The sequence below is a fragment of the Neofelis nebulosa genome, chromosome 4 (assembly GCF_028018385.1).
Source record: "Neofelis nebulosa isolate mNeoNeb1 chromosome 4, mNeoNeb1.pri, whole genome shotgun sequence".
In the NCBI taxonomy this organism is placed as follows: Eukaryota; Metazoa; Chordata; class Mammalia; order Carnivora; family Felidae; genus Neofelis; species Neofelis nebulosa.
The window spans coordinates 123,478,113-123,766,470 of record NC_080785.1 but is presented as its reverse complement, the minus strand read 5'-3'; the positions used below and the strand labels follow the sequence as shown (position 1 = coordinate 123,766,470).

General features: G+C 39.0%; 4 protein-coding genes across 5 annotated transcripts; 2 read left to right on the top strand and 2 right to left on the bottom strand.

Moving 5' to 3' along the window:
- Positions 1–49,912: 49,912 nt before the first annotated feature.
- On the bottom strand, positions 49,913–51,491 carry LOC131509873 (actin, muscle-like). Its single transcript, XM_058726165.1, is given in 2 exon segments — positions 49,913–50,815; positions 50,818–51,491. Coding segments are annotated over 2 exon segments (978 nt in total). The 5' UTR covers positions 50,990–51,491; the 3' UTR covers positions 49,913–50,009.
- A 3,358-nt stretch (positions 51,492–54,849) lies between these two features.
- Positions 54,850–55,292, top strand: LOC131508455 (small ribosomal subunit protein eS26). The gene has a single exon (XM_058723498.1). The coding sequence runs from the start codon at positions 54,871–54,873 to the stop codon at positions 55,216–55,218; it is 348 nt and encodes a 115-aa protein (XP_058579481.1). The 5' UTR covers positions 54,850–54,870; the 3' UTR covers positions 55,219–55,292.
- An 81,360-nt stretch (positions 55,293–136,652) lies between these two features.
- LOC131509872 (histone-lysine N-methyltransferase SETMAR) lies at positions 136,653–150,403 on the top strand. The gene is made up of 2 exons (XM_058726163.1): positions 136,653–136,858; positions 146,244–150,403. Exons 1-2 carry the CDS (start codon positions 136,742–136,744, stop codon positions 147,027–147,029), a joined length of 903 nt encoding a protein of 300 aa, XP_058582146.1. The 5' UTR covers positions 136,653–136,741; the 3' UTR covers positions 147,030–150,403.
- An 18,393-nt stretch (positions 150,404–168,796) lies between these two features.
- On the bottom strand, positions 168,797–272,482 carry SUMF1 (sulfatase modifying factor 1). Of its 2 annotated transcripts, XM_058726161.1 has the most exons (9): positions 272,186–272,482; positions 251,937–252,110; positions 247,966–248,040; positions 223,639–223,721; positions 221,625–221,747; positions 220,762–220,876; positions 215,336–215,449; positions 180,558–180,617; positions 168,797–169,915 (listed from the first exon to the last, which is right to left on the bottom strand). In XM_058726161.1, exons 1-9 carry the CDS (start codon positions 272,459–272,461, stop codon positions 169,805–169,807), a joined length of 1,131 nt encoding a protein of 376 aa, XP_058582144.1. In that variant the 5' UTR covers positions 272,462–272,482; the 3' UTR covers positions 168,797–169,804. The 2 variants fall into 2 exon arrangements, with proteins under 2 accessions (XP_058582144.1, XP_058582145.1); XM_058726162.1 differs by lacking the exon at positions 215,336–215,449.
- Positions 272,483–288,358: the final 15,876 nt, after the last annotated feature.

Here is a 288,358-nt window from a genome sequence, read left to right as displayed (position 1 = left end):
TCTAGTAAAAGTTTAGATTTGTTCCAAAATCAAACATTATTTAAAATCACCCTGCACGCAAAAGATATAAACTAATATGTTAATAACACCTTCCAGCAGGAACCTGAAGTGTTGTGACTGACTATACAGTTGGATAATAGGCCAGAGATCTGAGCTGCCAAAAGAATTTTAAGTTATGATGCAACACAGACTATGTATCTTTAATGTCAGGAAGCACCTGAGTAAACCTTTGTTAATTCTAAGCTTGGCACTGTATTGAAACATTGATTTTCCTGTTCAGACGCTGGAAATCTTGTTCAATTTTTTTTTTTCATTTGGAAAAGTATTTGAAGACTGTTAGCTTCATAAGGCCAGGGACTATATCTTGTTGACTGATATTTATTTTTCAGTGCCTGGTACATTATAGATATTCAGTAAGTGGTTAATGAATGAACAGAATTGTGGACTTGAAATTGAAGAGGACAGAATTTTGTTGGAAGAGTTCTCAATAAATTAAAATCAAAGTTGCTTCCATTGCAGCAAGTGGCAGTAATCACACATTTATACTCACCAACCACTGGTAATATAGCACATGTGTACAAAAGTGACTATATGTCAATAAAAATTGAAACAATAATTAATAAATCTCTTCTATTTCTGAATTCAGTGTCTGCTGGTAGTTTGTCTTAAACTTCCTCTGGACTTCACATTGCCAAAATAATTTTTTTAATTTAACAGTGCTGTCTGAACATGCACCTGGACCTTAACATGTACCTCCTTGTGATATCCCAATGTAGCTATCTTAAATTGACATTGATCTTGACACTCATGATAAAAAAAAAAAAATTTTTTAATGTACATGTTTTCTCTCTCCAGAAAACATAAGGCAGAATTCTGGACAGTAGGTCTTCAAAAAAACATTCACTTAATGAAAATACAATAGGCATGGTCTGGGACTATGTGCATAATAGGTAAAAGAGCAGGCTGGAAGATAAACTTCTCAGGATCAGATCCTGACTCATTTCTTCACACCATTTCAATATAGGTAATTTTTTTAAACTCACTGAGTTTCATTTTCCTCATGTATAAAAGGTTAATAAGAACAATTACTCAAAAAGTGTTTGTGAGGATTAAATGGGATCATCCATGTAAAGCACTTGGAATAAAGCCCACAGTATGACCCTGTTAGGCCAGGGACTGCCATAAGTGCTTTCCTTATATTAATTTGAATTAACACCACAATTAATAGATGTTACATTTAATAAGTGTTAGCTATTATTAGCTATTTTTATTATGTTGAATGTATAAAATTACCAGTATTTCATCATTTTGACCTGCAAAAGCAACAATTTAGTGGGTTTGATCTGATATTTATGACTTAAGACACATAAGCAATTTGGGCAAATCAGTCTGTTAAATCAGAAAATGGGAGAAGTGGGTAAATCATTTGTTTGTATGGTCAAATCTAAAATATTAATCCATTAGTAATATTCTCTGCATGTAATAAGCTGGGGGTTATATTACATTTGCATCCCTGGTCTCAGGACAGAGATAGGAAAGCCCATTTGGAAGGACTGAAATTGGGAGAAGGAGAAACTCCAATACTCCACACCAGCACATTTCTACACTTTTCTGATTATCACCCACATCTAACTACCCACTGGTCCAGGTCTAGCCTAACTTTGTCTACCTGGGCAGAGTTGGTGGATGTCTATAGGAAGTGATTTCAGGAAAACTGCGAAAAGATAAGTATCTTAAAATAAAATGCCCCAAATCCAAACTGGCACTTATCATTATCTTGGGTTTAGAAACGATATTCCCCAAGAATTCCTGACAAATTTGCAAACAAGTTCCTGCTTAGCTCATTTAGTAGACACTAAGTAGAGTCTCAGCTTAACTAACAGACTGTTGATGGAATAGGGGAGAGGATACATATGTTGTGATGAGGCAAGTGATGGAAAAGGTTAAAATATACACAGTAGAACAAGAGAGCAGGAGGCTTGGATTAAAGACTCAAGAATTAAAGTGGGGACAAAAACTAAAAATAAATGATCCAAACGTACCTGGTTTAACACTGTCTCCCCATGCTCTTCCTAATCCTCTATACTCTGGATCAGTGATAACACCTTCCACACTTCCCTCCCTCCCACTGTGCTCCTGTTCTTTGGCTGGTCTAAAATCACACTTTCCTCAAACCAAGATTACCTCGAACTGCCTTTTTCTGCCTAATATAAAGTGACTACTTTCATCTGAGCATCTGCAAAATCAATTTTCCTTACCTTTCACTTCAGAATGCATCTTTAAATATAGCTCCAATAGCTGTTGTGCTTAACAACATCAGTAAATTGCACTCCCATTAAACTTTTTCAAATAACCATTGATATCTGTAAAGATTCTTAGTCCCACATTTAACAGAGTCCCTGAGCTGAATGTTCACTTTAAAAAAAAAAATAATAAGAAACAAGTATTCTCTGAGCTTTAAACAGTTTTTAAATGAACTAACTCCTTATCAGGAGTTTGGGGTTTGTTTGTTTGTTTGTTTGTTTGTTTTAATGAAATGAACACAAGCATTAACACGGGAACAGTTGGTCGCTAATCATTAGCTGGAGAAAACTATATTACATGGCTAATGGAAACACTAGGGAGGCATGGGGGAAATAAGAACTATGTGTCAGCAATAGCAATGTATCTGTAGGCAGCTCCAAGTTACCAACTAGGCTTGCGTTACTATAAACAAGACAGAAGCAAAAGAGTTACTATAGCATCATTTCAGCCACTTGAGAATGTACCATATGAGGCATCTCAGGCCTACGAAGGCCACTAAGGAGTAGCTTTGGCATTACTGAGGAACGCACTGGTAACTTAAACCCTATTGGCCTGTTTATCAGAAAAGTGACCAATGATAGCAATAGCAATCCCATACATTTGTACAATACTGTATCCACTGACCTCCTTTAACATTGACAACAAACCTAAGAAATAGACATTATAAATGAGGTTCAGTGAGTTTGGTAAGGAACCTGCCTAAGGTCACACAGATAATAAATGATAGAGGCCAAATTTTATTCAACATTACTCAATGAATTTTTACTGACTTCCCTCCCTGTGTAACTCTCTGTGCCAAGCACTGGGGACATGAGAAAATAAAGTCCTAATACCTGTCTTCAGGGAATGCAAAGCCTGTTACAGACAATGGGTGAGTATTCATCCACTCGGCAACTATTGAGGGTCTTCTATGTACCCAGTATCACTGGGGTGCTGAGAAATGAAAATGCACAAAATAGACAAGGTTCTGGCTACCCTGGAGTATACAATCTAGTAAGTCCAGACAAGTAATTTAAAATAAACAAGACAAAGGCTACATATTCTATGACTCCAACTATATGATATTCTGGAAAAGATAAAATTATAGAGACAGTTAAAAAAAACAGTGGTTGCCAAGAGTTTGGGGGAAAATGAGGAAGCAGGGGATGTAAAGAGGATTTTAGGGCAGAGAAACTATTCTGTATGATACTATACTGGTGGATATATGACACTACGTATATTTATCAACAACCATATTGCTGTACAATACAAACAGTGAAGGCTAATGCAAACTAAAGACTTTAGTTAACCTATCAATATTGGCTGAACGGTAACAAATGTAGTACATTAATGCAAAATTACCAGTTGGGGAAACTGGGTGGTGGGAGAAGGGAGGGGATATATGAGCCTCTCAGTACTATCTCCTCAATTTTAACAATTTTTTTAAGTTTATTTATTTATTCTGAGAGAGAGAGAGCACGCACTTGAGGGGCAGAGAGAGAGGGAGAGAGAGAATACCAAGCAGGCTCCACACCATCAGCACAGAACCTGATCGGGGGCTCAAATTCTTAAACCGTGAGATCATGACCTGAGCCGAAACCAAAACAACCAAATTCAATAAAACAAAGTGATACCACAGAGCCAGGAGGGTGCTATAATGGAACAAAGAAGGCCTCTCTGAGGAGATGACAGAGGCTTGAAAAGAAACAAGCCTAAAGATCATGGCAGTGATCTTGTTAGGAGAACCCAGGGAACTTGCCTCTCATCCTGAAGCTGCACTTGGATAGAAAGCCACCTCTTTTCATTTATATTTTACATTTATTCAGAGTGACTTTGGGGAAGCTACTGGAGAATACAGGGGAGGAAGAGAAGCTAAATCTTCCTCATTCCCTCCACACTCACAGAGCAAGCCACACCCTGGAGCAGCCTTGAAAAAGAAATAAACCAGGTGTGCTTGAGAAACAAACAGAAATCTTCAGAAGTGAGGGAGTCTGGTATAAAATTAAGGAGGAACAGGCTATATCATGTAGGTCCCTGACTGGCACAATTGGAAGTCTGGATTTTATTTCACTGAAATGAAAAGTTACTGGAGGATTTCCAGCTAAAAGTGACATGATTTGTTTTACATTTTGAAAGAACTGTGGCCACTGTATGGAGAATGGATTGAAAGAAAGCAGGAGTAAAAGAAGACAGACCAGTTTGGAGGTGAGGGAGAAAAGCTTTGGGATATATTTAGGTTATAAAACTAAACAACATGCTCCTAATTAGATGAAATGAGAACAAGAGGGCAGGATGACTTCTACATTTTTTGATGGAGGAGCTGAGTCACTGATTCTGCTATATCTGGACTGGGAAGACAAAGAGAGGTACAGGTTTAGTGGCAACAAGGGTGAAATCAAGAATTCTGTTAAGGTTGGAAATGTGGGAAAAGAATTAAAAATATAGTTGTGATAACTGTCACTGAGATAAGGGCATATTCTAAATAATGTGAAAACACAGAAAAAGGAAAGACTAAATCTGTAAAAGGAGAGAAGGGAAGGAAAAGTTTCACAGAGAATGTGAAGTTTAGCTTGTATATTTAAAAACAATGAAGAGGGATGCCTGGGTGCTGAGCCAGTTGGGCCTCTGACACTTGATTTTGGCTCATGATCATGATCTAATCATCATGATTTCATGGTTTGTGAGATTGAGCCCCACTTTGGGCTTCTGTGCTGACCATGCAGAGCCTGCTAGAGATTCTCTCTCCCCCTTTCTCTGCTCCTCCTCCACTGTGCTCTCTCTCTCTCTCTCTCTCTCTCAAAATAAATAAAAATACATAAAAAATAAAAACAACAAAGAAATGGCCAGTAGGTGAGAATGACATTTGAGGCAGAAGGAACAGCACACATGCAAAGGCAGGAGATCAAAACGGTTTGCAGTAAGCCTCACCCATTGCTCAAAAGCTGTCTCTTGAGGTCACCCTGAGGTTTGTAAGGCACAATAAAGTAATGAGAAAAGTACGAGGTGGTAAATACATGACTATGTTTGAGGAGGAGCTTGAGATTGAAAAGAGGAGAGTAGTATGTATAAGATTAAAAATCCTGAGTTCCAGAGGTGCCTAGGTAGCTCATTCAGTTTAGCGTCCAACTTCAGCTCAGGTCATGATCTCACGGTTAGTGGGTTTGAGTCCCCCCATCAGGCTCTGTCCTAACAGCTTGGAGCCTGAAGTCTGCTTCAGATTCTGTGTCTCCCTCTCTCTCTGCCCCTTCCCAACTTGTGTGCATGCTCTCTCTCTCTCAAAAATAAACATTTTAAAAAAGGAAAAAAATAAAAGTAAATAAAAATAAATAAAAACCCTGAGTCCCAGTCCCAACTCTGCCACTAAGCAGCTAGGCAAGCTGTTTCACTTCTCTGGGCTTATGTCTTCATCAGTAAAAGAAGACTGTAAAACTAAGTTATTTCCAAGGCAATCTTTATGTCTGAAAACCTATAAAACTATGGTTAGTGGTCCTCTTATACCTATATTAAAACTACATAAAATGTTTATGTTTTTATTTATACAAACATACACACAAACATAAATAAATCCTCCATTCATTTAAAAAAGTATTTAAGATAGCCTAAAGAAATATATACTGCTGTATAATAAAGAATTTGTCTCATCTTGGACCCTGGTTCCCAGGAAATAATCTCAAAATCCTTGTAATTTCCTGAGTTATGGGAGTGACTTTGTTATTCATGAGTCCCTTGTGTCATACCTGATTTATACTGATAACTCAGGATGGGGGTTAGTCACTGGAAAGTCCAAACATGGGATTAGAGAACTGGGCCTTTGAGCCAGCCCAACCTCCAGGGAAGAGAGGGGAACTAAAGATTAAGTTCAAACACATGGCCAATGATTCAATGATTCATGACCTATGTCATGAAACTCCAATAAAAACTCTGAACACCAGCTCTCAGATAAGCTTCCTAGTTTGGTGAACACATCAATATGTGATGTGTTTAACCAGGTTATGCCTCCTGCTTCTATCCCAGACCTCATCTTAATTGTCTTATTATTTGGTCCTCATTGCTAGCCTTTTCAATAAAACTATAATCATAAGTATAGTGCTTTCCTGAATTATGTAAGTCATTCTAGCAAATTATCAGACCCGAGACAGTCACAGGAATCCCCAAATTTACAGCCAGTTGGTCCGAAGTCTGAGAGTCTGGGTGGTCTGGGGACCCCCTGAAACTGTGGGTGGCATCAGAAGTGAGGGTAGTTACTTTGGGAATTGTGCCTTTAACTTGTGGAGTCTGTGGTTGGCATCAAATTGCATCATCGCATTGTAATAACAGAAATGAAATAAATATAGAGTTATAGCCAAGACAAATAAGGATACAAAAATAAAGGGATGAAGGTAATAAGATTACTACTCATATCCTGAGAATGAATTCCAAGGCCTCTTCATAAGGATTTCACACTCAGAATGGTGTGATAGTTAAGAACATAGATTTGAGCCAGTTAGAGGACTCAAATCCTACCTGCACCATTTATCATCTGGGTGACAACAGGCAAGTCTGTGAGCCTTTATTTCTTTATTTTAAAATGGAGATGAGAATAAAGCCTACTTCATGGAATTGTTGTAATTAAGGATGTCAATTCATAAAAGGTCTTTAAGGCAGTACCTGACACATAAGAACACTCAATACACATTATTAGTATAGGTCACTGTCAACACATCAAAGTACAATTCAATAAAAATGTTTATTTTTTAATAAGATGCAGTCTAGATATGAACCTTTCTAGCAGTCTATCACAGCACTGTCCAATTAAACTTCAGCAATGATCATAATGCTCTGTAGCTAATGCTGTGCAATACAAAAGTCACTAACCACATGTGGCTATTTAGTGCTTAAAGTATGGGCATTTTGACTGAAGAACTGAATTCTATTTTATTTTTTATTTGTTTAAATTTATTTTTCTTAATTTTTTTAACATTTATTTATTTTTTTTAAAAAAAAGTTTATTTATTTTTGAGACAGAGACAGAGCATGAATGGGGGGGGGGAGGTGCAGAGAGAGAGGGAGACACAGAATTGGAAGCAGGCTCCAGGTTCTGAGCCATCAGCCCAGAGCCCGACGCGGGGCTCGAACTCAGGGACCTGGATCATGACCTGAGCCAAAGTCGGACGCTTAACTGACTAAGCCACCCAGGCGCCCCATAACATTTATTTATTTTTGAGAGACAAAGAGAGGCAGAGCATGAGCAGGGAAGGGGGAGAGAGAGAGGGAGACACAGAATCCAAAGCAGGCTCCAGGCTCTGGGCTCTGGACTGTCAGCACAGAGCCCCATGTGGGGCTCAAACTCACAAACCATGAGACCATGACCTGAGCTGAAGTCGGATGCTCAACCCACCAAGCCACCTAGGCAGCCCGAATTTGTTTAAATTTAAATGGCCACATGAAACTAGTGGTGACTATAGATTGTACAGCAGAGAAGTCAAGGGTACATTGGACTGGCCACATGCCCTTCAGGTGCTCTTTCATGAATAATACTCCTCACAGCCAAACTTCTGGCAAGGACTGGGAAGCCAAGAGTTCAGATCCACTTATTCTAAGTTACTAGGTAAAGGAAGAATCATGTGTTCAATGTGTATCAAAAAAATAAAAAAAAGAGTAGGTTTAATATTTTGCTATTAAAGTCAAGAAGGCAGCCCATCAAGCATGAGCCGGAGAAGAGTCCACTGCCAAATGGAGATGGGCCAAGGTAATATCTGCAGATAAGAATTAGATTATCCTCGTATAACAATTCAGAGTTCACTACAATTTATAATAAGAAGAGTCCCCAAAGTTTTACCTACTTTATCAGGTTGTGTTAAAAATTAAAATAGGAAAGGCACAACAAATGTTTAATCAGTTTTAGCTTTTGAATCATCATCAGAATTATTCTATGCTATAAAATATGCCTATAATAACTGCAACATGAAAATTTATATGAGGTATTAGTAATTTCAAGAGTGCCCATATAATATTGAATTGCAAACAGTGTTATTTACTGATGAACCCTTCAAGATAAGCTGGTAGTAAGCAAATGAATTAGTCTTCTATACAGTTTTTAGATTTTGACCAATTAAATGCTGGAGGACATCTACCAAAATAGATGGCTTTGGTTTTGAAGTAAAGTAATTTAGAGTAAAGTAATTAGATCTGAGGACCACTGTCTGTAGATGCTACTATAAATTGAAGGAAATAAAACTGTATCATCAGCATTCAGGCAAAGGCTTATCTGTCTTTTCTCTATGGCAGGGAAGCATGGATTTGGCTCATCCAGGAATAATATCAAGTCATTAAGATACACATGAAGGAGGAGAATCTGAAACATATTGCAATTGTCACCCCTGAAATTATCTAATCTGTCAAGAAACTGTCTCTAATGACCTGGAATCTGGAGAGTGGTGTTACAAGTCTCATTTAAGTATCAGTAGTCAGAAGTCTATATTTAGGGCAAAGCCAATTCCTACACATATGCCAAGGGCTGATGGAAGATCAATAATTTCAACATTTTCAAAGTTCCCAAGAAACATATTCACAAACTGATGAGGCTCTTATGATGTTGGTCAATAAGGCAAGAGCTTTGCCTAAAACCCAGATACTCCTCCTGACAAAGATACTGTCCTGAGAAATCAAGAGCTGCAATTTATCAAAAAGGAAATAGGCCTACATCTAAATGGAATAATTTTGAGGGAAAAGAATGCATTTTTTTTACTGACATCACCCTACATATAATTCCAAGCATTTGTTTACTCCTAGGTAACAGAAATAACAAATAGACAAGGATCTAAGCCCATCATAGAGAGCAGTGTTGAATATTCCAAAGGCAAATAGCCTTTACCCAGTGCTTTATTTAATGATAAGCTCTTACAGACAGCCTGACTTAGGTCTTCAATTTCAAGGCAGCTGATATGGAGAGTTTGGCTCAATATCACTCTTCTATGAGCACCAAAAAATAAACTAAGAATCCTATGGTTTTCATCTCTGGTGACATAGCTACAAAAAAGAAATACTGGCAGCTTCAAAGTATGCTTACTGCCAATTCTGAATTGCAGTAAGATTAAAGGGAAATAGTACAGTAGCAGAGGATGGCTGAGATTGGTCCCTTTGGGTTCTTCAAACTATATGTCATAATTTAAATAAATATCAGTTATATAACAGTAAAAAAACACTATAAGATCAAATGGTATATCAATTAGGAATATTTTAGACTACAAGAAGAAAACACGACTGTGGTGGCTTTAATATTAGGAACTGATTTTTCCTCACATAAGGGGAAGTCAAGAGGAAGCACTTGTTGGTTCTGGTGTAGTTAGCTCCAGAGCCTCTGATTTCCCTTGATAATTCCCTTACAGACCCAGGTTGGCTGCTGCAGTTCAGGTTACATTCCAACATAGGGAAAATAAAAAGAAGAGGTAGTACCTATTGAAGAGTCCAACTCTAGACTAAAATCCTATGTGTGATCATTCAAGTCTGACTATAGGCAATTATGTGGCTTGGCTTGGCAGGCCTCACAGCTAGAAGCTGTCCTCCCCATACCAGCCTTGGTGCAGAGCCAATGCATTGTAATTTTCTGAAGAGAGTTATAGCCAAGGACTGAGCCCAATCTCCATCCCACCCCACCTGGGCTACCATGCTTCTACTTATCTGCACACATCTATCTGGCCCAGGCATCTTTATTCAGAGGCCTTTAATAAGGCTCTTCTGAGGCACCTGCACCAAGACTTCATTACCAGGACCCTCACTTAAGCATTTTCTCCACTCTAATTCAGTACTTTTCTACTCGTTATCCTTTCCCCTCTCCCTCTACCAGACCCCCCAAATCCATTAAAAGTCAGGAACCTTCTATTTCAGGCTCCACAGCAATGAAACGTTTCTCCCATTTGTGCTGCATCCACCTGACGCTTGCCTAGCACTGTTCCATGAGGAAAAATGGAACACTAGGGAACTGGTGACACTTTTTACCTCTTGCTTGCAGTGTCACAATAAATATAGACTCGATTGCTACTTTCAGTTTGGCTTACTGTCCTCACTGACCTATCTCAACACCTGGCAGTTTAACATCTACATCAGGAAAACAAACTTTCCCAGAGACCATACAGCAGACTTCAACCTCTTATTGGCCTGCACTGAGATACACATGGCTGTTCTTAGGTGAATAGTATGTACAAAGAGAAAGGGGTTGGTCCACCAACCATCAGTGCCTGTTACAATTTGGAAATTAATTCTATGAGGAAAATACAGGCCTAGTAGCTGAGAAAAGAGACATGTGCTCTTAGAAGGAGGTTGTTTCATAAAAGATTAAACTTTATGCTCTAAAAGATAAGATTTGTAGATGAGAGGGCATGACAGATGGAATAAATCTAAAAAGGAAAGGTTTTAAAGGAGGAAAATCTGGGACTTAAAAAAAAGTGCTCCTGGGACAGAGAAAGGAACATCCTATTCTTCTGAAGAAGAAGAAATGGAGAAAGAATGTTTTGATTCAGTAAGTAGAACACAGTAACTTTCCAAAATGATGGGGGAGGGGGGCATTCCACTTTTATGGGAGAATCTTTAACAGGTCTAGTGATGGCAAGCAAACAAAGAATTGCCTACTAAAAATATGCTATTGTCTATCCAAACATGTCAGTAAACATTAATGCCAAAGAGGTCACCTTAATACACGCAGATTACATTCTTCAGAAAAATCAAGCAAAAGGAAGAAAGCACCATTCTGCAACCATCTCTGCTTTTAAGTCCCACTGAGATACACAGGGTATCCATTCATGGATATGAGGCATATGGCCCTGAAAATATAAGCCTCTGATCTTACAATGGGCAGAGTAATCTTTAAATTAAAACATGACATCAAAAAGGCTCTGAATAACAACCAATTTAAGTTGATGGTTTCTTTCTTTTTGTTTGTTTCAGGCTTTTTGTGTGCAAAGAGAGATGGGGGCACTGGTCAAATGGAAAACACATTCAATAATTGCACAGATAAGATCAAAGCAATGTTTTCTCTATATTCCCTAAGAGGCATGTTTCTCCTGTTCCTTATTAATTGGCAGTGGCGGTCTAAACAAACATTGGAAATAAACCCAGCGATTCGGGTTCTTTCATGTCTCTTGCTATACCTCCCATGGAGTAACAGGAAGTTGGACACTGAAAAGCTCCAGGGCCAAGATCTGTCCTGTTATGTCCAAGTGAGCTACACCAGAAAGAAATCTGTAGTGAAAGCTTCCCTTCAAAATAGTTCCCAATAGGCCCATTTTGAAAGTGGATATTTTTCTTCCTGATCCCAACTGGTAATTAGATATTCCTGCTTATTAATCTACCTAAGTGACTGTTCCTGAATATTAAAGTGTGGGATCGTATCACCATGCAACTATGCTGGAGATGGAAGGAAAGAAAAAACTGTCAACCCACAACTGTAACCTTCTAAAAGTAAGGAGGACAATAACCCAACAAAAAGGAGACATTTTAATTAATACACCTCCCTGTGGCTTTGCCTTTCTTCTTGAGTGCTCAGCTGGAGTAATCAGAGGAAAACCTGAAGGAAGCCTCCCCAGAAGCCTCATTGAGCACCCTCCAGCTGAGTCTCACTGTGTTGACAACTGTCTCCATTGAGTAAGAGACTTGGCATGATCCATAATATACATCTGCTCAGAGGAATAATTCCTCCTGAGAACCATCAGGAAGTAGCCTATTCAAAAAGCAAAAAATTAAAAAGTTAAAACCCTACTCATTTTAAAAGTAAGAAACAACCGGGGCGCCTGGGTGGCTCAGTCGGTTGGGCGGCCGACTTCGGCTCAGGTCATGATCTCGCGGTCCGTGAGTTCGAGCCCCACGTCGGGCTCTGTGCTGACAGCTCAGAGCCTGGAGCCTGTTTCAGATTCTGTGTCTCCCTCTCTCTGACCCTCCCCCATTCATGCTCTGTCTCTCTCTGTCTCAAAAATAAATAAACGTTAAAAAAAAAAATTTAAAAAAAAAAAAAAGTAAGAAACAACCAAGATCCCTCAGTAGCTCAGTCAAAATGTCCGACTTTGACTCAGGTCATGATCTCGCAGTTCGTGAGCTCCGGCCTGGTGGGGGGCTCTGTGCTAACAGCTCAGAACCTGGAGCCTGCTTCAAAACCATGTCTCTCTCACTCTCTGTTCCTCCCCTGCTCGTGCTCTGTCTGTCTGTCTGTCTCTCTCTCTCTCAAAAATAAATATTTAAAAAATGTTTTTTTCAGTAAGAAATAAGCAACAATCATTTAGGAAAGATTCCTTCTAAGCTACTGGCATATGGTATAACTTCCTCTTTAGAGATTTCCACTTCTTTAGCAGCTTTTTAAAGTATAATTTATAATACCATAAAATTTACCCATTTGGAGTGTACAGGTCAGATGAGTAAGTTTATACAGTTCTGTAACCATTATCAGATTCAAGCTTTAGAACACTTTTATCACCCACCATGGGCCCTAAATCCCTGCTCATACTCCTAGTATGGCAACCTGCTTTCTGTTTCTATAGTTTTGCCTATTCTATAAACTTCATATAAATGCAATCATACAATATATATTCTTTTTTCTATGGTTTATTTCACTTACCATGTTTTTTAAGTTAATTCATGTTTTGGCATGTGTAAGTAGTTCACTCCTTTTTACTGCTGAGTACTATTTCATTATACAGGTATACCACATTTTATTTATCTGTTCTTCAGATGATGGACATTTGAATTGTTTCCAAATATTTAGAGTTGTGATGTAACATGAGCATTCAGATACAACAAATCTTTATCTGACATAAGATTTCACTTCTCTTGGGCAGATACTGTTTCTAGAAAATAAATTGCTAGGCTACATGGTAAATATAGGTTCACCTTTTTAGGAAACTGCCAGGCAATTTTTCAAAGTAGTTGTATCATTTTCCATTTCTATCAGCAAGGTATGAGAGTTCTAGTTTCTTTGTAACCTCAGTAACAATATTCTTTCTTTTCTGATAACAGAACCATGTGTAATGGTTTCTTATTGGGGCTTTAATTTGAATTTCCCTAATGAGTTAAAATGCTGAATATCTTTTCATGATTGTTTGTTTACTATTCATAGACCTTTTTTGGTGATCTATTCAAAACGTTACACTTTTTTTTTAAATTGGGTTGTGCATCTTCAGATTATTTATTGTAAGAAATTTTTTCTTACTCTGGAAGTACTTTATCAGATATATAATCTGCAAATGTTTTTGCCTATTCCTTTTTTTTTTTTTTTGAGAGAGAGAGAGAGCATGCAAGCATGGGAGGGACAGAGAGAGACAGAGAGAGAGAGAATCCCAAGCAAGCTCTGCACTGCCAGTGTGGAGCCTGATGCAGGGCTCAAACTCATGAACCACAAGATCATGACCTGAACAGAAACCAAGAGCCAGACACTTAACCAACTAAGCTACCCAGGCACCCCTCTCCCCTTCTTTTTGCTTGTCTTTTTCTCATTTTATTAATCCCATCTTTAGTATAGTTTTAATTTATCTTTTATTGTTCATGTTTTTTGTGTTCTAAGAAATCCAAGGTCACAAATATTTTCTTCCCTGCTTAATTCTAGAAGTATGAGATTTTCATATTGTATTTAGATTTACGATCCATTTTGAGTAAAACTTTGTATATGATGTGAAGTAATGATTGAGGTTTGATTGTTTATTAATTTGCATATAGATACCCAATTGTTCCAGTACCACTTGTTGAAAAAGTGGTACTTATTCCACTAAATTAACTTTCAAGTTTATCAAAAATTAAGTGACTATAAATGTAAATTTATTGGTGGACCCTTTGTTCTATTCACTGATCTATAGTTCATGATGCCAGTATCACACTGTCTGGATTTTGTTGCTGTATAGTAAGCTTTGAAAATTAGTATAAGTCTTCCAACATTGTCCTTCTTTTCAAAACTGTTTGGTTTATTCTAGGTACCAGGAATTTCCATTTAAATTTTACAATCTATGTGCCAATTTCAAAAAAAGACTGCCAGGAATTTGATAGGGATTCTGTTGAATCTATAGATCAATTTGAGAAGAACTGCTGTTTTAACTAAACGAAATCTTCTAATCTATGAATATAGTATACCTCTCCACTTACTTAGGTCTTCATCAATATCTCTCAGTAATGTTTTGTATTCTTCAGCATACAGTTTTTTACTCTTTTTTTTGTTAAATTTATGCCTAAGTATTTTATTCTTTTTGGTTCTATAATTAAAATTTTATGTTATTTATTTTTGGGTTGTTAATTGCTAATAGATAAAAATAATTGATTTTTGTAAAATGATCTTGTACCTTGTGACCTTGACAAATTTGACTGTTAATTCTAACAGCTTTTTAACAGATTCCTTAAGATTTCCTACATATAAATCATACTATCTGTGAATAAAGTTAATCTTACTTCTTACCCTACAACGTATGTCTTTAATTTCTTATCCTTGCCTTACTGTACTGAGTATAATCTCCAGTGCAACACTGAATAAAAGTGGCTAGAACAAACATTCTTGTCTCCTTTCAAATGTTAAGGACAGAAAGGATTCAAGCTTTTAATATTAAGTGTGATATTAACTATAGCCCTTTTATCAGGATGATGAAAGTCTCATCTGTTCTTAATTTGCTGAGAACTTTTATCATAAATGTGTGGTGTATAATTTCAATGTTTTTACATCCAGTGAGATCATCATATGGCTTTTGTCCATTATTCTATTGTATCACACAAACTACTTTTGATAATAAACCTTGGAGTATGAGGAGCTTAGAAGTCACTACTCTATCCTAATAACAAATAAAATGCTGAAGAAGAAGAAGAAGAAGAAGAAGAAGAAGAAGAAGAAGAAGAAGAAGCAGGAGGAGGAGGAGCAGGAGGAGGAGGAGGAAGAAGGAGAAGAAGAAGAGGAGGAAAAAGAAGAAGAAAAAACTTGAAAAATCAACAACTCTTCTTAGATCCATCAGAGATGTGAAGCCACAGGACAAACTTCTACCCCAAAAGGTGGAGACAGAGAGGTGGAAAGAGAGAATCATGGCTTACTGGAGTAGAAATACAAGAGTAGAAAAGTCTGCAGGGACTAGTGCTGGCATAAGAAAACCTAGACAAAAAACTGACAACTGTTGGAGCTCAATATGGATAAATCTGAGAGATTAAAACCTCTAGAGGGACCCAGTCTTCAAGGGCCCCACACTTTTGTGAATTTTACCTCCAGAAGTTCTACCATTTTCTCACTGTGAATAGTGGAGAAAAATCACCTAATGCTTCTGGCAGGAGGAGAGGAAATGGAACCATTTCAAAAAACAACAGGTCATTCTGTTCTTCTTAACAAAACTTGCCCTCAGCAGAAACAATTTTACCAGAACCTAACCTGCTGAGGTTTAACCAAAGTCTAACCTACCTGGGGAAGGAAAGTACCAAACTCCATCTCCCTGTAGCCATCATGTTCCAGTTAAGTAAGGGAAAAACTAGGAGGCACCAGAGAAGTTCACACTCACAACAGAGACCTAATCCTAGGATGGTACCTGATCCCTACATTACTAAAGCCCTTCTTACCATAGTTCCTTTTACCCAGTACTTCCTGTCCACTATCACAAAAAATTAAAAAGCATACTAAAAGGCAAAAAGCATAGTTTGAGGATATTCACAAAGCACCAGAACTGCAGTCAGATATAGCAAGAATGTTGGGATTATCAGACCAGGATTTTTTTTTAACTGTGATCAACATACTAATAGTTTTAATGGAAAAAGTAGGCAATATGCAAGAATAGATGGAAAGTGTAAGCAGAGAGATGGAAATTCCAAGAAAGAATAAAAAAGAAATGCTAGACATCAAAAACACCATAACAGAAATGAATACTGGACACAGCTGAAGAATCTCCCAGCTTGAGAAAATGACAAAAGAAATTTCCAAAACTGAAAAGTAAAGAGAAAAAAAAGACTGGAAAAAAAAAACAGTATCCAAGAACTGTGGAACTACAAGAGGTATTAACATTCATATAATGGAAATAGTTGAAGGAGAATAAAAAGATAAATCAACCTCACATTCCCAGAATAAACATGATTTGGTCATGGTGATAATCCTTTTTATATGTTACTAAACTCAGGTTGCTAACATTTTGTCAAGGACCATTTGCTTCTATGTTCATAAGAGATACTGGTCCATAGTTTTCATTTCCTGTTATTTCTTTAACTGCTTTTGGTATTAGAGTAACAGTGGCTTCATTAAATGAGTTTTGTTGGATCTATTTCCTGAAAGAGTTTGTATACAATTAGTATTATATGTTTTTTAAATATTTTATAGAATCTTCCAGTTAAACCACCTAGACCTGAGCTCTTCTTTGTGGAATATTATTCTTTCAATTATTCAACTTAATAAACCTTTATTGGATACCTATGATATATGCAGTTCTGTAGCTGTCTTTGAAGAAATACAATTTCCTATTTTATGGAGTTTACAATCTAATATAAAGAAAAAAATATTCCACATCACAAGTCAATCACGCCTTAATATAAAGCACTGTTTAATGGAGACACCATGGTGAATAAAGCACTTTACTGAGGCTTACATTCAAATTCAGCCTCTGTCATTACCTAGTAGTTTGGCCATAATCACTCAGACATTCTAAGCCACAGTTTCTTCTCTATAAACAGATTGAGTTTATACTAGAATATGTGTAAGATCCTTCTAGTATTTAAATAATTTGGTCCATGGTGAAAGCACAAAAATGAATTTTACCACAAATGGTAATGTGAGAAAAACTTTTATTATAACTCATACCAGAGAGAAAATAGTATTCCTAGTTTATGAGGAGATCCCAAAAATCAAGAAGAATCTCACAAAACAACATAAAAAATGGCCACAAATGGTCCTCAAACACATGCAAAGTTTTTCAACATAGCAAATCAACTGTATACTAAGAACAACCAACTAGAAAATGTAGTCCAAAATGTATTGTAGAAAAATATAAACATTTAAATAATAAAAGACATCAAATATCTTTGAATTCATCCAATAAATTTGTGAGCTAACCACTGAAAACTCCAATATATTGCTAGGAGAAATTTTTTTAATTTTTTTCTAATGTTTGTCTATTTTGGAGAGAGAGAGAAAGAGAGAGAGACAGAGAACAAGCAGCGGAGGAGCAGAGAGAGAGGGAAACAGAGGATCCAAAGCAGGATCCAGGCTCTGAGCTGTCAGCCCAAGAGCCTGAAATGGGGCGCAAACTCACAAACCACGAGATCATGACCTGAGCTGAAGTTAGCCACTGAACCGATTGAGCCACCTGGGCACCCCACTGAGCCACCCAGGCTCCTCATTGCAGAGAGAAATTAAAGAAGGCTTATATAATATTTATATATTGAAAAATGAAAAGTGTTAAAAGGCCAGTTTCCCCCCAAATTTATCCATAAATTCAATGTAATCCAAATTTTGAGCTGAGATTTTCCACACTTACACATTTATATGGAAATGCAAAGGACATAGAAAAGCAAATACAGTATGAAGGAAGAATAAAACTGGTGGATTTACATAACCATGCATCAATACTTAGAAAAAAAACTACAATAATTAAGCCAATGTGCTCTGTGTAGTGATGGAACAGAATAAAGAACCCAGAAATAAATTCAGACACACATGGTCACCAGTTTACAGAAAACACACCACTGCAGTTCAGAGGAGTAAGGATAATTCCTCTTTTCCTCTGTAAATGGTGCTGGATCACTGGATATGTAACAGAAAAAAGATGAATCTTGACCCTTAACTTACATAATGCACAAAATTAATCTGAAAAGGGTAATAGACTTAAATGTGAAAGATAAAGAAATAGAACTTCTAAAAGAAAACATAAGAGAGAATCCTCATGACCTTGAGATAAGCAAAGACTTCTTAAACAAGATACAGAAAACATCAGCTATTAAAAAAAGATTGATAAATTCATCTTAATTTAAATTAAGACCCTTAATACTCCAAAAGATAGCATTAAGACAGTGAAAAGGCAGAGTATAAACCAACTAAAATGAACAATAGGTTTGAAAAACAACCATAAAAAGGAAGCACGGAAGATGGCAGTGTAGGAGGATGCTGGGCTCACCTTGTCCTGCTGATCGCTTATATTCCACCCACATCTACCTAAATAACCCAGAAAACCACCAGAAGACTAGCAGAATGGACTCTGCAGAGCCAAGCGTAGACAAGAGGCCCACAGAAGAGTGTAGGAAGGGCGGAGAGGCGGTGCACACTAAACTGACTGGCGGGAGGGAGCCGGGGCAGTGGAAGAGCAGCCCATCTGGCAAGGCAGAGCCCCTGAAGTCTGGCTTGCAAAAGCACAGGGGCCAGACTCCGTGAGTTCTGAAATCCAGCAGGACTTAACATCTGGAATGTTAAAACTCAACAGCTCTGCTCTTGGAGAGCAGGGAGGGCGAGAGGACACTGGGAGGGAAAGTTCTTGAGCCCTGGAAGACAGAGTTCAGCTCAGTGGAGGAACAAAGGCACTGGCAAGCGCCATTCTCCTCTCCCATCCCCCAGCCAAAATTCCAAAGGGAACCAGTTCCCGTCACCGAACTTGCTTGCACCACGCAAACGCCCAATGCTGTGCTTCTGTGGATCCATCCCTCCAACAGGGCTGATTCCCTCCCAGTGTGGCAGGACCCCTCCCGCAGGGGATCACCAATGGCAAAGCAAGGTAAGTCTACCCCTCCCACCCCTGTGCACCTTGCAGATCCACCCTGGCTAATATGCCCTTGGCCAGATCCCATTGAAGCAGCACCACAGCCTGGCAGTGTGCAAGTAGCCCAGACTGGGGCCACACCACTCCACAGTGAGTCCTGCCCCTGGGAGAGGGGAAGATAAGGTACACATCAGTCTGACTGTGGCCCCAGCGGTGGGCTGGGGGCAGACATCAGGTCTGACTGCAGTCTCACCCACCAATACAAGTTACTGTGGACAGCAAAGTGCCCTGCAGTTTGGAGCTACTGCAGGGACTACCCAAAATGACAAAACAGAAGCATTCTCCTCAAAAGAAATTCCAGGAAGCAGCGACAGCTACAAATTGATCAAAACCGATTTAAGCAATATAACAGAACAAGAATTTAGAATAATAGTCAGAAAATTAATCACTGGTTTTAAAAAAAGCATAGAGGACAGCAGAGAATCCATTGCTACAGAGATCAAGGGAGTAAGAAATAGTCATGAGGAGCTAAAAAATGCTATAAATGAGGTGCAAAATAAAATGGAGGCAGACATAGCACGGATTTAAGTGGCAAAGGAGAAAATAGGTGACTTAGAAGATAAAATTATGGAAAAACAGGAAGCTGAGAAAAAGAGAGATAAAAAAATCCTGGAGTATGAAGGGAGAATTAGAGAACAAAGTGATGCAGTCAAACAGAACAATATCCATATCACAGGAATTCCAGAAGAAGAAGAGAGAGAAAGAGGCTTAAGGTGTACTTGAACAAATCATAGTTGAGAACTTCCCTGATCTGGGGGAGGAAAAAGGCACTGAAATCCAAGAGGCACAGAGAACTCCCTTCTGAAGTAACTTGAATCGATCTTTTGCACAACGTATAATAGTGAAACTGGAAAAATACAAGGATACAGGGAAAATTCTGAAAGCAGCTCGGCAAAAATACACTCTAACATATAAAGGGAGACCCATAAAACTAACTGCAGACCTATCTACTGAAACTTGGCAGGCCACAAAGGAATGGCAGGAAATCTTCAATGTGATGATCAGAAAAAAATATGCAGCCAAGAATCCTTTATCCAGCAAATCTGTCAATCAAAATAGAAGGAGAGATAAAGGTCTTCCCAAACAAACAAAAACTGAAGGAATTCATTACCACTAAACCAGCCCTACAAGAGATCCTACAGGGGATTCTGTGAGTGAAATGTTGCAAGGACCACAAAGTACCAGAGACATCACTACAAGCATGAAACCTACAGACATCACAGTGACTCTAAACCCATATCTTTCAATAATAACAGTGAATGTAAATGGGCTAAATGCTCCAACCAAAAGACATAGGGTATCAGAATGGATAAAAAAACAAGACCCGTCTATTTGCTGTCTACAAGATACTCATTTTAGACCTGAAGACACCTTCAGATTGAAAGTGAGGGGATGGAGAACTATCATGCTACTGGAAGTCAAAAGAAAGCTTGAGTAGTCATGCTTATATCAGACAAACTAGACTTTAAATTAAAGGCTGTAACAAGAGATGAAGAAGGGCATTATATAATAATTACAGGGTCTATCCATCAGGAAGAGCTAACAATTATAAATGTCTGTGTGCCAAATATGGGAGCCCCCAAATATATAAAACAATCACAAACATAAGCAATCTTATTGATAAGAATGTGGTAATTGCAGGGGACTTTAATACCCCACTTACAACAATGAATAGATCATCTAGACACAGGATCAACAAAGAAACAAGGGCCCTGAATGATACATTGGATCAGATGGACTTGACAGATATATTTAGAACTCTGCATCCCAAAGCAACAGAATATACTTTCTTCTCAAGTACACATGGAACATTCTCCAAGATAGATCACATACTGGGTCACAAAACAGCCCTTCATAAGTATACAAGAATTGAGATCATACCATGCATACTTTCAGACCACAATGCTATGAAACTTGAAATCAACCACAGGAAAAATTCTGGAAAACCTCCAAAAGCATGGAGGTTAAAGAACACCCTACTAAAGAATGAATGGGCCAACCAGGCATTAGAGAAGAAATTAAAAAATATATACGAAAACAAATGAAAATGAAAATACAAAAATATAAATGCTTTGGGATTCAGCAAAGGCAGTCCTGAGAGGAAAACACATTGCAATCGAGGCCTATCTCAAGAAACAAGAAAAATCCCAAATACAAAATCTAATAGCACACTAAAGGAAATAGAAGCAGAACAGCAAAGACACCCCAAACTCAGCAGAAGAAGAGAAATAATAAAGATCAGAGCAGAAATAAACAATATAGAATCTAAAAAACCTGGAGAGCAGATCAATGAAACCAAGAGTTGATTTTTAGAAAAAATAGACAAAATTGACAAACCTCTAGCCAGGCTTCTCAAAAAGAAAAAGGAGATGACCCAGATAGATAAAATCAGGAATGAAAATGTAATTATTACAACCAATCCCTCAGAAATACAAGCAATTATCAGGCAATACTATGAAAAATTGTATGCGAACAAACTGGACAACCTGAAAGAAATGGACAAATTCCTAGGCACCCACCCACTTCCAAAACTCAAAGAGGAAGAAATAGAAAACTTGAATAGACCCATAACCAGAGAAGAAATTGAATCAGTTATCAAAAATCTCCCAAAAAATAAGAGTCCAGGACCAGATGGCTTCCCAGGGAAATTCTACGAGACATTTAAAGCAGAGATAATACCTATCCTTCTCAAGCTGTTCCAAAAAATAGAAACGGAAGGAAAACTTCCAGACTCATTCTATGAAGCCAGCATTGCTTTGATTCCTAAACCAGACAGAGACCCAGCAAAAAAGGGGAACTACAGGCCAATATCCCTGACGAATATGGATGCAAAAATTCTCAACAAGATAATAGCAAATCGAATTCAACAGCATATAAAAAGAATTATTTACCATAATCAAGTGGGATTCATTCCTGGGCTGGTTCAACATTCACAAATCAATTAATGTATACATCACACTAATAAAAGAAAGATAAGAATGATATGATCCTGTCAATCGATGCAGAAAAAGCATTTGACAAAATTCAGCATCCTTTCTTAATAAAAACCCTTGAGAAAGTCGGGATAGAAGGAACATACTTAGACATCATAAAAGCCATTTATGAAAAGCCCACAGCTAACATCATCCTCAATGGGGAAAAACTGAGAGTTTTTTCCCTGAGATCAGGAACACAACAGGGATGTCCACTCTCACCGCTGTTGTTTAACATAGTGTTGGAAGTGCTACTATCAGCAATCAGACAACAGAAGGATATCAAAGACATCAAAATTGGCAAAGATGAAGCCAAGTTTTCACTTTTTGCAGATGACATGATATTATACATGGAAAACCCGATAGACTCCACCAAAAGTCTGCTAGAACTGATACATGAATTCAGCAAAATCACAGGATACAAAATCAATGTACAGAAATCAGTTGCATTCTTATACATTAATAATGAAGCAATAGAAAGACAAATAAAGAAACTGACCCCATTCACAACTGCACCAAGAATCAAAAAATACCTAGAATAAACCTAACCAAGGAGGTAAAAGACCTGTATGCTGAAAACTATAGAAAGCTTATGAAGGATACAAAGAAATGGAAAAACATTCCATGCTCATGGATTGGAAGAATAAATATTGTTAAAATGTCAATACTACTCAAGGCAATCTACACATTCAATGCAATCCCAACCAAAATTGCACCAGCATTCTTCTCAAAGCTAGAACAAACAATCCTAAAATTTGGATGCAAACACAAAAGATCCCGAATAGCCAAAGTAGTACTGAAGAAGACTAAAGTGGGAGGCATCACAATCCCAGACTTTAGCCTCTACTACAAAGCTGTAATCATCAAGACAGCATGGTATTGGCACAAAAACAGACACATAGACCAATGGAATAGAAGAGAGACTCCAGAATTGGACCCACAAAAGTATGGCCAACTAATCTTTGACAAAGCAAGAAAGAAGATCCAATGGCAAAAAGTCAGTCTCTTTAACAAATGGTGCTGGAAGAACTGGACAGCAACATGCAGAGGGATGAAAGTAGACCACTTGCTCATACCATTCACAAAAATAAACTCAAAACGGAAAAAGGACCTGAATGTGAGACAGGAAACCATCAAAATCCTAGAGGAGAAAGCAGGAAAAAAACCTCTCTGATCTCAGCCGCAGCAATTTCTTATTTGACATATCCCCAAAGGCAAGGGAATTAAAAGCAAAAATGAACTACTGGGACCTCATGAAGATAAAAAGCTTCTACACAGCAAAGGAAACAATCAGCAAAACTAAAAGGCAACCAATGGAATGGTAAAAGATATTTACAAATGACATATCAGACAAAAGGCTAGTATCTAAAATATATAAAGAACTCACCAAACTCCACACCCGAAAAGCAAATAATCCATTGAAGAAATGGGCAGAAGACATGAATAGATGCTTCTCTAAAGAAGACATCCGGATGGCCAACAGGCACATGAAAAGAGCTCAACGTCGCTCCTCATCAGGGAAATACAAATCAAAACCACACTCAGATACCACGTCACGCCAGTCAGATTGGCTAAAATGAACAAATCAGGAGACTATAGATGCTGGCGAGGATGTGGAGAAACGGGAACCCTCTTGCACCATTGGTGAGAATGCAAACTGGTGTAGCCACTCTGGAAAACAGTGTGGAGTTTCCTCAAAAAATTAAAAAATAAATCTATCCTATGACCCAGCAATAGCACTGCTAGGAATTTACCCAAGGGATATAGGAGTGCTGATGCATAGGGGCACTTGTACCCCAATGTTTATAGCAGCACTTTCAATAATAGCCAAATTATGGAAAAAGCCTAAATGTCCATCAACTGATGAATGGATAAAGAAATTGTGATTTATATACACAATGGAATACTACATGGCAATGAGAATGAAATATGGCCTTTTGTAGCAACGTGGTTGGAACTGGAGAGTATTATGCTAAGTGAAATAAGTCATACAGAGAAAGACAGATACCATATGTTTTCACTCTTATGTGGATTCTGAGAAACTTAACAGAAGACCATGGGGGAGGGGAAGGAAAAAAAGAAAGGTTAGAGATGGAGGGAGCCAAAACATAAGAGACTCTTAAAAATTGAGAACAAACTGAGGGTTGATGGGGGTGGGAGGGAGGGGAGGGTGGGTGAGGGGTATTGAGGAGGGCACCTGTTGGGATGAGCACTGGGTGTTGTATGGAAACCAATTTGACACTAAATTTCATATTAAAAAAAATAGATCTACCCTATGGCCCAGCAATAGCACTGCTAGGAATTTACCCAAGGGGGATACAGGAGTGCTGATGCATAGGGGCACTTGTACCCCAATGTTTATAGCAGCACTCTCAACAATAGCCAAATTATGGAAAGAGCCTAAATGTCCATCAACTGATGAATGGATAAAGAATTTGTGGTTTATATATACCATGGAATACTACTTGGCAATGAGAAAGAATGAAATCCGGCCATTTGTAGCAACATGGTTGGAAGTAGAGAGTGTTATGCTAAGTGAAATAAGTCAGGCAGAGAAAGACAGACACCCTATGTTTCCACTCATATGTGGACCCTGAGAAACTTAACAGAAGACCTGGGGGGAGGGGAAGGGGGAAAAAAGTTACAGAGAGGGAGGGAGGCAAAACATAAGAGACTCTTAAATATTGAGAACAAACTGAGGGTTGATGGGGGGTGGGGGAGAGAGGAAAGTGGGTGATGAGCATTGAGGAGAGCAGCTGTTGGGATGAGCACTGGGTGTTGTATGCAAACCAATTTGACAATAAATTTTGAACCCAAAAATTAAAAAAAATAATAATAAGGATGCATAAGTTACAGCTTTGTGTAACAACATGATGAATCTCACAAACATGGTGTGGATCAGAAGAAAGCAGATTCAAACAATTTCCTACCACATGGTTATGTTTACGTAAATACAAAACATCAGGCAAGCTAAACTATAGCAGGTAAGGATGCAAGTGTAGGTGTTAAAACTACAAAGCAAAGTAAGAAAGTGTTAAGTAAAATAAGAATTGTTAACTTTGGAGTGCACAGAGAGAGAGAGAGAGAGAGAGAGAGAGAGAGAACAGGGAAGAGCAGGGGCGAGTCCTAAGGTGGTGACATTGTTCTATTACTCTGTTTTTGACCTGGGTGGTAATCAATTGGTTGTTGGGGTTCTATAAATGTGTGCTATATTTTCCAATTAAAAGAATTGTTTGTGTGTGAGAGAGAGAAAGAGAGGAAAAGAGAATCAAAAAAAATTGTGGTTTTAGTTTATACTCCCTGATGATGAATGATGTTGAGCACCTATTCATATGTTTATTGATCTTTTGGATATTCTTTTTTATGGTTGTCTTTCATTTTTTTTAATATGAAATATATTGCAATACAATAAATTACAATTTATCAGCAATACAGGGAAAAATAAACAAAAAGAAGCCAAAGATGCAAAATGACAATAACAACAAAAACAAAAGCAAAACCCAGATTTTGGCTCATCAAGAAGTCACAATAAAGTCAGCTAAGGTCACTAAGCTGTGAGTGTTCGGAACAGAGCAAACCCCAGCCTGTGCAAGTGTTCTGTGAGTGGGGTCAAGGCCAGAACATCAAATCAGACTTTACATGAGGGCATCAATTTATAAACAACCAGAAGCCTATTTTTCTTGTAATTCCTGTAGGCAATGAACATAGTATCCAAACTGAAAACTAGACCAAGTAACTATGAAGTCTTCAGAGACAACATTTTGTACATATTTCATGATTTCTTTTTAGGGAAATGCACAAGGTCTAATTACACAAGCTGTTTATTCTCCTCATTAGCCTTTTGGGTTTCAGCATATGTGGATTTTCTTAAGCTTCTCTCACTATTAAATCAGCCAAATTCATACTCACAAAGGAAGTTAGATTCCAGCATGCAGCTCTACAGCAGGTACCCAAGCTACCCAAACCCATGGGGTAATCAAAAACATTCTGTCTGCTGCTATATGACTTTTTTATTTCCTCCTACAAATAGCTGTAGCAGGATTAATGTCAACACACACGCCCCCACAGGTTTAGCCTGTTTAACTGCAATTAATCTCCTGAGTGAGATCTTTTGTGTCACTTGGTAAAGGTGAAGAGAACAGAGGGCAAAGAGAATACATTATTAATACAAATAAATACATAATGCCTTATATTATTCAAATTATTTACCTTATATTATTCCAAATTTCAAAGCACTTCCACATATTTGATCTTTTATAACTCAATGAAGAAGCAAGGTATTTTGCATTCCCATTTTACTGATGAGGAAAACTAAGGTACATGGAAGTCAAGTGGCTAGCCAAAAAGTTATATGGTTTGTAGGTGGCTGAAACCCATACTCATATCTTCCATTCCAGAGTTCTTTCCACTATGCCAAATGTCTAAGAGGCTCAAGACAAAAAAGTGGTGAAATGGCTTTACAAATTTCTTTCCATCCATGAGATGCAAATTCTCACACAGTCATGGTTTGCAGTAGACACAATTCCTTGATGCTTTGGAGACCAATCTTCACCTAAATTTCTCTTTTACCTCTCTGGCTTGCCACAGATCTGCATTTTCAACATTAAAGGTCATTCCTCTGGCTATAAAGCTGGACTTCACTATGTAAGCCAATTTTTCTCAGTATTTTTCATGAGGAAATACTTTCATTTCCCAGAAATAAACTGGGAATATGTTAAGAATATAAATTCCTGGGCATCATCCTAGATCCATGGAATCAGATTCTCTTGGGGCAGGTGTGTTTAGGAATGAGCATTTTTAACAAGCTCCCCACCATGCACTTGTTACTAGTTTTCAAGTTGAGAAGCAGTGCTCTCAGCAATGAAAAGCCTGAGATGTTTTGAGCCAAAGACTAGAACTATCAATGGTTTATTTTTAAAAGATAACTGTGGAAGCAATGTTTGACATGTATTGGAGTGAAAAGAGACTGGAGAACTGGTCTGACATTACAGCAGTAGCCCAGGTACAGGATGGGTGGGAAGGGTCAATATGGGAATAGAAAGAAAAACTGTAGGGGTATTGCATAAGTCGCTATAATTTCCTCCCTTTGTCTTCTCCAAAATGTCTGCAACTACTGTACATTATTTGTTTCATTTTACCTAAGCTCCATTACCCATTACTAAGAGGCACAGTTGATTCTGTGAGCATATTTCATGGGTGCCACAGTTCAGCTCCTCTTCCTGTGTGTGCTATACTTCACATAAGGGGATTTAGCTATGGTTCATGCAAGATGGCTTAATTAGTGTCCTGTGACTAAAATTTGAGCTCCTTTGCTAAATTCATTTAGATTAGAAGAAAAGGTAGTGAGTTACCAATACTGGAGACCAAAGCATTTCAAATTCATTTTTAAAACTATAACTCTCCAGGCTTCTCATGTGTGTTGGAGAATTTCATGAGAGCATCACTTTCCAAATCATTGTGTGTGACTCACATTTTGTTCCCTCAAAGTTAAAACCACAGAATGTACCATCCAGAAAGCTCTCATTTTCATTTGTTTCCCTTTGCCTTTTGTTCTCACTTCCCCTCTTCTCTATCTTGCCTCCTTTCTCTTGCTCTTTCTATTTATAAAACACATTTAAATAGTGTCAAGTGTTGTTCTTGGATGATTTAAGTTTTTATCTTCCTCAGAAACTCAGAAATCACATCAGCCTAGATCAGAATGCTTGAGTTCTTTTCTTTTTAATTATTTTAAATGTTTATTTATTTTTGAGAGAGAGACAGACAAAGCGTGAGCAAGGGGGGACAGGCAGAGAGAAGAGAGGGAGACACAGAATCCAAAGCAGGCTCCAGGTTTCGAGCTGTCAATACAGAGCCTGACGTGGGGCTCAAACTCACAGAACAGTGAGATCATGACCTGAACCAAAGTTGACGCTCAACCGAGTGAGCCACCCAGGCTCCCCCAGAATGCCCGAGTACTAGTTCATTTTACCACTGACTTGCTATAGGAGCTTGAATAATTCAACTCTCCCTCCTGGAGCTCAGTTTCCTTATCTGTAAAATGAGAAGACTGTACTAGCAGTTATTCAAAGTCCCTCCAGTTCAAATATTTTACAATTCCGAGTCGACTTTTCTGGATCCCTTCCAGCAACATGAAAGTTTAAAATCTCTAGATCCAAATTACTCTTTGGTTCATTTGAGTTCAGAGCATTTAAAATGTCTGTAAGAGTGTGCAGTAGAGTCCTGTGCTACAGCAGTGGAACTATAATAAAGTTGGTTTAGCTACTTAACTGTCTGCCCACACATACTTCTCATTGCAACTTCTTTAATCAGGTCTAGTAAAACTAGGTAAGGGAAAGGAATCTTAATGAAATAAGCAATCATCTTAGCATCTGGCCACATCAGAGAAGCGCTGTATGCCTTCTATTCACCACAAGGCTTCCCTATGGGTAATTTCCCATCGTCTTCCCCCTCCAACCATCACACAAGAAACATGTGCTGATGCCAAGGACACATATGGCATAACATTAGCAGTACTAAGATAAACATGTTCCCTGTTTTCCTAGAGCTAGCTCACAAGATCAGTACAGTGAAAGGAGGAAGTGGTTTAAGTTGTCCTGAATCTTAAGAGTCAAAATGTCCTTTCTCATTAAGTTAAAAGCAGCATAAAGTTTGGGTTTGGCTTAGTTGTTTTTGGCTTGTTTGATTGTTTTTCTTTCCCCTTTGGCTTTAAAAAAAAATGCACTGCTAACTATACATAAGGAAAAAGCCATAACCTGGTGTCCATACTTCTGAAAGCCTGATCCCATTTCCCAGTGATTAGACAGCACTCTCATTATCTCCTAATTTAAGATCCACCACAAAATGGACATGCCATTCATTTATCTGGCATTTGAAAAATATTTATTAAATGCCTATTATGTGCCAGGCACTATACAAGGAGCTAGGAATACTCTGGTGAATGGGAGAGACACAGTCTGCTTTCATGATGGTTAAATTCATTTGGGGGTGGATGAAAAATATTAATCAAACATCTAAAGGAATAAAATGTAATATGTATTATACAGATATATTTTACATACACACACACACACACATACAAGTTTAGTTTTAGTATATGTGCTGCTGAAGTGAGCACTCACACACACATTTAGAAAAAAGTCACGAAGTATATGCATTCAAATGTTAATGGTAGTAACTGCCAAGAGGGAAGGTTATGTAACTTTTTTTTTTGTTTTCTTCCTTATAATGTCTTAAATATCCTCTGTGGGTTTTTTTGCAAGCATTAGATTTTTAACAGAAAAAGCCAATAAAAATATTTCATGCTTTTGAAGATTTATTGACAGAGAGAAATGTCATATATTGCTAAAAATTAAAGTTGTAGAGCAGCATGTATAAGATTTCATTTTGATTATATAATGCAGTAATAACAAACTAGAAAGATATATAGCAAAATACTAATAGCAATAACCTCTGGTGCTATAAGAGATCATCTGATTTCTTATTCTTTTAAAAAATTACCCAAGATCTCTACATTGAGCATGTATTAACCTTTTATTTATTTTATCTTACCTCCTCTGGGGAGCATTCTTTGACCATCAGCACCCTTAGCCCACATGCTCTCCCTCTGCTGAACGCCTATAAAACTTGGTAACTCTATGGCCATTTTAACACCATGACACAACGTTCATAATTATTTTCCTTGTGAGAAAGGTATCAGGTGTTTTATTTCTTTCACCTACACTAGTATTTGATCATGGTCAGTAAACGGCGGGAGCTTAACTGATTACTCTCAAATCCTACTAGGACACATTGCCAGCAGTGTATAGAATCAGGTTGTGAGATACACAGACAGTAGCACTCCCCAACAGCCCCACACCTTATTCCAAGCTCTTTCCCAGAATGCCTATCATCTTCATCCTCGCACACAGAGGGTACCTCCAAGGGGTAAGAACTCATTTCCGAACTGTGAGATTTTCTGCCTCAACCCATCAAGGTTCACTGCAAAAAGGAGTACCAGCAGACAGAACAGAAGAAAAGGGCTCATTATTATAGAACATAATTTATTACCCACAGGATCCCTGAGTCACTGCTGCTGGGCAAGGGAATAGAGATTCAGAGAATCTTGAACCTTGAAAGGAGGCAAGTGTGAAACTCAAGCTTACCAATGAAGAAAGAGGGTACAGAGATAATAAGTGACATGCCCTGGGTCCCACAACAAATTGGTGGCAGAGTCGCTTCTCCCACTCCAGCAGGCTGAGAGATAAACTAAAATACAAAAATCTGCACAGAATGAAAGAACAACAATTGAAATGGGAAACTGTCACATTTGCCTCTGATTCTGTATTGTTAGACTCTTTTATAAGGAAACCACAATATTTCTTAATAAAGATATACCTTTTTAAAATAAAAATACCAAACAGAATGATTTTTACTAATAATATCAGCTCTCTGGATGGATTTCATGGGACTGTTTGTTGGGCTTTTTATCAAATTCATGCAGCACCCTCCAGCAGCAGAGCATTGTGGTTAAGGAAAAGGACTTCGGGGTCAAACAGGTTCAAGTTTGTATATAAACTTTGCTTCTTAGTAGCTGTGCAATTCAGGCAAGTTAATTAACTGCTTTGTGCCTCTGTTTCCTTAGCAGGAAAACGGAGATAATAATATTACATAGCTCACAGGGTAAGAATGAAAAAACATGATGCATGAAAGTGCTCAAAACAGTGCCTGGAGCAGAGCAGCTGCTCACTTTGCCTACTCGTTTTTCATCATCACATTCCTTGAGGCCACTGTTCCTACTATCACCACTCCCAGGCTGGTTTTGTGACAGAAGACAGAAGCCACTTCTCACTCAGCTGCTTTATTCAGGTTGCTATTATTCCCTAGAATGGCCTCCCCTCTCCTTTCTATCCACCAAAAGTCTGCATTTTCTTCCAGACGCAATATTCATCCCTCCAAAATTATCCCTAAATCACTGTCACAAAAAAATTTTAAAAAAAATTATTGGGATGGTGGCCATATATTTAAATACAATGAGCAAACACGATAAGAGAATATGGGGAAGAGGAAAGACCCTGAGCTTCTGAGTCACAAGGCTCTAAAAACTGCTAATCTGCCAACCACCAGCTGTGTGACCTGGAACAAATCACCTTAAATTCTCTGAGCCTTCATTTCTTCAATCTGTTCGATAAATTTCATAATCCCTCCAGCCATTTCTTCTGTCAGGAACTGCCTGATATAGAAAAGCATTAAGGATAAGAGCAAGCAGAAAAGATCAGGAAGAAAAACAGAACAATCAAGGGTACTCAAAAAAAAAAAAACTGGCAAGGAGGGTGTGAAGGCTGATGAAGATGGAAAGAGCTCAGCTGAGGGGAACCGTGCGGGGTCTATATGTCCGTCCTTAGGAGAAAAAGCAGTTATGATTCCTTTGGGCAGAGTCAGAGGAGCCTCATACTTCCAGACTGGTGAATAAAAGAGCTTCTATCAGAAAGAAAGCAGGTGACCTTGGTATTGGTTAAGAAAACACCTGGAAAGGGAAGGAAAAGGCAAGTACTGAGCTTTACAAGTATCAGTTGAGAGCCTGGTTGCGATGCTTAGACCCAAGCTGTGTAACTAGGGACTATTTTTAAAAAATTTTTTTAATGTTTACTTATTTTTGAGAGAGAGAGAAAGAGAGTGGGAGGGGCAGAGAGAGAGGGAGACACAGAATCCAAAGCAGGCTCCAGACTCTGACCTGTCAGCACAGAGCCCAACGTTGGGGGGGTGGGGGTGGGGGAGGCTCTAACTCGAGAACCTCTAACTCGAGAACCTCCCAAGCGCCCCAACTAGGGACTATTTTATTATTGAATTCAGCATATAATGCTTGAGGCATATTATGATACCGCACAAATTTTTTAGGTCCCCAAAACATTTCCCCCTCTTATTTTTATAAAAAACCATGCCATGTACACCCCGACCACTACTCTGAGTTCACTGAGATAGACACATGATTAGATCTGGTCAATAAGAATACCTCACTTCTAAAGATGCTACTTAGGATGTTTCAACCAGCACAGCAAGGGCTCCAAGAGTGAGGATAGGGTCCTGCCATAAATAACCATTATGACTATACCAGTACACACTGGCTAAACGTAAGCCCTGCCCACTTCCCTGGGCACATGATGAATCTATCCATGGATCCATGACAAAGTAGGGCCAACTGGATCCTTTTCTGAGAATGACAAATGGGCCGTGGGAAAAAGAAGCAAAGCTCTTTACAATGGAATCGCTAAGACATAAAGCTAGATATAAGACAAAAAAATGAAAACAATCAGGGACAGGCAGAAATGAGAAATGAGCAGAAAGAAAATCCTGGTGAAACTGTGTCCTGATTCTCAAGTCCCTGGGTCCTGCAGTTCTTTCTTTAATTCTGTGGTCGGCACCATCACCCTTTCCAGTTATCTGAGCCAATCAACTCTATTTTTTCTTAAGTTTGTTCAAATTGGACTTGTCACATACAATCAAGGGTTCTAACTAAAATCCTTCTGCTCACTGTGGCAAACCTCAGCTTGAACAAGAAGTGACCATGTACCAAACTAATTACTCTAGAAAGACAAGGAATCATTAGAGCAAGAAAGGAAGTTAAGTCCCTGAATCTGGGTATTCGATCTTGTGTGAAAAAATCTCCTCTCCACCTATAGCACATTTAACCACTGGTGATAGTGTGATAGTTAATCTTAGATTAAGTGTCTGCTGATAATTGTGCAAAAGAGGCAACCCTGTACCATGTTAACCCTCACCCCAGGTCTCCAGTTTTCAGTCAGCTTCAAGTTATTATGCACTTTCTCCTGTGTGCAAATACAACTGGCTCTAGATTGTTTCAAACAAGTAAGTCCCATGGTGACAAGCTATTACTTTCTTAGCATTTCCCAGAAATGGAGGCTCAAGGATTTATATACAGTAAACACCCAATGAATGTTTACATCTAAAAGAGTGGCCACATACCACATTACAAAGTTCTTCAGTCTCCCACGTGCCTCAGTCTACATTTATAGGCCCTGTTGATATGCATGCAAGCAAACAGCACTAAATAGTCCAAATCCTTGGAGACCAGAGCTCAAATGACCAAAACTGATGGGCTTGTTAGATTGGAATGGGTGATCTTGAATGTGAGCAGTGAGTAGGGAAAGGTCAGCTGAGGTTAGAAAAGCCTCAGTAGGTTCTAAGAAAAACCCCTGAAGTGAAACTACTCAAAAATGCAGAGCTCAGGAAAAGTCTATACAGCAAACACCTTCAATTAATCCCACCTGTAAGAGTTCATTATTATGGTCATATGACCTTGGTTAGAGATCACTAGGCTTACAAGTGCTCGTGGCTTATTGTAATGCTATGCATCAAGGGCAGCCAATAAGTCAGGAACGTACATGATAGATGACTCATCAGAAAGTGGTAAAGTGGGAACAGACACAGAATAGGAGGTTAGACATTACACCCACTATGTCCCAGGTCATACAAATGTCTGATCAACCTTTACCAATGTTCCCTTGACTAGGGAAATTTTTGACCCACTCCAAATAGACAAGGTCCATTAATTCTCCATATATAAGCAATAGTGGTAAGTATTCAATAAATGTTAGCTACGTGCTAGGCACTGTGCCAGTAAGCACTTTGTAAACATCAAATAAGTTAACACTTGGTAAAAAGTTGGCATCATGTTTGACACTTATCAAGAGTTGAATATATGTCAGTTACTATAATCATCATCGTTTTTAATCTTCACAGTTCTTCATTGAGTTAGGTAGTTGTTACGGTTATTTTATAGATCAGGAATTGGAGACTTAGAGACATTGAGTGAGCTGTACAAAGTTACTCTATTAACAGAAGAACCAGGATTCTAAACCAGAAAATCTGACTCAAGAGCTCTTAAACTTTATACTCTACTGCCATCCTTCAGCTCAAAAAGGAGTTTTCAAAATCCAGATAGCAGCCATTGCCCATAATGTTTATATGACACAGCTGTAGAAGTATGATCTTGCTTCCTTCTATCCCCTATTCCAGTGGTTCCAACATTTCTATGAATCAAAATCACCCAGGGAGCTTGTTAAACACAGGTTTCTGGGTCCCATCCACAGAGTTCCTAAATCAGGTGATGTGTGGGGCAGGGCCTGAGAATTTGCATTTCTGGCAAGTTCCCTGGTGATGCTGCTGCTGGCCTAGGCACTATACTTTAGCAGCCAGTGCCCTATTCTTGCCTTCAACTCTTGTCTCTACCAACCACTGAAATGGCTAGATTCCTCAGGAAATACTCCACAGCTTCTTTAGGTGTAAAGATATGATCACAACAATCTATCTCCCTTCTTCTCCCATACTCTGATTTCCTTGACTATTTAATTCATTCATTCCACATGTAATTACCAAGCTCCTATGTGCAAGCACAAGCACTAGAATGTACCACAAGAACAATATAGAACTGATTGCCAACCTAGAGAGGACACAGCAGATATTAACCAAATAAACACACAAAATACACTAAATTTCCAGTTGGACAAGTGCTATGAAGAAAAACAACCAAATTCTATAAGAGAAAAACCATGAGGGAGACTACAGTGGAGCTTTGTTGGCTTTCACCCATCCAGTATGCATTCTTCCCTGTGTCTCCCTTCCACACTCCTCACCCCACTCCACCCCAGGTACACACATATAAGTTCTCCACACTACATTGGTAGAATATCTCAAACACAGGACTCAATGCGCTCCTCTAATCTAGGCCTAGCCAGGCCCAGGAAAGTAGGATGTAATAAAGTGGTCTTTAGACATGCCTCCTCCTCCCCCCCCCCCCACCACCTGGTAAAGTAAGTCTCCAGACAGAGAGAATGAGTTCAACGTGAACCAAGCTGAGAGATGAGAAAGACAGAGGAGACGCAGAACCTAGGAAGTATTGTTTTTGACTGCCTGGATCCACTCATGCCTGAAGCCAACTCCATCCCTGGGCTCCTTGGTTCAGAGACCCCTGAATTCCTTTTTCTGCCTAATTTTTATCATCTTATTAAACATAACAATTACAAACATAGAAACCTTAATCGTATTTGAGAGCAATATTTCTTTGAAGAAGTAACATTTGAGTTGAGACCTAAAGTATAAGCAAGAGATGGGGCACCTGGTGACTCAGTCAGTTAAGCGTCCCACTTAGACTCAGGTCATAATCTCACAGTCAGTGAGCTGAAGCCCCACATTGGGCTCTGCGCCGACAGCTCAGAGCCTGGAGCCCACTTCAGATTCTGTGTGTCCCTCTCTCTCTGCTCCTCCCCTGCTCACACTCTGTGTGTGTGTGTCTCTCTCTCAAAAATAAATAAACATTTAAAAAATTAAAAAACAAAAACAAAAAAACAAAAAGAAGAAGCAAGAGAAGTAGCCAAGGAAAGAGTTAAAGGCTAAGATTTTAGGTAAAGAGAACAAATATGCAACGACCCTATGATGGGAAAGAGCTTTCTGAAGGAACTAAAAGCGGGAGTGGCATGGGGGATGGGTGTGGTGGGCAAGGAGATAGGAGAGTTATGTGGGGTCAGATCCTACAGGCTGTGCAGAGGACTTTGTAACTCATTTTTACAATATTATCCATGACTATAAACTTATGTTTAATAGCATGATTTAAACTAAAATTAGTTAAACCAATATAAATTTTCCTAGACACCTGCTCTAACTCAAAACACAACTATAACCATACAAAGCCACTCTACCATGCCTCCTTGATTCTTTCAATATTCATATTTCCTCCTGCATTCAGCTGACTGAGTCCAAATATCCCTCATCCTATACTAGAACAAAGCACACATCCTTTGGTAGCAGATGGCAGGGGACAGAATACTCAGGATAACACTGCTGTTCCAATAACTAAGTTCATGGAAAGTGGCCCCCATGGGGCCAGTTAGAACCAATACCCAACTTTAATTAATGGCAGTAGCCACATTCTGTGACATGCCCTCACCTTTATGCAACTCTGCTTCACTGCTTGTCTAGATCAAATATAAGCGGAATTTAAGGATGGTGGAAAATATGGTTACAGAGAAATTCAAACACCTGATCCCTCTAAGTAAAGAACATTCTTTCCTCCAGCTTTCTAAGGTCCAAAATAAAAAAAAAAAAAAAAAACACCCTGTAAATTCTTAGACCTCTGACATATCAATTCTTTTATTTTTTTCAGTCCTTTTAAATGGACCTCTTTAAGCAGGAGCAGCAGCACTAGATAACTTTCATAGCCATTATGAGATGTCAGGCACAGAGAGAAGCCTCTGCATGCTTTGTCTCAGAAACCCATGAGGTAAATGTTATAATTTTTCCCAAATTACAAATAGAGAAAATGAGGCCCCCAAAAACTAAATTATTATAACTAAGGATACCCAATAAGTACAGATAGGAAATAAGAATCAAACCCGATGCAAAGACGATGCCCATAACCACTGTGTTACATAAACTTCACCATCAAGAAAGAGTGCTGACTGGTTTTTACAAATCAATCAGTCAAGGTCAAGAAACTAGTTCTAGGAACATAAACTCTAAATGAATAAAACCTGTAAAGGATATACAGACAGATAAGTAAAACGCCAGATAAATAAACACACACTGTATGGCCAATTTCTCTCTGGCCGGTCTAAACCTAGGGCTCAGGATAAGGCCTATTCCTTCCTGCATTCTTCCCTCATCTCATGCATATATTGCCCATCCCACCAATAATCTGGCATCTGGCTGCATACATTTTACTCCTGTGAGATCCTCTGATGAATCTTTGATGACAATCCACCTTTTAGTTAAATGTTTACAGCCCAAAAGTCAAGATGAGAAACTACTGTAGCATGTCTTACTCAAGTCATTTCTCCTAAGAGTTTCAGCCCCACTCCTTTCTAACTGAGTAATATGAGGCACATTATTTAACCTCTCCGAGCCTTAGTTTTTCATCTGTGAAATTACCTTCCTTATGGAGTTGCTGTGAAGATTACATGAAATAATTCATAGTTAGCATTTGGCATTTGGCATTATGCCTAGCACATAGTAAACATTTAATAAATTCCAGCTATTATTGGCCATATTATTATGTATGATATGCTCTAAGGAAATGTAATTTATGAAAATCAGAATTTGCAAATACATAAATTAAAGATTATTAACAATATTAAAAGAACTTTCATTTTACAAATATTTCTCATGGGAATTTTTTTTCTTTTTAGATCAAAACTTCTCTAGGAGACAAATGAGACTTGGTCTGTGCTGTTTCTACTCACAACACTTCTGATACCAGATGGGTGGGTTTTTTTCCTCACACCAAACAAATTCTCCAACTCTCTAAATATCAGCTGAGTGGCCTATAATTCAATGCAATTCCAACACTAGGCAGAGTTGGCATCAGACTCCACAGGTTTAAGAGCTGAATCCCGTAAGACTACCCTCACTTCTGATGCCAGTTCCAAGTATTTGGTGCCCACAGTACCCACACTTCTATCTGATGTGGCTACAAAGTTGAAAGTTCCCACAATTCCCCCTTTCAGTTTTGGTAATTTGCTAGAACAGCTCAAAGAACTCAGGGAAAGACTCTACTTACATTTACTGGTTTATTATAAAGAATATAGCCAGGAAGAGCCAGATGAAAGAGATGTGTAGGCCAAGGTAGGGAGGGGGTTCAGATATTCCATGCCTTTCTGGGTACACTACCCTCCAGCTCCTCAGTGTGTTCACCACCCTCCAGAAGCTCTCCAAACCCTATCACTTAGGACTTTCTGAAGGCTCACTAGGTAGGCATGAGTGATTAAATCATTTACTGTTGATTAACACCAATGAATGCTGGAGGTCACAGGTTGGACTGAAAGTTCCAATCCTCTAATCATGCCTTAGTCTATCTAGTGACCAGTATTCATCCTGAAGCTATCTGGGGGGTCCTCAGCTACCAGTCATCTCATTAGGTTACAAAAGATACTCTGATTATTCCAAGGATTACAGGGCTTTAGGAGCTATATGCCAGGAACCCAGGACAAAGGCCAAATACATACTTCTTATTGTATCCACATTTGGGTACCCAAAAGTTAATTTACCACAACATTTGAATTACAGAATTTAATAACCTTATGCCCACAAAGATTTATAGCAAGGAAAAGAATATCATAAAAAAGATATTCTCATTTCTAGAGAATTCAAGCCAGCTAGCAGATATTCCCAAATAATTTATTGTGCAAGAGAACAAAAGAAAGTCCTTCTGCCCTGGAACCAACTAGAAAGCTGGCCTGCTAATAGCTGGGCGCCACCCAGTTTTGAGAGGTGAGAATGAGTTTATTATAAGAAATTGAGGAAGAGAAGTATCATGTAGCCAACCATTCAATCTTAGCTAAATCACAAAACCTTTATGAACTTGAGTTTCCTCACTAATGAAATGAGATAGTTATAAAATAGATGATTTTTCAGGCCCCTTTTTGCTTCCAAATGCAATCATCCATTGCCTGGGGCAGGGAACAGTACAAAGAACTTGTCTCAAATAACACAACTCTTCCTTCAAGTGGAAAGCATGCTGTTTTATTTCAACCTCTCACTCTATCCTTTGCTGTAACCCAAACTAGGCAGCAATTTTATCTGCAAGAAAGGAAATGAACTGATGATTTTAAGGATCAGGTCACAGAAGTGCCATCCTGACAGCCCCAGTGATATGCCCTTTACAGCTTATACATGCAAAGAGACATCTTCTTTTTCTTCCTTCCAGTTTTATTGATAAGTTCTGGGAAAGAGAGATTTTAAGCAGTCAGGGGCAGGTGTAACAACCTTCCCTTAAAAAACCACTACACCTTGATAACATAGCTCTTTATGTTACAAAATCATGGTATTTATCAGAGGAGTAGGTCAACAGTGCATGCTATTATCCTGGCAAGGGAGAATCCTCACAATGGGAGGGAAATATATATGCTGTATGGGAATCTTGGATATAAAAATCACCCTACCTTTATAGCATGGTCATCAATACTATATTGACTCTCAGGGTGATCTCATTACAGAGGAATTCATTTTATTTTTAAGCCTAGGGAAAAATATGTATTTCTTAATCTGTCAAGTGGTAAAGAGTACAGGTGAAAATTAAATTGGAATGATCAGAAGATGTAACTACAACTAGTGAGTATCCAATGAAACTACTCCCAGACACTCATTCATAAATGTAAAATGAGTTCATTTTAGGCCACTAGACTTGGACATCAGAGTTCTTAATCATAAGTAACACAATCAAGGTTGATTAACAATCAAAAGCCAATATATTGGGTAGAATGTCACAGAACCAACAGGAGCCTGGAAGAGCAGGCTTAGTTAGCATCATGCAGCAACCAAGCAAGTCCCAGAAAGCCAAGAAGCAAGAAACACAGCAAGCACACTATTGCAGTTGGAGCAGGAAACTACTGCAGCTGCTTCCCAGGATGAATTATTTCCAACTGTAGTTTGTGTCCTTAAATCACTCACTCAAGAGAAAATAAAGAATCTGATTGCCAGGGCTAGGTCACATGTCAACCCCCCCAGAGCACAGAGCAGAGGCTCTGTCTTCTTCAGATTCCATGGAGGGAGACAGGCACCTGGAAATTTACTGTCCCAGCAACACTAAATGAAATGATGGAGGGCAGTTCTCCCAAAGGAAATCAGGGTACTCTACAGGAGGAAGAATTTATGCTTTCTTGCAGCCAAAAGAAAAAAGAAAGCTATAAACAAAATCTGTACGTGTATTTGTTCATTAATCATTCAATAAAACTTTCAAGGTCATATGATATTATAAAGATAATCCCAGGGCACACAAGATCTCACCAGCCAAAAAGTACAATCTCTGATACACTTTCACTACCAGAGATATCCCAAACTGTTGTGCCTTAAGGAAGAAAGAGATTCTAATATGGTTGCTATGCCTGTAGTCAAAACAAGAATGTTCAAGCACTTGAGGGCTGGACCAATCCCCACAAGGTCAGTGAGTTATTTTACTTCCTCTCCTCCTTCATCTATAGAAGGATAAAAAAATTAGGAGATTGCACAGGTCTAAGAGTCCCTAACTCTCAAATTTAGTAATTCCATGTGTGCAAATGCAGTTGAAAAAGCCTATGGACTTAAGTAAGGCAAATATCTGTACCCTCTGCTAAGCTAGGTTTTCAACAGTGAATCTAAAACAAATGATGTGGACTTATGAAGACTCATCCTCAGATCCAGGTACAAATGGGGTGTTTGGCAGCAGTATACCCTTTGTAGATCAATGGGTAAACACCTCACCTTCTGCGGGAGCTTGGCCAGTGTTTATACTGAGATCTGCAGATGGCATCATGAGAGATGTCATTATGGCCTATCATGTCAATGTGAGTTGATGTGCTTCAAAAACCATCTACATCAAATCTTCCTACTCTGCTGAACAATGAGTTATAAGTTATAGCAATAAAAGTCCTTGTAGGGAGTTTTTACCTACAGAGGGCAATTTTCTTATTTTTTATAACCCATTTTAATTTTTTAATTTAATTATCACAAGCTGTTATTCCTATTCCATGAGGAAGTAGTCAACCTAGATAATTTCAGTCAGTGATTACTAAACTACAAAAAGTGCCACTTTAATATGGTCATTGTTTTTTAATATCCACAAAAGGCTACTCTGCTCTGCTAACAGAACACACTACCAATTTGAACAGTTGAAAATAAAGTATGCAATTCAGTAAGGCCTTAAACTATCACAGTGCAGTTTCAAAATGACTGAGTCATGAAAAATTGTTTGGGCACAGAAGAGCCGACATGAAATTCTGTTAAAGAAGTTTCTTGAGGTAGTCCCTGAATCTGGGTGAGTTAGGTGGGAATATCAGTTATGAAACTGAACTCAGTACTAAATGAGCTCCAGAAAGAAGGGTAGATGGGAAAAGCAGGGTATTGCTGTTCCCTTCCCCAAATGAAAGTGCCAGTGTTTCCAATGATACACCAATAAATATTTCAAGTATGCCAAGAAGTGCCCCAACAATTACCAGATTCTCCCAGGGAATAACCAGATCACCCCTGCCTAATTAGTTATTAGCTCCTTGTTGTCCATCAGTGTCCCATATGTACTGGACTGATTACATCCTAACCTAAAAGAATTACTCCCATTTGTCTAAGGTATCTAAACTGAGAACTCAGATAATTTTCTACAAGAAACATAATGCTATTTTATGGGTGCTCATGTATACATGGTGCCTGAAAGTATGTGGCATCTGGTCCTGACTGTTTCTAGAACAAGTCACTCACCCTCTGTAAACCTGTGTTTTCTTACTTTTAAAATTAGTGATTAGGTGAGGCACTTGGGTGGCTCAGTCAGTTAAGCGTCTGACTTCGGTTCAGGTCATGATCTCACAGCTTGTGAGTTCAAGCCCTGCATTGGACTCTGTGCTGACAGCTCGGAGCCTGGAGCATGCTTCGGATTCTGTGTCTCCCTCTCTCTCTCTCTGCCCCTCCCCTGCTCAGACTCTGTCTCTCTCTCTCAAAAACATTTAAAAATTTTTTTTAATTAGGGATTAGGGAGAGGTAGTTCAAGATCACATCATAGGAGGATCCTAGACTTACCTGTTCCCATGGACATAACAAATCTTCAGCTACATATGAAACAATTCCCTCTGTAAAAAACACCTAAAAACTAGCTTAACAGATCCTCCACTGCAAACAATAAAAAGGCCGCATTAAGACAAGAAGGAGAAGCAGAGACACAGTCTCATCAAAAATCCTACCTCTAGCACAGCAACCCACAGCAGCAGGAATTAGGAGGGATCACAGAAATATAGAGTTTCTCTCTGAGGAGTGAGAGGGTTTCTGGCCCACATCAGGCACCCACCCATTGGCACCTGTTATGGAGAGATGAGCACCCAAAACATCTGGCTTGGAAAACCAACAGGCTTAATCTAGGAGAAACATATGATTGTGGAGAAAGGATATTCCACTCTGACAGGGCTCAAATGCAAGCTTGTTCACTCTGGGACCCAACATAAAAGCAGTAGATTGAAAAGCATTTATATCATATGTGAAGGAGATTCATTTTCTAACTTTAAGGTGTCTGCCAAAGAGGCATAAACCTTTGGGACCTTCTCTGAGGACAGGGGAGCAGATGAGTACTATTCTCAGCATTCTGCCTCTGCCTTGCTAGTGCTGACAAGGTGGGCACCATCTTTGTGCTCTCCCTCTACATTTCTGGCACTGGCAGAGGCAGGTGTCATTTTCACTCTAGCCCACTAATACTGGCAAGCAAGTGCCCTGGCCCTCTGTACTGTTCATACAGCTGCTTCCAAACCCAGGAACCCGCACAAGGGACACTTATTGAGTGCCTGGCCCTAATGGCCTGGGGGAACTGCATTTCTGGGCTCCGTGGGTTGGAAACAATCAGAGAGACAGTTCAAGAGACAACCAAGAGCTAGAGCAAACTTAAAAGATAAAGTTCATCCCACATACAAGTCCCTTCCTTCAAGACTGTAAGAGATAGCTGTTTAACCTAATATATAGAAACAAACACAGAGAGTCAAGAAAAATGAGAAAACAGAGGAATATGTTCCAAATGAAAAGAAAAAAGATAAGCCACCAGAAAAAAACTTAATGGAACAGAAACAAGTAATTTATGTAATAAAGAGTTCAAATTAATGGTCATAAAAATGTCAGCAAAATGAGAAGAAGAATGGAAGAACACAGTAAGAATATTAACAAAGAGAAAATATCAGAAAGTACCAAACAGAAGCCAGAGAGCTGAAGAATACAATAAATGAACTGAAAAACTGGGACAACTACAAGTGAAATAACATTCATGTTATAGGGGTCGCAGAAGGAAAAAACACAAAGGAGCAGAAAACATTTGAAGAAATGGCTAGTTTTCCTAACCTTGGGAAGGGATCAACCTCAAAATTCAGGAATCCCAGATAATTCTAAACAAGATGTACTTAAAGAGACCCACACCAAGATATATTATAATTAAAATGTCAAAAGTTAAACAGAGATTCTTAAAAGCAGCGAGAGGAAATAACTTGTTACATACAAAGAAACCTCCATAAGGCTATAAGCAAATTTTTTTCCACAAAATATTTGCAGGCCATGGGTGCCTGGGTAGCTTAGTTAAGTGTGTGACTCTTGATTTCATCTCAGGCCTCATGATCTCATGATTGATAGGATCAAGCCCCACATGGGGCTCTGCACTGATAGCATGGAGCCTGCTTGGGATTCTCTCTCTCCCTCTATTTCTGCCCCTGCCCCACTCACATGCACACTCTCTCTCTCTCAAAACAAACAAACAAAACAAACAAACAAAAAACTTTATAAGCCAGAAAAGAGTGGCATGATATATTCAAAGTGCTGAAAAGGAAAAATTTCCAATTAAGAATATTGTACCTAAAAAAATTATCATTCAGAATTAAAGGAGAAATAATTTCCCAAAAGAGCAAAAGGTAAAGGAGTTTGTCACCATTAAACCAGTCTTACAAGAAATGTTAAAGAGACTTCTTTAAGCTGAAAAGAGCACTAATTAGTAAAAAGAAAAAATATGAGAGTAAAAATTTCACTGATAAAGTTAAGTATATAGTAAAAGTGTAGTAAAGTACTACAAGTGTAGTAAAGTGTAGTAAAAGTTAAGTATATAGTAAAAGTATAGTAAAAGTATATAGTAAAAGTTACAAAGCTAGTATAAACTTTAAAGATAAAAGGAGTAAAAATAAATATAACTATAATAATTACTTATGGAATACACGAAATTCAAAGATGTAAAATGTAACATCAAAAACATAAAACAGGGGCGCCTCAGTGGGTGGCTCAGTTGGTTACACATCTAACTCTTGATTTCAGCTCGGGTCATTTGTGAGATTGAACCTCGAGTCAGATGTCAATACAGCACAGAGCCTGCTGTTTGACAATGTACAAATTCAGTGCAATCTCTATCAGTGGAATCTCTCCTCTCTCTCTCTGTCCCTCCCACTCTCTCTCTCTCTCTGTCTCTCTCTCTCTCTCTCTCTCACAATAAATAAATAAACTTTAAAACACACACACATACACACACACACACACACACACACACACACACACACACACGGGCACCTGGGTGGTTCAGTTGGTTAAGCGTCCAACTTTGGCTCAGGTCACAATCTCAAGGTTCATGAGCTCAAGTCCAGCATCAGGCTCTGTGCTGACAGCTCAGAACCTGGATCCTGCTTTGGATTCTGTGTCTCCTTCTTTCTCAGCCCCTTGCCTGCTCACAATCTGTCTCTATCTCTCAAAAAATAAAATAAAATGCTAAAAAAATTTTTTTAATTATTAGCAAACTGAATTCAAAAATATATAATAAGTATCATACATCATGATTAAGTAGGATTTATTCCAGGGGTGTAAGATGGTTCAGCATCCACAAACCTGTTAATGTGATACACCACATTAACAAAATAAAGGGTAAAAATCATATGATCACCTCAATAGATGCAGAAAACCAATTGACAAAGTTCAACATCCATTTATGATAAAAACTCTCAAAAAGGTGGGTAATAGAATGTACCTCAACATAATAAAGGCCATATATTAGCTACAGGTAACATCATACTCAATGGTAAAAAGCTGAAAGCTTTTCCTTTAAAAGCAGAAACAAGACAAGGATGGCCACTCTCACCACTATGATTCAACACAGTATTTAAATCCTAGCCAAATCAAGAAAAAAGAAATAAAAGACATCCAAATTGGAAAGGAAGAAGTGAAACCATCACTATTTGTGTACAACATGATTTTGCATATAGGAATCCCTGAAGACTCCAAAAATAAAACAAAACAAAACAAAAACAAAAATAACACCTGTTAGAACTAATAAAAAAATTTTGGTAAAGTTGCAAAGTATAAAGTCAGTATACAAAAATCTGTTGTGTTTTTATACACAGACTCTCATAAAGAGAAATTAAGAAAACAATCCTGTTTATAATTACATCCAAAAGAATAAAATGCCTAGAAATAAAATTTAACCAAGGAGGTGAAAGAGCTCTACATGGTAACGTGTAAGAAACTGATGAAAGAAACTGAAGGAAAAACAAGTAAATGAAAAGTTATTCCATGCTCATGAACTGGAAGAATCAGTATTTTTTAAATGTCCATATTATCCAAAGCAATATACAAATTCAATGCAATCTCTATCAAAATTCCAGTGGCATTTTTCACACAAATAGAACATATGATTCTAAAATTCATATGGAGCCACAAAAGACTGAATAGCCAAAGCAATCTTGAGAAAGAAGAACAAAGCTGGAGGCATCATGCTCCCAGATTCAAACTGTATTACAAAACTTTAGTAATTAAACCAGGGTGATATTGACATAGAAACAAACACAGAGATCAATGGAATAGAATAAGGACCCCAGAAATAAACCCATGAATATAGGGTCAACTAATTTATGACAAGGAGATAAGAGAATACAATGAAGAAAAGATGGTCTCTTCAATAAAAGGTGCTGGGAAAGCAGGACAGCCACATATAAAATGATGAAAATGGAACTTCCACCATACACAAACATTAACTCAAAATAAATTAAAGATCCGAATATAAGACTTGAAACCATAAAACTCCTAGAAGAAAACAGGTGGTTTTCCTTGACATTGCTCTTGGTGATATTTTTTTGGATCTGACTCCAAAGGAAATGGCAACAAAAGCAACAGTAAACAAATGGGACTACATCAAGCTAAAAAGTTTCTGCATGGTGAGGGAAACCATCAACAAAATAAAAAGGCAACCCAGTAAATGGGAGAAGATATTTGCAAATCACATATCCAATAATGGGCTAATATCTACATATATATAAAGAACTTACACAACTTAATATCAAAAGAACAAATAATCTGATTTTAAAGTGGACAGAAGATCTGAAGAGACATTTCCCAAAGAAGACACACAGGGGGCCAACAGACATATGAAAAGATGCTCAACATCACTAATCATCCGGAAATGCAAAATCATGATCAAAATCACAATAAGGTATCTCACAACTGCCAGAATAACTATTATTTAAAAGACAAGAAATAACAAGTGTTAGAGAGGATGTGGAGAAAAGGGAACTCTCATGCACTTTTGGTGGAAATGTAAATTGGTGCAGCCACTATGGAATGTAGCTTTCTCAAAAAATAAAAATTGTACTACCATATGACTCAGCAATTATACTTCTGGACATATATCCTAAGAAAATGAAAATACTAATTTAAAAAGATAGACGTATCCCTATGTTTATTGCAGCATTACTTACAACAGCCAAGATATGGGAATAACGTAGGTCACCACTGATGGATGAATGGATAAAAAAAAGCCATGGAATACACATATATATAGCAGAATACTACTGAGTCATGAAAAAGAATGAAGTTTTGCCATTGTGAAAATATGGAGAGACTTTGAGGATATTATATTAATTAAATAAGTCAGAGGTAAACATACACTGTATGGTTTCAGTTATATGTGGAATCTAAAAAAAACCAAACAAACAAAACAAAAGTTACAGACACAGAGAACAGATAAGTGGTTGCCAAAGGGAGCAAGAGCTATAGGGATGGACGAAATGCATGAAGGAGACCAAGAGGTACAAAATTCAAGTTATAAAATAAGTAAGTCATGGAGATGTAATGCACACTATGATGGTTACAGTTAATAATATTGTATTGCACATTTGAAAATTACTAATAAAGTAGATCTTAAAAGTTCTCATCACCAGAAAAAACAATTTTTTTGTAACTTCTATGAGGACAGATGGTAATGAGACTTGTTCAGATGATTACTTCACAATGTATACAAATACTGAATCGTTATTTTCTATATCTGAAACTAATACAATGTTATCTGTTAATTTTATTTCAATTTTTAAAGGGGAGAAAAAAATACTTCAATCCTATTTCCACTATTCATTTTTCTCAAGAGAAAATATTTTGATCCTTTTTCTGCTACTCATTTTTCTCAGTATTTTATGGAACTTTCTACTTCTTCCTGAAAATGGCCAAATTGCTAGAATGGCTCCTGGAATATAGTAGGCACCAATAAATAGTTATTGAATGAATGAAAAAAATCATGGGTCAGACTAAAAATGAATAATTTTTATGATTAAATATTTCTATTTTATGAATTAACATTCAGAGAAAAGAACCAATTTATCAAAGATCAAAGGGAGTATGAATTATTTCATGTCTTTCTCACTTTAAGTAGAAGCAATAATTGGAAACTTTACCTTCTGGTATTAAATGTTTTCTTTCATGTTCTTGCTTTTATTTTTTTTCCTTTCACAGGAAAACACCTGTGAAAGGTTTTTTTAACACCAAAGTCCTATGTAGATGCTAGATAGAATCTTTCCATTTCTCAGTTCGCCTACATACTCACTCAATAAACATGCATATAAATACTTACGTATTTTAATACATGCACAGAACTCAGCCTGCTGGGATCAAACATGTAAACAAGAATTATTATACATCATGACAATATACCTTGATGGAAAAAGCAAAAATATTTCCCAGGGAGGACCTCTGAATGATACCTATTCCAGAGTTCAGTGATAAAGGAAAGACTAAAGGAGAAAAAGATATGTAAACTGAGTCAAGACACAAAAGATAAGAATGAGTTACCAATTAAAGAGGGGTAGGACAGACAGTCCAGGCAAAAGAAATAACCTGTGTGACATTCCAGAAGCACAAGAGAGTAAGATGGCCAAGGAAAAGAAAGAAATTCTTCTAGCAAGAGGAGGCTATGAGGTCTGTAGGCACATGTCCTCAAGAGCATGTTTGTGTATGTGTGTATGTATGTGTATGTATGGAGACATAGATGGTAGATAGATACAGATGATGTAGATATTAGGTATCTCCATATTATGATAATAAATTTTACAAGTCAACTTGACTAGACTAAGGGATGTGCAGATGGGTGGTAAAAACATTACTTCTGGGTGTGTCTCTGAGGGTGTTTATGAAAGAAATTAGGATTTGAATCATTAGACTGAGTAAAGCAGATAGCTCTTACCAATGCAAGTAGGTATAATCCAAACTGTTGAGGGCCTGAATAGAATGAAAACATGGAGAAAGGACAAATTCATTCTTCATGCTTGAACTGATACACTGATCTTCTGCACCGGTGCATCAGTGCTCTGATTCTTGGGCTTGTGGATTCAGATAGAGGCTTAGACTATCCATCCTGTGGTTCTCATGCCTTAACACATAGCCTGAATTACACCATTTCCTGGTTCTCCAGCTTAGAGACAGCAGATCATGGGACTTCTGGGCGTCTAAAACCACATTAGCCAATACCTATAATAAATCTCCTCCTATATATTTCTCTACCTATATCTCATCAGTTCTGCTTCTTTGGAGAACCACAACTAATACATACATTTTTATGTTAGAGATTTAAGCAGGAGAGTAACACTGATTGAATTTGTATTTTAAAAAGATCACTCTGGTTGAACACAATGAGCAAATCAGACAGAAAGCAGCTACAGTAATCCACTTGAGAAACACAGTAGCCTGGACCAGGACAACAGTGGTAAAGATAGACATGAATGGAACAGTAAAAAACAAACAAACAAACAAACAAACAAAGAAAAAAACAATAAAAAAAAAACCATGTAGCAGGGAAAATCAACAGGACTTGAGGACCAACCAGATGTGGGGAGGATAAAGGAGACAGAGAAATAAAGGATGACACACATTTTTTTTTCCCTGAGCAATTGTTTGATAGTGGTCATATTCATTGTACTATGGAAGATTAAGAAATTCTGGAAAGAAAGGACAAGAGCAGTCATGAATTTCCTAAGTCTGAGGAACCTGTTCAAGGAGAGTAATAACAGACTACACAAGAGATGCAGATTTGGGAGGCATCAGCATTCTGCAGGTAAGATCAGTGAGGGAGAATGTGCTAAGAAAGAAGAGAATACAACTCAGAAAAAAAAGCTCTCAGGGATAATCAATCAGTAAATGACTAAATTAACTATTATACAACTCTGTAGAAATAATGCAAGTCCTGAAACTATAATTAGGAAAAATGCTTTATAATATTCTGTTGAATACCTCATGTCCTCACCTTTCTTACGAAAGTAGAAGGTTGGGACAAGAAGCAAGGGAGGCTATCCCGCTGATTTTTTTTTCCAGTTTACTGCAGCACTTTATTTTCCTCAAACAATGACATGTTGCTGAGAGCCTAATGTTCTCACATGACAGGAGAAAACCAAAAAATGTCGTCATCTCTTAAACAATTGAGAATTGTGTACAAAATCTCAGTATATTAAAAGGATGAATAAATTTACAGGTGTAAATGTAAACTGTTTTCCAACACAAGGCAGTTAGTAACAACCCACAGTGTTCTGGTAGGAAAACACTGGATAAGAAAGGAAAGTGGGTCCTAAACCTCAGACCTTCCTAATCCTGTCAGACCAGAAAGACAAAGAAATTTCAACTGGTTCAAAAATCTTGCCAGCCTCTAGGTAATCCTGAAATAGGCAGCTCTCACACGTTAATACCCAACTCAGATCAAGAACGTTATGGGGGCACCTGGATGGCTCAGTCGGTTGAGTGTCTGACTTCAGCTCAGGTCATGATCTCACAGCTTGTGAGGTCAAGCCCCACATCAGGCTCTGTGCTGACAGCTCAGAGCCTGGAACCTGCTTCAGATTCTGTGTCTCCCTCTCTCTCTGCCCCTCCCCTGCTCACATTCTGTCTCTCTCTCTCTCTCAAAAAATAAACAGTAAAAAAAAATGTTTTTTAAAAAGAACCTTATGGAGGATGCTCATCAAACCAATGGATTTCTCTTCCATAAACATGTTCTCCCCTCAGCCATGAAATGACTAAGCCACATTCTATAAAAGAGGTTTAAATCAAGGTTATCTACAAGGTATTAAACATATACCAAGAGAAAATTTAATTTGAATACAAAGTCAAAATCAGCAACAATCTTCCATCCAGGGCTGACATCAGATACAAGCTTCAAGGACAAATTTATTTTCAAAGGCGTATTCCAGTTTATGAGGCTAGCATGAAGTGTACACATTTGCCAGGGTAAATTTATACTTAGGAATTAACTCATGCAGCAAATGCTACATAACTGCTTGCAAGGCATTTAGAAGCATCTGCAGTGGGAAGTGGAGGGGCCCAACTCTTCATACTTCTGTTTGCTGATTCACATCTGCTTAAAGGTGAACAGCGAGGCCAGGATGGAGCCCCTGATCCACACAAAGTATTTGCATTCAGGAGAAGCAATGACCTTGATCTTCATAATGCTGGGTTCCAGGGTCGTGCTCCCTTTCTGCATTCTGTCCAAGATGCCTGGGTACATGGTGGTCCCACCATTCGGCACTGTGTTAGAGTACAGGTCCATCCAGATGTCAGAGTCACACTTCATGATGAAGTTGAAGGTGATCTCATGGATACCAAAGGACTCTATACCCAGAAAGGATAGCTGGGAAAATCCCACAGGGCAGTGGTACCGCTTCTTGCCCATGGTGATCAGATGACTATCAGCCAGCTCATAGCTCTTTTCCAAGGAGGAGGAGGACACCACAGTGGCCATTTGCTGCTCAAAGTAGAGGTTGACCTAGCAGAGCTTCTCAGTTATGTCACGCATGATTTCCCACTCAACTGTGGTGGTGAAACTGTAACCACTCTCTGCGAATATCTTCAAGAGGTAGTCCATCAGGCCCTGGCCAGCCAGGTCCAGGCACAGGATGGCACGGGGCAGGGAGTACCCCACAAAGATGGGCACAGTGTGGGTTACCCTGTCCCCAGAGTCCATGACAATACCAGTGGTGGAAGTGTTGTAGTGCTCCTTGGGGGCCATGTGAAGTTCATTGTAGAAGGTGTGGTACCAGATCTTCTCCATATCCTCCTTGTTGGTGATGATGCCAGGCTCAATAGGGTACTTAAGGATAGGATGCCTGGCTTGCTCTGGGCCCTGCTGCCCACATAGGAGTCCTTTTGGCTAATGCCCACCATGACAACACCTTGGAGGCAGGGGGTTTCTGACAATGGATGGGAATATGGCAGGGGGACAAGGGACATCATTCCCAGCAAAGCCCACCTTGCATATACCAGAGTTATCATCAATGATGAGTGCAGGGATCTCCTCTTCCAGGGTGATAGGTGGAGGTGGCAGCAGTGGGCATGAAAATGAGTGGTGGGAGGACAAGAAGCATGGGTGGACTGCAGTGAGCGAGACCCTCAATTTTCTTAATGTGTAAGCATCTCAGCTCTTTTCCAGTTGATATTGCTAGAGACTAATGTGCCATCTCCCTCCCTTCTTTTAACTAAATGCTGCCCTGAATTACTGCATCCTTCCCCTAGTATCACCATGCCAATTTTTTTTAACATAAATTCACTGGAACTTCTTAAATGTACCAGTCTTCAGGAAAAATGTATGATAAAGAAATATATTAAATGACACAAAGAGCATATGATCATCCAAATTCAAAAGTGGGTCAAATGGTTGTTGCTATAATTAAAAAGTGACATTTTAAAACAAAGGGAGCATGAACCATATGGATTACAAGACTCTTAAGAGCCACCCCAAACAAATGCAATATATGGATTTTACCTGAGACCTGATTTAAACAAGCCAACTGTAAAGGTGTTTTAGACTTACAGAAAAGTTGCCATAGTGCAAAGAATCGCTTCCCCTAGATTTCCCAAATGTTAACAATTCATTATATTTACTTTAGCATTTTCTCTATATATATCCACATTCACTGTTTGAAAGTAAGTTGCAAATAAATGCTCCTTTACCCCTAAGTTTCATTGTGTATTATCTAAAGACAAGGACATTCTCTTACAGAATCACCAATTATCAAAATCTGGAAATTAACACTAATTAACATTTACCATAGGCTTTATTAAAATTGTCCCATTTGTCCCACTATATCTTTTATTAAAAAAGAAAATACATTTTTTTCTTAATCCAGAATCCAATCCAGAACTACATGTTGTAGTATCTCTGTAGTTTTCTTTAATCTAGAATAATATTTCAGTCTTTGTTATTCATGACTTTGACTTTTGAAGAATAAAGGCCAGTTATTTTGTAGACTATCCCTCAACTTTCGCTTGATTACTTTTTCTTTATTATAGTCACGTTACCACCATGCCTATTAATCTTTGAGGTGGCTTTCATGACAGTGGTGAAGTACTGAGAAGGAAAGCCAAACACATCGCTAACCCAAGGTGTATACTACATTAAGATTAAGATACCAAAATATAGTTTGAAATGTACAAAGGAAACTACTGGTAAAACTATATAGCAAACAAAATTAGTGGGGGTGGAGGATAATAAATATGAGCTGAATTCCTCATCTTTCTTAGCACAGCAACAAGAGAAACCTCCCAAAGCTGAAAAATCAAGGGTTAGATATAAGCATCTTACAACAACCAGAATAACTAACAAGAGAAATGAGAAATGAGAAATGGCCAAAGATGATTCTTTTCTAATAAATGGACCTGTAGAAATAGAAGCCTGGGGTGGAGGAGCTTTTTTTGTTAGATAGACTCTGTCTTCTAGAGTAGTTTTAGGTTCACAGTAAAACTGAGTAGAAAGTTACAAAGACTTCCATATATGCCCAGCCTCCACTTCATGAACACACATTGTCCCTGTACCACAGTGATACATTTATAACAACAGATGAACCAACACTGATATACCATTATCACCTAAAGTCCAGAGTTTAAATAGGGCTCACTCTTGGTGTTTTAAATTCTATGGGTTTGGACAGATGTATAATGGTATGTATCCACCATTATAATATCATACGGAATAGTTTCTTCACTGCCCTGAAAATTCTCTATGCTCTGCCTATTCATCCCTCCCCCCATTCCCATCTTCTTGCAACCACTGATCTTTTTACTATCTCCATAGTTTCACCTTTTCTGGAATGTCATGTAGTTGGAATAATCCAGTATGTAATCTTTCAGATTGGCTTCTTTCACTCAGTTAAGCATTCAAAGTTCCTATGTTTCTTTTCATAGCTTGACAGCTCATTTACTTTTAGTAATGAATAAGATTCCATTGTCTGGATATACCACAACTTAATTATCAATTCACCTACTGAAGGTGAATTCACATACTTTTGGTTCCAAGTTTTGGCTATTATAAATAAAACTACTATAAATATCCGTGTGCAGAGTTTTGTGTGCATAAGTTTTCAACTCTTCTGGAGAAGTACCAAGGAGCACAACTGCTGGATCATATAGTAAGAGTATGTCTAGTTTTGTAAGAATATGACAAACTGTCTTCCAAAGTGGCTCTACCATTTTGTATTCCCACCGGCAAAGAAAGAGAGTCCCTGTTGTTCCACATCCTCACCAGGATTTGGTATTGTCAGTGTTTTGGATTTTTGCCATGCTAATGGTGGTATCTCACTGTTTTAATTTACAATTCCCTAATGACATATTATGTCACATATCTTTTCATATGCTTATCTGCCAACTATAGATCTTCTTTGGTAAGGTGTCTGTTCAGATATTTTGCCCATTTTTCAAACAGATTCTTCATTCTCTTATTGCTGAGTTTCAAAATTCTCTGAATATTTTGAATTTAACAGTCCTTTATCATAAATGTCCTTTGCAAATATCTCCTCCCAGTCTGTGGCTTGTCTTCTCATTCTCTTGACAGTGACTTTGTAAAGCAAAAATGTTTTAATTTTAACACAGTCAAAATTATCACTTATTTCTTTAATAGACTGTACCTTTCATGTTGCATTTATAAAGTCATTGCCAAACCTGAGATCATCTAGATTTTCTCTTATGTCATCTCCCAGAAGTTTCATAGTTTTGCATTTATATGTAGGTCTATGGCCCATTTTGAGTTCATTTTTATGAAGGTTAAAAAAAGGGCTTTTAATTTTTATTTTGAACTCTTTGGTACTATTTTATTATTGTTCCCAATTTTATGTTTTAATTTTAGAAAAAGTGATGATTTTTTTCATTATTGCCCATGAACCTGATGATTCAACTTCTAAGCAATTTCCTAAGAAGATATTCGGAGGTTTGGGGAAAGAAGTTCATCCAACACCATTTATGATAATGAGATATTAGAAACAACCTAAGTATTATAAAATTGCAAGGATGGTTATATAATTATATTCAAATAATAGAATGCTATAAATCTATTTAAAATAAATTTTTACTTTCCTGAAAGGGATTATACTAAATGTTATCATTAGAATAAGAAATATGGATTATTTATGTTTATTCTTTATACTGTTTTATATGATGTGTGTTAGTTTTGTAATCAGAAAAGAATAAGATGTTCATAAAGCCCTCTCAAAATGAGATTTACAGTGACAAATTTTTCAGCACCCTGGACCAAAATAAAGATACGATGTTCTTTCCCACTGTTATCATGTGATAGATTTAAGTATCCAAAACACACATAAAAGTCCAATGCAGAAGTCAGTGGAAAGTAATTAATAGAATGTGGTTTATTAGGGAGATAATTCCAATGATTAGAAGGGGACTTGGGAGATAGGAAGGATAAAATGACAGAATTATAGTCAGGAACCAGAAAGGGATCTTCAGGTATCTCTGTGAAACATGGTATCTCAACAGAGAACAAAAGATCTTCAACTTCCGAAACCTGTGATATAAACTACATCCAGCCTATCCTGATATCTGTCATTTACCTTTATTGTGGGCAAGGGGCTACCAAATGGAATTCACTGATTCCTTGTTTCCAAACAATATGTCCACTTAGAGAAGAAAAAAGCTTGGCACTGGTAGACTAGGTTATGGATTGAAGTCTAAGGCCCAAGTTTAAGTCCCAGCTTAACTGCTTATTTAGGGCATGATGTGGGTAGGTCGTATAACCAATATGGGACAGTTATCTCATTTGTTAACTATATCAGCTCTGCCTCTATAGTAGAGCTATCGTGATGACCAAATGGGATCATATGAATGAGAGCTAAGAAATGTTAAACAGCTCTCAGGGTCTCGTTTCCAAGATGACCAAGAAAAGAAGGAACAATGGTCGTGCCAAAAAAGGCCGCGGCCACGTACAGCCTATTCGCTGCACCAACTGTGCCCGTTGCGTCCCCAAGGATAAGGCCATTAAGAAGTTCGTTATCCGGAACATAGTAGAGGCCGCCGCGGTCAGGGATATATCTGAAGCGAGTGTCTTCGACGCCTATGTGCTTCCCAAGCTGTATGTGAAACTGCATTACTGTGTGAGTTGTGCCATTCACAGCAAGGTAGTCAGGAATCGCTCTCGTGAAGCACGGAAGGACCGAACACCACCACCCAGATTTAGACCTGCCGGTGCTGCCCCACGACCTCCACCAAAGCCTATGTAAAGAGCTAAGTCCTTAAGGATTGAAGAAAAACTGTTCTCTGGAAAAATAAAATAAAACAGATTGTACTTTATAAATAGCAAAAAAAAAAAAAAAAGAAAGAAAGAAATGTTAAACAATTAATAATAAAATAATTCTCACCCTATCAATAATTGTTTGCCCTCCAATACTAATTCAGAAGATAAGAAATTAAATCCATGGTTGAAAGAGAAATTGACATATTGATCTGGCTGCTGTTCCATGTGTAGTGTAACTAAATCTGGATCCAAAAGGCAGGTCGACAGAGAACATTCTTTGGCTAAAGTTTATGTGTAGCTGTGCTTCCAAGATGGGCTACCAAACAAGTTCTCAAATGTACCACTAGCCATTCATATTGTTTTGCTTGATCTGGATCATTCATTTATTCATTGAAGGCAGATTATGTGCCAGGCACTGGAAACAAACAATAAGGAACACAAATCAGACAAAGCCCTGCCCACTTGGAGCTCATACCAGGATGGAGAAACAAATATTAATCACAGAATCACATATGAATGTATCATGAAAATTGTGATGACAATAAAAAGAAAGAATATTTAGTTGGAGGGGCTAAACAGAGACATCATTCCTGAGTTGAGATTTGAGATGACCCAGTGGGGACACAAGAGCCAAAGGATCAAGTAGAGGAATCAGAGTTACTAAAGTTCCTGTGGCCCAAAACAGTGATATTCAAGAAACCAAAAAGGGGACAGTATGTACAGAGCAAAGAGAGTGAAAATCAATGAAGTGTAAGATCAGAGTAAACAGGTAGGCTGTGTTAAGGATTTCTGCCATTATTCTGAGAGCAATGGGAGCCACTGAAAGCTACTAAGTAGAGAAGTGACAAAATCCATTTTGTGTTTTGAAAGACTGCTCTGACCATAATGTCCCAGGATGCCAGGTCACTGTGTATGAGATTCACATACAAGTTTGTTTTACACACAGAGTTAGGCACAGGGTCCTACAGTTGAAAATTTTCTATTTAAGTTCTAATTTCAAAGACCTCTGTATTTCCTTGACCCTATTTCTACAAGACAATATTGATGAGCACACACAAGAGATTCTTGATGATTCCTAACTTGATCAATACTGCCTCGGAGGAATTAATAAAATGTAATGAGTTTTTAGCCCCACGTTTCTCATCCTTTTCCAACATGGTATACCAGCAGGTTTTGGTTAACGAAAAGAAAGAAACAGATTAAAAGAAGAAGCAAAGGGGCCCAAGTCTGAAAAAACTGGAAAATTCTAGCAAGCAATGTGAATTTAAACGTCAACATCTAGAATGGAGTTCTTATCCATAGTGTTAAGATATACTAATATGTTAATCAACAGTGAGATAGCAAAAGTAACTGGATTCTAATAACAGCACAAGTAGTAATACACTGAAGTTAAGAGATGATCAACATGTTTGTGGACATCCTTATAATAACTTCAGTCTCACTCGTGTCCGTTCGGAAACGTTTTCTTGAACTAAAGAGAAAGGAGCTACTATAGGCTGGGACATTACACACACCCTTCATCTGTTCTGAAAACTCACTGTCCTCTCGTTACTAATATATAATTGGAAATTGAAACTATTTAAAAAATTATTGTACCACATGCTGTCAATAACTTATTTTTTTCTTATTTTCTCACATAGGCATAAATATTTAGTAATAAATCAAGTACAGATTAAGAAAGCATAAGTGGTACATGCACATTTACCTAGGGCAAATGTGAAGAGGCTGCCAAGAACAAATAATGGCACAAAAATTACAATTTCTAGGTCAAAAACCATGTGACAGTACAAGTGAACTTTGTAGTAATGCCAGTCACACAGATAACATAGTTAAAATCTTGAAATTATAAATCTTATAATCATCACAATAAAATAAAACATCTTATGTTTATTCTTTGATGATATATGCTTATTTCATTACCTTGTAGAGCATAACTCCTCTTCTAAAGTGAAGATAAAAATCAGATTAGTCATGTTAACTGATTTTCTTACGTAAATTATAATTTTGAGATTATAAAATCAGTAAACTGTATTACTGACATGCCAGAAAAATATCTTACTGAACGCCATGTGAAATGAATACAAATCGGTGGTACTATTTGCTTATATACTATGGATTTTATCGAACTCTGGGGTGTACTTGTAGAACAGTAATATACACGGGAATAACACTCATCTTGTGCATTCTATCAGTAAAAGTCTGATGTCCAGGGGCCTTGGCAAGACAAAGTAAAGTGGGTAGCCCAGATTAGAGAGACAGGAGATCAGCACAGGTGGGAAGGAGAAAGTTGGCATCAAAGAGCCACAGGGTCTGGCTTTTACCACAGTGTGGACAGCATTAGCATAAAGTGAGGGTACAGGGAACAAGAAGCAAGAACTTCAGTTAGAACAGAGGGAACACAGAAGTAGTGACACAGACACTGAGACTGACAAGAAACAGAATTCAGGCTCAAAGAAGCTAGTAATACAAGTCAGAGACCAAACCTTGAGAGCACAGAGTGCTGGACTTCAGCAGGAGCTGGAAGACATAGATCAAAAAAATTGACAGGAGGAACAGAGGGGTGATGACACTGACTGCAACCTTGATTGGCTAAGGGCAGGAGGACAAAGGTGTATACTGGTAGCCATGGAGGGGCATATACTTCTCGTGACTGGAAGGTTTAAACTTCTAACGTTTTATTTATTTTTGAGACAGAGAGAGACAGAGCATAAACAGGGGAGGGGCAGAGAGAGAAGGAGACACAGAATCGGAAGCAGGCTCCAGGCTCTGAGCCATCAGCCCAGAGCCCGACGTTGGGCTCGAACTCACGGACCGCGAGATCGTGACCTGAGCCGAAGTCGGACGTTTAACCGACCGAGCCACCCAGGCGCCCCTGGAAGGTTTAAACTTCTAAGAAAATCTGACCTAGAAACTCAAGAAAGCCCAGGGGAAACCTGCAATGAACAGAATATCAATTGGGAAAGATTCATTGTGTGACATGCTTCAGATAGAGGGATGAGGAACCACCACTGGGTTCAAATCTTGGCTTTCTTAACTGCAGCTCAAATTTAGGTCAGTTCTTCAATTTCTGTGTGCTTCAGTTTCCTTTCCTAAACAAGATAAGTAGGGCTAATAATTCCCATTTTTCAAGGCTGTTAAGGAGATTAGAGAACACAAGTGAAAGATAATGGATCTTGGCAAAATAAATACTCATTTCTGTACCTTCTCCCCTACATCTACCAATACCTATTACCTTTCATCAACTGGGCAGTAGTGCTGACTTCTGTTCCACATGGAACTTTACAAAGCTACAGTGGCCTTTTCTACATGCATTTGTTACTTCCTCCCTTGATTTTTTTGTGATGTTTCTTTCTATACATGTTGTCATGATTAAACAATATTCTTAGTCTTAGAAATAAGTGACTTTGCTTGAAATAATCTGTTCACTAGCTGAACAGTGTGTTATCCATGGAATAATGGAAAAAATTCACTGGTTTGCAATTCTTTTTGCCAAGGTAGCTTCAATGCTCAAAGTAGCTAATTGGCTCTAGGAGTCTTTTCTACCAAAATCACACCTCTCATTCAAATGACAGGCAAAAGAAGTAGCTGGATCATAATAATGTAAAATCCCTGCTGCTTCTAAACAAACTTAATTAAACTGCTCCATTTTTGTATAAAGAGCTTCAAATGCAGATAAGCATAACTCACTGAAAATGCCAATTTAATGACAGCATTGTCTAAACTGGTCCTGTTGGGAGCAGAACATTTCAGAGAAACATATAGAAAATGAAGGGATTAAAAAGAAGAAGAAGAAAGAAAAGTTAACTGTAAAGATGTTTAGATAGCAACCCTCTCTTATGTTTTAATAGTAAATACATCCCTTTCCCCATATATATCATGCTGAAACATCAAATCCAAAATCAGCTCTGCAAACTCCATGACCTCAATCAATTTTTGCCATAAACCTGATAAGTTAGCTAGCAATCATGGCAAATAAAAAACTACAAAGCATTACAATAACATAAATCCTGTATTTGCATTGTAATTCTTGATTGATTCAGTCATTCATTCAATTTAACAAATAGTTATTGCATGTCTACCACACATTTGTGGCATGTAACAAATTATGATTTTGCCCCTCAAATTAAAAGATAAAACAGGGGCACATGGGTGGCTCGGTCAGTTGAGCGTCCAACTTCAGCTTAGGTCACGATCTCATGGTTTGTGGGCTCCAGCCCCACATTGGGCTCTGTGCTGACAGCTCACAGTCTGGAGCCTGCTTCAGATTCTGTGTCTCCCTCTCTCTCTGCCTTTCCTTCACTTGCACTCTGTCTCTCAAAAACAAATAAACATTTAAAAAGATTTTTTAAAAAAGATAAAACATTGGGGCGCCTGGGTGGCGCAGTCGGTTGAGCGTCCGACTTCAGCCAGGTCACGATCTCGCGATCCGTGAGTTCGAGCCCCGCGTCAGGCTCTGGGCTGATGGCTCGGAGCCTGGAGCCTGTTTCCGATTCTGTGTCTCCCTCTCTCTCTGCCCCTCCCCCGTTCATGCTCTGTCTCTCTCTGTCCCAAAAATAAATAAAAAATGTTGGAAAAAAAAAAAAAAAAAGATAAAACATTAAAAAATGTTACTGCAAATGAAGAAAGAAAGATGGAAAACACAGCATTCTGAAAAGTCAAAAATTTTTAAATTCCTTTAACTACTCCAAGTGACAGTGTTTCTCTCTCATTCACAGTCTATTTCAAATCCCTAACTCCCATAAAAGTTAAATAATTCTGATAACTAATTTACTAAAGTCATGATCCTGTTCTTAGCAGAATTGTTTCTCTCGTTCTGAGGTAATTATTAGAACCTCTTCTATTCTGCCTCAGAGTGGAAACCAGTTCCTGATTTGCATTATTTTCATTGAATACATCTACCTTACTATGATAGAGAATCCTGTTAAAAATCCTTCTGCCAGACCCCACCACCTTTTGTTGTTTTGTCCACTGATGTAATTACATTTTCACATCTTTGGCCACAATTTGTATAATACCTGGTCTTGGTAAACGACCTTCTAACACAGGTATTCATTAGAAATTCCCACAGTCACTTGTCACTCCTTTTTAGTTGCCACTGTCATCTGAGCTTTTTGTTTTTCTGTTTCCCAATGTCTTTTATTTAAGCACTTTTTAAAGCTTTTTTTTTTTTCATTTTAGAGACAGATCACACAGGTGCAAGCAGGGATGGGAACAGGGAGAGGAAGAGAATTTCAAGCAAGCTCCATGCTCAGTGCAAAGCCCAATGCAGCTCTCGATCCCACAACCCTGGGATCACGACATGAGCTGAACTCACGAGTCGGATGCTCAACAGACTGAGCCAGGAGGCGCTCCTGTTTCCCAATGCTTTCTTTTTTTAATTTTATTTTATTTTTCATTTACATCCAAATTGGTTAGCATATAGTGCAACAACGATTCAGGAGTAGATTCCTTACTGCCCCTTACCCATTTAGCCCATCCCCCTCCCACACCCCCTCCAGTAACCCTCTGTTTGTTCTCCATATTTATGAGTCTCTTATTCTTTGTCCCCCTCCCTGTTTTTATATTATTGTTGTTTCCTGCCCTTATGTTCAACTGTTTTGTCTCTTAAAGTTCTCATATGAGTGAAGTCAAGTGATTTTTGTCTTTCTCTGACTAATTTCCCTCAGCATGATACCCTCTAGTTCCACGTAGTTGCAAATGGCAAGATTTCATTCTTTTTGATTGCCGAGTAATACTCCATTGTATATATATGCTACATTTTCTTTATCCATTCATCCATCAATGGACATTTGGGCTCTTTCCATACTTTGGCTATTGTGGATAGTCCTGCTATAAACATGGGGGGGGGGGTGCATGTGCCCCTTTGAAACAGCACACCTGTATCCCTTGGATAAATACTAGTAGTGCAATTGCTGGGTCACAGAGTAGTTCTATTTTTAGTTTTTTGAGGAACCTCCATACTGTTTTCCAGAGTGGCTGCACCAGCTTGCATTCCCACCAACAATGCAAAAGAGATCCTCTTTCTTCCCATCCTCACCAACATCTGTTGTTGCCTGAGTTGTTAATGTTAGCCATTCTGACAGGTGTAAAGTGGTATCTCATTGTGGTTTTGATTTGTATTTCCCTGATGATAGCGATGTTGAGCATTTTTTCATGTGTCAGTTGGCCATCTGGATGTGTTTGTTCTTTGAAGAAGTGTCTATTCATGTCTTTTGCCCATTTCATCACTGGATTGTTTTTTGGGTGTTGAGTTGGATAAGTTCTTTATAGATTTGGTATACTAACCCTTTACCTGATATGTCATTTGCAAATATCTTCTCCCATTCTGTTGGTTGCCTTTTAGTTTTGGTGATTGTTTCCTTCACTGTGCAGAAGCTTTTTATTTTGATGAGGTCCCAATAGTTCATTTTTGCTTTTGTTTCCCTTGCTTCTGGAGATGTGTTGAGTAAGAGACCCAATGCCTTTTAATTGAAGATATTTCACAAGTCTCTAAGAGATGTGGTTATGTTGCCAGCTTTAGACAGCAGCCCCCAAATCTTGACATTTTCATAACTCTTTATGACATGAGAATAAGGACAAACACAACAGTAATCAAAGGAAGTACAGCACTAATTCTATAGATCACAGACCCACTGTTTTTTTTTAATTACATATTTTTTAACACACATTTCATCTTTGGTTAAGTTCAACCAATTTTTTCAGGGCTAATGAGTCCCTAGAAGCTAATGAGCTTTAAATACATATCACATACATTGATTTCAGGCCATGTCTATGAATTGACTCTGTGTTTTAAGCATGAACTTCCATCCTGCTACTGAAATGGATCCTATGTAAATAGTAAAACAATAAAAAGTACATGGCACAAAGACAAATATTCTGCACTGCCCCATTGCCTAGATGTTGAAAACAATGAGTCATCAGCAGAAGTGGCACCAGAATCAAGGCCAACTAATTAATTCACTGTGCAACATTCATTGCATGAAAGATACAGCACTTAGGAACATGTGTTCTACAATTTCCACATTTGGCCCAGTCTCCTCTGAGCTAATATGTCCTTGATGTTCCCCACAATGAGAAAATCCATTAATTCAACTCTTCAACTCTATGTTAGACTAAAATCAGCAGACCCCAAAACACCAATAAAGATTTCTAGGTAAAGCTATATTAAATTCAATATTAGGTTGTAAAATTAGAATTCAGGATTTGGGAAAGTGGAGATGTTCACTACTTACTACATTAATCATCCAGGAAATCTGATTATAATCTACATTAAACAGGCAGAGGAGGATGAGATGGGTGAGAAACCTAGATGGAGCTCTGAAATGCTAACTGTGGGAGAGGACTGGCTTAGATTTGTTGTAGGCAAAGCAAGACATGAATTGGAGAGAGCAGCCAACAATCAGACTAAAATTAAAAGTGCACGATTCAACATAGAGGGAGTACATCAAGAACAGAAAAGCAGTGGCCCACTAGACCTAGAAAAGCATCAAGCTGAATTTAGTGACCCAAACAAGTCACCACAAGACTTATTGATTCAGAAACCAAGACTCTGATGAAGTGCAAAGAGTACGTGGAATCAGAATGCCTCAGTTCCAGTCTAGAATTGAAATTCTTGACACACGTGTGCTTGGGATAGCCTCTTGATCCCTCTGAGTCTTAATCCCCTCATACAAAAAGGGAATTTTAAAAAGCTACCTTGACAAGTTGTGGAAGGTATTCAGTATTTCATCAGAAAATGGTCTGTAAGATGCAAATTGACACACATATGTGAACTGTGGTGGTGGCATTATTATGGCTCTTGATTTTAGCAATATTGACTTGATGGGCTAACATTTCGAATATTGTCTGCTACATTTTCATCCTGTCTAAATTTTGTTGACCTTGTGATCCTCTAGCCACTGAGGCTAAACATCCACAGCTGGAGGGCAGAAAATAAAGAAGTCATTGCCCAACCTTGACTTTTTTAAGTAATAAAAAATGTAACAGTCATGAATGCAATAGGTATCAGCTGTAAGAGCCATATAATAAGGAAGGGGGAAAAAAGGTTTTCGAAGTCACAGAAGCTTCTCTTTATATTAAAAACCAGACATTGACTAAATCAAGGCATCTGGTTTTTTCCTGTAAGCAATAGAGTAAGAAACATATAGGACACAATGCAAGAGGAACCTTCCACTACAAAAGAAAGCCTTCAAAACCATTCAAAAGCTTAATTAAGGAGGTGAGAGAAACAAAAGAGCATTAGGTTTAAGTGAAGGCTTCTTTCACATCCTCCCACACATCCCCATAGACCTGGGGTTTCATTCCCGGAATGGGAGAATGGGTAGTTGAAATATCCTTCCTGGGAAGCCTGAGTGGCTCAGTCAGTTAAGCTTCTGACTCTTGATTTCAGTTCAGCTTGTGATCTCACAGTTGAAACTGAGCCCCAAATCCAGCTCTGCACTGGGTGTGGAGCCTGCTTGAGATTCTCGCTCGCTCTCTCTCTCTCTCTCTCTCTGTCAATCTCTCCCAAAAATCAACCAACCAACAACAACAAAAAAACATTTTTGGGGCGCCTAGTGGCTCAGTTAAGCGTCTGACTTCGGCTCAGGTCATTATCTTATTGTTCATGAGTTTGACCCCCACATCAGGCTCTGTGCTGGCAGCTCACAGCCTGGAGCCTGCTTCAGATTCTGTGTCTCCCTCTCTCTCTGCACCTCTCCTGCTTGCACTCTGTCTCTCTCTCTCTCCAAAAATAAATAAACATTAAAAAAAATGTTTAAAAACACACATTTTTTCCCTCACCTACACTTTGAGTATGTAAGCGTAGCAGGGACTTTCTTCCTGCTTCCACCTGGACTCCTGGGACAAGGCAAACTTTCAGAATATATTCCACCAAAAGCAAGGGTGTAGTAGAGAAAAATGGCTATAGACAGAGGGAGAGAAGGTACATGCAGAGAAAAGGTCTGTGAGAGCAACACAGTCCCAGAGCCTACATGTGGTATGGAGGAAAACCAGAAGCACCCAACTGCCCCTCTGGGGCCTGCAGACTTGCTGAGAGGATCAAGGGATTCAAAGAGGCTTGACATAGAGTTGAGACACAGATAGCATTTACATGAGCTTTTGTCTCCTTCTCCTAGTTTCTTCTCTTCTCCTTGGGCTACATAAGTGTCATCTGTGGACAAACAAATCCCCTAAAAAGTCAACAAAAAAGTAGCAAATAATAATTCTGCAGCCATTTTTGGATTCCCCTTCTAATGTGCAGGCACATGCACATGCATGCATGCACGCGCACACACACACACACACTCCCACACATGCACACACACACTGTGAGCTGTTGAAAAACATTTGTACAACCTGCCCACATTATCTTTATCATAAAATAAAAGTAAATAAATAAAGTAATCCCTAAATATATTCACACTTAGGAAACTACTGAACTTTCAAATATTGAAAAATAAAACCCTGAGTGGCAAGAGTAGGGAATGAACACAGCCAAGCTCATTACCAGCCTGCCTTTTTGCCTTTTTTTTTTACAGATACAATGAACTCAGAGGTCTCAGGAAGAGAATGAAAACTAGGAAAATTGAAAGTTACAACCTCAAGCAGTTTCCATCAAACCACTTTCTTCCCAATTTGTTATATACACCCAGCCTACCCCTTCAATGGAGGAGAAAATCTGTTTTTTCATCAGATACAGTGGAAACCATAGCAAAGCAAGGAAGTCTACTTCCAAGAGGAAAAACTGCAAATTGCCTGATTTGGTGAATAGTCAGGCACTCAGCAGACAATCTCAAATTGCACTCCTGTATCTTTATATTTAAACACAAAAATGCACCCTAAAACAGAAGTGTTCATAGTACAATCTTATCTAAAATGCCAACTTTTCCACTGACTCATTGCACTTCTGAAATCATAATTTGGGAACATTTGATTTAGATCATGTGACTTTCAAAGTAATTCATCACCAATTAGACTTTATTTGTACTTTTTCAGAAAGGTTTTCAATTTTTTAAAAATCCAGCTAAGGGGCGCCTGGGTGGCTCTGTCGGTTGAGCGGCCGACTTCGGCTCAGGTCATGATCTCGCGGTCCGTGAGTTCGAGCCCCGCGTCGGGCTCTGTGCTGACAGCTCAGAGCCTGGAGCCTGTTTCGGATTCTGTCTCCCTCTCTCTGACCCTCCCCCATTCATGCTTTGTCTCTCTCTGTCTCAAAAATAAATAAACGTTAAAAAAAATTTTTTTTTTAAAAAATCCAGCTAACTTTTATATGTCCCATGAGTTGTAGTGTGAAAAAAGAAAAAAAAAGGCACCGTTAAAAAGTTTTTAAGACATAAGTTCAATTTATGTAACTAATTTATGGTTTGCTTTCCATCTCTTACATTCTCTTCAAAATGGGATCACAGGTTGAGGACGAGTCTTGCCTATCTCTAGCAAAATTTCTTTATATTATTCCCATATTTTCTTAATTTAAATTAATATCACCATGTTTGACCTATATAGTACTAAGGCAAAAAGCTTTCCGGAAATCTGCAGTTATTTAAAATGGTATGACCATTTAACGTCACATGAAAATATCAGATATGAGTTATTTACATGTTCCTGCCTTTTCAACAAAGTAATATTTGGATTAGATGTGGGATATGTGACTTTTTTGGACTATGGACTGGGTTTTCTTTTATTTTTTTTCAATCAACAAATCTCAGCACCCTACCTTTTGTTTATAAATGACTCTGAATAATCTAGGAAGGGAATTTCAAGTCTCAAAATATCAAGCAATGAATAATTTTCCATTCAACTCTCTTGCCTAGAGCTTCATAGTGGTAGCACTAAACCTAGTGGCATAAGGATGTTCTTTAAATAAATAATTTCCAGTACATTTTTTCAGATTATACAAGTATCACTTGCACTTAGGACAGCTGGAAAACGTTTTCAAAAAGAAGGCTATCAAAACAACCTATGATATACTACCTAGAAACAAAGAATTATCACCTATTTCCTTATTTCTTTTTTTACAAAAAGAAGGAAGTCAAAAATACTGAAAACCTTGAGAGGCCTGAGTGGCTCAGTTAGTTAAGTGTCTGACTCTTGATTTAAGCACAGGTCATGATCTTGTGGATCATGAGAATGAGCCCTGAGTGTGGCTGTGCACTGACATAGCAGAACCTGCTTATGATTCTCTCTCTCCCTCTCTCTCTGCCCCTCCCCTACTCATGTACACATTCTCTCTCTCCACCCCTCAAAATAAACAAACATTAAAATAAATATTGAAAACCTCAATTAACTGTCTTGCTCAAAAGAATGGGTATAGTTGTAATGAGTTGGAAAATTTTCTCAAATGCCATATGTATTGTTTTTGAAATCAGGAAAAAAAGATAAAATACAGTAATCTGTTTTCTAGCTCAATAATTAATAAACAAAGCATAATTAATGACTCAGGTACTCCTAGTACTCCTAGTCATCAGGGTAAAGTCAATTTTATAGTAAGGATGAAGTTACAGAAGGGATAAGAATATCCCCTTCTTAGGGATACAGAAGCTTGAAAATTCAAATGTTTATACAGGGACCAAGCAGATAATATAAATAAGCAACTACAAAAATCCTGCCAAGGGGGCGCCTGGGTGGCTCAGTCAGTTAGGCATCTGAGTTTGGCTCAGATCATGATCTCAGATTTGTGAGTTTGAGTTCCACAGCAGGTTTTGCGCTGACAGCTCAGAGCCTGGAGCTTGGTTCAGATTCTGTGTCTCCCTCTCTCTCTATCCCTACCCAGCTCATGCTCTGTCTTTCCCTCCTTCAAAAATAAATAAACATTTTTTAAAAATCCCATCAGGACGGCAATTGGTAGACACTCCCTAGTGTTATTAAATTCTCCTTTTTGTTGTTTTTGTTGTTTCTTCAAGAGAAACCAGATATTTGTGTGCTTATGTGACATCTCCCAATTTAAAATTTTTCAGTTAAGCAAACATTTTTAAAATAAGTCGGCCAATCTGAATGACTATAAGCCTAACTTGGCCTATCAATTACCAGCGTGCAGCCCTGCTTATCAAAGACTGAGTTGAATCTGAGTTAATTCTAGACCATATTCTTGATTTACGAAACACTACTGGAAAAAAAGTAAGCTTCCATACAGTATTGAAAGGGACTTTCAGAAGGCAGATGAATAACACACCACCCGTCAAAGATGTCCATACCCTAATCCCCACAACCTGTGAATATGTTACCTTGCACAACGAAAGGGACTCTGCAGCTATGATTAAGGTTAAGGACCCTGAGAGGGGGGATTATCCTGGATCATCAACCTGGTGGGCTCAACCTAATCAGACCAGTTCTTTAAAATACGTGAGTAAGGCAGAAGAGTAGATCAGAGAGATATGATATGAGGACTTGATCTGCTATTGCTGACTCTGAAGATGGAAGAAAGGAGTCATAAGCCAAGGAACACAGTGGCCTCTAGAAAGGCAAGGTAACAGATTCTTCCCTGGAGCCTACAGGAGAAAAAACAAGAAGAAAAAACTAGTAACATCCCTGCTGACAGCTTGATTTTAGCCCAATGAGATTCATATTGGGCTCCTGGCCTACAAAACTGTGAGGTAATACATTCATATTGTTTAAGCCACTAAGTTTTTGATCATTTATTATGGCAGCAAAAGGAAACTAATACAGTGATCCTAGTTTGACATTTTACAGATTGGAACACTAGGGTCCACAGACAAAGCCAGGAGAAAAATACGTTTCAACATTCCCGGGCCAGTGATATTCCCACTTTACCAGCCCATGTTGATTGCTTTTGTGTTTGCCTTTATGTGATTTTCTCATAAGGGAAGAGCTATTAACTTGCAAAAAAATGGAGGAATGGATGGGGAGAGAGGAGGGAGGGAGGAAGTGAGGGAGGGAGAGAGGGAGAGAGAGACAGACAGAAGGAGCTGGGGAGAGGGAAAGAGAAACACTCTAACTAGGACTTACTAGAGTAGTAACATTTGGTTTGGGATTCACAGCTAGATAAGAGGACAAATAAGTAGAGGGAAGAAAGAGATGTATTAAGATTAAAAATGCAAAGCTGCTACAATTATAATCAGTCTACCTTTTTATTATTACTTAAAATGCCTGCCTCTAATCCTTAGCTGTCTAACCAGTTTGGAATTTGCAGAAATTTAAACAGGCTGGGCATGGATTGCACGTCCTGCTGTCTGTGAAGGATTTGTAAGGATCTGTTAGCCCAGGATTATGCACATTTTCTGTTGGCTTAGGTGTCAACCATCTGCAATATAACTAAAGCTGTGATATGCCTGCCGAGATCATGATTGCAATCACAGCTCAACAGCAAGAGCAATGCCAGAGTCAGCAGCGTGAAGGACATCAGAGCGCAAGCTTGCTTGGAAAATCTGTCCACTTTCACTCTGTTCCCCCTTCCAGTGTGTAGTAGAAGAACCACCTTGGTGCCACATATACACTTCTCCCAAAGGCCCCACAATTAGTGTCTGTGCTGCTGGCACCTGAGCACTAATACGGAGAGACAGGTGGAAAGGACAGGAGATGCTTCTGCTCTTTGGTCCTAAAAGTACACAATAAGTCCACAAATAAGGCTGTCCTTGATGTTCATTTTAGGCAGATTCGATCAAGAAAAATATTCGGGATAAGAACAAAAGGGAGAAAACCAAGCATATGACATGATCTGCACTTCTTTTTCTCAAAATGGCCAAAATTGACCACATCTCCAATCCTCTCTCTGTACACTCAGAGCTGTTGTAACCAAAAGCATGTCTGTGCCTTGTCTCACCCCAGGGATACAGTTGAAAGGTGGGGTGGCTGCCCACCTTTTCTAAAAGCTGACCTCAAGGGTACCTAGAAATGCCCCTTCCTTGGCCAGGTAGGCTGAAGCACACTGCTCAGCAGAACCCCCAGAGCATGAAGGAGAGAGCTGAGCCCAATCCAAACCCATTCTTCAAAGCTCATTAAAAATGCCATCTCTAACATTATGACTTCCCCAACCTTTTCAGTTCCCATGAACAGGCTTCTTCCTTTGAGTTTGAACCCTAACACCTAGAGTATTTCTTTAATTGCATTCATCAGTAACAGAAACACAGTTCAAAATAGCCAAAGGAAATTATCTATCTATCCTTACCTATCTATCTATCCTTATTATCTATCTATTCTTATTATCTATTCTTATCTATCTACTCTTACCTATCCATTCTTATCTATCTATTTTTATCTATCTATTCTTATCTATCTATTGTTTATCTATCTATCTAACTATCTATCTGGGCAGACATAACTAAAAGAAAATCCAGAGTATAATGCCAATTTCTAGCATGGCTGGTACTTAGTCAAGATCATCGGTAATCTCTCTCTGGCTCTTGGTTCTGCTTTTTCTGCCAGATGGCTTCATTCTTACCTAAGTGATAGCAAAATGGCTACCAGCAGCATTAGGCTTATATTCTATTTTCTCAGCAACCTCAGTAGAAATGCTTCTTTTCTAAAAGTTCTAGCAAAAGTCACAGAATTGAATCTGTGGTTCTGAATGGCTGACCCGGCATGAACACCTGCCCATCTCTAAGCCAAACATCATAGGCAGGATAATGCAACTGTTGAGTTGGCTAGTCAGGATCCTTCGAGATGTAGCGTAAGTCAGTTCTATACTAACTCCATGGCCCAAGAGTAGTTTGTTTCTCCGGGGAAAATCAGAGTACTACATAAGGAAAAAAAACAAAACAAAAACAAAAACAAAAAACAATGAATGCCAGGCTGGCAAAACCACACAAATCCAACTTTGCCCTAATTCCTGGCGAGAGTGATAGCAGTAGTTCTATGAGAGGAAAGGACTCATGGGTATGTTTTCTCTCTGTTTCTAAACTTTCCATAATGTTATTATATTGTCTTTATCATTTAATTGAAGGTGGAAGGCATGGAATAAAAGGAAAGAAAGGCATTGTTAAGTTTTACATAAACGTAGATATGATAATATAAAGGTCAAGGCTTTCCTTCAGAATAGAAGAATCTCCCATTTGTAATAGATATTATCCTTTTCAAAGTGTCTCCTTGTATATTATCTCATTTGATCAGGTTTAAATGATTAAATAAGACAAATGGCATCATGAACTTATTTTCCAAATGATTTATGTTTCACCAAAATGTGTTTCTCTGAAAACAAGAGCATGACTCTGAGACCCTTGGATAGCTCAGTCAGTTAAGCCTCTAACTCTGAGCCTATAACTTTGGCTCAGGTCATGATCCCAGGGTCATGGGATCGAGCTCTACACTGGGCTCCAGCTGAGCATGGAGCCTGCTTACAATTTTTTATATCTCTCCCTCTGCCCCTCTCCTGCTCACACATTCTCTCTCTCTCTCTCTTTAATAATAATAATTTAAAAAAAAAAACATGACTCCAAAATAACTCAAGGAAAAGGTCTGTGATGTTTTTTAAAGAAAAAAATAATTCAACTGGTTCCAAACTCTGTGGGAAGAGATCTAGATTCCCCAGCCTAAGACCCTCCTGGCTCCTGCTCCAACATATCTCTTTAGTTTTGTCTCCTAGTACACACAGCCATGTACCCGACACTCATTAATAATGGTCTGTTTCTACTCCAGCAACCCATCAAGCATTCTTAAGGCTCCTGTCTTTTTCCACTCAGTTCACTGACTAGGAAATGCCCCTAGCCTCCTCTTGGCCTATAAAGTCTTTTCATCTTTAAAGCCCTACATAAATACCACATTTTCTAGGGAGCACTCCCTGATCCCCTTTTAAGTACTCGGAGCTCTCAAAGGACACTATGAATACTCCTCTGTGATCTTCATTTCAGTCTGCTTTATATTACAGTAAGCACTATAAGTAGGCAAGGCTGTGTCATTTTCTACAGTGTCACTTTACCATACTGAAGATTGCAAATGAACTGCTTGTTTTATTTTATTTTATTTTATTTATTAAATCACTGCATGATAGGAGACCAAAAGAAAAGAATAGAGAGTTGTTCCTCCAAAATCTCCAGAGAGGAAAAATATATAGCAAATCTTTAGTATTATGTATATAACATTTTCTAGGTAAGTCTAACATTTTATTCCCTTCTCCTAGTGGCAAAATACAAGAAGAAAAGAGTTATGAACTCCACTAAATAGGGGGGAAAATGTCTAAAAATGAAAGGGAGCTCTCCTCACTACGATCAGACTTCAGCAATCATCTGAAAGAGAGGCGAGTTAAAAATAAAACTCTCACCCAAAAGGCAGCCAGGATACAACCCAGTTGCTTACGCTGAGCCAGCATCTTTCCAGAGCCACTTCCCAGGTGGTTAAATACAGCCATGCAGTCCTCTGGGCCAGAGCCTGAGCTAATTAGGGAGTCTCTGGAAAGGAATACAAGGACTTTTAATAAAAGAGCCACCACAAGCCACTGCATTGGTATTATACCTCTTCAAAATGCCAGTCCCTTTCTTACCATCAAGCATCACCACACTAACAAACACAGGAAAGGGGAGTTTGGGATGACAATAATTCTCTGAGTCATAAATGTTTCTGTGATCTACAGCATCAGAAACCTTTTTTATGGAAAAACAGCAGGGAAAGGCACACACTTTACTTTTCTATAGATATGACTTCTAAACGTCTAACTTGGCTGTCTTTGACTCTTTAAAGTGCTTTTTTTTTTTTTAGAGAAATAACATCCCATTTAGGTTTTCCATAAAGCTTATTAGTTTAAATGATAAAACAGATAGTATTATAAAGTACATCATTGGAAAGTAGGCTCATTGTAAATGTCAGGGAAAGACAGCCCTGACTCTCTCAGAGTATAAAAGTGATGCTTAACCAAATCAGATGTCATTACAGGAGCAATTTCTAACAAATCTGAATCCAGCTCTCATCAGTTAACATATAGGACAAAACTGTGCCCTCTGTACATGGTAAGAACAGGGAGAGCCATGGTTGTGTTAATATGTTTGTTATTTTTGTTTGTTTTTTTTTTTTTAATTTTTTTTCAACGTTTTTTATTTATTTTTGGGACAGAGAGAGACAGAGCATGAACGGGGGAGGGGCAGAGAGAGAGGGAGACACAGAATCAGAAACAGGCTCCAGGCTCCGAGCCATCGGCCCAGAGCCCGACGCGGGGCTCGAACTCACGGACCGCGAGATCGTGACCTGGCTGAAGTCGGACGCTTAACCGACTGCGCCACCCAGGCGCCCCAATATGTTTGTTATTTTTGAATTATTGCTTGTGTTTTCAGAGAATCTCAAGGTTGATTACCATAAAGATCATCTTGTCAAACCTTGAATCCAAACACCATAAAACTCGTGGAACACATTACTCTTCCTTTAAAATTCCTTTAGTCATTTATAAGTGACTTCAAGTGTGGTTTGTCCACTTTTCTTTTGGCAATAATGATTATGATTCCTCATAATAAATAATACTCTATAGCTTACAATACACTTTTTCACAAATAATACTATCTAAATTCTCACAGCAGTATCTCTGTTAATTGCCCCCAAGCTTACCTAACTAGCCCCTGCAAATAATAAGACAGATATTATGTATCTTCCCAATTTATTTTTAAATACTAAAATATGATTTTTTAAAGAAGCAAAGAACTATAGAATCACATTTCAGAAATGTGAGTGCTTAATTAGTTCATTTTTAGCAATACACATTTACCAAAGTATATAAACCAATGCATTGGAACTATGGCATTCCAAATTTCCAAACCTTAAATGCAGAAATATAACTTTAATTTAGTTTACTCATAAATTATAATTAAAGGATTTTTAGTAAATATATGCAAATATAAGGCAATTTCAGCAAAAGTGCCATATTTCAAATTATTTGGTATATGCACAAGATAGGGCAGCACTAACAGGAAAGAGAGCCTTAATAAAGTCCATAAAGGAAAGGAAGAATGAATGGGTAAAGTAGTCATCCTGATAATCAAAAATTCAAGTTTCCCAAAGCCCAGCAGTCATGGCCAAACACAAAACAGGTAAATTCCTTATGTGGAATAATGTTGGAAGTCATGAAGAAGCTAACAAACACTCCATGAGACTGTTCCATTTGACTAATTAATTTGACTAATTAATTCCACCAGAGATGCATCCCTTCTGTTTGAGGATTTGGCCCTGTTAGATTTCCATTCTTTGCATGATGTAGTAGGAAATGTAGGGTGTATAATACAAGCTGCTCTTGGTTATCTATACTCCGTGTAACTGGCAGTCTCAAAGAGGGAAATTTTGAAGGTGAAGAGTTGATAATTATATAATGAGTGAGTGTTATGTGCTAAGCATTTTAGAGCTACCATCTCATTTAATCCTCACATCAATGCTATGAGTTAGGTATTCTTAACCACATTTTATATATAAGGAAACCAAGGCTCAGATAAGTTAGATGATTTACCCAAGGCTCAGGGGGAACAAATGAGAACCTATGGTCAGAGCTGGACCATTAGGAAAGATAAAGAGATGCAAAACTGATACTAAGTCAATGGCTTTGGGTTCCTTAAAAAGAAACCTCAGTACCAAAAGCACTGTTGAAGCATGACTGACTCTTCGGGTGATTAAGTGGCCTCCGGTCTGAATCTAGAAGAAAACAAACAGGAAGACCAACAGAGAAAATATCTTTCTCTTCTCTTTTCTTTCCTCTCCCATCCCTCACCTTACTCCCTTCCTCCTCACCCACACACTCTCTCACACACACACACCACTTAAATTCAAAGCACACTGATAAAGAGATAGAAAACTTAAATCACCTAATAAGCAATGCATGTATAATTACACCTCCTAATTCTTTAGGATTCTGCCACAACAAGGGTACATATTTACAGAGACAAAAGGAATCGAGTGTAAGGGGAATTTTAATTTGTGGCAAGAAGGTCATCAAAAAAATAAATGGCACTGAACTTTGCCTCAGATTTGAACAAAGGACAACCAGCATGTGGGATACTCCCTAAATATAACTGGAATTAAAACTTAATCGGGTCTGGTAGCAGAGCACTTCCTGGTTTTGCCAAGTAAAGATGTTAGATAATTTAATATTGATATTAACAAAGATAAAGGGAATAGTTATTTGATTTTCATCATGTTAAGAACTTCCCTAGAGGGTTTTATATTCTTAAACTGTAGGATTTCACCCAGAAGAGTTTTGGACACCACAGAATAAAACAAGGTCATGAAAGATGGAAATTGGTCAACTAGATCTGACTTAGAAATAGAAAATGATTTTAAATATGAACAGTCACTCGCATCAAAAACAATAGTATTAAGAATGACTGGAAATGCAGAGGAAAACAAATCCTGGAATATGCCAACTCAGTAACTGAAAAGACCATTGTTAGCCTGATTTGCCAATGCTAATACCTATTATCAATCACATTCATGAGTTATCTGTAGTGTTTTTTTAAATGAATTAAAATCTTTAGCTCCATGAAACAATGGAAATAACCAAATTCCTGTAATACAAAAAGGAGAGCAAGGTTTAACTTAAAAAAAAAAAAAAAAAAATTTGACCAAATTTTAGGCCTTGTTCTTCCTGGTGTTCATGAACCAAGCATTCCAAGTCTTCTGAGTCATGTATTCTTACCTATAAAATAAGGAGGTTGAACTAGATAAACTTGGGAGTCTAACATTCTCTGATATTGTCTTTTTTTTTTTATTGCTTATTTATTTTTAAGAGAGAGAGACAGAAACAGAGTGTGAGCAAGAGAGGAGCAAAGAGAGAGGGAGACAGAATTTGAAGCAGGCTCCAGGCTCTGAGCTGTCAGCACGCAGCCTGGCACAGGGCTTGAACTCATGAACCATGAGATCATGACCTGAGCCGAAGTTGGAAGCCCAGCCGACTGAGCCACCCAGGTACCCCTTAAGTCTTCTTGATTAACTTTTAAAAATCCACTTTATTCAAATGTTTCTATACTATCAATGGAAATACTAATTAATTAAAAATTAAAAGCATAGCCTATGCTGACAAGTGTCCTTAAAAAAGGAATTCCTTGGAATTCTGCTGTTTTTTAGAGTAAACTAAATGAAGTTCATTCCTACATATTCTGCAGATCTCTGGATGATATAGGAACATCCAACAAAAATAATTATTTTGGAGAACAAAGTGCTGGAAATTTCAGAAATAATTAAATTCTCCTTTTTCTTACCACATGTTTGCTAGTTTAACTAGCATCTCACTGCCCTCTCTTGGTAGATTAAAATAACAGAAGCTGATTTCTTTGCAGGGATTGGAATCTGGCATCAAGCTTCAAGAAAATAGTCTGATTATTGCCAGTAGGGGGATCTACTTAATAAGACAAGTGTCAATGTAATCTGTAATATTTAAAAAGTAAGAATTTGTTAGTTTCAAGGCTAGCCTCTTCCAAGAACCAAATTAGAGAAAGAGTAACATGCAGAAAGTTTAGTAGGGACTCAATACTTATGGAGAAAAGAAGGAGGAAGGCAGAAGCTGGGCTGTAATGCAGTTCCAACAAGGGCTGAAAATGACCCCAAAGTTCTGAAGCTAGAGGGCCTTTGGAGCTGACCTGAGTTGGGGCAAGAAGACCCAAGGCTCATGTACTTCATAAGCCACATTTCAACCACTTATGGGATACTGACTTACCTTGGAAGCAGCTCTGACCATGGTCAAGGTGACTCTTTAGCCAGGGACAATTTCTGGGGAGGGCTGACACCTGAGGACTGTCAATTAGCACTTCTGGAAGCTGGAGCAATAGAAGACCCTTCAGTCCTGAAGGAGAATCAGAGGCATCACATCATAGTGTCTGCTATATACTGTCATTAATAACTTTCTGTTTCTTAATAAACACCATACAACTAATCTTACAATAATTACAAAAATAAAAGGTAATGAATACAGGAAATGGTAATAGCCACTTTGGAAAGTAAACTGGTACTTCCTTTTAAAAGTAAATATAGGGGCGGGACACCTGGGTGGTTCAGTTGGTTGAACATCCCACTCTTGATTTCGGCTCAGGTCATGATCTCACAGTTCATGAGATTGAGCCCTTTGTTAGGCTCTGCACTGAGAGCACAGAACCTGCTTGGGATTCTCTCTCCCTCTCTCTCTGCCCCTCCCCAATGCATGTGTGTGCTCTCTCGATAAATAAACAAACACTTAAAAATGTTTTAAAAAATAAATATAAATTTACCATGTGACCCAGTAATTCCACTCCTAGGTCAAAGAGAAATGAAAATATATGTCCACACAAAGATTTATACAGAAAAAGCTCATAACAGCATTATTCCTAATAGAAAAAAATTAAAACAACAATTCAATGCTAAATGGATAAACATAATGTGTTATATGCAAAAAATGGAATAATACTCAGCAATAAAAAGGAACAAAGTACTGATACATATATGCTACAACATGGATGAACCTCAAAAACATTATGCTAAGTGAAAGTAGACAAAAGCAAAATACTACATATTTCTGATTCCCTTTAAATGAAATGTCTAGAAAAGGCAAATCTATATGAGAAAATAGAACAAGGACTACCTGAAGTTGGAGATGGAAACGTGAAATGACTGAAAATGGGCATGAACAGTATTTTGGAAGCAATGGAAATGTTCTAAGGTTGGACTGTGGTGGTGACAATACTATGTGAATTCACGACAAATCTTTGAAATGTAAAATTAAAGAGTAGATTATACTCAAGGAAGTGGAAAGAAGAAAGGCAGACAGGCAGGCAGGAAGGGAGGCATCATTCATCATACATAGGTGGTGTGACCTGATAAATGGGGTTTTTTCTCCAAACTTAAGACCATAGGGTTAAAATAACAGCCTAGTTTACATCTCAGAATATGTCATATCAGCAAGACCTTGAACATTAATGTTAGTGAATATTTGAATTCATTTTGGGTAAGGATCAGCATAGACTAGGGCTCATAAATAGTGTGACAGATACTTCCCTAAGGCAGCTATAGAAGACTAGCCTATAGATCATATTTTTTAAAAAAGCAAAAAAACAAAAAGAAAAAGAAAAAAACACAGAGGCGCCTGGGTGACTCAGTTGGTTGGGCGTCCGACTTCGGCTCAAGTCATGATCTCATGGTTGGTGGGTTCAAGCCCCGTGTTGGGCTCTGTGCTGACAGCTTGGAGCCTGGATGGAGGAGTCTGCTTCAGATTCTGTGTCTCCCTTTCTCCCTCTGCCCCTCCCGCTCATGCTCTGTCTCTTTCTGTCTGTCTCTCAAAAATAAATAAACTTAAAAAAAAAAAAGTAACAAACAACTCTGATACATACCAATGTACCTCTAAAATTTCCAACTTCACCCAGACTGACAAAGAAGATGGCTCTTCCTCACTTCTACATATAAGTGTGTGTATGTATATATGCGTGTGTGTGTGGGGGGGGGGGGGGGTGTATATATATATAATTCATAATAATTATAATTAAGTATAATCATTATAACATTAAAATTATTACTTAACAGTATTATTATTTAATAATTATTAACCTTCAATATTATTGCTTAATAATATATATTTACACATAAGTATGTACACTTAATATATATAAGTACACTTAATATATATAATATATATTTATATATAAGTATACATATATACTTAATAGTACTATGTTAGACTTATTTCTTCCTTCATGATCAACCTTGATGTTCACTGTAATTTTATTTCATTAAGATACAGAATTCATATGGGGTTAGTCAGGAGTGAGAATTTTAAGAAATAAGAAAAAAGAATCTAGCCTCAACTGAGAACATACTATATTCAACACTCTCCTAGGCATTCTTCATATATCATTTATTTTAACTATATTGTGATGGGAATAATTATTTTTATTTACTGAATGAGAAAGCTGAGGCTCAGAGGATTAAGCAACACACCCAAGGTAACCCAACATGGCAAATAAAACAACTATGGATAACACTATATAAACCTGACAACACACAAATATCACACTCTTTTGTAGTTGTCTTTTTGGAGTTATACAGTGAAACCCTGCCCCTATGAATAGGGATGGCAGTTCCCTTGGCGGGGGCGGGGAAGGGGGGGAACAAAAACTGAATACCCTACTGTAAAATATCCTGGGAAGCTGCAAAGAAGTCTTTCCTGTGCTTGGAATCAATCTCTGAAAAATTAAATTTAAAAAAAAAAAGCTTCTGGGTGGTCAATTGGCCTAGGACACCAAAGTTCAGAAGATCTTGGGAGATGAGCTGTCCCTGGTCACACAGAGACAGGACAGCAGTTACACAGGAAGCTGGCCTGGAGTCTCAGGTGGATTCTCTAGAAGCAAATGCCAAGATGGTGTTTGGGGTGTGAGGCGTTTCTTAGGGAACTCTGCCAGTGAAAGGAAGGATGAAGAGGCAGGACTGAAAAGAGGAACAAGTTCAAATGTGATGCAGGCCCAATAAACCCCTGATCAACCTGGTGGGAATCTCTGCAGGAAGCATTACGCTTGTCCTGTGCTGCATCTGTGTCTACCGAACCTGGGAAGAGACCTTAGAGTGGGTTTGGCTTTATGAGTCTTTGAAAATTATTCTCTGCACTGCATATTCATTTCATTAGAGTCTAGTCTGTGATGTAAGCATTTGGAAAAAGAGCCTGTGACCATGCTAGCATAATAGACGCAGCAGAAGTATCACCATGAGAATGACTTCAGCTGCAAATACAGATTGTTTCAATGTGTTGAAACAATGTATTGTTTCCTATACAAGGCGGTTCAGAAGTAGAATGATTCCAGAATTTGTACCATCAGGGTTCCAACTCCACATCCCTGTGATTATCATGCTTTTCCTCTCATCTGTGTTGGCTTTATCCTTAGGCTGGTGGTAAAATAAAAGATAGTTCCAAATAAAACATACAACAGTATAATGTCAAGAAGCAGAAGAAGGATGGTCTTTTCTGGTATATCCTCCACAAAAACAACAACAAAAACTCTTCCCAGTACCTGCCACTTCTACCCCAGCAGTCCTTCCCTCACACCTTACTGGCCAGAACAAACCATATTGCATCCCTAAACCAACCACTGACAAGTGATTCATTTAAAACCATTATGACCGGGGCACCTGGGTGGCTCAGTCGGGGAAGCATCCAACTTCAGCTCAGGTCATGATCTCATGGTTTGTGAGTTCGAGTCTCACATTGGGCTCTGTGCTGACAGCTCAGAGCCTGGAGCCTGCTTCGGATTCTGTGTCTCATCTCTCTCTGCCCCTCTCCTACTCATGCTCTGTCTCTCTCTCTGTCTCTCAAAAATAAATAAATTTTAAAAAGTAAACAAGTAAAAACATCATGACCAGGGCGCCTGGGTGGCTCTGTCAGTTGAATGTCTGACTCTTGATTTAGGCTCAGGTCATGGTCCCAGGATCGTGGGAGCAAACCCCACATCAGGCTCCACATTCAGCATGGAGACTGCTTGGGATTCTCTCTCCTCTCTGCCACTCCCCAACTCACATGCACTCATGCTCTCAAAATAAATAAATAAACTTAAAAAATAAAATAAAATCGGGGCGCCTGGGTGGCGCAGTCGGTTAAGCGTCCGACTTCAGCCAGGTCACGATCTTGCAGTCTGTGAGTTCGAGCCCCGCGTCGGGCTCTGGGCTGATGGCTCAGAGCCTGTTTCTGATTCTGTGTCTCCCTCTCTCTCTGACCCTCCCCCGCTCATGCTCTGTCTCTCTCTGTCCCAAAAATAAATAAAAAACGTTGAAAAAAAAATTTAAAAAAAAAATAAAAATAAAAATAAAATAAAATCTTCATGACTGGCTTAGTCTAATCAGGATCTACCTACTATACTACACATGAGGCCAGCTTCCCCTAAAGCACATAGCTCTGAGAGGAGGGGTGGATATTTGGACAAAATCAGAATTCTCTTAGGAAGAAGAGAAAAGCGAACTGTTGGCTGGGCATGCAACCAACACTATTCCCTGTATAAGAGCTCTATTGCTGAAATCAGCAAATGTCACCCAGCCAACTATGCCACAAGGGTCAGAAGTAGCAGAAGCAGCATCTTCAGAACAAGAAAGGAAAAAATCATATTGGCTAGTTTCAGCTCATCTCATAGTGTCCTAACAGAATGTGTACCCTGAAAACATCTCCCAGGAGGCTAATTTCCCAAATCACTTTCACCTTACTGTGGTTCTGGTTATCTAATACATGACAAGCAAAGTATGTGAACTCTGATCTGTCTGAGTTCATGGGTTCAAGCACGGGTGCTAATTTTTCTCAGATCCCAAGTCTCTTGGGGGAATTTAGAGACCAGACCAAACACCATTCTCTGACAAGAGATCTGAAAGGGTCTTATACAAGAGACAACAATGATGCTTAAGCTTAACTGCTGAAGGAATGGGCAGAAAATGCTATTTACTGCATTTCCTAAAACTGAAGCCATATGACAGCACCCTGTGAATGTGTAAGTTAATTTAAATGAACAAATGGCCTGAAAAGATATTTTGTGACTCACCAAACAATAAATGTTAACTGATCTCCCTTAATACTACTATTACATAAAAAAATACACAACTATGTCTTTTACAATGAGAAATGAGAACTTTAGACCATAATTAAAAATCAGTAGAAACTTTCACCAATACTTTATTATAGAAATAGTCCTATTTGTTTTCATTATAAGAGGAAAATAAAAGAAGAAATTCTGTCTGTGAAAATAGTTTATAACTCCAGTTCTTCCACTCACTGTTTGGAGGTCTCAAACTCTTGAGAGTATCCTCATTTTTTCATTTGTAAAAAGCAGGTGATTTCTAGGTTCTTTCTAAGCCTCTCAATCTAGGACTGTAAGATATTGATTCCAAGAACCAATAATACTATGCTATACCATACATCTCATGTGGTTCTTGGAAACAAGGTATTTCTTTTTGTTTTCTTAGTTACCAAATATGGTTTCATAGGCCATTGGGTGGTAATGTATGTCTCTCATTAGTAGTTTTATTTTCTAGGATTAATTGCAATGCTGTACATTTTATTGTTAGCCATTGAATTAAACTGAATCATTGTGTAAACCTTAACAAAATAATTATATAAATATTGATACAACAATAATCCTCCAGTGCTTTAAATAGGTTCATACTTTCAGCTTTCAAGACTTTCTAATAGAAAATAGGGAAGATGAAAGACAAAGAAAGATGAAATAAAATATCACACAAATAATTTCAGAACTGTTAAACACCTTGGAGGTAATCTAATCCAGTGGCTGGAACACTTAGATATGTGTAATCTAGTGACATGCAGAACTGGATTAAGATAAAACTCTCCCCCACCAGCCATTCCCAGCCCCCCATCTCCAAAAGAGACTCACTAGTTTTAAATTAAAGCAAGGCTGGCCATCTGTATTTTTATCAAATTCCTTGAGTGACACTGAAGCACAGGCAGGTTTGGAAACCAATGATAGAAACCAACTGAATTATATAATAAATGAGAAAACTAAAGTTCAAGTAGTTAAAGAACAAAAGCAAAACCAAATTACTCAGTTTTCCTTTACCAAAAGTCGAGGGTTCTTTCTATTACCTCATCAATATACATCTTAATTATGTAAAAACAGTATACTCAACATTAAATTAAGAACTAGTTGTAATTATTCAGATCCAGGAAGAAAGACTACCCAAGGAAGAGCAAGAAAATGAGGATTAATTAGGGGAAAACAACTGCATAGAATGAGGTAAAGCACATAGAGTAATCCAGACCTAATAAGAAAGAGGGAACTGGAGAGCACCTGGGTGGCTCAGTTGGTTAAGAAAGAAGGAACTGGAGGGGAAAAAGTAGGGTACAGGAAAGGCAGGGATGCTATCCAGGTTAGTAAAGAAAAATAGCAGGGCAGAATCCTGAATTGAACTAAAAGTGAAGAGCACTTAAATTCTTTACCTCCAGAAAAGATGGACAGAGCTAACATAAATAAGAATGACTTCATATGTACTATTTTTGTGTTATACTTTCTGATTCAGCATAATAATCTGAGAAAGTATAGTTATATTGGAAAAAAAGACCTAAAAGCTGTGGTAGAGGATCTCCATTAAAAAATAGGCCAATACCTAGATCACTGGTGACAAAGGTAGAGCTTCCCCTGAGGGTCTATCATTTCCAGGCAATTAACTTTAAGCAAGGCCCATCCAAAGATTTAAGATACTGATGGGATGACTTAATCATCACTATCATCATCATCATCATCATCATCATCATCATCACTGTCATCAAGTATGTACTACATACCCACTATGCCAGGTGCTAGAGATTAAGGGACAAGAAAACTTTCTTCATGTTTGGCCAGGAAGGTTGAAAAGCACAGAATCAGGCCTAAGACATCTGGAAGCAGTAGTACGCTGGTAATATTGAAGAACCATGGGAAAGCCCTGATTAGTCCATTTGCATGCTGTAAATACTCCCATGACGGTCAGTTTCATGCTACCAGGATGATATCAACCAGCTAAAAAAAATACCTATAAATTTAACAATAGATTCTTATGAGCTGAAATGAGCTAGCCTCAGTCCACCACTGTTTAAAGACCATAAAACCAATGCTTCTATTCTCCTCATATCACATTCAGATAAAAAAACAAAGAGATAAAGTGACTTGTCAAAGGCCACATAACTAGGTTATGACAAAACTAAGAATAGAACCCACTTCCTTGCTTTTTCCATTATAACTCACCTCGTAAGTTCAAATATGGTATTTTATGGCATTTGAATTTAGTGATTGAAAAATCAGGTCCTGAAGTCCACATGCCTAGGCTCAAAGCCCAGCTCCAACTGTGAATGAAGACTATAACCTTAGAAATTTAATAAATTTGTCTGAGCCTTATTTTTTTATCTGTAAATTGAGGATGATTACACTACCTACATCTAACTAGATTGTAGTGAATATTAAATATGATAAAATGTGTAAATTGCTTGCCAAAAAGCCTGGCATACAATACAAATTCAGTATACATTGGCTATTATTATTATGGCATATTAATATCTGCCAGGCCAGCACTGATTCACAGACTGTTATGGTCCTTGACAGGATAACTATAGAATCTGACAGTAAGTGTTTAGCAATGTGTGGGGCATGTGGGTGGCTCAGTTCGTTGAGTGTCCGACTTCCACTCCGGTCATGATCTCGCAGTTCGTGAGTTCAAGCCCCGTGTGGGGCTCTGTGTTGACAACTCAGAGCCTGGAGCCTGCTTCGAATTCTGTGTCTCCCTCTCTCTCTGTCCCTCCCTTGCTCACAGTCTGTCTGTCTCTCTCTCTCTCTCTCTCTCTAAAATAAATAAAAATGTTTTAAAAAAATTTTTAAAAAGAAACTTCTTTAGCAATTTGACATTGACACAATATCCAAGCATAGGACCGTGAACTCATTTTGATAAACAGGGTATAAACAAGTATGGATGCTGTTGAACTCAAGCAGTGATCAGTATAGGGCCCAAAATGCATGCTAGTGAAGCACAAAAGATTGCTTAAACACATGATATTTTATGTTAGTTTATCATCTGTAACCCACAAGTCAATGAAAATCTGATAAAATATAGGTATTTGTTTATCTTAAAAATTTATTATTTTTACAATCATCGCGATTTTAGGTCAAGCTTATTTTCTAAATTTATACTTTAGTAAGCTAAATTAGGAAAATAATATTATTTTATTTTTAACTCTAATTTACATATATTGAGATAAGCCTCACTGAACTTCTGTCAAGAGTAGACACTCATTTTTCTGAATATAGCAGTGCTAGTAAATCAAATGATAATGATGGAAGCTATTCCTAATAAATGAGAACCAAAAAAGTTTGTACTAATTCCTTTAGGAATACAGTTGGCACCTTGTATATTGACATTGGTTGTATAGCCATAATTCAGAGTGAAGTACTAACACAACAGTGTGATTATTTTTGAGATTTACTGACTAACCAAACTTAAATGGATCTTACATATAAATCATAACTAAATAAGCTCAAAACCAAAGAATTGTTTTAAAGAAAGGGCAATGAGTTAAAAAGCTAACAGAAGCATGTGCTCAATATCCCACATATAAATATCAGTAATTCTCAGCTCTTTTTTAGGTAGCAATTCAAGTTGCTAACACTAAAAGATTACAGACAAAAATGTTTGCTTGGAAATACAGATGAATCTAAGGCAAAGAATGTAGCTCAAATACCACTTTTCAAGGTATCTGAATAGCCCAACATAGCTAGGCACTGGCTAACAATATAGAAGACCAACTCACACAGCACATAAAGCCAGTTGAGTAGTTTTCATTGTTAATATATATATTAACAATATATATTAATAATATATATATAATATAACTATTTTTTAACTATGTTTTAATTTTTTCCCAGCTTCACTGTTGATAAACACAACTAGTTCTGAACCGTATAATATCCTAAGTTGTCAACATTGTCAACATATGGAATTTGGAATTTTAATTTTGTATAAGTGTGTTCAGATGGCATAGCTCCAATGACAGGAAATGTTTTTGAATAACTAATCAGATTAAGGACTTTGAGTGAAAACATAAATCATCACACTACCTCCTTCAATGACAAAGTCCTGTTATTCAAAAAAAGTCAATAGAATTAAACAGTGTGCTTATAACGTAGCAAAATGGTGTCATAATAAGAACTAATTCACTTAATTCTTATACAGTTCTGTTTTTTAAGTATTGATATAAAAATTGATAATAAAGGGGAGCCTGGGTGGCTCGGTTGGTTGAGTGACCGACTTTGGCTCAGGTCATGATCTCAGGGTTCGTGGGTGTGAGCCCCTGGTTGGGCTCTGTGCTGACAGCTCGGAGCCTGGAGCCTGCTTCAGATTCTGTGTCTCCTTCTCTCTCTGCCCCTCCCCTATTTGTGCTCTGCCTCTCAAAAATAAATAAACATTAAGAAAAACTTTTTTTAGGATAATAAAAATACTTATACGTGTAAGTACAGCACTTATCAACTGGAAAAAGTCTGTAAAGAATGTTTGAACTCAAAAATGAACTTGCTGTGCTGCTATGATATAAAGAAGTAGATGGATCCCAATCTTTTAAGGATATAAATTGAATGAACAGACTTGCCTGTTTGTCTAATATTTTTGGCATTTTAAATTCTCTTAATATCTCTATTGAAAGGAGTGCAACATCTTAAAGGCAGATAAGAACAAAAGACAAAATAGTTTTAAAATCTTGGAAGTACATACTATGACATTCTATAATTTATCAATATTATCAAAGAAATAAGTAGTCTTGATGTACCAGACACCTTCCCAATTTGATAAAAATTTCTAAATTTTAGTTTCCATTAAAAGGAGATCTACTCATAAGAAATTCATTTATTTAGGATCTATTAATTTAATTGATTTATCAATAATTTTAAATGATAAAATTGTTAGAATTTGTGAAACTGATGAAAAACTGAAGATTAACTTTAAAAATGTGGGATCACTTGCTTAATTTGGGGTCAAATTTTAAAAATTAGTACCCTGAGCTTGATGAGCTTGTTTTAAAATTTCTTCTTACATTGTCATCAAATATTTCTTGAGACGGGTGTCTATACTAGAATGTTGTTAAAACAGACCATAGACACAGTTCAGATATACATTACCTCCTACAATTAGCATTATCATCAATCTAACCAAGATGAAATAAATTTAATAAGCAAAAAGCAAGTCACATTGAATTTCAATATGAGTTTGTCACACTGAAAATGTTAAATTTTGATATAAATGGTATTCTTTTTTTAAAGTTTATTTATTTTGAGAGACGGAGAGAAAAAGAGAGATAGCACGTGCACAGAAGGCAGGGGTAGAGACAGGGAGAGAGAGAATCCCAAAACAGGCTCCGTGCTGGCAGTGCGGAGCCTGACATGGGGCTCAATCTCATGAATTGTGAGATTCATGAGAATCTCACAATTGAGATTGTGAACTGAACCACCCAGGTGCCCCATACGTGCTATTCTTTTAAAGTGGGCATAGATATTTAATACAAGGAGACACTGTTTCACTTACAACATGCTGTGTAGTTATAATGGGAGAAAAATTAAAACTCATAATAGAAATTCTGTGTCAGCTGTTCTTAAACTTTTTGGTTTCTTTACATCTGAAAAATTATTGGACAACACTTTAAGAACCACTCCTCTATATCATATAGACTTTTTATTTTGTATGCTTTTTAAATTTTTATTTTTCTGATTATTTGTTTTTACTGCACTTTACAAATCTATCAGTCTGAAAAGGACTGGAATTTTTTAAAAATCTAAATCTATCACCACAGATAGTTTGAGAACTGCTCTAATTCAACCCTGTATGACTCAGTTAGACATTTCTATTTTAATACTGAATAATTCATCAGCCATTTCACTTGACAGATGAAGTTTATTAGTATTATATTGAAATACTACATGAAAGCCATGATGACTGAATAGCTCATTAAAAACCAGGTATGTGAAGAAAATCATCTAAATGCTCTTAACCTTTTATTCTATTTCAGAATGCCAATGTTAAAAAGTCTAATCCCTTTAAGAGGTCAAATATGTGTTTTTAACAGTTAAACGAATGACAACAACCTTCATGTCCATCAACAATTAAGTAGATTATGACACATCCATATGACAAAATACTACAGAGTCATTAAGAATAAAGTAGCTCAATGTGTGCTAATACACCACTATCTCCAAAATATATTAAAAAGTACAGAAGCAAGTTACAGAAGAGTATGTGCTATAATCCCATTTATATAAGTAAAAACTGGGGGATGTGTAAATACAGCTCTATGCTTATAGCAGAGATCTTTCTGGAAGAATTCACAAGAACCTGGGAAAACTGGTTGACTTCTGAAAGACTGGGGAATTAGGCTTTAGAATGGGAATTCTAAATTCCAATTCTATTATATGTTCATTTGTTCTATATATTTAGCATGTACATTTGATTTTTTAACAGCTAATTAAATTTATAAAGTAAATTGTCTAAACTAAAAAAACAGAAGTCAAATTATAAATTTAGAGAAAATGCTGCTAAATTAAGAGTTCATTAATGGAAGTACAAACATCTACTCAGGATCTTCTGTATGTCAGACACTATTCTCACGGTTGGATAACTGTACTACATAAGGAGATATAACAACTAAAGGTAAAATATGATCCTTAATTCAATCCTGGATTCTAAAAATCATCCTTAAGAACACTGTTAGGACAACGGAAGAAATTTTCATATGAACTGTATATTTGATAAAAGCACTGCAACAATGTTAAATTTCTTAAGTGTGGTAACTGTACAGTGATTATATGGAAGTGTGTCCTTAGAAGATGAAATATTTAGCTCAAGTATTCATGGGTAATATGGTGATATTTAAATTGTCTCAAATGACTCATTTAAAACCCGAAAAACAATATGTATATATTATACACATATGTATAAATGTGTATTAATACATGAGACAAGAAGAGAAGTAAAACTAATGTGGCAAAAAATGCTAACAATTATTTAATCTGAGTAAAGATATATGATTTTTAATTATAGTATCCTTGGAACTGTACAGTAAGCTTGAAATTTTTCAAAATAAGACTTGGTAAAACAAAAGAGCTTTCCTTCTGTCTTTCACAATTCAGTATAAAAACCATTAGATAGAACTGACTGAGCAATCAGATGTCGACCTCATGGGGTGAAAAGGTGTTGGAGGAGAGAGAGGTAGCAATGCCCTAGCATAAGTTATGGAGCCCAAAAGAGGTCAGGAGGAAATTCCCCTGAGCGGGAGAAGTCAGCAGCAGTACTGGGAGATTGGCTACAAACAGGAGAGAATGATCAAATAAGTAAACATATGGAAGATCATGTGAGTCAGTTTTCTCACTATTGGAGAATGGAATTATAAATATGGAAAGACAGAAAAACAGTGAAACTTCTCATCTGGATTGGAATCATCAGTATAAACTCATGGCTTTCAAGACTGATTGATGGGTATACACATAAATATATTCATGTATATATTACCTATCTCTGTCCACAGAGAAGCCCTGAGAGAAGTGATACCCCCAAAGCAATGATCACACCTATAGCCCATATCATGGCTTTTAAATATCTTTCTCCACTGAACGGAACTAAGATTCCTTGGAGAAATGGCTAATTACAGGACTGTAGTATGAAAAACATAACATAAACCTGTGACATCTTTTTTTTATGCCAGAAAACTAAATAAAGACTCACAGGATGATGGCAATGTGTCAAAAGAACCCAGAGCAAGCTTGAAGGGGGTTCCCACTGGCCAATTCTGAGATAATATGAGCATCTATATAAATAATGATGGTAATCATTTAAAAATTAGGCATCTATGAGATTATAACTTACATAAATAAATAATGAATAAATCAGTAGAAAATGAGAAAGCTCTTTCCAACTGATGAATGTAGAATGAAGTCATTAGAAAATCACTATTTTGGGGGGAGTTCCGGAAGATGGCAGCGTAGGAGGACGCTGGGCTCACCGCGCGTCCTGCTGATCACTTAGATTCCACCTACACCTGCCTAAAGAACCCAGAAAACCGCCAGAGGATTAGCAGAACGGAGTCTCCGGAGCCAAGCGCAGACGAGAGGCCCACGGAAGAGGGTAGGAAGGGCGGCGAGACGGTGCGCGCTCCACGGACTGGTGGGAGGGAGCCGGGGCGGAGGGGCGGCTCGCCGGCCAAGCAGAGCCCCCGAGTCGGGCTGGCAAAAGCGGAGGGGCCGGACGGACTGTGTTCCGACAGCAAGCGCGACTTAGCGTCTGGGAGGTCAGAAGTTAACAGCTCTGCTCAGAAAGCGGGAAGGCTGGAGGACAAAGGGAGGGAGAGCTGCTGAGCCCCCGGACGGCAGAGCTCAGCTTGGCGGGGAACAAAGGCGCTCGCCAGCGCCATCTCCCCCGCCCATCCCCCAGCCAAAATCCCAAAGAGAACCAGTTCCTGCCAGGGAACTTGCTCGCTCCGCGCAAACACCCAACTCTGTGCTTCTGCGGAGCCAAACCTCCGGCAGCGGATCTGACTCCCTCCCGCTGCCACAGGGCCCCTCCTGAAGTGGATCACCTAAGGAGAAGCGAGCTAAGCCTGCCCCTCCCGCCCCCGTGCACCTTGCCTACCCACCCCAGCTAATACGCCAGCTCCCCAGCACCACAAGCCTGGCAGTGTGTAAGTAGACCAGACGGGCCACACCACCCCACAGTGAATCCCGCCCCTAGGAGAGGGGAAGAGAAGGCACACACCAGTCTGACTGTGGCCCCAGCGGTGGGCTGGGGGCAGACATCAGGTCGGACTGCGGCCCCGCCCACCAACTCCAGTTATACACCACAGCACGGGGGAAGTGCCCTGCGGGTCCTCACCACTCCAGGGACTGTCCAAAATGACCAAACGGAAGAATTCCCCTCAGAAGAATCTCCAGGAAATAACAACAGCTAATGAACTGATCAAAAAGGATTTAAATAATATAACAGAAAGTGAATTTAGAATAATAGTCATAAAATTAATCGCTGGGCTTGAAAACAGTATACAGGACAGCAGAGAATCTCTTGCCACAGAGATCAAGGGACTAAGGAACAGTCACGAGGAGCTGAAAAACGCTTTAAATGAAATGCAAAACAAAATGGAAACCACGACGGCTCGGATTGAAGAGGCAGAGGAGAGAATAGGTGAACTAGAAGATAAAGTTATGGAGAAAGAGGAAGCTGAAAGAAAGAGAGATAAAAAAATCCAGGAGTATGAGGGGAAAATTAGAGAACTAAGTGATACACTAAAAAGAAATAATATACGCATAATTGGTATTCCAGAGGAGGAAGAGAGAGGGAAAGGTGCTGAAGGGGTACTTGAAGAAATTATAGCTGAGAACTTCCCTGAACTGGGGAAGGAAAAAGGCATTGAAATCCAAGAGGCACAGAGAACTCCCTTCAGACGTAACTTGAATCGATCTTCTGCACGACATATCATAGTGAAACTGGCAAAATACAAGGATAAAGAGAAAATTCTGAAAGCAGCAAGGGATAAACATGCCCTCACATATAAAGGGAGACCTATAAGACTCGTGACTGATCTCTCCTTTGAAACTTGGCAGGCCAGAAAGGCTTGGCACGATATCTTCAGTGTGCTAAACAGAAAAAATATGCAGCCGACAATCCTTTATCCAGCAAGTCTGTCATTTAGAATAGAAGGAGAGATAAAGGTCTTCCCAAACAAACAAAAACTGAAGGAATTTGTCACCACGAAACCAGCCCTACAAGAGATCCTAAGGGGGATCCTGTGAGACAAAGTACCAGAGACATCACTACAAGCATAAAACATACAGACATCACAATGACTCTAAACCCGTATCTTTCTATAATAACACTGAATGTAAATGGATTAAATGCGCCAACCAAAAGACATAGGGTATCAGAATGGATAAAAAAACAAGACCCATCTATTTGCTGTCTACAAGAGACTCATTTTAGGTCTGAGGACACCTTTAGATTGAGAGTGAGGGGATGGAGAACTATTTATCATGCTATTGGAAGCCAAAAGAAAGCTGGAGTAGCCATACTTATATCAGACAAACTAGACTTTAAATTAAAGGCTGTAACAAGAGATGAAGAAGGGCATTATATAATAATTACAGGGTCTATCCATCAGGAAGAGCTAACAATTATAAATGTCTATGCGCCAAATACCGGAGCCCCCAGATATATAAAACAGTTACTCATAAACATAAGCAACCTTATTGATAAGAATGTGGTCATTGCAGGGGACTTTAACACACCACTTACAGAAATGGATAGATCATCTAGACACACAGTCAATAAAGAAACAAGGGCCCTGAATGATACATTGGATCAGATGGACTTGACAGATATATTTAGAACTCTGCATCCCAAAGCAACAGAATATACTTTCTTCTCGAGTGCACATGGAACATTCTCCAAGATAGATCATATACTGGGTCACAAAACAGCCCTTCATAAGTTTACAAGAATTGAAATTATACCATGCATACTTTCAGACCACAATGCTATGAAGCTTGAAATCAACCACAGGAAAAAGTCTGGAAAACCTCCAAAAGCATGGAGGTTAAAGAACACCCTACTCACGAATGAGTGGGTCAACCAGGCAATTAGAGAAGAAATTAAAAAATATATGGAAACAAACGAAAATGAAAATACAACAATCCAAACCCTTTGGGACGCAGCGAAGGCAGTCCTGAGAGGAAAATACATTGCAATCCAGGCCTATCTCAAGAAACAAGAAAAATCCCAAATACAAAATCTAACAGCACACCTAAAGGAAATAGAGGCAGAACAGCAAAGGCAGCCTAAACCCAGCAGAAGAAGAGAAATCATAAAGATCAGAGCAGAAATAAACAATATAGAATCTAAAAAAACTGTAGAGCAGATCAACGAAACCAAGAGTTGGTTTTTTGAAAAAATAAACAAAATTGACAAACCTCTAGCCAGGCTTCTCAAAAAGAAAAGGGAGATGACCCAAATAGATAAAATCATGAATGAAAATGGAATTATTACAACCAATCCCTCAGAGATACAAACAATTATCAGGGAATACTATGAAAAATTATATGCCAACAAATTGGACAACCTTGAAGAAATGGACAAATTCCTAAACACCCACACTCTTCCAAAACTCAATCAGGAGGAAATAGAAAGCTTGAACAGACCCATAACCAGCGAAGAAATTGAATCGGTTATCAAAAATCTCCCAACAAATAAGAGTCCAGGACCAGATGGCTTCCCAGGGGAGTTCTACCAGACGTTTAAAGCAGAGATAATACCTATCCTTCTCAAGCTATTCCAAGAAATAGAGAGGGAAGGAAAACTTCCAGACTCATTCTATGAAGCCAGTATTACTTTGATTCCTAAACCAGACAGAGACCCAGTAAAAAAAGAGAACTACAGGCCAATATCCCTGATGAATATGGATGCAAAAATTCTCAATAAGATACTAGCAAATCGAATTCAACAGCATATAAAAAGAATTATTCACCATGATCAAGTGGGATTCATTCCTGGGATGCAGGGCTGGTTCAACATTCGCAAATCGATCAACGTGATACATCACATTAACAAAAAAAAAGAGAAGAACCATATGATCCTGTCAATCGATGCAGAAAAGGCCTTTGACAAAATCCAGCACCCTTTCTTAATAAAAACCCTTGAGAAAGTCGGGATAGAAGGAACATACTTAAAGATCATCAAAGCCATTTATGAAAAGCCCACAGCTAACATCATCCTCAATGGGGAAAAACTGAGAGCTTTTTCCCTGAGATCAGGAACACGACAGGGATGCCCACTCTCACCGCTGCTGTTTAATATAGTGCTGGAAGTTCTAGCATCAGCAATCAGACAACAAAAGGAAATCAAAGGCATCCAAATTGGCAAAGATGAAGTCAAGCTTTCGCTTTTTGCAGATGACATGATATTATACATGGAAAATCCGATAGACTCCACCAAAAGTCTGCTAGAACTGATACATGAATTCAGCAAAGTTGCCGGATACAAAATCAATGTACAGAAATCAGTTGCATTCTTATACACTAACAATGAAGCAACAGAAAGACAAATAAAGAAACTGATCCCATTCACAATTGCACCAAGAAGCACAAAATACCTAGGAATAAATCTAACCAAAGATGTAAAAGATCTGTATGCTGAAAACTATAGAAAGCTTATGAAGGAAATTGAAGAAGATATAAAGAAATGGAAAGACATTCCCTGCTCATGGATTGGAAGAATAAATATTGTCAAAATGTCAATACTACCCAAAGCTATCTACACATTCAATGCAATCCCAATCAAAATTGCACCAGCATTCTTCTCGAAACTAGAACAAGCAATCCTAAAATTCATATGGAACCACAAAAGGCCCCGAATAGCCAAAGTAATTTTGAAGAAGAAGACCAAAGCAGGAGGCATCACAATCCCAGACTTTAGCCTCTACTACAAAGCTGTCATCATCAAGACAGCATGGTATTGGCATAAAAACAGACACATAGACCAATGGAATCGAATAGAAACCCCAGAACTAGACCCACAAACGTATGGCCAACTCATTTTTGACAAAGCAGGAAAGAACATCCAATGGAAAAAAGACAGTCTCTTTAACAAATGGTGCTGGGAGAACTGGACAGCAACATGCAGAAGGTTGAAACTAGACCACTTTCTCACACCATTCACAAAAATAAACTCAAAATGGATAAAGGACCTGAATGTGAGACAGGAAACCATCAAAACCTTAGAGGAGAAAGCAGGAAAAGACCTCTCTGACCTCAGCCGTAGCAATCTCTTACTCGGCACATCCCCAAAGGCAAGGGAATTAAAAGCAAAAGTGAATTACTGGGACCTTATGAAGATAAAAAGCTTCTGCACAGCAAAGGAAACAACCAACAAAACTAAAAGGCAACCAACGGAATGGGAAAAGATATTTGCAAATGACACATCGGACAAAGGGCTAGTATCCAAAATCTATAAAGAGCTCATCAAACTCCACACCCGAAAAACAAATAACCCAGTGAAGAAATGGGCAGAAAACATGAATAGACACTTCTCTAAAGAAGACATCCGGATGGCCAACAGGCACATGAAAAGATGTTCAACGTCGCTCCTCATCAGGGAAATACAAATCAAAACCACACTCAGATACCACCTCACGCCAGTCAGAGTGGCCAAAATGAAGAAATCAGGAGACTATAGATGCTGGAGAGGATGTGGAGAGACGGGAACCCTCTTGCACTGTTGGTGGGAATGCAAATTGGTGCAGCCGCTCTGGAAAGCAGTGTGGAGGTTCCTCAGAAAATTAAAAATAGACCTACCCTATGACCCAGCAATAGCACTGCTAGGAATTTATCCAAGGGATACAGGAGTACTGATGCATAGGGGCACTTGTACCCCAATGTTTATAGCAGCACTCTCCACAATAGCCAAATTATGGAAAGAGCCTAAATGTCCATCAACTGATGAATGGATAAAGAAATTGTGGTTTATATACACAATGGAATACTACGTGGCAATGAGAAAGAATGAAATATGGCCTTTTGTAGCAACGTGGATGGAACTGGAGAGTGTGATGCTAAGTGAAATAAGCCATACAGAGAAAGACAGATACCATATGGTTTCACTCTTATGTGGATCCTGAGAAACGTAACAGAAACCCATGGGGGAGGGGAAGGGAAAAAAAAAAAAAAAGAGGTTAGAGTGGGAGAGAGCCAAAGCATAAGAGACTGTTAAAAACTGAGAACAAACTGAGGGTTGATGGGGGGTGGGAGGGAGGGCAGGGTGGGTGATGGGTATTGAGGAGGGCACCTTTTGGGATGAGCACTGGGTGTTGTATGGAAACCAATTTGACAGTAAATTTCATATATTAAAAAATAAAAATAAATAAATAAATAAATAAATAAATAAATAAAAAAGAAAATCACTATTTTTAACCATCATAGTTATAATTAATTCAGCCAAAAAAATATTTATGGATGCTAAAGCCAATGGATAAAAGTTTGAAGAATAATAAGAAATTTACAGGGAAAAGACAGGTTCTTCAGTTAACAGTACTGGAAAAACTGGACAGCTACATGCAAAAGACAGAAATTAGGACCACTATCTTACACAATACACAAAAATCAACTCAAAATGGAGGCATTTGACTCTTGGTTTTGCCTCAGATCATGATCTCCTGGTTTCCTGAGTTCAAGCCCCGAGTAGGGCTGTGGGGCTCTGCTCTGGCAGTGTAGAGCCTGCTTGGGATTATCTGTCTCCCTGTCTCTCTGCCCCTACCCCATTCATACTGTCTCTGTCTCTCTCAGGATAAATAAATAAACTTCAAAAAAAATTTTTTTTAACAAAAAAATCAACTAAAAATGGATTTAAGCCCCAAATGTGAGACCTAGAACCATAAAACTCCTTAAAGAAAATATAGACAGGAGTGCCTGGGTGGCTCAGTCAGTTAAGTATCCTACTTTGGTTCAGGTCATGACCTTGCCATTAGTGGGTTAGAGCCTGCGTAGGGCTCTGTGCCGACAGCTCAGAGCCTGGAGCCTGCTTCAGATTCTATGTCTCCCTCTCTCTCTTTGCCTCTCCCTCACTCATGCTCTATTTCTCTCTTTAAAAAAATAAACATTAAAAAAATTTTAAAGAAAATATAGATAGTAATCTCTGGACAGTGGCATTAACAACATTCTCCTATATATGTCTCCTCAGGCAAGGGAAGCAACAGCCAAAATAAACCCAACCCCACCCCACCCCAAAAAAAAAACTACTGGGACTACACCAAAATGAAAAGCTCTTGCACACTGAAGGAAACCATCAACAAAAGGAAAAGGCATCCTACTGAATGGGAGAAGATATTTGCAAATGATGTGTTCAATAAAATGTTAATATCCAAAATATATAAAAGATTACACAGGAGGGGCCAAGATGGCGGAACAGCATGGAAGCTTTTTGTGTGTCTCACATCCATGAAATACAGCCAGACCAACACTAAACCATCCTACATACCTAGAAAACTGATTGGAAGATTAACACAAAAATCTGCACAACCTGAACCACAGAATTCAGCAGGTACGCAACATGAAGAGCTGAACTTAGGGAGCAAGAAGCCGCAAAAGGTAGGGAATCCCTTTTGCGAGCAGAGAGAGGATGAAGACTGGGGAGGGGGGAGCATACAGGAAAAGCACCCCTCTCCAAAAGCAGCTGGAAAGAAGGTGGAAAATTGGAAACAGCCGCAGGGACTAAACTAAAAAGGGAGAAAGGAGGAAGGAGAGGGTTTAAATTCCATTAAGACTGTAAACAAGGGGAGCGCAAAGGCTGCAACTCCACAGCTCCATACCCGGCAGTGCTCTGGTGGGAAAGGTGAATCCCCAGGAAAAGAGTGAGGTCCGGGAGGTTCTTGGGCCACACAGGAAAAAGCAGTTCCACTGCTGGAACACATTTGGTAGAGACTGTTGAAGCCACCTGGTCACAGCAGACCCCAGAAGGCAACCACATTCACTGGTGCTGGGCAAGGTCGTTGAGGGTGAAGCCTGGTGCCAGATGTGTGTTGCAATTTTCCACAATCCCTGAAACGCTGATGCGACACTGTCTCATGATCTTTTTGGGGGGTGGGCTGGCACCTGGCCACAGTCTCGGGGCACAGGCAACAGCAGGGTCCAGTGAGCATTGCTGGATGCAGCCGACATTTGACCATTGCTTGTTCGGCCATTGCTCAGCGAGACCCTCCACAGAGAGGTGGAACAGGTCAAAGCCCCAGTTCTTTGGAAGTAAGGGGCCGGGGAAAACAGCCGCATCTGAGACAAAACTTGGGAGAGAGGTACTGCCTGGGGCCTGGTCACAGAGAGTGGAAAAGCGGGGAGGGAATGAGAGCTGAAGACACAGGACCGGTGCGCGATTGCTGATCTGGGAGAACAGACTGGGTAGCTGGGTGGCGCCATTTTCACCGCTCCCGCGCATACGCACCTACCAGTACCACAACAATCCACCCCAGTAGGCTAGCAACGCCATCTAGTGGAGAGCAGAGCTGTTACACCGAGCCTCGCCCAACTGGGCCAACTTCGCTCCTCAAGAACACAAACCTCACCACCAGCTTAATTTATGGACTATAAAGAGCTACATGAACTGACCTCTAGGGGAAAACGAAGCAATTTCAGGCCTACTTCAATCTTTTAGCAGTTTCATCTATTTAATTTTTTTCTTTTTTTCTTTTTCTCTTTTTCCTTTTTCTCTTTTACAATTCTTTCCTTTTTCTTGAATACAGAAAGATAAAAAAACTCATTTTTATTTTCAACTTTTATTAAAGATATGTCTTTAATTTTTATTACTATATTTTTTTACTTTTGTGTAAATTTGTTCAAATTCTACCTTACTTCCATCATTTTATTTTAGTCTACTTCAGTGTACTCACCTTTTCAAATATTCAAACAATTTTCTTTTTTTTTCTTTCTTTTTTTCTTTTTCATTTCTTTTCTTGTTCTTCAATGCAGAAAGAGGAAAAACTTCATTTTTACTTTCAAGTTCTTTTAAAAATATTTTTATTTAATTTTTATTACTATATTTTTTGCTTTTATGTAAATTTTTCAAATTCTATCTTACTCCCATCATTTTATTTCGGTCTACCACAGTGTATTCACTTTTTCAAATTTTTTTTCTTTTTTCTTTTTTATATTTTTTCTCTTTTTTGTTTCTTTTCTTTTTTCTTAAATACAGAAAACAAAAAAATTCATATTTATTCTTAATGTTTATTAAAAACATTTTTCTTTAATTTTTTATACTATATTCCTTACTTTTGTGTATATTTTTTCCAACTCTATTTTACCCCCATCATCACATTTTAGTCTACTTCAGTGTATTCATTTTTTCAAATTCTCAAAAGATTTCCTTTTTTTTTCTTTTCTCCCCCCCTTTTTTTCCCTCTAATCTGTCAAACCACTTTCTTTCTTTTTTTTTTCCTTTTTTTTCAATATATGTAGTTTATTGTCAAATTGGTTTCCATACAACACCCAGTGCTCATCCCAAAAGGTGCCCTCCTCAATACCCATCACCCACCCTCCCGTCCCTCCCACCCCCCATCAACCCTCAGTTTGTTCTCAGTTTTTAAGAGTCTCTTATGCTTTGGCTCTCTTCCACTCTAACCCCTTTTTTTTTTCCTTCCCCTCCCCCATGGGTTTCTGTTAAGTTTCTCAGGATCCACATAAGAGTGAAACCATATGGTATCTGTCTTTCTCTGTATGGCTTATTTCACTTAGCATCACACTCTCCAGTTCCATCCATGTTGCTACAAAGGGCCATATTTCATTCTTTCTCATTGGCACGTAGTACTCCATTGTGTATATAAACCACAATTTCTTTATCCATTCATCAGTAGATGGACATTTAGGCTCTTTCCATAATTTGGCTATTGTTGAGAGTGCTGCTATAAACATTGGGGTACAAGTGTCCCTATGCATCAGTACTCCTGTATCCCTTAGGTAAATTCCTAGCAGTGCTATTGCTGGGTCATTGGGTAGGTCTATTTTTAATTTTTTGAGGAACCTCCACACTGTTTTCCAGAGTGGCTGCACCAATTTGCATTCCCACCAACAGTGCAAGAGGTGTCAAACCACTTTCAACACCCAGACCAAACACACCTAGGATCTAGCATCATCTATTCGATTTTTGTGAGTATGTGTGTTTTTAATTTTTAATATTTTTTTAATTTTAAGTTTTTTTAACTTCACTTTTTCTACCTCATTAATTCCTTTTCTCTCTTCAAAATGACAAAACAAAGGAATTCACCCCAAAAGAAAGAGCACAAAGAAACGACAGCCAACACAGATACAAGCAAGATGTCTGAACCAGAATTTAGAATTACGATAATAAGAATACTAGCTACAGTTGAAAATAGATTAGAATCCCTTTCTGCAGAGATACAAGAAGTAAAAAATAGCCAGAATGAAATTAAAAATGCTATAACTGAGCTGCAATCACGGATAGATGCAGCAGCGGCAAGGATGGACGAGGCAGAACAGAGAATCAGCGATATAGAGGACAAACTTGTAGAGAAAAACGAAGCAGAAAAAAAGAGGGAGATTAAGGCAAAAGAGCACGATTTAAGAATTAGAGAAATCAGTGACTCATTAAAAAGGAACATCAGAATCATAGGGGTCTCAGAGGAGGAAGAGAGAGAAATAGGGGTAGAAGGTTTATGTGAGCAAATCATAGCAGAAAACTTTCCTAACCTGGGGAAAGACACAGACATCAAAATCCAGGAAGCACAGAGGACTCCCATTAGATTCAACAAAAACCGACCATTAACAAGGCATATCATAGCCAAATTCACAAAATACTCAGGCAAGGAGAGAATCATGAAAGCAGCAAGGGGAAAAAAGTCCCTAACCTACAAGGGAAGACAGATCAGGTTTGCAGCAGACCTATCCACAGAAACTTGGCAGGCCAGAAAGGAGTGGCGGGATATATTCAGTGTGCTGAATCAGAAAAATATGCAGCCAAGAATTCTTTACCCAGCAAGGCTGTTGTTCAAAATAGAAGGAGAGATTAAAAGTTTCCCAGACAAACAAAAATTAAAGGAGTATGTGACCACTAAACCAGCCCTGCAAGAAATTTTAAAGGGGATTCTCTTAGGGGAGAAAAGATGAAAATAAATAAATACATACATACACACACACACACACACACACACACACACACACTCACACACCAAAAGCAACAAAAGATTAGAAAGGACCAGAGAACACCACCAGAAACTCCAACTCTACAAGCATGATAATGGCCATACATTCATATCTTTCAGTACTCACTCTAAACGTCAATGGACTCAATACTCCAATCAAAAGACATAGGGTAAAAGAATGGATAAGAAAACAAGATCCATCTATATACTGTTTACAAGAGACACACTTTAGACCTAAGTACACCTACAGATTGAAAATAATGGGATGGAGAATCATCTATCATGCTAATGGTCAACAAAAGAAAGCCAGAGTAGCCATACCTATATCAGACAATCTAGACTTTAAAAAAGACTGTATCAAGAGATGCAGAAGGGCATTATATCATAATCCAGGTGTCTATAGACCAAGAAGACCTAATAATTGTAAACATTTATGCGCCAAATGTGAAAGCACCCAAATATATAAATCAATTAATAACAAACATAAAGAAACTCATCGATAGTAACACCATAGAGTAGGAGACTTCAACACCCCCCTCACAGCAATGGACAGATCATCTAATCAAAAAATCAACAAGGAAACAATGGCTTTGAATGACACATTGGACCAGATGGACTTAACAGATATATTCAGAACATTTCATCCTAAAGCAGCCGAATATACATTCTTCTCCAGTGCACATGGAATGTTCTCCAGAATAGACCATATACTGGGACACAAATCAGCCCTCAACAAGTACAAAAAGATCGAGATCATACCATGCATATTTTCAGACCACAATGCTATGAAACTTGAAATCAACCACAAGAAAAAATTTGGAAAGGTAACAAATACTTGGAGACTGAACAAAATTCTACTAAAGAAGGAATGGGCTAACCAAGCAGTTAAAGAGGAAATTAAAAAGTATATGGAAGTCAATGAAAATGATAGCACCACAACCCAAAACCTCTGGGACGCAGCAAAGGCGGTCACAAGAGGAAAGTATATACCAATCGAAGCCTTCCTAAAGAAGGAAGAAAGATCTCAGATACACAACCTAACCTTACGCGTTAAGGAGATGGAAAAAGAACAGCAAATAAAACCAAAAACCAGCAGAAGACAGGAAATCATAAAGATTAGAGCAGAAATTAATGCTATCAAAACCAGAAAAAAAAAAAAACACAGTAGAACAGATCAATGAAACCAGAAGCTGGTTCTTTGAAAGAATTAACAAAATTGATAAACCACTAGCCAGTTTGATCAAGAAGAAAAAGGAAAGGATCCAAATAAGTAAAATCAAGAATGAAGGAGGAGAGATCACAACCAACACAACAGAAATAAAAACAATAATAAGAGAATATTATGAGAAATTATATGCCAATAAAATGGGCAATCTGGAAGAAATAGACAAATTCCTAGAAACATACACACTACCAAAACTAGAACAGGAAGAAATAGAAAATTTGAACAGACTCATAACCAGTAAGGAAATCGAATTAGTAATCAAAAATCTGCCAAAAAAACAAGAGTCCCGGACCAGATCGCTTTCCAGGGGAATTCTACCAAACATTTAAGGAAGAGTTAACACCTATTCTCTTGAAGCTGTTCCAAAAAATAGAAATAGAAGGAAAATTTCCAAACTCTTTCTATGAAGCCAGCATTATCTTGATTCCAAAACCAGACAGAGACCCCACTAAAAAGGAGAACTACAGACCAATTTCCCTGATTAACAGGGATGCAAAAATCCTCAACAAGATATTAGCCAACCAGATCCAACAATACATTAAAAAAAATTATTCACCATGACCAAGTGGGATTTATACCTGGGATGCAGTGCTGGTTCAATATCCACAAAACAATTAATATGATTCATCACATCAATAGAAGAAAAGACAAGAACCATATGATCCTCTCAACAGATGCAGAGAAAACACTTGACAAAATACAGCATCCTTTCTTGATAAAAACCCTCAAGAAAGTAGGGATAGAAGAATCATACCTCGAGATCATACAAGCCATATATGAATGACCCAATGCTAATATCATCTTCAATGGGGAAAAACTGAGAGCTTTCCCCCTAAGGTCAAGAACAAGACAGGGATGTCCACTCTCACCACTGTTATTCAACACAGTATTGGAAGTCTTAGCCTCTGCAATCAGACAACACAGTGAAATAAAATGCATCCAAATCGGCCGGCCAGGAGGAGCTCAAACTTTCACTCTTCAAAGTTGACATGATACTCTATATGGAAAACCCAAAAGATTCCACCAAAAAACTGCTAGAACTGATTCATGAATTCAGCAAAGTTGAGGGATATAAAATCAATGCACAGAAATCGGTTGCATTCCTATACACCAACAATGAAGCAACAAAAAGAGAATTCAAGGAATAAATCCCATTTACAGTTGCACAAAAAAACATAAAATACCTAGGAATAAATCTAACCAAAGAGGTGAAAAATCTATACACTGAAAACTATAGAAAGCTTATGAAAGAAATTGAAGAAGACACAAAGAAATGGAAAAAGATTCCATGCTCCTGGAAGAACAAATATTGTTAAAATGTCGATACTACCCAAAGTAATCTACATATTCAATGCAATCCCTATCAAAATAACACCAGCATTCTTCACAGAGCTAGAACAAATAATCCTAAAATTTTTATGGAACGAGAAAGACCCCGAATAGCCAAAGTAATCTTGAAAAAGAAAACCAAAGCAGGAGGCATCACAATCCCAGACTTCAAGCTATACTACAAAGCTGTAATCATCAAGACAGTATGATACTGGCACAAGAACAGACATTCAGATCAATAGACACTCAGAAATGGACCCGCAATGGGCCAACTAATCTTTGACAAAGCAGGAAAGAATATCCGATGGAATAAAGACAGTCTCTTCAGCAAGTGGTGCTGGGAAAACTGGACAGCAACATGCAGAAAAATGGACCTGGACCACTTTCTTACACCATACACAAAAATAAACTCAAAATGGATGAAAGACATCAATGTAAGATGGGAAGCCATCAAAATCCTCAAGGAGAAAGCAGGCAAAAACCTCTTTGATCTTGCCCACAGCAACTTCTTCCTCAACAGGTCTCCAGAGGCAAGGGAAACAAAAGCAAACATGAACTACTGGGACCTCATCAAAATAAAAAGTTTCTGCACAGCGAAGGAAACAATCAGCAAAACTAAATAAAAGGTAACCAACAGAATGGGAGAAGATATTTGCAAATGACATATCAGATAAAGGGTTAGTATCCAAAATCTACAAAGAATTTATCAAACTCAACACCCAAAAAACAAATAATCCAGTGAAGAAATGGGCAAAAGACATGAATAGATACTTCTCCAAAGAAGACATCCAGATGGCCAACCGACACATGAAAAACTGCTCAACATCACTCATCGTCGGGGAAATACAAATCAAAACCACAATGAGATACCACCTTACACCTATCAGAATGGCTAACATTAACAACTCAGGCAACAGATGTTGGCGAGGATGTGAAGAGAGAGATCTCTTTTGCATTGTTGGTGGCAATACAAGCTGGTGCAGCCACTCTGGAAAACAGTATGAAGGTTCCTCAAAAACCTAAAAATAGAACTACCCTATGACCCAGCAATTTCACTACTAGGCATTTATCCAAGGGATACAAGTGTGCTGTTTCAAAAGGACACATGCACCCCCATGTTTATAGCAGCACTATCAACAATAGCCAAAGTATGGAAAGAGCCCAAATGTCCATCGATGGATGAATGGATAAAGAAGATATGGTGTATATATATACAATGGAGTATTACTCAGCAATCAAAAAGAATGAAATCTTGCCATTTGCAACTACATGGATGGAACTGGAGGGTATTATGCTAAGTGAAATTAGTCAGTCAGAGAAAGACAAAAATCATATGACTTCACTCATATGAGGACTTTAAGAGACAGAACATAGGAACATAAGGGAAGGGAAACAAAAATAATATAAAAACAGGGAGGGAGACAAAACAAAAGAGACTCATAAATATGGAGAACAAACAGGGTTGCTGGAGGGGTTGTAGGAGGGGGGATGGGCTAAATGGGTAAGGGGCATTAAGGAATCTACTCCTGAAATCATTGCTTCACTGTATACTAACTAATTTGGATGCAAATTTTAAAAAATAAAGTTAAATTATAAAAAAAAGAAGTCACCCATATGACAACAAATGTTTTCTTAAAAAAAAAATTTATACAACTCAATGTTAAAAAATAATCTGATTAAAAATGAGCAGAGGACCTGAAAAGACATTCTTCCAAAGAAGACATACAGATGGCCAATAAACACATGAAAATTTACTCAATACCACTAATCATCAGGGAAATACAAATCAAAACCACAATGAGATATCACTTCAGAATGGGTAGTACCAAAAAGACAAGAAATAACAAGTGTAAGTTGTGGAGAAAAGGGAACCCTCATGCACTATAGTTAGGAATGTAAACTGGTGCAACCACTGTAGAAAACATGGAGGTTCCTCAAAAAATTAAAAATAGAAACATAATATGATCTAGTAATTCCACTATTGGGCATTTACCCAAATAAAATGACAACACTAACTGAAAAATATATAGGCACCTCTATGTTTATTGAAGCATTATTTAAAATAATAATCAAGGGACGCCTGGGTGGCTCAGTTGGTTAAGCAGCCGACTTCAGCTCAGGTCATGATCTCGCGGTCCGTGAGTTTGAGCCCCACGTTGGGCTCTGTGCTGACAGCTCAGAGCCTGGAGCCTGTTTCAGATTCTGTGTCTCCCTCTCTCTGACCCTCCCCCGTTCATGCTTTGTCTCTCTCTGTCTCAAAAATAAATAAACGTAAAAAAACAAATTTAAATAAAATAATAATCAATATACAGAAGCAAACTAAGCATCCATCAATAGAAAAATGGATAAGGAAGATGTGGGGTTCCATGCACACACGTGCAATGGAATATGGCATGTGCCATAGAAAATAATGAGATCTTTCCATTTGCAACCACACTGATGGACCTAGAAAGTGGTATGCTAAGTGAAACAAGTCAAACAGAGAAAGACAAATACCACATGATTTCACTTATATGTGGAATCTAAAAAACAAAACAAACAAACAAAGCAGGCCCATAAATACTGAGAACAAACTGATGGTTTCCAGAAGAAAAGGGGTATCAAAATGGACAAAATGGGTGAAGGGGGGTGGAAGGTATAGACTTCCAGTTGTGGAAGAAATAGGTCATGGGGATGAGAGGTACAGCACAGGGAATATAGTCAATGGTATCGTAATAGCGTTGTATGGTGACAATGGTAACTACACTTGTATTGAGCACCACATAACATAGAGAGCTGTCTAAGCACTATGTATGCAAGCAATAAATGTAATATTGCATGTCAACTATACTTCAATAAAAAAGAAAAAAGAGATTTACATATTTTCAAAGTAACTCCCCACAAATATTTACTGATTAGAAATGGAAAATGAGTAACTTTCCAATGGAGAAACTTGGTAAATATTATCTTAAAGAAATGACCAAGGTTAACACCATCAATAACCAGTAAAGTAAAGTCTAGCATCACCTGATGGATGAAGCAAGAACACAGCATCATTTCTGTTGATATTACTGACCAAAATGAATATAATCATGAATAAACATGATACAAATCCAAATTGAAGGACACTCTACTAAATAATTAATCTTTAGCCTTCAAAAGCATCAATGTCATAGAAGTCAAAAAACTAAGGAAATGTTCCAGACTAAAGGAGAACAAAGATATATGACAGCTAAATGCAACATGAGAAATTAGACTTGGTAGTAGTGAACAATGAATAGAAAATATTAATAAAACTAAAAGCTGATTCTTAGAAAAGATAAACTAAACTGGCAAACCTTTAGCCATACTTATCAAGAAAAAGAGAGAGGAGTCAAATAAATAATTTAAAAGGTAAAATAAGAAGTTACAACCAACACTAGAGAAATGCAAAGGATTCTGAGAGACTACTGTGAAAATTACATGCCAACAAATTGGTCAACCAATGAAAATGGATAAATTCCTAGAAATATATAATCTACCAAGACTGAATCAGGAAAAAATTAAAAGTAGACCAATAACTAGTAATAAAATTGAATTGGTAATCAAAGAAACAACAAAAAATCCAGAGCCAGATGACTTCACATGCGACTTCTGCCAAACTTTTAAAGAAGAGTTAATACCTATTCTTCTCAAACTATTCCAAAAATAGAAGAGAAAGGAATGTTTCTAAATTCATTCTACAAGACCAGCATTAACCTTTACCAAAACCAAAGACACCACAAAAAAAAAGTTACCAACCAATATCCCTGATAAATATAGATGCAAAAATCCTCAGCAAAATATTAGCAAATCAAATTCAACAATATATTAAAAGTATTATGAACCATGATCAATAGAATTTATACCAGGGAGTCAAGGACAGTTCAATAGCCATAAATCATTCAATGTAACACACCACACCACAATAACAAAATGAAGGTTAGAAATCATATGATCATCTCAATAAATATAGAAAAAGTATTTAACAAAATTCAACATTCATTCACAATTAAAAACAACTCTCAACCAAAAGGATGTAGAGGGAATGTACCTCAATATAATAAAGGCCATATAGGACAAGCCTATGGCTAATATTATATTCAATGGTGAAAAGCTGGAACATTTTCCTCTAAGACCAGTAGCAAGACAAAGATACCCATTTCTGACCATTTCCTGACCTATTTCTGACCCATTTCTTGACTTTTATTCGATACAGTATTGGAAGTCCCACCCAGAGAAATTTGGCAAGAAAAAGAAATAAAAAGGCATACAAATCAGAAAGAAAGAAATAAAACTATCACTATTTGCGGATGACATATTATATATAAAACACCATAAAGACGCCACCAAAAAACTGTTACAACTAATAAAAAAATACAGTAAAGTTGCAGTATACAAAATCAATATACAAAAATCTGTTGTATTTCCATATACTAACAACAAATTCTCAAAAAAAAAAAGAAATTGAGAAAACAATCCCATTTACAATTGCATTCAAAAGAATAAAATACCTAGAAATATATTTAACCAAGGAGCTAAAAGACCTATACCCTAAAAACTGTAGGTCATTGATGAAAGAAATTGAAGAAGACCCAAATGCATGGAAAGATATTCCATGCTCATGGACTGGAAGAATTAATAATGTTAAAATGTCCGTATGACCCAAAGCAATCTACAGAACAATATAATCCCTATCACAATTCCAGTGGCATTTATTCACAGTAATAAATCCTAAAGTTTGTATGGAACCACAAAAGACCTTGAATAGCCAAAGCAATATGGAGAAAAAACAACAAAGCTGGAGGCATCACATATTCTGATTTACAAAGCTATACTAATCAAAAAAGTATGGAGGCACCTGGGTGGCTCAGTTGTTTGAGCATCATACTCTTGATTTTGGCTCAGGTCACAATCTCAGGGTCATGGGATGCAGCCCTGTGTAGGGATCTGCACCAAGCATGGAATCTGCTTAAGATTCACTCTCTCCCTCTCTCTCTGCCCCTCTCCAGCTTTCACTCTCTCTCAGGGGAAAAAAAAAACGTATGATATTGGCATAAAAACAGACACAATTAACATATATCAATGGAAGAGAAGAGAGAGTCCAGAAATACATGGTCAATTAATTTATGATAAAGGAGCCAAGAATATACAACAGGAAACAGACAGTTTCTTCAACAAATGGTGCTGGGAAAACTGGACCACCAGCAAAAGAATGAAACTGGACCACTCTCTTATACCATACTCAAAAATTAACTCAAAATGGATTAAAGACTTGAATGTAAGACTGGAAACTGTAAAACTCCTAGAATAAAACATAGGCAGTAAGGTTTTTGGTATCAGTCTTGATGATGACTTTCTGGATTTCATACCAAAAGCAAAGGCAACAAAAACAAAAATTAAAAAGTAGACTACATCAAACTAAAAAGGTTCTGCACTACAAAGGAAACCATCAGCAAATGCAAAGCCTCAATGGGTGAAAGTGGTCCAAATGTACAAACTCCCAGTTATAAAATAAATAAGTCATGGGGATATACAGTCATGGTGATTGCAGGTAATACTCTATTCCATATTTGAAAGTTGCTAAAAGAATAGATACTAAAATTTCTCAGCACAAGAAAAAAAAATTTGTATCTGTATGTTTACAGATACTAACTAGACATTTTCTGGTAATCATTTTAAATATATACAAATATTGAATCATTATGTGGTACACCTGAAACTAATATTATGTTATATGTCAATTATACCTCAATAAAAAAATAAATCAAAAAATCCTAAAGCATCCACTCATACACAAAAAACTATTAGAATGAATAAAAGTAGTTCAGCAAGTATACAGGGTACAAAGATCAACATACAAAAATTAGTTTATATACCCAGAAATGAACCATGTGAAAATGAAATTAATAAAACAATTTCCTTTAAAATAGCACCAAAAAAGGAGACAAAAACAAGTATAAGACTAATACGCTAAAAACTACAAAACAATGTTGAAAGAGATTAAAGACCTAAATAAGTAGAATGACATCCCATATTTACTGACTGAAAGATATAATACTACTTAGATGGTAATCTTTGCAATTCTGGATTAGGCAACAATTTCTCAGAAGTCTAAGAAACTAAAGCACATGAACACAAAGGAAAAATAGATAAACCATAAAACATCAAAATTTATAACTTTTGCGTATCAAAAGACACTATCAAAAAAGTAAAATAACAAGCCACAGAAGAAAATATTTGCAAATCATATAAATAGGGGTCTAGAATAAAGAATTATTGCAACTCAACAACTAAAAGACAAATAACCCAATTTTAAAATGGTCAAAGGGGAGGCACCTGGATGGCTCAGTCAATTAAGCATCTGATTCTTGATTTCAACTCATGTCAAGATCTCACAGTCATGAGATTGAGCCCCAAGTGGGGTTCCACACTGGATGTGGAGCCTGCTTAAGATTCTCTCTCTCTCTCTCTCTCTCTCTCTCTCTCTCTCTCTCTCTCTCTCTCCTGCTGCTCTCTCCCACTTGGACTCTCTTACTCTCTATAAAATAAAAACTAAAAAAATTTTAAAAAGATTCTCTCTGTCTCCCTCTTCCTCTGCCCCTCCCTTGCTCTCAGGCTCTCTCTAAAAAAAAAAAAAAAAAAAAAAAAATGGGCAAAGGATCTGAATAGACACTTCTCCAAAGAAGACATACAAAATGCCAAAAGGCACATGAAGATGCTTTACATCATTTGTTGTTAAGAAAATACAAACCAAAGGCACAATGGGATACCACTGCATACTCACTAGGATGGCTATAATAAAAAGACAGAAAATAACAACCATTGACATAAATATGGAAAAAAAATAAATGCTTACACATGGCCAGTAGAAAGATAAAATGATGCAGCTGATTTGGGAAAATGTTTGACAATTCCTCAAAAGGTTAAACATCATATTTCTATATGACCAAGGAATTCCACTCCTGGAATTGAAAACCTATGTTCACACAAAAACTTTACACAAATGTCTACAGTAGCATTATTCACAACAATCAAAAAGTACAAACAATCCAATTGTCCATCAGCTGGTGAACAGCTAAGGAAAAGGTGGTATCCACACAGTGGACTACTATTCCATAAAAAAAGCATTAAGGGGGCGCCTGGGTGGCGCAGTCGGTTAAGCGTCCGACTTCAGCCAGGTCACGATCTCGCGGTCCGTGAGTTCGAGCCCCGCGTCAGGCTCTGGGCTGATGGCTCGGAGCCTGGAGCCTGCTTCCGGTTCTGTGTCTCCCTCTCTCTCTGCCCCTCCCCCGTTCATGCTCTGTCTCTCTCTGTCCCAAAAATAAATAAAAAACGTTGAAAAAAAAAATTTAAAAAAAAATTAATAAAAAAAATTTAAAAAAGCATTAAGTACTGATACATGCTAAACATAGTGAACCTTGAAAACACTATGTTAACAGAAAGATATTAGATACAAAAGGCCACATGATGTGTGATTCCATTTATATGAAATGTTCAGGATAGGCAAATCCATAGAGACCAAACATAGATTAGTAGTTTCCAAGGGCTGGGGGAGGGAAGAATGGGGAGTGACTATTAATGGTGTGGTTTATTTTTGAGGTAATAAAACGTTCTGCAGTGAGATGGTGGTAATGGTTGCACAACCTGGAGAATGTACCAAAACCACTAAATTGTAACCTGTAACAAGGGGTGAATTTTATAGTATGTGAATTGCAGTTGAATAAAATACATAGGTAGGTAAATAGGTAATTAGGTAAAGAGGTAGATAGATAGATGATAGATAAGGATAATAGGCCTTTGGTTGAGGTAATTAATAATAACAATAATAATAATAATAATGGCATTTTGTACCCTACGTGGACATCAGACTAGTCAATTAACTTGCTAACTTTACCCAGTATTATCAGTGAAGAGGGAAAGAGCATCAAACAGATATGGCCCAGAAAGGGCCAATTCTGCTCCCAATCTGAAGTAATCAGCTCCCAATAATTATGTACAATGAATCCCAATCATGCCAGCAAGTTCAAGAGTTGGCCAGACAAAGCAGATGAAACTACAGTCTTATTGAGGGTCATCACAGAATTTGACAAAGAGGATGTGATATGAAGCTGTCAACTGAGGTCAGCCAGGGAATGTAGTCTAGTCCTGAAAGGGGTAATTATTGTCTAGGGGACCTGAGACTTGAACATACTTGAGAGTAAGACATTTGTCAGCAGAACCTGTTGAAGCCACCATACTTCCATGGTGTTCACTAACCATAAATGTTAAGGCCAAAAGGCTGTAAATCAGATATGAGATTGAAGTGTTTAAGTGAAAAGTACTAAAAAGAAAGGGAATGAGACTATTCTGACAACAGAGTACCTGAAAAGTTATGCAATTGAGCTGTGACTATATTCTCTATGGGAGATGGAGGTTCATCATAGCAAAACTGGGGGTAACAAATGCCAAAAAGAAAAAAAAAGAATTTTTTGTTTAGACTTTGAGAGAATGTTCATAATATGATCCAAATTACATATGCCAGTTCTGCAGGCTGGAAGATAACTTTTTTAATGTGACCACTTTTTCCCAGCTCTCAGCTGTATTCAGGGAGCCTAGTTGCTAAGATTCTCAACTTTAGTACACATAAAAACTAGTGTACCAGATGGTACATACCAAAAAACTGCACATACTATATTTTATGAGGTATTTTTCAAGATTTTAAAAAGAATTTGGACAATACCTTAAAGATAACTTTAAAGAATCCTTAAAGCTGTATTCTTTAGAGGATTTGGCTCAACTGCAATAAAAACATATACATAAGAAGTGACAATATCCATCTGTAAAAAAGAACAATTCCAAGAAACATTTTATGAAAATGCACTGCTAATGAAACCAAGGATCTGGGAAGAACACCTTAGGGTTTTAAAAACACTTTAACTTAGGTTTACTTAGTCCATGCTATGTGTTATGGACCACAGGAAATTCAAAAGTGAAAACACACAATGCCTGTCCTCAGGATCTAGAAGTACTTAATCTACCTTAACTTAAAATTTTTTAATAAAACCAGATAACCCAATAGAAAAAAGAACAAAGAACACAGAGGCAGGAACGCTTTATATGGGAGGAAGGTCAGGAAAGCTTTATAGAGAAGATGACATTTGAGACAAAAATTTTAATTTTTTTTAATGTTTACTTATTTTTGAGAGAGAGAGAACACAAGCGGAGGAGGGGCAGAGAGGGAGAGGAAGACACAGAATCTGAAGAAGGATCCAGGCTCTGAGCTGTTAGCACAGAGCTCCATGTGGGGTTCAAACACTTGCACCACGATATCATGAACTGAGCTGAGGTAAGACACTTAACCGAATGAGCCACCTAGGCACCCCTAGGATGAAATTTTTAAAGAGTGTATTAGTTTCCTGAGGTTGCTGTATAACATACCACAAGCTGGCTGGCTTAAACATCCGAAGTTTACTGGAGGAAGGGTGGGGGAGAAAGAGGGGAAAGAGGAAGGGGGGGAAAGAGAAGGGGGAGGAGGGAGAGGAGAAGAAGAAGAAAAAGAAATTTATTGTCTCATGTTTCTGGAGGCCAGAAGGCCAAGATCAAGATGTCAGCTGGACCACAGTCCCACTGAAGGTGCTAAGGAAGGATCTGTCCTAGGGCCCTCTCCCAACTTCTGGTGGTTCCTTGGCTTGTGGCAACATAACTCCAATCCTAAAATGGCATTCTTCTTGTGCGTAAACTGTCTGTGTGTTCAAATTACCCCTTAAAAGAGACATCTTATTGAATTAGGACCCACCCTAATAACCTCATTTTAACTCAATCATCTGCAAAGACCTGATTACCAAACAAAATCACAGGCACCGGGGGTTAGGACTTCAACATTCTTTTGAGAATGGGAGGCACATTTCAACCCACAACAGCTTGTTAAGTGGATACGCAGGTACTGAGAAGTATGAGCAAGGGGGCAAAAAGACATGCACAGAAGAGCAAGAAAGAGGACTTGCATGAAAACAAGGGTGAACAGGTAAGAAGAACCTAGATCATGAAGTGTATCACATGATCTCTGAAGCATATCCTCTGTGCAGAGGATAAAAGTCACAGAAAATGCTCTACCTGCAGTGTGACTGATAGATGGACAGAGGCTGTACTAGAGACAGGGAAAGTGTGAGCTTACTATAGCTTTAATTCAGTGAATACTTATGGAAAAGGGTGATTGCACTTTGGGAGAGAGAAAAGGCCACAGTAAACGGAATAGAAACTGACATATATTAATTGCCCACCAGAGGCTACTAGCTATGTATTACCTCATTTAAATCTCACAGCACATGTCATACGTACTGATTCTTCTATTTTCATAAGTAACTGAGAACCTTAAGTTTAACCCAAGATTACACACTTAGTAAGTAGAACCAACACTCAAATACAGGTTCATCTAACTAAAAGGCCAAAAATTCTAGTGCAAATATTTAGTGTTCAGGAGTGAGAGAAATAATTAGAAGAAAGAACAGTAACAAAGATTCAGAACAGTCTATATGTTAAGTGAACTTTTAGGGGAAAAACTGGGCTGGAGAGAATAAATATATGTATTCATATAAAGAATAATTTAAAGATTTACCAGAAACTAGTAAAAGTTGTTACCTGGAAGTAGAGTGTAGACAGCAGAGAAAGAAAAAAAGTAGAAGTAGGAGTAGGAAGAGAACACCTGACACATACTTTTTATACTGTTTTGATTTTTTTATCCATGTGACATACTTCCTTTTCAAAAAGCAGCATTAAACATTTTACAAAGAAAGAAAAATTCACTGGATTATGTGTTTTTGGGGGGATTGAGTTTGGTAAATTCTTTAGAGGTTATTGATAGGCAGAATACAGAAGATTATACAGGTACTTAGAAATTGCCTTTGGCCTTTTGGTAAAATCCCACAATATTGATCTTGTTTATTTAACATACCTGATTTGTCATTATCACTATACATTTTATTTAATGTTGTTTAGAGAAAAGAGAAAACATCTTTAATGACTCTGTGTCGGTTAAAAAGACAACTAAATCCAGTAACAATGTAGAAAAAAATAGAATCAATAATCTCTTATTTTGTTAAACCACTAATCTCCATGAAACATAAAATCAATGTACTTATTTAGACATAGAAAGAAATTGCACACAAATGAATGGGATGGTTGGGGAGAGCTTTATTACAGTTATACCAGAAGTAATACCTGGCCATTAATAAAATACAATACTAAGAATTTAAAACCTTGCTGTTTACAATGAAAACAGGGGGAAAGGATGTATGATTAATGCACTTCTATTTCTATTTAATTTCTTTTTTTTTTTTTAGTAGGCTTCACGCTCAGTGCAGCGCAGAGACCAGTGTGAGGCTTGAACTCATGACCCTGAGATCAAGACCTGAGCTGAGATCAAGAGTGGGACACTTAACTGACTGAGCCACCTAAGCACTCCTATTTAATTTCTATACTCATTAATTAGAATCAAAAATTGATTCACAAATATCTTCCTCAACTTCTCTACTATACAATTCTTGTCTTATCAGAGCAAGGAAATATAACTAGTTGGTACTGAGAGTGGGAAGAAAACCCTTATAGCAATATGAATGGCTCTTAGACCACAGTTATTATTATTTCAACCCTTTTACATTAAATGGCCCTTTCAGTGAAAATGATAGCCACACAAGAGTGGAAGATGAGAGAGCTGGTGCTTAGCCAACCCTTATTTTTAAAAAATCTTTAAAGAAAATTTTATTTTAAAATTTAAAGGTCATAAAGCACTTCTCTTAAAAGAAGTTGTCTGGTTTTTGTCCTGCATCAATCATGTATTCCTTTCTCCTGTAACTGCTATTGGACACATAATATCTTCAAACATACTGTCAAACAAGAACTCCAAAAATGTCTTTATTGATTGGATGCTCTGCCCAATGAAAAATTATCTTTTTATTGGAAATGGCTGTCAGAGCTATTTTTATTGCTCTCCTAAGGGCTCAGTCTGTAATCATGTACACACTTCTCTACTCTGAGAAGAAAATGAATTAGATGACTGCATCTCTTTTTCAGACTGCATATTTATGCCATTTTAGGAGTTCAAACTGTGGATGTGAAAGTAATTGATACTCTGCATTTGGTGCCTTTTCCTTGAAGATCTTTAGAGTCATAGAGATAGAAAAATCACTAAGGACAGAAGGCTTGCAAATCTGCTACAAGTTCGTTCCTTTTAGTTTAAATCTCTTGAGGAAAATTGTCCCCACTTTTAACTTCTGGAGGCAACAATAAAGCCTATAAAACCTTGTAGAAAAGGAATTTCCACATGCCTATTTGCATTAAAGGCCACAAGTAGCACTTCCCTCACCTATTCTTTTCAAAACAGAACTATCTATTCAACTGGAAGCGTCTAGCTGTCCATACGATGAACTGAAGGGTCTGTGTTCACAGACTGGTCTCCAAATATCTTCTCCAACACATCTGAAAATTTAACAATAAATATTTGTTCATCTTAGTTAAAGCTTTGCCTCCCCCGAAATTTTTTGTCAAACTTCAACTAGGCATAAAAGATTAACAAATTTAAATATCCTAAAAACATCTTTGGGGAAGTCAGCCTATTGGCTTGTTTTCCAACACAATAACCAAGAAAACAGCCAACAGTATGTGTTTAGCTTTAATAAAGAGACAAAGCATAGGTCTAAGTAATGGCCACCATATAAATAGGACAGGAACAGGTGTTATCCACCAAAAAGGAATTACAGAAAAAATAGCAAAGGAGAGCTAAGAATGGGGAAAGCTAAGAGAAGATGTGCAAGTACAAAAAAATGGGTTTGCTCTGTTCTTCCATTATACATACTGGTGGCCCTGCCGTCAACTGTCCATTACCTACATGTGAGTGACCCACTTGAAATACTATTTTTGAACTATTGTTCACTCCATTGTGATATTTTCTTGACACCAAAAATGTCTTTAAGCTAGCTCCTCCAAGGAATTCATACTAGTATCAAAAATTACTTAAAAGATAAAACAGGAAAGGGAGGCAAATCTACCAGGGGAAAAAAATAGATTCCAACACAAAATATAAAGAAGCATGGAATCAGTTGATATTTTTTTAATGTTTATTTATTTTTGAGAGAGAGACAGACAGAACGTAAGCAGGGGAGGAACAGAGAGAGAGGGAGACACAGAATCCAAAGCAGGCTCCAGGCTCTGAGCTGTCAGCACAGAGCCTGACGCAGGGCTCAAATCCACAAACTGTGAGATCATGACCTGAGCTGAAATCGACGCTCAACTGACTGAGCCACCCAGGCGCCCCTCAGTTGATATCTTAGACTATCTGTGACATGATGCTTTTAAGTGAAAAAAATTGAAGAAAACGGAATTTTTTAATATATTTTCCTATGAATAGAAAATCTTAATAAAGCGAATGCCAATTCAAATACAAAGATTAACTGCTAACTTTTATGTGGGCTTAGTAGATGTGCTAAGATTTCACCTCTCATGTATAATGTCTCTAAGAATCAACTGACAGTCCTTCTCTTCTCTGAAGAGAAGGTTCACTTTTGTTTCTGAGTAGAACCTATCATATTCTTAGAACTCCATGAATGAAATTTTCCTGTTCCTAAGCCAGCAAGTGAGAAAGCTGCATTCTCTTTCAGATGTCTTGGACACAACTATGAAGTTAAAGCCATAATCATGGCCAAATCACTACTGTCCATAAAACTATGTATGATTAAAGTAACTTGTCCTAACAGCATTTCCTCTTCCAAAATCACCAATACCAAGGGTGGTATGTAACATTTGCATTATTCCTAGAACTATACTGGAATGAGCATCCTTACAAAGCACTTCTCAAGAGTCTACTTAAAATAATGAAGTGGTTAAAGCAAACACCAAAATATTAATGATGATAATTGTTATGTGAAATTTAAAATTACAAGCATTTTTTCTTCTTTTTGACTCCCTAGAGTATGAATTTTTCACAATTAGATTATTGTAATAAGGAAAATATATACAGTTAATTTCAATCTTTGACAATAAAATTTCCCAAACAAAACTAGTATCTCTCCATGAATGTAATTTTTGTTACTAAAACTTCTTTTCTAGTACTTAGCATTTTCGTCCATATATTCTACTTTCTTGTGCAGATATGTCATAGATTATAAGCTCTGAGGACACATTCTGGGTCATACATGTGTTTGTACCTCATATTTGGTAAGTGAGAGTACCTCATGTTTGGAAAATGATCAGTAGGTATTTGAGGAATGAATACTTCCATGAATGCAAAAGGTTAGAATTTATATATTCATCAGATACTTACCAGAACTGGTAAAATGTTGAAATACTTCTATACTAATCAGTAAATACTATAATGGTAATATACTAAGCAGAAAGATTTACTAAAAGTATCAATTATACCTTAAATTCATTAAGGGTGCCTGGATGGCTCAGTCAGTTGAGCACCCAACTCTTGAATTAGGCTCAGGTCATGATCCCAGGGTCATGAGCAAGCCCCACATTGGGCTTTGCACTGAGCATGCTGCCTGCTTAAAATTCTCTCTCTCCTTCTGCCCTTCTCCACTGCTTACACACACTCTCTCTCTCTAAAATAAAATAAATATATAAATAATTAAAAAGTAATACATAATAATTTAAATTCATTAATTCAAGGTAATTGTCAGGGTACATCATGAAAATAAATCCTAAATGGTCCTCCCATATGAGAGATAAGAAATATAAGCAATAACCACCTGTTTGGCCCACATCACAGTACGCAGCAAGAGTATACTACACAGAGCACCTGGGTGACTCAGTCGGTTAAGAATCTGACTTCAACTCAGGTCATGATCTCACAGTTCATGGGTTCAAGCCCATGGGTTCAAGCTGTCTATGCTGACAGCTTAGAGCGTGGAGCCTACTTCAGATTCTGTGTGTGTGTGCGTGTGTCTCTCTCTCTGCCTCTCCCCCTCTCACACTCCCTGTCTGTCTCTCAAAAATAAAATAAACATTAAAAAAAAGTAAAAAATAAAATAAAATAAAATAGTGTATTATATTCCCAAATTACATAGTTACTTCTATTTTTAAGTGGTTTAGTTTTTTTTATTTGGTTTTATTGTCAGGACTTCACATTTTTAAAATAGTAAATGCATAGTTTCTTGGTATTTATACATGCAAAACTTTATAATAAAATATTAAATACTCAGAATTAAAAGACTATAAAGTTAGAATAGTTTCACAATGTTCCTTATGAATATTATAAATATTAATTTTCTGAATCTGTAGGAAAACAAAGCAGAAACCATACTAATAAAGAACATCTTCTAATACTGTACAAAGTGATAATAGTCTAGGATATCTTTTGATGCTGAATATGAATCCGTGCAAAGAAAAAAATTTTACTTCTGGAATGAAAAATGAATTATTTGAACAAAAATATGACTGGCTTATTTTCTTAACAAAATTTTGAATATGACTGGCTTATTTTCTTAACAAAATTTTGAATAAAAATGATGCTCTGGGGCGCCTGGGTGGTGCAGTCGGTTAAGCGTCCGACTTCAGCCAGGTCACGATCTCGCGGTCGGTGAGTTGGAGCCCCGCGTCAGGCTCTGGGCTGATGGCTCGGAGCCTGGAGCCTGTTTCCGATTCTGTGTCTCCCTCTCTCTCTGCCCCTCCCCCGTTCATGCTCTGTCTCTCTCTGTCCCAAAAATATTTAAAAAAAAAAAAAAAAATGATGCTCAAAAGTGTTATTGCTTAAAATTCATTTTCATCAGCACAACACTCAAGTTCCAAAAGAGAAAATGCAATTAATTAAGGGATACTGCATATAAATTTCACACACTAAAGCATTTAAAATAATTATAAGGTCAAAAGATATTTAATCAGTATCAATAAAGCAAATAAAAAATATTAATATCTCTCATCACATAATACTTAACATGCATTTATAACACTATGCACAATAAAAATCATCAAGGATTTTTATACGTGAAATATTTACACATAACTTGAAAAAAAAAAGAATACTGCTATTGTATATCACTACAATCCAAATTTAGATTTTCACTTATTGTAAAAACTTATCTACTGCAAATGTTCTCAAAGTGTGGCCCAGGGGCCCCTGGGATCTCTGAGACCATTACAGGGAGTGTGGAAAGTTAAAATTATTTCATAGTAATACTCGGATGTCATCTGCCTTTTGTGACTATCATGCCCTCGTTTTCATTAAACTTTCATAAAAGTGAGCCCTCCCATCCTTGCATATTTAAATAAGTTAATATGCATACATGTCTTATAAAAGCATATCCTTGACAAATATAAAAAGATATTTATTAGGTTGCTAATGAGCTACCTGGGAAGGAAATGAAAAGGTAGAAGAAGAAGGAAGAGGAAAGCTAGCAGAAATAGAATAAAATACATTTTAAAATAGGTAGATGATTACATTTGTACATTTAGATAAAATAATGGGGAAAAAATACAAAAATTCTTTTTAGTTTAAAAAGAATTTAAACTATTGGTTGCCAGGGGCACATGGTGAATTAGTCAGTTAAGCATCCAACTCTTGATTCCATCATGATCTCATGGTAGGTAGGATCAAGCCCCATGTTGGGCTCTGCACTGACAGCATGAGCCTGCTTGGGATTCTCTCTCTTTCTATGTCCCTCCTTCATGAGCCTGTGCACACGCAAGTGTGCTCTCTCTCTCTCTTTCAAAAACACACCAAACTAAACTAAACTAAAACTACTGGTAGCTAAACTTTTTGGTTCATGGTAACCTTTAATGTTACCTTTAATGTCATGACTTAATTTTTTCATCACATCTGTAGTCCCGAAGAAATACATAAGAGTTCTGTTAGGTACAAACAACTTAATAACTCTTTATATCCCAACCACTCAATTGCTATTTAGAAGGACAATTAACACAAATTGAAAAAAAGAATATTTTAATTTTAACCACATTTACTTACTAATGGGATGCATGTGTCTACTGATCACTGCACAACTTCTCAAGCCTTAGAATCAGTTAGAAAACTGTCACTCTCATTTCCTGTCACACAATGATTGGCAACGGTACCTGCTTTATAAAAGAGTAGTCACCAAAAACCCAGGTTCCTGAAGATACTACCTAATCAAAAGGAATGTAGGATAAGGATAATCTAACGTTGAAACTATGAACCATCCCAGAGTAGTAATTTGTGTATCACTGTGTTTCCCTTGAACATTTAAAATATCCTGCAGTACCTCTGTGAGTTGCCTTCAGTGCCCCAAGGCACTTCAGTGCATTTTGGGAACAATGGATTTAAAGCTTGAAGTGCTTTTCTTTGTCACCATGGTTAGTTCTGCATTAGCCAATTGTTTGTGGTTAGAAAACTCCATTACTAACAACTAAGCAAAGTTTAAAGTAAATTAGCAAATCTTCCAGCACAGGGAAACAGGATGTTTGAGATTTTTGACAGCTCATGGATTTGGAAAATTCATGCTGCTTGCTCTGATACACATGCTTTCTTTTCTCCTCATCTTCTGAGATCCCTTTCCCAATTCAACAGTGGTATGAAAAATTTAAAGATGATTCCACGTAAAAGTAAAATAATGACCCTGGAGAGTTCAGGAACCTACTATCTTCAATACAGGCCTATGACCATTTAGAACTCCTGCACCAGAAAACACCTAGGGAAGGTGAGGAATATACAATGATATAAACCAAGTTCTTAATTGCTTCATTATTGATGCATAATTCCAGATCCCCAATCTCAGTGAATATGTGTGAGCAGCACACAAATAATACTGACAAGTAGAAACACTATGTATGCATGGACAGAATTTCCCTCTTGGCAAAGCACAAAAATATCATCAGCTTTAGGCAAAGAATAAAAAAGCAGAAATTATTGTTTTGCACACTTTTCCACTTAAAAAATAAATATTCTAAAGCTTTTGACTATGTGGAAGGAGTCTGAGAGAATTACTATGATTGGTCTCCATCCCCAAACAGTTAACTCTTCTTGTAGGGTTAACATTTAGTTAGCCCCTCTAACCTAGTTTAGGATTACAATATAAACACCTCACTCAGAAACTACAAGTTATGCAGCCCTCTATCTCTAAATAAAATTTAATTTCCACCTACCAAAGAAGGTTTCAAAACTGCAAACTTCCCTTTATTTTGCTCCTTTCTTATTTATTGTTTATCTATGAGAATCAAGAAGAATCACAGGCCCACAGAGTGTTACTGTTCTATCAACTCTATCTCACTCTTCATTGCTATCCAGCTTTTTCTGCTACAGTACATAGCATAATTTTCTCCTGGTGGGACGTAATGGCATTACAATTAGAGTGAGGGCTATTTTCACCTTATCTCCATCAAACCAGAACTGAACTAGATTAAAAACAACTGGAGGGTTGAGGGTAGAGATGGGGAGAGGGCTAATGACAGGAATCCTGAGAAACTCCAAGTGAAGGTGACAGAATAGCTGAAGGCTGAGACAGGGTCACTTGGGGATAGGGGCAGGAATCTACACATCCCCTTCCACTCTTAGTGCTTAAAAATCACTTTCCAGTTCCCATGTCCCACATTTCCTTCATAGTTAAATCTTCAGGCCTATCCTATAAAGGCTGAGGAAATGCTCTGTGAGAAACTGGTCACTCACAGATTGTGTGTTGGGGGCATGTTCTCACATTACTGTTCCAACATTTAGAAACTTGCAATAAGACTGAAAGGAACCTGAGACAGGCCATAATTCCTTGCTTTCAAGCAAGTCTGTGTTTTAATCACACCACTTCCATTCTGGAACATTTCTGCAGAAGCACCACCCTTCACATTAGCCCTCCATCACCCAATCCACTACTGTTTCTGCTACTATAGAATGGACCTACCATCTTTCTTAATTTAAACCCATCTCCTTTGGAGCTATCATCCATGTGGGATAAAATGTCTAGTTGTAAAGTTTCCAGCTGGAGCATTCAGTGAACTAAATGACCATTTAAAATAGCACCTAGCACAATGGATGACACACAGCAGGCACTCAATAAATGTGTATTAAATAACCAAATAAAAAATGCTACAAGTTACAAGTAACTCTAGCATCAAATAAACTGTGCTCTTGATAAAAAACACACACACACACACATTTTAAAACTTATACTGTAGTTGGTTAAGTTGCATTTTTGCAACTATTAGCAAATCTAGACACAATGAGACTCAGGTACAAAACATAACAGGTAAAACCACATGGCATAATGACTGGTACACTTTAGCCATTCAAATCTGGTGGCTGAATTTAAATTATGTTAGACTGGGGTTTTTAATCACAGTGAAACTTAGATGTCAGCAATTCTTAACCTCAGACAAAATGCATTCCTAAGGTTAGTACCTCTGGACAGTACTTTATATCTTTGTCAAATTTATTCCATACCTACTCAAGTTATATCTTCAACATGAAATTCTCTTAGATTGTTAGAAATGAGCAGAAGACACAAATAGACACTTTTCCAAAGAAGACATCCATATGGCCAACTGACAGATGAAAAGATGTTCAACATCACCATCATCAGGGACATACAAATCAAAACCACAATGAGATACCACCTCACACCTGTCAGAATGGCTAAAATTAACGTCAGAGAAAACAACAGATTTGGCAAGAATGCAGGGAAAGGGGAACCCTCTTGCACAGTTGGTGGGAATACAAACTGGTACATCACTGTGGAAAACAGTATGGAGGTTTCTTAAAAGTTAAAAATAGACCTATCTTATGACCCAGCAATGGCACTACTAGGTATTTACACAAAGGATACAAAAATGCAGAGTTGAAAGGACACATGCACCCTGATATTTATAGCAGCATCATTAACAATAGCCAAGGTATGGAAAGAGTCCAAATGTCTACCAACTGATGAATGGATAAAGAAGATGTGGTATATATCTCCAATGGAGTATTACTCAGCCATTAAAAAGAATGAAATCTTGGGGCGCCTGGGTGGCTCAGTCGGTTAAGCGTCCGACTTCGGCTCAGGTCATGATCTCACAGTCCATGAGTTCGAGTCCCGCGTCGGGCTCGGTGCTGACAGCTCAGAGCCTGGAGCCCATTTCAGATTCTGTGTCTCCCTCTCTCTCTGTCCCACCTGTTCATGCTCTGTCTCTCTCTGTCTCAAAAATAAATAAACGTTAAAAAAAAAATTAAAAAAAAAAAGAATGAAATCTTGCCATTTGCAACAACATGGACAGCACTAGAATGTATTATACTAAGCAAAGTAAGTCAATCAGAGAAAGACAAATACCATATGATTTCATTCATATGTGGAATTTAAGAAACAGAAAAACATATGGAAGGAAAAACAAAGAGAGAAAGAAGCAAATCATAAAATGCTCTTAAAGATAGAGAAAAAACTGAGGGCTGATGGGGGGAAGGGTGGGGATTAGGTATTAAAGACAGCACTTGTTGTGATGAGCACTGGATATTATATGTTAAGTGATGAAGCACTAAATTCTACTCCTGAAAACAGTACCACACTATATGTTAATTACACAGCAAAAGAAAGCATTTCTCTGAAATTCCTCATCATGATTCCCACAAGAATTTTTTAACTCTTTCCTTATTTTCAACAGAGAAAAACTTCTTGTCCAGTTATGTAAAATGGGTAGTTTGTCATTTGCATTTAAAATGAACAAAGGATAGAGTTATCCCACCACCTTGTGGACTATTAGGGTATTGCTACTTCGGAGCCAAAAGCACATTTTAATGGGAAGCTTGTGAACACTGAACACTGAACACTGAACAGTGGTTTGCTCATGCTTTTCCAAATCCCCGCCACTGTGCTGTCCCTGATTCCACATCATCAAATCTTACCCATTCCTCAAAGCACAGTTTAAAAGTCCCCTAATACAGCCTTCTATAACTGCAAATTAAAATTACAAGAAAATAGCTAAGTGAACATGTCTCTCTGCTCTAAATTTCCATTCCACTTATCTGGTTCCTCTTATTTTCTAGTTGTATTACATAGTTTTATCTTCCCTATTGGACTTTAAATATTTTTAGAACAAGTAGACAATCCCTTTCAGTGGGGTACTGAAGCCAGCTCACACCTGCTCTCATGAACAGTTTAATACACAGAAATTTTGCAAGCCAGTTACTAAAATGTTGAAAGCTTAAAATCATCCAAGCTTGGATGTATATTTATACAACAGAAATCACAAAACATCACAAATCATGTCACTTTTAAAAAAATTATTTATCTTTAACTTCTCCACATCTCATTTTCTCTACATGTAATACATAGTGAGAAGTAGCAGTAACTTCTACCTCACAAGATTGTTGTAAAGATTAAACAAAACCTACATAAAAGGCTTTGTCTAGCATCTGGCATATGGTATTTGCTCACCAAATATTATAATTATTCCCCATACTCCATCACAGTTCCTGGCAAGAGTAAATCCTCAATATATACTCAATTGTTGAATGACAAATAAAATCAAGAATTCCAATGGGAAATTTTAAGAGACTTCAGTTAACAGTGATAATAGTCTCAGGTTAACAATAGGACAAACCATTACCAGGGACATAAGCTCATACTTAGAAATAACCCAGACATTTTCTTTCTTTCCCTCTTCCTCTAAATCAATCTCTGAGAGAAAGAGAGAGAGAGAGAGAGAGAGAGAATATCCTTATCTCCTTCAGTATCTCTCCAATTCTCATTTACTCTAAAGCGCCTTCCTTCCTCATTTCTCTTTTAACTTTATTTCATAATGCAAAATAAATAATTTATGCTGTACTCTGTTCCAAAAATGCTTTGTGGTGAATAATAGATAACTTGGTTTCATGTTTAGTGAAGAAGCATTTTAAGTCTCTCCAAGGGAAGAAAATGAAGTAGGTTTTTAACCACCTCTTTCATTGATCCCATGCTCCTGTTTGGCTTTTGGCAGAAAATGGGTTCTTTATATTGACTTTTTGGGAAAGACAAAATTAAGTTTGCAACTACAAAGCTGAAAAACAAATTACCATTAATTCCAGACACTCTCCAAAAGAGGAAGCAAGAAATGACCCTGTCTTTTAAAGTTGATGTCACTCTTTTATCTCTACACCTATCTCATCCCAATCGTAATATGGTGTTTCTTTAGATATAAGGCAGCTTCTGGTAGCTAACTATGTCCAAGGATCTGCCATAGCTTTACTTGCTTACTGAAAAATGAAACCAAAAAATTGGAACAACCAATTGGTTGTACAGACATAGAATATTATTTACTCCAGATGGTTTGAAATAAAATTCTAATTGTTCAAATATAAATTTATTCACCTAAAATAAATTTTCCCTTGCTTAGATATTATTAACTACTATGGAATCTTTTAATGGTGAAAAATTAAAGTATTATAATACTACCTCTAAGATGACCATTTGCCCTAGAATATATAAATTCTGTCCATGATCATTTCTAGTTTAAAAATACACATAGGTTGAAACAAAGAGCAGGTCCACAAGGTAGTGCAAGGCACTCTGTTTAGTGGAATATGTACATCATTGTTGGTCTACATAGTGCCCTTGTCCAAGAACATGTGGATGACCATGTGTGACAGGAAAGGGTTTCCTCCAAGAAGTGGAAATAAGGTGGGTGAATCAGAAATTAAAACTCCAACTAACCTGCAGGCATCTATATTTAAGATAATATATTGTGTTTGACTCAACTCCCAGACTGTTTCCAAAGGACACTGTCAAACACAACGATTCTTTTCTCCCACCAGCTGCCACCACCAAGTTGGCTATACTTTGTGTTTTCCCTTTGTGTTTGAAAGTCAGACCTAAAGCAGATGGCTGGACTCAGTGCCAGAGCAAAAGTAAAATTGGTTGTCTCACCTCAGGAGATACTGCCAGACTTCAGTAAGACAAAATTTGTAACAACAAACACCTACAAAATCTGGGGTCTGGAAAACACAAACTGAACCTCCTGTTTAATTTACCAAGTAAAAACAAACAAACAAACACACAAACAAACAAAAAACACGTGGGGGGAATTGTAATTAGTTTGCTAAAAAATGATGAGAAAACTCACATATTTCATCTTCAGTGAGACACTGTTCCTGTGTCCTCAACTCTAAAATTTCCAGGCTCTGTAAAAAAGCAAATTATATTCAATGTTCTTCTAAACTGAGCTCACAGATAAATTCTAAAACATGAAATATAATCTTCCAGAGCTGAAACTTTACTAAAGCAAATATATGTTAAGCTATTTGACTAAAAAAATACTGCAAATTAAAATTACAAGGGAACTAAATGGAAGGTGAGACTGTCCAACTGAGGGTATTAAAGCTAGAATCAGGATTAAAGAGAGGAATCCAGAACTGCAAGAAATGACCATTCATTAACCACAGTGTAATTATAACATATAACTGAGAGTGGAAGAGTTAGGATCAGTATAACACTGAAAAACCCCTCTTACTATTGCAAAAAAAAGTTTTACTTCCCATAAAAATAATCTTCTAGCCTTCCATTTTGAAGCTGAATGGTTCTGAGTTCAAAGAGCCACCTATTTGGTCTGTCCTAGGTGGCACAGAAACAGAGCAAACAGTTGCTCCCATTAACTTATTAAAAATGTTGAAATCACTTCAACAGCCATTCATAAATTGGTGATTTTCTCTGCATTTTTATTACTACCAAGAGAGATGAAATCATATATGCAATAGATTTCTCTTATTCAGTCCCCTAGCTCAGATTACTGAAGACTAGTAAATTTATATAATAACAGCTGACTGTCACAAGGCGGAGACCTCAGTGGCCTAACTGACCATTTTCAGTAGTCAGGCTTCAAGAGTAGGATACCCAGTAGTAAGATAAAGGTTTCTTTGAGGCAGACTAATTAATCTGATTATTTAATCAAAGCCCAAGGGCAACATCCCTCAAAATAAAACTTTTTTTCAGACCTTAAAAAAAGAATCTCTCAAATTACACGGTGCCCTTCACTACAGAAATTACTATACAATTAAACAATGTGAGGGTTAGAGGCACTGACCCCTCACACAGTTGAAAATACACATATAAATTTTGACTCCAATACTTAACTACTAATAGCCTACTGTTGACTGGAAGCCTTACTGATAACATAAACATTCTATTAGCACATATTTTGTATGTTATATGTGTTTTATACTGTATTCCTACAATAAGCTGGAGAAAAGAAAAGGCTATTGAAAAAATAATAAAAATACATTTACAGTACTGTACTTTAAAATATCCATGTATAAGCAGACCCATGCAATTCATACCTATGCTGTTCAAGGGTAAATTTTACTTTCAAATAAGATGAAATATTGTATATATTTTTTAATTTCATGATTTCTAAGCCTTTACTTCCTCCACAGCAGCTGGTGGAAAGGTAGCCTCTGAACATGGCTAAGACTTGGCAACACAACTTGTGAGAAACTTTGTCTTCAGAGAGGCAGCTTCAGACCTAGGCCCAAATCCCACTATACCACTCATACATATAGGAGAGACCAAAAAAAAAAAAAAAATAACTACTTATCTAAACTTCGGTTCCCAGATTTTATCCAAGACAGCAAATATTGCCTACTTCATGAAGTGGTTGTGAAGATTAAATAAAAATGTATAATGTTTAGCATAGTGTGTAGAAATGTAGCATCCAATACAGTAGTCATTAACTCTATGTGACTATTTAAATCAAATCTAAATTAATTACAATTACATTTTTTAATGTTTATTTATTCTTGAGAGAGACAGACAGAGCATGAGTGGGGGAAAGGTAGAGAGAGAGGGAGACAAAATCCAAAGCAGAGTCCAGGCTCTGAGCTGTCAGCACAGGGCTGGATGCAGGACTCAAATCCACCAACCGTGAGATCATGACCTGAGCAGAAATCGGATGCTTAACCAACTGAGCCATCCAGGTGCCCCTAAAGTAATTACAATTAAATAAAACTTAAAATTCAGTTCTTCATTCACACTAGCCATATTCCAAGTAGTCAATAGTCACATGCAGCTGGTGTTTACTGTACTGAACAGCATAAATACAGAACATTTTCATCATCATAGAAATATTTGGACATTGCTAGAGAATGTAAGTGCTCAATAAATGTCCATTTAATCTGCCTCGCAGTTTTTCCTTCTCCTCACCAATTTCACTAAGTTCTCAGGATGCCCAAGATATTTCCATATCAGGAAAGAAAGCAGTATGATAAAACATATATGTGTTTATCACTTCTTTCACTTCCAGGAATATTGGAGTTCTAAGAGGACCAAAGTGCTTACCACAAATGGGAGTTTTACTGATGGGGATTTCAAGCCTTGCAGTCAGATACTGGAGAAGGTCTTTTTGCAGAAAAAGAGTATCCACAATGTTCAATTCATACCTAAAAATCTACCTATTCACAGCAATGACATTGATTTTAACACATTAACATTTACTGAGATGATGAAAAAGAAAAGAGCTTTTTCCCTATAGAATTAATTTCACAACATTTTTTCCTGGTTGGAATATCTAAAAATAAACATAAATTATCAGCATTTTTCCAGAAATACTTTAACCATGTTCGTTTGGGTATTTGAATAGAATTCTTTGCATCAGTCTTTTTGTTTCTTTGATTTAATTTCCTTTATCCTTCCAAATAACCAGAATTGGAGCTGGTAAGCTACTAGAGTGAACATACTGACAGAGGTATAGAAAATTGCAGGAATTATAAAACATTGAAATTTAATAAAACTCCTAAGAAAAATCCTGGTGTCAGATGATACTTGAGGGTATCTGGTGAAATTATCTCATAGATCCTTGTAGACATGGGCTTAAATGTTCCAGGTAGATTTCTCTGCAACACGACATTTGTGGCACTAAACTTCAAAGGATACACATCTTTGCTTACAAAATTATGAGTAGAAGAGGCTGGCCTATGTGCCTTATTATAAATGAGGAGAAAGGAGATGTAGTACTTTTTAAAAATCATGACCTTCACTTATGCATGGCATCTTTCTAGGTAATATGCAAAGCTACATTCTCGAGTCAAAATGAAAATGTGTGAACCTAACTCCTTGAATGGCTTTTGCAAACAAGTTGCAAACAGAGCCAATCTATTCTCATAGCCTTGGTCATAGTACTTGAATACACCTGGTAATAAATCTGATCATAGGTCTTTAATGAGTGAAATAAATTCCCTGCTGGTGATGTTTCAGGTTAAATAAGTACATAATTCTCTTCTTTTACCTCTTTTACCTATGTTACTTATGCTAACAATATTCTGTACTTATGCTAACAATATTCTGATTGTGATTATTCCTCGATGCGTTTTGTTGTCAATATCAACAAGGTATGGATTTCATTAAACTACAATGCAATGCTAAAAATATAGGACATGAGCAAGTTTTTTATTCTTCTGAAACCATATATATGCTAGCAGTCTAAACACAAAAACATAAGCCACTGTCTTGTTAAAAGTACAAATAACACAGGATCATAATTTTGTAAACTACAACTCTCAAGTTATTTTAATCAATAGCCATATTTTTTTCTTACTGCAAAATGATCCACATGCCATCCACTTTGACATACAATTTCAGCTACTAAAAAGACACATTTTCTGAACAATTTACTTTCTATTCTGCTATCATTTTACAATATTGGGCACATATTATGTACAGTATAACTCATTATTATCCCTTCCACCAGATATAAATTTTATGTTTCTTACTATTGTTGGATGTAAATTTCTACTCATGTTATCTTGGGAGGCATTCTGTAGTGAAAACCCATCAAAAAGACAAAGTATTCAAAATAAAACACATAACTTACCAACTTGTAAAATGAATACCAATTCATAAATATCAACTAACTTCTGTACAGAGCAGAGTGGCTGATATTCTAGCCTGAACCTTCTAATAACGATAATGGTAATAATAGTACTGTCATCTCCAGTGGTCTAAATTCTTTGACTACAATTAAAGAAACCACACTGACTTCACCTAAATCCAAAGGAAGAATTTATTATAAGAATACAAATATGTAGTGTGAATTAAAAAGCGATCAGAACCAGAAATATCCAGGTGTTAGGAACTAAGAAATCCTCTCTCCTTGTCACTTATCTGCCTTGTTTTTCTCTTAGAAAACTATCTGCCTCTCCATCAATATACCTCTGCTTCTCCACCAATATACCAAATAAAGCTACCTCCTGCTCCCAAATTATACATATAGTTTTAGCTGGGTTTGGTCTCAGTTACTCACAAAAACAATCTTAGTGGCCTAGTGTAAATAAAGTATGCATCAAGAAGTCAAAAGTATGAGTTAAGACTTAGGGGTCGTGTAATACCAGCAAGCCCACTCCATGATTGGGATGGGATGGGATGGGATGGGATGGGATGGGATGGGATGGGATGGGATGGGATGGGATGGGATGGGATGGGATGGGATGGGACGGGATGGGATGGGATGGGATGAGATGGGATGATGGGGAGGGGCATGTTCTCAGAAAGTAAAGAGCCGGGGCGCCTGGGTGGCTCAGTCGGTTAAGCGTCTGACTTCAGCCAGGGTCACGATCTCACGGTCCCTGAGTTGGAGCCCTGCGTCGGGCTCTGGGCTGATGGCTCAGAGCCTGGAGCCTGCTTCTGATTCTGTGTCCCCCTCTCTCTCTGCCCCTCCCCTGTTCATGCTCTGTCTCTCTCTGTCTCAAAAATAAATAAACGTTAAAAAAAAAAAAAAAAAAAAGTAAAGAGTCAATAAGTGGGGCAGAAACCCCCAGAAGTATCAACAGCTGTGCTTTGTTCTCTTCAAAATGATTTCATTTACACAATCTTATTTGATGAGAGGATCCAGGTGCTTATACTAGGCCTACTTAATATTAGGTAGTGATAGTTATTATGGGAAAGTTAAGATTTCCAAATTATTCTATTCATGCTGTCATTAACACTAACAACTATATAACCTGTGCTTACTTTAGGCCTTTCATCACTGACTTGGATGTCAAAGTATATCCAAGTATTAAACTCAAATAATGCTAGTAAGACTTTGAGGAAAGAGTGGCTTCTTAATACAAAATCATGCAGAACTTCATTAAAACATTGCAAAAAAGTAAAAAATAATATATACATATATATATGATAAAACTATGTCTATTATAGTCTATTTTTGTTAAAAAAAATGGTAAGATCATATAGTCATACTCCATAATTTAGCCAAAGATCATTCAACCTACATAATGTTAGAGTTTTAGTATACTGAATTATTTTTTATTAGCGATCCAAGATTCATTTTTCTTCTGCCAATGAAAAAGCCAAAAAAAATTTTGAATAATCAATGTAATATTCAGGTCCAAGACTATTCATAGCAGTCAATTTGGGCTACTCATTAATGTCCAGGAATACATCTTTTTCTTTTTACCTGTAACAGTTTTCAGAATAAATTTTGAAGATCTAGGTTTCTGGTAGTGAAGAGCAGGTGGCTAGAGAAAACAAGGTAAGTTTTTAGACGTGGAAAAGATGAAAGACTGACTGCTTTGCACTCTGAAGATTGGATATATCAGCATGCAAACATCCTCTCATTATTTTAATCTCACACAAAAGTATATAAAATACTTTTGGATCCTTTGTTAGCAAGATAAAAACAAATTAAACTGAAGGGCTGACATGAACTGAATATCTTATTCAGGAAGCACCGTCACCAACAGCTTCAGGAAAAAACCAAAGTGGATCCTTCAAGATATCATTCCAAAGGGCAGATGATACTACCACGAAAGAGTAAAAAAATAAAAACAGCATGGTAATTGCAAATACAGGATAGTGGGTCTTCTCATTGCTCCTATAATTCTTTCTTCATAACACCCTTATTATTCTTATTAATTTCTGGGTAAATGCAATTATTTGTTTGCTGGAATGGAACTTTCCTTGGACATCTTGTCTTCTTCATGAGTACTTTCCCCAAATTGGTAAACAGACCACTATGCATGTAATCATTGTTCAAAACTTTTCTTAAAATGGAAAAATAGCATGTTCTTTAGGTATTTGCAAAATGTTTTCATTGTTTACAATTCCTGAAAAATGAAATGAACCTATCTTCAGCCAATCTGAAATTACTCTTTCTATACACATCTTTCTCTTTATTCCTTTACTCATGCTATTCCTTTTGCCGGGAATGCCCTCTCTTAATCTTCCTAAATCCTATCCATTCTTCAAAGCCTATGGTAAATAGACTCTTCTCTGTGAAGCTTTCCCTGATCTCCCCAGCTAAAAATTTTTCCTTCTGTTGAAGTTCCATAGCATTTTACCTAAACCTTCCTTATATCCCTTATTTATATTATAGCCGATTGCATTACATAAATGAATATCTCCTAAGTTTAAGAGTAAGTACATAACCATGCCTGATGAAGTATTTACTAGGCAGCTACCTTTAAGCCTATGGCTCTTAGGGGTATAAGACTTCGATTTCAGGAAGCTCCCACACTCTATTAATGAGGTTCTCTTCTACTTGCATTTGAGCCATTCTCTGGGAAGACAAAGAAGAATGCTCTGAGGCACCTTTGTGACCTGCCGTGTAACTAACCACATGCACTATTCCCACAAAACATCTGAAGCCTCTCTGATGGCAGGCTGAGCATTCTCAGTGAACCTAATGCCATATGTGGCCTATGAGAGTCCTGTGAGTCTGAACATTTAGTTAAATCTAAAATGATCCTTGGTAGGCCATTTTAATAAGGTTTCAAATACCTAATTATGGAAATTAAATAATTAGTACATGGAAAGATTTTAGTGGTGTCTGGCACATAAAAACAAATAAATAAATATTAGCTACTGCTTCCCATGGTCAGAAACTGGTCCAGTAGAACTATAAACTTAGGAGTGTCTGATTCCAGATTCTATGCTCCATTTCTTTGGGGCATTTTACTACATAGAATCGATTTCCTATTTTCCCCTCTAAACCTGCTCTCAAAAATGAATTTTTTTGGGAATGCAAACTGGTGTATCACTCTGGAGAACAGTATGGAGGTTCCTCAAGAAACTAAAAATAGAACTACCCTATGATGCAGCAATTGCACTGTTAGGTATTTACCCAAAGGATACAAAAATACGGATTTAAAGGGGTACATGCACCCCAATGTTTATAGCAGCATTATCAACAATAGCCAAACCATGGAGAGAGCCCAAATGTCCATTGACTGATGAATGGATAAAGAAGATGTGGGGTGTGTGTGTGTGTGTGTGTGTGTGTGTGTGTACACACACACAATGCTATATAACTCAGCCATCAAAAAGAAATCTTGGGGCACCTGGGTGGCTCAGTCAGTTAGGGGTCCAACTTTTGATTTTGGCTCAGGTCATGATCTCCTGATTTGTGAGATGGAGCCCTGTGTTGGGCTCTCAAAATAAATAAACTTAAAAAAATATGAAATCTTGCCATCTGCAGTGACATGGATATAGCTAGAATGTATTATGCTAAATGAAATAAGTGAGTCAGAGAAAGACAAATTCCATATGATTTCACTCATATGTGGAATTCAAGAAACAAAATAGATGAACATATGGGAAGGCAGGAAGAGAAGAGAGTGAAACAAACCACTTGAGACTCTTAATACAGAACCAACCATGGGTTGATGGAGGGAAGTGGGTGGGGGATGGGCTAGATGGGTGATGGGTACTAAGGAGGGCAGTTGTTGTGATGAGCACTGGGTGTTGTATGTAAGTGATGAATCACTGAATTCTACTCCTGAAACCAAAATCACACTGTACATTAACTAAATTTAAATTTTAAAAAGAAAAAAAAATGGGTTTTTGTATCACACGTGTACTTCAGTGCAAAACTAAGTTACTTTCTTACTTGTTCCTGGATACACATTATAAGCCTGATTATCTATTTCTAAACCTATTGGGTATGGACTGAATGTTTGTGACCCTCTAAAGTTCACTTGTTGAAGACCTAACGTGATGGTATTTGGAGGTGGGGCCGCTGAGGGTAATTATGTAATGAGAGTAGAACCCTCATGATGCGATTTTATAAGGAGATGAAGGGAAAGCTAGCTCTTTCTCTTTCCCCCACATAAGGATACAATGAGAAGAGTCAGCCATTGCAAACCAAGAAGAGGGCCTTCACCAAGAAACTGACCATGCTGGCACTCTGATCTCAGACTTCCAGCCTTTAGAACTGTGAAAAATAAATGTTTGTTAAGACACTCAACCTATAGTATTTTGTTATAGCAGCATGAACTAAGACACTATTAATACCAACGGAATGGTATGAACTATGAGTGTAAACAGTTTCTTCCCTCCAGAAAAACTAAGAGCAACACTCTGGAAAACATGGGGGAAAAAAAAAAAGAAGACAAGCCACCAAAAACTGTTTTGTATTGAAATGGGTCTAAGAAAAGTATAAAAAAATGGGGTGGGGGGGAATGGGACACAGATCATGAACTCAGATTTCTTCACTGTCTTTTCGTTCCTGCACCATTTTAAAGACCCCAAACTGGAATTGAGAGTAAGCATGACATGGATTCTAATCAGTATACCCCACACCACCCCCAGGACACACACACACACACACACACACACACAGACTTTGGCCCTGTATCAAAAGACATACAAATAAATGTACCAAAATTACTTGTTAAAATGTTTCTCTCTCCCTCCCTCTTTTCTATATCTCTTCCATGTATATGTAATTTTTATGACTTTAATAAGAGAGTTTTGCCTGCGAGTATACTAAAAAGTTTCAGAAACCAAGAGAAATACCTTATAGAGTAAATTGGGAGCCCAAAGAAAAGAATAACCAAACCTATAGAAAGCAGGATCAAGAAAGATACAGAAATGAAGACACTTGAGCTGAGTAAACAGACAGTATGGGGAAAAGGCAATGGAGACACAAGAATAATGTGACCAAAGGTACGGAGGCCCAAGTAGCATGACTGGTTGAGAAAATGTAAGTAGAACAAGGAGTTAAAATTTGAGACCAAAGAAATAGGCAAGGGCCTTATAAGCCAGGATACAGAAGGTGGACTCTGAGAGAAACATGGAACAAACACGTGATTTTAATTATTATTTTTTAATATAATTTATTGTCAAGTTGGCTAACATACAGTGTATACAGTGTGTGCTTGGCTTTGGAAGTAGATTCCCATGATTCATCGCTCAATTACAACACCCAGTGCTCATCCCAACAAGTGCCTTCCTCAATGCCCATCACCTATTTTCCCTTCTCCACTGCCCTCCCACCATCAACCCTGTTTGTTCTCTGTACTTAAAAGTCTCTTATGGTTTGCCTCCCTCTCTGTTTGAAACTATTTTTTCCCCTTCCCTCCTGCCATGGTCTTCTGTTAAGTTTCTCAAATTCTACATATAAGTGAAAACATATCTTTCTTTCTCTGACTGGCTTGTTTCACTTTGCATAATACTCTCCAGTTCCATCCACATTGTTGCAAATGGCAAGATTTCATTCTTTCTCATTGCCAAGCAGTATTCCATTGTATATACAAACCACATCTTTATCCATTCATCAGTTGATGAACATTTGGGCTCTTTCCATAATTTGGCTATTGTTGATAGTGCTGCTATAAACATTGGGATACATGTGCCCTTATGAATCAGCACTCCTGTATCCTTTGGATAAATTCCCAGGAGTGCTATTGCTGGGTCATAGGGTAATTCTATTTTTAATTTTTTGAGGACCCTCCACACTGTTTTCCAGAGCAGCTGTACCAGTTTGCATTCCCACCAGCAGTGCAAGAGGGTTCCCGTTTCTCTACATCCTCACCGCCATATCTGTTGCTTCTTGACTTGTTAATTTTAGCCACTCTGACCGATGTGAGGTGGTTTTCAATGTGGTTTTGATTTGTATTTCCCTGATGATGAGCGATGTTGAGCATCTTTTGTGTCTTTTGTGTCTATTGGCTATCTGGATGTCTTCTTTGGAAAAGCTTCTATTCATGGCTTTTTTCCATTTCTTCACTGGATTATTTGTTTCTCGGGTGTGGAGTTTGGTGAGTTCTTTACAGATTTTGGATACTAACCCTTTATCCAATACGTCATTTGCAAATATCCTCTCCCATTCCATCGGTTGCTTTTTAGTTTTGTTGACTGTTTCCTTAGGTGTGCAGAAGCTTTTTATCTTGATGAGGTCCCAATAGTTCATTTTTGCTTTTATTTCCCTTGCCTTCAGAGATGTGTCCAGGAAAAAGTTGCTGCGGCTGAGGTCAAAGAGGTTGTTGACTACGTTCTCCTCTAGGGTTTTGATAGTTTCCTGTCTCACATTTAGGTCTTTCGTAATTTTGAGTTTATTTTTGTGTATGGTGTAAAAAAGTGGTCCACTCATTCCTCTGTATGTTGCTGTCCAGTTCTTCTAGCAACCTTTGCTGAAGAGACTTTTTTTCTTGGATACACTTTCCTGCTTTGTCAAAGATTAGTTGGCCATACATTTGAGGGTCCAATTCTGGGTTCTTTATTCTATTCCATTGGTCTATGTGTCTGTTTTACGTACAGATTTTAAACAAAGTATAATAAAGTAAGGGTGATTTGGGAGAATGTTAGACTCGAAGAAAAGAATTTCAAGAGTCAAAGGAAGAAACCACAACCTGAGACTAAATAGAAATGAAAATGTGAAAAATTACAAAAGTAGAATCAACAAGATTTGGCCAGGAAGCTCCTAGCTATGGAGGTCTAAAGCGAGGAAGAAATACAGGGAAATGCTTTGGATTGTTGCTTTAGTAACTCTGGCAATCGTGGACAAATTACTGTCCCGGTTTATTTTAAAAGAGAAAAGGAAGATTTGCAGAAGAATTAGTCACCTAAGGTCCATATGAACTTGTGGTGTCTGTAAGACAGGAAAAATGTTCAATAATCAGGGGCACCTGGGTGGCTCAGCTAGTTAAGCGCCTGACTTGGGCTCAGGTCATGATCTCCAGGTTCCAGAGTTGGAGCCCTGCAATCCACCCTGCTGACAGCTCAGAGCCTGGAGCCTGCTTCAGACTCTCTCTCTCTCTCTCTCTCTCTCTCTCTCTCTGCCCCTCCCCCGCTCACGCTCTGTCTCTCTCTCTAGAATAAACATAAAAAAAATTTTTTTTATGTTCAATAATCGGCTATCCACAACCAGAGCGAAGCAGATATCCACGTCTGAGCTGGAAAGAGAATACCTAATACTTTATAACAGTATTTGAAGCTATGTGGGGAAATGCTATTACTGAGGAAGCCCAGACAAGACAAGTGAGAAGGAGCAGAGGCAGAAACCTGAGGGACACCCACCAATATTTCAGAATCAGGCGGGAAAGGACAGTCAGCCAGAGGGCAGCCCATCCAGGGCAGGTGCCACAGAAGCTGCAATGAGACGGGGTTTCAAGTAGATGCGACAGGACAATCAGGTCAGACAACTTGGGAAATATCCCACTGGATTCAGCAATTTCGAGTTTTTATCAGAATCCTTTGTTGAGGCAGAGTTTTTTCTAGGAAACGGGAAGCTGATAGGAAACAGATACCGCAATCAGGGCGTTCCCACACATGCCTTACGACGCCCTAAAGGCTATTCTGCCGCCTGAGAGCAAACCCCTTCACACGTCACCCAACTTCCACGCAAGTTCCAGAACCTGAAAAACCCTGCTGTGCAGCTCCCCACTCAGCTTAGAGCGCGCTCCTCCCCCCACTCCCGCAATCTTCCCAGCCCTCAGAAACCTACACAAATGACTTCACCTCCAACCCTCCCTGAGGCTCACAGGAAAAATTAAAGCACTTCCTTTTATGGTTCCAAAGCTATGTCCGTACCTTACAAAGCTTTGTATTATTTGTTGTGCATCTGGCTCAAAACAGAGCGAGCCACACCAAAACGTAGAGGAAAGCAGAGAAGACGCCCTCACAGGCCACTTGTGAAAAGAGAGAGAAAAACTACGACTCCCAAAAGGCAGCGGAGCCGCACGACCCGTGCTTCCCAGCATCCTCTGCGAGGCTCAAAATCAACTAGGTGGCCAGTGCCTCGAGACGACAGGAAATGTCCGCGGGAGAGTAGAAAGAGAGTCTTGCGGGAATGGCAACGTCTAAGGAGGGGCCTGAGAGACCGACTGAGCGCCTGGATATTGCGCGCGGCCTGGAGAACGTGCCCGTGAGCGCGTGGCCCCCGGGGGCGGAGCCAGAGCCTTTCCAGGTAGGGGGCAGGGCTCGGCCGCAGAGAGTGGGACTGGTGGGTGCCGGCGCCCAGCTCTCCGGGGAAGTTTGCCCGCCACGGGCACTGAGGGCTCAGCCACCCGGGTGGAGCTGGCGCCTGTCCAGGTGGGGGGCGGAGCTGAATAACCCCAAGGACCAAGTGCGTTGCTTCCCCACCGGGCCGAAGTTCTGTGGCGCTCATACCGCAAGTGGTACCCGTACTTCTCGACGTTCTTTCTTACCCCATCGCAGAGCTGTTTCGCGCAGGAATAGCTCTTACATGCTCAGGTTTTCGTCTTTATCTTTTTTATTTATTTATTTATTTTTATTTTTTTTAATGTTTATTTTTCAGAGAGAGAGAGAGACAGAGCATGAGCGGGGGAGGGGTAGAGAGGGAGACACCGAATCCATCTGAGCTGTCAGGGCAGAACCCGACCTAGTGCTCCAACTTAGGAACTGTGAGATCATGACCTGAAGCGAGGTTGGCGCTCAACCGACCGAGCCACACAGGCACTCCGGTTTTAGTCTTTTTCTATGAACCCTCCGTAATGACCTTAACAACAAGAATATTCCTCTTTTCTGCCCGTAGACTGGCAGTTCCCTGAAGGGCAAAGCCAAGCGTTTCGTGAGGTCCCTTGGAAACAGCCCTGAGAAACTGGCGTTTTTTCCCCTGGTTCTGTCCCCAGAACTCATTGAGGGATCGGGGCAAATCATTTACCTCTCTGGTGTCAGGTGTCTCATATGTAAGATAAGGCATGGGCCGTATTAACGGCCCTCAGCCTAGTGGTAGGGTTACAAACTTAGGTCATGTCCCTAGGATGAGACTTTGCTGAGTCTCCCTCGTGGTCTGAGGTCTTTTGCAAATATAAACTAGCCTCAGCTAAGCCTTGGAATCCTCCCGTGTACGATTAAAATAATAGTGCCTCTCCCGGATTGCTTTGAGAATTACAAGTAAAATGCACTTCTGGTTTGCTAAAAGAACTCAGGAAATGTTCTGCACTGTTACCACATCAAAACCTTTCCTGAAATAACTTTCCCACTCCTGTGACCTTGGACTGCTTGTTGCCTAAATAATATGACTAAAAAACAATGATGGAGTGAAAGGAGCGCTGGACTTGGAAGTAGGAGAGGGTGAGTTCAGGGCTTGGCCATCTTAGCTATTTCTTGGAGCCTGAGCTTCTTCATCTGTAAATGAAAATAATTAAAAATGTATAACCCTTGTCATGTACATTGTCAGTATTGAGCCCCGTGTGCCCCTCCTTCCTAGGGTTGTTGTGAAGCTCAAATAAAACAGTAGATTCAATAGCAGTTTTCAGAGTGGGCAGGATATTAATGTCAGAAAAGGTTATTTTTCCTCAAACTACCTCAGGCAGTTTATGGTTAATAATATAGTTGGCTAGGACCAAACACTTGTGGGATTCAACTCTAATCCCTAAAAGCTTATTCAGTACCAAACACTGCTGAATATGTGGTCCAAAATCCTGACAAATGTTTTCTTTATTCAGCAAATAATTGATTGTGTATAATGTGCTAGGCGTTAAGCTAGACGTAGAAGATAAAATGGTGACAACTTTTCTTTTGAGCTTACAAGACCATATAGAAAGCATTCATTTGCTATGGGGGTCAGGAGGAGAGGGTAGAGGAAGGAGAAAGGAAGCCTTATGACTGATACTTACACCTACAGTTAATGGGCATAAGTGAAAATCTGGAGACCAAGACTCAATCCCACAGTATTCTAGCTGCCAGCCTATATGCATAGCTCTGGATAGAGTCAGGATTACTAAGATCCTTCCTCAAGGAGCTTATAGTCTTACCAAGAAGATAAAACATGCTTGAAACATATTTATGACAAGCTTGAAGTGCCTTTAACTAGTTTGCTTTCATATATTCATAGAGCACAAAACAAGTCTTATGAAAGGTCAAAACAGCTTGCTTACCCCAAACCCTGCCTTCACAGGCATGTACACACATAGGAATTAAGGCATGAAAAACTCAAGTTAAAAATAACTTTGTGTCTAGTTTGCCTTTGAGTACTGTGTGAAAAGGCAAAAAGAACATTCACATGTTCATACTGGAAACAAGCCTATCATAATGCCATCTGTGTTGAAAGCCAAACAGAAAGTAAACTAATTGATTTTCTTCAACTGAGTGTTGAATCTAGCCTTTTTTTCAGGTTTCTGAAACCAGCTTCAAACATTAAGATTTCAGCTTGGCCTTGACAAGAATTATCTGGCTCACACGCTCTTAATAGCTGCTTGAAGCAAAAACAAACTCATGGGGTAGAGGCCAAGTACAAAGATTCATGTAGCTGGTGTTTCAACACAACCAAAAAAGGAATGAAGATTTTCACAGCACTTCCTTAAAATTCAGAATCAAGGCCTAGGTTTTAAGCCCAAAATATTATGCAGTGTCATAGTTAGGTTTCTGGGGCTTTGATATAGAATGTGACTTAGAAAAGTCAGACTTCTGATCAGAAGTTATCAAGAAGTGCAATCAAGCAGCCAAAAAATATTTCCTAAGCCAGCTGCCCTGTGCCTAGCGCTCTGAAAAGTAACTCATCCCCCATTTCCGTGTCATACCCCAAATCACAGTACCATTTCTTTGAGACATATATTTGTTAGAAAAACAAGACTTACACTTGTAGTACAACTGGAGACCCCTACAGGCCATGCCATTTAAATCCCAAAGTTCATGCTTTTAATAAGTGCAGGTCTAGTTCAGAAAAGAGAGAGATTGCGTTTGAGACTAGCCAAGGAGGTGTATTTGCTTTTCAACATGATGTCTCCTGGGCTTCTTGAGTGACAATGGTTTATAAAAAAGTTTTAAGTTTTGTGTCAAAAAACTTGAAATCTCCACCCAGTTCTTCAAGGATCTGGTTTCTGCTACATAATTTTGCCTTTGTCATTTTGCATTTATTCCCAACTCTTGCATGATCAATGTTTGCATTTTGATACATACCAAGAAAAAGTAAAATTTATGTTATTACAATACAAAGAAATGATAAAAATCCCATTCTTTGTGTCCTTTTTGTATTTTTCTGACTGGTTCTTTCTAAATCCTGGCACGTGCACATAATGAGCAATAAGGCAATATTTGTGGATGAATGAAAGATGTGTGTGCTGGGTCAATTCTTAGTTTCCTCCCTTTCAAGATGAATAAGTAATGGAAGATAGGAATATAGTCACATGGTCTCCTAGAGATAATTTTGGTTTGACTATGTTTGAACCTGGAAAATTTAACTTCAGAATCTGTTGTTTCTACCACCCTACTAGATAGCCTACATAATTCATAATGAACACTTATGTGCCAGCCACTAGAGTAAGCTTTGTACATGGATTCTTTGACTTTATTTTCCTTCACAGCCACCTTTGAGATAGACAGAAAGGAAATATTTAGAGAGATTAAGTAATGTGCCAGAAATATATGATGTTTTAAATATAAAACCTAGAAATAACATCTAGAAGCATTGAAGGAAGCTACTATTCTAAAGATATAAAGGGCCTGGCACTGAGTATGGTGTTAGTTATTTAAATTTAATAATACCTGGGGTGGGGGGCAGGTACAGGTATTATTCTTGTTTTATAGGTGCTTACCTGAAGCTTGCCCTAAGTCACAGTGCTAACAAGAGGATTGTATACGTGTCTATGTTCTGTACGTGTCTCCTTTAGGACATTCCATGCTCTACATTAAGAAGTTCTCCACTGGGGAGCCTGGGTGGCTCAGTTGGTTAAGCATCCAACTCTTGATTTCTGCTCAGGTTACGATCTCATGATCTGTGGGATCAAGCCCTGTGTACGGCTCTGGGCTGACAGTGCAGAGCCTGCTTGGGATTCTCTCTCTCCTATCTCTCTGTCCCTCCTCCAGCTCATGCTCTCTCTCAAAATAAGTAAACATTAAAAAAAAAAAAAAAAAAAAGCTCACCATTGCCTGTCACAGGCATCTCTGGCCTCCTGCACATTTTGCCTTAGCCTCATCTCCCAATTGGAGACCTGAATTCTCATTACCATTTATATCTTTGACTAAATTTTTCAGCCATTTCCTGGAACCATTGTCAGCTTCCACCATGAGTATATCAATAAAGAGTCATTTATCTGTGGGGCGCCTGTGTGGTTCAGTGTCTGACTCTTGATTTCAGCACAGGTCATGATCTCACAGTTCATGGGATCAAACCCTGCATCGGGCTCCACACTGACAGCACAGAGCCTGCTTGGGATTCTCTCTCTGTCTCTCTCGGTCTGCCCCTCCCCTGCTCACTCACTCTCTTCTCTCAAAATAAATAAATAAATTATAAAAAAGAAAAAAGAGTCATTTGCGAGAAATAAAAATACAATATAAACTAACTCAAGCATAAAAAGGAAGGAATTGCCTCATAACAGCAAAGTCCAAGATTGGTAATTATAGGCATGTCCAGATATAAGAACTCTAACGATGTCATCAGATATTTCTTTCTACCACCTCCACCCTTGCACACCTGCTCCTCTTTCCGCTGGTTGGCTACACATTCAGTAGGTCTTACGTATGCAGTAGAATTTGAGATTTCCAGGTGAACAGGTAGAATGAGAATGTCTCTTGCTGATTGTTTAAGCAGAAATCCCAGAATATTTTTTTTTATGTTTATTTGAGAGAGAGAGTGAGCATGAGCGGGGGAGGGGCAGAGAGAGAGGGGGTAGAGGATCCAAAGGCCGCTCTGCACTGACAGCACAGAGCCCAATGTAGGGCTCAATCCCATGAACCGTGAGATCATGACCTGAGCCGAAGTTGGACACTCAACTGACTGAGTCACCCTGGCACCCCAAGAATTATTTTTCATTGATCTGGCTTAAGTACCGAGCAGATCCAACCAAACACTGTTGAAAGGAACAAATGATGACCTGATTAACCAAGTATCCCCCATCCTAACCACTGAGACAGTAGTGGGAAGGTTTCCCTGAGAAGTCAAGGTGCTGTTATCAGAAGAAAAGGAGCAGATGCTGGATGAGTAAAAACATGTCCTCTGTGGTCTCATTCCTCAAGCTTTGATCTCTCCTTGGTTGAAGGTAAGCACAAAAATCCTCAGAGTAACACCCTTTTTTCTGAATCAGTTTGGTCCTGGGCTTTGTTCCAGGAAGTAGAGGACAGACTATGGAAAGAGCTACAAATTGGGAGCGTTTAAACTCAGGTCAACTGACTCCCCATTTATGATGCACTAAACATTAGCTTTCAGATTCTCAAAAGTTAACAATTTGCATAACATAATATTTGAATAGAATATCAGGTCAGTGACATCAGATTATTTCTGAAAACAATTTTTCAATATGTAGTTAGATACCTGTAAATCATGTTAAATTAGAAATGGTTTTCAAAAGATTATTCTTTAGCCATTTTTCTAAGTCAGGTGAATCATCTTCCTGGAGTGGTATTTTACTGACTGTTTATGGAAGAGAAAATGGAAATATATGGAGATAAAATGATTTGTGTTAAGCATTGGTATCAGGGTTAAGGATTACATCCATAAGGGAAAACAAATATTCTCTTCAAACAAGAAGTTTATCCAGAGGTCTCTATTATCTTTTGGAAGGTGTCTGCAGCTCATTTGGAATTATTTATAATCTATCTCTAAAAGACCTTAGATTGTGCATCAAGTTTAAATTCCAGAATTAAAAAAAAAAAAACAAAAACTGTATCACTAGATTCTCCAATATCTTTTTTTAAATATGTAAATAAAAATAAGAAAATAAATGTATTTTTCCAAACCTCACCACACCCAAATAAATTCAACAAAGAATAATATGCTCTTCTGGTTAGAAAACGGCAATAAGTCAGACTTGATTTTAAAAGGAATTATCTGTGTCCAAAAAAAAAAAAAATCACTTTAGACTTTAGTGATTTATATGGTACTTTAAAAATATGTGCACTTTTAAGAAGAAATTAATTTAAAAGAATTCTTCATGGGAAGTTTAACAGAGAAACAGTAAAATCTTCATTTTGCAAGTACTTTTTTAAAATGTCTCATAACCATTTATGTTTCCACCTTGACTCTTTCAAAAGCTGGAAGTAGATTCTGTATAAAACAGCAGCCATTGAATTTGACTGATAGGGCATCTTTTTCTAAGCCATTCTTTATCCCTTTAGGATATCTCTACTAAGCTAAAGCTGTAAGAAATGACACAAACAAGAGAAGCTATTTCCGCTCTCCACCCCCAAATCACTTTTTAAGCAGAGTGCTGGCCTTCCCCCGCAGGTGCTCCCACTCATACTCCTCATCTTACACAGAGGATGTCAATCCTTACCCCAGCTCAACGTTTTTTAAAATGTAGGGTTTTGAGCCTAACTGCATAGCTCCACCAAGACTCCACCACAGGGTATGTAAGTACATGTTGTTTAATACTTTCTCCAAAGCTTAGTCCTGAGAGATAGGCGGTTCAGACATTCCTCTAGATACTCTTAAAATCTATCCCTGAATTAAAGCCTCTGCAGCTGGTCCCTCACAGTACTGCTCTTACTCTGTCTGCATGGGCAGCATGCCAGTGGCCTTTGTTGAAAGTCAGAATGAGAAACAGCCCATGAAACTGCTTTCTGGAAGAGAATGGTTTAGACAGACACAATGGTGAAATTTCCCTCCAGTTTCCATACTGGAAAAAGTCAGTACTTCTGACCAGTGACAATGTTCTTTATGGATAGTGTAAGCCATATGTCATATCGTATTTCCCTCTTGGAAGTGGCTGTGCTCAGAACCAAACATCCAGTTTACTTCTGGATAGGCACACTTTGTGTGCCTGAGCTCTCTCAACTAGCTCTTCCTGTTCTTCACCTTACATTTCCTATGTATTGTTCATTTATCTTATATCTTTGTAAGTCTCATTAAATCCTTTTTGGAACAACGCAGCTGTGCAGCTGTGATTTTGTGATAAGAAATACATATGTGATCTTTGTCCCCATTTCTGGCACCAAGTTCCTAGAACCCTTGTTATTCACTAAGTGATGAGAGCAGCCAAAGGTATCTTTTGTTATGTTAATGAGGCACGTTTTGGAAAGCACCTGAAGGTGAGAGCTGGTTGCCAGTGGAGCCAACCAGGTGATTTGAGAGTTGGAACTTTCAGTACCCTCACCCCTAACCTCCAGCTACAAGAGGGGCTAGAGGTTGAATCATTTGCCACTAGCCAGTTTTAATGAATCTTGCCTCTGTGACCAAGCCTCCATAAAAGCCCAAGAAAACAGGGTTCAGAGAGCTGGGAGCAAAGGTGCTGCAAGTGTGGCATGCCTGCGGACGGCATGGAAGCTCCTCTCCCTCTCCCCATACCTTGCTCTATTCATCTCTTCCATCTGGCTGTTCTGAGTTGTATCCTTTTACAATAAACTGGTGTCTGCTATGTAAAATTTTTCTGTGAGTTCTGTGAGCAATTCTAGCAAATTAATCGAACCCAAGGAGGGGATTTTGAGAACTTCTGATTTACAGCTTGTTGGCCATAAGTTCAGTAGCAACGTGGATTTGTGACTGGTGTCTGAAGTCCAAGGAAGGGGTCATGGGAACCTCCAGTATACAACCCATCAGTTAGAAGCACATATGACAACTTGAGCTTGGGACTGGTTTCTGAAGGTGGTGGGAAGCAGTCTTAGGACTGACTCCTTAGACTGTGGAATGTGATGCTATTGGATAGTGTCAGAACTGAGTTGAATTATAGTATACCGACCTGGTGTCTGAAGCATTGCTTGTTAGAGGAGTGGGAAAACCCCACCACTACCACCACACTGAAATTGGGTCCAAGAACACTAATAGCAGGTATAAATAAATGAATTAGTTTCCATTTAAGCAAAAATTATTCTATACATAAGGAAATATCTGGGCTTATAAGAGATACTTTAGGGGCACCAGCGTGGCTCAGTCAGTTAAGCGTCCGACTTCAGCTCAGATCATGATCTCATGGTTCATGAGATCGAGCCCTGTGTCGGGCTCTGTGCTGACAGCTCAGAGCCTGGAGCCTGCTTCGGATTCTGTGTGTGTGTGTGTGTGTGTGTGTGTGTGTGTGTGTGTCTGCCCCTCCTCTGCTCATCCTCTGTCTCTCTCTGTCTCGAAAATAAAGAAAAACATTAAAAAAGTAATAAGATGTACTTTAATCTTTAAGGTTTGGAAATATGCTTCATTATGCTAGTGAGGAAATAACCAGAGATCAGTTTTCACACAGAGATTTTTAGACTTGAGACTTTCTTCTTTTTCTGTAATGTAAGAAACTTTTCCATATTATCTCTTTGCCATTTAATAAAAACAGGATTTCTTCACATGTATGTAATACATCTACATTTATTAATATCTATATAACAAGTATGATTTTCGGAATTCTGTCTGCAATTTCTTGGCCAATTTTGCCTATTTTTAACGTTGTGAAGACTCAAGTAAAACTCTGAAGTAATAGTATCTTTTTTGAACATCAAAGAATATTTAGGAATTTAAGTAATCTTCAAGTTAAGAATTCCTTTAAAAATCAATGGAAGACTTTCTTCCACAGTCCACTTTTCATTAAGTTATTTATCATTTACGACTTTCTTATCCCCAAAAAGCATCTGCGATGACTCAATAAAATACATACATGCAGGGGTACCTGGGTGGCTCAGTCAGTTAAGCATCAGAATCTTGATTTTGGCTCAGGTCATGAACTCATGGTTTGTTGAAGCTCCAAATGGGATTTTCTCTCTCTCCCTCTCTCTCTCTGCCCCTCCCCCCGCTTGTGTGCACACACATGCACGCACTCTCTCAAAATAAGCAAACATTTAAGAAAAATACATACATACATTTATATTGTCAGATAAATGTGAAAAGATCAAGAGCCAAGGGCGAAATTCTTAACTGCATTCAAAAACTAAACTCAGCACTGATTTTTCTGATATTAAAGAAGAAAACAAAATGAGTTACCAATCTTCCAATTTCTGATGAGAGAAAAACTTCTCTTTTCTTTTGTTACCCCATACCTAAAATAAAACCACAGAGTTTTAAATGTAAAAATTAATCTTGGGATGCCTGGGTGGCTCCGTCAGTGAAGCATCCAATTCTTGACTTCAGCTCAGGTCATAATCTCACGGTTCACAGGTTCAAGCCCCACATCAGGCTCTGCACTGACATTGCTGAGCCTGCTCGAGATTCTCTCTCCCTTTCTCTCTGCCCCTCCCCCACTCACTAACTCTCTCTCTCTCAAAATAAATAAACTTTAAAAAAGTAAAAATTAATCTTACTTTTTAAATTGAAGAGGTATGTTTTCAAACAATATTTTAACAGATTGTTGTTCTTTGTTAGTTTCGTTTGAACCTATTTTTATATATGTTGGAATTAGGAAGTGTCTCATCCAAAAGCTGCTTGAAATGTGTATGAAATACATGCCATGGCATGCTGACTTACAGCATTTCTGGTTTTGCAGTATACTCCTGACCACGTAGCTGGACCTGGAACAGACATCGATCCCACACAAATAACCTTTCCCGGATGCATTTGTCTCAAAACCTGCCTCCCTGGTACTTGCTCCTGTCTCCGTCATGCAGAGAACTATGATGATAATTCCTGCCTTATAGATAAAGGATCCCAAGGCAAGTGTGCCAACCCGGTTTTTGAATGCAATATCCTGTGCCAGTGCAGTGACCAGTGCAAGAACAGAGTGGTCCAGCAAGGTCTACAGTTCCAACTCCAGGTGTTCAAGACGGATAAAAAAGGCTGGGGACTTCGTACCTTGGAATTTATACCAAAAGGACGGTTTGTCTGTGAATATGCCGGAGAAGTTTTGGGATACTCTGAAGTACAGAGAAGAATTCAGTTACAAACAATACAGGACCCAAATTACATTATAGCCGTCAGAGAACATGTTTACAGTGGGCAGGTAATAGAAACATTTGTTGATCCTGCCTCTATAGGAAATATTGGGAGATTTCTTAACCATTCTTGTGAGCCAAACCTGTTGATGATTCCTGTCCGAATTGACTCAATGGTACCCAAGTTGGCACTTTTTGCAGCCAAAGACATTTTGCCAGAAGAAGAACTCTCTTATGACTATTCGGGAAGATTTCTTAATTTAATGGACAGCAAAGACAAAGAAAGGCTAGATCAAGGGAAAACAAGAAAACCTTGTTATTGTGGTGCCAGGTCATGTGCTGCTTTCCTCCCTTATGACAGTTCACTATACTGCCCCTTAGGAAAGTCAAACATAAGTTAGGAATAAAAAAATTCCTAACCTAAGAGTCAAAAGAGTCTATTCCAAATCCTTCCTAAACACTGAGTTAAATGCATTTACTTTATTACCATGTTTTTAAAAATGGTGACACTTCTATTTTTGAGAACAAACTAATAGATATGGTTCTGTGTAACTGTTAATATAATAATATGTAAACATTTTATAATTATAAATTACTGTAAATTAGAAGGTTAAAAGGTAGCATATATCTTTATGGAATTAAAACATAAAAATTGGCTTCAATTTGAAGTCAGTTTCCACTGACTTCATTGAAACTGGAAATGTGTACCTTGGAAACAATTTTGGCCCAAGAGTAATGAAGATCATACTTGGAAAATTAGGCTTTTCAAATTGATTTGTAATGATTTTTTAAAATTCCAAATTTATATTTACAAATTATCAGTGGCTAAATGGAAATTTTTGCTTTAATTGGAACTATTTCCTTCTCCCTCTTATTCTCAATATTATGTCTCAGAACCAGTTAGCTCTGAAGCATAAGGCAGGAGTAGATTCAGGATATCAACGGGAGACTAACTTGGATAGAACAGAAGATTTTAAACTCAGGAAGGTCTTGTTAAAAGGGTGGGGGGAGGTGAAACTTGCCCAAATTGTTTTCATTCTCCTGAGTGTTCAAAGAGTATTTGTGCAACATATTTCTAATTTCAGCTTTGGCACTTTTCAGTGTATTAGTGTTAAGCAAGTTACTGAACCTCTCTAAATCTGAATTCCCTTTTCTGGATATAGCAATATTGGGAAGATCAAATGAGTTAAACCTTGTAAAGGGTTTACCACCATTACTCAGTACTAGGATAGCTATAATAAAAAAAGACACAGGGGCACCTGGGTGGCTCAGTTGGTTAAGCACCCAACTCTTGATCTCAGCTCAGGAACTCGATCTCAGGGCTGTGAGTTCAAGCCCCACACTGGACTTAAAAAATTAAAAAAATTTTAAAAGACACAAGTGTTAACAAGGACATGGAGAAATTGGAACCTTCATATATTGCTGGTGGAGGTGTAAAACTGCACAGCTATTTTGTAAAGCCTTTGGGTTAATTCCTTAAAACATTAGATATAAAGTAAACCACATGTTCCAGTAACTCCATTCCTAGGTATGAGCTCCGGAGAAACAAAAACATGTTCACAGAAAAGCTGGTACACAAATATTCATAGTGGCATTATTCATAATAGCGAAAAAGTTGACCCACCCCAAATGTCCATTGACTGATGAATAAATAAACAAAATGTGGTATCCTTACTGTGGAACAAAATTCACCCATAAAAAGGAATAAAAAGTATTGATATACACCACAACATGGATGAACCTTGAAAATATTATGCTAAATGAAAGAAGCAAGATACAAAAAGGCTACATATTATATGATTCTGTTTGAATGAAATATGCAGAATAGGCAATTCCATAGAGATATAAAGAAGATTAGTATTTGCCAGTGGCTGATGGGAAGGGAGGTATAGGAAGTGATTCCTAATAGGTACAGGGTTGCTCTTAGGGTAAATGTATGTACTAAAAAACACTCTCAAGGGGTGAGTTTTCTGTTATATGATTTATACCTCCACTAAGCTGTTATAGGAAAAGGGAAGAAGACACGAGTGCCTCTCCTTTGGAAGCTGATAACCAATGATGCTGAACATTGCTCTCAGGAAAAACTCTTCAGGTCCCAGAGAAATGCTTCTCCAGTCACCTTATGCCCTAAAACCAGACACAAGTGTGCCTAATGCTGTGATTGTGGCCATTACCACTATCAGAGATGACCACTGCTTCAGAGTACAGTGAGATTTTGAAGCACACAAGTGTTTGGTTTGATAAGAACATAAATGAAGCCATTAACTTGTCAGGTCCTTCCTTTCAGATGGCATGAATGCAATTCTTAACAAAGTGTGGTTCCCTTGTAGTGTTGAATGCTAGTTTTCTCCTTTCTCTTTCTGTTTGTTTGTAGTTGCAGGCGTACTCACACATTAGCACTGTATTCATTACACTTGCACATGGAGACACACATTTGGCAACATTAAACAATTCATATTACTTTTAAACTTGTAGATGTGCAGTCTAGAAGTTTGATATTGGTTCTGCACATTACTTCACACTACTTGGTTGTCATTATATTACTTTAAGAAATGGTTAAAATTGATAGTTGTGATAGTTTATTTTTTAAAATTAAAATACTTTCTGCAATAATAATTCATTAAATGCAATCCCATTACAGTGTTTGAAGAGGATAAGTAAATTCCATGGTTTATTTTCAAATCTGTCTTTGCAGAGTGAAGCTTTCTCAAATTGAAATTAATAAAAAAAAAATATATCAAAGAGCTACACTGACTCCGGAAAGATGGTCTCATTTATTTATTTATTTAGTGTTTATTATTTTGAGAGAGAGATAGACACTAGTGGGGGAGGGGCAGAGAGAGCGAAGGAGACACAGAATCCAAAGCAGGCTTCGGGCTGTGAGCTATCAGCACAGAGCCCAACGCAGGGCTCAAACCCATGAACTGCAAGATCATGGCCTGAGCTGAAGTAGGGTGCTTAACTGACTGAGCCACCAGGTGCCCCAAGATGGTCTCATTTAATATGATTGTTAATAGAACACGAACTATATGAAAATCTTGCTTATAACAACACAGTTTATGATTTTACTAAAAAGAAAATAAGAAAAAATAGAGTCTTTGAAATAAATATATAATTATGACTCAGGTCATTATTTTATTATCCATCTAAACATTGCCAGTTCGGTTGGGTGCCCATGCATGAGCAAGGATAATTAAGTTTAGTCATATCTGATATTTTGCCTATTTTCAGTCATATAAAAAAGACTTTATACATGCTTTCCATTCTTGTGATTATGAAGATATTTTTGTCCAAGTAGGAAGATAACTTGGTTTGTAACTATTAACTATTTCTACGTATTGCCTATAGCTCTCCCACAAGCTGTCTGGCCTTCACACTTATAAGGAAGGGATGAGCCAGCTTCCCTAGCAAGGCTCACATAAAATAATGGATGTATATAGGCTATAACGTACTATATAAATTTTGATATCATTTCAGACCTATTTCTGTGTTAACACTGCTATACAGAACAGAACAGACAGTATATTACCATAGACATCTTTGGTTACATCAAAATTCATTTAGATTCAATATAACAGTAGGAGTGTCTTGGTGGTACAGGTTATGAAAATATTAGAATAAACTCCTAAAGGAGGTCTGTGAATCATTTAAGTGAAAGGACACCTGTCTTTGGCCATTTAAGTGTAGCTAAAATTATAGGCAAAATCTGAAGTTGGAGTTCCTTTTTGCTTTAAAACTATTAGGGATTTCCCCAAGATAATAAAAATCTCCTCTATTCTTGTGTATACAGCTATTCAGTTAATAGGATTACTTTTCACTTCATTGGCTAAAGCTACAAGCTGTCCGTGCCTCTTCCTCCTCCTCCTCACTTCAACCACGAAGTCCTGCAAATCCCCTGCAGACGTGTCTAAAACCTGTTTTATTCACCTGTTTTATCTTTTTGTGCCATGTTTCCATCATTTCTTCCCTGCAACAGCCTCTCGGCCTCCAGCCTCACCATCCCTACTGTGCATTCTCCCCACCTCTAAACCTTCCCATGACTTCTTATCACACTCAGGATGGAGCCCAAACTTCTCAATATGGCAAGAAGGCCCCTTCCTACCTTTCCACATCATCTCTCACTTCAATTCTCTGTGGTCCTCTTTGAAAAACCATATGCCCTCTCTCATCCCCCACCTTAACAACTGGTATTCCCTTTGGGAAGAAGCTTAAGGAAGCAGGTTGCTTACCTTTGCCTTCAGAGGGCATTAGAGGGGTGGGGGGGGAGGAATTTTGCTTTAATTTTTTTTAAGTTTATTTTGACAGAGACAACATGATTCGGGAAGGGACAGAAAGAGAGGGAAAGAGAGAGAGAATCCCAAGCAGGCTCTGAACTGTCAGCACAGAGCCCGATGCAGGGCTCAATCTCAGGAACTGTGAGATCATGACCTGAGCCAAAATCAAGAGTCAGATGCTTAACTGACTGAGCCACCCAGGCGCCATGAGATATTTTACCTTTTTTTTTTTTTTTAACTGTTTATTTCTTTTTGAGAGAGAGAGGGAGACAGAGCGCAAGTGGGGGACGGGCAGGGAGAGAGACACACAAACAGAATCTGAAGCAGGCTCCAGGCTCTGAGCTGTCAGCACAGAGCCCTATGAGGGGCTCGGACTCACAAACCACAAGATCATGACCCGAGCAGGAGTTGGGAGATTTAACGGACTGAGCCAGGTGCCCCGAGATATTTTACTTTAAATTATTCTTACCCTTTCCTTCTTTGTAGAATACTCTGGAGTTTCTTCATCCTGATATCTTTTTTTCTTTATTGCTGGGATTTCTTACATTCCATTTCCTATGCTGCGTATTTAAAGGTGGCTAAAATAACAAAACAGCCAACGATATATTCTGTTTTATTTCCCTTTCTCTTCTTCCTTCCTTCTCCTGTTTCTGTTTGCTGCTAGCTGGCTATTCACCACTCTCATCAGCCTGCTGTCTCCTTGTCATTCATTTTCCTCCACCAGCTTCCCAGGTTGTCCTCAATGCCACATTCCCATGGTTGAACTGGGAAAATACGAATTACTTGATTTACTGTATAACCATCCCTGCTGCGTACTGCTTTGCTAACTTTGTTAGTTCTCTGGTCCATACACACCCAATGCTCCCTGCTTATAAGGGAAGCCAATTACAGAGTGCTGATGCCACTAATTACAACCCCATATGTCCCATGGCCTCTGCTCACCATGCCCCCCTCTCTGGCCAGCCCACATTCTACCCTACCTCCACCGCTTGTCCACTTCTGTCTTCTTTTCTGAAACTGCCAACACCTCAAAGCATTTACGCATAGTAAGTGGACACAGAGAAGTACTTCCAAACAAATTTGAAACCTATTTCTCCTAACCTGTATTTGAACATAATGGAATCTGCTCAGAGCTTCCATTTGCCCTCAAGGAGTTTTACAAAGTGCATTTGTATTTGCTGTTTATTTTAGAGGTGTTTGCTTTTTTATCAATCTGTTCCTCCTATCTTCCCCAACTCATGAAAATAACCTCCTTCCCCTTTCCTCACTTCCTCCCACCCCACCTGCAATCCTAGACTCATTGGTATACATCCGAAGCTCTTTCAAGGGTGGGAATTAAGAACAGCTCAAAAACTAATCCTTGACCTTCAACAGACACCAGAACCTTTCACTATCTTAACTGACCCTGTAGAATTGTTCCCCAAATTCTGGCTAGTTTAAAGCAATTTTAGCCACTTTTTTTTTTTTTTTTTACATTTTTGCATAGTAAGAGTATTTAAAAATAAATTAATACTTACTATCATCATCCTTCCAGGAAGAAAAGGCATTTTAACACAGGTAAAGGGGCACATAATCACTTGAAATCTCTTACCAATTCTTAAAATGAAGTCAGTGTAGCTTCGGAAATATGACACCTTGTCCTTATCTTTCTTTGTTAAGACTACCACTAGGGAAGGAGTTCTGGCTGAACCATCTAGGCAGCTAAACAATTTTATTATTCATTCATTCATTCATTTCATTCATTCTTTCAGTCACAAACATCTGCTATGTGGTGTGAAGTCGAGTTTCTTAGCTCATAATTCATTCAGCAAATTTTTCTGAGTACCTACTATGCTACATTCTAGAAATGGGGACAAAAAGTTATCTTTATTCTCAAAGCATTCATAGTCCAACTAGACAAAAACAAAAAAAATAGAGAGGGTCTCAACTTAGGGCCCACGCATCGTGTCTACACTTCATAGGCCTTTGGAACACTTTAATTTGGTATGTGTGTGCAAATTTGACATTTGTATGATTGGTTTATGTCTAGCCCTGCATTAGACTGTTGGCTCCTTGAGGACTAGGACCAGATCCATTTTTGCTCACTGCTGTCTGTCTAGCACTTACTGGACACTGTTGAGTGAACAAACTAATAAATGTTAGTGTCATGAATCTGACATTATCTTTAGGATCAAGTCCAAATTCTTTACCAGGGCACCTTAATGCTTCCACAACCTACTTTTTCATCAAAGCCCACAAGTCCCTTCTCATTTTATCATCTGGCCTATCTGGGTAGTTCTCCATTTCCTAAACAAGCCTAAGGATAAGTTTGGCTCACAATGCTTTCCTCCTGTGGAACATGTCCCATCTCAGATCCTACCACCCCCTCCCTTCATTGCTAATTGACTTCTTTCCCATCCTTTAAAGCCTCAACTCAAATCCCATTTCCTCTTTGAGGCATGTGTTTGGGTTCCTGGGGAAGGAGACTCTGAGAAGAAGAGGGGGAGATTATTACGGGGTGCTGTTAAGATTAGCGCCTGTGGAATAGATGATAAGGAAGCAGACTGGGCAAAGGAGAGTTGGGCTGCAATGAAATTTCAACAAAGACCACAGTCAACCCAAGGAGCTCTGAAGATGAGGTGGCCTTTCATTGGAGTGAGAAATGGGGCTTTTAAATTCCTGCATCAGCCAGTCACTGGATGCAGACAACCTCTGGAAAGGGGTGTGGGCTTGGGTGAGAAGACCCAACAGCATTCTCAGCAGCTAGGGAAATAAATCCTTCCATCTTTCATGGGGCGTGTGGGCACAGCACATAGCATTCACCACACTGATTTTCTCAAGTTTTAGCACTCATCAAAATCACCCAGAGGGCTTGTTAAAACACAGATGATTTGGCCCCAATCCTAGAGCAAAACCTAAATCAAAAGATCTACTAAATCAAAAGATGTAGAATTTGTATTCTAGAAGTTTCCAGGTGGTGCTGATGTCGCTGAGCTGCAGACCACAATTTGAGGACCACTATACAACACACTTTAACCACATAATGCCCAGAAATGTAATTTCTGACCATTCATATTGCTCTTACCACTTGCTGCCTTGTGCTATGTAAGTTGTGTGTGTCATATTTTTCTGAGTCTCATCCTCCTGAGAATGCAAAGCTTACAGGTCATGTTATGGTATATGTTTGTTACAGACTGAATATTTGTATCCTCTCAGAATGCATACATCAAAGCCTTAACCCCCAATGTGATGATATTACCTCCTTTGGGAGGGGCAGGGCCCTCATGATGGGATTCGTTCCCTTACAAGAAGAGGAAGAGACACCTATGTCTATCGGTGTCTCTCTGTCTTTTTCTTCACAAGCACACCAAGGAAAGACAATGTGGACACACAGGCAGAAGACAGCTGTCGATAAGCCAGGGAGACAGCCTCACCAGACACTGAACCAGCCAGCTCCTTGATCTCAGACTCTTGAGACTCCAGACTTCAGGAAATAAATATCTGTCGTGTAAGCCATCCAGTCTGTGGCATATTGTCATAGCAGCCCAATCCAAGTAAGACAATGTTCTTCCTGAAAGTACATGGAAAGCCACTAGTGAAGTTGAAGCATAATGGGGACGTGATCACATTTATATTTCTAAAAGAAATGGCAATAGTGGGGACAGCTGACTTGAAATGAAGGGCAAATGGTTTGTCAGAGAGGATCCAGGGACACCAATTAGGAGATTGTACATAACAGTCCAAGAGAAACATGCAGCTTGGACTACTGATGGTAGTCAAGACTGGAAGATGTATGTCAGAGGCAGTAGTGACAAGCCGTGCAGATGGACTAGATGCGGGAGATGAGAGAGACGGAGAGGTCAAGAATGACACTGCAATTTCTGGCTTATGCACCTGGATGTACCGAGGAGCATTTCCTGAACGCTGTGAGGGAATCAGCTTATAAGACCAAAGGGTCTCAGCTACCTGATTTTTCCGCATTAATATTCCCAGTGTAAGGAGATGTACGTGATGTAGCGTTTGTCTTCAGGAATGCTTCTTTGCATATTTGACCATCAAAAACAGGTTTAAAGTCTCATAAGAGAACATCTTGTTCTAAACTGGCTGTACCCAAAAAAAGTGACAAAGAACATCACATTGGGCTGGCATTATTGCCAGAAAGCATCAGCATCTGGCCAAATTTGTTCTCCCATCTCAGATACAAGCTCTGGGCAGTCTGATGACAGGAGAAACAGGAGAACAATAGGAAGGGTGACATGGAGCAGAATATGAACAGTGTAGACAATGGATTCAGTTCAAGCAAACCTCCCACCGTGAAGCAGAGGTGCTTAGAATAATGATACATTTGGGAGACCAAGGGCATTTTAGTCTTTCAAAAGGAATGGTTTTTCCCCATTTAGATCAGTTTTTATTATTTTTTCCATTTAACACAGTTTGTATTACTATTGTTATTTTTATAGAGTATATCTTTAAATGGTTTTAATATTCAATATTTTAATGTTTAATATCTTGTGGCATACATTTTAACATGACAAAGTGGTAGAAAATAAGTGTGTTTTTAGGGTTCATTTCAAAAACAAAGGCAACGTTCTGCAGTACTTTTTAAATCTAGGCTTTTATCCCCCTTTCTGTTTCTTTTTTCCACTGAGATACAATTGAAGTATAACATTGTGTAAGTTCAAGGTGTACAACTGTGTTAATTTGAAATATGTTTGTAACATGTTATATATATTTCAGTATGATGACCACCCTAGTGTTACCTAACACCTCCATCAAGTCACATGATTACCACTTCCTTTTTGTAGTGAGAACATTTAAGATCTAGTCTCTTAGCAACTTTGAAGTATGCAGTACAGTATTGTTGACTATAACCACAATGTTGTGCATTAGATCCCCAAAACTTCTTTTAACCCTACACTTTAACCGGTAAGTTTTAGCTATGAACAAATATATAGCTTTCCTTTTTTTCTATTAAGATACCAGATAAAAATAAGAACCTAAATTTCAAAAAATCAGAAGACTTATAAGGCTACAAAGCAAGGGGGATTTTTTAGAACCTGTTGTTTAAAATAATTTAAGATACAACAAGCATTCCGTAAACATTCGTTACTGGGCAGGGATCAAATGGATTCGCCAACAATATTTTCCCTTTGAAAGGACTCTATTTCTTGGGGTGTCTGGGTGGCTCAGTCAGTTAGGCGTCTGACTTCGGCTTAGGTCATGATCTCATGGTCTGTGAGTTCAAGCCCCACGTCGGGCCCTGTGTTTACAGCTCAGAGCCTGGAGCCTGCTTCAGATTCTGTGTCTTCCTCTCTCTCTCTCCCTCCCCTGCTGGCACTCATCTCTCTCTCTGAAAAAAAATAAATAAACATTAAAAAAAAATTAAAAAAAAAATAGGACTATTTCTTTACCAATACACCTATTGTGTACTTGGTATTTATTTACCCCTATGTTTGTGGTTAGATAGGCACGCGGTCCACCTCCCCAACAACCGCCACAACACATGAAGGGTGATGACAAATGCTATTCATACTTTTTCTTTTAACTGAGAAGAGATTCGGTTGGAATTCTCCAACTGCAGTTTCAGCTTATTCATTTATAAATAGTGCCACTCTGAGGACGCATAAGGGAATAAGTAATAATTTATTTTCTACCACAAAGCCAACTTGGCTGAGTGTTGCAGACATTCTGGGACCTAACAGTTCCAAGTGCCAAGTTTATATTGCAAAATCCATAGGTCCCCACAAAGAAAGCACATGCCACCACCATTGAGAAGTTGCTACCAGGTCGACCTTAGGTCCTCACTTCCCACACATGTCAAAACCTCAGCTTTTAGCCAACATTTCTGGAGCATACCAACATATCTGCTATTGTTTAAGGGCTCCCATACTATGGTAAGCTTTCTGTTGTGTTTTTGTTTTGTTTTGTTTTGTTCAAAGATTTTATTAAGTAATCTCTACACCCAACGAACATGGGCTCAAACTTACAACCCTGAGATCAAGGGTTGCAGACTACCGACTGAGCCAGCCAGGCACCCCGCTGTTGGTGTTTTTTTAAAGCTACTATAAAGCGAAAGCTACTCCCTAGGTTTACGTGGGTGGTTTCATCTTTGTTTTACTTCACCCAGAAAACCCCATCATGGACTTCCAGAGTGGAATGTTCCTCCAACCATGTGAAATGAGATGTCTACAACAGATCTATGTGAAGGGAGGTGTGTACAGATTTTTCCATCTTACCCTCTTCCCAACTGGTTTCCTGTCATCTGGTTTCCTGTCTTCTGGTTTCCAGAAGAGTCAAGAAATAGTGCCTAAAGCAGAAGCAGCATCCATCAATGTTTCAGCAACAGGGCCATCCAGATGGACACCCCAGTGACTTCCGGGAGCAACTGTCCTAATGTAAAGCCTCCAGGCAAAATTTTCATGACAACCCTCCTCTCCTTTCCCCTACAGAATAGCTCCAGTAATTGAAACCCTCATTATACAGAGAACGCAACTGCACCTTCTAAGGGGTAAAAGGCTCAGGGGGTGAGAATGGGGACTTGGGAATGTATCTAATCCCAGGACACACTTCAGTCCTAGTCTTCCTGGGAAAGGAGTCGTAAAAGTGTATTTTTTACAATCTCCCCAGGGTACTTCTATCACAATAATCCAGGTGAGACAGGGACCAGCTCTGAGGACATCAGATAGAGGAGGGTGACGGGTGAGAGGAGGCTGGAGAGATTAGATAACATGTAAGATTCCTGACCTTCAGACTGTGATTTTTTTTACTTTTTCAGAAGCACGTGAGGTCAGATGCATCCCCCACCAAGCCATACTTAGGAAAAGTCAGAATTATTAACTCAGCGAGGGGTTCCAGATCACCAAACCACAAAGAGAAAAATAACATGGTAATTAGAAGCAGTTAAGAGGTCACTGTGGGGTATGGGCAGGGGTGGAGAGTGGAAGCAATTTACTTGTGAAAACTGATTTCATTAACAGTGAGTCACTTTTTGCAGACCAGAGTCATTTGCAACCAAGATTGGGCCGATTAGCATGCCCTAGAGTTGTATATCAGCAACAACCAGGAATGCTCTAGTGCTGAGGCCAGATGAAGACCTCAGTTTGATTTCATTCATCTCCCCTGACAACTATTCCTGAATCCTATAGATGAATTTGCCTGATGCTGAGCTATTGTTTTCAGATTCATTTTAATAAAAAAAAAAAAAAAAAACATCGAAAAGCTGCAGATTCACGGCACGTGGGATTATAAATTGGTTCAGACTTTTTGAAAAGCTGTCAATCTATATCCATCACAACTTAAAATAACCATGTGCTTGGATACAGGATTTAGACTCCCAGGAATTTATCCTACAGAAATATCTGCACAAATTGGCAAAGATATATGTAACTACAAATAGGTTTATTGAAACATTTTTAAATAAAAAACTGAAAATAACCTAAATATTCATCAGTAGTGAAATGTTTAAATATATTAATTTAATTAATTCAGCTATTTTAAAAAGGGCTAGACCTATATAGTACTTTCCTGAGATGTACAAAATATATTAAATGAGTAACATTTATAGAATGATTCCACTTTTTATTTTATTTAAAACATTTTTAAAGTTTATTCATTTATTTTGAGAGAGAGAGAGAGAGAGAGAAAGAGAGAAAGCACTAGTGGGGCAGGGGCAGAGAGAGGGAGAGAGAGAGATTTCCAAGCAGACTCCTTGCTGTCAGTGCAGAGCCTGACGTGAGGCTTGAACTCACAAACCATGAGATCATAACCTGAGCCGAAACCAAGAGTCAGACGCTTAACCAACTGAGCCACCCAGGTGGCTGATTCCATTTTTTTTAATTATTATTATTTTTTTTTTTATGAGAGAGAGAGAGCGTGAGCAGGCGAGGGGTAGAGAGAGGGGGGCAGAGGATCCCAAGCAGGCTCTGCACTGATAACAGTGAGCCCGATGTGGGGCCTGAACTCACAAACCATGAGATCATAACCTGAGCCGAAGTTGGACTCTCAACCAACTGAGCCACTCAGGTGCTCCAATACGATTCCATTTTTTAATAAGAACCAAATATGTTATATACACTGTGCCTGATTTCTGAGTGTGTGTGTTCAATATACATCAAAATATACATGTATGTCTCTAAATGCAAAGAAAAAAGGCCTGGAAAGATACAGTAACTGTCAGTAATAGTTACCTGCTGGCACAGGTTTGGAAGAAGACTGGAACCCACAGGACAAAGGGTTTCTAAGGATACTTCGAGTATTTTTTAGAGTTTCTAGTTTTACCCTACGCATTTTGCTCTTCTTATATTTAAAAATAATAGTAAAGAGTTTTCTAATGAAACTTGATGGATAGCTATTAACAACATAGTTGTTAATAAAGGCATAGGAATTCAGAAAATAATCAGAGCAAAAAGAGATGATTCCAAAGCCTCTCCTCCCTTCTACCGACCACATTCGTCATCTCCAACTCCTCATTAAAAAGCTAGATTGGGGTGCCCAGCTGGCTCACTCAGTAGAGCATGCAACTCTTGATCTGGGGGTTTTAAGTCTGAGCCCCACGTTGTGTGTAGAGATTACTTAAACTAAATAAAATGTTAAAAAAATTTAAGATAAAAAGCTAGAGACTCTAATGGACAAACACTTTAGAACAATTTTTTCCTGTGGAAAAGAAGTTTGCGTCCCCCTTTTTTTTTATCCCCTCTCCCTAGCCTTCCCAAATCTAGAGTACCCCTAACTAAAAGGTTCTCCCACTCAAGAGATGATTTGTACAAAAATAGTAAAACCACAAACTATCTGGCCACTAGAGGGGGAACATTACATATAAAACCATCCTAAGTTGCCACTTCACATAAAAAAAAAAAAACAAACGTTCCCACAGATGGAGGTCCAAGGGCCAGCTCCAAAAGAGGTTGTTCAAAGCTAACAGACCACAAGCAATAATCCATGTGATTCAGCCTTTGGCTTGCCTAATATGTCCCGAAGCAAAAGGTTTTATTAATAAATAAAAAAGTACACATGTGAATGTGGTTCACATATTAGCGAGGTTTTTTTTCCTTTACCCACAGAACTGAGTATTTACAAATGTTCTGGAATGGAGGCAAACGTTGAGTTGGAAACTGCACTGAAAATTCGTCCAGTTTTTAGCCCAGCAGCACAGTTCAGAAAGAGTGAGAAACTTTAGCCTAGATTCTCAAGGACCAGGGGGATTTCATCTTATCAGGAAGTCCTCTCTGGCTTTTTCACAGTGCTATTTAACAAGCCTGGTGCAGGACACTTTTCTCAGCGGTCTTTATCAGCTGTATTCTTTTCATGGATTTGAGCTTGGTACAAATGAGCTGATAATGCACCTTGTGATCATTATTTCCAGATGATCAGTGTTTCCCATATACCCAAGCCTTCTCCCAACCCCCACCAAAAATCCCCTTCTTTATGGATGCATAATCGATTTTATAAAAAGAAGTGATGCATTTGGGGGTTGGGGGGAGGGGAGGGGATGTGATGAAAACATGCCTTTTGAAAACATGTAGCCTTAACCTTTGGCATCTCACTACCATATGGAGAATAACTACTGCATCAATCCTCAAAGTTGGGATGGACGTAAAGCAGGTCAAAGGTTTAGATGCAGATAACACTATTCTATTTTAAACCTTCCTGACTCCAATTCCACCTTTTCTAAAAGTACTTTCACTTCATTTTCAAAATCAGAAAAACAAATAGGTTTAGTAACTTGCCCAAAGTCACAATACTAGCAAGTGGTAGGACAAGAATTCAAGGCTAGACAGTCTGGCTCCAGAGTCCATGTCCTTAACCACTAACCCATTTCAATTTCTTGCTCTTTGCCTTTTTCCACCTCGGGGCTACTTCCTGCCCCATTATTCTCCCCTCTTCACTCCACCTCTCCCCACGCCAAACTCATGATTGAACCATGGGTTTAATGGTACAGTGGGGAGAACAGAAGTCTCAAAAATGGTATGAGTTGCTGCTTCTGCCTGATTCGGCTGTGTCGCCTGAGTACCTTGGAAATACTGTGAGTCCTACTTTCCTAAGTGCACATCGGAAATGCTAACCAAAAATAACTGGTTCCTCCCAAGATTGCCTGCAGATTAAATTAGATCAGAAAGCACCCAGCGCAGTGCCCGACTAAGAGGTGCTGAAAATTGTTGGCTGGAAGGCACACCGGCAAAGAAAAGAGGCAGAACAATCACAATTTATGGCAAAATGAAGACAAAATCCGCCAGGAGAAAGAGTTGCTTCATGGAAGCAAAACTATGATCTTTCCCACTAGCTTTATAACACAACCACCATCTGAGGAGGCAGACGTGGGTGACATGCAGGGTCCCACCATAAGGTCACCTTGGGCAGAGGCTGCAGCAGTGGGGGGGGGGGGGGAGCTGCATGTACCTACACTTGTGAGTCTCTTTTGGGGAGTTCTGTATCAAAGTGATTCCAAGTACAGGACTGTTCACACACAGAACAGTCTTTCGGAGGACCTGGTCCCTGTCACCTCTGCGTTTACTAGATCTCCCCAAACGAACAGGAGTGGTCCTTAACAGTTAATTTTACTTTCTCTTATGGTCACTTAACCTCAGTTCCTCTTGACTGTTTTCGAAAGAAATGGAGAAGAACTCGTCATTATTCCCAAAACGAATTCAGACACCAGCAGACCTTGCTTTTCTCCTAGATCCAGAGTTCCCCAATGTTTTTCTCTCAGGACCCTTTTACATGCCCACAAGTTACTGAAGACTCCAAAGAGGAGCTTTTGTAATTGAGTTAAATCTAGAGACATTTAGCATATTAAAAAAATTTTTTTAATTTTTTTAATGTTTATTTTTGAAAGAGAGAAAGCACATGAGCAGAGGAGGGGCAGAGAAAGAGACAGAGACAGAGACTGTGAAGCAGACTCCAGACTGTCGGTGCAAAGCCCGATGGGGGGCTTGAACCCACAAACCGTGAGATCATGACCTGAGCCTAAGTCAGATGCTCAACTGACTGAGCCACCCAGGTGCCCCAAGACTAGGACATTTTTAAAACATAAAAATATACAAGCTTATATTTTATGTAGTCTCTGGAAAATCCCACCACACAGTCAATGAAATAATGAGAATAAAAAAGGCAAATAACATCTTAGTAGTATTATGAGAATAGTTTCAACTCAACCCCCTGCGAAGGAGTTAGATAGAGATCTCCAGGGGTCCACAGACCCCATTTGGAGAACTGCCCACTACACTAATCCCTAGGAGTGCTGTCTGCCAAACCATCGACTATTCTCCTTTGGACATCATATTGATTTTTATTTTTAATTTATGTGCTTATTTATTTACTTTTGAGAGAGAGACAGAGAGTGTGAGTGGGGGAGGGGCAGAGAGAGAGAGAGAGGGAGAGAAAATCTCAAGCAGGCTCCAACCTACCAGCATAGAGCCCTACACGGGGCTCGACCCCACCAACCCAGAGATCATGACCTGAGCTGAAATCAAGAGCCAGATGCTCAACCGACTGAGCCACCCATGCACCCCTGATTTTGAAATCTAGTAATTTATGAAGTCAGAATCTAGATCCTGGACCAAAAATTTCAAAGAAGGATTAAATGAGAAAGAAGAATTTCAATGATTAAGCAGAATTTCCTAAACAACTATTATCTGAAAAGCAAATTGTTTTCTCTAGCATCAAAGACACCACAGAAAATGTTAACAGGCTGATCAACATATTGCAGGCCAACTACCCTCCTTTTTCTGTTGTCCTTTTAATTTTTGTTAAGAATAATTATCTCTATGATATCCAAGAATGATACTTTCATTGGTATTAAACATGGCAGAGGTTCTTTTCTTTGTGAGGGTAGATTCAAGAGGAAAAGCTTAATAATTATATAATATATGTAGCGATAACCAGATCTCCTTTCATGAGAACTTTATGGGACCATGTAGTATCAGGATATTTTCAAATTCAAGCATTAACAGAGATTTGGGGATCAATCATGTGGGCTTATTTTTTTAATGTTTGAGACAGAGGTCAATTTCATGCTTTTATATTCAGCTTCTTAACTCTTTCTTACTTCTTGTCGATTAAACTCTCCGTTCTATAGCTGTCACCCCTGGCTGACCAGAACCATCCAGTAGTACCTTCTTGGTCCTCCACCTTTAATAATCATATCGATAATAGGAACAAGAGCCTAGTAAACACTTAACCCAGTACTTTATTTTTGCTTTACTCCATTTCATTCCACAACCCTAACAGGTAGGTACCCTTATTATCCACATTTTACCTGAGAGGACACTACTTGCCTATAGGTACCACACAGTTAAGTATCTGGTTGGCTAATTCCAGACAATCTTATTCCAACGTTCTCTTCACGTGATGCTAAACTGCCTTTTAAAGACAGTCACTGAAGAGATTAAAGGGACAGCTTTCCATGTCACTTAAAAGTAAATAAATAAAACCTTATTTGGAGTGTCTGGAGCGGAGAACATTGTGGCCTTCGAAAAATCAGCCACAAAGAGCCTTTCCTCATCAGCACCAAACTAAAAGCAGGTGAACCTTTATCAGCGCCACCTGACAAGGCACAGCTTATCTCTTTTCCTGATAGTTAGCTGGTTTCACTTTCCACCCATTTGTTGATTCAGAGCTCTTAACGTTACTCTGTTGAGGTGCCAAATTGACAGGTTGGAAGAGTTGCTCTGATCAGTCTCCCATTCCCTCAGCAAAGAAAACAGGAGTTTGTCAAACATGGCCCAGACCAGGAGGTGGGAGAGCAATCCTATCTGACCTTCAATTATTCTGAAAAGGAATCGCTTTCTTGCCTGACAACTGTGACTAATTCCAAAGGCCCAACCAGGCTTCTCATAATGATGACTTTGGGGTCAATTACCATCTGGGGGCAGATTAGAATCTGAAGCTGAAACATTCCACCCCTTAGTGCTAATCCCCTGAACTTTCCAATCCTAAATAGGGCAAGTTTCAGAAAAGAGCATTTCTCACTTTATAGCCTACCTGAATATTATCTGTAATGATTTTGCTTAATCAAAAAATTAAACTCCTGCTCTAATGGTCTAAACAGAAGAGTCAGAGGAAGGAAGACATTCTGGCCAGCTGCCAAAGCTCCATCTGAGGCTCTAGGCTCAATAATTTCCATGGTGTTTTAAGCATTTGAAACAACAAAGGCCAGCTTTCACTAAGAGCACAACGGATTCCAGCAAATCTATAAATACAAGGCCTGCTCTTGGGTAGTTTGTATTATAGAGAATTAAGTTTCAATAAATGAAATGAAAACCAAAGTCAGGAAAGTGACGTTTCTGCTATTTTCGGGTAGGAATAAGTGCTAAAGCTAGTAGGAAAGGACTGTCAGGGGCGCTGCTGAGCCTGCCTGTGTCTGTTAAGTGGTTTCAGGTGGGATAAGCTGGGGATGAAGGGCGAGTCTCATAAGGCCTTTCTATGTAACATGTCCTTGGGCTCAAGCCACAGCCCTTTTTCACACTTTTCCAATTGGTATCTGATCAGTATTTTTCAGATAAAAATACATGAGATTTTGTGTTCCATGAAATGAATCAAATTTTCATAATCCAGGTTGAAAAGTGCCCCCCACCTCCCAAGCCAAATCTGGCTACAGAAACAATTTATTAGGTCTTCACAGTGTTTGTTTTTTCATCTGAATTGGTTGCCAACATACTCAAAAAAAGACTTCACATGAAAAGGCAGTTACCCTCAGAAACTGGAAAAATTAAGCAACTCTGGACTCTTATTTCTTTTTTCTTTCTTTTTCTTGTTTATTTTGAGAGAGAGAGAGTCCCAAGCAGGCTATGGGCTGTCAGTGCAGAGCCCAACACAGGGCTCAATCTCATGAGAACTGCCAGATCATGACCTGAGCCAAGATCAAGAGTCGGATGTTTAACCGACTGAGCCACCCAGGCACCCCTGGTCTCGTATTTCTGATACAGCAGCCCCTTTAGAAAGGGCATCACTCATACACAGCCTGCATCTTGCCTGACCCCATTCCCACAAGGGCCCCACTCCGTACCTCCGGTTTTCCTCCTAATATCCAGCCTGTAGATTAATTCCCTTATGAGGAATATTGTTAATGGTAACGTTAATATTTGTTGGAAAGGAGAGGAAGAAATGCATGCAAAATATCATGTTAAAAAAAATAATAAATCCCTTGGGGCCCTTAGGTCATGCATGACCTTGCCATCCATGGGTTTGAGCCCTGTGTGCTGACAGCTCAGAACCTGGAGCCTACTTCAGATTCTGGGTCTCTCTCTCTCTCTCTCTGCCTCTCCCCAGCTTGTGCTCTCAATAATAAATAAATAAGCTTAAAAAAATTAAAAATAAATAAATATCACACCAGTCTCTTATGAACTTCCTGAAGTCTCAGAAGAAAAAACACCATAAGTCACAGTGTTTTTCAAGATATTCTTTTCACTGTCAACTATGCATTTTACCACATGCAGTAATTGTATGTGTAGCTTGAAAACATGATCTATTCTGAAAAGGTGAGGACTAGAATTCTGAGATTCTTGTGGATCAAAGGCCCATTGCCTTATTTTATGTCAAAAGCAGAATTCTTGGTAAAGAAAATCTGTGGGAAAATAGAATTTACCTATACACTAGTTGGGAGCTACTACTTTACCACACCTCAAATCAATACTTACTAAAATAAACAGCACCTTCCATTTCTTCAGTGTCATAGTGACAACAGAGAAGCTTTGTACAAAAGGAAGAAGAAGGGGAGGAGGAGGAGGAGGAGAAGGAGGAGGGGGAGGAAGAGGAGGAGGAGGAGGGGGAGGAAGAAGAGGAGGAGGAGGAGGAGGAAGAAGAGGAGGAGGAGGAGGAGGAAGAAGAGGAGGAGGAGGAGGAGGAGGAGGAGGGAGATAGGAGAGGAAGACGGGTGCCTGGGTGGCTCAGTCAGTTAATCGTCCGGCTCTTGATTTTGGCTCAGGTCATGATCTCACAGTTCGTGAGTTCGAGCCCTAGATTGGGCTCTGTGCTGAGAAGCATGGAGCCTGCTTGGGATTCTCTCTCTCCCTCTCTCTCTCTCTGCCCCTCCCTCCTCACACTCTATCTCAAAAATAAATAAACATTAAAAAAAAGAAGAAGAGAGGAATAAAATGTCTAAACTGATGCACATCAATATTCTATTTTCAGCTGAATGACACAAAGTCTGAGGCATCCATGTAATATGATATTTTCCAAAAGGGAAATTTCACTGGGGCGCCTGGGTGGCTCAGTCGGTTAAGCGTCCGACTTCAGCTCAGGTCATGATCTCACGGTCTGTGAGTTCGAGCCCCACGTCGGGCTCTGTGCTGACAGCTCAGAGCCTGGAGCCTGTTTCAGATTCTGTGTCTCCCTCTCTCTCTGACCCTCCCCCATTCATGCTCTGTCTCTCTCTGTCTCAAAAATAAATAAACATTAAAAAAAAAATTTTAAAAAAAAAAGGGAAATTTCACTCTTGACCACCATCACCTTCATTTTCCATTCCCTCCCCACTTCTAATCATGTTTACAAGGCTTTAAAAAAGAAGATATGACTTACTTCCCACTTGGCTCAGCAGGTATGGCCCTGAAAATAAATTAAGACTGTCCAGGAATGAAGACCAAAGCAGACTGAAGACCAAACCTCAAAGTCCCTCCATCCTTCAATGGGGCAAAAAATAAGAGTTATAAGCACAGACCCAACATAAGAGCTCCTTAAACAAACAAAACCCAGATTTTCAATACTGGTACTAGCACATCAACCAAATAGTCTGTACTGCTACAATAAGTATTTCTTTAATGCAGAATATGTGACCAGTAAAGAGACAATGGAGGACAGGAGAATGCAGAAGTCATGTTGGGGCATATGCAATCTGAAGTATGCCTTGTGATAATCAGGGGTAAACTTTCTTGTAGTTTAACAGAAAACCTCAGCAATATATGGAACTTGCAGAAAAAAAGAAATTAAAAATCTCATGAAGTGCAAGCAGTAGTTCATTTAGCGGCTTCAAGAACTGCTGTGCCTTCCACCACTTAATTAAGCTTTCTGAAAAGCTGAGGGTGCAGAGAAAGATGTTACGAAGACAATGCCCATACCCCTTAAAAAATGAGTGATCAAGAAGTGTACACCCCAATATTTTGAGTTTTGAACTGGTCTCTGTTAAAAGCAAATGCCTTGGGGCTCCTGGGTGGCTCAGTAGTTAAGCATCCCACTCTTTCTCTCTCTCTTTTTATTTTTTTAATGTTTATTTATTTTAATAGAGAAAGAGAGCATGAGCACCTGTGAGTTGGGGAGGGACAGAGAGAGAGGGAGAGAGAGAATCCCAAAGAGGCTCTGAGCTGTCAGCATAGAGCCCAATGCAGGACTTCATCTCACGAACCATGAAATTATGACTGAACCAAAATCAAGAATCAGACGTTTAACCAAATGAGGCACCCAGTTGCCCCAAGCATCCAACTCTTGATTTCGGCTCAGGTCATGATCTCATGGTTTGTGGGATGGAGTCCTGCGTTGAGCTGTGCACTGACAGAGCAGAGCCTGCTTGGGATTCTCTCTCTCTCCCTCTCTCTCTCTGCCCCACTCTAGCTCACATGCACTCACGCTTGTACTCACTGTCTCAAAATAAATAATAAAATAAACATTAAAAAAAAAAGCAAATGTCTTTCAGAACTTACATCCTGGAGAACAAAGAAGGAATCCCATATGGCTGCAAAGGGCTGACTCAGGCTGGGATACTGGCTACAAATGCCCCTGGATAGTTAATGGAGCTACTGTGTTTCATAGGATAGTTATTATTTTTGTTTATGTTCTAGTTACAAAGTTCCTAAAGCTTTGAGTGGTCTACCCTAGCCATATTTTTCCCTTATGTCCCCTGTTTTCTGCATGCAAAAACACGTTTTTCAGGAACGAATCTATGGCATTAAAGCTGAAGTTATCCGATCGCTATCTTGTTGGTCTGTTCACAGGTCAGTACGCAGTTGTATGAGGTGTGGCGGTCACAGCTGTCTATAGTTTGGTGTACTTGTTGGTTAATAACCTAGAAATGTGGTTCTTAAGGCTTTTTGGGATTTAATTTTAAATGCTTTCCAATATTATGCTGCTGCTAAAAATCAATTGCGAAGACTAAGCCAAAACACACCCAAAAATATTTATGCTATATAACATTCATTAACAAGAATCTAAATATACACACTAAAAACATAACTGTGTTAAAAAAAAATTCAAGCAGGTGGGAGGTAACAAGTAAAACAAAAACTGTACTTGAGTAGTGATGACTTTAAGAATAAAACACCTTATTTTTTACATTAGCTTTTTCAATTAAGCAAGTGCATTTTTTGTTTGTTTTGCCTGGAATTCATCATCAGTTGGTAAAAGTTTGCAGAGAAACATTTTGTATCCACAAACTGACAGATTAACAAATATAGCTGAACACCCCAGCAACATGATTGTTTTTTAAGACAAATGTTTTAATGTTAGGTGGCTAAGTATGAAAGCAGCAATCAAGTGTTGGTGGAATACTTATGAGTATTATCTGACTTAATTTTTGAACACTGACATAAAGATGAGCCATTTCTTTCAAATGACCCATCTTTTTGGGATCTTCAAGGACTGGGGAATCAGGATGGGATCCTGATGAAGGGACATCTGGTTGAGAACCATTGCTTTAGAACAAGGTGCTCTCCTGACAAGCGAAACTGTCGGGTTTTTCGGGACCACTAACAGAGGCAAACGCCCCTGCCTCTGCCCCATCTACTGAGGCACAAAGAAGCAAGGTTATAATAAGGTTCCTGGCCAAATGGCTTTGCTTTCTGGAACAAAAATTCCCGCAAACTGCTCACACATCAAAGTTGTCAAGTATCCAATGGACATGAAAGCTTTATAGCAAACAAAATACATACATGTCACAAAGACATTTCTTTAAAAGAAAACACAATGGAGAGAAACAGGAGAAGGAAGCCTCCTTTAGCAGATACCAGTTTATTCGACATAGTGCAGGATTCAGAGCATCTGATATTCCACAGCCAACAAGATGTCCTACTTCCCTATTATAAAATACTGGATACCCTGAATAGAGTTAATTCAAGGTTCTCTTTCCTCTTCTCCTCCATCTAGAATTAAACGTTTCTTCGTGTAGCATACATTTCACATTCACCGAAGGCTTTGGGGAGAGGGGGGGATATAGGGCTTATAACCGCCCCCCTGAACCAAAGGCACTTAATGTTAAAAGATAAAGCACAGTAGAGTCACCCCACAGACATTCCTGCATGTTCAGACTGCTGAACTTGAGTGCACCCCCAGGGGCCCACGTGGGATTCATCCTAACCATGTAAAAGACACTGATTTCCTTGAAAACACAAAGTGCAGTATGAATATAAAGACTCATCACCACCACCTTTTCCACCACCCCATCCTTTTCTCAAAATAATACATAAGAGAACTCTTATTTTACATGATTAGTATTACCCAAGGTTCACACATGGAAAAAAATAGCTAAAAAATAATCTGTCATAAACTCTTACTATGAAATCACAATAGAATCTAATATACGCATAGAATTTGTCGAAGAAGGCCTCAGAGATCATGCTGTGCATCCCCCCCACTGGATAGACGAGGTCACTGAGGCTCCAGAAGGTCAAGTGTGGGACCCTGAGGTCTAGCCCTGGTGGCAGAGCCTGGGAAGAACCCATGCCTTCTGAAGTTTAGCCCAGGGTCTCCTTCACCCCCTTCCTCTTTGAGAGACTCTCCAAACTAAAGCACAGCGATGATCTCCAGAAGTGCGCCACACCATAAAGCACGCACGCTGACACAGGTCAGCAGTCTGGTCCCGCGAGGCAGCTCCTTTGGCCCCTGGGCAGGTATGTGACCCAGCTCGGAGTGGGGATTCTTCACTCGAGGTTGTTCAACGTTCTGAGGAAAGCCAAGGGCGGGGCAGACGCGACTTCTGGGCGTAGGAAAGCTCTTCTTGGCTCTTAGCCCGTGGTGGGCTGACGGTCGGCCGCACAGCGGAAGCCCAGGTTGGAAGCAGAGCTGTCGGGTGTGTTCTGGCTTCGAGCGGCACAGCGGTACCGATAGCAGTAGGACTGCGCAGAGACGAAGGGAAAGGGGAGAGTGCTTAGTTTCTCGCTTAAAGGCTCTAAACTGTCAAATGCATGTTGCACCCGAGCACCAGCTACTGGGAAGTCATGCCTACCTGGAGACAGGGCTTCCCCGCGCCCCGCCCCACCCCAAACACCCCCTCAGGCCTACTTAGCACGTATGTTTTAAAGAGGGCAGCACGTCCAGAGTTTGACCAGTAGTTACCTTATAAACAGAGACACGGTGCAAGGATGCTAGTACCAGCATTGCTTAGAACAGTAAAAAAAAAAAAAAGGAACAACCGATGACTACAGAGGTTATACACATCCACAAGCTGGATTACTCAGCAGTCATTAAAAGTCATGTTTTTTATGTAATACTTAATGACACAGGAGATTCTCACGATACACACACAGTTAAATGAAAAAGTCAGAATGCAAAACTGTGTGTGTGGTATGATCTCAAGCTACACAATTATATACGTCAAGGAAACAAGACTGATGATTCAAAATGGACCACAATATATTTGCGCAGTGGAGTTTCAAATTTCCCACAGTAAGTGTACGTTACTTTTATAATTTGAAAAGTTATTTTCACATTTACAGTATATGACATTAAAGCAAAAAGTAAAGCTAAATGGCAATCAAGGAAATATTAATTATGAGTACCATTAACATATTAAATATTCAACAGACTGGCAAAAAATAATTTTATTTAGTTATTTTTAATTTACATCCAAGTTTGTTAGCATATACTGCAATAATAATTTCAGGAGTAGAATCCAGTGATTCATCCCCTACGTATAACACCCAGTGCTCATCCCAACAAGTGTCTTCCTTAATGCCCCTTACCCATTTAGCCCATCCCCCCACCCATAACCCCTCCAGCAACCCTCAGTTTGTTCTCTGTATTTAAGAGTCTCTTAGTTTTGTCCCCCGCCCTGTTTATTATTTTTGCTTCCCTTCCCTTCCCTTATGTTCATCTGTTTTGCATCTTAAATTCCTCATATGAGCAAAAGCATGTGATATTGGTCTTCCTCTGACTGGTTAATTTCACTTAGCATAATGCCCTCTAGTTCCATCCATGTAGCTGCAAATGGCAAGATTTCATTCTTTTGATTCAGATTGGCAAAAATTAAAAAACAAGCCTAGGAACATAAAAAGTATGAAAGGCTGTGAAAAACATTTTTTGAAATACACTGCTTTTGGATTGGCTATAAATCTACTACTGTGTGTGTGGGATGTTTTGTATCTGTTTTCTTTTACAGGGACAGAGAACACATATATACATGTGCACAAACACACACACACAGACACTGAGCACCTAGTACATGTCAGGCACGTTAGACACTTCAAGTGTTATTTCATTTAATCATAACAGCACAGAGGAATTAAATGAGTCATCCAAGATGACACAGGTGTTGAAGGAAGCAGAATTCGAACCCAGGTCTGACCATGGCGCATGTGCCTCCGAGGCAAGATTCTATACTCCTAGATGGAAAGACAGCACATCTCATGCTCCTCTCCCACCTCTAATGCATTCATCCTGCACGTACATGCATACTTGCACAAATAAGAAGGACTAACACTCATGGATGGGGACCTAGTAGGTATTCAGTGAATAACCACAGCTGACTTAAATACATCAAAAGTTTCCACATTCCAAAAACAACCATGCACAAAACTCTCATATTCTAGGACTGTACTTTGATCCAAAATAACAGAGAATGAAAATAAACTAGTTATCTTGTGTAGCATGAGCATTAATGCTGAGTCGGCCCAGTGAAACTAAAGCCTCCGCCAGGTGGTTACAGAAACTACTACACAAAGAAACTTTGGGACTCAGGAAGGAGAGATCATTTCGGGGGCAGGGGGGCGGGGGGATAGGTCTGCATGAAAGAGGTTTTTATTTTTTTCTGAATTCTTACTCTCCTTTCTCAAACAAAAGGTGAGTGTTTCTAACCTGCATAAAAATGATCTCTTGAGGTGCCTGGTTGGCTCAGTTAGTTAAGCTGAGATCTTGATTTCAGCTCAGATCATGATCTCACAGTTGTTGAGATTGAGCCCCTCATCAGGCTCTTTGTTGAGCATGGAACCTACTTGGGATTCTCACTCTCTCCTTCTGCCCCTCCTCTCTCTCAAATCAGAAAAACATTAAAAACATTTCTTAATTAAAAATAAAAAAAATTATCTCCAAAGCTGCCACAGAAATTCTCCAGAGTACATCTATCATAAAAAGAAAGACACAGTGGTTTGTCTTCCATAGATAGTGAAACAGTAGCAACCAATTTTCTCATTTTCCCTGTGGTCAGTGAGGAATATAACATATTACCAATACTCAGGCAGAGAGAGGGAAGATGAATAAAAAAATATACCTGGAAGAGTGAAAAGCTGATGGCATCTACTATACTGCCTGTGCCTGGCGTGCACCTCTAAAATGTCTAGTTTATCACACAGGGGGATGCAGCAGAAGCCTCATCCCACAGAGGCCCTACTCACCAGGCTGCTGTCAAGCAGTGCTTTGGTATTTCTAGAATCAAACTCCGGGGGACAATCCAGGACTCCGTGCTACCAACTATGTGTAGTGAATTTGACACTGGAGCAAGAATCGAATTCAGGGAGAGGCAGGCATCTAGACATGGACATTCTTGTTCCATAACTGCACCACACACGGCAGAAAACAAGCAAGCACTTCCTGATTGCCTGCTGTGCACAGCCTAGAGGAAGCCTGACCGTACGCATGGTCCTGTCCTGCTGCAGATCACAGGCTGGTTGCGGAAACAATGGCTGTACATCAAACGGTTATAAAACAGGCTAGGGTTAAAAGAGTCTGAGGTTTTTTGTTTTTTGTTTTGTTTTTTTTTTTTTTTTTTTACTAATTCAGGTGAAGGAATTGTTCCTTGTAGAATGCCAAAGTCTTTAGTAAAGACTTCTAGAAGGCAAAACTGGGCCATGGCTGCATTGACATAATTACAGCAGTGGTCTTCTGACTTGAGTATACATTTAAGAATAGCCTGAAGACAATCAAAAAGAATGAAATCTTGCCATTTGCAACAATGTGGATGGAACTAGAATGTATTAGGCTAAGTGAAATAAGTCAGAGAAAGACAACTATATGATTTTGCTCATATGTGGAATTTAAGAAACAATAAAATAGGGGAAGGGAAGCAAAAATAAGAGAGAGGAAGACAAACCATAAGAGACTCTTAAATAGAGACAACAAATTGAGGGTTGCTGGAGGGGTGCTGGATGAGGGGATGGCCTAGATGAGCAATGAGAATTAAGGAGGGCCTTGTTGGAATGAGCATGGGGTGTTATATGTAAGTGATGACTCACTAAATTCTATTCCTGAAATCATTATTACACTATTATGTTAACTAACTTGGATTTAAATTAAAAAAAAAAAAAAAAAAAAAAGAATAGCCTGAAGAGCTTAAGTACCTATTCCCAGGCCAGACACCTAAAGGTTCTGATTCAGTACATGTGGTGCAGAGTCCAAGAATTTGCATTTCTAACAACCTTTTAGGTGCTGCTGATGCTATGGGGCCAATAGGCTGCAGTTTGAGCAGCACTGATTTATACAATTCAGAAAGGAAGAAAGAAGGTATATTAAGTAGAGAAGACAATGACATCAGAGGCATGAAAATGGAAAAATTCAGGCAACTTAAGGGGATAGCAAGGCCATAGCCTGATCATGTCAGAGCAGGGTTTATTTACTCATTAAATATTTGAGATTTCACAACATGCTAGATGCTATTCTGGGCACGAGGGATAAGATGGGGAACAAGACAGACAATGCAACTGTCTTCAAGAAGCTTACATTCAACAGGGATTAGTTAGACAATAAATGAATGGATAAATTCAAGATGGTTTCTGGTAGTGGTCAGCTTGGAAGAAAGTAAAATAGGGAGAGAGGAGTGGCACTGACTAGGTGGCTACTTTAGACAAGGTGTCCTGGGAAGGCCTCTCTGAGGTGGTGCCAGATGAACTGAGTTGCCCAAAGGTTTGGAGAACAGTAATTCCGGGCAAAAGCAATCACTGTATAAAGACAATAAGTGATAAAAAGCAGGAAACATGGGTAAATAGGATGGAGTTACATTACAGGTGGTCTTCTCACCAGAAAGAATTTGGGGTTTATACAAATGGAAATCATGACAAACATTGCACTAATTTATGAAAAGAAAGAGCAAAATCCAAGACACATTAGCGATTTAACATCAGCTAAAGCCTTTCTCAATCTGTCCCCCCATCGATGAAATGGGGCTATTAATGGGAAAATGTCAAAATGCTTCATCTTGGGGCGCCTGGGTGGCTCAGTCGGTTGAGTGTCTCGTCTCACAGGTTGTGCACTGCTAGTGCAGAGCCTGCTCCGGATTCTCTCTCCCTCTGTCTCTGCCCCTTCCCCACTCGTTCTCTCTCTCTATATAAATATATAAATAAAATAAACATTAAAAGACATTTTTAAAAATCTTTTATCTTATCTTGACATAAAAAAGCAAAGCATCAGACACATGGAAGTTACTGTAACTGTTACTTTATAATGAACATAACACTCTTAATTATAGAAACTAACTTTGTCTTATCTGACACTTTGGGGTTCATCTGCTTTCTCACTAAAACAAAACCAATAGCCAGCTTCTCTACAGGTCTTAAAACCTTATGTTGGAAAGATAATACTGCCAGTATCCGAATATGGATTTACAGCTGACCCTTGAACAACATGGGTCTGAACTACACAGTTCCATTTAGGTACAGTTTTTCAATAAATACAGGACTACTGTAAATGTATTTCCTCTTCTCCTTATAATTTTCTTATTGTTTTCTTTTCTCTAACTTACTTTAAGAATACAGTATGTAAGGGGAGCCTGGGTGGCTCAGTCGGTTAAGTGTCTGACTTCGGCTCAGGTCATGATCTCCTGGTCCATGTGTTTGAGCCCCGCGTTGGGCTCTGTGCTGACAGCTCAGAGCCTGGAGCCTGCTTGAGATTCTGTGTCTCCCTCTCTCTCTGCCCCTCCCCCACTCATGCTCTGTCTCTCCCTCAAAAATAAATAAGCATTAAAAAAAGTTTTTAAAGAATACAGTATGTAATACATACAACACACAAAATGTGTGTTAATCAACTATGTGCTTGATAAGGCTTCTGGTCAACAGGAAGTTACTAGTAGTTAAGTTTGGGGAGAGTTAAAAGTTTTATGTGGCTTTTTGACTGCCTGGGGGGTTGGTGCCCCTAAGTGCTACATTGTTCAAGGGTCAACTGTGCATTTGCTACATAAATGCCAAAGGTATTTGCTATAAAAATGGGGAAAATGAGGAATATGTGTAGGAAGGCATGGGACTAAGGTCTTTGTTGGATGGCATATTTCTATATGTAACTTATCCCTCAAATTATATAAAAAACTATTTTAAAATAAGATGTCCATATGCCACAAAATGCAGGCTGGGACAACTCTGACAAACCATGCCTGCCCGGAGCACTGTGTTCAGAAGGAACGTGAGGCTGTGACATAAGAGTGTAGAAAAAAGATCCATGATACGTAAGAGATTTTTACAACAGCCGTATCTGAAGACCCTGGCACATAATGAATAATTCCATTTGGGGGGGAAAAGAAATAGAAGTGTACCAAAAAGTGTGGGTAAAATACTATCAACAGTTTACTTCAGGAAGCAGGATGAGTGGTTTTTATTTTCATTTTTATGTTTATTATTTTCTAATTTTCATGTAATGAATGTTTGCTTCTGTAAAACAAAGAAGCTTAAAATCAGTGACAACAAAAAGAGCTAGTCTTTATGAGATCACAGCAGACCCTAAAATCTTCCATTAACCTAAATGGCTGTGAAGAACTGAGCCCTAAAAAGCAAGGCTCACTGTAAGTTAAAGTTTGGGAGGTCAGGACCACCATAAGAGAGACCGTTCACATCACCATTCCATTTCAAATGAACTCATTCACTCAGCAAACATTTATTAATAAGTAGTTCATTTTAAATTCGAATAATGGGCAACTAATGGAACACATATTTAAAGCAGAAAATGGCCTGATTTTAATGTCCTCATTGCTTTTCCTTTTTTTCCAACTCTACTTTTAGCACCAAAAATGGTTATTAATGATGTTAGGTCTTTGAGTGGCTGAAATATGGGTCATTTTACTAATTAAGAACACAGGTAGTGGCAAGGACCTGTATTAGCCCCTTTTCATTAAAATGGATAATTATTGTGTAAAACTGATCTCAATATCTACACTAAGAATGTGATCCTGGACTCAGAAACAATCCATTTAAGATAATGACTTACCAGCCTTGGGGCTCTGAAGTCAAGTGGGACAGCAATATGGTTTTTATGAGAAGACAACTTTCAGGAATAAAGGGAAGTTTTAAGGAAATTATAGCTCATTGTGAAAAAAAAGAAATCATTATATAAAATCACCTCAGCAGAATCCTGGTCTCTCAATTTCACATCCACTGCTCTTGCCATTGACAACTAAATCAACTGCTTTCTTAGTAATCTTGGTGTAAAATGGCAGGAGAGTGAGGATTTCCTCCATATTATGAGTTGGGATAAATACCCCACAGGGATTAGTCTAACAACATCCAAGAACAACAGCTAATATTTCTTGAGTACTTACTATATGAACTGTTCTAAAAAATTCACATGTATTAATTCACTTAGCCCTCCCACTAATCCTCTGAGGAAGGTATTATTCACATCTGCATTGTATACACAGGAAAAATTGAGGCACAGAGATGCTAATAGTGTGCCCAGGGTCACCCGGTTTTGTAAGTGGTGGATCCAAGCCTTTTCAATCCCATTTCAGAGTCTAGGCTCTTAACCCAATGCTGTGTTGACTCATAGTTTTTCATTCTGTGCTCTCTTCTCATTACTAAAGCTGTACTTCAGATGGACTTTCAAAAAGTTATGAATAATCATCAGAGCTTACTTTAATCATGCCAACTAGCTCTGGTCCATGATCAAAAGTAAGTCCTCTTCTAAGCAGGGTGATTTTTTTTCGAAATGAACTTCAACATTTTTTTTTTCTTTACAGCAATTTCCTTTCTTTTACTGATCTTCATCTATGCCGAAAGAATCATTTCAAGGATTCTGCCTCTCAAGTTAGTTCATTGGTTGGCTCCTTATTCAAAAGGAGAGGGGAAAAAACAATCTAATGATAACAAACATGATGGTTAATGATGATGGTATTAGTCATGCTTATATACTTGGTCCATTCTTTACTCATAAGAACCATACAGTAGGTGCAATTATGGTGTGCATTTTACAAATGTGAAAACTGAGGCTGAGAAAGGTTAAGTAATTTTCCTAAGACAACACACTAGCAAGAAGTTACAGAACTCCAACTCAGATCTAATTTCAGAGTCTATAGCTCAATAATTTAATTGTAACTGCCACTCTTAATCTAGTGGAAAGGATAAGTGCTCTGAAAGCAATTCACAGCCAACACTGTGTTGTTTCTCCTGACAGACTGATGTTAATTACCTCCATCATCTACAATTAACTTGACCAAGATCCTAGAGCTACTGTTTTTTGTTGTTTTTTTTTTTCTGAAAAATTCCATGGATCTAACCATGTTTTGTTACTCTCCTATTCCTCTTCTAGAATACTCTATCACTGAGCATAACTAAATTAAAATTTATCTTGCAAGTAGATTAAGAAAAGCTAAAGATATGTAATATAAGCTCTAAATGAAACCCTAAAATTTTAAGACAAAGAGTTTTAGCTAATAAACCAAAGGAGAGAGAATGGAGCGATAACAAATGCTTAACCAAAAGAGGTCAAAAACAGAGAGAAAAGAAACATATGAGACAAAAAAGACTAAAAATATCAAAAGGGCAAACTTAAATTCAGCCATATCAATAATCACATTAAATATAAATGGACAAACAGCAGGGCAGAGATTTTGCCAATAAATTCAACAGCTCAGATGAAATGAACAAATTCCTTAAAGACACAAATTCCCAGAGATTAATCAAGAGGAAATATAATCTGCATAACCTTGTAGCTATTAACTAAATTAATTTTATGGTTACAACTCTACTCCTAAATGGTTTCCCTGGGGTGGGGGAATTCTATCAAACATTTAAGGAAGAAAAACTGCTAATTCTACATGAACTATTCCAGAAAATTGAAGATAAGGGAATATTTACCAATTCAATGTATAAATCCAACAGTACACTGATACCAAAACCCGACAAGAAAACAAGAGACCAATACCAATCATGAACATATATGCAAAAATGCTCAACATTTTAACAAACTGAATCCATATTTTTAAAAAGGATAATACATCATACCTAAATTAGCACACTCTAGGAAGGCAAAGATGGTTTAACATTTGAAAACTGAAAATCTATGAATGTATTTACCATATTAACAGAGTGAAAAAGAAAAACCATACAAACATCTCAACAGCTGCAGAAAAGGCATCCAGCAAAATTTATATCTATTTCTGATAAAAATTCTCAAGAAGCTAGGAATAGAAGGAAACTTCCTTGAACTTATACAGAACATCTCTGAAAACACTATAGCTGATATAACTAATTTTGAAAAGTTGATTTTTTATCCCCTTAAGATTAAAAATGAGGCAAAAAAGTCTGTTCTTACCAGTCATATTCAATACTATACTGAAGGTTCTAGCTAATGCAATACAGCAAGAAAAAAGTAATAAATATTTTAAAAGAAGTAAAATTGTCTATATTCACAGATGATATAACCAGCTATGCAGAAAAACCAACAGAATCTACAAAAACATTACTAGTACAAATGAGTTAACAAAGGTTGCAGAACACAAGATAAACCAATTATACCACGTAAATTTATTTATTAAAAACATGTATTAGGTTAAAAAATATTTTAAAATAATAAACTGAGAAGCTTATGAAAATACAGATTTAAAATACGCAAATAATATTAAATGTTAAAGTAAACATATTCATATGCAATGGCAATGAAATACATTTAGTGTTCACACTTAAATGTTTTTTACAAGCTTCATTTTCTCTTACTTTCTTGAGGGAAAATCTTCTGGTCCTCAATTCTTACAGAGTAAATGGATTCTCAATTTTTAAAAGTGCCATATGTCAGAAACACAACTGGAGGTAATTAAGGTTTTGAGATACTATTCTTCAAAGAGAAATTCACCTGCTTTTCATGGAATTCCATTTCCCCAGTAAGAGGATTCAATATATTTGTAGTAACAGCTTGAATAAGAGAAAAAATCTGGAACTAAAGACTAATGTATGTGAACATTTAAAAGTACTGGATGACCTAGGGCAATGTTTTTATTTCAAGTTAAAATTGGAATTGTAAAGATAAATTTCTATGCATCTTGTTATAAATGTAGGTGTAAAGCATAAAATAAACTCAATTATAAACCTCACTTAAATAACTGGATTAAAAATTTTAAGAAATACAGAAGACACACAATCTACAGAGATTCTCTTAAAAACATTTTTTTATGTTTATTTATTTTTGAGAGAAAGACAGAGTGTGAGTGGGGAGGAGCAGACAGAAAGGGAGACATAGAATCTGAAGCAGGCTCCAGGCTCTGAGCTGTCAGCACAGAACCCGAGGTGAGGCTTGAAACCACAAACTGCGAGATCATGACCTGAATCAAAATCAGATGCTCGACTGACTGAGCCACCCAGGCACCCCCAGAGATTCTCTATAGACTAGTGGTTTCCAAACTTTGCAGAATGTTTTAAACCCCTTGAGACCTTTAAAATCCTGAAGCCCAGGCCACACTCCAGAGAAATCAAAATGAAGTGAGTGGGGAAACAGGCAACAGTCTTTTTTATGGATCCCAGATGATTATAACATGCAATAAAGTTTGAGAACCACAGTTTTAAGGTAAAGTTTGATAGTACATCCATCGTTAAATTAGTAACTTAACGTGGAGTCCTGATAGGTTGTTTTAAGTCTCTAACTGCCTGGACTGACTGAATTACCATAGGAAACTTCTTGTAATAACCATCTGCAAAATGCCATCTTTGCATAGGGATAGAAAGAAGCTCAAGTGTTGGAGATACTAAAAATATATGATTTAAAGAAAAAAGGGAGAGGTGGTATTCAATTTCCAAACTCCTTAAAAAGGTTATTCATGAAACACCAACTCACGCTGACTACCCAAGAACAACCAGTTCTGACACTGAAATCATAGCCCAAAGAGCAGAAAACACTCTCTGAGATTGATGCTTATTTCATAGAGCACACCCATTATACCTAGAACATTTGTGATGTTTCCATTCCAGTACAGCACAATCCACCCTCCATTTCTAACCCTACCTTAATCTCCACAGAGTATCCAGATATAATCTCAAATTAATTAAGGGTGTACTTCCAAATAAGCATGCTGGAAATAGTATATAGCCCACCCTGGTTCAGGGGACAATAAAGGTCTCTCAAAGGGATCAAGTTTCAACAGAGAATTTGGTTAACAAAAGATTCACAACCTCTGCTGTTTTTCCCCATGCCTGTGTCCAAATTTGAGATGACTATTTTTTTTTTTTTTTTTTTTTTTTTTTGGTTTTGATGAAGATAGGTATATATTCACAGAAGTGATGGGACATTTTAGGGCTAATGACAGTGGTTCCATTAATGAGCTGTGAGTACACCAAAACAGAATGTAATGACTTGACTCACCTTATGGCACATGTAGGATCCACCTTTCTTTACCCGGTCTTTCCCAGAAGGGGGGCCTTTCTGTGGATTAAGAGAACTCGTTAGCCCAGAGAACACAGATGCTCCTCACAGACTGGCCGAGAGTTCATTTTAGTCCAACCAGCTCTTCCACGGCTGCCTTAACTTTCTACATGCTTTTCCACCTGTGGGCAGAAAACCCGTGAACCCATGCACCCTGAACCCATGCACCTTCCCAAATGCCCACCTCTCCAAATCCTACCCACCCTTTAAGGTCCCGCTCAGGTTCCCACTTTGATAAAATCTTTATGACTATAGTAAGCAATCTCACCTCTAAATCCCTGTAATAGCATTTCTCACCTAGATGACTAACAAGCTGCTTGGCAGTATCTTTTATATCACCTTCTCAAGTTAATATGCAAATTTATCCTGCATAACAACTGACTTGTTCAACTAGACTGGCTAGTCTCTTTGAATTATGTTTTTATAATCCTACTGTGTAACAGCTAGTAAACCCTTTGCTGACTGAAGAAATTTGCCTTTTATCTTTTAAAAAAAATTTAGGTCAGGTTAATTGAGGTATAATTTACGTACAGTAAACTTTAACCTTTTTAAGCCTTTTTAAATGCACATGCCTGATGAATTTTGACAAATGTATAGGCATGTAACCACCACCACAATCAAGATATAGAACACAGTTTATCTTTTCCAAAAAGATTTATATAGTGCTTACTATGAGCCAAGCATGGATGCAAATATTAACCCATGCAATCTCCGTAACAACTTTTTTTTAAGATTTTAGTTTTAAGTAATCTCTGTACTCAACATGGGGCTCAAACTCACAACCCCAAGATCAAGAGTCACATGCTCCACCAACTGAGCCAGCCAGGTACCCCTCTCTATAACAACATCTTTTTTTTTTTTTTTTTAATGTTTGTTTATTTTTGAGGGAGACAAAATGTGAGTGAGGAGGGGCAGAAAGAGAGGGAGACACGGAATCTGAAGCAGGCTCCAGGCTCTGAAGTGTCAGCACAGAGCCCGGACACAGGGCTTGAACTCATGAACCGTGAGATCATGACCTGAGCCGAAGCCAGACACTTAACTGACTGAGTCACCCAGGCACCCCTCCATAACAACTTCTGATGTAAGTTAAGCAAGTGGCAGAACAAGGATTCACACCCAGGCAGCTGGTTTGAGTCCATTACACTCCCTGTTTAGAGACCAGAAATGGAGGAAATTGGACAATCCCTAAGAGGAGGCAAGAACACACAGTGACTACCACTGTAATGAAAATTGAAGCCAGAAACAGCCAGCCAAGAGGTAAGACTATTTTTTCTAAGGAGAGCTTTGGATAGAAGTGCACTGGAAATGAACATCCTTAAACTTTAGCTGCCAGGATAAAAGGGCCTCAACATCAGATTAGCCATGCAAAGAACATCTGAGAAGTACCAATAACCTCCTACAAACCAGAACCACATACGGGAAGTTTGGGGGCTAAAAGGATCTTTTTGCTTTTCCCCTATTAAGCAAAAAAATCAACTAATCACACAGCTGCCTACTTTTTGTCTACTGAACACAAGAGACGGTTGAATAATGCTGCCTATCTTAGTTTTCCTTTTTCTTGACAACTACTTGTCTAGTGTCAAGGGCTCAGACAAAAGTGGCAGAAGTTAAAAGAATCATGTTTTCTCCAAGCATGGTTAACACACTGACTTGCAAATTTTTTTTTTGAAGTTAAAATTTTTTTTTAATTTTTTCAATATATGAAATTTATTGTCAAATTGGTTTCCATAAAACACCCAGTGCTCATCCCAAAAGGTGCCCTCCTCAATACCCATCACCCACCCTCCCCTCCCTCCCACCCCCCATCAACCCTCAGTTTGTTCTCAATTTTTAAGAGTCTCTTATGCTTTGGCTCTCTTCCACTCTAACCTCTTTTTTTTTTTTCCTTCCCCTCCCCCATGGGTTTCTGTTCAGTTTCTCAGGATCCACATAAGAGTGAAACCATATGGTATCTGTCTTTCTCTGTATGGCTTATTTCACTTAGCATCACACTCTCCAGTTCCATCCACATTCCTACAAAGGGCCATATTTCATTCTTTCTCATTGGCACATAGTACTCCATTGTGTATATAAACCACAATTTCTTTATCCACTCATCAGTTGATGGACATTTAGGCTCTTTCCATAATTTGGCTATTGTTGAGAGTGCTGCTATAAACATTGGGGTACAAGTGCCCCTATGCATCAGTACTCCTGTATCTCTTGGGTAAATTCCTAGCAGTGCTATTGCTGGATCATAGGGTAGATCTATTTTTAATTTTTTGAGGAAACTCCACACTGTTTTCCAGAGTGGCTGTACCAGTTTGCATTCCCACCAACAGTGCAAGAGGGTTCCTGTTTCTCCACATCCTCTCCAGCATCTATAGTCTCCTGATTTGTTCATTTTGGCCACTCTGACTGGAGTGAGGTGATACCTGAGTGTGGTTTTGATTTGTATTTCCCTGATGAGAAGCAACGTTGAGCATCTTTTCATGTGCCTGTTGGCCATCTGGATGTCTTCTTTAGAGAAGTGTCTATTCATGTTTTCTGCCCATTTCTTCACTGGATTATTTGTTTTTTGGGTGTGGAGTTTGGTGAGCTCTTTATAGATTTTGGATACTAACCCTTTGTCCGATATGTCATTTGCAAATATCTTCTCCCATTCCGTTGGTTGTCTTTTAGTTTTGTTGGTTGTTTCCTTTGCTGTGCAGAAGCCTTTTATCTTCATGAGGTCCCAGTAATTCACTTTTGCTTTTAATTCCCTTGCCTTTGGGGCTGTGTTGAGTAAGAGATTGCTATGGCTGAGGTCAGAGAGGTCTTTTCCTGCTTTCTCCTCTAGGGTTTTGATGGTTTCCTGTCTCACATTCAGGGCCTTTATCCATTTTGAGTTTATTTTTGTGAATGGTGTGAGAAAGTGGTCTAGTTTCAACCTTCTGCATGTTGCTGTCCAGTTCCCCCAGCACCATTTGTTAGACTGTCTTTTTTCCATTGGATGTTCTTTCCTGCTTTGTCAAAGATTAGTTGGCCATATATTTGTGGGTCTAGTTCTGGGGTTTCTATTCTATTCCATTGGTCTATGTGTCTGTTTTTGTGCCAATGCCATGCTGTCTTGATGATGACGGCTTTGTAGTAGAGGCTAAAGTCTGGGATTGTGATGCCTCCTGCGTTAGTCTTCTTCTTCAAAATTACTTTGGCTATTCGGGGCCTTTTGTGGTTCCATATGAATTTTAGGATTCCTTATTCTAGTTTCGAGAAGAATGCTGGTGCAATTTTGATTGGGATTGCAATGAATGTGTAGACAGCTTTGGGTTGACTTACAAATTTTAACTATGTGGTCATAAGTTCATGTTTTCTAAGCATTTCCAGGTACTTAGAAACGGTCACAGACTAAGCCACTGTCTATTCTTCATTCCACTGCAGGGTCGCAGTATTTCCATGGCCTTAAATGCTTAATGTTACACTAACAAACTTTTAGGACTTAATCTCACCAACTGTGAAATCATGACCTAAGCCAAAATCCAGAGTCAGTTGCTTTACCGACTGAACCACCCAGGTGCCCCCAAAACTGCAAGTTCTAAATGTCTGCCCCAATAATCCCAAAAGGCCAAGGTGCAGCTAAAGTTCTCAGGAAAAGAGATAAAGAAGCAATCTCTGAGTGTTAGTGCAGGGGAATCTATCTTCATTCAAAACACGTAGGAAGGCATGAAGGCCATCAATAATGAAAAATCCACACAAGATACCACAGAACCCTCATCCGTACGACTGGCTTATTGAATGAGAAACAAGCCTGCAGGAAGGAAGGTGGCCAACGTGCTCAAGGCCTGCCAAGATGTATTTCATAAGAGAACTAACAACGACATTTTGTGTAGTCAGGAGAGACACTTCCCTGTCCCTCCTTTTTATACCCAACACAATGACAAGGGAAAAAACAGAAAGGACAGAGTTGGACAAATTTTCATCAGTCAGCAAAGAGTCAAAAAGCACTACTATTAAACATGCTGTTTGATAAAGTCCACAGTGTGGACTACTGAACAGCTATTAAAAAGAATGAGGCATGAGGCATTTCTGTAAGACTCTATTGCACTATCACTTTTGCTTAGAACATAACACGGAATCAAGCATTTATTCTGATTTTCTTATACATGGTGTCCCAGTGGGGAGTTGGTTACCCGGAGCGAGCATCTGACCCTGGGACACAGGAGGATGCCACATGGGCCACTCCTCGCTGGTAACACATTCATCTACATCTTCATTCTCATTCAGTTCAGTGCACTGTTTGATTTACCTCGAGGCTTGCCCTATGACCCATGGATTATTTAGAAGTGTGTTGTTTAGTTTCTAAGTGTTTGGAGATTTTCCTATTTTATTTCTGTTATGGATTTCCAGTGTGACTCCACTGTTGCTGGAGACTATACTTTATACAATTAAAACTTTTTAAATGTACTGAGGTTTATATGATGGTGTGGGATGTGGTCTCCATTGGTATATTTTCCATGACTACTTGAATGGATATTCTGCTGTTGTAGGGTAATTGTTCTAGAAATCTTGGTTAGATCCTATCCACTGATTGTATCACTGTTATTTTATGTCCTTGCTGATTTTCTATGTAATTATACTATCGATTGTTGAGAAAGGGGCATGAAAGTTTCCAGCTACAATTGTGGATTGGTCTATTTCTTCTTTGAATGTTCTGTTAAATTAGTTTTTGCTTCATATGTCTCAGCTGTATTCAATGGTATATACACATTTAGTATTACTATTTCCTGGGGCACCTGGGTGGCTCAGTCAGTTAAGCATCTGACTTTGGCTCAGGTCATGGACCATGAGTTAGAGCCCCACATCAGGCTCTGTGCTGACAGCTCAGAGCCTAGAGCCTGCTTCAGATTCTGTGTCTCCCTCTCTCTCTGCCCCTCCCCTGCTCGCACTCTCTCTCTGTCTCTCTCAAAAATAAACATTAAAAAAAAATTCTTAAGTATTTCTATTTCCTCTTGTTGGATTAACCATTTTATCACTATAGAATACCCTTCCTTGACTCTGGAAACTTGCTTTGCTTTAAAGTCTACTTTATAGGAGTGTGTGGGTGGCTCAGTCATTTAAGCTTCCAACTTCAGCTCAGGTCATGATCTCATGGTTCATGGGTTCAAGCCCCATGTCCTATGCTGACAGCTCAGAGCCTGGAGCCTGCTTCAAATTGCCTCCTTCTTTCTCTGCCCCTCCCCTGCTCACACTATGTCTGTCTCTCTCAAAAGTAAACATGAAAAATTTTTTGAAGTCTACTTTATGTATTAATATAGCCATCCCTGCTTTCTTTTGATTAATGTTTGTATCTCTTGTCCCAACATTTTATTTTTTTTTAAGGTTTATTTGTTTTTGAGAGACAGAGTGCTAACAGAGCAGGGGCATAGAGAGAGGGACACACAGAATCCGAAGCAAGCTCCAGGCTCTGAGCTGTCAGCACAGAGTCCAACGCAGGGCTCAAACTCACGAACCATGAGATTATGACCTGAGCCGAAGTTGGACGCTTAACTAACTGAGCCACCCAGGTGTCCCCCAACATTTTGTTTTCAATCCACTTATATCGTTATATTTTAAATGAGTTTCTTGTAGACAGTATATAATTAGGTTATATTTTTTAGTCCCCACTGCCAATCTGTCTTTTAACTGATATATTTAGAGCATGTACTTTTAATGAAATTATTGATATGTTAGAACTTAAATCTACCATTTTGTTGTTTTTCTGTCAGTTCTCTATGATTTTGTTTCTGTTTGCTTTTTCCTGTCTTCCTATATATTACCTAAACATTTTTGTTAAGAAATCCATTTTTACTTACCTATAGAGTTTTGAGGTACATTTATATATATATGTGTGTGTGTGTGTGTGTGTATACATGTATATTATCACAGTTTTATATATAGATCACAGTTTTATATGTAAATCACAGTTTATATCTTATCATTTATATCTATATTACAGATATATATGTGACATGTAAACATATATATAAAACTGTGATGATATAAAACATCAGAGTCTACTGGTATTATTTTACCAATTCCAGTGAAACATAGAAAACGTATCTCCTTTTATATCCCTTTAGCCTCCCCTGTTTATAATGTAATTGTATGGGGGCACCTGGGTGGCTCATTTGGTTAAGCATCTGACTTTGGCTCAGGTCAAGATCTCAAGGTTAGTGAGTGTGAGCCACAAGTCAGGCTCTATGCTGACAGCTCCGAGTTTGAAGCCTGCTTCGGATTCTGTTTCTCCCTCTCTCTCTGCCCTTCCCCACTCTCTCTCTCTCTCTCTCGAAAATAAACATTAAAAAAATAATGTATGAAAGACTTCTTCTAAATACATTTAGAAACACATCACACTATGCTATAATTTCTGCTTCAACCATCAAACAAAATTTTTAAAACATGAGAGAAAACGCTTTAACTATCATGCCATTTCCTCGGGCCTTTATTAGGATCTCTGATGAGAAGTCCACTGTCATTTGATTTGACTTTTTCCCTATAGGTAAGGTATTCTTTCCTCTGCCTTCTTTCAATATTTTTCTTTGTCTTTTATTTTCAGCAGTTTAATTATGATGTCTTGGTATGGATTTCTTTGGGACAGTCCTGTTTAGGGTTCACTTAACTTCTTGAACCTACAGGTTTAAGTCTTTCCTCAGTCTGGGAGGTATGCATCCAGTAACTACTTTGAGTGCTCCCTCAGCCCCACCCTCTTCCTTCTCTCCTCCAGGACTGCCATGACACAAATGTTAGATCTTTTGTTAAAGTCACATAGGTCCCTGAGGCTCAGTCGTTTGCTTATCTTCTCTTTTTTCTTCTGTTGTTCAGAATGGGTACTTTCTTTTATTCTAGTCTCCAGTTCACTGATTTTGTTGTTGTTGTTCTTGCTGTTGCTATTCTGTCCCTCCTATTCTACTTTTGAGCCCATTCATAAAGCTTTTATTTTGGTTATTCTATTTTTCAGCTCTAAATTTTTCATTTGGTTCTCATTTATAGCTTCTATTTCTTTCCCGAAGCTTTCCATTTTTCTTTCATTTGTTTCAAGCACGTTCTTAATTGCTCACTGAAGAATCTTTATCATGGCTGCTTTAAAATCTTTGGTGGAAAATTCTAAAACCTCTGCCATCTTAGTGTTAGCATCTATTGTTTCTTTCGTTTGGTTCTGGGTATGATTAAATGATTATTCAGTTGAAACCTGAATACATTTTTATTATGTTGCAAGCCTCTGAATCTTATTTAACCGTGCTGTTTCACCTGGCTTTCTATGACCCACGCTGGCAGGGGAAGGGAGGGAGGGAGCCATCTCATTATTGCCAGGTGAAAGTAGAAATCCAGGTTCCCCACATGGCTTCCACTGACACCTCAGGAGAGACTCTCGTTATTTACTGGTACATGGAGGGGAGAGCTCTGGTTCCCCACAAAGCTCCACTTACACCACAGTGAGGGTGGCAGTATTACTGCTTGGCAATGATGAAAGGCCTTGTCCTTACTTTACCTTCTCTGATGCCACCCTGGTGGGGGTATTATGGCACCTCAACACAGACTCATGAGGGTGCAAGTCTAGGCTCTCCACATGGACTTTGCAGGCTTGGATGAGAACACGATTTTTTATGCAGTGTTTGGATGGAATAAAGTGGTTACTGCCTAAAAGTTTTCTGTATGGTTAGACTACCCCTTTCCTATTTTCTCTTTTAACTAGATAGAGCAGGCTTTCCTTGGGACTTTATATCTGCTGGCATTTGTAGGTTGCTGGTTTCCTCAGCTCCAATTCTGAGACATATGGATCAAAAAGAAAATGCATGTAACTCACTACCATTTCATTTCTAAGGTCCACAGGTACTCTTCCTTTTTTTCACCTATCTTATTTATTTATTTATTTATTTATTCATTCATTCATTCAGAGAGAGAGAGAGAGAGAGAGAGAGAGAGAGAGAACACGAGTGGGGTAAGGGCAGTGAGGGAGGGAGAGAGAATTCCAAGCAGGCTCCATACTGTCAGCTTAGAGCCTGATGCAGGACTCCAACACATAAACTGCGAGATTGTGACCCCAGCTGAGATCAAGAGTTGGACACCCAACCGACTGACCCACCCAGGCACCCTTCTTTTCACCTTTCTTACATTTATTTTATTTGTAGTATCCAGAGTTTTAATTACATTTAGTGGGAGGAACAGGGAAATGTATGTCTCCTCCACTTTGCCAGAACCAGAAGAAAAACCTCCTTCATCTTCGTTTTTAAAGGATAGTTTTGTTGGACACAGAATTCTTAGTTGATGGTTTTTTTCAGCACTTGGGATCTATCACTACACCATCTTCGGGCTTCCATTGTTTCTGATGAGAAATCAGCCATTAGTCACATTATTCTTGCCCTATATGTGTTAAGGGGCTTCCTCTTTCTACTTTCAAAATATTATCTTTGTTTTTCAATAGTGTAACTATGAATTGTCTAGGTGTATTCTTCTTTGTGTTCATCCAAATTGAAGTTATTTCAACTTTTTGGATTTTTCAGATAATTTTCATCAAATTTGGTATTTAAACAATTTCTTCAGAAATAATTTTGTCCCTTTTTCTCCCTCCTCTCCATCTGGGACTCCTATTATACATGTGTTACATAATTATGTTGGAGCACCTGATATTGTCACATAGTGCTCTACTGATCTGTGTCCAATTTTTCTCCCCCCTCTATTCTTTGGCTTGGGAAATTTCTCTTGATTTACCTTCAAGTTCACTGATTCCTTCTTCTATTTCTAATCTACTGAGTTAATCTAGGGAAATTTTATTTCAGTTATTGTATTTTTCAATTCCATAAATTTCACTTTTTTAAAATCATTTGCATTTGTCTATTGTGATTCTCTGTTGACTCACATCATATTTCCTACCGTATCTTTGAATACATTTTCCTTTAGTTCTTTAAATATAGTAGCTGCTTTGAAGTCTTTGTTAAATCCAAATGTGGGCCTAGTCAGTTTCTATCTAACTAATCTTTTTCCTTAGTATGGGTTAAACTTTGTTAATTTGCATGTTAATTATTTTTAGGTGAAAAGTAAACATTTACAGGGAGTTCCGGAAGATGGCGGCGTAGGAGGACGCTGGGCTCACCGCGCGTCCTGCTGATCACTTAGATTCCACCTACACCTGCCTAAAGAACCCAGAAAACCACCAGAGGATTAGCAGAACGGAGTCTCCGGAGCCAAGCGCAGACGAGAGGCCCACGGAAGAGGGTAGGAAGGGCGGCGAGGCGGTGCGCGCTCCACGGACTGGCGGGAGGGAGCTGGGGCGGAGGGGCGGCTCGCCGGCCAAGCTGAGCCCCCGAGTCTGGCTGGCAAAAGCGGAGGGGCCGGACGGACTGTGTTCCGACAGCAAGCGCGACTTAGCATCTGGGAGGTCATAAGTTAACAGCTCTGCTCAGAAAGCGGGAAGGCTGGAGGACAAAGGGAGGGAGAGCTGCTGAGCCCCCGACGGCAGAGCTCAGCTTGGCGGGGAACAAAGGCGCTCGCCAGCGCCATCTCCCTCGCCAGCGCCATCTCCCTCGCCCATCCCCCAGCCAAAATCCCAAAGAGAACCAGTTCCTGCCAGGGAACTTGCTCGCTCCGCGCAAACACCCAACTCTGTGCTTCTGCGGAGCCAAACCTCCGGCAGCGGATCTGACTCCCTCCCGCTGCCACAGGGCCCCTCCTGAAGTGGATCACCTAAGGAGAAGCGAGCTAAGCCTGCCCCTCCCGCCCCCGTGCACCTTGCCTACCCACCCCAGCTAATACGCCAGATCCCCAGCACCACAAGCCTGGCAGTGTGCAAGTAGACCAGACGGGCCACACCACCCCACAGTGAATCCCGCCCCTAGGAGAGGGGAAGAGAAGGCACACACCAGTCTGACTGTGGCCCCAGCGGTGGGCTGGGGGCAGACATCAGGTCGGACTGCGGCCCCGCCCACCAACTCCAGTTATACACCACAGCACGGGGGAAGTGCCCTGCAGGTCCTCACCGCTCCAGGGACTATCCAAAATGACCAAACGGAAGAATTCCCCTCAGAAGAATCTCCAGGAAATAACAACAGCTAATGAACTGATCAAAAAGGATTTAAATAATATAACAGAAAGTGAATTTAGAATAATAGTCATAAAATTAATCGCTGGGCTTGAAAACAGTATACAGGACAGCAGAGAATCTCTTGCGACAGAGATCAAGGGACTAAGGAACAGTCACGAGGAGCTGAAAAACGCTTTAAACGAAATGCAAAACAAAATGGAAACCACGACGGCTCGGATTGAAGAGGCAGAGGAGAGAATAGGTGAACTAGAAGATAAAGTTATGGAGAAGGAGGAAGCTGAAAGAAAGAGAGATAAAAAAATCCAGGAGTATGAGGGAAAAATTAGAGAACTAAGTGATACACTAAAAAGAAATAATATACGCATAATTGGTATCCCAGAGGAGGAAGAGAGAGGGAAAGGTGCTGAAGGGGTACTTGAAGAAATTATAGCTGAGAACTTCCCTGAACTGGGGAAGGAAAAAGGCATTGAAATCCAAGAGGCACAGAGAACTCCCTTCAGACGTAACTTGAATCGATCTTCTGCACGACATATCATAGTGAAACTGGCAAAATACAAGGATAAAGAGAAAATTCTGAAAGCAGCAAGGGATAAACGTGCCCTCACATATAAAGGGAGACCTATAAGACTCGTGACTGATCTCTCCTTTGAAACTTGGCAGGCCAGAAAGGCTTGGCACGATATCTTCAGTGTGCTAAACAGAAAAAATATGCAGCCGAGAATCCTTTATCCAGCAAGTCTGTCATTTAGAATAGAAGGAGAGATAAAGGTCTTCCCAAACAAACAAAAACTGAAGGAATTTGTCACCACGAAACCAGCCCTACAAGAGATCCTAAGGGGGATCCTGTGAGACAAAGTACCAGAGACATCACTACAAGCATAAAACATACAGACATCACAATGACTCTAAACCCGTATCTTTCTATAATAACACTGAATGTAAATAGATTAAATGCGCCAACCAAAAGACATAGGGTATCAGAATGGATAAAAAAACAAGACCCATCTATTTGCTGTCTACAAGAGACTCATTTGAGATCTGAGGACACCTTTAGATTGAGAGTGAGGGGATGGAGAACTATTTATCATGCTACTGGAAGCCAAAAGAAAGCTGGAGTAGCCATACTTATATCAGACAAACTAGACTTTAAATTAAAGGCTGTAACAAGAGATGAAGAAGGGCATTATATAATAATTACAAGGTCTATCCATCAGGAAGAGCTAACAATTATAAATGTCTATGCGCCAAATACTGGAGCCCCCAGATATATAAAACAGTTACTCATAAACATAAGCAACCTTATTGATAAGAATGTGGTCATCGCAGGGGACTTTAACACCCCACTTACAGAAATGGATAGATCATCTAGACACACAGTCAATAAAGAAACAAGGGCCCTGAATGATACATTGGATCAGATGGACTTGACAGATATATTTAGAACTCTGCATCCCAAAGCAACAGAATATACTTTCTTCTCGAGTGCACATGGAACATTCTCCAAGATAGATCATATACTGGGTCACAAAACAGCCCTTCATAAGTTTACAGGAATTGAAATTATACCATGCATACTTTCAGACCACAATGCTATGAAGCTTGAAATCAACCACAGGAAAAAGTCTGGAAAACCTCCAAAAGCGTGGAGGTTAAAGAACACCCTACTAACGAATGAGTGGGTCAACCAGGCAATTAGAGAAGAAATTAAAAAATATATGGAAACAAACGAAAATGAAAATACAACAATCCAAACGCTTTGGGACGCAGCGAAGGCAGTCCTGAGAGGAAAATACATTGCAATCCAGGCCTATCTCAAGAAACAAGAAAAATCCCAAATACAAAATCTAACAGCACACCTAAAGGAAATAGAAGCAAAACAGCAAAGGCAGCCTAAACCCAGCAGAAGAAGAGAAATCATAAAGATCAGAGCAGAAATAAACAATATAGAATCTAAAAAAACTGTAGAGCAGATCAACGAAACCAAGAGTTGGGTTTTTGAAAAAATAAACAAAATTGACAAACCTCTAGCCAGGCTTCTCAAAAAGAAAAGGGAGATGACCCAAATAGATAAAATCATGAATGAAAATGGAAATATTACAACCAATCCCTCAGAGATACAAACAATTATCAGGGAATACTATGAAAAATTATATGCCAACAAATTGGACAACCTGGAAGAAATGGACAAATTCCTAAACACCCACACTCTTCCAAAACTCAATCAGGAGGAAATAGAAAGCTTGAACAGACCCATAACCAGCGAAGAAATTGAATCGGTTATCAAAAATCTCCCAACAAATAAGAGTCCAGGACCAGATGGCTTCCCAGGGGAGTTCTACCAGACATTTAAAGCAGAGATAATACCTATCCTTCTCAAGCTATTCCAAGAAATAGAAAGGGAAGGAAAACTTCCAGACTCATTCTATGAAGCCAGTATTACTTTGATTCCTAAACCAGACAGAGACCCAGTAAAAAAAGAGAACTACAGGCCAATATCCCTGATGAATATGGATGCAAAAATTCTCAATAAGATACTAGCAAATCGAATTCAACAGCATATAAAAAGAATTATTCACCATGATCAAGTGGGATTCATTCCTGGGATGCAGGGCTGGTTCAACATTCGCAAATCGATCAACGTGATACATCACATTAACAAAAAAAAAGAGAAGAACCATATGATCCTGTCAATCGATGCAGAAAAGGCCTTTGACAAAATCCAGCACCCTTTCTTAATAAAAACCCTTGAGAAAGTCGGGATAGAAGGAACATACTTAAAGATCATAAAAGCCATTTATGAAAAGCCCACAGCTAACATCATCCTCAATGGGGAAAAACTGAGAGCTTTTTCCCTGAGATCAGGAACACGACAGGGATGCCCACTCTCACCGCTGTTGTTTAATATAGTGCTGGAAGTTCTAGCATCAGCAATCAGACAACAAAAGGAAATCAAAGGCATCCAAATTGGCAAAGATGAAGTCAAGCTTTCGCTTTTTGCAGATGACATGATATTATACATGGAAAATCCGATAGACTCCACCAAAAGTCTGCTAGAACTGATACATGAATTCAGCAAAGTTGCAGGATACAAAATCAATGTACAGAAATCAGTTGCATTCTTATACACTAACAATGAAGCAACAGAAAGACAAATAAAGAAACTGATCCCATTCACAATTGCACCAAGAAGCATAAAATACCTAGGAATAAATCTAACCAAAGATGTAAAAGATCTGTATGCTGAAAACTATAGAAAGCTTATGCAGGTAATTGAAGAAGATATAAAGAAATGGAAAGACATTCCCTGCTCATGGATTGGAAGAATAAATATTGTCAAAATGTCAATACTACCCAAAGCTATCTACACATTCAATGCAATCCCAATCAAAATTGCACCAGCATTCTTCTTGAAACTAGAACAAGCAATCCTAAAATTCATATGGAACCACAAAAGGCCCCGAATAGCCAAAGTAATTTTGAAGAAGAAGACCAAAGCAGGAGGCATCACAATCCCAGACTTTAGCCTCTACTACAAAGCTGTCATCATCAAGACAGCATGGTATTGGCATAAAAACAGACACATAGACCAATGGAATCGAATAGAAACCCCAGAACTAGACCCACAAACGTATGGCCAACTCATTTTTGACAAAGCAGGAAAGAACATCCAATGGAAAAAAGACAGTCTCTTTAACAAATGGTGCTGGGAGAACTGGACAGCAACATGCAGAAGGTTGAAACTAGACCACTTTCTCACACCATTCACAAAAATAAACTCAAAATGGATAAAGGACCTGAATGTGAGACAGGAAACCATCAAAACCTTAGAGGAGAAAGCAGGAAAAGACCTCTCTGACCTCAGCCGTAGCAATCTCTTACTCGGCACATCCCCAAAGGCAAGGGAATTAAAAGCAAAAGTGAATTACTGGGACCTTATGAAGATAAAAAGCTTCTGCACAGCAAAGGAAACAACCAACAAAACTAAAAGGCAACCAACGGAATGGGAAAAGATATTTGCAAATGACACATCGGACAAAGGGCTAGTATCCAAAATCTATAAAGAGCTCATCAAACTCCACACCCGAAAAACAAATAACCCAGTGAAGAAATGGGCAGAAAACATGAATAGACACTTCTCTAAAGAAGACATCCGGATGGCCAACAGGCACATGAAAAGATGTTCAACGTCGCTCCTCATCAGGGAAATACAAATCAAAACCACACTCAGATACCACCTCACGCCAGTCAGAGTGGCCAAAATGAAGAAATCAGGAGACTATAGATGCTGGAGAGGATGTGGAGAGACGGGAACCCTCTTGCACTGTTGGTGGGAATGCAAATTGGTGCAGCCACTCTGGAAAGCAGTGTGGAGGTTCCTCAGAAAATTAAAAATAGACCTACCCTATGACCCAGCAATAGCACTGCTAGGAATTTATCCAAGGGATACAGGAGTACTGATGCATAGGGGCACTTGTACCCCAATGTTTATAGCAGCACTCTCCACAATAGCCAAATTATGGAAAGAGCCTAAATGTCCATCAACTGATGAATGGATAAAGAAATTGTGGTTTATATACACAATGGAATACTACGTGGCAATGAGAAAAAATGAAATATGGCCTTTTGTAGCAACGTGGATGGAACTGGAGAGTGTGATGCTAAGTGAAATAAGCCATACAGAGAAAGACAGATACCATATGGTTTCACTCTTATGTGGATCCTGAGAAACTGAACAGAAACCCATGGGGGAGGGGAAGGGAAAAAAAAAAAAAAAAAAGAGGTTAGAGTGGGAGAGAGCCAAAGCATAAGAGACTGTTAAAAACTGAGAACAAACTGAGGGTTGATGGGGGGTGGGAGGGAGGGCAGGGTGGGTGATGGGTATTGAGGAGGGCACCTTTTGGGATGAGCACTGGGTGTTGTATGGAAACCAATTTGACAGTAAATTTCATATATTAAAAAATAAATAAATAAATAAATAAATAAATAAATAAATAAAAAATAAAATAAAATAAAATAAAATAAAATAAAATAAAATAAAATAAAATTAACTCCAAAAAAAAAAAAAAAAAAGAAAAGTAAACATTTAGTTAGATTATCTGCTCATGTGCACACACACACACACACACACACACACACACACACACTAGTTGCTATCATGACTGGCAAGATAACATTCTCTCTACTCTTACTAATTAGCATTTCCATAACAAAATCCTAAAAAAAATAACATACTCATATATGCTAATACAAGTATAGACTCCCTTTATAAAAAGGGCCATTAAAGGACAATTGAAGTTGCTTGAAGAGGAAAGAAGGGATTTGAGATACAGGATGAAAGTGTGTACCTTTTGAAATTCACATCCACAAACTACCTATTCATTTAAAAAACAAAAACAAAAACAAATCTGTTTCACTGATACTCAGCAACAGCACTGTTCATTAAAACCTAAAAGCACTTGGGGCGCCTGGGTGGCACAGTCGGTTAAGCGTCCGACTTCAGCCAGGTCACGATCTCGCGGTCCGTGAGTTCGAGCCCCGCGTCAGGCTCTGGGCTGATGGCTCGGAGCCTGGAGCCTGTTTTTGATTCTGTGTCTCCCTCTCTCTCTGTCCCTCCCCCGTTCATGCTCTGTCTCTCTCTGTCCCAAAAATAAAAATAAAAAACGTTGAAAAAAAAAATTAAAAAAAAAAAAACAAAAAAACCTAAAAGCACCTTTTATTTTACATTTACTACCTCCTCATTATAATCGATTCTTCACTACAAAATAGCACAATACATTTTTAAAGCAGGAAATAAGAGCCTCCAAAAAATGGCTAACCCACCACATCATACACTTTCCTTTTTACAACCATCATCCTTTTTATGAACCAAATAAGTGAGGTACCACTCCAATGGTATTCAGATGCTAGCTGACTATTAGCCTTTCAACTATTGTCAGTGGGAGCAGGTTTGGAAATACTATTCAGTTTAAAAGTAACAAGCAGATTTCTTTTAACACTAAAGGGACTCAGAGCTGAGCAGAAAAGGTGGGAGCAGTGGATTTACTCCTGGATGGCAAAATCTAGGTTGTCTGAAATCAGAAAATGCTTTTGAGATCAGCTTGTTCAGAAGCTCTCCATCTGAGATCTTTGGAACTGAGAAAATAGAAATGGGATATCCTGCACTTATTCAAGATTTCAAGGAGACTTTTTAAAGACCTCATAAAATTATCAATGAAAAAGCTGCTCTAGATAACCAAAATAGGTATTTTTTAGGCCCTAAGTCTTTTTGGTCATACCTGCATTATCAACATTATTTCTCATCATTAGCCCCCAGGACAATAAGTTTCTCACGTCCCCGCATCGATACTAGATTCTTTCTACCTTATATGCCAGTCCCCACTGTCCATTAAACTTCTATTTATCTTGCAAGATCCACCTCTATCATCTCTTTTTTTAAAAAGAACACATTTTTATTTATTTTGAGACAGAGAGAGAGAGTGTATACGAGCACAAGCAGGGGAGCAGCAGAGAGAAAATCCCAAGCAGGCTTCACCAACTGAGCCACCGGGGAATACCATCTCGTAATGAAAATATTATCTCTTAATGAAAAGCATGAGCTCTGCAGCCAGACTACCTGCCTGGGTCCAAGTCATAGCTCTAACCCTGACTGTGAGACTAGTCTAGGTCTCATCAGGTATCCCGTCTGCATCCCACGTTCTTCCCCAGCAAAATGGAGATGATGATAGTACCTACTTCATTGGACGGATGTGGAGATTAAGTAAAATAATGCATATAAAGCACTCAGCAAGTAATAAACAATAAATGTGCAGTTTTTACTATCATATAGTATTAGTTCATAACTAATCGGGTTTCCCAAAGGTGCCCATAAACTTAATAATCCAGGTGGCATGTACTTTCTAAAATTCCAAAACCAAAGAAATCACTTGACTCAGTTTTTCTGAATCCAAACCCCCAAAGGGAGTCCAAGTTCTAATAAAACACCTGACATGTTAATAACCCTGTAGAAGGAAGACAGGCTATCCTACTTTATGGTGAAATTCACAAAGCTAGTCACTGCATGCAGATGTTATCACCACAGCATCAGACTTAGCAGAACATTTTCAATGATAAAACCAGCACAAAAACATTCTGGGAGCCATGAAAAAACTGGAGTGAACTTCACCTCAAGCAGCTTTTAAAAGCTCTTAAAAATGTGATTTGCCTCTGTACTTCTTAGTCTCTCCTTGCCTGGTCCAGATGATACTACAAACACCTGAGGAGAACACTGAAATTCATTATTTTCAACTTGACAATGGCAGCTAGCCTTTATTTAATATCATTCCTGATAACACCCAGTAATCCTGTAAATACTTTAAAGTGCTTCAAATACAGTTTTTTCATCTGCAGTTCAAGTGCTGCTTCAAATCAACCAATGATAATAATGACAGCTTTGAAGAAGCAATGGACATCCAGGGAAGGACTGAATCAGGGAAGGTCATACATAGCTGCTCCTCACTGAGTCTCCTCCGTTTCATCACACTCTCTTCATGTGCTCAAGCTAGAATCCTCAGGGGTAATTCTGGATCCCCCCCCCCCGCCCCGCCCTAATCCCCAAATCCAGCTGGTCTGATTAGCTCTACCTCTAAAGCAGATCTCTAATTGTGGCAGCTATCATCTCCATGGTAACCACCCTGGTCCAAACCACCATTTCTCACCGGGACTACTATAATATCTGTTAAAGGGTCGTGCAGCTTCCTAAATGGTACCTAGTCAGAGCATGATGATTTTGGTAGAATAGACAAAAGACTATGCTACGGTGAAAAAAAAAACTGGACCAAAAAAAAAAAAAAAGTACGTACTTTATGATCTCATTCATCTAGAACTCTAAAAAATAGAAACTAATATATTGTGACAGAAAGCAGATCAGAAATGGGTGGCAGAGAGGGGCAAGAGGAAAGGATTACCAAGGGACACAAGGAAACTTTTCGGTGATGGATATGTTCACTGTCTAGACTGTGGTGGTTTCATGGATATGTGTGTGTATATACTTTTTGATCTGTGTGTATACACATCCACACTGATGTATAAACTTATCAAATAGCACACTTTAGTTTCCTGAAACTTATGCCAATTATACTACAATAAAACCTTTTAAAAATAAAAACAAACAGGATGATATTTTTAATAAAATATAAAGTGTGGGATTTGCTTCAAATAAACCAGGGGAAGTGAAGAGCAAGGACAAAACGGGAAGAAATACAGATGAAACAAGATTAGACGTGAGTTGATAATTTTTAAAACTAGGTCCTAAGGACATGGGGGTATAATATACTATTTTCTTGACTTTTGCATATTTGAAATTTTCTATAATAAAAACAATTTTTAAGTTAAAGGGGAGAAAATCATAAACCAGTATAAACTAAAAGAAGAAAAATACTATGCTGGCTCCAGAGCCCCAGACTGCTAGTAGTCAAAAACTTCCTTAGAAGTTGAAGAGCAGGGGAATGTGGAGTTTAAAGGGACAGATTTTATTCTCTACTCTATCACCTGAGAAATGTGCATGTTCCTTTGAGAGCTAAGTCATCCTTTCCCTGGTTGGCTCAAAGCTGGGCGCCCTTGCACACTTGACTTCTAGTTGAGCCTTCAAGCTGTCAGATCACACAGGCTCCCACAGATATGCTTCCAACAGCCTGAAGTTTAGGATAAAAGAAAAACCATCTTGCTGCCCATTTGAAGTACTTCATGCATGCTGAAGCAGCACCTGGTTAGATAGCCAAGTACTACAGCCACAGGCAACTCAGAAACACACAAACAGAAGCAGCATTTTTATCTTCTTTTCCTCCAAGCCTCTGCTCATGGATCTTCCAAAAGGAGTCCCAACCACATCAACCAATTTTTAAAGAAAGGAACTCCTGGCCAACATTTGCTTAGAGCACACTAACTCATCATCTCATTTGAGCCTCATGTTTAACCTTGGAAAGCAGCACATATCTTTACCCCCATTTTAAGCATGCTAAATACTGAAACTCAGAGAGATGAAATAAATGGAGTGCCCAAGGTCACACAGCTAGCATGTGGCAAGGCCAGGAGTCAAGGTCCGCCCCACCTCTGTGCCTGTCTAGCGTGACTACCTTGCAAGCTTAGCAGCAACTCTGATCAAGATGCATATATGAAGAAAAGTCATATCCCAATTAACCCACCTTTTTTTTTTTTTTTTTACCCAATCTCAAACACGTCAAAGGATTTTAAGAGTAGGTACATGAAACCATTACTGCAAATAAAGCTTTTTCAGTTATGTATAATTTCTTTATCCCCTAGCACAAGGATGTATGAAGAAGGGACAGCAATTAACTTTAGACATTACATGAGGAGAGGAAAAGGAAGGTAATGCCCAAAGAAAGATCAAAGAAAGAAAACTAGGGATCAGACTGGAAAGAACAGCACATTAAACACAAAACCCAAATTAACAACCCCAATGGTATGTTCTCCGTAAAACCAGCATGCCCTGGGTGGTGATTACCCTGTTAGTGAAATGAAAGAAAACAGCCATTTCTTTCAAGCTACTTGTTTCACCCATGCTAGGTTAAAATTGAAGAGAATTTTTCAAAACTGTATTAAATTTGCTCACACTGTGGTGATTCTCCATTTTCCAACAAAAAAAATGTCACTTTCAGAGCTCAAGGTCTACAGTAACAATTCTTGCTTCTGGGGTAATGCATGAAACTGGATATTTCAAACATGGATTCTAGTTGTCACAGCTAATAATAGCAACTAGTACTTACTGAGCACATATTATAAGTAGGTATTGTTTTTAATGCTTTTAATCTTCAAAATGGATCTTCTGACACAGGTTCGATTATTGGTAGGGCAACTATATAATTTATTGTCCAAATAAAGATACTTTGAGGAATCAAAGGGGAAAGCCATTAACAATTGTGCCAGGCACAGCCACAATCCAGAAACATTTGGACATACAATCATTAGCCTCATTTTGCAAATGGAGACTTAAGGAACGGAAAGGTTAAATAGCCTATCCAAGGTCACACATCTACTAAGCCAGGGTTCAAGCCCAGGTCATCTGGCTCCAGGCTCATATTCAGCCATTCTGCCATGTGCCCCCTCTGAGCTGATATATTACCTTTTTTAAAAAAGTAAATCATTCCACTGTTCACTTTGAAGCACACAAACCTCTCTGTATTTCAGAATACATTTGCTACAAGAAAATGGCTAAAACCCAAGGAGAACTATGACTCAAGAGTTCATATCTTTAAAAAATAAAGACAGGGTGCCTGGGTGGCTCAGTCAGTTAGCCGTCGGACTCCTGATTTCAGTTCAGGTCATGATCTCATGGTTAGTGAGATCGAGCCCTGCGTTAGGCTCTGCACTGCCAGATTCTCTCTCTTCCTCTCTCTCTCTCTCTGTCCTTCCCCTGCTCGCATTCTTTCTCTGTCTCTCTCTCTCACAGAATAAATGAAAACTTTAAAAATACATACATACATACATACATACATACATACATACATACATTTGCTCTTGGATATGCAACTGAAACATGTCCCTTGTTAGACATGCTCTTCTTAATTACTTTTCTCCGCATATAGTATCTCCTCATTTCACTCAGGAATAAATCCACATCTAAAGCAGCAACACCTACCACTCAGACATGCATACTTAGATTGATACCACATATACATTCAGTGGTTTCACTGGCTCAAACCACACTGGGCTTTGGGGTCTTAACCTTATACCATAGAAGCAAAGTCTCACCTTCCCTTGAGTATTACTGGAATGGTTTTCAAAAACTTCCAAGGAAAAATGATGTCCCAGAAATGAGTTTGGTAAGTAGGGAGTTCAACATTTTCCTTTCATTACTAAAAAAAACTACAGGCATCATAAAACTTCAGAAAGCCACAACGTCAGGTAGGTAGAAAGTGTTTTTGTGAATATACAAGACCGCTTGCGGATGTGCTTTTTAAGGCAACACAATACTGGCGTGTTTCACATCATCCCCTTTCTCAAATCCCTCAGTGATACCACTGTCCTTTTACACTTACAGCTCTTCCTGCATCTTCCCTCAGATGAATGCACGTTTGCTTCAGTGCTCCATTTAGTGTCTCTGTCAGATGGCACTTCACCAGCCAGGCTGAAAGATCATGCCCTCCCTCTAGCCAGCATTACTCTCTCTCCTCTTACCCCATCTATCCCTTTGTTCCTAGCCATGGTAGAAGAAAAAATAAACATTTGGTCTTTGTCCCTACTTCCTGGCAAACAGCTCCTAAAACCCTTACAATTTCCTAAGTGCTAAAAAAGAAAAAAAAATTCTTTTGTAAGATAAAGAGATATTTCATTAGAGATAGGGGCTGGGTGTAGCTACCTTCACGATGGGGCCTGGTTGCCAGAAAAACCAAGCCATTAGAGGGGTTGGAACTTTCGGGCCCACCCTGACATCCAGGGAGCGGGGTCGCAGGGGGGATGGACATTGAGTTCAATCACCAATGACCAGTGATTTGATCAATCACACTTACTTAATTAAACATCTATAAAAACCTCTAAACAACAGGGTTCGAACAGCTGGATCAACAAATGGATGTGCTGGGAAGGACATGGAAGCTTGTGTCACTCCTGTTCCTTATATTTCCCTATGCATCTCTTCTGTTTGGCTATTCCTGACCTGCGTCCTTTAAAATTAACCAATCATGATAAGTAAAGTAACTTCTTAAGTTCTGTGAGCTGTTCTAGCAAATTACCAAGCCTGAGGAGGAGATCATGAGAGCCCCCATGTTTGCAGTTTGCTGGCCAGAAGTGTGGCAAGCATGGTGACCTCATTTGCAACTGGTGTCTGAAATCTGAGACCTTGATCTGTAATGACTAACACTAACTCCAGAAAATAAAAAGTCCTAGGCTTAAGACAGATAACAAGCAGGAAGTATCAGTGAGAAAACTTCTGAGACCCCACAGGATGAGCCAGGGCAAAAGGTATCACCAGGGAGCCACCACACAGGCCAATAAGGTGGGAGAACCCGTGTCTACTCCAGGCTCTGTCACTTCACTAGTGGCCTGAGTCTCCTCACTCATGAAATGCAGATGCTGCACCAGAAACCTTACGAGGCCCTTTCTTCACGACCATTCAACACAAGCTAGTGGACACATCCCCAGATCCTTCCACCTTAGAGTTTCTCCATCCCAAATCACTTCACTCCCTCCAGGGATCCTTTCCACTAATTCTTGCCAAGACAGGAGACAGGCAATTAGCAACACGATTTTCTTTCAGGTGCCTTATCCAAGGACGTTAACTTTTTTTTTTTTTTTTTAATCATGGTGAAATACACATGACCTAAAACTTACCATTTCAGCCATTTTTAAGTACAAGTTGATCCTTCAACAAACTGGGTGTGAACTCTACAGGTCCACCCATAGGTGGATTTTTTTTCAATAAACACATTATAGTCCTATATATGTATTTTCTGATTTCGGTTCATCCTAAACAATGCATGGTATATGGTGGTATCATTCTAAAGAAAGGTAACTTCTGGGTCAACTGACCAAGCCGCCAACATCACAGGGTATAGACTACATTTGCTGAAAGGTTTGCTCCAGACTCAAATCACTTCCATCTCTCAGAATAATGTTATAAACCTGTTCAAACCTCCTTGCAAAATCAGACATGGCTCTAAGCACTGCATGAAGTGAGACACATAAAGTTTTACCCTTCCTAAGGATTTCATTGATCACATTCTCTTACTCTCACAACTTCCTTTGTCCTTCAGTGAAAACTCATTAGCAAGTTAGGAAGAGAGTATAAGCAATTAGCTTATACCAGATGGTATTTAGAGATAAACATTATTTTCAATGAGTGCTTGAAGGCTTCCATGTTTTTATTTTCGACATTTTGAAAGTGGACAAGTGCTAAGGGCCCAATTCTCTAAGTTCTGCTTAGAGGAAGCAGTGTGTACTTCCTTTAGTAACTATAAACTAAAGACTGTCCACAGAAAGAAGTGTTATTTATAACTGCACGCTACCAGATGGCTTATCTCCTTATCACATCCCTAAAAAAGTCTAGAATAAATGTCTTCCGTGGACTTGATTTCAGAGAGAGGTATCAGTTCATAGCTTGCTAACTTACTGTACTTAAACGGTCATTGCACATGGAACATAGTGGTCATAATTAGGTTTATCAAGTAGTTACTACAGAACAGCCGCGTTAAAATTTTTCTCTTCATTATCTTACTGAAACCACAAGGGGCGCTCCTATTTCCTCACCAATGAGGAGGCTGTGTGAGAGTTTAAGTTCTTGCCCCAGGCTATTCAGCTAGTAGTGGGTTTTAGAACCGGGTCCAACTCTAAAAATGCATGCTCTTTTTCTTTTTTAAAAGTTATTTTTTAACTTTTTTTAATGTTTATTTCTGAGAGAGAGAGACAGAGGAGAGAGAGACAGAGCATGAGCCATGGAAGGACAGAGATAGAGGGAAACACAATCTGAAGCAGGCTCCAGGCTCCCAGCTGTCAGCACAGAGCCCGACACAGGGCTCAAACTCACAAACTGTGAGACCATGACCTGAGCCAAAGTCGGACGCTCAACTGAGTGAGCCACCCAGGCGCCCTTAAAAATGCATGCTCTTAACTATCATGTTATATATACTTCTTCCATATGTACAATTAAATACATATGCATATATATATGTATATACATACGTATGCATATATATGTAGGTTTATACATATGCATAAATGTATATATATATATATATATATATATATATATATATATACACACACACACACACACACACACACACACAATTAGGTGCATTTGCTTGATTCTTTAACATATACAAGATCCTTGAGGGCAAGGAATTTGTGTCTGCTGGACTCCCAGAACCCAGCACATGAGTCTGGCATTGAGTGGGCTGCCAATAATTTTCCTGAATGAATAAAAGTATAGACTTACATAGAAATCATAGGTGTAGATATGTATACGCCTATATTATAAATGTGACTACATATCGACATAAAAAAACAACAGAATATCCTGGCAAAAAAGATGATTTAACTGTTCTATTTTTCTCTTCTCAATAACATAATTTTATTTCCAGATCCTTAGGGAAAGAACAAATGAGTCACACTATAGCATAGGGAGTCATGGAAGGTAAAGCTATAGAAATGGGAATGACACTATATTACTCTGAAATTAATTAACAAGTCAAATGTTAGGTACAAAAGCCAATTTGCCAGATCAATATTTTTAAAAAATAATTTAGTGGAAATAACAGATTAGGAACGTAAGAACAGAAAACTGATTTAAAATCTCAAGATATAAAGAACGAGAGGCGTAATTCACTGCCTCTCCCTTGCTTTTGGAAGAAGCCACTGAATGACACAGCAATTCACATCTCTTAAATTATCTTTCATATTTATAACACTTCCTGAAATTCCTGACTTAATGTATGCAGTTTGTGATAAAATACTACGTGGAAGTAAGTAGCCTTTCGTGTTTTGTTTTTCAAATAACATCTGGAGTCTGGTAAACACTGTACAAGTCTCAACATCAGAAGACCTGGGACTTAATCCTGACTCTGAAAATCAAATTCAAAATCTGGGGCAAAGTCAACACCTCTCTCCATTCCATGAATTCTCATAAGAAATGAATCTAAGACCACATTCCTCTTTTTACACAAGCAGGAATATTTTGAGGATATGAGAAATGAAGGCAGAGAGACAGAGAGAGGGAAAGCACTTTGGACTCTTCAGGGGGAAAGAAAACCTCTATAAATGTAAAGAATAAGCACTTTGACTGGACTCCTCCCAAAAGCACTAGGCAGCCCAGGGTAAAGTCAGGGTGATCACACCAGAATGTAGGGTCTGAGGCTTATCTCTTTGTCTGGAACCAAAACCACACTTCACACTAATAATCTAGAAAGCTAATGTGGGAAGGGCTTAGGGGACTGTCTTCAAGCTGAGAGACTGCACTTTTTCTTCCCAAACAATTGGTAATGATTCTGACAGGTGCCATGGGAAAACGGTTTATGAATATGGACTGTTGTGTGGGAAAAACTATAAAGAACAGAATTATTCTGTGTGTTGGAAAATACACATAAGTGAAGTTAACTTTTGCTGACTTCCACGTGTGATGAGATAGAGGTCTTAACTGCAATCGTTAAGCCTAAGTTAGGGGCTAAGATACCAGGGAGATATTGGGAGATTCATTGTAAAACCAAGAAGAAAACTGCCCAGGGGAGCCCACATATGCAAGAGATGGAAAGGGAAGCCCACAGAGTAGAAGACAGAATGCCAAGCCTAGCTGAGAGGGTCTGGTCCTGGAGGTAGCATATAAGCTTCTGGCTGTCAATTCATACCACAAAGCTCACCAAGACAGGAGATTCAAACCTCAGCAAGTGACCCGCACTGCAGGCCTACTCCACCTAGAATTTCATGAGTACCCCTCCTCTGGCCAGAAAAGCTGCTCAGACCTGGTCTTTGGGCTTTGGACCCAAATAAATAAGGGAGCCTTTGAAAGCCCGACCATGCTCCTTTCTTCTCAGCCCTTTCCAGGTAAACAGAGCACATGGAAAGAATAAACAGCCTTTGAGAGGAAGCCAGAAACCTGGGCTTTGGTTCTGACTTCCTAAAGGTCAGTGGGGCAAAAACTTCCTATTACTGTTGAAGTAGGGGACCATAACTAGGGATTTTGAGATCCAAACTCTCTGTAGGCAAGGACTAGGATTTTTTTTTTTTAATGTTTACTTTTGAGAGAGAGCATGCGTGCAAGAGGGAAAGGGCAGAGAGACAGGGAGAAAGAGGATCTAAAGTGGGCTCCCTGCTGTCAGCACAGCCCAATGTGGGGCTCGAACACATGAACCGTGAGATCATGACTTGAGCTAAAGTCTGATGCTTACCTGACTGAGCCACCCAGGTGCCCCAACGACTGTGATGTTTATCACAGCAATTAACTGCCCCTAGCACACAGCACATGCTCATTAAATGTTTATTAAATAAATGAAAGAAAAAGAACTTAATCTGGCCCAACAAAAAACAAGAGGAAGTGCTGAAGGGGACAAGATTTTCAAAAAGGAAATGTTCCAATAGACAGGTACTTGGAAAAAAATAACTGGCTCTAGACTAATGAGTGCTGACTATGGGGCAGGCACAGTGTTGACTGCTCTCTCTAACCTCTTTCTAATTCTCCGAACAACCCAGTATCCTCATGTGTTGTTGTTACTCCCATTTTGTAGATGAGGAATCTACAAATGACAGATGACAGAATCAAAAGATGTCATCCTCTTCCCATGAGGCCACCATGCCAGTAAGTGGCAGAACTAGGATGTGGGCCTATGTCTGAATCATTTTAAAACCAGTCCTCTTAACCATGTTACTGCCAGCCACTTCACCCATCATGGCCTACTCTCCAAGCCAGCACCAGACGCCAGGGCGGTTGCCAAAATTTACTGTGCACCCCAAGAATTGCTTGCTACACCCCTAGCAAAATGTACAGATGAAGCAGTAAGCCAAACAAGGGCAAGAACACCTAAGGCCCCACGACTCTTTAAAGCTAAATTTCAGATGGAAACCCAGGCTACTGACCTCTGCTTTCATCACGTAACACTGGTTCTGTTATTCAGCGCAGCAGGACGAACCTGACTGAGGATGGCAAATAATCACATTAGCAAACTCTTCACTCTTTCATTTAACGTTTCTGTTATAACCCCAATCCATCATGCTGACCTTCTGTCCTCCCAATCTTAGAGCACACATGGCTTTCCCTTCCCAGGAGTGCCATACACTGTGAAAAAGATAGCTTATAAAAGCCCTTTTACTGAGCACATACCAAACTAAGAACGACAACTTACAAGTCATTCTCCAAAGCCCTAGTTGGTTAGCTAACAAATTCTTTAAACAGCTCTAATGCTTCTATAAGGATGAGGTAAATACGTTACAGCAAAACTAAAAAAAAGCAAGCACACAAGGACACAGGCATGCACTCGTGCGCGCGCACACACACACACACACCTCACTATTTTTACTTTTACTTTGAGCATGGAGAGGGCTTGATGTTTCAGGACTAAAGGGCAAGGACAGGGCAGCTGTGGCTCAGGGTACCAACGGCTGAGCACTTAGTTCAAGAAAATGAAAGCAGTGGAAAAAGACAAAACTCCTTATCTGCTTACTATGAATTCCTCAAAGGGCTGTGCCCTGTCTTCCCTGTCTGGATGTCAAACACCTAGCAGAGGGATCTTGCCAACTACTGCCATCCTTTCAAAGGGCACCTCCTCAGAGAAGCCCTTAAAGATCCAACCAGCAGAAAACAGAGTTCATTGAGGCTCCCACCTCTACCATTCCAGCAACAATTCTTACCACAGTGCCTCTGGATTAATCTGATCACTACCCAACCTACAGGCTTCTCAACAACCAGGTCTATCTCATGCATCTTTGCATCCCCAAGAGAGCCCTGGAACATAGTAAGTGCTCAGTAAATGCAGGCTGAGCCCCCATTCAGAGTGTATCAATGACAAAAACACAGCCAAATCTGTCAATTATAAAGAGCTGGAAGGGAAGGCTACTACCATAAATGACAGTGCTGATAGTCACAATGATTTCTATACGCTGTTTCTCAAAGTTGAAAATCATAAAAAAAAATTGAATTTCATGGACAGAAGACATAGGCTCTGAATTGTTTCAAAATGCAGCTATAAACATAGAGAAATTTCTCAAAAGTTTTCTTTCAAACTACTTTAAAAATAGTTGCATAAAAAAATAGCTGTATGGGGGCGCCTGGGTGGCTCAGTCGGTTGGGCGTCCGACTTCGGCTCAGGTCATGATCTCGTGGTCTGTGAGTTCGAGCCCCGCGTTGGGCTCTGTACTGACAGCTCAGAGCCTGGAGCCTGTTTCAGATTCTGTGTCTCCCTCTCTCTCTGACCTTCCCCCATTCATGCTCTGTCTCTCTCTGTCTCAAAAATGAATAAATGTTAAAAAAAATTTAAAAAAAATAGCTCTATGGCAAGTGTATGTGGGGGGGGGGGAATAGCCTAAAATCAATGTATATGGTGGTGGGGGGAAGGGAAGTTTTATTTGGTTACAAGCTCACTAGGGGCCAACAGTGAGAAGCTGCCCTTCCTGTTGCTGCTGCACTATTCATAAAAATAATAATAGGAATCTCAAGAATAATGCTACAGTACTAATAATGATTAAAATGTATCATATGCTTGCCATTTGCTAAATATCGTGCTAGGTGATACAAACTTTCTCTCTGTCCCTCACAATTCTATGAAGTCAGAATCTTCTATCCCCACTTAGGAAAAGAAGCAAACTGAGTTCCAGAGTAGTAAAGTGACTTTCCCAGGATCATACAACTGGTAAGCCAGAAGTATAGCAAAAACATTCAAACCCAGTTCTATTGGATTCCACTGGCTCACCTCTTCACTGCTGACATAATCTGAGATCTGATGAGAGAAAATGATGGAAAAGGACAGTCCTAGAATTAATAGCATGGATCAGGGGACATATTGAATACTGCATACCCAGGGTTCTGGGTGCCCATTGAGAAAAAAGGATTTTTCCCTTCCACTCTTGTTATTCAGAGGAATGTAATGCAGCTTGCCTTGGACTGGAAACCAAGTTATCCAAAGTGCACCTGAAGGTTGGGGATGCTTATCTAGAAAGACAAAGACAGAGGGGCACAGGCTGGGACTATCTCCAGGTATTTGGAAAGCTTTTGTGTACAAGACAGAGAGAAGATGTGTTCTGTGTTCTCACCAAGTACAGAATGAGGTGAAACTTCAGGACAGGATACTCTGGTTGGTCACAGAAACCTCACAACAATGAGAATATCTGATAACACAAGTTGCCGCAGGTGTTAGAGCGGCTGCAGGATCAGAGCTGTCCGCTGTACCAAAGAAGGGATTCCTACAGAGGCAGAGGCTGAAGGTCTTCATTTCCCACTTTTAAATCCACTGGTCCTCCAAACTGAGAGGGGAGGCCAAGATACACGTGAGTGTCCTGCTCTGTTTGCTCAGGGAGAGTCAACAGTAACATGAGGCTGTAAAGGTAACTTCTTATTGTAAAGTAGAAACAAACTGTTTTTACGATCTTCCAAACAGCAACTGGAATTCGCATTCACTCTTTGCAAGCACAAAGCGAGTGTTTGGATAATGGGTTTGAAAATGTGTTTACAGGATCTAAATATCTCAGCCATATACATTCACAGTTATTTCTATTTCTCAGCACTTTTGTTGTTGTTGGACGATCAACCTTGCTCCAGAGCCACAAAGAAAAGCAGCAGTGGAGAAACATTAGCTTTTTCTCCTTAATGATTTCCATCTACCACTTGGGAGAAAAAGAATTATTTTCCCTGACACAGCCCCAAGACACTGTTTTCCTTTTAGCACATACTAAGTACAATGTAAACCATATTAATTTACTATCAAGTTTAAGTCAGCTTCATTAACACCTGAATTTTTTTTTTCATTTTTGATACTAGGTTACTTCTCCTTCAAATCGATTTATTCATGCCCCTAAAACATCCTCATTAAAAATATGGGAATGAGGTCCTTAGAGCAGGTAAAAGTCCTCAGTCAGCTCCTCGTCCTAGCACAACCTAGGTACCAATGACAGCTTGCTGCACTGATTAGGCTGCTGTTGGGTAATCGCTGGGTGTGGCAGGCTCAACTAAGAACGATGACATGATATTTACCGGGTTTTGCCAGACTGAAACAAGGACAGTCGCATGCCAATGGCAGAGGAGGACTAGGAAGACAGGCTAAGTAGGAATCTAACATTCTTGCTGTACAAAATTCATTGATTCATGCAGTGGCAGGATACCAGAGGAGGGGTTACTGGGAAAAGAAGCAATCAAGTGTGGAGTATAGAGGATGGACCAAAGTGATGTCCCAAGTGCCATCATCCCAAGTCCCAAGGGCAATCACCGCATGGAAAACAAGATTTTGAGCAGGACTGACAAGTGTGGCACCTGCCAGCACACTGTACATGCAGATTTCAGGTCAGAGGGAAGGCATGCACCATGTGTGACAGCCAGGGGCTCCGAGTGTCATTCAAAACCGTGTCATTCAATGCAGACAAGGAGGGCTTACCACCTCCCTGGTCAATCCTATACCGTGACAAAGCAGCCTGGCAAAACAGGATACAGTTCCAAAAATGTCTGGAGCTATACAATCTAATTGAACAATCAAATTACACACCAACAAAAACAAAACAAACTCAATCTCTGGCTAATAGAATTTGGCAAGCAGCCGGATTCATTCAAAGCAGGAATGGTTTTTGAAAAACTTTATTCCCGCTGGACTTGAATGAACCATGAAGCACTAGCAAGTTTCTCATTTAAGGATGACAATGTGTTATGCCAGCCAACGGTAAGGAGAGATGGAGTTCTGAGCATTCTTTATTTATAAATATCACTTTATTCCCCAACATTCCTCATCAACTCTGCCTGAGAGAAGCATATAATACCCCAAGTAGGCAGTCAAAACATAATTTAAACAAAAACAATACACAACAACACTTCTGAGGTATAAAGTACTTTCACATGCAGCATCATCAAATTTAACTTTACAACAAATTCATGATAAAAGTAAAATTATTCCCAACTTGTAGATAAGGAAAGTTAAGATATCCTAAGTTTAGGGGTACCTGCGTGCATTCGTCAGTTAACTGTCTGACTCTTGGTTTTGGCTCAGGTCATGATCTCATGCTTCATGAGTGTGAGCCCCCCTCATTGGGCTCTGCACTGGCCGTGGAGAGCCTGCTTGGGATTCTTTCTCTCCCTCTCTCTCTCTCTCTGTCCCTCCCCTACTTGTGCTGTCTCTCTCTAAAAATAAATAAATAAACTTTAAAAAAAGAGAGATATACTAAGTTTACAGAAATTCCTTTAATATTAAGTGGCAGAGCTATAATCCAAGTTACTTTGACTCATTCCAAGACTGGAGTTCTTTCCCTCAGGAAAAAAAAGCTGCCCGAATGAAACCATATACCTCAAAGTTAGAGTGGAAAATATATCATAGATCACACCATCCTCTCACACAATCAGCGAGCAAGTCAGCATGGTACGTGGGTAGTGTGAGTGAGTATGCAGGTGCTGGAAATTAGGGTGCTATGTAAGCTCAACACATTCTTTACTGAAAGCATTACATACTGCCATAGATTAATATGGGCCTTGGGGTGAGGTAACTGAAAAGGGAAAAAAAAATGACCTTTTTTTTTTTTTTTTTTAGTTTGGTTAAAAGAAATAGTAGCAGCAATGGTAATACTCTGGACTGTATCTGTGTGGAAAGAGGTGATGCCATCTTAAGCAGCTCCAGAAGACACACACACACACACACACACACACACACACACACACACATGCACGCACCCTCCACATAACCTCCTACCAGCTAAGACCAAACCAACCTTCACTTCATATGGTCAAATACATCAGCCTCTCTCAGGATTGTGTGTACAAAGCACACAAGATATTTCCACCACCTGCTTCTGCCATAAATGACTGCCCAATAAAATAAGTACTAATGATTAACTTTTGCTCCCTGGAAGTCACTGAATGAGAAAAAGATATTCCCTGAATAGCCTTTGCATACAGAACACTGACTTTTCTCAAGCTCCCCAAAGAAGCTTTAAAATGATTTGTCATTATGAGTTAGTCTTGGAACTAACACATATGCATGGCACGGAAGAGGTCAGTTCCTGAGTTGAAATGTTTACTAATCACGTGGACATTTTGGTTCAAAACTCTCCCTGAAAATGTCTGTTTCCAAGCAGCCTTTGCTTTTGAAACACCTGAAATATGAATAGTGGTCACACTCAATTCTAGGTCTCTGGAACTGGCTTTGTTACAGGACCAGCTATTATGCACCACATTCTTTGCTAGGCACTGGAGATACACAGGCCATTAGGGAAAGAAGGCAAATAAATTGAGACCTCAGTGAGAAATAGGAGTTTTAACCAAACCAGATGAAAACTACTATAGTTGTGAGGAACTGCAGGGCTCAAATTCCAGAGAAGAGGGAAGCTCAGAGATGACCTTTCCCATTCTTAGTTTCACCTAGAGGTCTGCTGATTCACAAAGGCAGCAGCTATAAGGCTGAGAAGCTGAACAGAACTCTCAATAGACTCGTGGCCTAAGGAAACAAAAATTGGGATTACAAGACCCTTCAAGGAAGAAGAGCCATAGTAAAACCCCTGACTTTTGGTTGGCATCCTAAAAACTACATCCAGACAAGCCCTCACAGGGACTGAAGCGCTCCTTCAAAACATCTCAACTCCTGATTGGAATTAGCTCATCTGAAATGGAAGTTTCCACAGGCAAAGGTACATCCTCTCTAGAGAAAGATCACGCTATCCAGATCTCCAATAATATCTATAATCTTCCGTATGCATTGTCTGGTACTCAGCCAAAAATAGCCAGGCATGTGAGAAAACAAGATGTGACCAAACCCAGCAATGACAACAGAAGCAGGTCAACAGGGTAGCTAGAGACTAGAGTTATGAGATGCAGACTTTAACATACGATGAGTAAAAACCACAGTGAGATTGCACTATACATTGACTAAAATTGTTTAAATTAAAAATACTAACAATATCCAGTGTTAACCTGGAGACCAGTTTTTGTCCTTTTCCTCTGGTTAAAAGAAATACAGTAAATACAGTAAACTGTTAGTATATGTTACCTGTATATATACATACCTGTCTAAATGGCAGGTATGTATTATACTATTTTCTGTACCATCCTGAATTTTTATTAAATTTTATAACTAAATGTTTGAAGAAGTAAAAGGTACGGCTAGAAAGATCAGCAAGGATTAAATGATCTTAGCCTTGAGAACTTGTGTTCAAGAAACTGTACTTTCTTCTTTAGACAAGAAGCCACTGAAGGGTTTTAAACAGAGATGTGACTGCGTTAAATCTGTTCTCTGTAGACGTCATTATAGCTGCATAGTGCAGAGAGATGGAAGGCAGAGGCCCAGCTGGGAGGCTGTTGCAGTACCCCAGATGGGACATGCCAGTGGCACTGGAAATGAAGGAAGTTGTAAAGATTTGAATGATGGAATCTGAGTTCTCTAGGAAGTTGGGGTTTAGTTCTCAAAACAGATGAATTTTAGCCCATTCAAATCAGGAAGCAAATGAGGCCACTGTGACCAAGAGAAATCTAAAATCAGAACAATTTATAAAGCAAGGACGACATCTAAGATAGCTCCTGGGACTGGGGAAAACAAGAGAAATGTGAATTTTTCTGTAAATCCTTAGAAGACACACAAGCAGTTATAAGACTGGAAGCTAATAAGCGCTCAGCTCGACAACAGATGGTCAGATAGATACATTCACAACTTGCCAGAATCCTGAAGCCTTGTGCACCCCCTTGCAAACATGCAGATGCTTTTATCCGAGGGGGAAAAATTCTATTTCTGACTCTGACAGCAAATGCCAAGTCACATCTTGCCAGTAGAGAATGGCGTCTCCCAACCACAAACCTACCGAGAATTTCACAACCTTATTCTCATTTTGGAGAGAAGAGTTGTCTTTGACCGCTACTTGCACCAGCCCTGCCAGAAAGTACAAGGGAAATGAGTGGGGGAATGACAGTTTCCGAAGAACTCAGCTTTTTCATCTGCACCCAAGAAAGTAGGTTTGTGTCTCCAGATTATTCATGAGCAGCCCACGTGTTATTCTGTGAAGAAAAATCAAGCACATCAAACAAATTTATCCTTATATTCCAAAAAATGGCCTGAGGCACAGAGCCTGACAATTTCTTCAATTACTCGAGCTGCTTAACCCTCCACTGACAAGAGAATGAAGAATTAATTTTCTTTATAGTTACTCTTAGTTGCCTTTTCAAAAGGTTAAGGTTTAAAATTGAGCATATTAAGTTCCCAGTCTAGCTAGTTTTGGTATAAATATATATTCTTGGTTCTGACTTATGAATGTCTAGCTTGCTAGAGATAGGATTTTTAAATGGTTCTTTCCCCCCACACAACAAAAAATATTCAGACACAGTTTTTTTTTTTTTTAAGGAAGTACTTCTCACCTACATGCCCATGTAGTCCCTCAATTTTTGTATGTTCTTCTGGCAGAGCCTGGGGTTAGGGACACAGTTGAATGTTAGTTGCGTTTAACATTCTTCCCATACCAGAGTAGGTAAAACTTAGATAAACGTGGTTGTCTTAATTCCCAAGGCATATGATGTACCGAACTGACATACTGCAGAGTGCAGGAAATAATCACTAAATGACTCAACTTCCTGACTCAACATTGACCAGGAAATACTTTCTCGTTTTTCTCTAAATAACACTCCTGAATCAAAATTTCAGCCAATCAAAACTCAGGCACTTAGCTGCATGATAAATACCATCTAGCATATCTCACTGGTTATTACTAAAAACATTAATGAATTTTGCATAGTTATTTAGATATCTTACTCTGATCAAATTTATGAGGCTGAATAATAATTTCTAAAGTTATAGGCAGATTCCCTCAAATAATTATTACCATCACCATCCAGAAGTACATAAAATGCTTGTAGATATTTCTACACAGCGCTTTAAACTTGAAATGAGAGACACGTACTTAATATCCCTTTGGGGAAATTCCAAGATTAATTTCAAGAGCAGACAAATACTCTTCAGAAACACATGAAATTCTTGCCACAGACCGCCTAGGGGATGGATATAATCTTCTCATGATACAGTCTGAGAATGATACTCACTGGGTTAAGTGTTTTTTCAACAGAATGGTGAACGGTCCACCAGTCTGAAGTCCATTCCCATGCGTTCCCCACTATATTGTATAAGCCATATCCATTGGGAGGAAAGGCGTCGACCTAAAAATTAAAAAAAGGGAATATGCTGTCAAAGTACTCACCTTCTTTGGAAAATCTCTTTGCTGCAAAAATGCACTAAAAGAAGTAGAACTTCAAGGTATGAATATTAATTTTCATTCTGACCGTCAAACTCCAATTTGGCCAATGTAAAAACAAAGAAAGAGACATGTTTTGCTTTGATTCTCAAGGGGAGTTTAGAAACCTAAGGAGAGTTTATACTACATGGTAAGGAAGCCAACAAAACTCTTCCTAACAGACAAATAATGACCAAATCTGTACCTGATGGGGGTAGGGGGGAGATGATGATTTCAACTCTCAAAAGCATAACAGAAACATCATATCAGACCCACTATAAGTTTTACCGTCAGAGCTAAGATATGTGGCCACATAATGTCTTTTACATTGAAAAACGCCAAGTCACTTCTGTCCTCTCTACCCACCAGCCCCCTCCAACTCACTACCTTATCTTTAAGCCTCAGTCATTATCATCAAAACACTGAGACGACTTGTTTTTCTAAAGAAAATGTGAATTCATTATCAAGCATATTTGTAAGAAAAGGTTTGCAGTCAGTCTCTGGAACCTGGAAGTATGAGGCCAACTGAGATTCATCAGCAAGCAATCATATCACATTTCAAAGGCAGGTCAGACAGTCTGCCACATAATATTGTCACAGACAAAGAGCCAAAGTATAAAGCTTTTTTAAGAAGGAGGGAAGGGAGATGGGTAAGAAAAAACTTTAACTGAAAAAGTTAGTGTAGACAATTACACTATTTTAGCGACTTAAAATATTTTCCCAACATTTTTTAATGGAAATTCTCAAACATAAAGAAAATTTTCATTTTTTAAATGAAAATATATCAAGTTATCTTTGGGTTTTTATTTTTTATTTATTATTTATTTTTTTTTTTGAGACAGAGAGAGAGAGAAAGTACAATCAGGGAGAGTAGAGGGAGAGAGAGGGAGAAAGACAAAAGGAGAGGGAGAGGAAGAAGAAGAGAGAGAGAGAGAGAGAAGGAGAGGGAGAGAGAGAGGAGGAGAGAGACAGAAAGAAAGAGAGAGAGAGAGAGAGAGAGAGAGAGAATCCTAAGCAGGCTCCACACTCAGTGCAGAGCCTGACACAGGGCTCCGTCCCACAACCCTGGGACTGTGACCTGAGCTGAAATCAAGAGTCAGATGCTCAATCAACTAAACGCCCCAGGCGCCCCTATCTTTGGGTTTTAAAAAATATTTTTGTAAAAAATAAAAATAATAATATAAAATACAAAAATATGTATGTTTTTGTAAATCCATGGGTTTTTTTTCCCCATACTAATGACGTAGGACTAAAGAAATGAATAAACTAAAAATTCACCTCCATTTGACACATGAATATGGAAGCACCTGATACTTGGGCAGTTCAGAGCACTTCAAAGTTATGAAGCTACTTCCTAAAAGAACTTCATCTGGATAATTTGGAAAGCTAAAAAATTTTGCCACTCTGCTTCCATATTCAGCATTCATTATGGAAACAGCAGTCTTTATTTACTGCATCATTCAGTAATTCCATGCATGTCAAGTGAAGGCAGGAAGGGATCAATGGCGTAAGACATCAAAGAGCTTACTGAGGGAGAAAAAATATATACCCAAAACAAAAAATCTAATTTTGTGAGACAGAGTGGGATGAGTAGGGAAATGAGTGGGGAAAAAATGTCTCAGAAATTCCCAAGAGGGAGAGGATTTCTGGCTGCAGAGATTTCCGGTTGCAGATTTCTGGCTGTATCCTCCTCTACAAAGGTAGAAGAGTCTCACTGGAATCTAGTTCACAGTTCTAAACTGAGAGAGACAGTAAAGGTGGAGAGGCCACAGGGATAAACCGTTCTTCAAGAATTTAGAGATGATCAGAAAGAGTAAGGTGGGATAATAGCTGCAAGGAATAGAAAGAAAAAGAAGAAATTAATTTGTTTCAAGAAGAGAAGAGAAAGAGCCAGGGGCACAAGAGCAATTAAAAGATGCAACAAACATTCTGGAGGAAAGAATCATTTCTCAGGCTCATAGAACACACAAGCAGAGGGGGCTCAAGTTCATGTGCCTGAGGTCCTTTTTATGTGCCCACACTTAGCAGCTACTGAGCAAGCAATTTAACCTATCTGGTGCTCTTAAACCATTCAGATGGGGAAATAAAATTGACTCAAACTTTGGGGTTTTCTTCCCCCTTTAAAAAATCTGATGTTTAAGTGAGATAAAATCTGGAAGTCACCATCCCTAAAATTACCATCTATGAGTATGCCATTAAGGAGAAGAAACTGTGTAACTGCTCATTGTTAAATTAATTGCTCTAACCAAAGCTTCCTTCCAGGAACCTCACAAGAAAACAAATGTGCGTGAGAAATATTTCAAACCTGCTGAATGATTGCTATGCATTAAAACCAAAACACACTAATAGTTGTATGAAAGCGGCTAACAAAATAAAAATCCAATTCGTAAGATTCACTGTGGTCAGAATAGTTTGCTCCATCCAGACCAGAAGTAATAGCATACATAAAATATCAGGTGAGAGAGCTGTTTCACTGTAGTCCACCCCACCATTGAAGTTAAATTCCTTCTCTCTAATGAACAGACTGTGTGGGCACAACAGCTCAAGTGGACTCAAGGTAACTGTCTGGGTCCACAGTCCTATTTTGAAGATTCAGATCTTGCTAAGTCTCATTCCAAACACAGGTGGAAGCCACCTCCCTGTGCCCTCCTGCTTCTTTCTCCCCAGGTCATGTCTCTCAAATTGGTTCTTTGAGGGCCCCTGGTAACTGTTCTAATTTTCTCTTAGGAACTTGCATCGTGCTTCTTCAGGTAATTTCTGGTGCGTATATTCCAGGATAGACATCTGCTGAACTCCCAGTTAAATGTTCCCACTCTAAACATCTGTAAAGTGTCCTTATTTCACAGGGAACTTTGTGTTTTCTGAACAGGTGCCCTTAAGGATAAATGACTGTTTTCCTTGGAGACTCAAGTACTGAAATAGGATATGAAATTCCATAGCAGTAAGCACTGTAAAATATTCATAACTGCCCAGTCCAGCCTTTTCATGGCCTTTTACTAAAACTGACAGGTGCTTATATAATTTGGTCCATCGGAAGCCCACACCTTAGGATTCAAGGCTTACTGCAATAGCCCTACTTCTCACAGCCTACCATCTAGGAAGGGGACCCAGGCTGCAAAGGCCCTTGTGCCAGTCTCTCTAATGTATCTGCTACCAAAGAAGGCCAGGTATGAGCCCAATGTTCTCAGCCATCCATGTTCAAGGTTAGAGCACCGCAGGTGAGTTGCTGCACACTCCGTGGCAGTGTATAACACTTTGATGGCCACTGTACCACTGCCTCCATCTACCAACATCTTTCCTAGGGACTCGTGAGCATCCTCACCGAGCACCTACAATGCCAGTTTCTCTGACCAAAGGTGGCCCATCATTGGCTAGGTTTCTCACCCATGGAAAGTCTGAGAAAGGGTGGAACTCCTTTAGTCCCTGACATGTCTAATCCCTCATTTTGCTGAATACAACTATGTGCTTGTGAGAGTACCAGCTATCATGAAGGAAACTTTGGAGGAACCAATTTCTAGATCAAATGATTAGTCTTCTGCTTCCTTCGGGTAGTACATCATTTCCCATTGGTTTGTGTTGGTTCCTTTATCACATGCTTACACATATACATGGAATTTTATATATACACATATGCACCCCAATACCTTTTGGAAGGCTACATCTTCTCATGCAATCTATTATTTACATCAATTGCCCCCCCAAAATGAAACTATAATGCTTTAACTACTATAGCTCAAACTATTTTTAGATTTCTGGTAGGTCAAGTGTCTCTCCACTCTTCATCTTTTCCAAAAATGTCTGGGTGTTTCTCACTACTTTATTATTTCAGTCACATTTTAGAGTCATTTGGCCATCTTCCAAACAATGTATCTGTGTTACATTTATAAGTAAATTTTGGAAGAATTATTTTTGTGTGAAACAAAAATACAAATATGAAAAAAATGACAACTGTTTGAAAGAGTGTTGAAAGAAAATCATTCTCTGTAACAACAAACCCAGTAAGGTGTTACTTCCCCACCACAAGATTTCTTTCCACACTGTTAGGAGAAAATGAAATATTTTCAACATTGCTTCATTAGTGTATGATTTTGCCAGCAAAAGAGCAATGAGAAAAGAACTCTTATATACTTGTGGAGGAAATTATGTGATACGCACTCTGGAAAACAGTTTAGCCATATATCTAAAACCTTTACCAAGAGTGTTTACTAGTCTTTGGCTCATTAATTTCATTTTGGGAAACCTATCTTAAACAAATCATCAGATATACAATTTAATATTTATGTACAAGATGTTCCTTGTTAAATTACTTAGCAAAAACAAAACATGACAAAACAACAGATATAACCTAAATTAGTGAATGATTAATAAAAGGCAAATAAATTAGGGCTTATTCAAATGACAGGTTATCCATCTGTTGAAAGACAATGTATTTGTTCCTCATATTAAGCAGGGAAAAACAGGATTTTAAGTATTACATTCAGCATGACCCAAAAGCAACATGTAAAAAGTATATACATACATATATATATACATACATATATATATACATACATATATATATATATATATGTATGTATATATATATGTATGTATGTGTGTATACACACACATATATACACATACACACAGCTATATATACACCAGAAAAACATATGCTGGCATATATGGTAGTTCAGAACATGGGCTTTGGAAACAAACAGACCCAGTTCAAACTCCAACTGTGCTACTTTCCAGCTGCGTATCCTTGGGCAAGTTAGTTCACCTTTCTGTCCCTCAGAATGCCCACCTGGAAAATGAGGATAAAATACATGGTACCTACTTTACAAAGTTGAATTAACATTAAATGCATTAACTCATAAAGATGGCCTAGCACCAAGCCTGCCACACTGCAAACACTCACTAACTACCAGCTATTATTAGCATCAATAAACATGGAAAGGAGCAGAAAGAAATGTACCAAAATGCTAACAAGGTTTATCTCTGGGTGGCAAAATTCCAGGTCCTTTTAATTTTCTCTTTTATACTTTTTGTTTTCCGAAGTTTCTCTAAGTATGATGGAATCAGAAAGAAAACTGTGTTATGAAAAAGAATATTTGATTGATTATTAGGCACTGCCACGCGCACAGGCGGATGAACACAGGAAGACGGCAACAGACTGGTCAGAGAGCGCGCAATGCTTTCCGCGCATGTCCGCGTTCTCTGTGGCTGCCGCCCGCCTCCGGAAGCCTCGCTACTCACAGGCGCAGTCCCTCGGAAGCCGTCCTCCCCAGTGTTGGTCACAGGAAACTCGCCCTGCCAAATGTTGGCATAATGTTGGCCTTTCGGCTGCAGTTTGTTGCCCCAGGGGAAAAGTCTGTCAGAAGAGACACAGGCATCAGCCTGTCAAACAGGCACAGGCTTCTGGATTAAAGTCAAGAGAAGGAATGCAATGAAAGAGAGGGCATTGCTCACTTGTTCTGAGTGAACTACGTTTTACATTTCAAATATATAAATAAATAAAGCTTTTAACCAGAACTGTTTTGTTTTTGAAACTTCCGCACAACCAGCTCATGTCAAGTTCACCACAATCTCCGTGTTTCCCGGGTACTAGAGAGGCCTGCAATAAGTCACATAGCTAAAAGAAGGGCTTATAGAAGGCTGGGAAAGTAGGCATCATTGTGGACTTATATGGTAGCACAATCAGGCAGTATCACACCACACTTTTTTAAAAAGCCTCTGCTATTTTAAGGAGCCTTTCCTAGAAGATGTGACCCAAACATGAGCTTTCTCTCTCATGGTTCTAGAAGCAGAGAAATACCACTGCTTCAGGACATGCCTAAAATAAGAAAATCCTAAACGCAAGGCAGCCTGCCAAGAGGCTCTGAGGAGGACTCTGTAAGATCATAGGGAGATGAATGCGTGAAGCACCCTTTGGGGCTGCAGGGAGCCCACTTCACCTGACACTTTGGTGACCCAGGCATCAGTGTCTCCTAGTAAGTTCATGCAGGTGAAGAAAGCCTAGGAAGAAAAAGCTCTTGTTTTCAATCAACTTTCTAACTGAAGTAAGTTCCACAGATTTAGAAAAAGGTCAACACATAGGCAAGATGAGACCCTCTGAGTACCTGTTTTGCAGGCCTCCCCGACAGCTGTATTCCCACTCAGCTTCCGTGGGCAGCCGCTTTCCCGCCCACGTGCAGTAGGCCACGGCATCGTTCCAGGAGACGTGCAGAACTGGATGATGAGGCCTGGGGAAGAGCAAAAGCAGAGTGTAGAGGGGCACGAACTAGAACAGGAAACAGAAACCAGCTTCAGCAAAGCGCCTATAATCACCCTCAGTCCAATCTGGGTGTCCAATCTCAGTCCAATCAAACCCCCAGCTGTGCCACATCTGTCACCTTCCACCACAGGTGTCTGACATCCGAGGCTCCCAAATGGGTTATAATCCTCCTTGGAACTAGACTTAAAACATGTCCTCCCCAGCAGGCAGGCCTAGACTCCTAGAGAATCTCACTTGGTACACTGGGTGTGGAGATGCACCCCCCATGTCCCCCTCGAAGGAAGGAGTGCTGTTCCAGCTGCTGGGAGTGCCCCTTCAGGGTCTCCCACAGCTGTGGAGAGTCACCTAAGAACAGCCAATGACTAACCACAGTAGGGGCATAAAGGTCCAGCCATTTCAGAACACCCACAGCTCCGTCCTACAGGCCCTATTTACCCCAAAGCCCTCAAAGGGATCAGTGGGGACTTCTTGGGCCTACATTATAATCTCAACTTTTCCCTCTGCACAATCTTGCTTTTCCCCTCCTCTGCACAGGTTGCTTGGCTTTAAACTTTGTGCCTTTCTACTACAGATTAGTCAGCTATATGCACCTCCTGCTAGCAGATACCAAATGAGTATTTTTTCTAAGGGCATAGAAGGATAAGGAAGGTTAAGGGGAAAGTTTGCAAATAAGGGGATCCGCACGTTCATACAGCACTAGATAATTCTAATTCCCTGTTCACCCTTTTTCAAGTGAACTACACACTCCTAGTCCATTCCTTAAACACCTCTGAATTCCCTCCAGCAATTACACCATGACTTTCATTTATTCCTTCAATAAATGTTTACTGAGTACCTGTTATGTGTCAGTTACTGTTTTCAGCAATCAGAGACATACTTTGCTAAGAAAATGTACTCAGTGGAAAAAATACATTCCCCTCTGGGTTTTCCTTCTGTCTTAGCTTTTTCTTCTATTAAGTTCATGAAAGAAAATACCATTTGGGAGCTAAGAGGCCCAGTCAACCTGTGGTGCCCAAGAATTCTATGACTTTCTGCCTCACAGTCTATTTCTACCACGAAGGCTGCCAGCTCAGGCTTTGCAAGGTTTCTTTCTGCCCTTCGTCAAGGGGCTATATCCCTAAAGCTGAACTTCATGAGCTCTTAGCTCCCTGACAATGAGGGCAATAACCAGGGATGTTGTTAAAAATAGAGGCTCAAAATTCCCATCAGAAAAAGTGGGTTAGGAGAACAGTTTTCTTAGGCTGTTGAGATGCTGAGTCCTGACCCAACCTTTCTCCATCTCCAGGGCTTAAAGTGCTACTCTATTTTTGCTTGAGATAATTATTTCCTTGCCACCCTGGAGACTGGCTGACCGACTTGCAGCTCTGTGGTTTTTCAGTCAGATGGTAGCCTCAAAGTATGTCAGTCCAGGACTGGAGATAACATGAATCCTATACCCAAGGCTTGAGTTTCCACAGTGACCACCTGGCCAGACACAACTACTTATCCACAGCACAGATGGTCTTCTTCCTCATCGTGACCCACTCATAGGAGAGAGCAAACAGACAGGTTGCAAACATTAAATATGTCAAGAGATTTATAATAGGCCTGTCAAAGGGGGGAAAAATTTGCAAAGCAAACTCTTTGAGAGGCCAAATGAGGAAGAAAGAGGTCACTTGTTAGGAGCCTTCTATGAGTTAGAACAGTGTTTGGGTCTCCCCATATGTTATTTCCTGCTATGTTATTTTCCTACCAACCAACGAGAGTTGGTCATTAGCACTCTTTTACAGATGAAGATGGCCACCAAGTTCCTTTTCAACAGCACAGGAATCTTTTTGGCAATTAAAAATGTCCACCAGGGAAAGAACCACCAGCCTCACCTGTGTCGAACAGTAGAGTCTGGTCCTTCTGGGTGTCTCCAGTTAGCGCCTTTAACAGGTAACCACCAGGGAGCAGCTGCAACCTCAAAGCAACACCCAGAAAAGCTGAGGTTAGTTAGGATGACTCTAGAAAAACAATGACTCAGTATGTGCAGAAAAAAATCTGACTTATGATCTTCAACTTCCATATCAGTTACCAAACACTTTTACCAGACTATCAAAAATAAATCTTCGGGGCGCCTGGGTGGCGCAGTCGGTTAAGCGTCCGACTTCAGCCAGGTCACAATCTCGCGGTCCGTGAGTTCGAGCCCCGCATCAGGCTCTGGGCTGATGGCTCGGAGCCTGGAGCCTGTTTCCGATTCTGTGTCTCCCTCTCTCTCTGCCCCTCTCCCGCCCGTTCATGCTCTGTCTCTCTCTGTCCCAAAAATAAATAAAAAACATTAAAAAAAAAAATTAAAAAAAAAAATAATAAATCTTCAACAAAAAAGTATTATTTCATATCAAAAAGCACCACAATGACTGAATAGACATGTATTTAAATGATGTGTATCTCCAAGAATTGTTTAAAAGAGGAAGTGCTAGCTAATCCTCTATATCTCTAACAAGTGAGAGACAGGTAGTACTGCTCCTGTTTAAAACATGGGGAAACAGAGTTAACCTTACAAGTATGTGCTGGGCTGAAGGTCCAACCCAGGTGGTCAGATATCAAGCTGAAGCATAGGGTGAAAAGCTGCAGTGTGCTTTCAAAAGACCCTGGTTCAATTTCTAGCCTAACATCAGATGTGCAGCCCCAAGCAAGTTCACTGTTTATCTGGCTTCATCTGCAATATGGGTGCAGGACCCTGGCCTCACCTACCTCAGAGGTTGAATTAGATAGGGAAGTGCTCAGCCAGATGTTCCCAGGACCTTAATTCCTACTTTACAGTTCCAGTTACCCAAGTAAAATTTAGTGACTGGTTAAGAGCTTGGCTTTGGAACCAGTCAAAACAAGAGTCAAATCACCCACGATGTGACCCCTGGCAACCTACTGAACCTCCCAAGGCCTGTTTTCATACTCTTAGATGGAGACAGTAACAATACCTACCTCATGGGTTATGACAAGGAGGAAACATAACATATATGAAGGGCTTACGAGTATGCCTGGCACTAGCATGCACTCAGTACAGAGAACTCATCTCAACCACGGCCTCATGACAGGAGGAGAGTCATAAAACATCTTCATCACCATTGTTCCTAATACTAACCGAAGAACAGAAATTTGCACATGACTCTTGTAATATAAACCAAAGTAGACTCAAGGTTGTCCCCATGACAATGCTACTGTCAGTCATTTGCTCCCTGATGAGCTGGGTTGAGTGGAAGAGAAGGGGGAAGTGTTTCTGCTAACAATTACAGCAATCACTGAAAAGACCAAACTCTGTTCTTGTTCTTTTTTTCATATCAGCACAATCAAAACATTCATGGGATTCCAATCACAACCTGATGGGAAAAAACAAATTCTCTTATATTTTTCAATGATACAGGCATTATGTCCTTAAAGGACACTATTGCAAGGTGTTTTATTTTTCTGAGACCAGGAGAGGCGAAAGGCATGGCTTATTTCTGTTTCAAGTATGGCGCTGCAGACACTTAAATCTGGGGATGTTCTCACTGACTTGACTGCTGGATGCTTAGGGTCCAGCGACATGGCCTTCCATGTCAAGGGCAAAGGTGCATAGAAAGCCGAGGTTTTCCCACTTTCGAGTTTCAGTAACTTCAGATCACTCACCCAACCCCAACCCACCCCCAACACTGATCAGAGAGGGCACCAGAAGTTCTATTTCTTAAGATAATAAAAGAAGTAAAGAAGACAAATGTGACAAAATGTTAACCTTTGTTAAATCTGGGTGGAAGAAATGAGATTGCCTAATTTTCTTGTACCTTTTGTGTTTTGAAACATTTCATCAGTAGGAACTATTTTTAAAAAACTGACTTATTGATCTATTCTACTACTGATGGGCATTTGGGTGGGTTCCAGTTCAGGGCTATCTATTATGAACAGTGTTTACTTCTATCAACATTTTTAGGTGCTCCTGACTTTCAGCAAGTATACATATGCATTTCTGTGGACTGCACACCACAGAGTGGCACTGCTGAATACGCACAGCTTTAGCGAAGACAACCAAACCCAAGCCCGAATGGCACATGTGCTCCAAGGTTTCCAGCTCCTTCTTCAGAGGGGAGCTTCCATGGACCTGGCTGATGTAGAGCAGACCCTGGCATGGCTGCTCCAAGGGCCTCTTAGACTGTTCCCTTTCCTCTCCTCTTCCCCTCAATTCACTCTGGTTACAAATATTTGCTGAACACCCACTGTCTGCCAGCACTGAGCCTGATTCCTAAAAGAGATCTTCCACTCCAGGAATCCTCAGAGTATGAGTTAAGACAGTATATTGAGGGGCACCTGGGTGGCTCAATCAGTTAAGCGTCAGATTCTTGGTTTTGGCTCAGGTCATGATCTCGCGGTTTGTGGGTTCGAGCCCCACGTCAGGCTCTGCACTAACAGCGCAGAGCCTGCTTGGGATTCTGTCTCCCTTTCTCTCTGTCCCTCCCCTGCTCACTCTCTGTCTCTCTCAAAATGAAAGTTAAAGACAAGACAGTATATCGATAGTTTTTAAATTATTTTATCTTACATGGTTCATTGCACAAAGTGGGGAACAAAATGTGGACCTAGTCACTTCATTTTTCTTTAAAAATGTCTACAAAACTCAAACTGGTGGATCTAGGTACCACCTTACACACACTAGTGCTATAGGTCTGACTCAGTTTCCTCCCCACCACACACACACACACTTTCTCTCATTCTAAATATCTGCTTTTCACTTCTCCCAGGATTTCTCTTCTCTGGAACCTTTCACATTATCTTATCAACGCATCCCAAACAGACCCCTAGCTTACATGACTTGAATTCATGGAGGTTCACAATGACCAACAATCTCAGGGATGTGCACAGTGAAACACGAAGAACAGACTGGCTTGAGATGGGGAGGGGACACCATGGTAACACTGCCCTCGTCCAAAGGCCACAACCTAGTTTTTCTCCAAGATACTAAGACCTGAGGTAGGTATGCAAAGATAGATCTACAGTATTATAGTATTATTTCTAATTAAAAATTACAAAGTAACCCAGCCTTGGCAGCCATCCATCCAAAGGAATACTGTACAGTTATCAAAAGATACTCCGAGGTGGAAATATGTATATAATGTGTTATAAAGATAACCTATAGAATAGGATATGTATTTGATTCTGTAAAATATATGCATACGAATGTATATGTAGTATACTCAGAAAACAAGTCTGGAAGAATATACTTGCAATTATGGGGGTCAAGACTAGAGGAGTAATATGCTTTTTTAAGAATGAGTGTGTATTACGATAATAAGAGTTCTCAACCTCAGCAATGACTGACATATTAGACCAAGTAATTCCTTGTTGTAAGGGGCTGTCTTGTGCCCTGCAGGATGTTTAATAGCATCCCTGACCTCTTCCCACTAGATGCCAATAGCACCCTCCCCCTAATTGCGGGAGCCTAAAATGTCTCCAGACGTTGCCAAATGCACCCTGGGAGGTGCAAAATAACCCACTGCACTATGGTAATAAGGAAAAAAAAAAAGATTCTCTTTCTTAAATGTTAATATATAGTTCATAGAGGCATAGTGGTAACAGCATCCTATCCTGGAGCCTGGCTACCTGAGTCTGAACAATAGCACCACATTTTACAAGCTGCATGATCTTGGGTTTCTTAGTTTAACCTTTCTAGGTCTCAGTTTCCTCATTTGTAAAATGGGATAATAATACTTCTATCCTCTTCCTTGGGTTGTTGTGAGAATTAAATAAAGAAATGTACATAAAGAGCTTAGAACAGTGCCTGGTACAGAGTAAGAATTACATAAGTGTTAGCTCTCATTATTACTGTTATTCATTTACGCTATTGCATGTTACAATATTCTCTTAGAACTTTTGAAGAATATATATTCTATCAGTGAAAATTTGCCCCCTAATACTTCTTCAGCATGAGCCCCAGCCACCCCCCAGTTCAACCTTTTCAGAAGATAGGCTGAGAAATTAGAACATGTGTCATTTCCAAAGAATTCTCAAGAAGAGTGTATAGTTGTCATCTTTCATCACAATCATAATGTGAGAACCATCTACACATAAACTAACCCATTCCCTGAAGCAAGTAGCACCACAGAGTTGGGGGGTGGGGAGGAAGGGGGTAGGGTATAGAGGATGCAGGAGGAATCCACAGTCACCAAGCCCTAAGCCAGACAAAGCTTTGGGACCTATAAGAGTACCTATACCACATGCCTATCTGTGATAAAGACCTTAAGTCTTCACTGTAATCATCAGATACATAGTCAGGAACGATCTCCCCATCTGACACATGATGAAGAAAAAATAGGTAATCAAAGTCACCCCACACGAGAGGACCAGTGCAATCAGAGGTAGGACATCACTTATCTTGGGAATCACGCTCTGGGAAAGCCATGATGTTTTCCAGCCCAATTTTAGGCAAACCCCATCCAATGTCACTAGATGCCTTCCTTTTTCCAATTGTTACTGTTAACACTACGTTTTTAAAAACTTGTTCTTGAACTCCTGGTTGTGTCTTGAAAATAAATGCTATCCTACCTTGTTGAGGAACTTATGAAACAAATAACTTCTGAGAGCCATATATGAGTCAGCTAATCAAGGTCATACTGCAAATTATGGTATGTCTAAGCTCCTTTGCTTCAACAGCAAGGGTCTGCAGGTGTGTTGCTCACAGAGTCGAGCAGACTGGCATGTATGATAAGCCTCATCCTACAAAGAGGACTTTTTTTTTTTAAATGTGGTTGCCCACCTACCCATTTTCTGTTCAACTGAGACAATTCCAGAGTTACAGCACTCCCTTATATCCAGGGGGAAAAGGATTTTAACTTGACCTATTTCTACTCAACCATCTCCATAGCAACTGTCTTGGGTTTTAAGTTGAAACAGCTGTACCAGACAGCCAGTGACCAATTACAATGTAAATAGAAGCCATGTGAGTATTGATGTCCCCTTGAGAAATGGACTTCCTGGCGCAAAGACATCTTTTCTCACCTCTCCCTAGGGAATTGTAGTAACAGTTTAAAGAAAAGAAATGGAGAAGATATCAAAGGCATCTTTATTCTTGCCAGAGGTGGTAAATTATGCTTCTTATACACACACAGCCTAGAATACAGTCGGCACAGGAAAAAGAGCACTGTGTAATTATGCATATTCAAGTGTAAAGATGTCAGGTTCACAACTTTACAGCTGTTCTCTTAAAAACTAAATGCATTTAAACAAGCAAATTAAAAAGATGGACATTTCTTGAAACAGTTTAAATATGACAGTTACCCCTATAAAAACAGCCTGGGAGAAGTTTCAACTGACACTAGTGAACAATGAGAAATTATAGACCTGTTCAAATTCATGAAGTGTAAGTTAAAACTGGAGGAGAACCCAGCAACTGAAGGAATCAAACAAAATAGAAAGCACACAGTGAGTTAAAAATCTCTTCCTTCAGGGGCCCCTGGGTGGCTCAGTCAGTTAACATGTGACTCTTGATTTTGGCTCAAGTCATGATCTCAGAATTTGTGAATTCAAGCCCCACATTGGGCTCTGTGCTGACAATGCAGAGCCTGCTTGGGATTCTCTGTCTCCCTCTCTCTCTTCCCCTCCCTACCCATGTGTGTGTGCTCGCTCTCTCTCTCAAAAATAAACAAACAAACAATTAAAAATAAAAGAACTAGGCTTTAATAAAGAACAAAAATGGATTCATCATTGAAATAGGTAGGTAGAGCTTATTTTAAATTAAATCCTAAATTAGGTATTCATTAATACAATTTGTGTGACAGAAAAAGGCATACTTTTTCACAGAGTACAAATATTTATGAAATTTAAGACATATATGAAAATTTTCAATACTTTTTGCTTCAGTTCTTAGTGAAATTCCTCATGCTAGAATGCACTACATTCCCACGGCATCAATCAGTATACTCTAAATATTCATTACACACCCTTAAGAGAGAAGTGGGTAGATAGCCTATATATAGTCATTCACTATATGTAACATGAAAAAAATCGCTCAAAGAATCACTGGGCTCAAAGAATCCTTAAATATGATCTAGTTTGCCTCCTTCTCTTTTTTGATCTTATTTTTCCTTCCCTTCCCCCACGTTCATCTGTTTTGTTTCTCAAATTCCACATGAGTGAAATCATATGATATTTGTCTTTCTCTGACTGACTTATTTTGCTTATCATAATACACTACCCATAAGAGACTCTTAAATACAGAGAACAAACTGAGGGTTGCAGGAGGGGAGTTGTGTGGGGGGATGGGCTACCTGGGTGATGGGCATTAAGGAAGGCACTTGTTGGAATGAGCATTGAGTGTTATATGTAAGTAATGAATCACTAAATTCTACCCCTGAAACCACTACTACACTATATGTTAACTAACTTGGATTTAAATAAAAAATAAATACATTTTAAAATTTTTTAAAAAATAAAATAAGTGCTCTAGTTTACTTCTCAGTTGTATGAAGAAAGTTGATTTGGGACTTTTAAAAAAAAAGAGAAAGAAAAGGATTTTTTTTAATATATATATTTTTTACTTCTTTAGGCAAAGAGGTGTCCACGTAAATCAACATAACAGCAATTTGATAATACTGAGCAGAAGACTACATCATATGCACACACAGCGAGGAGACCGGCTGAGTTGCTTAGCTTATTTGTACATCCAGAGGAAGGAACAGAATGTAGTCATTAAAAATTATATGCAGGAAAAATGTAAAAATGTAATTGCTTAGATAAATGTTTACCCTACACAGAAAATGAAAAAAGCCACTTATAAGTAAGTATGTGTAGACAAGTCTACTTAAAAATGTGTTTACAGACAGACACCATAAACACACCCCAAGAAAAGATTAGTAGTACATATACTGAAGTGTTTGCGATGGTTATTTCTGGGTAGTGAGATTATGGATAATATTTAATGTTCTTTTGTGGGCACCATTTTTAATTTGTAAATTATCTACACTGAACATATTTTACTCAGCTTTTCTGTTTTCTTTTAACAGAGTTTGTAAAAGACTTAAGTTTACAATGAAAAACCAAAAAATAATCAATATTAAAAATATTTATTAATTTAATTAAAAATTATTTATATCCACCATTCTTCTGCAAACTTTATTTTTTTTAATGTTTATTTAATTTTGAGAAAGAGAGAGCAGGGAAGAGGCAGAGAGAGAAGGAGCAGAGCATCTGAAGCGGGCTCTGTGCTCACAGCAGATAGCCCAATGCAGGGCTCAAACTCACCAACCGTGAGATCATGACCTAAGCCAAAGTAGGACGCTAAACTGACTGAGCCACCCAGGTGCCCCTGCAAATTTTATTTTTATATTCATCTTCCAGTTTCATCAATCAGCATACACATTTTTACATATTTTTCCCAAATTATATATTGATTGTTTTCATTCATTTTACTAAATATTTTCCTATTTTTAATCTGGACTTCACAACAAACATTTTTAGTGGCCACACACAATATTTTTCATCTTGATATATCATAATTTACCAAATAATCTCCTAACACTGAACCACTCAAGTTATATTAAACTTTGTTGCTCTTGGGGGAGGGGGGGGCAGCTATTACAGATAACAATACAGTAAACATCTTCAAACACCTTTACTTACATTTTGAATTTTTTTTGCTTCTGCTAAATTTCCAGAAATAGTACCTAAGAGTATATCTCTATAGTTCTTTCTAAAACTCATTTTTAAAAATCTTCAACATTAATAGATTTTGTGAGCAGTTTCCCTCTGCAAAGAGGGCTGAGTATATGTAAAAGAAATCATGGCACTCCACAACAAGGTATTTATTACAATTCTTTACAAGGAGGCTCCATTTAGGCTCCTTAAATTGTTAGTGGCTTACTTAGATCCTTTTCAATGTATAATACAGGGAAATTGCAGAAAGTCTGAATGCCATTTGATTTTTTTCTTCATGCCTTCCAAGTTCTGAAGCTTCTGAGAAAAAAAAGGGCAAACAGAAGACAGAATGTAGAAAAAGCATCCTAAGAACGGGAGATTTTGGAGGTAAATCAGAAAATGAATAATCCTGCCTGTTTTTTGGAAAAGAGAAGAAAAAGAGGAGAATCATCACCCCCAAAAGCATCATGATAAAGGAGACAGGACTCTTGCTGCAAAGGCAGTCAAGGTCCACAGTCAGAGATGATCTATCTACTTCCTAACTGTGGTTTAGCGACAGGCATCTGCAGAGGGTCACACAGCGTGGTGGTTCAACTCCTGTCCCTTGAAACTAGAGGCTACTAGGGGCGCCTGGGTGGCTCAGTCGGTTAAGCATCCGACTTCAGCTCAGGTCATGATCTCGCAGTCTGTGAGTGCAAGCCCCGCATCACGCTCTGTGCTGACAGCTCAGAGCCTGGAGCCTGTTTCAGGTTCCGTGTCTCCCTCTCTTTCTGACCCTCCCCCGTTCATACTCTGTCTCTCTCTGTCTCAAAAATAAATAATAAATGTTAGAGAAAAAAAAAAGAAAAGAAACTAGAGGCTACTACTGAGCTAGCCCATCTCAGCCTAGGGCTGCAGGACCACAGAACAAATTCTGAATACTCCACAGGGCTAACTTCTTCAGGTTACCAGCCCAACATGTACATTTCACCCTGCAGCTGGACACTGTGCCAGAGGCAGCATAGTGAATGCTGATTCTCCTTGTGGTGACAACACACAATATAGGAAACATATGCATAATTTTTAACAACATTGTGTATCTTGCAAAGCTCTGCTAGAGTTGGGGAAGCAAAGACGAGCTTGGCAGGGAGTGGAAACCTGGCTCTACACTCAGGGATGCCATGTTTTCCCAGTATGACTGCATGCTTAACACAGGCATGCTTACAATGCTGCAGGGTTTTAAAGGTGGGATGGATCTGGGAGGCCATCTATTTAAACTTCCTCATTTTACAGATGAAAAAATAAGCCCTGAAAAGCAGCAGGCAAAGCCAGGAAAAGAACTTACAACTGCAGATTTTCAGTTCATAACTCTTTTCTACTATCCAAGCATTTTCCAACAGCTGTTTCCTAATAGTTTACAAGATGTTGGTAGGTGAAGGGGGAGGTGGTGGTGGAGGTGGGGAGGCTCCACAGTCACAGCAGTCTAAGTAGTTAGGAAGGCACAGGGTCAATCAAGTTAAACAAGTTTATTATTATATTATTATTATTGCAGAACTTTTCAAAATCTTTAAACTGTAACATGTAATTAAGTTTTGAATAAAGGGATATAGTATGCATCTGAGCCAAGTAGTTCACCAAGTTGTTAGTAGGTTCCAATCCTGCCTCTCCTGCTATTTACTAGCGATGTGACACTGGGCAAGTTACTTAACCTCTCTGAGCCATGGTTTCCTCAATCAGCAAAATTAGTACACTAAGAAATCTTATCTAATATACTAGATATTAGTAATATACTAGTAACATCTAGTCAGTTTATTACTAGAAATCTATAAAATTAATTCACAATGGGGGCGCCTCGGTGGCTCAGCCAGTTAAGTGTCCAACTTCAGCTCAGGTCACGATCTCACAGTTTGTGGGTTCAAGCCCCAAGTCAGTCTCTGCACTGACAGAGCCTAGAGCCTGCTTCAGATTCGGTGCCCACCTCTCTCTCTGCCCCTCCCCCGTCCATGCTCTGTCTCTCTCTCTCTCTCTCTCTCTCTCTCTCTCAAAAATAAAAATAAACATTTAAAAAAAAAAACTAATTCACAATGGTTTCATTCACTCATTCATTCATTCACTCAATAAACATTCCATGAACATCTGCCCTACGCCAGCCCTGTGCTGGGCCCAGGAGGTGCAGAAACGAAGCATACAATCTGGGGTTGAAGGCAAACAAATGAGTAGATGACTTTAAGCCTGCATTAAATACTATACCAAGAGGAACTGGATGAGCTATGGGAGCCCAAGGAGGGGCACCCAACCACAGTCAGAGGATGCTACTTTGCAAGTGCTTCCCATAGGAGGTGAGAAGGAGGAGCAAGTGAAGCAGGGAAGGAGTGGGTAGGGCATTCCACACAGGAAGCTGCCTGCATTGTAAGTGTACTTCACTTAATCAGAAAAGTTGGGCATCAATATTTTTGGTTCAATAAAACATACCACAGATCTTCAGAACCTTAGATTGAATGGAATGTCAAGAAGTCACGTGATTTCAACTTTTATACCCAAAGGCATCCTTTCTACAGTGTCCCTAGGAGGATAGGTAAGGTAGGATAAACACGGGTCCTCATGTGATGGAGCAGTCCAGATTTACACCTGTTATCCAGCATAATTAAGAGCATCCCATTTCACTCTCAAAAGTGTCCTGATTTGGACAATAAATTGTATGGTCACTCTATCAATAGATGGTCTCCCTGTCTCAGCTTGAACAATTCGGGTGACCGACACCACTTCCTCACAGGCAGTCCCTCATGTCTAGGTCATTCTAGTAAACAGAAGATTCCTAATCAATGGTTAAAATGAAATGCCTTCCAGAGGCCTTCCAACTGCTGGCACTCATTAGGCTCCCAAGGATCACATGGAATATATCAAATTCCTTTCAGATCACCTTTCAGACATTTGTAGAATAATTATAATTCAGTCAACTCTTAGTCTTCACTAGGTTCAGTAATTTCTCCAACCTTCTTCAGGTTCTCTACCATCTCAAAGGCAATCACCATCTCCCCAGCTTCTCAGGCCAAAACGTAGTAGTCATACTTGAGTCCTTCCTCTCCTTCTCCCCTTATGGGTTCAGATGTACTTCCAAATATCAGACCACTTTGAGCATCTCTACTCCTACCACCCTGCTCTACAGCAATCAAGTCTCACCAACTGTGACAAAACTCATGCAGAAGCCAAAGCAACCTCTTTACTTTTTTTTTAATTTAAATTTTTATTAGTTAACATATAGTGCAGTATTGGTTTCAGGAGTAGAATTCAGTGATTCATCAGTTACATACAACATCCAGTGCTCATCCCAAGTACCCTCTTTAATGTCCATCAACCATCTAGCCCATCACCCATGCACCTCCCTCCATCAACCCTCAGTTTGTTCTCTAATATTAAGAGTCTCTTGTGGTTTCCCCCTCTTCTCTTCCCCACCCCTTCCCATATGTTCATCTGTTTTGTTTCTTAAATTCCACATATGAGTGAAATCATATGGTATTTGTCTTTCTCTGATTGATTTTGTTTAGCGTAATACATTCTGGCTTCATCCACGTCATTGCAAATGGCAAGATTTCATTCTTTTTGATGGCTGAGTAATAGTCTACTGTGTATATATACCGCATCTTCTTTATCCATTCATCAGTCAACGAACATTTGGCTCTCTCCATAGTTTGGCTATTGTTGATAATGGTACAGAGCAGCCTCTTTAAAATGTTAACTAGGTCCGGGGCGCCTGGGTGGCTCAGTCGGTTGAGTGACTGACTTCGGTTCAGGTCATGATCTCATGGTTTGTGAGTTCAAACCCCACGTCAGGCTCTGTGCTGACAGCTCAGAGCCTGGAGCCTGCTTCGGATTCTGTGTCTCCCTCTCTCTCTGCCCCTCCCCCACTCATGCTCTGTCTCTCTCTGTCTCAGAAATAAACAAAAAATTTTTTTATTGAATGTTAACTAGGTCCAATGGCTTCTCACTGCACTGAAGAAGAAACCCAAACTTCTCTGAGGCTGCAGAGCCCTATGTAATCCACTTGCCACCTATTTTTCCAACCTAACCATCAACTTACATCACAATCCCCCTCGTTCATCACTCCCTCATTACTGGTCATGCTGGCTCCTATTCCTCATTTAGGTTTCCGCTCAAGTGTCAGAGAAGCCATCCCAGACCCCACAAATAAAAGAGCCGAAAGAACCCGACCACAGTACATTACAGCCACTTTCTATCCTGTTACTCTCTTTACTTTATTCATAGACCATTAGCATAGTCCATTACAACTTCACTTGTTTAGAGTCTTACAGAGTTAAACCTTCAAGAGACTGAGGACTCATACCTGCTTCCCTGTTGTATCCACAGCACTCAGAACACTGCCTCGCCCATAGCACATACAAGATAAACATTTGTTTAATGAATAAATTCACCTGTTCCTGAGGTTTCCATGTTTTCCAAACCCCTCCCCACTTTGGGTGAGCATGTTCTGGATAAATACCAATTTTAGATATAATCTTTCAATGGGATGTCCTTTTGTAAAGAGAGAGACTCAGCTCCTGGCTTATGAGTTTTACACAGAGGGAAAGGTCCTATACTGGTTCTCAAGGACTAATAGGTAGGTACCACCCTCGACATTATCCAGAATTGAGGCAAACCATTTCCCCTCCTGGGCCATAACTGCCTCATCTATAAAGAAAGTGTTTTTTGCCAAATGGTTTTGAAAGTTCCATTGACTCAAAATTCTCATTTTTGCATAACTTCTTCTTAAAGCTGGATCTCTCCTAGGCATGACTCCTTACTCAATAGTCAATCTTTGTCTCACTTTAGAGGTTTACAATGCAGACACCAATATTTGGGAGGTACGGGGATGTGAGAATCATTATTACTTCTTCATCGAAGTCAAATCACAAAAGACCTAGGACTTGGAAAGAAACTTAAGGGGGTACCTGGGTGGCTCAGTTACTTAAATGTCCAACTCTTGATCTCAGCTCAGGTTTTGATGTCAGAGTGGTGACTTCAAGCCCCATGTTGGGTTCTGTGCTGAGTATGAAGCCTACTAGAAGAAGAAGTAGGAGAAGAGGAAGAAGAGGAAGAAGATGGAAAAGAAAGAGAAGAAGAGGAAGAGGAGGAGAAGGAAGAGGAGGAGGAGAAACTTAAGGACTCCTTAAAGAGATATTTCACGTCTGAGCCTCTAGAACCCCAATATGCCTTGCCTCATTCACACTCATTCTGATCAGGTGCCTTGTTTCAGAGCAGGTTGGAAAAAAAAACTATGCCCTGTTATCCTATTGTATTGGGTTTTCACCTTCCAGGGTTATCAGGCTTTGCTTCCTGAGCCTACACCACACATTGACTCCTCAATCAGACAGACAACTATTCTTTTCAAAAACAGACACAAAATACAGTTGTGTGACTATGTTTTCTTCTTATCTTATCCCATCAGCCACCCCTGGACCACCCTTCCCAAATAACTCAGTTACTGTGAACCTACCTCAACCCCGATTGACTAAGCCAGTGTTTTCTTGCCAAGAAAAAGCAACTTTCCAACATGAGACAGGTCATGTGAGGTCTGAGCCCCGTAGCTTTCAAAAACTAAATGCTCTAATAGATGATACCCAAATGGCATTCTTTCATTTTTTTGGCAAATATTTATTAGGTGCTTAAGTGATAGTTACTATGCTGGGGACATAGTGGTATAGTGCATTCTCACACACCATTATAGAATATACCTGGTAAAGGGGAAGGCATTCAACAAATACCTACAGAAACAATTATAAGTGAGACAACTGACATAAAAAGAAAGCACAAGAAGCGACAAGAATAAATGGAACAATCTAAATCTGGAATATGGGACAAGAGAAAGCCATTTCAAATGGACTTCCCAGAGTAAATGTAGCTAAGACCAGACCATAGAAGGCTGAAGGTGAGTAGCCAGAGCATAGGAACATAGTAGGTCCTTCACCAGATGCTTTGGTCTAGTTGATCCCAAAATTAGTTATTCCATATCTGCAAGGCTTCCCTTAAATGCCTCTTCCTCACACAGTCCTTTCCTGGTCAACAACAAATGCAGCTCTCCTGGCACCTCCCCTAACTGCTCCACAGCACTCCTTACCACAGCACCTGTCCATGCCCTTCCCAATTCATTTCTCAATGTTATTTCATGCTACCTCCAGGACATTCCACGATGGTATGGATCTCACATATTCTCATTCTTTTTGAAAATTTTAAAAAACATGATGTATGTGTCTTCGTTTTTATTTCTCTAAAACATTTGATATAAAAAATTCATAAATCAGAAAAAAACATCTAATTTTGGTTTAGAGCCTATATGACCCCATCCCTTAAATTGTGAGCCTGTAAAGGGCAACAGGGTGGAATATCTTCCATTTCTGTATTCTCAGGAATAGCAAAGTATCTGGAGGACAATAGGACATTTTTGATTGTTTGCTAAAGAGGCCACATTTTAAGCCAAAAAGCAAACTTTCAAACAGAGGGAGGTAGGCTCATTTCCATCACTAGAAGAAGTCAAAGAACACACCACAGGGATAATGGCAGGTAATTAAGGAGGCATGAATCCAAACAACTACTCAAAAAATACGTCACTGTACATAGTCAAAAGAATTGAAAGCAGGCACTCAGACACTTGTAGACCAATGTTCACAGCAGCATTATTCACAAAAGCCAAAACAGCTATTAGATGTTAAATAGCCAGAAACAGCACAAATGTCCATTAACAGATGAACAGATAAACAAAATGTAGTCTATAGAAACAATGGAATATCATTCAGCCTTAAAGAGATGAAATCTAATACATGCTGTAACATAAATGAAACTTGAAGACATTTTGCTAAGTCATGTAAGCCAGACACAAAAGGACATTTCTATGAGACACGGAGAGTAAAGAAACTTATAGAGAGACCAAGTACAATCAAGGTTACCAGGTGATGGGAGGGAAGGGAGAATGTGAAGTTATTGCTTCATAGGTACAGAGTTTCTGTAAGGGATGGTCAACAAATTCAGGAAAAATACAGTGATGATGACTGCATGACATTGGGAATGACTTACTGCCAGCGAACTGTATGCTCAAAAATGGTTAAAAAAGGGGTGCCTGAGTGACTCAGTAGGTTAAGCGTCCAACTTCAGCTCAGGTCGTGATCTCGATTAGTGAGTTCCAGCCCCATATCGGGCTCTGTGCTGACAGCTCAGAGCCTGGAGCCTGCTTCAGATTCTGTGTCTCCCTCTCTCTCTGCCCCACATCCCACTCACACTCTGTCTCTCAAAAATAAATAAACATTAAAAAAAATTTTTTTAATGGTTAAAATGTTAAATTTTATGTTTTTGTATATTTTCACCATCCCCACTAAAAAAAAAAAAAAAGAAAGAAAAAAAGAAAAAGAAAGGATGTATCACTGATATTTCTCCAGCCAAGGACTCTGAGATAATCCAAGAGGATTTATTCCACAATACCAAATCCTTTCAAAATATCATTACAACTTGGCAGAGTGCTATATATGATGTTATCAAATCTTACAAATGGGCAACAGTAAAGCAAAGCAAAGAAAATTTAACTCAATTTTCAATTAGAGATAGCACACTGGAAGAAGCCAGCATAATGACATTTACTAAAAGACTTTTTATGTGCTAAGTACTGTAGTAGGTGGTTCTTTGTACATGAATTTGATCTTTACAATACTCTCCTAGTTAGGTATTATTACCCATACAAGAAATTGATTAAAAGAAGCAAAATGCTAGTTACAGTAAAGAAAAAAATAATTAACCACAGTGATGCACTGGCAAAAAAGGAATGAAGAAACAAAACTACAAAATCACCACTGGCAGTAAACAAGACAAAACTGGGGGTCTACACCTACTCAGGTTACCAGATTAACTGCCTTTAAAAAAAAAAAAAAAAAAAAAACCTCAACATTTTCCTGAGAATTATATCAAGACCAGAAACTCAACACTGAAGGGAAAAGAAAATGAACCAGTGCCAACCATAAGATACCCCAGATGGAATTATCAAAGACTTTTTTTAAGGGCATGGAGCCCAACACAGGGTATGAACTCACAACCCTGAGATCAAGAATTGTACACTGAACCGACCAAGCCACCCAGGCACCCCGGAATTACCAAAGACTTTAAAGCAGCTATTACAATCATCAGCTATGAGGTAAAGGTGAATATTCTTGAAATGAATAGATAGGTAGGAGTTATCAGCAGAGAAACAGGAACGATTTTTTAAAAAGAAACTTTAGAGGGGCGCCTGGGTGGCTCAGTCGGTTAAGCGGCCGACTTCGGCTCAGGTCATGATCTCACGGTCCATGAGTTTGAGCCCTGCATCCGGCTCTGTGCTGACTGCTCAGAGCCTGGAGCCTGTTTGGGATTCTGTGTCTCCCTCTCTCTCTGACCCTCCCCCGTTCATGCTCTGTCTCTCTCTGTCTCAAAAATAAATAAATGTTAAAAAAATTAAAAAAATTTAAAAAAAAATTAAAAAAAATAAAAAAACTTTAGAATTGCAAAATATAATATCTAAAATTAAAAATTCACTGGATAGGCTCAAGAGCACAATGACAATAACAGAAAAGGGGGAACTTGAAGATATATCAATAGAAAGTACACAATCTAAAGAACAGAGAGAAAAAAACAATTTTAAAACAATGAAGAAAGCCTTAGGGACCTGTAGGATAATATCTACATGGGATAACACCCATGCATTGGAGTCCTAAAAAGAAAGGAGACATTAATGTTGAAAAAAATATTTGCCAAAATGGCTGGAAACTCCCCTAATGTGGTTAAAGCCATAAATCTACAGACCAACGACCTCAAAAAATAGGATAATCCCTAAATCCTAAGAAAACCCCAAATGTCCAAATCATAATCAAACTACAAAGACAAGATTTTTTTTTAAATTTTTTTAATGTTTATTTATTTTTGAGAGAGGGAGAGAGGGAGAGCACGAGCAGGGGAGGGGCAGAGAGAGAGGGGGACACACAATCTGAAGCAGGCTCCAGGCTCTGAGCTGCCAGCACAGAGCCTGATGCGGGGCTCGAACTCACAAACTGCGAGATCATGACCTGATCCGAAGTCTGATGCTTAACCGACTGAGCCATCCGAGCGCCCTAAGATTTTTTAAGTCTTGAAAGGAGCCAGAAAATAATGGCACTAATAGATATAAGAGACCAGTGATTGAACTGGTGCTATCAGAAACCACATGACTAGAAAACAGTCAAACATTTTCAAAGTGATGAAAGAAGTGCCAATCCAGAGATCTGTTGTATCCAGTGAAAATATCCTTCAGGAATGAAGGGGACATAAAGACATGTCTCATCTCAGATGAGAACAAACTAAGAAAATTCATGGATATAAGACTTGTTCTCACATAAATGCTAACAGAAGTTATTTAGGTTGAAAGGAGATAATACCAGAGGAAAACAGGCAACTTCTGAAATAAAGAGCAACAGAAATGGTTTGGGTAAATATAATAGATTACTTTTCTACTTTAAATTAAAAATACAGGGGCACCTGGGTAGCTCAGTCAGTTAAGCATCCGACTTGGGCTCAGATCATGATCTCACTGTTCATGAGTTTAAGCCCCGCGTCAGGCTCTGTGCTGACAGCTCAGAGCCTGGAGCCAGCTTCAGATTCTGTGTCTCCCTCTCTCTCTCTCTGCCCCTCCCCCACTCGTGCTCTGTCTCTCTCTCTCTCTCTCTCACTCAAAATTAAATAAACATTAAATATATATATATATATATATATATATATATATATATACACACATATATACACATGATGTTGCAAACAAAAATTATAACACCATCTTGGGTCTTTTCAACGTATAGAGATGTACTATATATGCCAAGTATAGCACAGGGGTAAAGGAACCTATATGGTTATGATGTACTTACATTTGCTTGAAGCATTAAAACGTTAACTCTATGATAGACTGTGAGAAGTTATGTACACATCTTGTAATCCTTATGGCAACTACTAATATTACCAAAGACATAGCCAAAAAGCAACGAAAATTAAAATAAAATATATAAATGGAATATATATACCTATAGATTCAAAAGTGGGTTTAAGAGATTGACAAGGGCTGACTCACACCTAACTGGAGTCCCTAAGAGGGGTAAGTGAGAATGAAGAAAAAGCAATATTGAAAACAATAATGGTTAAGAATAATCTGAAGTTGGGGCGCCTGGGTGTTGGTTAAATGTCCAGCTCAGGTCTTGATCTCAGGGTCGTGAGTTGGAGCCTTGCGTTGGGCTCCACGTGGGGCATGAAGCCTACTTAAAAAAAAAAAAAAAAAAAAAAAGAGTCCACAGTTGTTTAAGAAACAGTCCTCAGATCCAGGACGCCCAATGACACTCAAGCTGGATAAATGATAGAAATCAACACCTATAAATATCACAGTCCAAATGTATAATCACAAAGACAGGAGATAATCATAAAAGCAGCCAGAGCCAGATCACCTGCAAAAGCACCAGACTGAAGAATGGCAACAACAGAAGCCAGAAGACAGTGAAATCATCTCTTCGGTGAACAGGCAGTAAATAATTGCCAATCTCAAGTTTTTACTTCATGAAAATATCTTTCAACAAAACAAAATTAAAGATATTTTCCAACTATTAATAACAAGAACATTTACTACCAAAGGATGTCCTTTAGTCAGAAGATACATTCTGTCTGGCATGCAGAAAGGAGGGCGCAGACAGCAGTAATTATAGCCACAACTGAATATTGATTATATAGAAATGTATTGATAACATCTAAGTACTGGAGGAAGAGAACAAATTGGAATAAAATAGTGGATATCAGTAATACATAAGTTGGATGGGGATGATGAGAGCACGGTCCTAGTATTATAGAGCAGAAAAATGAACGGACTAAAAGTTAGACTTTAAATGAACGTTACAATAGTTTAGTAAATGAAGATACATACATATAGAACTTCTAAGGAGACAAGTGAAGTTAGAATAAGGAGAAAAAAGAAAAATATGCAAGAAATTGAAGAAAAAAGAAGAGAAAAAATGTGATAAAGAGAAAGAAAAGAATAAAATGGTAGAAATAAAGCCAATACATAGGTAATCATAATAAACTATATATAAACATAAATAAACTCTTGACTGAAAGACAAACACTATTAGAATGGATTTCTTAAAAACAGTTATATACTGGGGTTCTGGGTGGCTCAGTCGGTTAAGCATCTGACTCTTGATTTCAGCTCAGGTCATGATCTCGTGGTTTCTGGGTTCGAGCCTCTTGTTGGGCAGCACAGAGCCTGGCTGGCATTCTGTCGTTCTCTCTGCCCCTTCACCACTCACTCTCTGTCTCTCAAAATAAATAAATGAACTTAAAAAAATAAAAATAAATAAAAACATCTGTATACTATTTACAGGAGATATACTTAGGGGTGCCCCACTGGCTCATTTGTAAGAGCATATGACTCTTGATCTCAAGGTCATGAGTTCAAGCCTCACAAAGGGTATAGAGATTATTTAAATAAATAAAACTTTGGGGGAAAAAAACCCAAAAAATCTACCTAAAAACATAGATACAGATAGAATGAAAATGAAAAGATGGAAAAGTATGTATTAGATAAAAATTAGACAAAAGAAAGCTTGTGCACCTATGGAGATATCAGAAAAAATAGACTTGAAGATAAAATTTACTAGAGAAAAAGAGAATCCCTTTTTACAAAACACAAAACATTTAATTCAACAAAAAGAATACATTTCTACACTTATGCACTTACAATTTCAAGCTTAACAGCATAGCTCTGAAATATATAAAGCAAAAACAGAATCACTAAGAGAAATGATATTGGACATTAGAAAATATTTAGGTATAAAAACAACTATACTATAGCATGTGGAACTAATGGGATCATAAAAAAAAAATCTGTAGATCAAAATGCTTAAAAAAGATGACCCAAAACTTTCAAAATAAACTCTCAAACTTAAAAAGTCAAAAAAAAAAAAAAAAAAGAGTAGCAAAGAAATTAAATGCCTTTTCCCAAAACCAACTGGTAAAAGGCATAGCTGAGGTTTAAAACCAGGTCTCCCTCACTCCAAGGCTGTGATCGTTTCCTTATGGCTTCTCTGAATAAACAAGCCCCAAAATCAGTTTGAGAAACAAAAGCCTCGTTGGTCCTGTGAAAGCAGAAACTTCTTAAAGCCGAAATGAAGTTGTTCAGAGAAACCGTGGTTGAGCTACCAGAAAAGTAAAACTTCTAACATCAAAAACGAGCCTGAGCCATTTATCCGTCAGGTTCATGTTTTGAGTCATTTGAATTTACTTTTCCTACATACTGGAACTTGCCTTTCTGAACACTTTCTGGCTTGGCTTACACTAGTTGACTTACCAGGGCTTTTTCTAAAAATTATTTTTGCGGTATGACCTCAGAATCTTGCTGGGCCCCAAAGCATTTCTCATTACAACCCATGCACATTTAGGTAACTGAATCACATCCTTATTAACGGCTCTCTTTCTACCTCAGGGTCATCACCCAGTTGTGATTATGTAAGAGACAGTCAGGCTGCATTACTCCTTGCGGTTTGTGCTGGTCCAGCCTCATCCAAATAACACAGTACCCAGCATTACTTGGGCAGGAGATGGCTGTCTTGAAATTGTTTTTTACTTCAAAAAAAAAAAAAAAAAAAATGACTTGGTAATTCTGATTCCTCACTTGAAATTGGCTTTCAGTTAAAAAGAACTTCTCAAAATAGTCTACCCTCCTCCTTTATCAAGGACACCTATTCAAATTTGTTTCCTTAAAATGTTAGCAAATTCAGAAAGTGCCAAACCACAAACCAAGGGCAACTGTTTTCACCCCACCCCATGGCCATTCTTCATGTCAAAGATTTATAAGACAAATTAATAATACAATTATTAAAAAGAAGGTACTTTTTAAACATTAAATATTTTAAACACTATCTTTTTCAACAATAGAAGGGTTAACTAGATTAAAATACCATAAAACAAAAATAGCACAGCAGCAAAAACTAGCATTAATCCTTTAAAGGATTTAAAAGCTATACCTTTTAAGACGATTATTTCAAATTGAGCATTCAAAAGGTAATCACAACAGGGGCGCCTGGGTAGCTCAGGTTAAGCATTCAACTGTTGATTTCAGTTCAGGTCATGACCTCAGAGGTTCCTGGGACTGAGACCTGAATCAGGCTCTATGCTTAGCAGGGAACCTGTTTGGGATTCTCTCTCTTCCTCTCTCTCTGCCCCTCCCCTGCTCACTAAGGCACTCTGTCTCTCTCAAAATAAATAAATAAACACTTTTTTTAAATCCCTTCAAATGATAATCACAACTAAGTAGATTTTATCATGCACATGTACTCTGTTTTAAACAATTAAATTCACACAGTTTCAGATATTTTTGCGGGAAAACCCTAAAAGCCAGTTCAATGTCTTGCCTCAAATTTTACATTAAAAAAAAAAAAAACCTGCCTAAGATGAAAGCAGCAGTATAATTTTTGGATCTCTCCAAATCTATGCATAAAACAGACAAAGCAACTAAACAGCAACATCAAAAACCTAAGAACAATGTATACAACAAACACCAAATTATCTGAGGTCTTGTCATAGGGCTCAAACACGAGTCTGATCAGGCCTGTGGATCCAGCTCCCAGACCACAGGAAATGCAGAGGACAGAGAAAACAGGTGAAGTGCACCATGAGAGGGAAAACAACAAGATTCAGACCAGGGAAACATCCACAGGATTCTTCCAGAGATAAATTGTTAGGAATAAAAGGGGGGGAGGGGGGCAGCGGAGGAAAGAGGACAATGGAAGGGAAACTTGTGATTTAAAATGTCTTGAAAAAGCCACAAATTTATGCTTAAATGTGTAGGATTAAACTATAGTATAGTAGTCTTGGGATGTACAAATGGTGATAATACTATAAAGAAATACAGGGAAGCATTTACTTTATTTTTTTTAAGTTTACTTATTTATGTTTGAGAGAGAGAGAAAGCATGACTGGAGGAGGGGCAGAGAGATAATCCCAAGCAGGCTCTGAGCTGTTAGCAGAGTCTGACTGGGGCTCGAACCCATGAACTGTGAGATCATGAGCTGAGTCAAAGGTGGACAGTTAACTGAGTGAGCCACCCAGGTGGCCCAGGAAGCATTTACTTTAAAAAGCAGGATAGCTTGATCTGATCTCAGCTCAGGTCTTGATCTCACAGTCATGAGTTCAAGTCCCGCACCAGGCTCTGCACTGGGCATGAAGCTTACTTAAAAAATAAAAAAATAAAAAGCAGGATAATGGCAACTTTAGGGACAGAGAAGGGGGACAAAGCTGTGGTTCATGGAGGGGGTTATTGGGACAGGCAGCGAAATTCTTGTTCCTGACTTAAGTGATAGTTACAAACATGCTCACCTTAGAACACTCAGTAAGCTAAACATTTGCTTTGTGCGGTTTTCTGTATTTGTGTTTTATTTTACAATAAAAAGGCTTTATTAAAGGAAAATCTGTATTACCAGTGCTGTCACAAAAAGAACATTTATGACATTAAAATAAGTACATTCATTTAAAAGTTGTATGAATTATTTTAAATAATTATATGAAAATAAATAATATTATAAAATAATTACATGAAAGTAAACAATATTACTAAATTCTGTTAGCTACTGTAGCCTGGGGAAGGTTCCAAGGTCAATTTTGCATGTTTAAAAGGAGACTAACAAGTGTCACCTAGTGCTAATGACGTTATCACTCAAATGAGACTTACGCCTTGACGTATTCAGGTTTAGGAAGAGACCTGAAAAGGGAATATCTGTCTCACTCCATGATTCAGGATTAGCTTATGCTTAGCTGCATACCACCTTAACTTAACTCCTGTTTCACTTCCAGTCCCCTCTTGGGCCATCCCATATGCTATGCTTGTGGAAACACTGGGTTAAAAAAAGGTCTGGTGCATGAGGCTATGTCAGGCCTAAGAAGGGGTTGAAAACAAAAACTTAGCTCTCTCAAATCACGAATAGATTCATCGTATTCATTCCAGCCGTTTCTAAACATGCTTAAAAGGTTTGCTTTTCCATTATGAGCATTTAAGCAAGTGAGCAACACTACGATCCCGTGAGAGCGGCTTGTTATTGTCCTAGTTACAGCCACACACTCTTCGCTAGGCACTTACAGGGCACCTTCAGAGCCTAGCAATAATCTGCCTGTGCCTTTATGCCTAATGTGTTTGGAGGTTCTCAAGTGACAGGAGGCTCTGTATCTAAAAGAGCAAATCACAAAAATAAGTACAGAGGCCCTCCCTCATCTGAGCTCCGTATCTTAGAACAAGGTACTGCATCCAGAGTTGCTGGCTCATCAACCCTAGGCCAATGTGACCTCAAAGGCCTTTAAAAAAAAAAAAAAAAAAAAAAAAAAAAAAAAGTCTATCGGATTACATAGTAGACTTGTAATAAAAACTTGTAATGAGCAAAGAAAACTGAAATTCAGATGCAGCTTGGTCACGTTTTAAAAACATTTATGTAAAACACGTACAAAAAAGTGGTCTCATTCTCCTATAAATGAATTGAGAGCAAGTCTGGTTTCACCTTATGTCTCCCCCACCACTTTTGCTACAGTCATTGGAAAAGAAAGAAAATGGGAGCCAGGACAGTTTAATTTTTTTGGCACTACTGCTCACAAGAGAGAACAGTGACACCAATACAGAAAGACCAAGTTCAGCCAACTGAAAGGGAATCTGTGTAACAAAGGAAGATTAGGGTTGAATTCCTGTCTTCAATCTCTGTATCTTAATCAGTCTCCCTTGCAATCAAGGCGGCCCCCAATTCCCATCTCTCTCTCACCACCTCCTGCCTCTTCTGCATTCCCTACTCTCTTTGTTTTGTGAACCTTCAACCTCCTAGCTTACCCACACCCCTTCCCTTGTTCTTATACTTTCTGCCTCCTTCTGAGACATGTGTGTAAACAAATATTCAAACATACAGAAATCCCAAGTTCTGCTCACCACACAGGTTATGGAAGCCCAGTGCACTATTCCCATGATTTCTGAGAAAAACACACCTAATTCACATTCCCTGGATCCTCTCTATGAAAGCAGGTACACCCTGGGTGGTAAGGCCAGTTCCGTGGCTCAGTGTCTTGTGACTATCCAGAGCAAAGGTCCCCCTTTCATGAATACTACTCTGATCATAGGAATTCATTAATGTTTAATTAAATAGGAAGCTCTCTCTCCACACTGGCACCTGATGAGGTCAAGACTTTAAGAAGAGAACTTAAAAAAAAAAAATTCACATTTAAGCCTCCATTCTAGACATGACTGTAAGTAAAAAAACCCAGAAACATCTAGTGGCCAGCTGAGTTTTCCTCAGCAACACAATGTGTCACTCAGGTGCACAAGACAGAAACCCAAGTCAGACCCAACACTTCAAACACCATCCTGGACTTGTGGCATTTTCAATTCAAGGTGGTCTGGCCCATGGGCCTGTTACCACAATAAAATCTAGAGCAGAAATGGTTAGGTGCTGGGGGTGGTGAGGAGGGTGGCACTTGTAGTTTGGAGGTTTCAAGCCCTTTCCAACAAGCAGTAGAAAAATGTGAGAGTCTGTTTAAACATTACTTACTGCCTGCTGGATATCAGTCTTCACTTGCTCACTCAACATGCCTTCAAAGACAAAGGAGTCACCAAACTTCTCAGCCTGAAAGGAAAGAAGGCAATAAAAATCCAGGAAGGTTGGAGTAACATGTTTCACAAGTACCATTTTCTTTGCACACTGTTAAAGTGATTCTTCTTGTCCAGATGAATTTAAGTTTTTCTTATGACTTCCCAGAGGATTCAGAAATGACTTAAAAGCATCTGGCTTCCTATTAAAACAGGTTAATATCACTTACAGAGGCCACTGTCTTTTCAGGTTCATTTAGCTGATAAGAACGCAGACTGGAAGAGATTAGCTTTTGAGAATGTGATTGCTCCTGTTGATGGAAATGCATCTCCCCAAGTATTACAAATGACTTGGAAATAATAGTATTCCTTACATGTCAGATTACATAATCAACCCTTGTCCTTTGTTCTGCTGCTGCAATCTAGCTAAAAGAACTAAATGGCATTGCTTGCTGATATTCTGATATGATACTCTGGCTCCATGAAAGTGTCAACTGTGTTTATAAATCTCAAGTGGCCAATTCAAGCATCAGATGGAAATTTGTATTTTGATTATTTTCGTTTAACATTACCGTCTCAAGTCCTCATCTACCTGGTCTTATTTGTTGCATGTGACCTCATTCTGCAAATGCCTACATTAACCCCTTGGTCTCCATGGTTCTATTCTGCTAGTTTCCCTCCTCTTTCTGACTCTTCCTACTCATCCCCTGAAATGCACAGACTCTTCTTCTAGTCTCTAGATCACTGTTCCTCCCTAGTGCTCTGTCTGGGCTCTCTACTCTTCTTTCGGTACACCAGTGGCTCTTGGGCTTTGCGCAGTGGAGATCACCTGGCCAGCCTATCAAAACTACACATTACTGCTTCTCAGTTCCAGAGATTCTGATTCTGGAGGTCTGGGGTGAGGTCAAGGAGCCTGCATATGTGAACAGCTCAGCTGGTGATTCTAACACAGGTGGTCCAAGAGATCACACTTTGAGATACAGTGACAAACTGCTACACAAAATCCTTCAGTCTCATCCCTTTAATGGCCACCAGCACACACTGCAACTGACCCTCACATCTCTACTTCCAGTCCTATCCCCATTAGATGATATTAACTGCCTACTGGATCCCTGTAGTTCAGGCCTTACAGACAGCTCAAACTCCTTTTCCTCATCAGAGCTCATCATCTTTTCTTCTTGCCTGCTCTTCTTCCTTCTTCCCTTGTGGGGACATGCCTAACCATCTAAGCCAACCCTTCATCCAATGAACATGTATCAAACACCCATCCCTGTTCTGTGCCTGACTATGAACTAAATGACAGAGATACAAGATCAATATAAAATAGGCACAGTCCCTGTCTTAAGAGCAGTTACTTGGTGCAAGGGGAGGATGCAGACAAAAAAAATCAAATCAAAGAAAAAAAAAGGAAGAAAATAATTACAACTTACTTGACCCTGTAAGATGAAGAGTATCAAGAAAAGCCTCTGTTTGATAGAGTGAGCCGAGAAAGCCTTCTTGAGAAGGAAACATTAAGCTGATACGAATCAAGAAAGAGAAGAAGCCAGCCACAGTAAGAGGGGGACAGGCAAGGAGAGAGGGAAACTCCAAGCAGGGAAAAAAAATATGGGCCACTGGGGTACCCAGGAGGCTCAGTTGGTTAAGTGTCTGACTCTTGGTTTCAGCTCAGGTCATGATCTCAAATTCGTGGGTTCAAGCCCCATGTCAGGGTCTATGCTGACAGTGTGGAGCCTGCTTGGGATTCTGTTTCCCTCTCTCTCTCTCTCTGCCCCTCCCCAACTCAGGCTTTCTCTGTCTCTCTCAAAATAAATAAATAAACTTTAAAAGAAAAAAAATACGGCTGAGATCTCAAGATGGAAAAGAATGCTGAGTTTTCAAGGAATAGAAACAAGACCAGCTGGGCTAGAACATGGTGAGTAAGTAGAATGTGATATGAAATGAAGATGCAGGGGAAGGAAAAAAATGTAGTGTCATAAAAAGATGAAGTATTTATGCAAAGTAGGGGTTCTTAACACTTTTTGTGCCCTGGACCCTTCAGGCAGTATGGTGAAGCTTAGGGGCCTCCTTCTCAGAATGAAATGTTTAAAGGCATAAAACAAAATCAATATGATTACAAAGAAAACTAGTTATGTATAAATATTAATAAGGTTAATTTATGCTATAGTAATATACATGTCCTCTTTATTAATAATATTAAGTGAGATCTAGCGGAAGGTCTCATAATTATCATTTCTAAAGTGGGGATAAATGCAAATATTTTAAGATACATACAACAACAATAATGTGACAAAAAACATTTGTGATTTCTATTGGTGACAAAGTTATAGGTGCTACTACCATTAGTATGATTTGTCATCTGCCTCAGAATTGAAGGAAAAGCTAAATTTCAGTTAAAGAGTAGTAAAAAGCTAGATGTCATTTTTCCCCATCCATGTTCCTGGGTGTCCTAAATTCTGTTGATTCTATCTTCTTTATGTTAAATGCTAATCTGAAGGGAGCTCCTCTCCTTCCAAGTCTTCTTCGAACTTACGTAGACTATTGAGGAAACTGATCTGAGAGGAACCTTATGAAACAACGAAAAAAAGAGGGACTTCTTGTACTCTAAACACATATAAAAGAGAAAAACACTTTATATATTTTAGGAAATTCAAAGAAATGTGATGCTGCATAACCACTGTTTGAACACTGTTTTGCTTTCAACATTTACTCTCAAATTACTATTTTTTTAAGATTTTATTTTTAAGCAATCTCTACACACAATGAGGGGCTCAAATTCACAACCGTGAGATCAAGAATTGTATGCTCCACCAACTGAGCCAGCGAGGCTCCCCTCAAATTACTTTTTTACTTAAAAGAGAAAACTGAGGGGCACCATGATGACTCGGTGGAACGTCTGAGTCTTGATCTCAGCTCAGATCTTGATCTCAGGGGTATGAGTTCAAGCTCTGCATTGGGCTCCATGCTGGGCATAAAGCCTACTTTAAAAAAAAAAAAAAAAAAAATGATGTCTTGGGCCTGGGCAGGGGGAAATAAAACAAAACAAGGATCCCACAAACTGAAGGCGAGGGTAAAGTCCTCTGGTGAGAGAAAATGGGAAGTCTACAAAAGTATACTCTAGACACTTACAGAAAGTTTCATAAACTAGAAAGCCTCCATCTACTTATTCCCTTTTAGAATAAATATCCACTTTCAGAACCTTGCTTTGGGATTCAGAACCAGAGAATAATCTGGAACTGCTACAGGAGAGCTTATGGGTTGTCAGGCATTGAAATAAAACCACAAAAATGAAAGGCCGCACTTCTGCATCTATAGCTTAATGAAATATGTAACCAAACTGCAATTTTTTGAAAGGGAAAAAGTGGCCTTACTCTAGATGCTATGTGCTATCTCAAAAACCCCGAGCAGTGGTACTCTGCATATTAAAGCCCAGACACAATACAGGCTACTGGTTAAGAACACAGGCCCTGCCATCTCACTAGCCAGGCCTGAATCCCAGCCCCAACACTAGCTGTGTAACTCAGGGCAAACCACTTTCTAATCCTCAGTTTCCTGAAACATAACTGGCCTCATGGGGTTGCTATGAGAACTAGATTAGATGAAATATACATAAGGTGTTGAACATGGTATTGGGCACATAATAAAAAGTGGATAATCGATATTAGAAAAGAACAACTTCGGGGCACCTGGGTGGCTCAGTCAGTTAAGCGTCCAAATTCAGCTCAGGTCATGATCTCGTGGTTCATGGGCTCAAGCCCTGCATTGGGCTTTGTGTTGACAGCTCTGAGCCTGGAACCTCCTTCAGATTCTGTGTCTCCCCCGCTCTCTGCCCTTCCCCCACTCATGCTCTGTCTCTCTATCTCTCAAAAATAAATAAACATTTAAAATTTTTTTTAGAAAACACCAAGTTCTTCCTCCCCATCCCAACCCTATTACCTCTGTCAAATAGCCAGTTGAGTTCACAAACTTCTCAAATTCAGCATTACTGACTTCATAGGCATCCATGTAAAAGGCATCAATAGCAACTCTCCTCGCAGGTGCTTCCCCATCTTGCTTTATCTGAGGATCATCTGTGCCCATTGTAAACACTCCGGCGGGGATGAGGACCATCTGCAGTGAAAGGGGAGACGACGAGTTGTGCCATCAGAGCCAAAGTGGACCTGTGTCAAGCACAGAGCACCTAGCACACAATAAGCACCCAAGGTATTACATGCCCACCACATAAATCACTGCACAGTGATATCACTCATGCTCCTGTGCAAGTCTCAAAAACACGTGAAAATTCTTTCGCAAGGTAGTTTCCTTAATCAAAACTCTACATGATATATACCATGGAAATAGGTCTGGAGCAATAAATAGTCACCAAGCTGCTAATGGCTGGAGTGGAAAGGCAGGGAAAATATTCCACTTTTTTATACATTTCAGTATGATTTTCCTTTAATATGCTCTCATTTCTTTGAATTTTTTCAAATTTTATTTTTAAAAATAAAATCAAATGCAAAAATGCCATATATCATATTCTTAAAAACCACTGAGTGAATGTGGGTCTCCAATGAAATAGAAAAGACTTAACTCACTGAAATGGAATAACTAAAAAGTTTAATAAGGGACCATGTCTTGCCCTTATTATGTCCTTGTCCTTAATTGATTCCTTATTAAAACTCTAATTGCAATTACTTTGCTCCTATCTACAGTCTCAAATAAAATCTAATCTCCAAGAGAGCAGTGGACTGCCTTGTTCACAACTGTATGTCTAGCCCTAAAGAGAGCACCTAAGGACTGCACTGAATATATTCACCTAAGAAATGCAAGCCTATGCTCAACATCATGAATCATTAGAAAAATATAAGTAAAAACTAAAAAGAGACTCTACTTCATGCCCACTAGCATGACTACAACCAAAGAGATTGACAATAACAAGTATTGACAAGGATGTGGAAGTTGGAACCTTCACATATTGCTGGAAGGAATGTGAAGTGATGCAGCTGCCTTAGAAAGCAGTCTCTTGGTTCTTTAAAAATCTAAAAACAGAGTTACCATATGACCCTGCAATTTCACTCCTACAAAGATATCCAAGATAAATGAAAACAAATGTCCACGAAGAAACCTCCTACACAAATGTTCAGAGTAGCATTATTCACAACAGCCAAAAAACCAGAAACTCAAATGTCCATCAAATGACAGATACACAAAATGTGGTACATCTATAAAATAAAATATTACTCAGCCATAAAAAGAAATGAAGTGCCAATACATATTACAATATGGATGAACCTTGAAAACATTATTCTAAGTGAAAGAATCTACTCACAAAAGGCCACATCTTGTATGATTCCATTCCTATGAAATGCCCGGAACAGACAAATCCAAAGAGACATAGTGTAGACCAGCAGTTGCCAGAGGTAGGAGGAAAAAAAAATGGGGAATGACTGCGAATGGATACAGCGTTTCTTTTTGGGGGTGATGCAATGTTCTGGAATTACTGATGCTGGTTGTGAAACCTTGTGAATGAGCTATGAAACACTGAACTGTTCAACTCATAAAGGTGAATTTCATGGTATGTCATTCTATCTCATTTTTTTTAAGTTTATGTATTTATTTTGAGAGAGAGAAAGACAGCATGCACACACATGCAAGCAGGAGAAGGGCAGAGAGAGGGGGAGGGAGAGAATCCCAAGCAGGATCCACACAGTACAGAGCCTTGATTTGGGGCTCAATCTCATGAACTGTGAGATTGTAACCTGAGCTAAAATCAAGAGCCAGACAGGTAACCAAGTGAGCCACCCACGCATTCCTATCTCAATGTTTAAAAAAAAAAATACACACACAACCATACCATCTGTCAGAAATATACTCTACAGCCACAGTATCTTACTTTCCAATCAGCTGAATGACAAATCAATTCATTGACCTCCCAGCAGCTTAAGAATTGTGAGGTATCTAATCTATAAAATAAGCGTTCTCAGGGTGCCTGGATGGCCCAGTCAGTTAAGTGTCTGACTCGTGATTTCAGCTCAGGTCATGATCTCACAGTTTCATGGATTCGAGCCCCACAATGGGCTCTGCAATGACAGTATGAATGGAGCCTGCTTGGGATTCTCTCTCTCTCCCTCTGTCTCTGCCCTTCCCCCACTCACACTATCTCTGTCTCTCTCAAAAATAAGTAAACTTTAAAATAAAATAAAAATAAAATAAAATAAAGTTCAAATTGAGGAAGGAAAAAGAGGAAGTCAAAGAAAGATAACTAGGAATAAAAAGAAAGAATGTGGGTTAGCAGTAACAGCAGAAGATCTGGAAAAACAAGATCAGAAGAAATGGAAAGTAGTAATCAACAATCATTGATTCCTACTATTTCCATTGATTATCTTTGCTAGTGGTTGTCTTTAATTCTGTGCATATATTTCCCAATGAAAATGAAGCTCTTTTCATCTATGATATATGGGTAATAAATGCTTATTAGTTGTCCAATGTATTATTATTCCTCTAAGGAATCATGCTTGGGGCACATGGATGGCTCAGTTGGTCAAGTGTCTGACTCTTGATTTCAGCTCAGGTCACGATCTCATGGTTGGTGAGACCACATGCGTGCACACACATGTACACTCCCTCTCTCTCAAAATAAATAAGTAAACTTTAAAAAAAATCATGCCTGATTATTCCTGTCCCCTAATCCCAGCATTACAGAGGTCACCCTATCTTACTGGATCTCCTAAATGTATTTCCCTCTGATTTGTCCCCTCTTTTCTATTCCCAGACAACTGCAGGAGCCTCACAACCAGTCACCCTGTCTCCAGTCTCATCCTTTCACATCCCTCCTTGCTCCACGCTAAGCTGTTTATATTCTGTTCAGTCATTCATTCAGCAAATATTTAAGGACCTACTGAACTTTCTGAAATGCCAATCTTTGGTATCCAATACAATTTATTACAGCTCTGTTTTTAACAGAAGATTGGAAATAACCTAAATGTCCATCAGAAGTAGACAGGTTAAGTAAATTGTGGACCATCCACAAAACAGAAAGTTAAACATCCACAAGTAAAGGAAATACATAATAAATATATTTACCAATATATAGTAAACATAGTGGACTAATCACTTATAAAGCTAGCATGAAGATTAAAAGACACAGAAAGTGAAAACAACTCATCACAATAACTAGTTAAGGGATACGTAAAATGAAAAGATACAAAATGAGATATCAAAAACATGAAATATGGCAGCAGGGAGTAAAAATGTGACACTTTAGAATGCAATAAAACAAGTTATCAACTTAAAAATAGGCTACATAAAAATCTCATGGTTGTTATATGAAAACCTCATGGTAATCACAAAGTGAAAACCTATAGTAAATACACAAAAGATAAAGGAAAAGGAATATAAGCATACCCCTAAAGTAACCAATCAAACCACAAAGAAGGAGAGCAAGAGAAGAAAAGAGGAACAGAGAGGAATAAGAACAAAAGCCAGAAAACAATGAACAAAATGGCAATAAGTACATACCTATCAATAATTACTGTAAATGTAAATGGACTAAACTATCCAATCAAAAGACAAAGAGTGACTGAATAAATTAAAAAACAAGAACCATCTATATGCAGTCTACAAGACACTTACTTTAGAGGTAACCACACACAGACTGAAAGTGAATGGAAAGAAAAAGATATTCCATGAAAATGGAAACCAACAGGAAGCTGGAGTAGCTATACTTACATCAGACAAAATCAACTTTAAAACAGAGACTACAATAAAACACAAGGAGCATTACATAATGATAGAGGCCACTCCAACATGGGGATATAACACTTGTAAAAATGTATGCAACCAACATATGTAAATATATAAACATGTAAATAGATAAACCAAATATTAATAGACCTAAAGGGAGAAATAGACAGCACCACAATAATATATCCCACTTATATCAATGGATAGGACACCCAGATAGAAAATCAATGAAGAAACCACAACCTTAAACAACACATTAGGTCAAATAGACTTAACAGACATATACAGAACATCCCATCCAAAAGCAAAAAATATACATTCTTCTCAAGTGCACATGGAACACTCTCCAGGACAGATCCCATGATAGGCCACAAAACAAGTCTTAATAAATTTAAGAGGTCTGAAATCATGTCAAGCAACTTTCCAAGCACAATGATATGAAACTAGAAATCAATTCCATAAAGAAAACCACAAAATTCACAGTTACGTTAAGATTAAACAACAGGCTACTTATCAATCAAGGGGTCAAAAAAGAAATCAAAACATAAATTTAAAAAATATGAGACAAATAAAAATGGAAATATACTAAAATTTATGGGATGCAGCAAAAGAAATTCTGAGAAATTCAAAGCAATAAATGAAGAAACCAGTTCTTTAAAAAGATAAAAATGATAAATCCTTAGCTAGACTCACCAAGAAAAAAAGAGTGGACTCAAATAAATAAAATCAAAAATGAAAGAGAAGATATTATAAATGATACCACAGAAACACAAAGGATCATAAGAAACCACCATGAACAATTATATGCCAAAAAATTGAACAACCTAAAAAACTGGAAAAAATTTCCAGAAACATACAACCTACCAGAATGAATCATGGAGAAACAGAAAATCTGAACAGACCGATTACTACTAAGGAAATTGAATCAGTAATCAAAAACCTCCCCCAAAAAACAAAAGTCTAGAACCAGACAGCTTCACTGGGGAATTCTACCAAACATTCCAAGAAGAATTATTACCAATCCTCCTCAAACATTTCCAAAAAACTGAAGAGAGAGAACTTCTGAACTCATTTTATGAGGTTAGTATTATCCCAACACCAAAACCAGACAGGATGCTGCAAGAATGCGAAATTATAGGCGCATATCTGTGATGAACATAGATGCAAAAATTCTCAACAAAGTATTAGCAAACTGAATTCAACAATACATTAAAAAGATCACACGCCATGATCATGGGGGATTTATTCCTGGGAAGCAAGTCTGATTCAACATCCACAAATCAGCCAATGTGATACACCACATTAACATAACATCTGAGAAAAAATCATATGATCATATCAACAGATGCAAAAAAGCATTTGACAAATTTCAACATCCACTTAATTTTTTTTAAGGTTTATTTATTTTGAGAAGGCAGGGGCAGGGGCAGAGAGATGGAATCCTAGCAAGCCACATGCTGTCAGTGCAAAGCCTGACACAGGGCTCTATCTCATGAAACATGAGATCATGGCCTAAGCTAAAATCAAGAGTCAGACACTTAACGGTCTGAGCCACCCAGGCACCCCCAAAATTCAACATCTACTTATGATAAAAATTCTCAACAAAGTGGGTACAGACAGAAAGTACCTAAACATAATAAAGGGTATGTGACAAGACCACAGCTAACATTATACTCAATGGTAAAAAGCTAAAAGCTTTTCCTTTAAGATCAGGAACAAGACAAGGATGCCCACTCTTGCCACTTTCATTCAATTTAATATTGGTAGTTCTAGCCAGAGTAATTAGAGAAGAAAAAGAAACAAAAGACATTCAAATGAGAAAGGAAGAAGTAAAACTATCACCATGTACAGATAACATTATATAGAAAACCCCGAAGACTCCACCAAAAAACTGTAAACTAATAATCAAATTCCAGTAATGTTGCAGGATACAAAATCAATAGCAAAAAATCCTGTTACATATCCATACAGTAATAACCAAATATCAGAAAGATAAAACAATCCCATTTACAACTGCATCGAAAATAATAAAATATCCAGGAATAAATTTAACCAAGGGGCTGAAAGACTTGTATACTGAAAACAACACATTAAGAAATTGAAAACAACCATGGAAAAGATATTCCATGCTCATGCATTTAAAGAATGAATATTGAATTAATTAATAAATTAATAAAGAATTAATAAAGAATTAATTGCATTCTTACGATTCAATGCAATTCCTATCAAATTCCAATAGCATTTTTCACAGAAATAGAAAAAACAAACCTAAAATTTGCATGAAACCACAAAAGACTCTGAATAGCCAAAGCAACCTTGAGAAAGAACAAAGGTGGAGGCATTGCACTCCCTGATTTAAAACAGTATTACAAAGCTACAGTAATTAAAACAGTATGGTATTGGCATAAAAACAAACAATGAAACATAACAGAGAGCCCAGAAATAAACCCATGTAAACATGGTCAATAAGTTTACAACAAAGAGGCCAAGAATATCAAATGGAGAGAAGAGTCTCTTCAATAAATAGTGTTAGGAAAACTGGATAGCCACATTCAGAAGAATGAAACTAAACCACTATCTTACACCATACACAAAATTAACTCAAAATGGATGAAAGACTTGAACATAAGACCTGAAACCATAAAATTCTGGAAGAAAACCTAAGCAGTAAGCTCCTTGTTACAGGTGTTCGTGATGATTTTTTGAATCTGACACTAAAAGTATAACAAAAGCAAAAATGAATAAGTGGGTCTATATCAAATTAAAAAGCATCTGTACAGCAAAGGAGGCCATCAATAAAATAAAAAGGCAACCTAATGAATGATAGAAATTTTTTGCAAATCATGTATCTAACAAGAAGCTAATATTCATAATATATAAAGATCTCATATAATTCAACAGCAAAAAAAAAAAATCTGATTAATAAATGGCCTAAATAGACATTTTTCCAAAGAAAACATATAGATGGTGAACAAGTACGTGAAAAGATGCTCACCATCATTATCACAGAAATGTAAATCAAAACTACAATGAGATTGCACTTCATACCTGTTAGAATGGCTATTATCAATACACCTCACATTTGTTACAATGGCTCTTATCAACAGTATAAGAAATAAGTGCTGGCAAAAAATGTGGTTAAAAGAAACTCATGTGTACTGTTGGCGGGGATGTAAATTGGTACAACCACTATGGAATACAGTATAGAGGCTCCTCAAAAAGCTAAAAAGTATTATTTAAACAATGACCACATAGAGGCGCCCCTGTAGCCCAGTCAGTTGAGCATCCAACTTCGGTTCAGGTCATGATATTGCGTTTCACAAGTTCGAGCCCCACACTGGGCTCTGTGCTGACAGTTTGGAGCCTACAGCCTGCTTCAGATTCGGTCTCCTGCTCTCTCCGCCCTCCCCCATTCATGCGGTCTCTCTGTCTCTCAGAAATAAACAAACATTAAAATATATTTAAAAAATAAAAAAATAACGAACCACATAATCAGTAATTTCACTTCTGGGTATTTACCCAAAGATAACTAAAACAGAAATTCAAAAAGATGTATGCACCCCAATGTTCAAGGTAGCACTATTTTTTTTTTAATTTTTTTTTAACGTTTTATTTATTTTTGAGACAGAGAGAGACAGAGCATGAACGGGGGAGGGGCAGAGAGAGAGGGAGACACAGAATCAGAAGCAGGCTCCAGGCTCTGAGCCATCAGCCCAGAGCCTGACGCGGGGCTCGAACTCACGGACCACGAGATCGTGACCTGAGCCGAAGTCGGACGCCCAACCGACTGAGCCACCCAGGCGCCCCGGTAGCACTATTTATAATAGCCAAGATATGGAAACAACTTAAGTGTCCATCAGTGGATGAATGGATAAAGGAGCTGTGGAATGTATGTAAGTATATAAATATGTGCACATATATAAAAATATACCGCCTTGTGTATATCATATACATGGTATATATAATGTATATATACATGGTATATATAATGTATATATACATATATTTCTCAATCGTTCAGTCATAAAAAAGAATAAAATCTTGTCATTTGCAACATGGATGGACCTTGAGGGCATTACGCTAAGTAAAGTAAGTCAGACAGAGAAAGACAAATAACATATGACCTCTCTTCTATGTGGAATCTAAAGAAACAAACAAATAAAAAACAAGCTTACAGATACAGAGAACAGATTGGTGGTTGCCACAGGCAGGGGGTGGGGGGCAGGAAAGGAGGTAAAAGAAAATTGGTCAGTTACACCTCAATAAAAATAAATTTTTTTAAAAAAGATGGGTCAGGAGGGACTGGATGGCTCAGTTGGTTGAACACCCAACTCTTGATTTCAGCTCAGGTCATAATCTCATGGTTCATGGGTTCGAGCCCTGCATCAGGCTCCACGCTGATGGTGCAGAGCCTGCTTGGGATTCTGTCTCCCTCTCTCTCTGCCCCTCTCCTGTTCCCCTCTCTCAAAATAAATAAATAAACATTTTTAATTTTTTTTTAATTAAAAAGATTGGTCAGTTCCAGAAAGGCATAGCTTTTTACTTCTCTAAAAAAATACTATGTACTTTTTGTCAGTTCTATAAGGAATCAGGTGGAAACCCAACTTGTAACTGATACAAGATTTCAAATTTATTCTGGGGCTTCTTTAGTGCCCCATACACATCATTGCTTAGAAAATTCAGGGCACTGTAGCAACGTGGATGGAACTGGAGAGTGTGATGCTAAGTGAAATAAGCCATACAGAGAAAGACAGATACCATATGGTTTCACTCTTATGTGGATCCTGAGAAACTTAACAGAAACCCATGGGGGAGGGGAAGGAAAAAAAAAAGAGTTTACAGTGGAAGAGAGCCAAAGCATAAGAGACTCTTAAAAACTGAGAACAAACTGAGGGTTGATGGGGGGGTGGGAGGGAGGAGAGGGTGGGTGATGGGTATTAAGGAGGGCACCTTTTGGGATGAGCACTGGGTGTTGTATGGAAACCAGTTTGACAATAAACTTCATATATTGAAATAAAATAAAATAAAATAAAAACTTTAAAAAAAAAGAAAATTCAGGGCAAATGGCTGTTTTTGTTATTGTTTTTGTTTTAGGAGAATGGACACCTTTACTGCACCACCTAAAACCTAAAATCTTTTTTAGTTGTAACAAATATTTTAAAAAGCATTACATATATTGCTTAATAAATTGTAAGGCAAACATCTTTATAACCCACCCTCCATGAAAGAAAGTACTTTGCCAATTACTGCAGAAGCCATTATTATGCCCATGGTGAACATAAATCCTCTGTCTCATCAGAGAGGAAAACCACTGCTCAGACTTTTCACTTTTATTTAAGATACAATTGATACAGGACATTATATTAGCTCCAGGTGTACAACATGATTCAATAATCCTATATAGTATGAAATGATCACATAATAAGTCTAGTTAACATCCATCACAACAGTTAAATAATTTGGTTTTTTATGGTAAAAACTTTTAAGATCTCTTACCAACTTTCAAATATATAATACTGCATTAACTATAGTCACCATACTGCACTATCCTTTTATATGCACTGTTACCTTATTTTATTTGCAGTTTAATTATTTAACTATGCATCCTATACATTATAGCTTTACATTGTTTGTTTTTTTTTAATATGGTATTTAGGTATCTAAATCTGTAAGTTCTCCCTTACCTTTTTCCTCTTGCAATTTATTTGCTGAAGAAACTGGGTCATTTGTCAAATAGAGATTCCCAGAGTCAAGATTTTGTTGACTATACACCCTTTCTTAATAACAACCCTTGAGAAAGTCGGGATAGAAGGAACATACTTAAAGATCATAAAAGCCATTTATGAAAAGCCCACAGCTAACATCATCCTCAATGGGGAAAAACTGAGAGCTTTTTCCCTGAGATCAGGAACACGACAGGGATGCCCACTCTCACCGCTGTTGTTTAATATAGTGTTGGAAGTTCTAGCATCAGCAATCAGACAACAAAAGGAAATCAAAGGCATCAAAATTGGCAAAGATGAAGTCAAGCTTTCGCTTTTTGCAGATGACATGATATTATACATGGAAAATCCGATAGACTCCACCAAAAGTCTGCTAGAACTGATACATGAATTCAGCAAAGTTGCAGAATACAAAATCAATGTACAGAAATCAGTTACATTCTTATACACTAACAATGAAGCAACAGAGAGACAAAGAAACTGATCTCATTCACAATTGCACCAAGAAGCATAAAATACCTAGGAATAAATCTAACCAAAGATGTAAAAGATCTGTATGCTGAAAACTATAGAAAGACTATGAAAGTAATTGAAGAAGATTTAAAGAAATGGAAAGACATTCCCTGCTCATGGATTGGAAGAATAAATATTGTCAAAATGTCAATACTACCCAAAGCTATCTACACATTCAGTGCAATCCCAATCAAAATTGCACCAGCATTCTTCTCGAAACTAGAACAAGCAATCCTAAAATTCATATGGAACCACAAAAGGCCCCGAATAGTCAAAGTAATTTTGAAGAAGAAGACCAAAGCAGGAGGCATCACAATCCCAGACTTTAGCCTCTACTACAAAGCTGTAATCATGAAGACAGCATGGTATTGGCACAAAAACAGACACATAGACCAATGGAATAGAATAGACACCCCAGAACTAGACCCACAAACGTATGGCCAACTCATCTTTGACAAAGCAGGAAAGAACATCCAATGGGAAAAAGACAGTCTCTTTAACAAATGGTGCTGGGAGAACTGGACAGCAACATGCAGAAGGTTGAAACTAGACCACTTTCTCACACCATTCACAAAAATAAACTCAAAATGGATAAAGGACCTGAATGTGAGACAGGAAACCATCAAAACCCTAGAAGAGAAAGCAGGAAAAGACCTCTCTGACCTCAGCCATAGCAATCTCTTACTCGACACATCCCCAAAGGCAAGGGAATTAAAAGCAAAAGTGAATTACTGGGACCTTATGAAGATAAAAAGCTTCTGCACAGCAAAGGAAACAACCAACAAAACTAAAAGGCAACCAACGGAATGGGAAAAGATATTTGCAAATGACATATCAGACAAAGGGTTAGTATCCAAAATCTATAAAGAGCTCACCAAACTCCACACCCGAAAAACAAATAACCCAGTGAAGAAATGGGCAGAAAACATGAATAGACACTTCTCTAAAGAAGACATCCGGATGGCCAACAGGCACATGAAAAGATGTTCAACGTCGCTCCTTATCAGGGAAATACAAATCAAAACCACACTCAGGTATCACCTCACTCCAGTCAGAGTGGCCAAAATGAACAAATCAGGAGACTATAGATGCTGGAGAGGATGTGGAGAAACGGGAACCCTCTTGCACTGTTGGTGGGAATGCAAATTGGTGCAGCCGCTCTGGAAAGCAGTGTGAAGGTTCCTCAGAAAATTAAAAATAGACCTACCCCTATGACCCAGCAATAGCACTGCTAGGAATTTACCCAAGGGATACAGGAGTACTGATGCATCGGGGCACTTGCACCCCAATGTTTAGAGCAGCACTCTCAACAATAGCCAAATTATGGAAAGAGCCTAAATGTCCATCAACTGATGAATGGATAAAGAAATTGTGGTTTATATACACAATGGAATACTACGTGGCAATGAGAAAGAATGAAATATGGCCTTTTGTAGCAACGTGGATGGAACTGGAGAGTGTGATGTTAAGTGAAATAAGCCATACAGAGAAAGACAGATACCATATGTTTTCACTCTTATGTGGATCCTGAGAAACTTAACAGAAACCCATGGGGGAGGGGAAGGAAAAAAAAAAAAAGAGGTTAGAGTGGGAGAGAGCCAAAGCATAAGAGACTGTTAAAAACGGAGAACAAACTGAGGGTTGATGGGGGGTGGGAGGGAGAGGAGGATGGGGGATGGGTATTGAGGAGGGCACCTTTTGGGATGAGCACTGGGTGTTGTATGGAAACCAATTTGACAATAAATTTCATATATTGGAAAAAAAATAAAAAAATAAAAATTCTCAAAAAAAAAAAAAAAGATTTTGTTGACTATAAACTTATAGTGTAGTTTACCGTTATCCCCTGTCCTCTGCACCTCCTGAAAATTGATAGCTGAATCTGGAGGCTTTATCAGATTCAGGTTTGATTTGGGGGTAGTTAAAACTTCCCTAGAGGTGGTGATGTCTTCTTCATTAAGAAGCACATAGTGTAGGGGTGCATGGGTGGTTCAGTCAGTTAAGCAACTCTTGGTTTTGGCTCAGGTGATGATCTCAAGGTTCATGTCAATTTAATCATATACCACTTTCCTACTTAATTTGTTTAGGTGTGCCCCTCACCTTTTCAGGGTAAAATAAAGTATCTAAGCCTTGAAGCCTAATCTCTCACCATCTCCCTCACCCTGTATTCTACCTACACTGTCTGTAAACAGTCAATATTCAAGATCACTTCCTCTAGGCCTATTGCCTACAATTCCCTTCTCTGTCTGAGTCGGATGTCCCTCATTTGGGTTCCTCAAATAAACACCTCTATGTATCCTAAAAAGTGGCACACACAGTAACTTAATGATGGGTTTTCACCTCCCCTAGATCCTAGGCTCTTTAGGAATCACAAAGTTTTCACTTCTATATCCCCAGGGCCTAGCATGGCACATAGTTCAGGGTAGACACTTAAAAAAAAAAAATATTTATGGACTGAATGAGTGAAATCATAAATATGATGAGTAATTTGCTATTTGAATTATCCCTAATTGTAAAAATTCTTTTTCTTTCATAACACAGTCCCAGACTTGGATAGCATGGTTGCATGATATGAAACCTGTGTAAAAGACACTGCTTCACAAACATTCTATATTTTCTTAGTAGAGGTTTCGGCCTCATCTTTACCTTTGAACCTCAGATCCAAATGCATTGTCTTCTGGAATCTCAGGCCAAAGGAAATTCTCAAAAGCAACCACAAGGTAATTTTATGGGAAGAAGAAACCACAGCCCAAAGCCAGATCACCAGCTCGGTCTTCCCTTTTAAGGAAGAAGCCAGTCCACACCCTCGGGTAGTACACAAAGCAACACAGCTCTCCACCAGAAAATGCTCCAACCTACACAGGGAGGAGTTTTCCAGTGTGAAGAAAATAGAACATTTGGAGACAGACCAAATGAACAGGGTCAATATTATTTTGGGGTTCCTAGGAAGTATTCTTGCAGTATTTCAGTGACTGGGTATAATGTAAAGCTGTTGTAGTATAGAGGAGTAATAGGCACAGGTTGAATTGTGTGACATAAAAGCTTTGCCTCCCCTCCCCCCAAAAGAAAGACTGTGCTCAAGACTGAACTGGGTTCATGCATTATTCTCATAATCCTCCAAATGTCTGAGACACAAGATTCCTCAGGCCTTGGAAGAGACGGCAGAATGTTAAGCAGTTCTGCAGAGAAGCAGAAAAATAGAAGATTTCAGACAAAAGCTTCAAGTGTAGTTTTAAAATGATTAAAATGGTCTAAAAAGAGGTTTAATAAAGGACAAAAGGTAAAAATGAAAAAGCTCTCCAGCAGCAGACAGGTAGGTCCTATCCTGAGAACAGGTGTTCAGACCCACAGGAAGCTGTGCGCCTTGTTCCTAATGAAGTTTTACAATCACCTCATTTTCTCATCCTCTTCTCCCTCAAGGTGAGTGCCAACAATGCTAATACAATCACAACTTCCACTGTGGACTCCTGGCCTAGTTTTTCTTTTTCTTCTTCTTTCATTAACCATCAGAGATAGCCAACCCTGAATAAGCCAAGTTTCCGTTCTGGAGGCATTCTGGAAGTAATAGATAACAGTAGCCTGCATTGCTCTGAGTAGATCAGAATTTCCAATTTCCATGAATGAGATAAAGTTTCCTGTCCTACAAATGTGAAATGTGGTGCTGGTAAAATCCAGAGCACCAGGTGTTTCAATCTGTAGGACCGTAAGCCAGATGAAAGAACCATTCTAATAAAGTCTTCCTTTTGAAGTTCCAGATTCAAACAATCCATTCCTCCTTGAAAGTATGTTAAAGCCCTTTTGCCACACCACAGTTTGTGTCAATGCCACTCAAGCCAAAAGCACAGAAGTCAAGGTGATTCTTTTACCAGTAGAACCATATTTGGGCTATATACTCCAGCCAGGTGCAGTGGGCATCTATTACTTTTGCCCACCTGGCATTCATTGCTTCCTGTTCTTGTCAGAGCAACTGACATCCCTTTGAAAACCATGTATTCAACTCTCTAAGTATAGAGAGTCATGAGCTCTACCCCACCTACTGTGGCTCAGGTTGGCCAACTGTGACTTTGAGAAAAGGGGTACTCTCTCTTCCATCAGTAAAAAGAGATAGACAGAAAGAGAGAGACTGCCTGAAAATGGAGCAAACACATAAGAAAGAAGAGCCAGGAGACAGTCAAAAAGGAAGATCTGAAGATACTGCCTCAGGCCCTGGAACCAGTTGTGTCTAGGGCCTTATCTGCTCTTGAACTTTCCAACTATGAGAGCCCATAATGGCCCTCCTCCCACTTCTTTTCCAGCTGAGGTCAGCTTTGCCTTTTCTTTCCCTTGCTGTGAGATTTTTATCTTACATACAAAAATGAAATAAGCTTATATGAACACTTTTGGGTAGGCCTCCCTTTTCCTTCTTTCCTCTCCTCAAATCTAATAAGCTAAAGGCTCAGAAGAAAGTGAGGTGAAAAAGAGAAGCATGATCTCTGGATCTGCCTTAGCTGTCTATACAAGGCTTATCTATCTATACCATTCTCTTAGTCTACCGCCTACACAGACAGACAATAATTATAGACGGAATAACATTAAAGTTCCTTCAAGCCCTGGGATTTATGAGTTTATTAAGCCTCAGTGGCCTCATCTGTAAAGTGGGCAATAATATCTCTTACTGGATTCTTGGGAGGATGAGACACAGCAAAAGATCATTTTACAAAGTTTTCTTCAAAGTATGGGACACCCTTTATTCCCACAGCAGTTTTTTCAGTATTGTATCCACCAAAAAAAGGTAACAGATCATTCAAGCAATTATTACAGAACGTCTAAAATGTGTAAAGCACTCTGGCAATAGAGATACAGAGATTTAAAAAGGTCTAAAAATACTTCCCATGTAGAATATCAGACAACTACACAGAAAATACCAAAGAAAATATACAAGTTGCCTTTAATACTACTTTCTGGAGGAAAGGTTTCATGGAAGAGATGGCATTCAATCATGCTTCGACACATGGGAAAGCATTACCCAATCAGAAACATTCTCAGGAAATCAGAGCCATGACATACAATTTAATCATCCCATGATTCCAAATGCCTTTCAAGCAACAGTTTTAAAAGATACGTGGAGATCAAAACATCTTGCTACCTTGTACAAAATAACCCCAGTAGAAATCGTTAGGACAATTTTCTCATTGAGAATTATATATATTTTTAACCAGAAGGAACTTGAGTAAAATTTTAAAATATCTAAGTTGTTTCCCGTACAATTTTTACTGCAGGAACTTTCCAATGAAACTATAAATTCCTTGAGGGTAAAGCCAGTGCTATTTATTATTTTGTGTCCCTCATCTTGCCAAGTGCTCATTAAATGAATTGAAATACAAAAAGAAACTCACAGTTGAAAAGCGTTACGTTAAAAAGTGTGAAAATGTCATCCCCAGAAACCTTACATTACTAACATTTCCCAGAACATACCATGCACTTGCACAACGCTTTGTTTGCGCCCACGCTCCTCCCCTTCTTGGAATGTCCTTCAATCTGTCCTTCCATCCCAGCTCCTGAAAATGTCTCCTTCAAGCCCTAGCTCTGATGTGACCTTTTCTTTAAGACATTTCCTAATTTGTCCAGGAAGAATGAATCGTTGCTTCCTCTCCAAGGGCTTTGTAACATATTTCTCCTGTAGTGTTATCACTATGGTAAAATGATGCTTACATGTAATTGTGTGTGGAGGGGGAAGGGAGAGAGATAGAGAGTGAGAGAGAGAGGAAGGTAGGGGGAGAAAACGATGGGGGAACAGAGAGTGCACATGTGCAGACGCTAGCAAGCACACACCCACCAGAGAGTAAATGGTAAATGCCTTAAGGGGAGGGCATAGGTCTTTTTCTTTTCTTTATGCCCAGGACATAAGGTAGTGTTATAAAATATGTGTACCAGGGGCGCCTGGGTGGCGCAGTCGGTTAAGCGTCCGACTTCAGCCAGGTCACGATCTCGCGGTCCGTGAGTTTGAGCCCCGCGTCAGGCTCTGGGCTGATGGCTCGGAGCCTGGAGCCTGTTTCCGATTCTGTGTCTCCCTCTCTCTGCACCTCCCCTGTTCATGCTCTGTCTCTCTCTGTCCCAAAAATAAATAAAAAACGTTGAAAAAAAAATTTAATAAAATATGTGTACCAAATAAACATCTGCTGAATTAAACTAAATAAACACAAAAGAAAAAAATTAGATTTAATACAACCCCAATCCAAATCTCAGAAAGTTATTTTATGATATCAACAAAGTGATTATAAGTTTATATGAACAGACAAAAGACCCAGAATAGCCAACACAACACTGAAGGAAAAAAACAAAGCTAGAGGGTGGATGCTACCCAACTTGAAGAGTTACTGTAAAGTTACAGTAATCAAGATGGTGTATACTGGTGAAAGAACAAATAGATCAATAAAACAGCAAAGAGAGCCCAGGAGAAAACCTCCATAAGGAAAGTCAACTGGTCTTTGAGGAAGGAACTAAGGCAAAACAGTGGAGCAAAGATAGTCTCTTCAATAAACAGTGCTAGAACAACTGGATATTCACATAAAAATAATAATCCAGACACAGACATTATACCCTTCACAAAAATTAACTCAAAATAGACCACAGACCTAAATCTAAAATGCAAAACTGTAAAACTCTTAGAAGATAACATAGGAGAAAACCTAGATGACAATGGGTATGGTGATGACTTTTTTACTTTTTTTAATGTTTATTTATTTTTGAGAGAGAGACAGACACACAGACAGACTTGAACAGGGGAGGGGCAGAGAGAGAGGGAGGCACAGAAATTGAAGCAGGCTCCAGGCTCTGAGCTGTCAGCACACAGCCCGACACGGGGCTTGAACTCATGAACCATGAGATCATGACCTGAGCTGAAGTCAGATGCTTAATTAACTGACTGAGCCACCCAGGGGACTGGGTGATGACTTTTTAGACACAACATCAAAGGCATCATCCACAAAAGAAGGTGCCAAGCCAGGCTTCAATAAAATTAAAAATTTCTGCTCTTCAAAAAATAATTCAAGAGAATGAGAAGACAAGCCACAGACTAAGAAAAATTCGCATATGACACATCTGATAAAGGACTGTTATCCAAAACAAAGAACTCTTCAAACTCAACAATAAGAAAACAAAACAATCTGATTTAAAAACGGGCCAAGGGGCACCTGGGTGCCTCAGTCAGTTACGTGTCTGACTCTTGATTTCAGCTCAGGTCATGATTTCATGGTTTGTGGGTTCGAGCCCTCATCAGGCTCCACACTAACAGTGTGAAGCCTGCTTGGGATTCTCTGTCTCCCCCTTTCTCTGCCCCTCCCCTGCTCACTCTCACTCTTGCTGTCTTTCTCTCTCAAAATAAATAAATAAACATCAAAAAAGAAAAGGAAAAAAATTAAAAGGAAAATAAAAACGGGCCAAAGACTTAACAGACACCTCAATACAGAAGACACACAGATGGCAAAGATATCATATGTTAAGCAAAAAAATGCAAACTAAAACAACAGTGAGATACCCTACATACCTCAGAATGCCCAAAATCTGGAACAATGACAACACCAAATGCTGGTGACAGTGTGGAGCAAGAAGAACGCTCATATATTGCTAGTGGGAATGCAAAATGATACAACCACTTTGGAAGACAATTTTGCAGTTTCTTAAAAACCTAAGCATATTCTTGCCATATGTTCCAGCAATTGTGCTTCTTGGTATTTATGAAAATTTATGTCCATACAAAAACCTGCACACAGATGTTTATAGCAGCTTTATTCCTAATTGCCAAAACTTAAATGCAAGCAAGATGCCCTTTGGTAAGTGAATGGATAGATAAACTGTAGTTTATGGATATTATTCAGTGCTACAAAGAAACTAGCTATTAAACTATGAAAAGACATCGAAGAATCGTAAATGCATATTACCAAAGAAAGAAGCCAATCTGAAAGGCTACATAGTATATAATTCCAATTGTGGCATTCCAGAAAAGGCAAAACTATGGGCACAATAAAAAGATCAGACGTTGCCAGTGGGGAGGAGGGGAAGGAATGAATAGAGGGAGCACAAAGATTTTTAGGGGAATGAAAATACTATATATACCACACTATATGATATTATAATGATGAATATACACCATACATTTGTCCAAACCCATACAACGCACAACACCAAGTGTGAACCCTAAGGAAAACTATGGACTTTGGATGACTATGATACATAAATGTAGGCTCATCATTCGTAACAAATGTACCATTCTGGTGGAGGATGTTGATAACTGGTGAGGCTATACATTGTGTAGGGGGTGGGGATATATGGGAAATTTCTGTACCTTCTTCTCAGTTTTGTTTTAAATGTAAAAATCCTCTAAAAGAAACAGTAAGTTTTAAAAAAAAGAAAATTAAGGGAAACAATGTCAATCACTACAACCAAGTATCTCTCTCATAATATTGGACTTCTTGAATTCGGAATAATGGCTAAGTGTCAGAATTAGACCAAAGTCATCTCCACATGAACTGAAACACTTGAAACTAAGGAAAACAGAGAGATAAAGAACTGCCTCTTATGAAGTCTTTTGTCTTGATAACAAGGCTACTTTGGGTTCATTCATTAAGTAGACTCCTTGAATGCTTGTGAGCTGTGTTCTCAGCAACAGCTAGTTCACTAATAGCATAAGATGCCTCCAAACATTAGAGAAAGTGAATGCAAGGGAAGACTAGCATAAAATAAAAACATGTATGAAGAAACAAACAAACAAGCAAACAGGAACTTGCCAAAAATGACCCAAACAATACCCAGGCCAGACCCAAAACCACTCCGAAAAAATGGAAAAAAATGTTTACCTTATGAACATAATTAAACAGACATTGGCACCCACATCTCATTCTGAAATTTAAAAAGAAGTTAGAGCACTTAAAATGAGGAATGTTCTGTACTGGCCAAAAGGTTCTAGGGAAAAATTTGATATAGATCAATCTGTAAATGTCACCCTGTTAGTAACAAAGCAGATAAAAAGATACAAGTCATTCTCTTTTGAAGGAGGGAGGAACTGATTATCATTTACCACAAAGGTAGAAAGAAATTAAAATCATCTATGGTCAATACACACTACAACAACAACCAGGGCTCCTACCACACAAAAGATAAACACTAATAAATCAGGGCATCCTCTAACAACCAGAAAATATATAAGGCCAAAAATTACACAGGATAGAGAAACAACCAGAAGCCCAGCTACCAACCTCCTAACCCTCTATACCTGAGCCACAAAGTTAGAGTCCTCACCCCCAACATCCTCACTCCCTAGCTGGGGAAAGGCACCCCCAGACAGTATCTTTGGTAACTGTAATGTGAAAGTAAAGAACTACTATGGTGGCAGCATACGGAAATACTGAAGAGGAAGAAAAAGGAAGAAGTCAGGCATGGCCTGATGGAGGACACTACCTCTCACCTAAGTCCTGAGTACTGTTCAGAATTAAACCACAGGAAAGGAAAGGGGGATAGAAAAAATAAGGAAAGGATGTACTAGATATACAAGAAGGAGTTTAGGAGTCAAACATCTGGGTTCTAGTCCCCATAATTACACACCCATACCAATATGCAAAGTACCTGGAAAGAATGAAGTAACTGTTGTTACTAATGTTATTATTCATATATACTAACACTTAACACATCCAGGCACTAAGAGAGGCACAGATAAATAACACTAATAAAGGAACTACAATCGGTTTGGTCCTACCTATGTGCTGAAGTAATAAGGATAATAAGATAAACAGGACAAGTCCTTGCCCTCAAGAAAGTCTACTGAAAAAACAAAAGAACCAGTGTCTACTGGAAGAATCTATCGATAAATATACAACAATGTTAAAGACATTTAAAGACCACTGTCCAGATTCCTTCACAGTTAATAAAACCTGTCGCCCATAAACGCCTGAGAAACTCAAGAGGAAGATAGGGTGGAGTAAGGAGGAAATGAGTAAGAAGTGAGAAAGGGGAGTGTCAACTGTCCTCAAACCAAACTCCCTAACAAGCAGGATTCAGCCGGGCCCCAAGATCCCACCGTCTTGAGGGGGAAAAGGGGGGAGGTGCTTTTCATCGAATCGAATCAGCACGTGAGCGACTTGGGGTGTGGTTATAATCTTTACCTGCCTTCCTGCAAACCCCTTGCCTTGCTCATCCCGACCCTGTCCAAGAACCCCGAGGTCCCCACCCGCCTTCAGGGAATCGAGAGAGCACCTTGGTGGGCGCGAGCGGCCGCTCTCCCGGGACCTGCCCGGGGGCGTTCGCTTCCCGCGAGTATCGGTGCGCGGCCGCCGAGCTGCCATGGTCCCCGCGCCGCTGGGGAGTGCCACAGCCGCATGAGCCCGCTAGGGAAGCCGCGCCCGCGCCCGCGCCAGTCCTGGCCTCTTCGCCCCCAGCCGCCTCGCCCGGCAGCAAGAACAGTGGCAGCAAGAGGACGAGACCGAGCCGGGCGCAGGATCCACCAGCCAGCCCTAGTGAGGGCGCAGCCATGTTGTCCCGCAAGCCATGTGACCAGGTGGGTCACGTGACTGCGCCCTCCTTAAAGGAGCCAACCCTGAGTTGATTTTTGAGGTAGCCTTGCTCTCTCTCCAACTTTCTCTGGGTACCATTCCTATGGAGCGCCTCTGGTAGGCTCCGCTGACCCTGCAACGCAAAACCCTACGAAACTCAAGGCCTTACAGCGACTCTGAGCCTCATCATTATTTCTTGGTTGAAAAATGATAATCAAATTTGTTGAGCATTTGCTAAATGCCAGGCAGTATGCTAAGTAAGTACTTAACTTTTTGAAATCTCATTAAACCTCACAGGGACCCTGTAATATTTTTTAAATTTTTTAACGTTTATTTTTGAGAGAGAGAAAGAGAGAGAGAGACCACAGGCGGGAGAGGGGCAGAGAGAGAGAGAGGGAGGGAGACAGAATCTGAAGCAGGTTCTAGGCTCTGAGCTGCCAGCACAGAGCCCGACGCAGGGCTCGAACTCACAAGCCGTGAGTTCATGACCAGAGCCAAAGTCAGAGGCTCAACCAACTGAGCCCCAGGTGCCCCGAGGATCCTGTAATACTGGGTTCACAGAGCAATTAAATGACTTGCCCAAGGTCACATAGCAAATTAAGTGTCAAAAAACAAGTTTTAAGCCCAATCTAACTTAAAACCTGAGTTTAGTCATTATGCTGTACTGTAGGCAATTAAAGAAGCTTCCCTTAATATGAAATAAGGGGAAGATGAGCGTATTGAAACACTTCACTGAGGGTATAATTAGAGAAATCCTAGGTACACTGGGATAGGTACAACAGTGGCTCTTGAAGAGTCTCAGACCAGCCAGCGTCAGCATCATCTGGGGACACGTTAGAAATGTAGTATTCAGTCAGAATCTGTGGAGACAGGATGCAGCAACCTGTGGTTTGTTGTTGTTTTTAATATTTATTTATTTTTGAGAGAGAGAGCCTGCAAGCATTTGGGGGGAGGGGAGGAGACTCCCAAGCAGGCTCTTCACTGTCAGCACAGAGCCCAATGTGGGGCTTGTGAGATCATGACCCGAGGTGAAATCGAGAGTCAGATGCTTAAATGAATGAGCCACCCAGGCCCCCCCAGCAACCCGTGTTTTAACATGTTTTCTAGATGATTCTGATGCATACTGATGCACACTAATACACACTAAAGTTCAAGAACTACTGTTTTACAGGACCCAGTTTCCTCAAGAAAAAAAAATCAAAAGAAAAAGAGGTAGAAAGAATAAAATGATACCTCAACCAACTGTAATATATGCATCTTATTTTTAAAAAATTTTTTAACGTTTATTTATTTTTTGAGAGACAGAGACAGAGCATGAGCTGGGAAGGGGACAGAGAGGTGGGGGGAGTCACAGATTCTGAAGCAGGCTCCAGGCTCCAAGCTGTCAGCACAGAGCCTGACACGGGGCTCGAACCCATGAACCATGAGAGCATGATCTGAGCCGAAGTTGGCCGCCCAACCAACTGAGCCACCCAGGCGCCCCTGCATCTTATTTAAATATTGATTCAAACATTCTTTTGAGATCTAAACATTTTTGAGATAATCAGGGAAATATGACCCTGAATCAAACTACCATATTCAATAAAATTAAGGAATATCAATTTTGCTTGTAGATTTTTAAGATTGGGAATAGTATTTGTGGTTATGTTTTTTAAAAGAATCCCTTCCTTTGAAATTTATGTGGTGGAATCTATATATAGATAAGGAGATATGCTGTCAAGGATTTGCTTCCCAAAAAATGGGTGATGGGAGGAAGGTGGTGACTAGAATTGAAACAGAATTGGCCTTGAGTTGATATTTGTTGAAGCTTTTTGTTTATGGGTATCTAGGTGTTTGTTATATCACTATCTAGTTTACATTTGGATTTTGTTTGTTTGTTTTTTATTAAAGAATATAGGGGCTTCTGGGTGGCTCAGTCAGTTGGGCAACCAACTCTGGATTTCAGCTCCGGTCATGATCTCATGGTTGTGAGATAGAGCCCTGCTTTGGGCTCAGTGCTGAGCATGGAGCCTGTTTGGGGTTCTCTCTCTCCCTCTCACTTTCTGCCCCCCCCCCAATAAATAAATAAACTTTAAAAAAAGAATATAGGATAGTCCTTTCCCCCTTGTTGACTATCTCACAGTTTTCCAAGAGCTTTGGCACACTTTATTATTTGAGATCACAACCACTTGGCAAGGAGCCTACTATGATTATACCCATTTCACAGTTGGTGAGGCTAAAAGTTCATTGTTTTAACTATGGTTATAAATTTACTATGGACAATTTAGATTCCAGAGTCTAGGTCAAAGATAATTGTTATCAGTCTGTATGCAAAAGTTCAGTCTCTGCACATGCTGTGTCAGCTGCCCTTCTGAAAACTGAACACCTTAGATTCATGATCCTGCTATACCATTAGGGTATGACCTCCATGAAGGCAAGAAGCCTGCCAATTTTCACCCCTGTTATCGGCAAAATTAGGCCAAAGCCTGGCATGTGATAAGCACTCAGTGAATTTATTGAATTAATGGATAAATGAATGAATGTGACCTCTTTCTCTTAAAGGGAAGCAGATTGCTGAGAAAATAATACAGATCTAGGCTTAGAAAGAGCTGAGTTTAAAGCTATCCACTTGCAAGAGGTAGGACATAGGCCAATTCACCTTTCTGAGCCTCTATTTCTTTATATGTGAAATAGGGATAACAATATCTTCTTCTTAGAGGTTTTATAAAGATTAAGTGAGTTGAGGCGCCTGCCTGGCTCAGTCTGTTAAGCGTCTGACTTAGGCCTAGGTCACAATCTCGCAGTTGTAAGTTTGAGCCCCGTGTCGGGCTCTGTGCTGTTAGCACAGAGCCTGGAGCCTGCTTCGGATTCTGTGTCTCCCTATCTCCCGCCCCTCCCCATTCATGCTGTATCTCTCTGTCTCTCAAAAATGAATAAACGTTAAAATGTGAAAAAAAAAAAAAAAAAGATTAAGTTAAAGTATGTAAAGGCTTAGCCCAGTGCTTGGAATTTCATAGTACCTGAAAAAATATTTTGCTATTTTTAGCAATCATTATCCAAAATGGATACTTTGTAGATTATCCAGGAAGTGTCAACCTCCTGTCTCAAGCCACTGGATAATTTCTTACTGGTCACCAATCAAAGAGTGAGTGGAAGATATTGGTAAGAAATCCCTACATGAAGAGGCTTACACTAGACAGTAGAGGTAAACATGCAATTCACCAACCAACTCTGTACAAATAAGGTCATTTTATTCAGTGTCTCTCCCACTCTCCACCTCCCTTTTGAGGTACTCGTGCTGGTCTTCTTGCTCCTTCTACTAATGAAGCTGGATGAAAGAACCCTAGCCCTGAAAGTATGCATGTTTTCTAAGCAGCAAGGAGATGAGTTTGGCTACAATAGAGTGAGCAAAAGGAAGATAAAAAGAAAGGGAGATCAGAAAGGTAGCAGAGGGCTAGATGATGTACGACATGGTAAACTTTTACTGTAAGTGAAAAGCAGTGCCATTGTGCAGTTTTAAGAAGACACCTCACATTTTTTCCTGACAATCAGGTCAATTTCCCTGCCAAATTAGAGATTCCTTATATTGCCTGCTGGTCTCTGAACACAAGGAATCCAAAGTGCCCTGATGGCAGCCATGACTTACAGTTCAGTGGGACCCTTCCTGTATCTAATGGACCAGGACCTTCAACTCTGCAGGGCTTAGAGTTCCAGAGATGGGAGGAACAAAGTCCCCAGTGGGTTATTACAAATGATAATAAGTGGGGCCACTTCTACTACCACCCCCTTGATTCCTGAACCATGTACTCCTACTACTTGGGGCACAATGACCCCATCCCGAAGAGGATGGCCTCCAAGCTGGCATTTCAACTGTACCCTCAGTAGCTCACTCCCAGTTTCCACAAGGACAGCTTGTTTCTGGTTGATGTGGTATGAGATAAAACCATTGGATGGGTCCACCCCTGCATCTCCTTCCTTATGAAATGGGTCCCCTGCTCAATTGCTGTGTTGGTGGGAAAACATGCCTGTGGATAAGACATTCTACTAGCTCCCATCCATTTTCAGGTTGCATCCTCAACCTGAGGCCGCCCATACAAAAACCCAGCTTGGGCTTTTTTTCTCCTACTTCAGTAAGTCATAAGAGACCCCTACATGACCCTAAATATGAGTGGAGGAAGGGGCATTGGTGCAATGGTGGTTATGTGCAGCTTGCTCATGTCATCACGTCTTGCTTGGACTTGATCTTGGATGTACCATATCCATCTCATAATGGATTGTTGTTCAGCTTTCCTGACTTAAGAACTTAGTGGGTCTGACAGAACAAGTTAATAATGCAGTTCCAGATTCATGATTACTTGGTCACCAACGATTCTATCTCTACCAGTGCTTAGGAGCATGTCAAGAACTGCCTTTAAAAGATGCATAATTGGGGCTCCTGGGTGGCCCACTTGGTTGAGCATCCAGTTCTTGATTTCAGATGTTTTGATCCCAAGGTCATGGGATTGAGCCCTGCATCAGGCTCCATGCTCCTTTGGAATTCTTCCTCTCTCTCCCTCTGCCCCTCTTACCTGCTTAATAAAACTTAAAAAAATAAAATAAAAGATGCATAATTTCATTTCTCAGGGTTCTCCAGAGAAACAGAACCGAGAGAGAGAGAGAGAGAGAGAGAGAGAGTGTGTGTGTGTGTGTATGTGTGTGTGTGAATAAATAATAAAGAGAGACGCCTAGGTGGCTCAGTCGGTTGAGCACCCAACTTTGGCTCAGGTCATGATCTCACAGTTCCATGAGTTCTAGCCCCGTGTTAGGCTCTGTGCTGACAGCTCAGAGCCTGGAGCCTGATTCGGATTCTGTGTCTCCCTCTCTGCCCCTCCCCCACTCATGCTCTGTCTCTCTCTTTCTCTGTCAAAAATAAATAAACATTAAAAAAAATTAAAAATAAATTAATCAATTAATAATAAAGAGATTTATTATGAGGAATTGAATTACATGACTACGGAGGCAGGCAAGTCCCCAGATCTGCAGGGTGAATGGGAAAGCTGGAGATCCAAAAGAACTGATAGTATAAGTCCAAGTCTAAGTCTGAGAACCAGGAGAGATAATGGTGTAGTTTTAGTCCAAAGGCTGGCAGGCTCAAGACCCAGGAAGAGCAAATGTTTCAGTTCAAGCCTGAAGGCAGGAGAGAAGGTGATGTGCCAGTTCAAAGGCATTTGGAGAGGAAGAACTCTCTCTTACTCAGGGGAGGATCAGCCTTTTCATGCTAGTCTGGCCATCAACTGATTATATGGGGCCCACCAACATGAAGGAGAACAATTTGCTTTTGTCAGTCTACCAACTTAAATGTTAACCTAATCCAAAGACACCCTTACAGAAACAACTGGAATAATGTTTGACCAAGTATCTGGGTGCCTCATGGTCCAGTGAAGGTGACACAAAATTAATCATCACAGTCATTCTCTGCTGTGGATGGCACAACTTTGCTTCTAATGAATCCCTGAGGCCTAGTGTAGTGATTCTTTCACTTGAGCTTGCCATTCTCTCCATATGGCCTCTTTCCTGCTGCTGAGCTCTTTCTTTCTCCTAGCCCCACTTAAACCTGCCCTTCCATGTTGCCTGGTGTATGGGCTATCTCAACAGTCCTAGCTGTGGAATATGTTGTCTCTAGAACCAGACTAGCCCTTGTGCTTCCTTTTTCATAGGATGCCTAAGGCAGCAATCTGTCTTTCTCTTTGGAGAAGCTGTCCTGGCACAGGCCTGACCAGTGAACCCACCTTTACGGAGATGGGCAATTCTTGAATATTCCCGGGCTTATCTCCCTTCTCTGGAGTGTTATGTTTTATACAAAGGCCTCCAGTGCTAACCCCCTCTTGCTCATCCTGGCTGATTAACATAATATCATCTGTGTGATATAGCTTCATAATATTCTGAGGATGTCCAGATAACTTAGTCCAGCTCTCTTCAAACTGTACTATGACACAGGGCAAGAACATTAACACAGATGGAGAGTAAAACTGTAAAGCAGGGGTGGGCAAAATTTTTCTATAAAGGGCCAGATGACAAATATTTTAGGCTTTATGGGCTGCATAGTTTCTCTGTTGCATATTCTTCGATTTCATTGCTGTTGTTATTTTACAAACCTTAAAAAACATAAAAACCATTCTTAATTCAAGTCTGTTCTGGCAACAATGCCACATGAAGCACAGCAGCTGAGATTGAGGCCAGTATTGGTTGAGCTTGCTGATGTCTGCACTCTTTTTAGTGGGCCGACCACCCTTAGCCTCCTTCTAACTGTAGCAACGCTCTGTTGGTTACTCACCTATTTTACCATCCACACACACCCTGTGGGGCAAGTCTCCTTGGCTCCCCCTCCTACTTGTCTGCTGTTGCACTAATGCTATCCCCCTGGAGGCTAATGATAAATGCCACCAGCTAGCTTGTATTACCCCAGGACCCTGTCATCTCCGTTGCTATTTGCAAGCTCCAGCTTTGTGGCTGCCCTTCCCAGTCAGCCCTGGCCTGCAGAGGCAAGCCTCCACTGAACTGCTGACTGATGCTGGTGCCCCTCTGCCCGGTGCATGTCTGATGGCCTTGGGGAATGTGTGTCCTCTGAGCCCTCCAAGGGGTTATAGTCCTTGGTGGGTCTTCTGGCCTCTTGGAACAAATGCAAACATCATTCCTTCTTGCCTGAACTGTTGAGTTTTAGCCATTATGAGTGATGTTTTCATTTCTGTTGGGAATAAACTAGGAGTGGGACTGTTTGGTCATATTGTAATTCCGTTTTAACCTTTCGAGGGATCTGCCAAACTGTTTCCAAAGTGGCTGGATCTACATGCAAAAGAATAAACCTGGATCACTCTCTTACATCATATACAAAATAAACTCAAAATGGGTTAAGGACCGAAACGTGAGTCCTGAAACCATAAAAACCCTAGAAGAGAGCACAGGCAGTAATTTCTCTACATCAGCTATAACAACGTTTTTCTACATATGTCTCCCAAGGCAAGGGAAACAAAACCAAAAGTAAACTATCAGGAGTACATCAAAATAAAACACTTCTGCACAGTGAAGGAAACAATCAACAAAGCTAAAAGACAACCTACTGAATGGGAGAGGATATTTGCAAATGACATATCCAAATGGTCAGTATCCAAAATATATAAAGAATTTACACAACTCAACACCAAAAATACAAATAATCTAATCAAAATGGGCGGAAGACATGAACAGACATTTCTCCAAAGACTCACAGATGGCCAGCAGGCACAAGAAAAGATGTTCAACATTACTTAACATCAAGGAAATGCAAATCGAAACCACAATGAGATATCACCTCACACCTGTCAGAATGGCTAAAATCGAAATGGTTGTGCCATTTTACATTCCATCAATAATGCATAAGACATTCCAATGTCTCCACCATGATAATTATTCTTGCATCTCCTTTAACATAAAATCTTTTTTCTCCTTTTATCAGGCCCAGCATTCCTTATGTTTGGCTATACTGGGATTTAACCCTGTTTATAGCCTGGCAGCCACAGAGGAGGTAGAGCATGAAGAGACACTTTTAGACAAACAGGTTTGGGTGATGGAATGTAGAAAGGGCCCTCAGCAATCACCTGGCTGAATACAAACAGGCCCATTGGGAGACCCACCCCAAAATATCCATAGGCCCTGAATGACCAATGGGCTACTTACAACCAGGCACAGTTACCAAAAAAGGAAGAATTCCATACATAGCCTACCTCCTCACTTTCCCTTTTTAAAAATAGCCCCCACTCACTGCCTCATAGCATATAGCCTCTCCTTGGCTGTCCCGCCCATGCTCCCTTGCAGTGTATTCAATGAACTTCTATTGCCTTTATTCTGCCTCTGGTGAATTCTTTCACCTCCTGCACTGTTGGCGTCCACCTAATCGTTGCCCTACATTTGGGGGCCCTCGTGCAATCAAGAGACACCCCATTAGACACCACATCGCAGCTACTTGTGTCAGGGGGACCTGTTACCTTGTAAGGGAGGGGGTTCTACAGTGTCTTCCCCCATGGGGGAGCTGTTACTTCTCTATAGGGAGGGATAAGCCACCTCTACAGGCTATGGGGGTTCAAAGTCTATACAGCTACATTTCCCAAGCGCATCCACCTAAATGTCCCTGTCCCATGTTTCAGGCCCCAGGTTTTTCCAACCTGATCCCTAACTTTAGCATAGGAGACTTGCGTTAGCTGAATGTCCAAACATCTCTGGATTTCTGGGTTCTAACAATTAACCCATCAGCCTACCACTCAACTGAGTCTGGTCTTGCACAGTAATGGATAAGGGCCTCTTTGCAAGTTACCAAAGAGGCCCTCTGGCTCTCTCACTCAGTTTTTGACTATTAACTGCCTTCAGTTTTTCATTATGCTTTGTAGGGGATCAATGCAACTTGGTAATAACCAGACAATCCCATTATCCGTGGATTTATTGTACCTATTGACCTTTCAAATTTGAGTCCGCACACCATCACAGACATTCCTTTCCACATGGACATGTTCCCAGGTCACAACCAGTAAAATTTTTAGCAGATGGGCTGCTGCTACCTTGTGCCAGGAATTATATGTGTCCCACACACCACTAAAAATGGGAGTCCTCACTGCCACTTAGGCAGTGACTGATCCCGTCCAAAAACTCATCTTGTCACCTGAGTTCTTGGACCATTTTTAGTATCAACTGTATTATTGTGGTTTCTCTAAAAAAACAGGTGCCAGGATTCCATTAGAAGTGCAAGAGAGTTCTTTGGTGTTAACACCTGTGAAAATTATAAATGGGAGAGAGAATGAGGAGGGGTTGGCATAAAAGCCTCCAGGCTCCAATACAGGCACTACACCAATAAAAGGAAGGAACCAGGAGGAAACACTGGGCAGGAAAAGCCTCTGGGTCTGGTGTTTGTGATGGTTAACTTCATGTGTTAACCTGACTGGCCATGGGGTCAACATTATTTCTGGGTGTGTCTATGAGGGTGTTTCAGAACAGATTAGGATTTGAATCAGCGGATTTATTAAAGCATATGGCCTTCTCCTCCAATGTGGGAGGGCATCGTCCAATCCATTGAGCACCTGGGTGGAACAAAAAAAGTGGAGGAAGGTTGAATTAGCTTTTTGACTACTTGAGTGGGAACACTGATCTTCTGTTTTTGGGACTCGATGGTTCTCAAACTTTCAGACCTAGACTCGAACCTGCACCATCAGCTCCCTGATTCTCAGGCTTTGGAATGACATCACCAGCTTTCCTGGGTCTCCAGCTTGCAGGTGGTAGATATAGGACTTTTCAGCCTCCGTAATCACATAATCCCATTCCTTATAATAAATCTCATTATCTATGTCTGCATCTCTTCTATGTCTATGTTTAGATCTACCTTCTGTTGGTCCTGTTTCTCTGGAGAACCGATACAGTGCTGCACTGAGAAGGTCTAAGCAAGCACAAAGGGAAATTCTAGAGCAAAGATTGCTCATTAGAGGAGTCTTGCATGGAGCCAAAATGGGCAGCCCCTCATCTTCCCACTGTGTTCAGTCATTGGCTGGAGATGCCCAGGACAAGTGTGTCCTCAGTTTAAATACTGGCTGATCCCACAGGGGCTGCTGCTGGAAACTGTCAGTTGACTGTACTCCTTGTGGCAGGTCCGTTCTTGAAGAGAGTTCAGAACACACACCTCCTGGCTGCCACCATGACTCATAGGACCCTCTTTGATCTGTCTCCCCCTCTCATTTCATCTTCAATCATGTGACCTTTGCTCACCACGTTCCAGCCATGGTATCCTTCTTACTGCTTCTGAAAACCCAGCAAGCACAATCCACCTGCAGGTCTTTGCGTTTGTTGTTCCCTCCACCTGCGATACCCTACCTTTTCATGGCTGGCTCTTTCTTGTCATTCAGGTCTCAACACAAGTATTATCTCTTCAGTGAAGCCTTTCCTGATCTCCAAATATAAAGCAGCCCTTTTCTATTACGTCATATCACATCACCTCTTTTATTGTCTCCATGTACTTGTCACTCCCTGAAATTATTTTTTGTAACCTGTCTCCCCATCAGGGCAAGTATAGCATCTTTAGTGTTCAATGCTATATCCTCCATCACTCTAACAACACATGATATGTATAAGTGCTAAGTAAATATTTGTCGAATAAATGAATGAATCATTAAAGGAATAAAAACCTTGAGACTCTGAAAGGTTTTTTTGTGGAACATCAAAATTCCTTAAATAACAATGCTTCAAAACATTTGTAAGATGGACCCTAAAGATCAGGTTCTTTGTCTCAGAAGCTTGCTGCCTGACATTGTTATGCTCACATAGACATTCAGGATGTGACTTTCCATACTGACAGCCAGGAGTGTCTGTGAGATGAATGGATAGCACCTCCATCCAGGATTTTGTGATGCCCCATTGTAATTCATTCAATAAGTATTTATTGCATATTGACTATCCAGCTATCCAGCATGATTCCAGGTTTGAGAACAAAACAGATAAAAACTCTTTCCCTTGTGGAACTGGCATTAAATAATTCAAAATATGTGAGATATTTAGAACATTTCTTGGTTTACAGTAATAGCTAAAAATTTATTAGTTATGATTATTATAATTATTAAACTATCTAATATCTCAAATGAGCATTCCAAACTTCTTTATTTTTATTTATTGTTTTTTAGGTTTATTTATTTTTCAGAGACAGAGAGAAACAGAGCCTGAGGAGAGGAGGGGAAGAGAGAGAGGGAGATACAGAATCCGAAGCAGGCCCCAATGTGGGGCCTGAACTTACTGACTGTGAGATCATGACCTGAGCTGAAGTCAGACACTTAACCAACTGAGCCACCCAGGTGCCCCAAAGGTTTTCATTTTTTTTAATGGTTATTTATTTTTGAGAGAGACAGAGACAGAGACAGAGCGTGAGTGGGGGAGGAGCAGAGAGAGAGGGAGACACAGAATGTGATGCAGGCTCCAGGCTCTGAGCTGTCATCACAGAGTGTGATGCGGGGCTTGAACCCACGAACTATGAGACTGTGACCTGAGGTGAATTTGGACGCTTAACCGACTGAGCCAGTCAGGCACCCCAGGTTTTCATTTTTAATACGACACTATCCTCTATATGTTTAGAGAGTAAAAATGAGAAGTGCAAATAATTACAGGCAGGAAAATGTTGCCAGGCAGTTCTTCATTAGGCATTCTTCAGAGCCATTGTGTGGTGAAATCACCTGACTGGAAAGCCTATTAACTTAGGCTTTTTAAATTTGCTAAATTGTGCTGCAGTCAATGAGGAAAACTTACAGACAGAAAATTTTTCATTTTTTGTTTGTTGGTTTTCTTCTTTTCCTATAATAGGTTGGTCTTACTTCTCTCCCTCCTTGAAAGCACACACACACACACACACACACACACACACACACACACACGCACACACACACACACAGCTTCCTTAAAGAAAATGCAAAGCAGAGATACATTTTAAGGATTCACAAACAGAACAGGAGCAGCAGAAAAGTTAACTATTCCACTTCAGAAGGGACTGTAACACCGTTGAGAATGGAACCAGAACCTGAAGATTCTGTAGCAGGTGTTCTTGATTTTCACTTGGGTGCTACCCTGGTTCACTGCCCACTTCCCCAAGAGGTCTGTTATTCCCTGCACATTTATTTCTTCTGCAATTGCCTTACCTTGAGAGTGTATCTTCTTATCTTTTTTTCCCCACAGCTTCTGTTTAATCACAGTACAGTTCCTATTTCCAGTACCCAGGACCCTTCATGGCCTCAACACCACAGCACAGCCTCACTCAGTATTGCCTGTGTTGCTAACACTCAGGGATCACTGTTTCCCCACTCAGCTGTCAAGAAGGGGAGGACTGGCTTGTCCAGTTCCTCTGTCTCACACCACAGCCTACCACAGGCTACAGGAGCCTATGGCTTAGCTGTACTTGAGTCAGGTAGTCACCCTTGGTCCAATCAGCTACCATTAGAAGTTCAGGCAAAACTATAGTGTGCATCAGAATTACTTAAAATAACAATTGGGTGGCCTATCCCCAGATTCAGTAAGTCTTGGGGTGGGGATGGAGAATTTATATTTCTAATGAGTTCCCAATGCTGCCGATGTTGCTGATCTGGACAGTTTGTAAACTACTATTTTCTTATTTTAATTATTATTAAAAAATATTTTTAAGTTTTATTTATTTATGTTGGGGAGAGAGAGAGAGGGAATCCAAAGCAGGCTTCACACTGTCAATGCAGAGCCCAATGTGGGGCTCGAACCCATGAACCCCAAGATCATGACGTGAGTGGAAACCAGGAGTCAGATGCTTAACCGACTGAGCGACAGCTCTACATGGAACAAGTCTTTCAGTGCCATTTTTCAACAGCATTTGCTCAGTTCATGTCTCCATGTCCATTTTGGTAATTCTCATGATATTTCCATTTTTTCATTATTATTGTACTTCTTATGATGATCGGTGGTCACTATCTTTGATGTTGTTTTGGAGTGCCACGAGCCGTGCCCATATGATGGTGAATTTCATCAATAAATATGTATAATTGTTCTACCAGTCCCTCCCCTCTCTCTCCTCTTCATCTCATCTCCCTATTCCCTGGGACACAAAAATATCGAAATTAGGCCAATTAATAACCCTGCAATGGCTTCTAAGTGTTCAAGTAAAAGGATTAATTGTATATATGTCACTTTAAATCAAAGGCTAAAAACGATTCAGTTTAGTGAGGAAGGCCTGTTGAAAGTCAATAGGCCAAACACTAGGTCTCTTGTGCCAACAGTTAGCCAAATTGTGAATGCAAAGAAAAAGTTCTTGAAGGACATTAAAAGTGCTACTCCAGTTTAACACACAAACGATAAGAAAATCTTATTGCTGATATCAACTTTAGTAGTCTGGATAGAAGATCAAACCAACCACAACATCCCCTTAAGTCAGAGCCTAATCCAGAGCAAGGCCCTATCTCTCCAATTCTATGAAGGCTGAGAGAGGTGAGGAAGTTTCAGAAGGAAACTTTGAAGCCAGCAGAGGTTGGTTATGTCATCCATAACATAAAAGTGTAAAATGAAGCAGCAAGTGCTGATGTAGAAGCTGCAGCAAGTTATCCAAAAGATCTGGTTCATTAATGAATGATATTTAATGAAGCTGGCTACTCTAAACAGCAGATTTTCAATTCAGGCAAAATAGACTTCTATTGGAAAAAGATGCCATCTAGGACTTTTTCATAGCTGGAGAGAAGTCCATGCCTGGCTTCAAAGCTTCAAAGGATGGGCTGACTCTCTTGTTAGTGGATAATGCTGATGACTTCAAGTTGAAGCCAATGCCATTTGGCATTCCAAATAACCTAAGGCCCTTAAGAATTATGCTAAATCTTCTCTGCCTGTGCTCTATATGTGGAACAACAAAGCCTGGATGACAGTATATCCATTTATAACGTGCTTTACTGAATATTTTAAGCCCACTGTTGAGACCTACTGCTCAGAAAAAAAAAAAATCCTCACAAAATGTTACCATTCATTGGCAATGCGCCTGGTCAACCAAGAGCTCTGATGGAGATATACAATGGGATTAAAGCTCTTTTCATGCCTGCTAACACAACATCCATTCTGCACCCCAAGAATTAAGGGGTCCTTTTGACTTTCAACATTTTATAAGGCTGTAGCTATCATAGATGGTGATTCCTCTAGAAGATCTAGGTAACATCAGTTGAAAACCTGGAAAGGAGTCACCATTCTAGATGCCATTAAGAACATTCATGATTCATGGGAAGAGATCAAATTACTGACACGAATAAGAGTTTGGAAGAAGCTGATCCCAGCCCTCATAGATGACTTTAAGGGAGTTCAAGACTTCAGTGCGGAAAGTAACTGCAGATGTGGTGGAAATAGCAAAAGAGCCAGAATCAGAAGTGGAGGCTGACAATGGGACTGAATTGCTGGAGTCTCATAAAACCTGAACTCATGAGAAATTGCTTCTTACAGATGAGGAAAGAAAGTAGTTTCTTGAGATGGAATCTTCTCCTGGTGAAGATGCTGTGAAGTTTGTTGAAATGAAAACAAAGGATTTCAAATATCACAAAAAACTTATTAATAAAGCAGTGGCAGAATTTGAGAGGATTGAGCTTAATTTTGAAAGAAGTTCTACTGTAGGTAAAATGCTATCAAACACTATCACAAGCTACTGAAAGGAAGAGTCAAACTTCACTGTTGTCTTATTTTAAGAAATTGCTGCAGCCTCCCCAACCTCTGTCAACCACCACCCTGATCAATCAGCGCTTTCAACATTGAGGCAAGACCATGCAGCAGCAAAAAAGATTATAATTCACTGAAAGCTCACATAAGGGTTAGCAATTTTTTTTGCAATAAAATATTTTTAAATTAAAGTATGTATGTTTATTTATTTAAAAATTTTTTCATTAAATATTTATTTTTGAGTGAGACAGAGTGCAACTAGGGGAGGGACAGAGAGAGAGGGAGACACAGAATCCGAAGCAGGCTCCAGGCTCCAAGCTGTTGGCACAAAGCTGGATGTGGGGCTCAAACCCGTGAACCATGGGATTGTGACCTGAGCTGAAGTTGGACACTTAACTGACTGAGCCACCCAGGTGCCCCTTAAGGTCTGTATTTTTAAAGACAAAATGCTATTGTGTACCTAAAGGCTTCAGTATAATATACACATTACTTTTATATGCACTGGAAAACCAAAAAACTTCGTTTGACTTGCTTTATTGTGATATTTGCATTATTTGCATGTTCTAGACCCAAACCTGCATGGTCTGCCTGTAAACCAATAGTGCTACCCCTTTAGTACCTCTGCTGGGTGGGATGTTTTTCTCTTAGCGACACTGGGGCCACAGTAAGCACTGTGACTGACAGCTCCATATGGCCTATAATATTCCTTCTCCAAACTTACCATCCATTTAATCTTCCTGATGTTCCTGAACAGTGGTGGTTGAAGAGAAAGATGGGAAGAGAAAGACAGAATGACACCAAAACAAGTTTAAAGCATAAAAGATGTTTTCTGTGCCTTTGGAAAGGAAAAGGAAGGAATAAGAAATCACAGTCCTGGTTCTCTTGTAGATCCTATCTTTCTCAATGTTTGAAATCAAATAAAATGAGGGAGAAGAACGATCCCCTCCTTTGTCAAGAATAAGGAGGAAATATATAAATACATATATAATAAATATATACATATTTATTTCAGAAGCTCATCAAATAGCGTTTTACTTTTCATGTCCATTTATTTAGAAAATGAAATGCCAAGATGCCACTGTGAAGGCAGGAACATTAGCAAAGGAAACTGCATATTAAATCACACCAGCGTCTGTATATATTTGTAAGGTTTTTTTCTTTTTTTGGCGGTGTGTGTGTGTGTGTGTGTGTGTGTGTGTGTGTTTTAGCTCCTGTGTATATTAGAAAGGTACAAATGTACATTACTCTTTCAAGCTTCAGCTAATGCTTAGCATGTGAATGAACTTCCAATCCTTGTAATTACTGTTTCCCAGGGTCTTTGACCTAAAGCTTGGCTATCATTAAGAAGTAACTTCTTTCCAGGAAAACTTACCTAACATAATAGAAGCTATGGATATGAGCTATAGACACCTATAATGGGGTTATGCTTCCTTTCACCTCAAAAAAAACATTTTTGAAGCAGGGATATATATCCAGTAAGTGATCTTGGAATCAAGGAAATAGAATTATACATGTTCCTCTAATTGACAAATAATGTATTCCTTGGCCACAAGCCAAAGAATGTGAGTTGCCTCTGGAAGATGGAAGAGGCAAGGATATGGATTCTCCCTCTTGATCCCCCCCACCCCCAAAGGGCTTGATAGCACCTTGATTTAGCACAGGGAGACCCATGTTGGACTTCTGACCCACAGAACTATAGGATAATAAATTTTCATTA

Bases quoted from the DNA above. Each gene is read 5' to 3' on its own strand.
- LOC131508455 (XM_058723498.1), top strand. From the start codon at position 54,871: ATGACCAAGAAAAGAAGGAACAATGGTCGTGCCAAAAAAGGCCGCGGC.
- LOC131509872 (XM_058726163.1), top strand. From the start codon at position 136,742: ATGGCAACGTCTAAGGAGGGGCCTGAGAGACCGACTGAGCGCCTGGAT. The intron at 136,859-146,243 runs GTAGGGGGCAGG...CTGGTTTTGCAG, and splicing joins CGGAGCCAGAGCCTTTCCAG to TATACTCCTGACCACGTAGC.
- SUMF1 (XM_058726161.1), bottom strand. From the start codon at position 272,461: ATGGCTGCGCCCTCACTAGGGCTGGCTGGTGGATCCTGCGCCCGGCTC. The intron at 248,041-251,936 runs GTAATAGGGTTG...CTTTCCTTTCAG, and splicing joins CAACTGGCTATTTGACAGAG to GCTGAGAAGTTTGGTGACTC. The intron at 180,618-215,335 runs GTGAGTATCATT...CTTAATCCACAG, and splicing joins TTGAAAAAACACTTAACCCA to AAAGGCCCCCCTTCTGGGAA.